The 243,793-nt window shown below is 37.4% G+C and overlaps 1 protein-coding gene and 2 pseudogenes across 5 annotated transcripts; all 3 read right to left on the bottom strand.

Annotated features, from left to right (window-relative positions):
- Positions 1–20,176: 20,176 nt before the first annotated feature.
- On the bottom strand, positions 20,177–181,174 carry PPP1R12A (protein phosphatase 1 regulatory subunit 12A). Of its 5 annotated transcripts, XM_043447134.1 has the most exons (26): positions 180,732–181,174; positions 121,984–122,114; positions 92,879–92,997; positions 85,073–85,232; positions 80,223–80,367; positions 78,830–78,904; positions 77,709–77,797; positions 77,385–77,542; positions 71,606–71,730; positions 64,607–64,822; positions 63,263–63,357; positions 60,676–60,780; positions 59,580–59,747; positions 59,002–59,178; positions 50,586–50,676; positions 49,330–49,524; positions 48,922–49,090; positions 47,011–47,132; positions 44,402–44,467; positions 38,984–39,000; positions 37,612–37,747; positions 35,225–35,329; positions 27,807–27,854; positions 25,648–25,678; positions 24,855–24,905; positions 22,265–22,362 (listed from the first exon to the last, which is right to left on the bottom strand). In XM_043447134.1, the coding sequence occupies exons 1-25, from the start codon at positions 180,966–180,968 to the stop codon at positions 24,874–24,876; spliced, it is 3,012 nt and encodes a 1,003-aa protein (XP_043303069.1). In that variant the 5' UTR covers positions 180,969–181,174; the 3' UTR covers positions 22,265–22,362; positions 24,855–24,873. The 5 variants fall into 5 exon arrangements, with proteins under 5 accessions (XP_043303068.1, XP_043303067.1, XP_043303071.1 ...); XM_043447133.1 differs by lacking the exon at positions 25,648–25,678 and having other exon boundaries at positions 20,177–22,362; positions 59,580–59,711; XM_043447132.1 differs by lacking the exon at positions 25,648–25,678 and having other exon boundaries at positions 20,177–22,362; positions 180,732–181,173.
- Positions 171,315–171,429, bottom strand: LOC122427888 (annotated as a pseudogene).
- A 4,679-nt stretch (positions 181,175–185,853) lies between the features above and the next one.
- Positions 185,854–187,466, bottom strand: LOC122427395 (annotated as a pseudogene).
- Between the last annotated feature and the right edge of the window lie 56,327 nt (positions 187,467–243,793).

The raw sequence follows: 243,793 nt of genomic DNA, 5'->3' as shown, positions 1-243,793 counted from the left end.
TGGCTATTTTACATATGGTAATGTAAGTTTCCATGTTACTCAATTGAGGGATTCTTGTGTTGTTGTAATTGATCTGTATCTTAACTTTATTAATATCAGTATCCTGGTTGTGAAATGGTACTATAATTGTATAAAATATTACTATTGGGGGAAACTGGGTAAATGGTATATAGAATTTCTACGTTGTTTTTTAGAACTGCATGTGAATATGTAATTTTCTGAAAGTAAAAAATTTAATTAAAAAAAAAAAAAGGATCAGAAGTCCTGGATTCTGGTCCTATGTGTAGGTGATTTTTAAGAAGACATTAAATTACTCAGCTTTAGTTTACTCATCTGTAAAATGGAAGAAATGATATCTGCACTATATCCTGAAGTGAAGTGAAGTAAAAGTCTCTCAGGTCTTTACAACCCCATGGACTATACAGTCCATGGAATTCTCCAGGCCAGAATACTGGAGTAGGTAGCCTTTCCCTTCTCCAGGGGGTCTTCCGAACCCAGGGATGGAACCCCAGTCTCCCACATTGCAGGTGGACTCTTTACCAGCTGAGCCACAGGGGAAGCCCTATATCCTGAAGTGGCAAATAAAGAGAAAAAAATTTTAAGAATTTTCACAGAGCTGCATACCTGGAATCAGCTTCTAGAACAGGAGGGATATTAGTAATTTTTTAAGTCATTGGTATCCAAAGTATCTTTTTTCTGGACCATAGGGACTGCAGGTTGGGCATTATGGAAAACTTTGAGGAGCGGAGTAGAAAGGGCTTCTTATACAACTTTCTCCTAACCATTCCACCCCTGTTCCCTCCCCACTCAAGCTTGTTTTCATTTATTTTCCACATTAGAATTCTGAAGGATCTTGTAGAAGTGTTTCTTACTTAAGGCATTTCAAAAACAATTCTTCTAGTCCTAATCTTTCATTTTATGGACTAGAAGACTGGTAACCAGAGAGATTTGGAGGTTTAGTGACTTATTCAGGACATTAAGATGGATGGTGGTGGAGCTGAGAATAGAACGAGGACTGTGGACCCTTAGTCCAGCACTGCCCCCCCCCACCCCCCAATCATGGTGTAAATAGCTTAAGCAGGTAATCAATTTGCTAAAGTAGTAACATTTATTGTTGTCTAGAGAGGTAACTTTATACAACTTTCTTTAAACAGACGGGTTGAATTCATAGACATGCTGGTAATGGTACTACTGGATATTGTTTCTAGGTGGGTGGAATTCAAGGAGTGTCAGACTTCAGCTAGTGTACATATTTGGAAAAAGCTTGTTGGTGCCACCTAGTGGTTCAAGAGATAGATATTACTAATACTTCAGAAGACATTTTATGTCCCCACTTTTGTTAATGCTATTTTAATTAATGTACTAAAAGTCATTGCCAGCTACCTCAGCCACTTTACCTCTATGATGTTTTAGGTGAAAACGCTTTTCTACATATAAAATAAGAGACATTTTTGGTTTAGCTATAAAGTTTATTTCTGCTAATTAAAAACTTTCTTCTTTACAGAGCAAATTATTTATTTTCAAACCCAGACTATTTGTTAATTAGAGCTAATTTTTAAGAATAGTGAATCTTTACTTAGTACAGATCCTTAGTATTTCCTGCAAAACTAACAGCCAGGTTTAAAAGTACTAACATTCTTTTTTTTTTTTTTTTTTACAAAATCGGCAATTCAGACCTTTTACTAAATCAAATATTAATTACTCTGTGTAAAAAAAACTTATGACCATGTTAAAGACATAAGGATTGCAATTAGAATTAAGTGCACAATCTATTAGAAAGGTTTTAACTCTTTTAAGTTTTCTAATGTGCCTATATTTCTTTCAATGAAAACTTATACTTTAAGAGATATAATTCTTTCCTAACATCAAAGCAATTATTTGAGCAAACCAATCCCTTGCAACAACTACTGAAAACTTAAAATGCTTAATCACTTCTATATTCTCACCATATAACAATTTTCCTTCTTTTATGAAGGGTCATGGAAGGAGTGAATCATAAAATAATTTGTTTGCTAAAGGTGTTATTAACTTTAAAATTGCTGATCCTCTGGGCCGGCCCACTTACCAAAGCTATTTTCAGAACAATTATGACAATGATGACTAAATACGCAAGTACGCAAAAGATACTTGGTAGGCAAGTATACTTGGTAGACAAGTATAAGGGAAATTGTTAACCAGCCGGTGGAGGGAATCTGAATAAATTCAAGAAGAGCAGGATGCAAAAGCAGACATTGAGAAAAATGGAACCAGTGATAGAAAAAGAAGAGAAAAACAGTTAAGGAACTGAGGTGAGGTACCATAATGGGCAAAAGTGAAAAAGTCCTGAGAAAATGCTGAAAAAAGTTTAACTACAGGAGAACTTTAGAAAACTTAGTTACATGCTCACTTAAAAATTTCAACCTGTGCAAAGCTGAACAAAAATTTCAACCTGGACAATGTATGCTGTTGTTTCCGATTTATTTTAGTAATTGAATGTTTTTAACTATTGAGTGGAGGTACATTTTAACAACACCAATTTAAAAAGAGATTAAGAAAACATGTAAATGTAGCCCCTTTCCAAGGGCTTGGATCAGAGATGAAGTTTATGGGTAGTACTCATTAGTCATGTCAAGTAATTTTTGCAGTAAAGACAGTTCAGACTGAATGTTGAAGACATGCGGGAACAAAATAGATTTTGAAAGGAAAGTACATGAGGTCTTTTACGCAGACTTCCTGAAGTCACAGGAAATGGAATGGACATAGAGTCAGATACTGGTCAGATCCTGGCTTTGTTGCTTATGCCATGAGCTCACGACTTCACTTTCTTCTTCTGTAAAGTGGGAATCATACAGCCTCTTATGGTTAAGAGGATTAAATCATACACACACACACACACACATTAAGGTGCTTATAATGCTTGGCATACAGTGGGTGATTAAGAAATGTTAATTTCTTTTTTCTTTGGGACTAAACATACCAGACAATATTTAGTAAAGCAGTCAGCAAAGCATTCTTTCCCATGGTCTTTTGGTTTCACTGGCAGCACAGACTTGAACTGGCAAAGAAGTCACGAGCTGTTTTTAATAAGTCTCACATAAAATTCTTAATGCCCTAAGAATCTACTATTACACATAATTATAACAAGTAGGTTTTGTGCCTAGGGATACATATTTTTAAATCTTCTAGTAATTACAAGATAGGGAAATTCACTTGTTCCCTTTTAACTTGAGGTCACAATTTTTTTACTTTAGAGCCCACATGAAACTTTTCAAAGAACAAGGGAATAGTAAGTATGTAGGCTACAAAGAGTATTTCTACTTTTAGGAATGCGAGCGTGCTTAAGTTGCTTCAGTTGTGTCCAACTCTTTGCGACGCTATGGACTGTAGCCTGCCAGGCTCCTCTGTCCATGGGGATTCTCCAAGCAAGAATACTGGAGTGAGTTGACATGCCCTCCTCCAGGGGAGCTTCCCGACCCAGGGATCAAAGCAGAACCCGAGGCTCTTAAGTCTCTTGCATTGGCAGGTGGGTTTTTTTTTTTACAACTAGTGCCACCTGGGAAGTCCCTTTTTAGGATTAGTATCAACCAAATGGAATTCCTTGGTGGCTCAGATGGTAAAGAATCTGCCTGCAAAGTGGCAGACTGAGAGTTCAATCAACCAAACGTGAAAAGCCAGTGGCATCCAAAGAGATTATGGTACTAAGATTTGAGAAAATACTCTTGCTCTTACTAACATTTCCAAAGATGTATAAACACAGACTATAAACTTAAAGGATTCTATTTAAGACTCACTACCCCTTCGAATGTTATTACTGTTCAAAATCCAACACATAAACATGCCATGACTGGTAAAATGTCACTACTGAGATGCGGTGTCTATAGGAGGGCTCCTCAACAATTTAAAACTCATACACGCTCATCACGTTAACAAGTTGTGCCTATAGGCATCCAGTCTTAACGCAGTAGTTTACTAATGAATGAAGCAAAAGGAAAAAGATGGTTGGCACATTGATAAAGGACAAGTTCAACCCTTTTTGAAAAAAGCTGGAAGTATAAAATTTAAATAAACTTTTTAAAACTTTGAGTACTAGTTATATGTAAGAAATAGTACCTAAGTACGACTACTTATATAGCTTTGTCATTTGAAATCTTGCTTAATATTTCTGTTATTAAGTCACTGAATATGTCTGTTTTCTCTGATTTAAAACATGAAAGTCCTTCACCATTGTTCTTTGCTTTCTCAGATTCATTGGACTGTCTCTTTATTTGCATCTAATATCATTCTGGTTGATTGGTCACTCAGTCGTTCATCTGTCCTCTCAGTGCAGGGTGTGTCTGACAACACGGGGAGGTGTGGTGTGCAGTGTTGTTCCTTGTGTACGCATTCTAGCCAGGGCTGCAGGAGACACACAGGAGTGCATTTCCTCAATCTGAGCACTTACTGAACTTGCCATCAGCGTGGTTAAGTTCGCCTCTTAGCCTCCTTGCTTCTATCTCAGGGCAAGAGGTATCTGTGCAAGTGAGGAGCGGGGCTTCAACGTCCCAGTCCCCAGATCCGGAAAGGGAAGATGCGGTGAGCTACACAGTGCGGCCCACGGGCGTGTGCTCAGAGGCTCTGAAGGCATGAGGACAGGGAGGGCCTTTCACACCTGCGATGTAAGCTGCCAGCACCCATCTCCCTTGCTCTTCACTTACACCTCCCTAACATCCCAGCCTATTTGCCCAAGGATTCTTTTGCCTGATTAGGAGAGACTGACCAAAAGACCAGTCCCAACTCTGTGATTCCACAGTGTTCACTACATCTTTCTTTTTATTAAATCTCATCAGTGACAAAATGCTTCACTAAACAGATATTACTATAATACTTTTGTTAAAATAATGAATCTCTTTTTTGTTATAATAATGAATATCTTCTTTTTGTTATAATAATACCTTTTTTTCCTCTATGTCACTGAGCTGGTTTTATCTCCTAGCATATCATACACATTGTTCTTTCGTGCTTAAAATAGCCTCTAGAATGGATTCAACTTGTACAACTGTAAAGGGAAGGAATGACTCATTTCAGGGCCTTAGACAAAAATGTGTTACTGACTTGTGGTCTGGTGGAAGGAACTGATGTACTCATGGTCAATTGTAACTACTGCGGCAGAGGCAGAAGGTGGTGCCATGAGAACCCAAAGGACACCAGGCTTCCTGAGAAGGGTGTATTTTAGCTGCGTTGAGACAGCTGCCTAGGAAACAAGGTACGCGGTGGGCAAAGGCCTGCAAAGTCCAAAGCCTGTTCTAAGAATGCAACTTTGTTTTCATGGATGGAGTGTAAAGAGGGTAAATCAAAGTAGGATCAAAGAATTAAACCTGGCACAGCGCTTGATGCCAGTCACATTGTTTCCTCTGCTGAATTAGGGAGGAGGCTGCCTCACGGGGACACACTATAGACACTTCTACCTTCCTGATGACAAAGAAACACACATTCATGATACAAATACAAGCATGGTGGGAAGAGATAATGAAGAAAGTTAAGGATTCGTTCGATTTCTTTCCCCTAGAAATCCTGTCAACGAGTTCATTTCTATATTGTTGTTCAGTTGCTAAGTCGTGGCAACTCTTTGCGACCCCATGAACTGCAGCACACCAGGCTTCCCTGTCCTTCACTATCTCTTGGAGTTTGCTCAACCTCATGTCCACTGAGTCAGTGGACATCCAACCATCTCAACCTCCTTCGTCCCCTTCTCCTTCTGCCCTCAATCTTGCCTAGCATTTTCCAATACATCTTTTCCTCAGTCTTTTCCAGTGAGTCAGCTCTTTGCATTAGGTGGCAAAAGTACTGGAGCTCCAACTTCAGCATCAGTCCTTCCAGTGAACACATGTATCACATTAGCTCCTTTAAAGCATGAGCCTGGGGACTTCTCTGGTAGTCCAGTGGCTAAGGTTCTGTGCTACCATGCAGGGGTCATGGGTTCAATCCCTGATCAGGGAACTAGATCCCACATACTGCAAGAAAAAATCCTGCATGCCATAACTAAGATTGAAGCACAGGTTATACCAGGCAGGAAGGTTACTACTAAGAGCCAAGAGAAAGTGATGCAAACGAAATGTGCTATTAAAATAGGGGGAAAGGGCTTGAGCAGAGATTGAAAGTGAATGTGAAAGCATTAGTTGCTCAGTTGTGTCTGACTCTGCAACCCCACGAGGCTGTTCTGTCCATGGAATTCTCCAGGCAAGATACTGGAGTGGGTGGCCATTCCCGTTGCCAGGGGATCTTCCCGACCCAGGGATTGAACCTGGGTTTCCTGCATTGCAGGCAGATTCTTTTTTTTGCAGGCAGATTCTTTACCGTCTGAGTCACCAGGAATCTTAAATTATTTAAAACAGAGTTTCTCTCAGTCTCTCTGTTGCCTTACAGAGATGCCTTATCTAAACCAGTCATGATTTGTGTAATCAATAATTTTCAGTAATAGTTGAAATAGAACTGGTATATTGCATGTGGCAGGCATTCAGTAAATATCTATTAAATGATAAATTAATGTTTTCTATTTAATAAGTTAGAGTAGAATCAGAGTTTCTTTGAAAATAATGTTCTCAGTTACTTGAATTCTAATACACTATCCAGAGTGGGAGAGAAGAGGAGGGGCAGTATCCTACTGAAGACTGAAAGGAAATTTCCGATGATCATCAGTGTGTTTTATCCAGGCCAGGGGCCACCAGCGAGGAATTCCCTGAATGTGAAAGTCACCCATTAAGTATGTCATGGTGGGAACAGTAAGATCCACTCCTTTAACAATCATCATCCCCAAATTTATCACTCTACAAATTACTTTCTCCATTTTCCATATCCCTTGCTGATGTGTATCCAAATGTATACATATTAGTTATATATGTATACTTTATTCATTATTTTGTTGTTGTTGTGCAGCCCCTAAATTATGTCAGACTCTTCTGCAACCCCATGGACTGGAGCCCATCAAGCTCCCCTGTCCATGAGATTTCCCAGGCAAAAATACTAGAGTGGGTTGCCATTTCCTTCTCCAGGGGATCTTCCAAACCCAGGGATCAAACTCACATTTCCTGTGTTTCCTGCACTGACAGATTCTTTATCACTGAACCACCAGAGAAGCCCCATTCATTATTTTAAATAATATTAATTTGGACATTTTAAACAAAATAGGTTTTCTATGGCAGATTCAGTTCAGTTATTCTTCTACTATATAAGGTAATCCAACAGGTTTATAACTCAGGCATTTAACAATGAATTGAGGCTAATTGCCTTTGAATAGGGTTGAGTTTCCTGGTTTCTTTAAGCTTCTCCAGTACACCCTTGGAAAACCAATCCATCCCCACCCAACAGCTGACCAAAGAATGACTCATGTTCTTCACATAAACACACCTTTTACTTTAGTTTATATACTGCCTACTACCTGGGATGCTTCTCACTCCATGAAAATTTTATTTTTAATAAGTTTAATTAAAAATATCATATTACAGAAAAATTTGAAAACAGAAGGAAAAATATTACTTTTACAGCTACTCCCTAAAATAAAATGTATTTTGGTCCACTTGTTCAAGACATTTTTTTTCCCAAGCCTTTTTTAGTTTTAAATTATAAAAGTAATAAAGATTTTGTTTCTAGTCATGACAGAGTAGCTTATATTGGGTGAAGCTTTCCTACAGCTAATAATTTTGAACTTAAAAAATTATTTATTTGGTTGAGTCAGGTCTTAATTTCCACATGTGGGAGCTAGTTCTGTGATCAGGGAATGGAACTCAGCCCCCTGCACTGGGAGCTTGGAGTCTTAGCCACTGGATCCCTAGGGAAGCCCCAATAATTATGGGCTTTGGACAAAATATATAAAAGAACTGGAATGACCAAAAGCAGTTACAAACTGGAGGGGACTTAGCCCTGGAGAAAAGGGAACTACTCTTGGTGACATCCACGTTTCAACAGATTGACCCCGAAGGACATTCCCCAATGAGTAGAGAGTAACTAGAAATTTAGCTGCAGCCTTATTGGCTTGAGGTATCTGAGGACAGCATTTGGGGCTGCCAGACCAGTTGGAAATTCAGGGGGAAAATTTTAGAAATTAAAGCCGTTAAGATGGGACTATCAAAATCGGTGCACAAACTTCTTACAAATTCTTGGATGACCTCTGAGTTGCACATAACATAGTCTCAAAAAAGTCCAGGAAAGCAACAGCTAGAAAATGCTGAGTAGAGTTTCGATTGTTGCCCCCTATAAGCAGACAGAGTTTGGAGTCCGAATCCTACTCTCTCAGTTTACATGGGCTACCATAATAAAGGGAAGGCAAAGGGAATGGCAAACCACCTCAGAATTCTTGCCTTGAGAACCCCATGGACAGTATGAAAAGGCAAAAAGACAGGACCCTTAAAGGTGAACTCCCCAGTCGGCAGGTGCCCAGTATGCTACTGGGTATCGGTGAAGAAATAACCCCAGGAAGAATGAAGAGACAGACCAAAGTAAGAACAACACCCAGTTGTGGATGTGACTGGTGATGGAAGTAAAGTCCGATGCTATAAAGAACAATACTGCATGGGAACCTGGTGTGTTAGATCCATGAATCAAGGCAAACTGGCAGTGGTCAGACAGGAGATGGCAAGAATGAACAACGACATTTTAGGAATCAGTGAATTAAAATGGACTGGAATGGGCTAATTTAACTCAGATGACCATTATATCATTTCATGCAAAGATGGGCTCAATTAAGGAAAGAAATGGTATGGACCTAACAGAAGCAGAAGCTATTAAGAAGAGGTGGCAAGAACACACAGAAGAACTATACAAAAAATATCTTCATGACCCAGATAACCACGATGGTGGAATCACTCACCTAGAGCCAGACATCCTGGAGTGTGAAGTCAAGTGGGCCTTAGGAAGCATCACTGCCAACAAAACTAGTGGAGGTAATGGAATTCCAAATTCTAAAATTCCACTTTAGGATTTCAAATCCTAAAAGCTGATGCTGTGAAAGTGCTGCATTTAATATGCCAGCAAATTTGGGAAACTCAGCAGTGGTCACAGGACTGGAAAAGGACAGTTTTCATTCCAATCCTGAAGAAAGGCAATGCCAAAGAATGTTCAAACTACTGTACAATTGCACTTATCTCACATCCTAGCAAAGTAATGCTCAAAATCTCCCAAACCAGGCTTTAACAGTACATGAACTGCGAAATTCCAGATGTTCAAGCTTGACTTAGAAAAGGCAGAGGAACCAGAGATCAAACTGCCAACATCTGCTGGATCATCAAAAAAGCAAGAGAGTTCTAGAAAAATATCTACTTTTGCTTTATTGACTATGCCAAAGCTTTTGACTGTGTGGATCACAAGAAACTGTGGAAAATTCTGAAAGAGATGGGAATACTAGACCACCTTAACTGCCCCCTGAGAAATATGTATGCAGGTCAAGAAACAACAGTTAGAACTGGACATGGAACAACAGACTGGTTCCGAATAGGGAAAGGAGTATGTCAAAGCTGTATATTGTCACCCTGCTTATTTAACTTATATGCAGAGTACATCATGAGAAATGCTGGGCTGGAGGAAGCACAAGCTGGAATCAAGATTGCTTGGAGAAATATCAATAACCTCAGATATGCAGATGACAGCACCCTTATGGCAGAAAGTGAAGAAGAACTAGAGAGCCTCTTGATGAAAGTGAAAGAGGAGAGTGAAAAAGTTGGCTTAAAGCACAACATTCAGAAAACTAAGATCATGGCAACCAGTCCCATCACTTCATGGCAGATAGGGAAACAGTGGAAACAGTGATAGACTATTTCTTTGGGCTCCAAAATCACTGCAGATGGTGACTGCAGCCATGAAATTAAAAGATGCTTGCTCCTTGGATTATGACCAACCTAGACAGCATATTAAAAAGCAGAGATATTACTTTGCCAACAAAGGTTCGTCTAGTCAAAGCTATGGATTTTCCAGTAGTCATGTATGCATGTGAGAGTTGGACTATAAAGAAAGCTGAGTGCTGAAGAATTGATGCCTTTGAACTGTGGTGTTGGAGAAGACTCTTGAGAGTCCCTTGGACTGCAAGGAGATCCAACCAGTCCATCCCAAAGGAAATCAGTCCTGAATATTCATTGGAAGGACTGATGCTGAAGCTGAAACTCCAATACTTTGGCCACCTGATGCAGAGAGCTGACTTATTGCAAAAGACCCTGATGCTGGGAAGGACTGAAGGTGGGAGGAGAAGGGGACGACAGAGGATGAGATGGTTGGATGGCATCACTGACTTGATGGACATGAGTTTGAGTAAGCTCCAGGATTTGGTGATGGACACGGAAGCTTGGCATGCTGCAGTCCATGGGGTCGCAAGAGTCAGACAAGATTGAGCGACTGAACTGAACTGACCATAATAAAATGTCACAGGCTGGGTGTCTTATAAACAATAGAAATTTATTTCTCACAGTTGTAGAGGCTGGTAGTCTAAGATCAGTGTTCCTGCATAGTTGAGTGAGGGTCGTCTTCCAGGTCATAGGCTTGCTATATCCTCACCTGGCAGAAAGAGGCAGGGAGCTCTGTGGGATCTCTTTTATAAAAGTACCTACCCTATTCATGAGAACTTTACCCTCATGACCTAATCATCTCCCCCAAGGACCTAATCCCTCACTGGGTATTAGGATTTCAACATGTGAATTTGAAGGTGACACATTCAGACCATAGCTCCTACCAAGTCTGAGGGGCTTGGTAAACACTTCAAGTTTGTAATCAAAACTCGATGCCACACCTTTGAACTAAAGACTATTTCCTAGAATTGAAGATTCGTTCTAAGACTAAGAGTAAAATTGAAATAGTTATCTTAATAGTAAATTATTTCAAACTTCTTCACTATTCCTCCAATGCATTGAGCATTACTGCATTAAATAGACATTCAAGTGAATGAATGAATGAGCCTCTGTCCTACATTATTTTTTACACAATATGTCCACCTCAAAAAGCCACCAGTAGCTGACTCCTGGCTTGCCTGGTAGCTCAAACGGTAAAGAATCTGCCTGCAATGCAGGAGACCTGGGTTCGATCCCTGGGTCGGGAAGATCCCCTGGAGAAGGGAATGGCAACCCACTCCAGTACTCTTGCCTGGAAAATCACATGGACAGAGGAGCCTGGTGGGCTACAGTCCACGGGGTCACAGAGTCAGACACGACTGAGCGACCTGCACACACACATATATATATAAAGTAAACTTACACAAGTTTAAAAGGCTTACCTGGTAGCTCAGATGGTAAAAAAATCCACCTGCAATGTGGAAGACCCAGGTTTGATCCCTAGGTCAGGAATATCTCCTAGAGAAGGGAATGAAAACCCACTTCAGTATTCTTGCCTGGAGAACCCAATGGACAGAGGAGCCTGGGAGGCTACAATTCATGGGGTCGCCAAGAGTCAGACGTGACTGAGCAACTAACACACACACACACACACAGGTTTAAAGTCATCAGCTGGTGACTCAGCTGCTAGAATGGAAATCAGAACTTTTCAGAGGAAGATGAACTTGTGTATTATCTATAATGTCTAGAATTAAAAAAATATATATTAGACATGTAAGGACAGAGGAAAATGTGACCCAGGATCAAGAAAAAAGTACTCAACAGAAACAGACCTTGGATGACTTCTATGTTAGAATTAGCAGACAAGGACTTTATTATAGATATTTTCAAAAACTTAATAGAAAAAGACAGTCATAATGAATAAACAGAAAGTGGAATTTCAGGAAAAAAATAAAAGTTACTGACTCAACGGTAAAGCATCTACTGCAGTGAGGAAGACCTGGGTTTGATACCTGGGTCGGGAAGATCCCCTGGAGAAGGGAATGGCTACCCACCCCAGTATTCTTGCCTGGAGAATCCCATGGCAAGCATTCTTGCCATGGTATATTACAGTACATGGGGTTGCAAAGAATTGCACATGATTGAGCAACTAACACGCTGTTTAAAAAAAAAAAAACTAAAATGAAATTCTGGAACTGAAAAGTACAATATCTAAAATAAAAAATTCACTGGATGAGCATAACACCAGTCTGAAGATGCCAAAAGGGTCCACGAACTGGAAGAAAGCTCAGGAGAAAATACCCAAACTGAAGATCAGAGAGAAAAAGGATAAAGAATGAACAGTGGGGTGCATGTATCCTTTCAGAGTATGTTTTTCTCGGAGATATATGCCCAGGAGTGGGATTGCAGAGTCATACGGTAGCTCTATTTTTAGTTTTTTGAGGAACCTTCATAGTGTTCTCAATAATGGCTGTACCAATTTACATTCCCACCAACAGTGCACCAGGGTTCCCTTCTCTCCACACCCTCTCCTTTTTTGCTTTTTTCTAACTTATACTTACTGATTGCTTGCTGCATATAATATGTAGAGCCATAGAGGTTGAGACACAGTATTTATTATGAGGTATGACATTTTTGCTAGGTCAGTGGAAGGTTGAGTCTACGTAGTGAGGAGTTGAGCTGGGTTTGTCTTTGGTTGTGCTATATTTACCACTGGTTTTAAATTTCACTGGACATGGCTTACTAGAGACTTTACCTCAACGTTCTGCTTCTACCTTAAGTCTCCACTATTAGTTTCTTCCTCACAGGGGTGTTTCTTCACTCTTGCTCTTCCCCCCACCACACACTCCTGTTGCCTGGTCCAGTTACCTGGTCCTTATTATTTGGTGCTTGCTCGGCAGTGGGGTGGGCAATGAGAGGCTGGAAGAGCTGTGGTCCTGCTTCAGCCTCAGACGCAGCCAAGCCCTGTATCTCTGGTCTCAGGAATGGAGTTTCTTCAATGATCTTGTACCTCACCCAGATGCAGCAGTCCTCTAATGGATAGAAATGTCACTTTTACTTAAGTACTGAATAATAAAGTCATTTTTATAGTATAACCTTATCTTCCCTCAAACAAAAATCTCCTGCTGGATTCTTTTTGTAGGCATCCTTTAAAGGTGATAGGCTTCCCAGGTGGCACTAGCAGTAAAGAACCTGCTTGCCAATGCAGAAGACAGATGTAAGTATGATTCCTGGGTTGGGAAGATCCCCTGGAGGAGGGCATGGCAACCCAGTCCAGTATTCTTGCCTGGAGCATCCCACGAACAGAGGAGCTCAGCGGGCTACAGTTCATAGGGTTGCAAAGAGTCAGACTTGACTGAAATGACTTAGCACACATGCACATATTAAAGGTGATGCACTCTTCCTGTGAGGTGAATCTGCTCAGCCTCAGATTAATTTTATGATTATGAACCTCCTCATTCAAGTTTCAAGAGTAGAAGTAAACTTTTCCTTTGTATTCTTTTTTTTTTTTCACTTATTTTTATTAGTTGGAGGCTAATTACTTTACAATATTGCAGTGTTTGCCATACATTGACATGAATCAGCCATGGATTTACATGTGTTCCCCATCCTGATCCCCCCCTCCTGCCTCCCTCCCCACCTTTGTATTTTTCAAATTGAGTGGAAACAGCATTATGCGTCCAACGTATCTAGAGATTTCTCTCTCCCCCCGATAATCCTTTTCATTCTCTACTAGTGGTAGAGAATTTTTTTTTTTTTTTACATTCCGTTCCACTTCAGCCCAGGTGATCTAGATTTGAAACCTATAGACCTACAGGCTAGCAGTTCTTAAATTTTATCTTGCATGATACTCCCTTGAGGTCTTGGTGGGCTCTATCTTGTTTCCAATTCAGTAAGTTTGGGGTGAAGCCAAAGAATCTGCATTTCTAATCAATTCCCAGGTGATGCTGACATTGCTGGTCTTGTGTTGATTTCATGATGATCTACTGATACAGATAAAATGTGTATACACATATATGAACTGATTACGTCCAGCTTCCCTAATCCAAAGTTTAGCTATAGGAAGTAGCAGCCTTGGTGTATCTAGTCACTGAAGACTGCTGTAAACACAGGTGCACAGTTTTAGACTAGCTGAGTGCCTACAGCAAGCCCTGCAGTGTTATTTATGGTGGTCATATGGAATGTAAGCAGCACGGGCCTCAGTGGTGAGAAGGTGCTTGTGTTGCTTTCCTAACTTAACCTTGTAAAAGACTGAGATTTTAGGACATCTGCCTCCCCATAATTGGAATTGAAGGCATTTTCTCTCTCTCTAGCAAGAAGAGAAAAGGCAAAGGGGATTTGCTACCCCTCTTCTGATCAAAGGTATGGGCTTGTCACCTAGGTGCTTGTTTCATATATATATATATAAATCCTTTTACATTTCCATTTGATTTCCTGGTAAACTGGACTCAATTTGTCTGCACGTGTCCTCCCCACACACGGTATGACTGGACACATGATCTTCTATTTTTTGGTGTTACTCAAGGTTTGGTATATTTGAACTTTAACTGTTAACATAGGAGATCTACATTTTATCTTCTCTCAAGGGATTTTACTTTTGAATTCTCCATTTCCATTCAGAAGATGAACGCCTGATATTATAACGCAGCAGATCTCAATATGATCCCTGGACCAGCAGTCTCAGCCCTACCTACAAACGTGATGGAAATGCTCATTCACTTGTCCCATCCCAGACACCAAATACTGAATTAGAAAATAGGAGTGGAGCCTCAACTACATCTGAACGAGCTCTCTAGATGATTCCAGTGTGAGAAACACTGTTGTGGTGAAATGACTAAGCTAACTAGTCCTGAGACATTACTGGGACAAGAAAGATAAGTGAATACTTCACACTTGGATGAAATTACATCTCTTGAAATTACACTGTAATATTTGTGAAAGCACACCTTCCACAAATATAGATTGTGCTTTTGAAAGTATAAAAAAGAAACGGTTATTTGAAGAGAAATGCTATCCCGAAAAACAGAGACGAATGACAATGTACATTGGGTATACAGACCAACTATAAAACCAATGAGAAAATTCATTCCTGAGAAGTGATCCAAAATGTTTATTTTGCCCACTGAACTGATGTACTTTTTTACATAGTAATGATATTTGTAATAGTCCATTTTTTCCATTTCTAACTTGGTTGTCAAGGAGTTTTAGCAAATGTTTTACATCGTATGAGTGTTTCCCCTTAGGAAAACTAGCCTAGATTTTCTAGTTTAATTATTCTCCCCAATTTATAATCAAATTCTTATTATCTCTTATAAAAACTAATTTTACAAAAGTATGTGACTTTTATTATAAAGAGCTACAAAATATCCTTGGGATATTGGTATAGAGAAAGATATAGAGAAAGATAGTCAAGTTCTTGAAGCAGCAAGGCTGGCCCACAGCATATGGTCAAAACTCATCTAAACACGCCCTTCATCCAGCTCTCCGATGCCTCTCCAACTTCCTCTCCTGCTAGTCTGCTTCTTGCTCACTTGGCTATGTAACCACAGTAGCCTTACTGTTCGCCAAAACACTCAAGCGCATCTGCACCTCAAGGCCTTTGCTTACGTGGCTCCGCCTGCCTGGACATGCTCTTCTCTCAAACACCTGCAGTTTTTGTCTTCCCTTTCTTTCCGTTTTGGCTCAAATGTTACCGTATCAGTGAAGCCTTCTCTGACGAGCTCACCCCCCTTCCTGGCTCTATTTTTCCCACAGTAACTACTATCTTCTAAAATAGTGTAACTGCTTATTTTCCATCTTCCTCTTCCCTGAAAGCAACCTCCACAAGGCAGCTCTTGTCTTTCTTGTTGGCGTCTGGGAGTATTCCTACCCCATAGGGCTGCTTGGTATGGAAGTGCTACTAAGAATGTTTTGTTTATTTAATTTATTTATTTTACTTTACAACATTGTATTGGTTTTGCCATACATTGAGTTGAATCCGCCATGGGTTGAATGACTGAAACAAAGTCTGCAGGACTCAACATCTTACAAAGTTTTCTTTAAAGTCTAGATGACAGTCAATATCTTTTCCTCCACAATATACATGTATCACAATTATTCAGATTTACTCATTCCTTTTAAAAACATCAAGTAAATACGTACTATGCGCCAGGCACTATTATTAATGGCTGAGAACAAAGATGAAAAAGACTTTGTCCTTTCACAAAGCTCATAGTAGAATAAAATAAAAGAAACCGATTAAAAATCACTTAAAACCAGAAAAACACGGTATGTATAGGATCTGGAACATTGAAAATACTAAGATCTAGCTCCCCTCCTCTGGCTTTTTACTGGTTACAGTAAAGGAAGTACTAGACGTCAGAGGTACAGTCTAAAAATGAGATGGGCAGGACTCTTAAATTTCAGACAAAGGTGAGATTATACAACTCTTACACAGAAGATTATGCAACAAGGTTGGTCTTGATCTGTAGGCTGATAAATGGCCCAGATGACCTCATGATATCTTCTGAGAAGCATTATGCAAACTTTAGAAGCATCCAAAAGTACTGATAATTCTGACATTTCAACTATGACTTTTAATGAAAAATTGAAATTTAGAGTAACAAATAACATTACATATTCATTAAAACACTTACTAGCCCATACTTACCAACCGCCTCTTCCATGGCAAATACATTTTGTATAGCACTTCTATAAATTTCTTGACACTTTCTCCTTTTTTGATAATAGGAACGGGGTCCACAGATGGATTAGATTCACACGAAAATCAGTATTCCTGGAATCTGTTAGGACAGATGTAGCATGGTTACAGAGGTGTATGGTACTTTTTACTTCTTTCCAATGGTTGTAGGAGGTCCTCCAAAATCTACCTCATTTATTTCTCCCTTACTGATCCCAGAATAAAAATAGGTGTTTATGGTTAACTGGGTAAATTAATCTAAAATTTTGCTTTAATATATTCTAAGAAGAAACAATCCTATTAATTTTTTTTATCATGAAGAGATTCTTTGGCAATACTATTTATCAACATTTATCAAATGATCCTAGCAGAAACATTCTAAAGTAGATTAGTAGTTTTAAAAGTCACAGTGATAAATACAATTTCTTCAATGTAATAATATATTTGTTCCACATCAATCCACTAAGCTCCATGAATTGTTCAAGGCACTTTATACAGATATGTCATTTACCTGAAAAAGTGGGCCTGAAATGTTAATCTGACCAATGTCAGACAATTATAAAGTGGTGTAGCTGAGGTTTTAATCTAGATCTGACCAAATCCAACACTCCTTCCACACTGTCAAGTGTTTAAAAAATCAGCACCCTATAGGCTCTTGCAAAGGCATTCTACGGATCCCACAAAATTTTGATTCAAGCCATTTGCTAAAAATGCTTTCATCAAATTAAAAAAAGCAATACACTTAGACACACAGGGAATTGTAAATCACTGGAGAGAACTGACATACTAAGTTACGCTGTCAAGTTATCTCCCTTTTGTGTGGAGCTGCTTCTGCTCTGTGCTTCGTCTTGATTTTCTTTAGCTGAGAACATACTCACATACACTAATGTATCGCTAGAACACATTTAGCACATTTGTTATAAAAGCAAGAGCAGGCAAGGTACATCTATTATACAGTAACCAGTTAGAGCCATGCTGCTGCTATGCGTATCTTAAAGAGACCTATTGTATGTTTTGAGTACAAGTGTCCTTCTGTGTCTGTGGGGGATTGGCTCCAGGATCACCATGGATACCAAAATCTGTGGATACTCAAGTTCCTCAAATAGAGGGCCAACCGTGCTTTCTTTTTGGGTGGGGTCATTTCTATGAGTTAATGTGAATACAAATTTTATCCACTGCACATATTGGTATTCCACATGTTTACAATGGGGGAGAAAAATTTGCTGCTAAAACCATAGCACTACCAATGCTGCCTATCTTACTTGGGAATAAGAAAGATTTCAAATTTAAGCTCCCATCATCAATTTAAAAATCTATTTTTTTTTTAAGTATACAAAAGATCTTTTGCACATATATGAAAATCTTTTTACAAATTTATGATGGTCTACTAGGCACAGTTGGAATTTGCACCAGGAAATCAACTAGTTGCTTAAGCACTAAAAGCATTAAATCTTTTAAGAATCTCAGTATAGGGCAAACAGTTTTGTAAAGTCCTAAGGAGAAAAAAATTTAGTGGGTGTGAAAGCAAGAATGTGGGATTAGAGAAAGAATGTAGAGAAGAGAAGGAAAAAAAAAAAAACAAACCCAAGAAACACCATCTCAACATGTAAAACTATAAAACTAAGCAATACAGAGGCAAAAGTCCTAGATGAGGATTTGGGAAAAACAATGATAACCACCACTAAATTCAGGTAAGAGATTAGCTTTGTACTAGGCTTGGAATGTTGACCCAGTTAGTAATCTGTACATCTCAGCTTTCTTACCAATAGCCACCCAGCCTGTTGTTTAAAGATCAAACTAGATAGCTATTGAAACAGACTTGAATAAAAACAAACCTATGCGTAATCTGAGTGTGGGGAAGGGGACAGAAGGTAACTCCTTCTCTTTTTCACTTCCATTCTCATTAGACCTGCAAGACAAACTACAGGCTTGACAAACTGAATGTTATCCAGGACAAAATCTAAGATTGCTCACTTCTTCTCATAGTTCCCTTTCTTTTCCTCTTCAGCTTTTTAAAATTAATTACAAGAGTTAATTTCTGTAACCTGTATGTTTACTGAAATTTAAGCAATGACAAGTTAGGACAATCTGGCTCAAAAATGCCTACTTCTAATATACTTTAGAAAACTTTTGTAAAGTTTTAAGTTACAGTAGTAAGAATTATTTATGTCACTTTATTATAGAATTTTAAACTTCTGGCTCCTATGTTTTTAAATTCATCACTTTGTAATCTGATCATCTGGTGGGCTTGGAGCAGCAACATGACACCAGAGAAAGCACTCTGTTGTTTCACAGCACATAACCTGAGAACCTTTCTAAAATGAAAGTCAAGAAACATACTTAGCTACTTAAAGATATTTAATAGGAAAATAAGTACTTCATTCTATACCCAACCCTTTTTGGACAACTCTCATAGGCACACTCTGACAGAGACCACACACAGTGTAAAACACGGAACATCACAGAAAAAACTGCTTATCAGTCAGCTTTCATCTTTGCAACCAAAGGTTTTCTCTAGCAAGATATAACTAATGGATTGTTAAAAACTGGTCAGAGAGTTAGTTCTGTATTCTGCTTATAATGACAAAGTGGAGGACAACCTACAAGGCTGTTATTTCTTACGGGAAATACAGTGTACTAGTTTGGAAACAACTTGACCTGTGGATGTTTGATTTTTACACCACTCACTCAGTGCTGACACTGGGAGTCATGACTGTCTCAGATTTGCCAGGAAAGACTAAGTGGTAACAAACCCTTAGGAGGAGAAGGGGACGACAGAGGAGGAGATGGTCGGATGGCATCACTGACTTGATGGACATGGGCTTGAGCAAGCTTCGGGAGTTGATGATGGACAGGGAAGCCTGGTGTACCGCAGCCCATGGGATCGCAGAGTTGGACACGACTGAGCAACTGAACTAATAAACGAATAAAGCAGCCTAATGAATTAGTGAGTATCTACTTTGCTTTTGATATGAATACTCTCCTGGACAGTTCTACAGCCATTCCGCATTTGGTCCGATGTATCTGCGCGTGAAATTCTGTTCTGTATGCAGGAAGAACAACAGGAGTATCTACCATTCTGCAAGCACGCCCAGGGAAAGTACTGGAGGCGGAAACAGGAGAACTCAAGTCTTGCTGTACTAATTTGTTAAACACAGGCTTTACCACTGCAAGTCCTCTACCAAAGTTCCCAAACCAGAAATGTCTCTTATCTACTTACAGATGTATGGTTAGACTGGGGTTGAAATTTAGGACAGTTCTAGGTTGGAGAATGATTTACTACTTTACATTTCAATGGAATATTATCTTTATATGTATTCCCAAGTCTATGTCTGCAATTAAGAAAAAGCACAGGTTTAATTTAGAAGCCACGAAATACTTAGGTAAATGAAGTCTTACGCTTACAAAGCTACTATCTTGAAACTCACTTTCATCATTATTCTTTACCCACTTATCATAAAAAAACTAGTTCTCAGATTCTGCACACAGATAGCTTTATGTAAAATATATAAACATTTGTTCAAATTGATACACAGATTGCATAAATATAGCAATTAAGCTTAAATTTACAGATGTGCATGTACAATGTTGTGCAAGTTATCACAATATTACAATTTCAAAAAGTATTCCAATGGAATCCAAGTAAAGCAGTTAGTGAAGATACCCATGCAGAATTTAAATATCTCAGAACAAAGTTATTAAATGTCTTCAGTAAAAGTTCACACATTTAAAATAGTTTTATTCATTTTATTTGTATATGTCAAAATACATTTTTATTTCCAAAATAGTGGGTTTTGCAACTAGTTTCATGCAGAAACAAGGTCTGCTCAATACTACCAATAAAATCAATATAGCACAGTAGCTGTTCAGTTTTAGATACAAAGAATAAATAACCTAAATACAAAACACTAAAATATTAGAAACACGTATTTAATCATTCTTCACAGGCATCCAAACTTCACAAATATAATCCTTAGCATGCCTAACTGTTGTGCAACCAGAATATGTTGCAGTCACTCAAACTGATCAATTATCTGTATGTTTTACGTCCACGTAAGACCATGGAAATTCTCTATATTCAGACCCACCATTCATACAGTTCAAATGTAACCAAAAATAAAATTCCCACAACTATCCTTGTACCTTTAAAATCAAGAATCCTGAGCTTGGTAGTAAGAGCATAACCTTATATCTTCATAAAACCAATCAAGAGAGGACTTAAAATCCTGCTTACCAAAACACCCTTTCCCAACCCCAAAGTAATCTAAAATAGGCAGTAGAACACAATGACCTTTTAAAATGAAGGGGTACAAATTCACATTTAATATAGTATACAATACAATCAATAATACAATTAGCTACTATAAGCTTTACAATGTACAATTTATTCAAATGGCTGAACTGTTCAGTGGTTAAGGAGACAGTTATGTGCCAGAAAGATATAGTACTTTTTGCATGGTTTAATGAAAATATAAAAGCTATTTGTCCAAATAAATGCCATCTTCACTATTTACTTGGTTTTGCTTTTCTTTCTTCTTTTTTTTTTTTTTTAAAAAAGGCCACTGAAATGTATAAAATGGTCTGAACATGATGGTGGTATCAAAGTCAATGCCTCTTCACATGGCAATAACAGTGCATTTAACACGAACTCACGGGTTAAGTCTGCAAATGATTTCATAGCATTACTTTGGCTAGCACAACAGTTTTAGACAGCACTCAGATAAATATAGGTATGTGAAATGTGAAGCAATTATCTTATGCAACTTTAATTATGGTTGAATACTATCAAATGAAAACTGCAAATAAAAGTAAAAGCATTTTACAGTAGAAAACTTTTGTAAAGATAGGGCTCCACATAATGTGTTAATTTAAGTCTTTATATCACTTTGTTAGTAAATTTTGTTCTTAACACTATTATGGAGTAGCCTACTTTGCATTAACAGACATTTGAAATAATAGTCAAGCATGCCATGTGGTGGACTAAAAATCAAACAGTACACTTATTTATATATACAGCATCACTCAGTACCTGCTAAAATGAATGTGAAGATTACAGAACCTAACATCTTATACTACAATAATAAAAAACAAACAAAAAGTGACCAATGAAGGCAGAAAATAGGACTTAAAAGAATCTAATCTCAATGGACTTTAAAGCATTCATAAAAGGAATAAATGCATATTGCACAAACAGTGAAAGCAAATGTTCCACCAAGCAATTCAGTTCCAGGTGGGGACAACAATATTAGCCTAATATATGACAATGATTTCAGAGAAGCAAGTGTTCTTTTCTGTAAATGAGAAAGCTGTGAGACGACAGAAAGTCTGCCACATGAAGAGTTAGAAGGAAAAGATAACAAACCCAAACTTAGATGTAAAGCAAAAAAAAAAACCCAAAAAAAACAAAATAAAATAAAATTAAATATTGAAAAACTGGAAACTGTGGCACATCAAAAAATGCTGAATAACTGTCTTCTGTGAGAGCTGAGTTTTTGCTGACACAAAAATATTTATGTACAACTAAGGCTTACTGGTTAAATATCTGAGGCATATCTGGCCTTGAACACTTTCCTTATATGCTGGAGCTGTAAACAAGTTTTCTCAGTCATAAAAAAAATTCTTCTCAGCAGCTGCATTAACATGAAACAATGGTCTTGATACAAGAAAAAAAAAAACAAAACAGAAAATTAAACAAAACTCCTAGATAAGAGGGCATTTGGCAGGATATCCAAAAATGACAGTCTCCAAGGATTCTTCCCAGGCTTCCAGTGACGGTCAATTATGGTCCACTGGGTTACTAATATGTGCAATTCCATTACTTGCTGCTTTTTTTTATTTGGAAAGTTTGCTTATAACTCTGATCAAGGCCCCATTTTCATCTTTTAGCCTCTGGTTGTCTGCTTTCAGGTCTGGTAACATCTGTGAGAGGAAAAATATAAGAAAAAGTTTGAATTCAATAATGAGATTAAAGTGTTCCTCTTTAAATGTTATGTTTTTACCACAAGACACATGAACAAGCTTTGTCAGTTATATATACTTCTAATGACTAAAACATTTATCAGGAAGAAAGAGGTCCCTCCCCACAATTTGTGAAGCTAATTAGTTTAATAAATGATGAAATGAAAGGTTTATTCTCCCGAAGTTATCAACTGAAATGTACTAAATCACTTGACATCATGACTCACAAGCATACCATATTAGAGCAGCCAAGGAAAGGAAGACTGTTTTTATGTTAGGATAGGCTCTTAAAGGGAATTCCTTTAAGAGTTTCTGTTAGCCTAAATTAAGGCCTTTTGCTTTGTTTTATGTCAGACCTCAAGCCACACTGTTACTCCACAAGAAAACCCAACTATTTAGGGAAGTTTTGAGGGAGTCAGACTTGTTTTAAATTATTAAAATTCCTTAAATAATTTACCTTGTATTAAGTTTAAATGCCTACTACATAATGTTTGATCCAAGATAGGTGCTCAATTAAATGATAATAAAGCAATCACTACTATCATTAGACTAAAGTAATTTACAAGCCAAAGTAATAAGCCTGAATGTCTTAAAATATCCAAGCATAAAAAATACTACTAGTGTTTGGAGTAAACAGAAACACACACCCTTACACCTGAAAACGTGTAAGTTTTTTTTATAGACAAAGTGAAGGAGGGGGTGGAAATACCATAAGTCAACTGGGTTCTCTACTAAGAATGATTTAAGTGACATGTGCTCCGCCAGATTTGATAGGAAATGGAATAGCTTCTATTTTGGACATTAAAACATACTTTCCAAGATAATTAGGTCTCTTTCCTCAGCTTTCAAAATGTACTAGGTTATGTATTTAGATAAAAGTAAAACTACTTGCAAAACTATCTTATGCAAAATCTTCATGAGAAGTTTAATTTTATGTGGAACCAATCAATTCTTAACCTGTGCTCAGAATGTATGGATATAAAATACAGTAATCTGAAGTTTATCTATTAGGATACCTCTAGAATAGAGAACTGAGTAATATTAATTAAGATGGTTCTGACTGAAATGACATTATTTTGAAAAGCAGATAATTCATGTTTAATCTTCAGCTTCCACATATATTAATTATATATAAAATACATGTTACACTGTTTGTGTTCCATTTTCTAGTAAAGAATTTTAAAGTCATGTTTTTAAGTGCTAAAAAATTTGTAGAGCCAAAAATGTGCACAAGCTTTGTAAAAGTGCGGGTAAGTCTTTTACCTAAATGCTGAGATCATTCCCTTAGTTTACTGCAGTTTATCAGTCACAATACACAATTAGTAACACTTTCTAACATTCTGAGAAGCCATGCACAATTAAACAGTTACACGACAAGTTCCAGACACAATGGCATTAATTTGTAAAAGTGAGCTCAAGACACGCTTACTAATACAAAAACACCTGCCTGGCTCTACTAAGAAGAAATGATGAAACTACAAATTATAGATTCACAGACTGCAGTTGCCTACAGAACCCTGAGCGCTTGGCTACCACTCTTGTCAAGGCCCTATTCTCAGTCAGCAGTCGCTCATTTAACTCTCTCAGAGTTTGAATTTGCTTTATTTGGTGCAGATTCTGCAGGAATCAGAACATAAAGAAATAGAAAATAAAAAATAAGAAAGTGGAAGAGTACAATGAAAATATAAAGAATCATAGGCAACAAATATAAGAAGAAAAAATTAAGAGTCTTAAGAGAATATTCCATGAAATTTATATAAGTAAACAGTGCAGTTCTAAAATCCCTTAGCAAACAAAATATACAAACAAAATCCAAAAAAATTTTCTCCAAAGCTATTCAATAATGTTCCAATAAGAAACCAAATAATTCAACAGAGAAATATTTAAATCTTAAAATTCTAATTCTATGGGCATAATATCCTATGCGTTAGTTCATTAATTTATAATATGATTATTTTATACAAGCCAATGTAATAAGAGGTAATCAATTAATTATATTATGCTTTTCTTCCTGCAAAGAACGTACCTTCCAATATTCAAAACCAATCTATTTTCACAGGTGATGCAGAGTTCAATAAGCTGTACCTCTGTCCACTAATCTAATGTCCGTCATTTTCAAAGAACATTTTTGCATGATCCCCATTCACCATTTTCTCCCCAGTGAACAAAATATTTGAAATGTAAAGAATAAATGATACATCCCAAGTCTTAGTCAATATCATCTTATTTATTCTATACCTGAACATCAAAAGTGCCATAAAAACAGATTACCAAAAGAATTTGAGTTTTAAATACTTTTCTAGCTTACCTAAAACCTGACTTTAGGAAGAAATAGAAGCACAAGACGTAGGTAACTCACAAACTGCATAAGCAACTTTAAGAACAATGAATAAACATAGTATCTATACTAGTATTGTGAAATTTGAGTTTATACCACAGCACTGTTTACTTACTTTGAGCTCTTCTTCCATTTCAGATATTCTTCTTTCTAGAGCTCTTCGTTCCTAGATGAATTTAAGGTATTAATGTTACTGATATAATTAATTATTATACTCTTAAATTTTCTTCTAAATTGTGAAACAGTGACAATTTAGAATAAAAAATCAAATCAGGAGCAGTGTAGAAAAAGATGTGATGGCAGTGATGTGTAAAGAGCTTTCCAAAATTTGAGAGAAATAAATATGAAGATCATTACTTTATTACTTCCTATAAGCTCTTTCTTTAAAGCTTTGACCTTCTGGTAAAATGCCACATAACATGTTCAAACTGTTTTTAGTTTACATAAAACTAGGGATAGAGGAAACTGATACTTAAGACTGAAGACTGCACAGAAAAGAAAAAAGCAAAAACTCACACAGAGATGCAATTACTCTACAGTGATAAGAAGCAGAAAAAGCAAGAAGCAAACGTGACCAAAGTATGTGTATTTTAAAATTTCAAAATGGTCTAAAAGATGGTTATTCCTCCACCCACAACTGTTTACCAGTCATAATTTGTCCAGTCGACTTTAGAGCTTTGTATTTAGCTTTATACTCTGTGTAGCATTAATGCAGTGAATCTAATAAAGAAGCAACTATAGCATTTATTTTAAACCACTTCGTTTCAAAGAGTGACAGGCAAAGGCAACATACAGTATATTACTGCAGTGTGCACTTTTATTCTCCCTTAAATAATAAGCATTCTAGGGTGTTATGCAAGAAGCAAGCAGCAGTAATTAATGTGCTTAAAACTTTGGTTAGGTCATACCGCCGCGAAGATACTGACTCTTGCCGGTCACCTTTCAGATACAAACCATTTAAATTTAGTTTAATCACATTGACACTATTTCCAAGACATTCTTTCCCATATTAATAATTAATGCTGATACTTAGTAAAGCAGTAAATTTACTGTAAATGTTAAGATTTTTAGAGTATGTGATTTTAAAAAACAGATGGAATCCTATTCATAGGCTTATAAGTATCATGTTTTTCTATTATATTAGCATGTTTAAACATTATTAGGTAGACAAAAATGTTATTTTTGATAAAAAGAACTTTCTCCTAGTTAACAGTACAGCCACAACCCATTCATAAAAACCACCGCACTTCTCAGAATACCAGGACATGTAATATTTGATCCTCATAACTTTGTGCAATATCAGCAATAGAATATTTCTTCCAGCTGATGGGGAACACCCTCATCAGCCTTAATTTTATTATGTGTCTTCAAGATTTTAACTAATTAGTGGCAAAGCAAGACAAGAACACTATATTGAATTGTCAAACTGCCAACTGTAAAGTTGCAGGCAATTTCTTATATCCGAGAAACTTACTACCATTTAAAAATATGGTTAAGAGAAAAAAATGCATATAAAGTGCTTAATTCAGTGCCTGCCTGGTATGTAAGACAGTGCTAAATAAAAGTTAGCAGTTATTATTAGTACTGTGACTACCAACATCTGTTAAACTGAGAACAGATTAACTGCTTTGTAATTTATCTGCATTTGACAGGCAGAAAAAGAAGAAGGTCAGGTGGGAATGTCAGAATATGAACACGGTGATATTATTTAAGTGCATAAGCCTAGATGAAAAATATAACTTATCTCTGCATGATAGGGAGATTTTACTTTCATCTTTTGCTAAAATTTTTCACATTTTCACAAAAAATGAAATATTCTTTTAAAATGTGACTATCTCAAAAACAAATAATATTTTAAGTATATGGTAATCTCTGTCTTTCACCCCAACTATTAGTATGGATAAAGGAGAACTGAAAACAATTCTTTACTATTTCTACATATCTTGGATATAAAATTCTATACATTATACTGTGATGTAATAACATTACATTTAATATAATAATTGATTCTAAAATTTAGCAATTACAAGTTAGATCAATAGGTTTTTAAAAAGCCTAGAACAACGATTTCTAAAACTTGATGAAATCATAAAACTAGTAGTTATTACACATTACAATTTAGTAAATGACATAGATAACTTTTTGTCTATTATTCTGCATTTATATCACTTTTCTCCTTTTTTGGGGGATTAAAAAGGTAAATTGGCTATTTTTGAAATGGAATGGAAGAAAATATACCAAGTACTCTTGACTCTCTTTGATCTAGAGATCACAGCTCCACAGTATGTAATTTCTTCTGCGGCTGAAACCTTGAAAATCTAGCCACTGCTCAGTAGTATTACAGGTACTCTTTAAGTATTTTTCCATTTACTTTTGATCATTTATATACATCTTCAACTGTTCAGACTAAACTTGTGCAGTTATTCCTATGCCCACTGCCAGATCCCTGAGCAATAATAGTAATAATAAAGGGAGAAAAATACAAGTGAATATATCATGGCCAGACAAGAAACCAGAGAAAGACATAAAATGGTAAAAGGATTTTCTTATACTAATTTTTTGGTTTAAAAGAGCCTACTTAAGTTAAATATTTAAACTCAAAATCAAATATTATTAAATTAACTTCAAAAAGAATTAAAAAATTTGGTCTCCATACCTTTAAAAACTTTAATAATGGAAGTATTTTATTTTTGCAAAGAATTAAACCAAATATACATATGATTAATGTGTTTTAAGTGTATCACCACAGACAATCAGAGAGATAAATGGCATTTAAAAAATATCAGACTCCCTACCACAATGTGTATGTTTCAGAATGAAGACAAGATATGTTTTTTGGTACATTAAAAGAATAACACAGTAAATTAAATTTTATTTAACAAGGTAATTTTACCCTGTAATACTTTATAAAGAAGATAAGCTAGAAGACATTCATAATCTAATTAATAAATATCAATTTAAACTAATTAAAACTACCGTCCATAAAAACAAAACTAAAGAAAACCTATTGCTTATACAAAAAATAAAGGGGGAAAATGATTATTTATTCATTAAGATCAACACTTACCCTTTTTTCCATTTCTAATAGTGACCTATCAGCGAATCTTTCTTGTCTCTGTAAGGAGGTAAGAAACACAAGGAGATGTAAGTGCAGTAAGGATGGGGGAGGGGAGAGGATCACAGCAACGTGTGTCTGTGCTGTGTGTGCGCGTGTGTGCGTCTGACTCCTTATGCCCCCGTGGACTGTAGCCTGCCATGCGCCTCTGTTCTTGTAATGCTATTCAGGAGGAGTAAAGATACAGTGTGAGTAAAGAAAAGAGAAAACAGAATTTGTACCGAAATTTAAACAAAGATTTATTAGAGGAATGCTTGGACATCCTCTATGTATCATTTTGCCTCAAGTCTTTACAGTTAAGCCGGGAGCAAGGATGGGTGACTACTGGGCACAAAGCCAAAAAAGCCCCCGTCTTCCCTCCCGTGCTCCAGCTCGCTCTCCGCCTACATCACAGTGAAGAGAGGCTAACCCGAACGCTCAGATTCCAGGAGCCTGACTGAAATGCAGTCTGGACCAGATGGTGTGCCTCTATACCCATGCAGTCGGACCTGTAAACTGGCCTCTTCCCCTCTCTCATGGCTCTCTTAGTCTTGCTAGCTCTTTCTCTAAAGTTTTCTTTTCTAATCATCCATGTTCCAAAATTGGTAAGAAGGATCACATCTCTTGTCACTTATAAGAAATCCCAGCTATATAGCTTTTCTCTTCCTGGCAAGCTCAGGTCTCATTTTTCTTTCTTCTGCTTCCTGTACTATACAGTCAACTAGAGAGATCTCGAGATGAAAAGGACCTTTGGGGCTTTAAGCCACATATTGCACTCAAAACCAGGGAGCTGTGCATGTGGGTACTGAGCACAGGGATAGGAAAAAAGCAAGTGCTTAGTTTTTATTTACAATGACCTCTGGTCACACATTTCCCTTGGGATTCCTGTTCAATTTATTGAAAATGAATTCATCAAAAGGTTCATCCCCCAGATGTGCTGAATAACCAATTTAAAAAATTTACCAATAACAGTTTTTGCTAACTACTTAATAAGAATGCTCTTTTATGGTCATTAACCACAAAATATCCTTTAAAAAACTATATACACACACACACACAAACAGTTCATTGTGATTAAGCACAACTTCATTAATCTGGCAATTCAAAAACATTTAATATAATTTTCTCTTCTATCAATTCTTTCAACATTCATATTTTTGTACCATCAGGTTTTGTAAAGCAGTTACTCTTTGATCCTTCTTGCAAAATTTCTTTTTTATAGTTATAGTACATAAATAAAGATCTAATCATGGCTGTCTCCCCTTCACAGATCACAGCCTTGTCGTTGTGAAGGGGCTTGTGTAACTCAATGAAGCGATGAAGCATGCTGTGCAGGGCCACTCAAGACAGACGGGTCACAGTGAAGAGGTCTGATAAAATGTGGTCCACTGGAGGAGGGAATGGCAAACCACTCCAGTATTCTTGTCGTGAGAACCTCACGAACAGTATGAAAAGACAAAAAAGACATGACACTGGAAGATAAGCCTCCACAGGTTGGAAGAGTGATTCCCAGGTGGCTCAGTGGTAAAGAATCCACTTGCCAGCGCAGGAGACGCTGGAGACATGAGTTTGATCCCTGGGTCGGGAAGATCTGAAGAAGGAAACGGTAACCCACTCTGATATTCTTGCCTGGAGAATCGCATCAACAGAGGAGCCTGGTGGGCTACAATCTGTGGGGTCACAAAGAGCTGGACACGACTGAGCACTTACGTATGCACACAGGTCGGAAGATGTCCAATATGCTACTAGGGAAGAGCAGAGGGCAATTACTAATAGTTTAATTGACTATGCAAAAGCCTTTGTGTGGATCACAGCAGCTGTGGAAAATTCATTAAAAAAATGGGAATACCAGACTGTCGTTATCTGTCTCCTGAGAAACCGGGAAGCCAGTCAAGCAATAGTTAGAACCAGACATGGAACAATGGACTGGCTGTAAATTGGGAATTCAAATGGTCACTTTGCTTATTTAACTTATATGCAGAGTACATCAAGCAAAATGCTGTGCTGGATGAGTAACAAGCTGGAAATAAGATTGCCAGAAGAAATATCAACAATGTTAGATATGCAGATGATAGTACTCTAATGGCAGAAAGTGAAGAGGAACTAAAGAGCCCCTTGATGAGGGTGAAAGAAAAGAGTGAAAAACAGCTTAAAACGCAACATTCAAAAAACTAAGACCATGGCATTTGGTCTCATCACTTCATGGCAAATAGATGAGGAAAGTTGGACAGTGACAGATTTTATTTTCTTGGGCTCCAACATCACTGAGGGCAGTGATTGCAGCCATGACATCAAAAGACATTTGCTCCTTGGAAGGAAAGCTATGACAAATCTAGACAGCGTACTAAAAAGCAGAGACATCACTTTGCCCACAAAGTCTGTACAGTCAAAGCTACGGTTTTTATAGTACTCACGTATGGATGTGAGAGTTGGACCAGAAAGAAGGCTAAGTGCCAAAGAATTGATGCTTTTGAACCTGGTGTTGGAGAAGACTCCTCAGAGTCCCCTGGACAGCAAGGAGATCAAACTAGTCAATCATAAAGAAAACCAATCCTGAATAATCACTGGAAGGACTGATGTTGAAGCGCCAACACTTTGGGCACCTGACCTCAAGAGCCAACTCACTGGTGAAGATACATACACGAGAAAGACTGAAGGCAAAGGCGAAGAGGGCAGCACAGAACGAGATAGTTAGATGGTGTCACTGACTCAACGGACATACATCTGAGCAAACTCTGGGAGACAGTGAAGGGGCAGGGGAGCCTGGTGTGCTGCAGTCCATGGGGTCATAAAGGTCATGACTTAACGACTCAACAACAACAATCATGGCGATCCAATCTGTTGTTTTAGTTATTTTTATATATTTTAAATTTTAACTAAAAAGACTTTTGGCCGCACCATGCAGCATGTGGTATCTTAGCTCTCTGACCAGGGACTGGACCTGTGTCCACTGCAGTGGAAGAGCACAGTCCTAACCACTGGATTGCCAGGGAAGTCCCCATACAACTGATTTTTAGCGGGGGAGCAACCAACGCCGCCCAGCCTATGGGATCTTAAGTTCCTCAACCAGGGATCAAACGCAGGCCCTTGGTAATACAAGTGCAGAGTTCTAACCACTGGACCTCCAGGGAATTCTTAGTCTGTTGTTTACATGTTTTTTGGTTTTTTTTTTGTGCTTACTCTTTCTGGGAAAAGAAAAGTTAGGTATTCTAGTTGCTTATTATTAAAAATCAAATTCAGAATTACAAATAAGATGAGACTGTTTCTAACAATTCTGATATACTTATGATGTCTTTAAACTTTTATTTTAATTGCTAGAAAAACAAAGGCTAAATATGCCACTTAAGCAAGTGCAAATGAATAGTAAAATGCTAAAAAGATTGTAAAATGTTAAAAAGACATTAAACAACAACTGAAAGAAATTAAAAATTGCTGGAACAGTGTCAAATACATACAAATTAATAAAATGTTAAATGGAAAATTAGCATTTTATTGTTTTTTTTCCATATAGGGACAGTTCAACAGTTTTATGATTCATGTGCTAATATTTTAGGTTAAAAAAAACAACTTTAATTTTTTTTTGTAAATATTCCAGTTAAAGCTGTTAAAATCACATTTAGCAAATCTGGTGAATTGATATTTATTCATCAACTGGTTTCTGGCAAATTAGCCTATTTCGCTCCCTTGGGGACTGTATAGGGAGCAGGGTGGCTGGACTAAGGCAGGATTCAACGATTCTGTAGTCCTTGGCAGAAAACTATGAAACAGACCTAAACGTCAAGCTTAATTCCTTTCTTCTTTTCTGGTCATGCTGCGCAGCTTATAGGATCTCAGCTTCCCGACCAGTGATCGAACCTGGGCCCGCAGCAGTTAAAGTGTGGAGGCTCAACCACTGGACCACTAAGGAATTTCCAATTCTGTTTTTTCCTAGCTTGCTAAACATATCAGCCAATGATTGTTGAATTTTATAAAAAAATTTTGTCCACAATCTACTATTTCAAGATTAATTCTTAGTAAGATGATTGTTTTCCTTGGAAAAATTCCATGCAACTACTAGAATTTTTCAGTGCAATCAAAACTTCCACTATATGTGTATTCATAAATAGTTATCGAAGAAATGTTTAAAAAAATACACAGATTCACAGTAGACTTAAATACTCAGGGTAAATAACTCAATAAAGTTGAAAAAAAAGTTTAACATTCTGTCACTTTTATTTTTACATGTACCCCTAAATTTTTTTTTTTTTTTTTTTCCTTTAGTCTCTCCTGTCCTGGTCTAACATCTCTTGTTTCTTTTTGAAATACAGAATGTACTGATATTAGCGGGGGAAACCTTTTCCCCACGTTTTGACAGAAAATAAAGAAACTACATAGCAGACCTCACTAGACATTCCCTGCATTACACGACAATCTAAGGAGCCAAATGGAACGCAGGATTCACCACTGTGAAGGACACCGAACTGGCCAAACTAAAGTGAACTGAGACCTGACTCCAAAAGTCAAAACGTCCTTGGAACATCACTGAAGTGGGTCAAGAGGTTAAATGATCACCACTGGCCCCGGTTTCAAAACCCGTTCCTAACTGTCAGGCCACGGTTAAATGTTACAGCCCCACGCATTCATTTCAACATTTGAGCAAAACAATAGAAGGCTAGGAATAACACAACAGGGTAAGCCCCCGTTCTGTGGCAGCCGGGATGGTGGGAGGCTGGAGAGTCAAAGTCGCTCAGTCGTGTCCGACTCTTTGCAACCCCATGGTCTATACAGCACACGGAATTCTCCAAGCCAGAATACTGGCGTGGGTAGCCTTTGCCTTCTCCAGGATATCCTCCCAACCCAGGGATCGAACCCAGGCCTCCCGCATTGCAGGCGAATTCTTTACCAGCTGAAGCGGGAAACCCACAACAAATCAATTTAGGCCTACAAATGATTAGCTCGTAATCAGCGCTCAGAAGAAAAAGCAGCTGGAGGGATTCAGAGGACCTGGTACTTCACTAGGGTTGCCACGAAAAAACTTTCAGAAGCAGCACAACCCCGGGCTTCAGGGAGTGGAAATTCAGCGTAAGGCCAGGTCAATTTTCTTCTCAGAAGCTGAGTAACTCTGGGCTAGTTACCGAAGTATTTGTGCAAAACATGTGATCTCTTAAACAGTTTGCCAACGGTCAGGCACGGTTCTCCCTGAACCCGTAGAGAGAGATGCTGGTGTCATTACTGCCATTGCTGCAGCCAGGTCACTTCCCCAAAGACGCAGCTAGAAAAAGCAGCGGAGCTGTGATTCCCCAGCCGGGACAGCGGGTCTCCAGTACCCACATCTCGGAATATCGTGCCGGACTGAATGAGTTATTCGCCATAAAGCGCTTGAGAACAGCTCCGGGCGGTCAGAAACCAGGGCCAAGTACACCGCAAGCGCGAGCACTGAGCACCGAACGCCAGGCCGCGAGCCCATGAACCGGCCCCCGCGGGTCCCGGACCCGCCGCGCCCAACTCTGCCAGGCTGCTCCGGGGACTGACCGCGAGCCCCACGCCGGGCCCCAAAACGCGCCCGCGCCCCAAAGAGCCCGCCGCGCACGGCTGCTCTCACCTCCTCCTCCTCCCTCCCCCCTAAATTTTTGAAATGAAATTTATGCAGTGTTTCCAACTAAGATATTAATTTTGAATATTTACTCGGTATCTCATACTCTAATTCAGTGACTTATTTTTCTGACCACAGTCAATGGGAACAGAAATTGGTACTTGACCCAAAGACAGCTTGCAATAGTTGTTCAGTGTCCTAAGAAATGGATACAAATAGAATCATGGGCACTAACGAGACTGCTTCACGCTGATGATAACTGGCTAATTCTATCAGTTCTCCTCTCCTGTAGAGTTTGAATGAGAAATTTATAGGAAGAATTAGATGACAACAGAGTAGGCAGAAAAGCAGAGAAATATACAGAGAAGGCAGTAAGCAGGGTCACCATAATGACAGAATACTACAGTAGGGAGCAATGGTTATTTTTATTTAGAAAACATTATGACCAAATGTCTAGAACTAAAGCTATTTTCAGGGAACTAGTTATGATATTTTGTGGCAGCTCACTAAGCTATTAATGCAACCTAAAGAATGATGACATTCCAGTTTACCATGAGACTTAAGTGTAAGCCAGCAAGTTTAAACTTATGTGACATTCCAAGTCTTTATGACACCTCACTAGGAAATATGTTCTTGTTTTACAGTATTTCTCTGTGTATCTTCAGAGTAAACTTTCATTACCTGAGTCTTTGGTCAAAGTAATGTCTCATTTATAGAACTGAAGATGCCGTTCTAGATGACTGCTTTCAAACTAGATTCTAAAAGTTTACTGTAGAAATGTGTTTATGCTACAAAGTCTTATGTTTAACATTAAACAAGTTGATTTCCTTAAAATTTATAGGACTCCTTACAGCCTTTAACATATAAATCAGCCCTGCTAAATCTCCAAGATACAGAATATATGGTATTTCTCAGTTACATGGGTCACAAAGCTCTTTTCTTTTTTTGTTTTGAAGTGGAGCAGGAGAAGAAAGAGGAGGAAGAAGAGGAGACAGCACTTATTACTATCTCCCAGAACTAGTGCTTTACGAAAAAACAGCTTGGGAAACAATTCTTAGATCATACACATCCTAAATCCTATATACAAGGCTAGGATGTGTATGATCTAAGGCCTAGTTCTGCTTGGCTATCCAAGTTTTCTTTTCTAAAATTATCTCTGCCAGGTAGTTATTTTCTTTCAGAATTATTATTAAATCAGTTGTTTTTTTTTTAACTAAACAGTAAACATTCTTAATGAATAAAAATTATTATAAACATTTTTTATGGCTTTAAGAAGACTGTAATTATTGCTGTTATTTGCTAAGTTGTGTCTGACTGTTTTTGTGATCCCATGGACTGTAGCCTGCCAGGGCTCCCCTGCCCACAGGCTTTCCCAGGCAAGAATACTGGAGTGGGTTGCCATTTTCTTCTCCAGGGGATCTTCCTGAATCCAGGAATTGAACCTGCATCTCCTGCACTGATAGGTGGATTCTTTACCACTGAGCCCCCAGGGAAGCCCAAGATTCTGTACAAATGCCTTTATTGCTTTCCTACATTTGGTATGTTGGAAATAAACATTTAAAATCCTTCATGTACTACAACATAGATATTAAAAGGCTTAAAAATACTTCAACTTTCCACCATAAGGCTATACTTCTATATTAGAAAAAAATAAAAGTTACTAGTAAGTTGTATTATCTTGATTCCTTATTAATAAATAAGCTATTATCAATAACCAAACTTACATCCAGAACACAAGAGAAAATTACAATGCAATTTTTAGATGAAACAAATGACAACCATTACCTCTAGAGTAACAAAGAGGAAAGTAGGCACAAACCTGGGTGGCTTTCTCCAGCTGCAACTTAAGATCTGTCAGCTCCATGTTCGTGTCATGCAGCTGTGCCTTCAGCTTTTCATTCTCAGCTAGAATTTGTTCGTAAAGCTATACGGATTAGTGGAGAAGGACAAATTACTTTTCTGCTTTCTTACTATTTTAAAAAGATTTCCCAGTGATCGCTTTGTAATGTTAAAACAGGAAGATTGATGTAACACATGAGCTATTAAATAAATACATTAAATGCTTTGTGGTCTCAAGGCAGAAACTTCTGGTTATGCAGGTGTCTTTGTCCCATATAAATTCTTCAAAAACTAGTTCCAGGATTTAAAACTTATGACTAAACTGAAAACCATGACATTTCAGTTTCCATTTAAAAAACTCAGTTATCTGATAAAGAGGGACCACATACCTGTGCAGCGACCACAGCCGAGGTTATAAAGAGCCGTTGTGATCCTTATTTGGGGTCTGTGAGCTTTTCTGCCTATCATCCCCTCTTTAATTCCTGACACTGAGATGGAGCATCAGTGGCATTTATCATTATACTTGTATTATTTTTACTAAAGTTAAAAGGAAAGTGACCGATTTCTTAAATACTTTTTTAACACTTGAATCTACTTGTGTTCTACGTTGAATCTACTATACTTCTTTTTCCCTCATCTCTAATATTACAACCACAGATGGCTACATTTATCTCTTACCTAGCTATTTCCATTACTAGAATTGCTCTCTTGACCTCCTTCTCATCTACTTTATACAAAGCAGCAAGAATTAAATTTTCAAAATGACAATCTCTACCAGCCATACCAAAAATTTAATTACTTCAATACATCATGTACCTTCCCACCATCAGGCTGGTCCATGTGCTTGTAATTCCATCTGAAACATCTTTTTCTCCCATTTTGCCAGTTGATTACTAATTGTCTTTCTGTTCTTGGCTGAACTTTTACTTCTTTTGTTAAAAATTAATTTTTTTAAAAAACTGAAGGATAGTTTCTTTACAAAATTGTCTTAGTTTCTGCCAAATATCAACATGAGTCAGCCACAGTTATAAATATGTCCCCTCCCTCTTGAGTTGCCCTCCCAGCTCCCTCCCATCCCGCCCTCTAGGTGGTTACAGAGCCTGATTTCAGTTCCCCAAGTCACATAGCAGATTCCCACTGGCTGTCTATTTTACATATGGTAATGTACGCTTCCACGTTTCTCTCTCTATACACCCCACCCTGTCCTTCTCCTCCCCTACCCACTCTCCAAAACCCTAAGTCTGTTCTCTATGTCTGTGTCTCCATTGCTGTCCTGCAAATAATTTCATCAGCACCGTCTTTCTAGACCCCCCATATATAAATGCTTAATATGAATAATTGTTTTTCTCTTTCTGACTTATTTCACTCTGTATAATTAGCTCTAGGTTCATCCACTTCATTAAAACTCACATGCATCCCCTTTTTATGGCTGAGTAATATTCCACTATATGTATGTACCACAGGAAATCTACCCTCAGACCCTGTCACTTCCTTTTGCTATATACTTTTATAAAACTGTGTCTTTACTTCAGGATAACGGTTTCAAATTTAGAAATTATCCACTGGTTTGTATGACTGTATGATCAAGTCTGTCTGCCTACTCCATGGAAGATACTCATCAGAGCAGGGACAGTATCTGGCCACAAGTAGAACTTCACTACTGAGTTCACTTCAGTGTTCAGTTCTTTACTGAACGAATGACTGAATCTTATTCCTAACGTAAACTGACCCCTATCTTCCTTCTGTTGATTTTACTTTCTTAATGGGCAATTTAAGATAGCTGCCAAATATCTCTGACATGTACAATTACTACAAACCTTCCTTTTCCTTCAACCAACTTCATTAGATTTATTCAAAGTTTATAAATATGAAGAATCTTGATCTTCAGAATTCTAGATTGGTTTGTTTCCAGGACTTATTTCTTAATTAGTTTCACCCTTGATAGCACCTGAACTATCGTTAAGTTTTCAGTTACCTAGGAAATATTATATTCTCTTGGGAAAAGCCATATTCTTTGTTTGGCTGCTTCCTAGTAACAAATAAAGAAAAGATGGCTCGCTCTCTCACACACACATGCACCCTACCCCCTCTGCTCCAAATCTACTCAATGTCCCTTTCAGCTCAACCACAGGACTGGCCTAAGAAACATCAATGTGCAGGTGGTCCTGGTTACTTTCCCCTTTCCTTTAAAAAGGCAAGCAAATAGCTATTCATATTCTACTTACCATTAACTGCCAAAAACTGAAAAATTAAAGTTAAGTCATTTTAAGAAAGTGCTTTAATTATGAGTTTCCAGGAGTAATATCCAAACATAAAAGTCTCAACAGAGATTATTTTTAATTAAATATAACTGAATAACCCAGGTACCTTTTTAAAGTCAGTTGAGTCATCCTTTTCTAGCCTGCTACTGTAAGGCTTTCTTTCTTCTGAGTAACTGTATGATCCGGAGCGACCCAGCAAGGAATCACACCGGTCACCAGCCGATGTGGGACCGACTTCGTATCTTCAAAAGACGAGTTTAAGTCAGAATCTTTATTACAGGCATTCACAACTTACATTAACATGCATCCTAGTATATTTAACTAGATATTCCAAAATAGTAGATAATATTCTCCTTTATCAGTTATCTAATCAACTTTCATGATATGTAATAAATAAACGGGAAGTTATTTTTAATACTAACTTCTGTTGTTTCAGGAGGTGGTTCAAAATTCTCTATATCTGAAAGTCAAAACTGGTTTTACATCATGATAATTTCAACAATTTTAAATCCTATATTTTTTTCACATTTTAACATCTCTGAAATCAGAACATGGCTTACAACTGATGTGTATTACAGTTTAATTGGTAGCACTTTTCCTTTAAGTGGCATACGACTGTATTTTAAAATTAGTAACATTGTAGATGATGAATTAACTAGAGTCTATCCAGAGTAATAAACAACAGTACTATGCCATTTTATATAGGGGATTTGCACATCTGTGGATTTTGAAACCCACTGGGTTGGGTGGGTGGGATAAGTTCCTGGAACCAAATCCTTGGAGATACTGAGAGATAACAGAAATAGGTTTGTCCTACAGAAGAAGAACGTATCTCATTTGAAGATGAGGATCTTCTTATTATCTGGTTCTGAATTTGGTTTTTTTCTGATAAATGCTAATGCCTCCACATTTCAATTCAAAAGAATCATCAGAATATAAAAATTTGTCCTTGGTTTTACAAGGCTTTGGTTAACAATTATTGGCAAGAGAAGAGGAATAGAAATTAGACTCAAGTATTAATAAATTGGTGGAGGTGCTCTGAAAAACTGAACAATTTGAGCTAGATGACACTTTTTAAAAGTGTCTTCATTGGCTTTTTCTGTTTTAATCTGAAGCAGGGATAAGAGAGAAGAGTCTGAGTACCTGATGAAATATATTTTTGGTGGATTTCATTGGCTTCTAATGTGAATAATGAGATAGTTAATGTTGAAGTAACTTAGGAAGCTTAAGAAAACTATCACTGTTGCAAAGATTTGAGAAAAAAATCTTTCTTAGCAACTTACTACAGCAATTGAACTAGAAGTAAAGGCTTTGATGAAGAAAGTTATTAACACGTATCAGGTCATCTAAATATCTATAGATTTTTTTATTACTAAAATAATTCTATCAACTTAAAAAATTTATCAATATCTAGCAACATATTTTTAGAAAGGATAAAATGAGAAAAAGATCAATTAAAAAAAAAAAGTAAAACGTACCTAGAAATGGAATCCGTCTAAAAAGAGAAAAACATAAGGGTAGCTAAATTTTTATGCTTTAAGTAACTCACTGATTAATCAAGAAAATTTAACTTCAATACTATTTTCACACTAATAAACTAATACATATCTAATCTATGCACTTTAACATCAATGTGGTTGTTTTATAAAGAAATTCTAGAACAAAGTCACCGTATATTTCTACTCGTCCAATACCATACAATTACATTTCTCAATTTAAATTCATATTTTGTGAATTTCTACAAATGACACTATAATTAGGAGGGAAAAAAAGAAAGACTAAGACACATACCCATAACTTACAATTCACTTAGCAGGAGAAAGTAACATATTTACATTAAGAAATGCACGTTTATTATGTGACATCTCAAAGCAACTATCTTGCCCATTTTTCTGTTTTTGAGGTAATAACAGGAGAGACCAACAAATGAATACTAAAGTATTTAATGTACAACAGTATATACATATTTTGCTTACAATTTATTTTCTGGAAATCCAGCTATACATTCCTTCAAACTTTAGCAATGAGGGCATATAATTTTCTCAAGCAAGTGGTATGCTATACTGAAGTTCCAAAACTCTTCTTAATGTAAATGGTGAAATGATTAATAGGATAAAATAGTCTCAATGGAGTTAAAGACTTTTTTGGGGATTAGCATCTTTAGCTCTTTCTATTGAAACATAAAATTTCCTATAAAGTATTCAGAAATGGCTTAATTTCTGAATTTTAGATATCTGAATTTTCCCATTATATTTACCTTTAAATGTCTTGTGAAATCACTGGGTTCCTTTGGAACTGTTTGAGTCTCATTCAGATTAAAGATGTCTCACTAAAGTATATTTAGGTTTCCTTTGCAAAACCAATGTTGTACTTGCTGCTCATTTTTTTTTTAATGTAATGCTTTACCTTATTGATTTATTCTTTAGTTTTATAATAATTATCAAATTTGAAGTTAAATTTCAATTTTCACAATATAATTCAAATCCATAAGCTGCTGAAAGAATAGATTTTGAAAGTTCCTATCACAAGAAAATATTTGTATCTATGTGTCTATGCGTGGTGATGGATGTTTACTGTACTAAACACTTCACAATACACAGATATTGAATAATAATGTGCAATATTTTATATATCAATTATATCTCAATTAAAGAAAGCAGAAGCAAACAAAAAGATGTTATTTATTCAAATTCTGGAAAATATCCACATGTGAAATAAAATGTATACATATCGAATGAAAACATCACTTCTCGCCTCAGTTTGAACTCTGGTTCACTGGTTTAACTTAATTTTAAGAATAAATAAAAACTTCTAGTAGTCACAGAAATCACTCAAATTCTATTTTTTTGTCTTTAAAAGTCATGGTGCTATTATTGATTATGTTACATATATATTTGTTTTTGGCCATGCTGTGTGGCATGCAGGATCGAGTTCCCCAAGCAGGGATGGAAAATTTTTTAAAAATTTTAGTAAAAAGCACATAAAAAATCATCCAAGTCACTTTTAATTAAGAGTATAGTTCAAAAAAAAAAAAAAAAAAGAGTATAGTTCAGTAACGCTAACTATATTCACACTGCTGTGTAACAGCTCTCTACAACTTTTTTCATGTTACAAAACTAATTTTATACCCACTAGACAAATCTCCATACCCTCCTACTCCCAGCTCCTGGCAACCACAATTCTACTCTCTGTTACACACGAGTTTGAATACGTTGGTGAGAGCGCAAGCGTGTCAGTTCTATCGGACTCTTTTTGGCCTTATCAGCTACAGCCCACCAGACTCCTCTGTACGTGGAATTCTCCAGGCAAGAATGCTGGAGTGGGTTGCCATTCCCCTTTCCAGGGGATCTTCCCTACCCTGGGAGATCGAACCTGGGTCTCCAGCATTGCAGGCAGATTCTTTACTGTCCGAGCCAACAGGGAAGCCCGTGGAATCATACAGAAGGTGTTTTCCGGTGACCTGTTTTATTTCACTTAGCATAATGTCCTTGTGACTCCCTGTGTTTTTTTCCCCCCGTGTGTTTTAAAAATGTTTTTCTGAGGTAAAAATATCCTCTAAGTTCTCCTGACTACAATACCATAAGATCATATACCATACTACAACAAAGTTCCTCTATAATTCCCCATCTCTCAAATGCCCTAGATAACTACTGTTAATCTTTTCTGTATACATATCTATGTGAACACATAAAGGATCTATCCATACAAATACATTTACTCTATTCCAAACTAATAGACATTTTGAAAGTTTTTAGTATTTTGCTTCAAAAGCCATGCTGCTATTAACACTTTAGACTTATCTTGCACACGTAAGTCATTTCACTGGAAATAAATTTCTTGAAGTGGAATTGAAAAGTGAAGAGGCATGAACTTTTTCTGAAGGCTTCAGATTTGTTTTGCTCAACTGATCTCTCAAGAAAATAAATTTATTATAGCCCCAAACTGTTATATGAGAATGCCTATTTCAAAACTAATCATGCCAAACCTTTGTCGATTTCACTTTGGTATTATTATGTCTTTGGTTATTAAAGAGAGTAAATGTATTTTAAGTTTACTGGCCATTTGTATTTCTTCTTTTGTTATGTTTATAAATTTCATGGATTCTGCTTCCAATTTTTTTTAACTGTGTCTTTTAAACAGTACAAATATTGATCTTTTAAATGCTATAAAAGATGGCTACACTATTTACTTTTAAGTGAGCAAGTGTGTCTCAATTTTAATAAAGATGTCTTTTTTGCAATTTTCTAGCTTTTCATGTTTAAATAATCAAATCTATTAATCCTTTCTTCATAGTTTCTTGCCATGCTTCCTTATTTAAATTTTTGATTTATTACTAATGTTCTTCACATGGTAGAAGTTTTACCATCCAATAGTTTAATGAAAGCAAATCATAATAGCCTAAGCAACATAAGCCCCATTTATGGAATAATGAACCACACTATGATAAAGTAATTCAAGTTTTTGGATCAAATTTTATTTTAATTTTTAAAAAATTTATATCCTAGCAACAACAAAAAAATTATATCCTGAAGATAGTTTCAAAGGCAGTTCAAAAAATTTAACAACTTTCTGGTTAACTTAAAACTTACTTTTCCGTGAAGCAAAAAAGTATATGCCACAAAGTCATTTTTTCTATTTGGTGAACTTGGATTCTATAAACTGAGTAAAAGTTTTGTTATAAAACACCCTTCTGAGGTAGTGATAACACTATTTCAAAAATGCACAGAATTGGGTTGATCATACTTTTTCACAGAAAAGCAAGGGCTGACACTACAAATTTTCATAAGAGAGCAACTCTCACTTGGTGGAAGCACTGTTCCAGTCTATTGAGGAAGACACTACATGTTCGTGTCTTAACCTCCAGCCTCCCTTCTCTCAAGGTACGGCAGTCACTAAGTTTAGGTGAGGTGGCATGCAGCCCCTATTCACAGCAAAACTGCTGAACTACCTCAGTGGAGGGCCTCGTCTGGCCTAAACTAATCACCTAATTCCAGTCCTATGTTGTAAAGCAGCCTGAGGATGAAGCTGACACAGAGGGTTGTATAATATAATTGACATACAATAAATTATCTTTGCTTAATCCAGTTCAAGCTGAGTGTTGTGCTGCTTGTAAATTAAAAAATGCTAGCACAAAGCAAGATCTAAATAATGCTCTATTTAAAATGAACAAAAACTACTTAAATTGTTTGGAACTAAGAAATTTTTTTTCATAGAAACAATATTCTACTCAATGTATATCATATATAATTTTAACAATAAGACTTAAATATAACATATATCAATATGCTTCAAAACCACAAGTTTGGAAGCCAGAAAATCTTTCCCCTCCTACCCCACCCAGCCTGGTGGGACCAGGGATCCGTGTGATATGGCGGTGAGAAGTGTCAGCTGGAGATGGTTTACTAATTCCCTCACTCTTGTTTATCTGTCCACTGTTTCTCCTTGAGAGATGAGAATTCTTAGGGTATCACTGGGCAAGGAAGATGATGGACAAGTTTACAGAAAATAATAAACAAGAGACATAGGTGAAAGGGGAAGTGCTGACAACTGACAGGCAAAGGGTTTTAAAATTACAAAACTTGTCCTGCAAAAAATTCACCCTTGGAAGTAACTGATTCTTCAACTTGTCTGGCTACCTAAAGATAAAATAAAAAGTACCTTTTGGGTCAAAATACACAAACTTGGTCCTAAGAGTAATGTCCACAGTCACCTAGTACAGGGAACCAACTTCTGGTCACTTCACATTATTGTCAATCCCAACAACTAAAAGTAATCTTAACAGCTTTACATAGGAATGTCAAACCAAAATGAAGAAAGTATGACCACAATGCCGTTTCAGGCTGGACACTGTTCAATTTAAAACATTAAGACTAGCTCATATTGTACAATCTACTCCCATGTAACGAAGTTCTTCCACGTATGTCAGCTCTGTGCAGAGCCAAACATTAGAGAACAGAAGGGGAAAAAACGAGTGGGAAGAAACCTTGGTCATTTGATAGCTATGCAAACTTGTCAATCAAACTTGCCTCAATTTCTTTAATCAGTACTGGGGTTGAAGGGCAGGGAAACTTTTCCTGAAGATTATTGGAAAGATCAGCAGTGATAAAGAATGTAAAAGTTGTTTAGAGACACGAAATTTCTCAACAAATGTAAAGAAAGTTAAAATGACCTATTATCTTCTCCAGAATATAACTCCGCTGTTAACAAAACTAAAATCTGTGTCTGGTAAGGTATGTGCTACTTCTGGATAGCCTTTAGATACTTTTCTTTGGTCAAAGGTGTAACAGGTAGTCCTTGCTTAAAGGCAAAAAGTGAAAATAGCATTCAATGTGTTTTGCAGCAAGCCATTATAGAGGCAGAACACGTTAAGGAGTAACAGAGGCATCTCCAAGCTCCTTCCTGGGAACTACACTCAGTTTAAGTTGCCATAGCTTTTGACTGTGTGCACTGCAATTTATCTCAATTTACCCAATGCAACCATTAGCAAGATGTGTTATAAGGTAATTTGCTTTATGTGGCTTACAAAAGATTACTGAACAGTCTACTTTTGGAGAGCAGTGGAAACCTGTTTTCTCATTTTCTCTTTTCAACTTTGAAGGCTAACATACATACAATAAACTAGATCCACTTAGAGTACACAGTCTGATGAGTTTTGACAGTTGTGTATACCCAAAAAAACCCTCTCAATCAGGATCTAGAGCATTCCCAATGTCTCTGAAATACTCTTTGTGACCCTTTCTAGTCCCTCCACACCTGATTCCAGAAAACCACTGATGGTCTATCCCCAGCATGCAGGTACAGTGTACAGTAACTGCCTTACATGAATAAATATAAACAAAAGTAAGCAATCCTTAAAAATACAAATATTTCTAAATACAAAAAATAATGCTAATTACCTGAACTTCTTTCTTATTGGATCCCTCCTCTGTGTCTGATTGTTGTTCTTGTTCATTTTCATCACTCTAAAATAGATTATCAATTTATTTTAGAAAAGTAAAGATAATTTTTAAACAGTTAATATTTAAATATATTAAGGCTTTTCTAATTTAAAATGACTTGGGAAAACATAACAGGAAAGGAAACCTGGTTTCTAAGTGGGGATTTTTCTACCCCATTTATAGGAAGCCTGTTTTATCCGCATAGTACAATCTAATTAGGTTAGCATACATAGTGAGGAAAGACCATTCACCTAACATTCTGATTTAAGAAACACATTCATACTGGGGATGAGGATGCTGGAGGTTTAATGTGAAAATATGATACTCAATTTTATATTGTGATGTTATTGTATGTACTTTAATAGTCAAAACAGATACTATTTAGCTGCCCAAATATAATGAGGCAGCAAAAATAGGAAACATTCTCTTATGTAAGAAAAGCTCTATTCTATAAGCTTGGTAAGATTTATATAGCAATCCTATTATGTTTAGGTAGTTTAGCTATCTAGCAATTTCTTGGGAATTTATAGCACACCAAATAGAAAACACAGGCTAAAAGCCTATATTCAGCCAATGGGAATATTCTATCGGAAGGCTTAAAAACTCAATAAACCTTAAAGGGCTAAAAGAAAAGGGAAATACACAGTCAACGCATCTGGCTCAGGCTCAATATAAAAATACAACAGGCTTTAAGACTAAATCATCCTATTTCAGGCTGGTACAGCTATTTTCAGCTCTGTGAGTTAGGGTAAATTTAATAAAGAAAATTCTGAGTCATAGTTACCTCATCCATAAAGTGGGGATAAAAACATTACAGAATTGTCCTAAGGATTATAGAGGATCTTTATACAACCTATCACGTGGTATCTAGCAAAAATGGTATTTGAAGTTACTAAGCAAACAGGAGAAATCAATGCTGCTACTACTAGCATTATTTATTAATATAAATGTATTAACTCCACAATATGAACTGGTTGTCTTTACGCATTACTGTTTCATGGAAGAACACAGGAACTGAAAATTTTAAAAATGGGGAGGCTCAGAGTTCTTGAAAAGTGGTAACTAAGAAAAAAAAAATGAAACCTAAATAATAACTTGCCTAACCATACACCACCCTTTCTTTGACAGAGCCCTTTTTGTAAACTGTTTGATACAGGTTCAATCACGTGGCTATGGAAAGGAAAGGATATTTGTGCTGATGGCTGATTAGAACACAATTCAATCCAAGGTCAAATTAAAAAGATGACTATTGCCTATACAGATCTCAGGAACAATCATTATAATGCTGGTTACATGTATGACTCTAGAAAGTAGAGTTTTGAAGGGAGAGCTAGTCCAAATAAAACTGGGGAAAAATAAATACTGTATAAAAAAGCTTTGCTTACTAAACACCTAATACATATAAGTTATTAAAAAGATAAGAATTTTTAAGTAGTAAGAGTTACTAAGATGCTAAGACTGACAGGCTTTATTATTAAAATATTACTGGGAAATCAATTAAAATCAACCAGACATCACATACTTCCTGACAAAGGAAAAAAACACCCTGCCAAGAGAATACTGAACCAGAATCTGATCATTTCTACACCTCAAATTACCAATTTATAGGAAACACAAAAAACTACATGTATGTATTAAACTATACTTCAGGAATATAACCCAGTTCATTAAAAAATAATTGTAAGAAAAAAAAGAGATGGAAGGAATAACTGATTTTTTAAGAGACTTGAAAGAAAAAACTAATCATAATTTATGGTCCTTATTTGGATGCTAATCAAATCAGCAAAAAATAAAATTACAACAGACCATTTATGGCAATATGAGTCTGGAGGACATTAAAACTGTCTATTCAATATTAAGGATTTATTGTCAATTTATTTAAAATAAACATGATCATGGTATTATGATCACTCATTAAAAGATAATATTTATGGTTACTTTTAAAAAATAAAATTTTAATATTTTAAAAAGGAGTCCTTATCTCTTGAAAATTCATACTGAAATTTTATATATATAGTATTACTAAAATTTTCTTCAAAATAATTGGGAGTTGAAAAAGTGGTAGAGATTTAACTTAACAATGAATATCTGGGGTGGAATGATATACTTTATGTTTGAACGTTTCTGCATTTTTTTTTTCTGGAAAAAAAGAAAAGGCTAAAAAAATAATCCCCAAAAACTAAATTAGTTTCGCCTCTCTGAAGTATATGTTGTATTGAAATAGGATAAATTTCACATTAACTGTGTTATCCCATAGTTCTTCTTTCTCCTGCAAATGAACAATAATGTAAGGCAAATAGAGATGAAGAAGAAAAAATTAATATTTATAAGATTGCAGCCATTATTTTTTTATTCCAATACTGGGACAGTACTCTTGCTTGTAAGTAATGTCAGAAATCTGAGTAGTTTATTCTTAAAAAGAAAAGCTCTTCTGATTTAAATAACTAGCTCAAACACATAGTGATGACCTAAAGAATACATAATCTGAGGCATATAAGAAATTATTAGTGTAGACTCCTAGAAAGATTAAGAATATATCAAGTAGTTATATTTTAACAGACTCTCACATCTTGTGTCCAAAATGAAACTCCTGTAGATCTTCTTTTCTCTCTTGGTCGCCGTCGTTCTCTGATTGATTTAGGTTGTGATTTATCTTCCCCCTCTTTTTCTTCTTCTTTCTTTTCTCCCTCTGTTAAGGATGAAAATTAATCATATGGCAGCAATGCATCTTGAGAGTATTTGCAAAGTAAGTATGAAAACAATTCTAAGTCAACCGCTGTGAAAGTTTCTGAAGTTCTCTAATCAGAAATAATTTTTGCCCCCTCAGTGCTCCTATAACACTTGGTTTAAACATGTCTGTATCTCCCATTTGATACACTCTTGAAAATCAAGAACTAATTTTAATTACTTCATTTTTCTAGTGCTTAAAACAAAAATTTTGCTTAAAAGACACATTTCATAATATTTACTGAAGAGAAAATAAATGAATCCTATCAAGAGAATGGGGCCCTAGTTATTAATGTCTGACAGGAAAATAGTTATCATACCCAAACAGTTTGTAACAATGGAACAGCTAGTAGGCATACAAATTTATCAGTTTCTACTTCTACCATTCCCAGTCCTCACTGGGCAGTAGAATAAATACACTATTCACTGAATTTTCTTTTAGTATCTCAGAGCAAACCTTTTTATCCCCCCTGGGAAAAAATTATCTTTTATTAAAAACAAATCAATGTAAAGTCTTCAAATTTGTTCCCTTCCTGGGATAGTTAAAATATCCTCAGACTTACAAACAAGAAGACTATTAGAACCTCTGGATATGCTTTAAAAAGGAGACATATGGAGCAAAGTAATGCTAGAAATAACTGTCAAAAGGCTCCTGTGTCATCAGCAGGCTCCTTGTCTCCTGTGAAGAAAAAGCAGCAAAAGAAACTCTAAAATTCTAGTATTAAGAGGAGTTTAATGTTTTTAGAATTAGTTTAGTACAAAGGCCTCAAACTCCAAAACCAACAGTGGTCATCCAGGTTATATAAATGGGTAAAACCAATGGGTCGAACCAGGGGGGCACAACTCCAAAGGGCCTGCTATTTCTCAGCTCTAATCAATTGCTGATGTGAGAATTCGGATCCAGTGTTGCCATATCTTCCAACTTTTTAATAGAAGACAGAATTTGAACTTTTATGCAAATATCCATAATTTAAATGTTGGCTCAAAATTTTTATAATTATTATACAGGCCTCACACTCAGAGGTTTAAAGAACTGAAATATTTCAATGACCAACAAAAGAAGAGTCAGCTTGCAATTGAAAAAATTTTAATTTTCTGAAGCTTACTCCTATAGGACTACTGATATTATCATGACTAATACTATCTGATTTGCTTTTAAAATATAAAATACCTATAATTGGAATACTTTTATTTAGCACCCATTTCTTAAAGTAGGAGTTAATTAGTGTTTATATAAGAAGTTTATAAGCAATAATCGGAAATGTTAATAGTTAGCATCAACATGCCAATATACAGCTGAAAAAGAAACCTATTTTTCAAGAAATAAACATAGAAATAATTTTGGCAAGGAATTTATATATATATGTTAAATGATTTTTAAAACAATTTCACAATAAACAGTTAAAAGATATGATCTACATAATATGCAAGAAATGACTTGAAACATCACTAAACTGTTCTTAGAAATAATCACCCCACCAGTTTTTCTATACCAACTTTTCTATGTTGATCTACATAAAGATTTTTGAGGTCTTAGGCAATAAAGATACATGTATCAATGCCAGATCATACAATTTTCTGTTTTTATTTTCTACTTTTCTCATTCTCAACCATCATATTCTCTCTGGTTAGGTAGAACTGAGTCCCACTTTAGGATGTTGGCTCTTTTCTGTTAAACTATATTAATTAGGAAAAACCAACTCAAAGAATTATCTGAAGGAAACAAAGTGCTTTCAAATTTTCGTTCTTACCTCTTTCATTTTCCTTTGTTAATCCTCTGGAGTAGGCAGAAGTTATACCTACAAGACTATTTGGCCTGTTTAACTGACTTGAAGCATAAAGTGAACTGCTCATTGTAGAAAGTAAAGAGGAGGGAGTGGTTGAACTTGAAGTTGATACTGGTCTGTAGCGTTGATAAGTCTGTGAAACGTGAAAATTAACACCCATTCGGAATATTACACACAGATAAAAACATAAAATATTTAAGTTCATTTTAAAGGAAAAGTAATGTTCTACTCATGTCAAAATAATTAAGACTTCCAGTTAAAATCCTATGAGTAACTTGTATGTGGTTTGTTAGTAAATAAATCTCCTGCATTCTGAGAATCACAGGAACCACCCATGCCATGTGACCTGCCGAGCTGCTGGTATATCATTACCTCATCATACGTTCTGGAGTACTTTTGTTTGTACTCATCTTCTCTAGATGTTTCTGACTCCTTCTTTTCTTCCTGCTTCTCTTTATCCTGTTTCTCTTTTTCCTCTTTGTCTTCATTTTCTTGTTCTCTGGTTCGGGTGGAACGACTCCTCCCTATTGTTTTTTCAGCTTCCTGAAGATCAGTCAATGTTACCCCCTGCACACAAAAAAAGGTGTATTAAATTAAATATGAATGTATTAGAAGTCAAATATGCATGTTTAGAACTGGTCTGCAAATTTAAACAGAATTTCTACTTAGCAAGTCATATTCATTCTATGAAGAATCATCATAAGCAAGCACAGTAATATGTACTGGCAAAGAAAATACATGCAAGAAATTGTCTCTATATTAAAGAAATTAACAAAATAGCACAGGAACTGACCGTATGAATATATATATTCGTCAGAAGTTCAAAGAAAGAAGGAAAAGCAAATATATACACTATTTATATATTAATGTTACATGTATTTATGAGTTTTTATATACACAGATGCACAAAGAGAAGATTTCAGTAAAGTGGTAATTTTTGAAGGTTAAGTCCCCAAAAGGATAGATTGAATTTCAAGATGTAAAGGTACAAGACAGAAAAAACATGTTAAAAACAAAAAAAAGTTAAGATCCTACCAAATACATAGTGTAACTTGAAATGTAAGTAATGGTAAGGATCTAATAGTTTATCTGGACTCTGGAGCCCCTGAACTGCGGGAAAGGGAAGACAGAAAGAGATATAAGAGACAGAATCAGAATGGCAAGGAGGTAAGAAGATGATAATTAGCTGGAGTTGACATTTTCCTCATACTTGCACATTAGCTTTTTGAAACAACTAACATAAAATGCTTATTTCCCACCCCTTCCAAATACTCAGAATTATTTAATAATTATGAGACATCATATATGATTCATTTTTAACACTTATCAAATACTCTTGAATCAGACACTATATTAGGAATAGAAACATAAATACTCAAAGAAATATACAAAGACATACAAAACATGCCTTAACAGTAATAGCCATATGTAATATTAGATGAAATGTAATTAGATAAAATGTAATATTAACACCATAGCTATATTTAAAAGGCTACAGTAGGATTACTAAAGCAACTTTTATATTTTAAGATTCATTCATTATATTTACTGAGATCAATATTTTCACAGAAATGTGAAAAGGGGAAACATAATTCTGAACTTTTATATATTACACACATTAAATATACCTGTGTTGATCTTCTAGACTGTCTTGCTTGTCTAGATCTTGCTTTTCTTTGGGATTCAGACTCTTCATCTCTAACAGGAGTGAGGTATGATCTACAGTAATAAATAAAAATCATCAGCTGGAAATACATTACCTATGAATGTAACCACACATGAATGTACATAAATGAAACTTTTAAGTTCAGCATTTTAAGGGATTTTAAGAAAGAGTCATCAGAAAACGGTTAGACCCATTCTGATATTCAACAACGCAGTTTGATGGTTTTTTAAACTGGAACTACTCATATTAACATATATTTTTAAAAGTTTTTCCTATCCAGTTTTGTTTTTCCAAACGTGTAGTATCATTACTCTTAGCTCCTTTCTTGAGTCCCTGCAACATCATCCTAGATAATATGTGAAGTTATATGGCTAAACTCTAGACTGTCAATGTTTTTTTATGGTAAAATCATTAGGACTGAATACAGTTTTTAGGATATGAGATGACTAGTGAAGAAGCACGACTCCCTGCACTTCTGTCATCCTGCATTTACTAAAAATATTTTTGGCAGTCATCATACTTTTGCTCATACTTAGAGTCATCTAAAAATTCAAGTGCTGTTATACATGAACTCCTTTAAAATCAGCATATTACTCTTGGGTCACTGATTTTCTGATACAGAATATAGCATTTGGTATTATCTTCACTAGATTTTATATTTTAAATCTAAGCCTAGGAGTGGCGGATGCACGGCACAGGAGCGGCCAAGAGAAGCTGACCCTCGTCCAAGGTCGCCAAGAGGAGCTACCGCTCGTCGAAGGCAAGGAGCAGCGGCTGCGCTTTGTTGGAGCAGCCGTGAAGAGATATCCCACGTCCAAGCTAAGAGAAACCCAAGTAAGACGGCACGTGCTGAGAGAGGGCGTCAAAGGGCAGATACACTGAAACCACAATCACAGACAACTAGCCAATCTGATCAGACGGAACACAGCTTGTCTAACTCAATGAAACTAAGCCATGCCGTGTGGGGACCCCCAAGACAGACGGGACATGGTGGAGAGTGGTCCACTGGAGAAGGGAATGGCAAACCACTTCAGTATTCTTGCCTTGAGAACCCCATGAACAGTATGAAAAGGCAAAAAGATAGGACACTGAAAGATGAACTCCCCAGGTTGGTAGGTGCCCAGTATGCTACTGGAGATCAGTGGAGAAATAACTCCAGAAAGAAAGAAGGCATGGAGCCAAAGCAAAAACAACACCCAGTTGTGGATGGGACTGGTGACAGAAGCAAGGTCTGATGCTGTAAAGAGCAATATTGCATAGGAACCTGGGATGTTAGGTCCATGAATCAAGGCAAATTGGAAGTGGTCAAACAGGAGATGGCAAGAGTGAACGTTGACATTCTAGGAATCAGCGAACTAAGATGGACTGGAATGGGTGAATTTAACTCAGATGACCATTATATTTACGACTGTGGGCAGGAGTTCCTTAGAAGAAATGGAGTAGTCATCATAGTCAACAAAACAGTCTGAAATGCAGTACTTGGATGCAATCTCAAAAATGACAGAATGATCTCTGTTCGTTTCCCAGAGTTCGGTAATCCAAGCCTATGCCCCGACAAGTAACACTGCAGAAGCTGCAGTTGAACAGTCCTATGAAGACCTACAAGACCTTTTAGAACTCACACCCAAAAAAGATGTCCTTTCATTATGGGGGACTGGAATGCAAAAGTAGGAAGTCAAGAAACACCTGGAGTAACAGAAAAATTTGGCCTTGGAGTACGGAATGGAGGAGGGCAAAGGCTAATATAGTTTTGCCAAGAGAACACACTGGTCACAGCAAACACCCTCTTCCAACAACACAAGAGAAGACTCTACACATGGACATCACCACATGGTCAACACCAAAATCAGACTGATTATATTCTTTGCAGCCAAAGATGGAGAAGCTCTATACAGTCAGCAAAAACAAGACTGGGAGCTGACTGTGACTCAGATCATGAACTCCTTATTGCCAAATTCAGACTTAAGTTGAAGAAAGTGGGTAAAACCACTAGACCATTCAGGTATGACCAAAATCGAATCCCTTATGACTATACAGTGGAAGTGAGAAACAGATTTAAGGGGCTAGATCTGATAGACAGAGTGAATGATGAACTATGGACAGACGTTCGTGACATTGTACAGGAGACCGGGATCAAGACCATCCCCAAGAAAAAGAAGTGCAAAAAAGCAAAATGGCTGTCTGAGGAGGTCTTACAAATAGCTGTGAAAAGAAGAGAAGCAAAAAGCAAAGGAGAAAGGAAAGATATATCCATTTGAATGCAGAATTCCAAAGAATAGCAAGGAGAGATAAGAAAGCCTTCCTCAGCAATCAATGCAAAGAAATAGAGGAAAACAATAGAATGGGAAAGACCAGAGATCTCTTCAAGAAAATTAAAGACACCAAGGGAACATTTCATGCAAAGATGGGCTCAATAAAGGACAGAAATGGTATGGACCTAACAGAAGTCAAAGATATTAAGAGAGGTGGCAAGAATACACAGAAGAACTATGCAAAAAAAGACCTTCACGACCTAGATATTCACGAAGGTGTGATCACTCAACCTAGAGCCAGATATCCTGGAATGTGAAGTCAAGTGGGCCTTAGGAAGCATCACTATGAACAAAGCTAGTGGATGTGATGGAATTCCAGTTGAGCTATTTCAAATCCTGAAAGATGATGCTGTGAAAGTGCTGCACTCAACATGCCAGCAAATTTGGAAAACTCAGCAGTGGCCACAGGACTGGAAAAGGTCAGTTTTCATTTCAAACTCACAGAAAGGCAATTCAAAGAATGCTCAAACGACCGCACAACTGCACTCATCTCACACACTAGCAAAGAAATGCTCAAAATCCTCCAAGCCAGGCTTCAACAGTACATAAACCGTGAACTGCCAGATGTTCAAGCTGGACGTAGAAAAGGCAGAGGAACCAGAGATCAAATTGCCAACATCCGTTGGATCATCAAAAAAGCAAGAGAGCTCTAGAAAAACATCTACTTCTGCTTTATTGACTAGGCCAAAGCCTTTGACTGTGCAGATCACAATAAACTGTGGAAAATTCTGAAAGAGACGGGAATACCAGACCACCTTACCTGCCTTTTGAGAAATCTGTATGCAGGTCAGGAAGCAACAGTTAGAACTGGACATTTAACAACAGACTGGTTCTAAATCAGGAAAGGAGTACGACAAGGCTGTATATTTTCACCCTGCTTATTTAACTTACATGCAGAGTACATCATGAGACATGCTGGGCTGGATGAAGCACAAGCTGGAATCAAGATTTCCGGGAGTAATATCAATAACCTCAGATATGCAGATGACAGCACCCTTATGGCAGAAAGTGAAGAAGAACTAAAGAGCCTCTTGATGAAAGTGAGAGGAGAGTGAAAATGTTGGCTTAAAACTCAACATTCAGAAAACTAAGATCATGGCATTTGGTCCTATCACTTCGTGGCAAATAGATGGGGAAATAGTGGAAACAGTGACAGACTTATTTTGGGGGTCTCACAAAAAAATCACTGCAGAAGGTGACTGCAGCCATGAAATTAAAAGACGCTTGTACCTTGGAAGAAAAGTTATGACCAACCTTGACAGCATATTAAAAAGCAGAGACATTATTGCTAACAAAGGTCCATCTAGGCAAAGCTATGGTTTTTCCAGTAGTCATGGATGGATGTAAGAGCTGAACTATGAAGAAAACTGAGCATCAACGAATTGATGCTTTTGAACTGTGGTGTGGAGAAGACTCTTGAGAGTCCCTTGGACAGCAAGGAGATCAGACCAGTCCATCCTAAAGGAAATCAGTCCTGAATATTCACTGGAAGGACTGATGCTGAAGCTGAAACCAATACTTTGGCCACCTGATGCGAAGAACTGACTCATTCGAAAAGACCGTAATGCTGGGCAAGATTGAAGGCGGTAGGAGAAGGGGACGACAGAGGATGAGATGGTTGGATGGCATCACCGACTCAATGGACATGAGTTTGAGTAAGCTCTGGGAGTTGGTGATGGACATGGAGGCCTAGCGTGCTGCAGTCCATTGGGTCACACAGAGTCGGACACAACTGAGCGACTGAACTGAATGACTGACATCGATTAAATGTATAAAAGTTCTCTGTAAAATATTATCCTGTAAAACATGGTTCAATGGTTATTTTTTCATCCATCCAATTTATTTATGGACCTATTGGTCCTATGCAATTTATTGCTTTTGTACTTCCACCAGATGAGGAGAAAAAATAAGAGAAAGAGATGAAACCTATATGTGATACCACATCTAGTTAAACAGAAGTTTATAGCAGCCTATACAGGTGCTTGTATTACTTCAGCATTTTATGAGCTGCTCTGAAAAGTCAAATGAACATAAAAGGCTAAATTCTGATTTCCACTATATATGGTCAAAGTTTTTCATATTTAGTTTAAAACAGGGAAATTTGCATGCCCTTTTACCCACACTGAAAACAGTACTATCAACTATCACACTCTCTCCCAAGAAGCCTAGAATCTTTTTCAATACTTTCAAACTGCTATGAAAATTAATAAACCTATTTATCATATGCAGGTTAGGGGCATAAAAATTACTAGCTAAAAGATTTGTAAACTCTGTTCAGTTAAAATTTCCATATAAACATTTGCCCTAAATTAGCATAAAAACCTAGCCTATCAATTTGTAATGCATATTTCCTATACATTTGATAGTCCCCATCTGATGTTTAGTTCCTTTCTCCTTCCTTGAGCTGTCTATACAGAGCAGACCTCTAAGAATAGAACATAGAGAAGACAGAAAATTCATGTTTTTAGTATGTTTTTAATTCCAAAGAGCTAGTCATCAAAAAAGATGGCCCAATATACCAAATTTCATTGCTGCCTTAAACATTACTGTATCATACTGTCATACTGGATTTCTTCCTTGTAACTACACAGGGTGTGTAATTTTACTTACTAGTCTTAGACTGCCCACTATTTTCTGAACAATCCAAAGGTTATTCCTAATTTAAGGACTTTTCCCCCAGTAAAAGCAATTATTCTGTATATTATTTCTTTCCCTAACATTTACTGGCTGAAACATTTATATTTATTTATAATGGGAAGCTCCCCTAGAGAAGGTAATGACTACACACTCCAGTATCCTTGCCTGGAGAATTCCATGGACAGAGGGATCATGGGGTTGTAGAGAGTCAGACACGACAGAGCAACTAACACCTTTTTTTGGTTTGTTTCAATAAAATTTATATTTTGGTTAGTCAACCAAATTACATCTCTAAAAAGCAATACCAACCCTTGCTTCTCACTCAGCATTTTTCCTTCCAGAGGGAAGATAAGTGGTCAAATGGGAGCTGGCTGAGTCAAGGGAAAATGGTAAAAATGAGTAGTTATACGAAACCATGGGAATTCATACTACACATATGAAGTTATTAGTAAGGTAGTATTTTGCAGTTTGAAAAGGCTATGGAGAATTAGAAATACTTGAACAACGAAAGAATTTTTCATCATGCCCCACCTGTCTGTCTATCTATCTTGCTATTCCCCGAGGCTTGCGGGATCTCAGTTCCTCCATCAGAGACTGAACCCAGGCTATGGTAGTGAAAGTCCGGAATCCTAACCTCTAGGCCAATAGGGAACTCATCTATTTAAAGCAAGCTTCTCTGCTCTTCTCCCTGATGCCTCCTCCCTCCAATTAATCAACTGGAAATTTTATGAAAACAGAAAATTCTCACCTAAACCTGATCAATAAAACCAGGAAAACTCAATACTGTGGAACTTAATAGTGTACACAGTAACGAAAAGTACATATGTAGGGATATATAAAAATGGCATAACTGTATTAACATCTTTTTAAGCCACAGAATATTCAGGGCTCCCCTGGTGGCTCAGACAGTAACAAACCTGCCCGCAATGCAGAAGATCAGAGTTCAGTTCCTGGTTGGGAAGATCCCCTGGAGAAGGGAATGGCAACCCCAAATCACCATATATATGATACAGGGGAAAATTTTCAACCATATACATTTTGAAATAATAAAATTTAATTAAAAGATAAAACAGGGGAATTCCCTGGAAGTACAGTGGTGAGGACTCTGAGCTTTCACTGCTAAGGGCCAAAGGTTCAATCCCTTATCAGGGAACTAAGATCCCACAAGCTGAGTGGCCAAAAAAAAAAGAAGACAAACAGCAAGGCCAAAATTGCAAACAACTATCTGACATCAAACAAAACACAAACATTAATATTACTGCAAACATCACTGAAACAAGACATATTTTCTATAATATAGACTAGGAAAAATGTCAATAGACATTTTTTTCCCTTACACTATTAGGACCTGCTGTGTCTTAACAATATTGCCAAATATTTAATTCTCAATCTTTAAAATCTTACAGGATTAATTCTGAAAGGCTGAAACTTAATACTTTTCAACAACATTAAAAAAATAAAGAAATCTGAGATTAAGAATCATAATTTACTAGTTCTGAAACAACTGATGATTTTTGGGAGATAGTCATTGGCTTTAATTGTCACTGGAAAAAAATTTTAAAGTATGGGATGCTAGAAATAGAAAGGATTCTAGAAGTTAAAAATTGTAAATTAAATACCTGATTTTACAGAAGAAGAAATTCTGACCCACAGAGAACTCTTATTTTAGGATTAAGGCAGACAAGGAGTAAAAAAAATCAAGAATTCTCAAGCCTTTTCCCCTTTAACTACCTTCCAAAAAAGCAAAGCCTTTAAATTTATTTTCACTAGAAGAGAATGAATGCCTATGATCCTCTAGTTTCTGTGACTATGTGCTCTCACTGAAAACACCCCCAAACCTAAAATTTACAAAACTCAGAGAAGAACCAAGCAAGCGTAATTAAAATGTGATTAAAATGTGATGTGACCTGTACTGGTATTCAAATCACAAGTGCTAAGTGCCTGTAGGGCTCTCCAGGCAAGAGTACTGGAGTGGGCTGCCATTTCCTTCTCCAGGGGATCTTCCAGACCCAGGGATTGAACCCGGGTCTCCTGCATTGCAGGCAGACACTTTGCCGCCTGAGCTACCAGGGAAGCCCCGAAGTATCATTAAATTTCACCATAAAAATAGAAATGAAATATAAATATATTGACAGAAACTAAAGATGCAATGACAGAAAAGAAAAATTTTTTAATCTAAAAAAGTTTTCATTTTTTTAACATTTTTAAAACATTTTTTAACATTTTTTTAACATTAACATTTTGTTACTTTCCATATAATCACCACAAATTTACTGTAAAGATGCTACTGCTTTTACAGCACACCATGCATTTTGCTAGGCATCAGAGACAAAAGATATATAAGACTGTCTATATATGAATACTATGTACCAGAAAGAAAACCAGATTAATCTGGTTGGTATTTTAGTTACAGAAAATATCAGTTATGTGGTTAATTCTGAAAGAATAAAATATTTAAAGAGGTTACATTTAGTTTCCTAAAATATGCTTTCCCAAGAGGTAAAACCAAATTCAAAGCTCGGGACAATGAGCAATATAGCAGACAGAAAGAACTCCCTGCACTGATTCTCCTGTAATCTTGGGCCTAGCCTTAGCTCTCACACTAATCATATCAAAGTGGAAAAGTCACTTAATATTGCTGGGACTCAGTTTTCTTCTGTAAAGGATATCATAAAAGATAATAGTAAGTTCCTTTCCACATCTATGATTCCATACCAACTGGCTGCAACAGGAAGAAGAGCGCAGTGCTCTAAGTATGTTTTAGCACCCGAAATAAATTCACAGACTCTAAAAAATTTAACAAGTGTCTTCTATTTTTAAATACCAGAATTTAAACTAAGTGAATGTATTAAACATATGTAAAATTATTTGGCTTACACAGATGCCTAAGAAGCCATTCTTCAACAAGGGAATTTTATTTTAAAAATTTTTTTATTTTTTTCAAGAAGGGAATTTTAAAATGAAATTCTCAAATATAACAACAAAAAGGAACCTGTTAAGCATCAAATTTCTTAACAATGAAGCAGAAGGGGGAAACAATGAGAAGAATAAAAAACTTGTCTTTTTCATGTTACATCTACTTTTCCATGAGTATGATTTGCTTGATATGTGTTTAGAGTACGTGTTTAGATCTTCACTACAAAAATGTTTTGAATTCCAACAACCATTAAAACTAAGAAGGCTAAGTAAGATAACTGTCTGGCTCAGTGCCTTTAAACAAGAACTGTCAGAGGTGGGTTACCAAGCCTAAATGCTAATAATTGCTAATTATATCAATTTACAGAGTTCTGAGCTGACATAGGTTATCTCATTGTATTAACCTGCTGAAGAGATGGACACCAACTTCCCAAGATTAAAAAACAGAACAAAACAGACAACTTACATCATTGGGCAAGATACATCAGCAGCGCTATTAGGACCTGTACACACCTGCGTCTCTCCCTGACCTCTGCAGTGGAGGAGACAGTGCCAGCAGTAGTTGTGGTCAGGGCTGTGGTAGAGGCTGCAGCGTTAACAGCAGTTGGAGCAACAGGAATGGTCACTGCCGTAGGAACACTGTCCTTTTCCTTGTCAGTACTATCCTCAGCCCACAAACGATTTGAGGTACTATAGCATCATAAGCAGCAACACAAAAAGAGAAAAGGAAAACAGCTAAACAATGAAAGCACTTTCTAGCAGCTGAAAACATGTGACTACAGGGATGGATTTTAAAGAAAAACAAACACACAACGTGAGACATTGTTCAACCATGAACCAAAAAGTTCGCCCAGAGCTGTCAGAGAGAAATTTACATTTTAAGAAGCTTAATTCAAGGAAAAGTTCTTAAGTCAGGAACTTAACTTTTTTCCCCAGACATATAATTGCCTCTTTTGGAATCAATTTTTGGTTGTAAATAATTTTAACCAGGTCAATGAAAAAATCCAGAGCCCCACAATCTTCTACACAAAAATGCATGCACATACGTAAGCACACAGGAGGCCTGAATACAACACGTATCTGTGACTCACCTGCTTGGTGTGCCTGCTGAGGGGGAACCCGCTGTGATCTTTGTAGTAGTGCTTGTGCTGGAAAGCAGGCTTTTCTGAAGCCCAGCTGCAGAGGTAACTGTTGGTGTTGATGTGGTGCTTGGAACACTAGAACTAATCAAATCATCTTGTCTTCTACCAAAGGAGCAACTAAAGGAAAGAGTCATATCTATATAGGATGTGTCTGTAGGTGTATTCTATAGTCAATGCCTATACATTATACAGATTCACAAGGCTAGGAAAAAAAATCTTAAAAACTGTGTTCCTAAATACACCACCGGCTCCAGCACCAAGAGTTGCACCTACAACTTGCTAGAGTCTAAATGATTTTACTAATTTGGTAGTGTATCCTTTTACTAAACCCCCACCCACCAACAAGATTTAAAGATGATCTGACAGCTTCCGTTTCTGGAACAGTTCTATGTCATATGGACTTGCCTGGAAAAACACTTTGGTTTTACTCAGGGGAAGTTAAGACTAACATTTTTGAAAAAAAATGTTTCGGCAATGGATCACAGCCTTAGGAGTGACCCATGCCTATATTATATCTGTCGATCTTTTAGTCTTTTTGATCGCTCTCAGCAGAAAAAATAATGCATAGATCTTCTACTCCCTCTCCAATATGATATTACCAACATTCCAATTCAAGGCATTTCTACTACTCTGAGTTGTAACACAAATAAAAACTTTTCAAGTCACCAAATGAGATAAACCAAGTTACTGACTATTCCAAATGCTCCAGTCAATTACTTAATCGACTTATATGTAATTATATACAGAGTTCCTTTTCAATATAATCTAAAAGATACTTCAAAATATTTAATTTAAAAATACATAATAGGAAGGCATAAGTAGGAGCAAACTTTCAACCTGTTGTTAAATATATATTCTGTGTCTTTAGGAGCAAACTTTCAACCTGTTGTTAAATATATATTCTGTGTCTTTAAATGAAAGTTTTATTTAAACAACAAAAAATATATAAAAGCACATTTTTAATATTAAACTGAGAGCCCCAAACAAACTGCCTCATATTTTAATAAAAGAATACATGAACGTTACTTAAGAATTATATTATTACCTTTTATGATAAGTTGATCCTTCATTAATGGAGCTATTCTTTTTAAGATCATCTTCCCATTTTCTTCTTGTATATGAACTACTTGTTCGCAAACTTGAAGAATCTCTGTGAAAAAAAAAAAATCCTTCAGATTCTGGCAGATAATTTTAAAATAGAGTTAAAGAAGCTGCACATTAATAAACACAGTAGAAGTAAAAACTAGTCAACTCCCTTAGAAAAACACTTTGGAATATTTGTTAAGAAATGAAAGCAATTCACTAAGATTCCAGTTCTAAGATTCTATACCTAAGGAATAATTCTACCTATGAGGGGAAACAGAAATGTCTATAGAAGTTTTATTTATGATGACAAAATATTATATAATTTCAATGTCCACAGTTTGGGCAGGGGGCATGGTTACTTTAATATCAGCAGATCTACTCTACAAATACTACGTACTGATGAAAAACAATGTTTGTTGAAAATACACGCTAACGTCAGTTCAGTTCAGCTGCTTAGTCGTGTCCAACTCTTGGTGACCCCGAAGACTGCAGCACACCAGGCTTCCCTATCCATCACCAACTCCTTTGCTCAAACTCATGTCCATGAATCAGTATTGTCATCCAACCATCTCATTCTTTGTATCCCCTTCTCCTCCTGCCTTCTATCTTTCCCAGCATCAGGATCTAGTCTAAGGAATCAGTTCTTTGCATCAGGTGGCCAAAGTATTGGAACTTCCGCTTTAGCATCAGTCCTTCCAATGAACATTCAGGACTGATTTCCTTTAGGATTATTGACTGGTTTGATCTTCGTGCAGTCCAAAGGACTCTCAAGCATCTGCTCTAGCACCACAATTTGAAAGCATCAATTTTCAGCATGCAGCCTTTTTTATTGTCCAACTCTCACATCCATACATGACTACTGGAAAAACCATAGCCTTGACTAGATGGACCTTTGTTGACAGAGTGATGTCTCTGCTTTTTAACATGCTGTCTAGGTTGGTCATAGCTTTTCTTCGAAGAAGCAAGCGTCTTTTAATTTCATGGCTGCAGTCACCATCTGCAGTGATTTTGGAGCCCAAAAAAATAAAGTCTGTCACTGCTTCCCCATCTATTTGCCATGAAGTGATGGGACCAGATGCCATGATCTTAGTTTTTGAACGCTGAGCTTTAAAGCCAACTTTTTCACTCTCCTCTTTCACTTTCAACAAGAGGCTCTTTAGTTCCTCTTCGCTTTCGGCCATAAGGGTGGTGTCATCTGCATATCTGAGGTTACTGATATTTCTCCCAGCAATCCTGCTTCCAGCTTGTGCTTCCTCCAGCCCAGCGTTTCTCATCATGTACTCTGCACATAAGTTAAATAAGCAGGGTGACAATACACAGCTTTGTCATACTCCTTTCCCGATTTGGAACCAGTCTGTTGTTTCATGCCTGGTTCTAACTGTTGCTTCTTGACCCGAATACAGATTTCTCAGGAGGCAGGTCAGGAGGTTCTAGCATTCCCATCTCTTTAAGAATTTTCCACAGTTTGTTGTGGTCCACATAGTCAAAGGCTTTGGCATAGTCAATAAAGCAGAAGTAGTTGTTTCTCTGGAACTCTTACTTTTTCGATGATCCAACGGATGCTGGCAATTTGATCTCTGGTTCCTCTGCCTTTTCTAAATCCAGCTTGAACATCTGGAAGTTCACGGTTCATGTACTGTTGAAGCCTGGTTTGGAGAATTTTGAGCATTTCTTTGCTAGCGTGTGAGATGAGTGCAATTGTGCAGTAGTTTGAGCATTCTTTGGCTTTGTCTTTCTTTGGGATTGGAATCAAAACTGATCTTTACAGTCCTGTAGCCACTGCTGAGTTTTCCAAATTTTCTGACATAATGAGTGCAGCACTTTCACAGCATCGTCTTTTAGGACCTGCAACAGCTCAGCTGGGATTTCATCACCTCTACTAGGTCTGTTCGTAGCGATGCTTCCTAAGGCCCACTTGACTTCAGACTCCAGGAGTGAATATCGACATTTTAGTAATCAGTGAACCAAAATGGACTGGATGGGAGAATTTAATTTAGATGACCACTTTGTCTACTAGTGTGGGCAAGAATCCCTTAGAAAATATGGATCCCTCATAGTCAACATGCTAACATTTAAGACTGCTTATGAGATCTCAGGTGAAAGAAAAAGACACAAACTGAATAACATGACTACAATTAAAAAGTTCTCATACTCTATATGTATTGAAAAGTGAAGAAACAAACTAAAATGTTGTCAGTGGTCAAGTAATGGCTTTTTCTCCCTTCCTTCTCCTTTTGTATTATGTTCCAAATATTTAGAAGCATACATACACTATTCAGTGACCTCATCTGCCACAACTGTCCTCTTCCTCTGATACAACCATAAAGCCTTTATTTATACTGTTATTTCATGAACATACCAATTCTGTGCCCCCTCAGACCCGCGCACCTGATGCTGTTACTGTTAGGGATACCCTCCATTCCTTCCTGAAATCCATATCCCATATAATCACAACCACCCAACCCGCATATATTAACTCTCATGCTAGACAGTAAAGATTTCATAGTAAAAAAATAAATAAATAAAGCAAATCATAATGCACTCACCTGTTTTCTTTCTCTTCAATGTCAGATGTACTGCCGAGTCGTCTTGGTATTGTAGGTGCAACATATGCAAGCCTAGTTCCTTTACTATCTTTCTCCTACACAATGGCGAGAAACAGAGAGTGAAAATAAACCCGTGCGATGGTTACAGGTGCTGCTAAAAGTATGGAAAAAGTATGCAACTACATATAATTACACCATCATCACAGTTTACTTGATAATATTTCCATCATTCCTAGCGAAACTCTAAAACTGATGTCTATCAATACTCAAGTACTGTAAGCACTACATGACAGCCTGCTCAAATTAATTTTCTTTTCTTTCTCCTTTAATCTAGAATTAGATCATTTTAACATAAGAAAAATTCTTCCACATTTTAATGACTGTTTCTAAAACTTCTGTAACATATTATTTACTGTAACATAGTATTATAAGACAAAACATCCTTATTTCTTTCAGAGAAAAGAGTTCTCAAATATGATTCATTGGTAAGTCTCAACTGTTTACGTTATATAAGCTATTTAGTACTTTGATATTCTATGCTTTAAAAAATAACATTATACAAAACAAAAAATTATTTTAATTATATTTATCCAAATCTAAGAGTGTAGATGCCATGTAATGGAATCTGTTATATTCTCATTATATGGTATCCATCAAGTACTTGGAAGACAATAGGACAATAAATTCATACAAAATAAAAATCCTAAGATTACTTTATGAATAATTCATTTCTGAATTTCAATACATACAAATAAACATTCTTATATAGAGCAAGAAAGCTATATGGAAAAATATCTGAGTACTAAAAATGCAATGGAAAATAAACAATCCAATTACATAAAATAGCATTGAAAGAACTGTGGTGCATTGTATTTAATGCAATTTAATAATGCCTTTCAAAATACAGCTATTAAAACTGCTCACTAGGACAAAGCTGTGATGTATCAGATGAAAAAGTAGGTAAAGAAATTGTAGATACTGGATAAATGCAACCTATGAGTATAATCACAGTCTAGAACAAATGCATTCCTAAAGTTTGAAAATCTTTCTTAATAAATAAAATTAGATTGTTACTTGATAGATTTTACTGAGTAAAGAATTCCTTTACAGAGTAAAGGATTCCTATAATTGAGTACAGTCTCATAATTTATGTTTTGGGTAAATATATCTGATTTCCCCAATAATTATATTCCATATAGATATTGGCTGAAGGTAGGTACATTTGTATTTTCACGTCATTCTTTAAATCAATTGAATTAAGTTGATATATAGATATTATAATGATACACAGTGGAGAACCAATTGTTATAGTTCTTATAGAAACCAAATTGTGAAACAGATTACCTTTTCTTTATTATCCAAAGAGGAGGAAAGTCTGGGACTTGAAGCTGAGCGCATGACACCTGCAGTGTCTTTTTCCTTCTGAGCCTCTTTAGATGCTGTGATTTCTGCAAGTGCACCGTAACTGCCCGTCTTTCTAAGTCCTAACCTCCAAGATGCAGGAGATTCATCTTTTCTCTCTTCTTCTTTGGGAGAAATTTTTGTAGCTGAAGTTGGAAACTGTTTTTATTTTATTTTTCAGGAAAAGGAAAAAAAAATTATCAAGACCAATCAGTCCTTAAACTGGAAAGGAGAAGTTTACAGATTAAATGCTTTAAAATTACAGTTAACAGTTTCAAGAGAAACACTTACTAAGCAGGTTAATGTCTTAGTCAAAATGTAAAGATCTAAAACTGAAAAAAGAAATATTACCTGTTGAGATGTTAGGTTTAAGAACACACACTCCACACTTTGTATCACACAGAAAAATTATGATGCAAATAGAGAAGAGAAATGAGCACACCATAATGACTTAAAACCATGCATCGTTGAAACCAATATTCACATTAAACTTGTTATGTTGTAACCTAACATAAATCCTTGCACATGGAAAAGCCTCACCATAGATTTTTCACCCTTACTGGGCACAAGAACAATGCCAGTTTTGCGCAAGCCCTGCCTCCACGATGCGGGATCTACTGATTCCACCACAGGCATGATAGGAGCAATGAAATCATACTAAAGCCAATTAAAATAAAACAGGTAAAGAGACACAGATTGAAAGTTTGAAAATATAAAAGGAAGTTATAAGCAAAACAAACTTTTCTCCTTTTTTAAAAGAATTTTATAATAAAGTAAAACCCCAATACTGGGTAACTATCTAATCTTTAAGAATCACTGGGAATAAGTTCCAGTTTTAGCATAAGAGCATCTGAAAAAATCTAACTGAGAAACTTCTAAGGCAGTTAAAAGCACAGAGAGCTGGTAATATTCCAGTATGGAGTGAATAAACTACTGCACTTAAATTTTGTTTTTATTCACTTTGTTCTTGGGTTAAGAAATTTTAAATCCATCATCAACAAAAGTAATCATCAATATATATCTAATTATAATATTTAATTCATTAATATTTTAAATATCATAGTCTTAAATTTACCACTGGATTTTTCTACCAAACATTAAACATGCCAACTAAAAACTATTTTTGTACAAATATTTATTTCATTTCAGTTTTTCAACAGCCCTAAAAACGAAACACCCATAATCTTTAACTAGTTTACTTCATCAACTGCACTTAAAGAGTTTAAATATTCAACCACAGTTAAATATAGACGGTTAACACAGCAACTAACTACTTACTACAAGCACAGGATATGTGTAATTTAAAAATAAACAACCCCAAACAATCTTTCTTTCACATTTATAGCCCAGGTTTACTGTAACAGAAGTTTAAAAGAACTTGTTAAAAGCACCATAATGTTGGAGGTCTACTTTCTAGACAAAAAAACCTCTAGTATTTCCAGTAATTAATTCCTATCAATAGGGTTGAAAAGAGACTCAAGACATACAGCATTTCTCAGTTCCCAAAATGTGAACTGAGGCATTCAAGATGCAAGAACAAAATCACAGGAGTGCTATGGAATGTTTTAAAATTTTAAGTGAAGTACAGTGACATCTGTTGGACACAGTGCAAACTGCCATTACTAACCTATTTGTAGTAGCTACTTAATAAATGAAATAAAGAGGTATTCCTTTGGGCCAAATGGCACTGTGAAAAAAAAAATCAGTAAAACGCTCAAGTCTCCCCTGGCTGAGAAAGTCCAGGAAGCTCTGTAATATTTTACTCAGTATGATAGGCACAGGGATGATTCCTTACTGATTTCAGAGTTTAATGTCACGCTACTCGAGAACACAGGTTGGCAAACTTTTTTTCTATGAAAGGTCAGGTTGTAAACTTTAGGCTTTAACTACTCATCTATGCTGTTACAGTACAAACCCATCCATAGGTAACACACAAGTGAAAGAATGTGGGTGTGTTACAATAAAACTTTATTTAGGGGCAGTGAAGTTAGAATTTGTGTCACGAAATACTCTTTTTCTTTTAATCTTCCCCTGCCTCTGCCAACCATTTAAAAATATTAAAAGCATTCTAATATGCAGACTGTATAAAAAGCAGGTAGTGGGCCAGGTCTGGCCCACAGACTATGGTTTGCTAATCCTTCTCTGCCCCTAGAACCTTGCCCAAACTGGAAACAAATCTTACTCTTCCATGATGAAATAGTAAATAGTATTTGCTGAATGTTATAGCAGAAGTGAACATCAACAAATGTTCACTTGTGTCAGGCCTAAACTAAGTGCTTCATGTTGGTTATCTCATTTAGTCCTGCAACCACCCAATGAAATAGAACTTTACTATCATTTTAGAGTTGAGAAAAATGAGGTAGTATTATCAACTTAGAGATTTTGTTGTACTATTAAAACTGACATACTTCCTCTCTATCTAACATAAATTTCAATTTAAGAACTGGTTATCTGTTTAAAGGCATCTTTCTGTTTCTGGTGTATAAATGAACCTCTTTGAGAAACTCAAGTATACTTATTCCCTGAAATTCTTCTTTTTGTTTTTATAACCAGGACAATATTTTGACTTTCCTATTCTTCTGACTATCCCCATTCTTGGTCTTTTTGTTGTAGCAACTTTCCTTGTCATCGCCCTGTAACATAAGCACTCCAACAGTCTGTTCTCATATATCCTATCTTCTCCTTATATTTTCTTCCGAGTGTTGGGAGTAGGGTCTCCTTTATATCCTCAAGCATTGTATTCAGCTTATTCTCAAATTTGCTATTCTGCAACTCAATCTCACTCCTAATTTCCTAGTCCTGAATTTCTATTTACCTGTAGAATAGACTATATATAAGGAAACTGGAACCTGAAACTGAAACAATGTTTAAAGTATAACACCTTTATTTCCAAACCAACTCATCCTTGGTTCCCTATTTCTGTTACTGGCATAAGTAATCTATTCAACCCCTAAAAAAAATTTTTTTTGGCCATGTTGTGCAGGCATGTAGGATGTGGGATTTTAATTCCCTGATCAGGGATCAAATTCATGGTCCCTGCAGTGAAAGCAGGGATTCTTAACCACTGGACTGTGGAGCAAGCCCCAATCCCCTGAATTTGCAACTTGCAAGTCATGTTAGACCTCTTCTTTGTCATCTTCCTGCAATTATAAATTAAGTGACAAGTCTCTAAACCTCCTCCTCTCCTTTATATAAAACCACTGCCACTTTTCTGATTTATATTCTTTATCATGTTGGGAAACTTCAATGACTTTCTAATAAACCTTTCACTCAGTCTCTCATCTTCAAATACACCTGTACACTGGTGTCAGAATAATATTCTGTAAAGAATAATTCTCTTATGGCCTTGTTCAAATATCTATGATTCTCTGTATCTATCAAATCACAAACACGTTACCACTGGAATGAAAACATTTCACAGTTTGGCTCTACTTTTCCCGTTTCACTTCACGTATGTATCCTGTAAATTAATCAAACTTGACAACTCATTTTTCCTGCAAAAATACTCCATATTATCCCTACTTTGATCACATTGTTTCTCTTCTCTTTCAACAAACTGTACAAACTCTCCTCTCTGTTAGGCTGAAATACTACCTACACATTCTTTAAAATCTATCATAAATGTTCTAACTCCACTATCTCAAATCAAAAATGATTTCTTCCATTTTAAAACCACTCTTTTACAATTATAAACTTTTACTGGTATACTTCATATACCCATAGCACATAGTCTTTTATTGAATTTTATTATGTTTGATAATTAGATTCAATTAGCAAGAACATGTAATCAAGAAAACTCTATTTTCATCATCTAGTAAAGAAAATATAGTTTACAAGTACTGGAATGTATGTGTAGATAACAGAATAGATAATCTTTTTTAAGATTGCAACAATATTTACTTTGACTACAGAGTTATATATATAAACAGTGTTAGTTAAACTTATTGTTAGTTAAAACATTAACTAACAATAAACCAACTGTTAAGATAAAATTTTAATATAATATAAAATATACATTATTTAACTTATTAAGTTAAATAATGAAATAAACTTACTATTTAGTTAAATCATAAGATCAAACTAATGGTTTTACAGTTAATATATCCACAAATTATAGGCTTGATCTCATTGCTACAGGAATCATTCTGCAATTGTAGCTGACAAGTTAACAACTGAGGAGAAGAACTTTTAAAGTGAACACCTCTATGTTTCTCTGCAGTTATCAGGAGTTATGACAGAATATAAGCGATATTTAATACTGTTTTAGAGCTTTCAGGGTTGTGATCTATTCCTTGCCATGAATGTTCATGTGTATGTGTGTCTATTTATATAAGGCTTATGCATTGATAGAAGAAGCTAGAGAACTTAAGATAGCTTTGTCTAAAAAACAGAAGCTGAGGAGTGAGAGGCAACCTAAATACAGAACTCTTAATTACAAAATCTTCTATGATACATTTATAAATTAAGAATTCATTTAAGGAAATTTGTTAGGTCTCTAAGTTACAGGGAAAATCTTAAAACGTTAAAAATAAAAATCTAAAATGCTAAAGTAAATACAGTATCACTGAATATAACAGGCTTTAAAAGTCATATATAGTACTGATTAAATTTTAAAATACTTCATTCTTTTGTACAAGACTTTATTATTTTGAATAAAATTTGGCCATAAAACATTAAGAACAAATATTGAAACAAAATAATCTTTAAAGTAATCTTCAACTTGAGAATAAAATGCAGTTTCCAAATATACAAATTAGACAAACAATTGTCATTAGGTCAACTTAATTAAGAAGTAGAATCAATTCTGATTAATAATTAATAAGAATAAAATAAGAACTTTTATTAGCAAAGAGATAACTGGCTCACTAATCTAACAGAGCTATTAAGTATTTGCTTTCAGTGAGGGCAGTTGGCATAAACTGAGAAGCAAACTGCCATAAATCTAGGGTTATGCTTGAGAAAAATATAATTGATAAGAAGCCTACTGTAATGATTTGACTACAGTAGGAAAGAGATTGCTTAGCTATAATACTCAAAAGACTAACAGCTGACTTCTTGGCTAGCTATGCCAAGGGAATGGAGCTTTTGGGAACTTTTTGATAAATTTGTAGTTCTAACAGAAAATAAATCAAAAGAGTTAAAGTTCAGTATTCACTGAAGAAGTAAAATGGGGTTCTATAATTAAATAAACCTTTAGTTAAAGCAGCTCATGGTAACTCCAGTGATAACTATCTTGAAAATTTTGCAGACAGACTGCTTCTAGAGAATTTCGTTTTAAAGCATATATAAATTATGACCATGTGAGGATATTTCTGATTGCATTTAAGAAGCCCTCAGTTCTAGAATGTAGAGAGTGAGATGATTTAGTCAGAGTCTCCTGATATTCAAACTGTACAAGTGAAATTCATGTTATTTCTACCGCTAAAAATTCACACTACTGCTTTCCTTTGGAAGAGTTTCAGGGGAGGATTATTAATAATAGTACAGATCTTTCTCTAGCTTATGATTTTAAAAGGCTCAAATTGTGGTCACTTGGTATCAAATCCAAAGACTAGCAAAACTGACAATATGACAGAACTGCTGTGGGGATTTAAAATCAGTCCTCAAACCAATGCAAACCAAATAATGTCAGATAAGCAACAAAACAAGAAGTTCAAAGGCAGAGACACGATAAATGAATACAATGTGTAATTTGTGAATGGACCCTTAATTTGAAAAATCAAAAAATTTTTAAAAATAAAAATCTGAAAAGTCAAAAAAACATAGATTTGAAAAATCTAGAAAGGTGTTACTAGGAGGACAACTGGGAAAATTCTGAGTATGGTTTGTATATTAGCATAAATAATGTTTTATATCAATGTCAAATTTTCTAAGTATGTTGATTTCACTGTGGTAATAAGGGATAATGCATTTGTACTTAAATATATTACTCAGTAATACTGTGTTACAGTGAAAGTAGTCAATTCTTAAAACAGTTCTGAGAAAAAGAAAAAAAAGCGTTGAGTGCATATGTGTGTACGCATGCACAAACATGTGTATGTGAGTGTGTGTTACATAGAGAGGGAAATGAGTTTGCTCATAAAAGACAGGTAAGGGCTGGTAGGGAGAAGCCTTTAAAAAAAGACCAGCAGGTTACAGAAAGAAAAAAAAAAAACAACCCTCAGAAAAACCCTTAATCTTTAATTTGGGTTTAAAAAAGTATGGGTTCTGAAACATCAGGGAGAAGAAGTCCTGAACATCAAGACACTAGCTGGAAAGCACTGTTTGGTGGAGAAAGGAAAGTAAGAAGGATGATAAATAAACGAGGAACAAAGTAAGGAAGAGGAAGAAATGAAACTAACATTCTGGGAGCACTTCAGTCACCAGCCAAGCTCTTTCAATTACTGCTTAACAAGGATAGCTTATTTTCTCTCTTTGCTACCGTTTTTGTTTTGTCCTTTTTTAGGGAGAACACATAAGGAAGATAGCAACTCGCCTACAGTCGTAACAACTGACAAGAGGTGGGGTCAGCAGCTGACCTCTGGTTTGCTCAGACATACCTGGTGCTCTGTAAATGAACTAGAAAATCAAGATTCCAGTTCTCTTAGTGACTTGTGGAAGGTTTTTTTGTGCTTAACTTATACACATGTGAAATTACCAAAAAAATAAAAGATACCAAACTCTTGTTTCTCAAAAGTCAAAGGAAATAAAAAACTACCATGCTCAGTAGTTTTTCATAAGAAAAATCTTATTTTTCTGCTCTTTATTTTTTTAATGATTAACTAGTATCAACTGCAAAGAGTATTTGCAAAAAGAATGTAACAGGTTCAGCAGAAATCTCAGTAAAATAAAGAAAAAATATTTTTATTCTAAAATCTTAAACTTAGAACTGTCTTCATGCTTTAACCAAATGGTACTTACACAGAATACATTCATTTTTTAACAAACACTATTTTGTCTTACCTTTTTAATAGGTGATGTAGGTGTTGGCTGACCAGATGACACAGTAGGTGTTGTAACAGCTACAGGAGCTGCTTGTGTACTAGAAGTATTGGCATTAGTTACAGAAGCCATGGGTTTTGTCTTATCTTAAGGAGGAAAAAAAGAAAAAAAACATTAAGGGTCATGATTCTAGATGAGTTCAGTTTCAGAGGTATTGAAAATAGTATTTAATACTGTATTTTTGTTTAAGGTTTTGTCAATTTAGTCTTTTCCCACTATCATCCCTTTTAACAAGAGAATTTTTTAAGGAGTTTCTAGAAATGTCTCAATATGTATGAGACCTAAATAAGAACATGTCACATAAGCAGACTTTTAAGAATAAAAAGCACAAATAAAATCTGACTTTCGTACTTCTAACACTATGGAAATTTTTAAAAAATTATTAAATTAATTTTCAAAACCTGAACACTTGAATACAACATAACTTCAAAAAATTCAAGAGCTATGTATTTTCTAATGAGTAAAACAACTTATATTGCTTTTCTACAACTTATAGCTCTTCTTTGCTGTAGGACATCTAAAATTGTTGTAATTAAATTCCTGTCAAACAGTTACATTTAAATGTCACAAAGAGCCTTCCTTCTCACCCCTAAAAGGTCTAAAGTTAAATGGGTACATCAGTTGAATTAGGTTAAATCTCTTCCCACAATGTATCAAGACAATTTCCAACTAATAATTGATCACTTAGAAAAAGATTTTTGAAATATTAGGAAAAAATCAATATGATGCTAGCAAAAATTCAAAGACTATTTGAACACAGAAATCAAACTAGCCTTTAGCACAAGTCACATATAAACTTAAACCTTTAAATTAACTATAATTTATAAATGGGCTAGAAAAGTTTACTTTTCAAATGGTCAAGTCATTTAACTGAGCTTTAAAGTATTCCTTTAGTTTCACATGGGATAGAACAGGTATCTTTCTATACTTTTGGGAAGAAATATACTGCTTTTAAAGCTCTATGAGATATTCATTTTTATTATACTACCTCTCTTCCCTATGTTAATAGGGCTGAAAGCATAATTTCAAACTATACCAAAGGACAAGGCCAAACTGACACATTTAAAAATCACTATTACCATAGCTTTTCATATAAACTGAATGAGCTAAACTCAGTCTAATAAGCTTTTTTTCTCATTGTTAAATCTCTTTTCATTCAACAGAAGCTAAGCCTACTCAGCATAATTAAGTACAATTCATGTATACTCTTAATTAAACCATCCTCCTGGGAAACAATCCATTTAACTGGAGAGATTAATTCAATGAATATTTATTAAGTGCCTAATACCTCAAGCACTGGTCCTAGGCGCTGGGGATATATCGGTCAAAGAAAAGACAAAATAACTGCATAAAGCTTATAGTCTGGAAGGAGAAATAAAGTTCAGCGTATTTTTTTGCATTTTCTCCTTTTTTTCTATTTTCTCTAGGTTTAAAAATTTGTTTTGTATTATTGAAATAAATATATCAAAGAATGTATATGCACATATGCAAACATCTATGGTTGGTTTACTAGTAATAATGAAACAAACCCCAGGTATCTATCATTCAACTTAAGTAAACATTATCAATGTTATTGAAGCCCTTTATATTCATTTAACTTCAATGAAGAATAAAAACTTCATGTCCTAAAGGAAAAAAAAAACCAACTAAAAGCAAAACTATGCTTCCCTTCCTCATTCCCTCAACTACCTCTCAAATGTTTATAAATCATTTGGAAGGAAATTAAACTTTTGGTTGAGTACCTATTTTCAATCTGATTTATATGAAACTGATTTAAAACTGGTTTTGTAAATATATAACTAAAGAAAATCCAGCAAAATAGTTATTTAACATAAAATAGTTTCCCAAGGAAACAACACTGCAAAAAGAAAAAAGAAACAGTTTAGAAATTGTCAGGTCAAGCTGCAGCTCTACAGGGAAATGACTGCTTTCTCAAGCTTGCCAAATAAAGTATGATAAAGCCTTGTTGATATTAAAAGAGTGAGAGAGAAGGATTTACATGGGTTAATTCTTGAGATAGAGTCAAATTTTCCTGGCACAACTAGCTACTAGCAACCGGAAGAACACAATTATCAAGTACAATGCTTCAGAGAAACATTTAAAGTTAGCTTGCTGAGAAACTCAGCAGTGACTGGTACGCTTAAACTTCAAATTGGATGCGGAACACGTGTAAATCCAAGGTTGATTCATGTCAGTGTATGGCAAAAACCACTACAATACTGTAAATTAGCCTCCAACTAATAAAAATAAATGGAAAAAACAAAAACAAAAAAAAACTCATTCTTGCCCCCAGATCTATTGGGAACAGTGCTCCACTGCTTGTGAGGCACTGTACTTTCCCAATTCACGGATTGTTTCCCCTTGAATAAAGGACATCTGACCTGTTTAAAAAAAAAAAAAAACAACAACTTCAAATTGGGAACTAACATAATACAATTTGATGGTAATTAGTTCTAAACTATCCAGATAACCTAGTCTAATTCTTTCCATTCTAGAGACAAGGAAATTTCAACCAAAAGGTCAGGAGATTTGCTAGTTAGCAGTGCCTAATACTGAGAGTTTGTGTCTTGTTGCTGTTTACTCGCATCCGACTCTGCAACCCTGTGGACTGCAGTCCGCCAGACTCCTACGTCCAAGGGATTTTTCTGGCAAGTATACTGGAGTGGGTTGCCATTTCTCCTTCCAGGGATCTTCCTGACCCAGGGATCGAACCCGTGTTTCCTGCTTGGCAGGCAAATTGTTTAAAAAAAAAAAAAAAAAGTTGCTATTTAGAAAGGTTGAGAAGACTGTATGCTAATTTGAACAGGTAAGCTGTACAAGAAAATTTCATATCATTTTTTATATCCTCCAAGTTGGATTCCATTGTGTATGCTTTGTTCTTTCTTCAGACCTCTTTAACTTCAGACTGGAGTTGAGCAGAAACATGGCTTAGTCCTTTCCCCTCAAATCATTCTCAGGCTACAGACAAGGAGCTGGACCTCTGAGAAATTTTAAGTGGCAGTGGAAGTTTTAACTCTAGAGGCTTTTCAGGAGTATATAAGAACAAGGAACAAGCTGCTCCTCTCTCAGCTCTTTCCAGGAGTCAGACCCTAAGCAGATTGAAAGGCACTGTAAGACACATTAATCTACTGCCATCGGGACAACTTGCATTCACCCTGGGAGGCAGGTGAATCCCTGGGGATTGGTGATGAGACAGACGCTGCAGCATCACCATAATCCACACTGGGATAGGTCCTGTCCTGTCCTCCAACCTGGAAGCTCCTTTGAATCAAACCACATTCTCATGAGAGCTCTTTGTGATCCTTGAGCATCTGAAGTGCATCCGAACCTGAAAGCTGTGGAAAAATGAGCTGGCAGGTGGATTCTTTACCACTGAGCCACTAGGGAAGCCCAGTGAGTTGTATAGAAGGGATGAACTAAGAAAAAATTAGGTAACAAAATCTCTGAGATATCTGGACTTTCAGTTCTTGAACTCTTCTATATGAGCTGGGAGATCTGCGTGCTAGTCTTGGTGTACATGTGCATGTAGCTTGATTTGTAAGGATATATTTTACTAGAGGACAGAAGAACCTACTATGCTGCACTCTATGAGGTCAAAAAGAGTCAGACATGACTTAGGCTGAACAAGAACAAGATTTCACTAGAGACCAGGGGCCAAAGCATATCTCACAGAGAGGAGATTAACTATGTAAAAATAATTCAAATACTTGTATTTGAGTCAGTTTAAATTTCAATGATGTCATTTTATCTTTCAAATGAACTGAACAAATTTAACTGAAGTATTATTAGATAAACATGTACATTAATCATATTTAAATGAGTAACTTTAATTTTATATAATATATGAAAATTAATATTTATTACAGAGTAATTATTATATAGTATCCATGTAAAGCAGGTATTATTACCCTGATTTCACAGAGAAATCAGATTAAATAACCTACATCCACAATTACATGCATGAATCAGTTCATGTTCTTGAACACTGTACGTGCTGATTTTCATATAATTTGCTTTCATAATTAGAAATGTTTTAATTAGCATGTTATACAAATAAATTTTAATAGTCAATGACTACCTGTTGTTCTACTTCCAATTTTACTTATACTACTGTGTCATCAAGGCAAAAGATATGCTGACTTACCTGACCAGCAATGTGACAGCAATAAATAAATTCATAACATATAACCTGGCAACAAAGCTAGTCTATACCTAGTTGGCAGTATCTTGTTTTTAATGGGAAATAGAATTAACAATATGTTCCTTGACATGTTTATTTAGTAAACTTTAACTTCTCACATTTTCTTAGAGAAAATATTTTGCTGAGTGAGTAAAAATAGTCTGATTCAAAACTGCTGTTTGTTGAGTCCATAGGAAACAGGGGGAGTTTAAGGGATTCTAGGGCTCCTTTGTGTTTATCACTTGATCACTAAATTAGTCCTGAGATTATGATGACAGTTTTGCATTGATAAAAATCTTAATGGAAATGAAATACTATTTCTGGTAAATATGTTAAAATGCCAAAATTCCAGGTTACACAACTCAAAGATGGCAATACTGGAATCTCCAACTCTTCAGAAGTTTTGAGTGATTAGGCGGTAAAGAATAAAAGCAATTCAGTGAACAAAATTTATAAAAATGTGAGCCAGAGGAAAAAAATGCAGAAACTGTACCCTTGATAATAAAGAGGATTTAAATTGTTAACAGCACCTGTGAAAAATGAAAATATGACTCAATGATCCAACTTTTCAGTATATATGTTAGAGAACCTCTTGGACATATATACAGGGAGATAATTATAAAATGACTGCTCCAGGACTGATTACAATAAAACATTGGGAATTAGGCTAATTTTTTTATCAAAAAGGAAGTCAATGTATTTAATGAATATTATACAGCAACTGAAGGGATAGATTACATATGAAAAGATACAGATAGAAACAAAACTTTTAAGTAAAAAAAGCAAGCTGCATAACGATTTCTAGGGTACAAAATAAAAACACAAAACAACCTTATAATTACTATATATTATTTTTGAATGTAAGATAAGAGTATGACAATGGATTAGGAGATTCAGGAAAAAACTCATGATAGTGATTTGGGAAAGAAATGAAAGAGAAGTAGATAGACTAGGGTGATGATTAAAGAAGACAACAGTTTTAATTTTATTAAAAGAAAATTTAAAACAAATACAGCTAAAAGTCAATAGCTATTTTGTTTTGGTAGTCTGAGTATGAATGTTTATTATATTTTTCTGTATCTTTAAAATTTCTCAAAACAAAATAAATTTCCCCACACGTCTACAGGAAAAAGTCTTGGGACTCAGTCCCAACTTTCTAAAACTTATTACTCAGGAAATATTTGGGAGCCAGCTTCCTGTATTTGGGTCTCAGAAAGCAGCAGGAACATTCTTGAATTGCTGGGAACCCATCTAACCCTATCTGTACCACCCCACCCAAAAGGAGTCTTAGAAACCTCTTCATCTTCTTCAAACTTAAAAATATAGGTCAGTAAAACACAGAGGTGATCAAGAGCATCCAGGTAATTAGAGAATGATAAAATCACAACTATACTTAAAATCCCAAGACTTCTGAAATGTAATTTATAGGCTTGTTGCTGGCTTGGCAGGTATCTTAAATAGCATGTCAGTCTGAAAGGTTTCAAAATTAAATTCTGACCTCATCTTACTTTACACTTCCTCAAAATTTCACTGAAAATCCTTTTATCCTTCACATTTTACCTGTTTCAGCTTCTGATTCTGAGTCATCTTCCTCCTCTTCTTCACTAGAGCAACTAGATTCATCTTTCTTTCCTTCTTCTTCATCATCAACCTTTTCTTGTTCCAGAGATTCAATACGGGATGCATTTTTCTCAGGCTCAATAATCAATGTCTCTTTGCTGTAAAAGGAAAAAAAGCCTTAAAATAATTATAAAAACAAAAGGTCAAAATATAATATAAATGTATTAATTTTTCTCAGAACCACAAAATCTAATAATCATATCTGTGGCTATCATGCCAACTCATTTAAAAAAATAACAAAATCTACTTTAATATTTTACTTACTTTTTAAAGGTCTTCTGTGACTGATTATTATCCATATTAGCTGTTGATTCAATTAGTGGAGATTTCTTTTCCCGTTTTTCACTATGGAGCTTTATAAAAGTTACACAAAGAAAAATAAGAACACTATTAAAATAATATTAATCAGCAAAATACAGAATTTAAAATAGCAACAAAGTAGGTTCCCAAACACTAAAAGAAAACAAAACAGACACAACAAAGATTTAAATTTTACCTAAAAAGAAAAGGGCTTGGATAAAGAATAAAAAAGAACTAGACAGTTAAAAATCTCCACAAAGGAAACTTCTCTGGTGGTCCCATGGTTAAGATTCCACCCTTCTGTACAGAAGGCACAGGTTCAGTTCCTAGTCAAGGAACTAAGATATGCTATGCAGCCAAAAAGAAAAAAAGAGGGGGGGGGTGCTCCACAAAGGATTAAGTTGGATTTTTTTTTAAAGATCCCTCCAACTTTAGTTTACTGAAAAAGCCAGAGTCCATTAATCATTTAGGATGTCTGATAATACTTAAACAACTGCTTCCTAGTTATGTAACTGTTTGCTTTTCTAGGGTATGCTATTTTTGAAATTTGAGATTTTATAGTCTCCATCTTCTAAGCAAACTTCCTTATGAAATCAAAAAAACATTACTGAGAACATACACATTATACAGGGCTTCCCCGGTGGCTCAGTAGGTAAAAAATCCACCTACAATGCAGGAGAAGGGGGTTCAATCCCTAGGTTGGGAAGCTCCCCTGGAAGAGGGCATGGCAACCCACTCCAGTATTCTTGCCTGGAGAATCCCCGTGGACAGAGGATCCTGGCAGGCTACAGTCCATGGGGTCTCAGAATTGGACACAAATTAGCAACTGAGCACACATGCACATACATTATCTAAGTATTCCTTTGGGAAGGGGAGGCTAGAGAAATGGGGAAAAAAACAACACAAGGCTAAAAAAATACCACCACTACTCCTTTATTCTCATTTACTGTCATTTAATTTGTTTACTGAGAATAACTTAAAACCAAACAGTACAAAATATTATAAGAACACCTTTTCAACTGTCTGAAATCGTTATATGGAAATTCACCAATAGAGACAATTTTTAGATAAGTCATCAAACGTACCAGATTTTGTTTCTTTTGCAAATCTTCTAGATATCCTAAAATGTCTTCATCTGCTACATCAAAGGCTGTCTGGCCCTACACAGAAAACAAAGGGTTGATGATGATAAAAAGTTGTCAATAAATTATGCCCTCAGTGATTCTCCATAATTCTACAGAAAGAATTAGGTAAATTTTTTTTATAGTAGGTACAAAACATGGTACAAATGACTTGAAGTAGATAAATGAAAAATCCATGTGAGGAAGAAGCAACTGATATACATCCCCTTACTTATTTTGGTAACAGCTTTATTGATCTATAGTTCACATACAAGTCAACTATTTAAAGTATGCAATCCAATGGTTTTTAGTATATCCACAAGTTTTACAACCATCACCACAACCAGTTTTAGAACATTTTCATCATCCTCAAAATAAATGACATACCCACTGCCATCTCCTCACCATTCCTCCTTGCTTGCCCAGTCTAAGACAACCACTAACGTACTTGCTGTTACTGTAGATTCTTGTTACTATACTCATTCTGGAAATTTCATACCAAAGGAATCCTACAGTATATAGTCCTTTGCGATTGGCTTCCTTTACTTTACATACTGTTTTCAAGGTTCTTCCATGTTGCAGCAAGTATCTATTTCATTCTTTTTGTAATTGCTGAATAATATTTCATTGTATGGTACACCACAGTTTGATAATTTATTCACTGGCTGATGGACTTCTGCATCTGCCTTTGCTTTTCTGGTATATAATGAATAACACTGCTATGAACATTTGTATACAAGTTTTTGTATGGACATCTGTTTTAATTTTTTTGGGTGTAACAGCTACAAGCAGAATTACTGGGTCATGTAGTAACTCCAAGTTTGCCTTTTTGAAATCTTACTTCTATTTTACCACCATAAAAATTAATTAAATTCTTACTAGAGTAATAAATATATGCATTTCAAATATACTTAAAAGTTCAGCTAGTCACAGGTATGACTTAGTTTCAAAAATCAGTACAGGTGAACATCTGTCAATCTGTTTTTATTCACAGTGGAAAAGACAATTTTAAAGAGCTGGTGGCCAAAAATAGTAAGAATTTTTCCTGTTGCCAGCTTAGTCCTTATAATAATCCTACTGGTACAAGTTTCCAGAACACCAGAAAGTTCATTGCTTAGAATATATTCTACCTTATACATTTGTAAAATTTTCTTAATTTATGAGTTTTTAAATATAAAATCAATGGAAGCGCCTAAATCACCTCATAAGTAGCTGGAAAAGACTTAATAATAAAAATGAATAAACAATTGACAATTACGAAAAACACAATTATATAATTTATAGTCTCATAATATTTTAAAGAATAAAACTGTATGTTTAAAAGTTAAAATATTTAAGGTACATTTAAAAGGCTTACCACTTTGTTGACCATCTCCATATCACACAGATTATCCACTAAAATCCGACATGCTTCTTCTTTACCCCAATGAGCTGCAGCATGAAGAGGTGTCCAGCCATCATAATCTTTAATATTAACATCATAGCCTGCCTGTATTAAAAGTCTAAACAAATTACAGTGAATTAGATAATCATTAAAATCTAGAAATAAGTGAACATAATCAACAGCTATATACCATGCACTTAAACAAAAATTTGCAGTATATTTCTTTTCATAGTTCAAAATTTCTCCTCCCCTCAACAGATTAACTAGGGCAAAAGAAAGTAATTCTCAGAAAACACTGGAATAGAGAATCTTGAGTTACTGCCATAATAATGAATTCAGTTTTAATTAATTCCTCATAATTATTCCTCTTACTGACTGTGTCTTATGGTTTGGTATGACACTGATTCTTATTAAGATGTTTCTAACTGAAATTTTCACAGGGAAGTCTATAATTTTTCAAAACTACTAGATCAATTTGTATGTTAAACTGATTTATCGTAGGAAATGGCTTCCATATGATATATCATCTCAGGCTGAACACGTTCTCAAAATATGGGATCAAGCAATTTGTAGTGTTATTGTTGCTTTGCAGTTAAGGAACTGGTTTGTGCAAGTTTTCATGAACCTTTATGATCTACCACTGGAAATTTTCACAGGAAAATGACAATCTGTTAGAAACAAAACAAAGCAGGACAAATATTCTGAGGGGTTGAGTCTACTTTCTGTAGCAGTAGAAAGCAAATACTCTAATCATCAACAAAGCTAGAAAACAGGAATACATTTTAATACAATGCAAAAAGTTGCATAAATGTTAGTATGCCCTTCTAACTATATATCGACATCAACCTTTATTTAGAAATTAAGCTCATAAGAGATCAAAGAATGGGTCTATAAATTGCACACAGCACAGCCCCACACACAAAGGCGAACACTAAATACCTCATAACTCAAATCTGGTTAACCTTTACCTTACTTTCCAAGATGTTGACCTTGAGAAGGGCTTCTTTTTACCTACAGGAGGTGGTAGTGATAGCTAACATATAATCATTTATTTATGTTTAAGAACTGATTTCCCTATTTCCTAACAATATCTAAAGAAGATGTTTCTATTTATGGCTCCATAGTGGAACCATCTTAAGAACTTGTTTAAAAAAAAAAAAAAGATTCCCCAGCTCCACCCCAGTTCCACTGAATTAATCAGTATTTTGGGAGATGGGCCCTGTCAATCTGTATTTTTAATAAGTCCTCCATATGACCTCACATCACTGCCTGTTTCTGACTGCAGATCAACATTTAAGAGCCACTGATCTAAAAAACAGGATAGAAGATGTAAGTCTGAAGCTTTAAGTTAAAAAAATATGGGTACTAAAACATATATCATCAGATATTAACAGGGAAAAATAAAAATATATCCACCATTAGGAAATATGAACTATAATAATGTTAAATATCCTGAGTGGTATTCTAAGCACTGGGGAGTCTGTGGAGAGAAAGGCAGAAACATTCCCCCCCTCCCCGCTTCCAAACATAAGGCTCTCTATATGCCAGGCCATGAAAGGATACTCCAAAAATAGAAGATGGTACTTATTATAGTCAAGGAACTTCTAATGGAGGACAAAAGTCAAGTAAAACGACAATCAAGCCTCACAGACAGGTTCTATGGTGAAGCTACCTTAGAAGTACAGGGCTGAAAATCCTAAAAGTCAGCTGAAAGGGGCTGTGTGTGTTTGCAGGAAGGGAATAAAGGGGGAGATAGCAAGATCCGAAATGGATCTCTTCTATTTATTTTTGATTTCATATTTTCTTTCCTAAGTAATATACGCCCAAGTTTCAAAAATAAAAAATAAATGACTATATAGGAAAGTCACTTTCCCATTGCTGACCTTTAGCCAACCAGCTTCAACTCCCCATAGATAATCATACTACTATTTTTTATTAGATCCTTATAGAGAGATTTTAGGCATATATAAATAGATATAACTTAAATTAAAAAAATAAACACAAATGAGGCATAGTTCTATTCTTGGCTTGACACTTAACACATCCTATTGCTGCTTTCATATATTAAGTAGTGTTTTAATCATTATAGAGTATTCTAGTGAAAGGATGTATCATAATCTAGGCAATCATTATCCTACTCCAATCGTAAACAATGCTGCTAGCACATACCTTATTTCCTAAGGGAGAGTAAGAATATCTGTAAAAAAAATTCCCAGAGGTAATGCTGCTAAACCAAAGGATAACTGTCACTTTGATAAAATTTGCTCAATAGTCCTTTTTAGTTCTACCAATAACGTAAGAGTGCCTTTTCCCAACTTTGCCGACACTGTGCCAAGCATTTTGATCTTTGCCAGCACAGTAGATGGAAAATGATGATTCATTGCAGCTTTATCTGCAATTATTATGAATGAGGCTGAACTTTTTTTCCCATAGACTGAAGAGCCTTGAACTGAGTCAAAGGATCAAAAGGAATTTAATTCCAAATTGAAGAGATGGTGAATGAAGGTATCTAGATAGAAATCAGAGTATGCATTAAGACATCATGACAGAACTTAAAGAGGATATATATAGTTGGACTCATGCATGCCTGAGCATCAGTGGTAGCAGCTTAGCTTGAAAGAGAAACCAATGGCCAGATGACTAATGGTCTTATGTGCTAGGCTGAAGAGTTTAAAATTCATCACAATTTCTGCTAAGAATCTTAACGAAGGACGTTAAGAGCCTGGATAACTGAATTACAAACACCACTTGGAAGCAGTCTAGAAATCCATTTAACAGGGCAATCCAGTATTCATATATATGTTCACAGAAACAAGATTTTAAGAAACAAAATTATCTTCACCATATGTAATACTCTTTGATATTTTGAATTCTTTTCTTTTAAATGCTATTTGCAATTCACTAAGTTCATTTCATGACCCACACTAATGGGCCTTGAAAGTTTGGAAAAGTTTTGTACTAGAGAGAAACAGATGAGACAAGGAAACTAATTAAGAGTTAAATGTACCATTCTAGGAGAAGGCTTAAGTTCCTCAAGTGAGTAGAGATTGAAATAGGAGGAAATCTGGAATAACGGACCCACTTAAACTTCTTCACTGTTTTTACTGAAGAGGGGAAATAAGGAGGATGGATTTATATTAGAGGCCCAGGTGGAACAAATGCAACATAAAGGATGCAGGAGATTTTGCTGAGGGCCAGTCTTACTAGCTTTCACATACACATAACAAAAGTTATGCAATGAATTCTTTTTTTTATATAGTTGCCAACACCTTTGCATTGCATAAGAAAAAACCAAAACACAAATTTATTGTGACATAAAGGAGCTTTTCCTAAGGATATTTGTTGGTCAGTAAGTAAGTCCCCTACATACGAATCTTTAAGTTTCGAACTTTCAAAGATGTGAACATGCATTCACATGCCCAATCACAGAAGTCAGTTCACGTGTCTGGCACAGACTACCATGTGTGTGCACCCACTACAGCGGCTGCGCTCCTGAGGACTTTACCACCCAACACTGCATATAATACAGCAGTCCAGTGCCTTTATTTCAAGCCGAGGACTCCAGAAGCAAGCGTAAAAGCAGCACTGAGGTACCTGGTACTGCTAAGAAGTACCAAGCAATAACGATGGAACAAAAGCGACAGCGATTAGAGTGGAGTGAGGTGAAAGATGGAACTGGAGGAGAGAAAGGACGAAGAGAGACAAGAGGAACAAGTTAACGGAAGCACCGAAGCGATTCACGACACAGGAAATGGCAAGGGGAGTTTCTTCATCTGAGCAGGCACGGGTAGCTTTTGAGTCACAGGCCCCGAATGTTAACAGGACAGGAAGGTTGCAGCAGCCGTTCAGAATGCCATCCAGTGCTACCGTGTGATCTCAAGGAGAGAAAAAGAGCTACTACCCAGACAACACTGGGTCCTTTTGTCAAGAGGGTAGATGGAACTGAATCCAGCAAGCAGAACCTGGGCCGTCAACGTCAAACACGAGTGACGCTGCAGCCTGTCCTCTGCCTCCTGCTGCCGCTGATCCTTCAGCTCTGCCATCTCCTACATTGCTCCCTCCTCAGGTCAGCAACTTCCTGTCTGCCCACTCAGTGCCTGCCCTGAATGCCAGCTACTGTGTTGTAGTACTATACTTTTCAAGGTATTGTACTGTAAGATTAAACACATTTTATTTCTTGCTCATCTTTATGTATTATTTATGTGAAAAGTATCATAAATCTATTAAGTACAGTACTAGATTGTGTTAGTTGGGTACCTAGGCCAACTCTATTGGACTTACAAATTGGTGTTATGAATGCACTCTTGGAACAGCACTTGTTCATATATAGGGGACTTACTGTATAGTCTAAGTTGCTTATGGTTTAATATTATGCTAATAGCACTCTGAATTCCAGTGCTCACATAGTGAAAATCTTAAAAAGAAAAAAGAAAAAAAAATCAGGCAAATTTTATGTAAGTAAATAATCAGTACAAATCACGCTCTCAGAATTTGATGGTATTATACACAACATTGTTCTTAGTTTCCGTATCCAGAGCTCACCTATCTGGGGACCTCAAAGTGACTCTTAATAATTTACCAGACCAGAAGGTAATGGTTGTCTGACACTTAAATTTTACTGATCAGAAAACTGCAATGGAAAAAAACAACAGGAGAATAATAAAAATTTGAGAATGAAAGAACTTCAGAAACAAAACAATAACACTGAACATTCAAGTAATTTTCAAAAACTGTTTCAAAATAATGTTAGCAGGTATCTTAAAAAAGGAAAAATGAAATAAAGAAAACAAAGCAGAAAAACAACTGTGAGAAGCAATACTTACTTTAAAACTTCTGTATAGCCCTTGGCAGCTGCAACGTGAAGTGCTGTACCTCCAGATTTTGCATGCCGGACATCATTTATATGACCACTATTTAACCACTGTCTGGCATCTCGAAGCATTATTCGTTCCTCTTCTTTTCGAGCTGCTTCTATATCAACCCCTGATATGATAAAAATAACTTTTTATTTTTTTCTGTATAGAAAATGTTTTTGTTCGGAAATAAAATTACCTAAATCATTTTAAGTGAAAATTAAAAGTGATATTATATTTTTGAAAACTGGGCTGCTTAGAACATGCTGGTTAAAGAAATGAGGGAATACTGTAGATATTTTATTAGCATTTTTTGTTGACTATTTAATTTTTGTCCTTACAATATTTTTCTGGCTTTTTTTTTTAAACCTTTTCTGCTTATTCCTTTTGTTTTTGAATATTTGAACATTCCCCAAGGTATATCTTCCTTTGGTCTAAAGAACAGATTTTTTTTTTAAACACACTCATATATATTTAAGTCTCAGTTTTCTATCCACCTGCTTTGACTAGTTCTCTGAACTCTAGCCTAGTAGGTATAAATGTTTATTGAACACCAACTTGGAGGTCCTGTCTTCATGTAAAATTTAACAGGCCTTAAGACAGACTATTTTTTTTTTTTTACCAACACAGTACACTGTTCATACCATTAGTATCAGTTTTATAATTTGAATAATAAGTTATACAGATGTTTATTCATTTAAAAGCCTGAAGCACTGTGCTAGGTTGAGGTGATAAGAGGAGGGGAACTCAGAATGGAATAGAACCTTCAAAGAGCTCAACATTCTAAGAAAAAAGCTAAAAGAGAAAAGCTGATCCTGAAATTCTTCAGTAATCTCATGTTATCTTATGTTTTCAAATGCTATTTAAAAAACAGCACACACCATATCATTTACACTCTAGAAGATCGTAAGTTGTAAGATTTTTTAAAAAGGTGAAGATACTGCCTTTTTATCTTCTATCCCCATCATCTGGATGGGTACCTGATATAAAGTAAAAAGGATCAGTAAATGTTTACTAAATGAATACTGTTTAGTTGCTAAGTCGTGTCTGATTCTTTTGCAACCCCAAGGACTGCAGTCTACCAGGCTCCTCTGTCCATGGGATTCTCCAGGCAAGAATAATGGAGTGGGTTGCCAGTTCCTTCTCCCGGGGATCTTCCTGATCCAGGTTTTGAATCAGAGTCGCCTGCATTGGCAGGAGGGTATTTCTTTACGCTAAGCCACCAGGGAAGCCTTAGGTTCCAACACTTGCCCAGAAACCCGGAGGTCATCCTTAATCCCTCCCCTTACCTTATTTCCAGCCCTCATCCAATTAGTCGGCAGATTTTGAGTTGCCACCTCCTACAATGTCTTTTAATGGCTCCTTATGCTATTTTAATTCATGTCTTATGTCTCACACTTTGATGACTACAGCTGGCCCTTAATTCATTCACCTCAGTCCCTTCTGAGTCATTCCCCATATGATCACAAGACTGGTTTTTCTATATCAAAATACGATCATCTCACTTTTCTGTAAAAACCTGTCAATGACTGCTAAGCTCCTATAAGACAAAGCTCAAGCTCTTGACTGTAGCGTACAAAGCCATTTATGAATTGGTCTCAAGGCACCTTTAGTCTCTAGTCTTCCTCCTCTATCACCACCCAGTGTTCTAGCCATCTAGGATCTTCACATAGGTCAAGTACACCGTCCTATTGTGCAAGCTGTTATCCTCCACCTGGAATGTATTCTTATCTTGCTTGCTTTATTTATTCAAGACACAACTGAACTGTTGAACTGAAGCTCAATCTTAAAAAAGCAGGCAAAAACGGAAAAGTATTTTTAAAATCCCAAGATTACAGAAATACCAGCTAAAGTCATCTTGAAACTAGAGATCTTATTACTACACATGAAAGAAACTCACAATAAGACTTTCCAAACTGACTTGATAAAACAATTATATATACAACATATAACAAATAAAACCCATTATCTTTATTTACAAAGCATCACCATTTCTATAAAAAAGCAATTTTATACATTATAAATTTCCTATCAAAAGATAAACAGTCCAACTTATTGAAGATGTCTTCTAATGTTATTCATAAAAGTAATTATAAGGCTGCAACTGTAATACATAAGAATAATCTTTCTACTAAATGACTTTTCTCAGATTGATTTATTTTCTTATGCTTTGTTTTTCTTTTACTATGTATTTTAAAACATATTTATTGAACATTATTTTTTTTTGAACATTATTATTGAATGTATTTATTATCTTTATGCTTTGTTTTTTTTTACTATGTATTTTAAAACATATTTATTGAACATTATTATTGAACGTATTTATTATCTTTATCCCTTTTCTCTTTATCATCTTAAACAACCTGACTGTTACTGTCTTTTATTATTCTAAATTTCCTCTGGACTTGAAATAAATAAAATATCTACTTCTTACTTCTGGATTTATCTAATTTCATGCTATCTTTACCTTATTACAAAGCAATTACCCTCTGCTGCCACCAAATTGTGCCTTTATATAAATTATATATAAAAACAACTCAAGTCTAAAATTTAAGTATATGTGAAGGGAAATTTCTTATGTTTAAGTAAATTCAGTTACCAAAAAACCTAACAACAACAATTTTCTTGCTTTTAAAATCTTTTTAAAAATACCAATGATTAGAGCAATGGACAATTACATTTTTTTTAAACCTCATCGGACAATATAATATATATTATATATAGAGTATATATATATATATATATAGAAATAGAATCTGTATATAGAGAGAACAATACTTGTTTTCTAATTCCAGTGTTTTAACTAGGCTAGTAACCGTCAGACAGCCATAACTTCTTTCAATATTAGTATAATGAGTTAAGAACACAGATCTGAATCTACACTGCTTGGTTTCAATCCCTGATCTGCCACTTACTAGCTCCATCATCTTGAGCAAGACACAATCCACACTAACATTCAATTTCTTTATTTGTAAGTTAGGAATAATCAAAGTACCTATCCACAATGTTGTTGTGAGGATTAAATTAATTAATAAATGTGAAGTATTTAGAAGAGGAATAAGCACTAAGGTGTTAATTATCACAATCAGTTCTAAAAGTCTATGATTCTGCTTCTCTTTTATTGCCTTGTGGACTAATAGGAAAAAGAACCTATAAAGCATTTTACTGGTCTTAATTCACCTACTGGTCTTTAGTTTACCTATATTTGCAATTACCTATAATTGCACAACTTTTAAACAATAAGAACAATGTATACTGAACTAAATGGGGTATGATATAATAAAGTGACTAGACTATTTACCATCCGTCACTACTATTAAAAAATAGTAAATGTTAACTTATAAGAAAATGTTAGTCAATTCTCTTAGGTAAGAAAACATAAAACTGAATTGGAATTTGGTTAGATAAGAGATGCAAAAATTGACTTGTATTCCAAGCTAAATAAAGAAAATTACTTTAAAACATAAATCAGAAATACTTTCATCTATTATTCAATTTTACTACTTTCAAAGGAAATTTACTTAAGCATGACTAGTTGTTAATCATGTATATTAGAATAAGAAACAAGAGCCAAAAGAATGATTAAAGAATTTTAAAATATTAAATAATACCTTTTATATCAGGATAAATAATTTGAGAAATTTTGTCATTACTAATGATATATTTAGGAGGCTCCTTTTATAACTGTTCAACTCTACTGATAGATGAGAGAGAGATGCGCCTATCTTTTTTCCTTTGGAATAAAGCTATGTTATATAAATCATGTATTCCCATGAATAAATCAACATTAGGAAATATTTCTAGGAGACATCCCTAATAGAATGCAGCATGGTACTCTGAGGAAGAGTGTGGGGCTCAAGGTATCCGTCGAGCTGGTTGGGACGGAACCACATACAGCACCACTCCCTCCCTGTTTGACCGTGGGCAAATCGCTGAGCCTCCTTTTCTCATCTGTAGAATGCAGTGACAGCACCATTAACCTTGCGGAATTGCTAAAAGGGTGAAATGAAATAATGCACATAAAGTCTTCTGCTCAATGCTTGGCAAATAACTAGTATTTAGATTATTTTTAAAAAGAGTTAGCTTTTATTTTTAGTATCAGTGCTTCACTTTCAGTTTCAGGGTCATATTATATATTATTTCCAGAATTTCTCATCTATTATTTTTCCAGATTTACATTTTCCATCCTGACACCTCCTAGATTCCAACATGCCATTTAGATGAACGCTGCCATTTAGATGTGCTCTAGCAACCTCAAGTTCAATACATATCAAAACAAACTCATGCGCTTTCTCAATCTTTTCCTGCTTTGTTCCACATTTTTCCATGTGAATTCACCCAAAAATCACTTCTTAAACTGGAAATCTCAGGAGGCAAATTAGGTGGCCTCAATTCTTCCTTCAACTCCATATTCAATTACTCACCAAGCTGTTTTAATTTTACCTTAACATTTTCTGAAAACAACCCTGGCTTTTTGCTCTTTTCCCCTATTAAATATAATTATTTTGGCCCTACTGGTCTTTCATCTGGATTAATTGAAGAGTCTTCCTCAGGGAAGGGATACCACCATGTATTCCCCATTTGAATTTATCCTCCAGATTACCATCAGTTTTATTACTAAACACTAAATCCAATCAGGTTAATTTCCTGCTTGGGGATCTTTGTTGCATCTGTCTAATGCCTATAAAATAGATGTCCACCATCTGGCTCTAGACTAATCTTTTCAAGTCTCAATCTCATACTAATTCCATCTTGATTTTCTTACTCCAATCCAATTCTAGTGAATTCTCTGCATTTGCTATGTTTCTGATCCCTTTTCTTTGCACTTGTTGATACCCCCCCCCCCATCTGACATGCCTTTTTTGTCCACCACCCCTCTTCTTTGGCAAGCAAACTCCCTCTCAAATGTCACCTTTCTCAAACCCTTCCTGACTACTGAAAGCAGTCAGTCATAGTCTTTTCTGTTCTCCCACATCATTCTGTTCCTACCTATATTTTAGCACACAGCACCGTAAAGCTCGGTTTATGTATCTGTCACTTCTACTACCCTGTGAAATCCTCAAGAGCAAAGTTTGTTTCTGTTTTTTTTTTTTTTTAAATACCCAGCACTCAGAACAAATATGCTGGCACATTAATCAAAATCAAATGAATCATTACAACTAAAATCAGCCTTGCTAACAGTTTCCTTTATATAGAAAGAAACTAAAGACAAAAAGTTTGCAGTACATCTCCACGCCTTTCCCAGCTGCTATCTACCTGGGCACTAATCAGGGCAAGATGGACAGATAAGGGACTCCTTCCTTCTAGGTTGTGATGCTTTTTATACATTCTTCCAGTTTCTTCAAGTCTTGACTATCCCATTACTCCAAAATTGCCTGCTTAGGACAGAACTGTTAAAAGCTCTTCTGTGGATTTCTCCAAGCTCTAGTTTATGACTGCTGTTGTAACATGGGCCTTGTTTCTTCTGGACTCCAGGTACCTTCAGCTGTTACTTCAACTCTATTTAAGCATTTAAATACTTCCTCAGTTTTAGTGCCCAAGATTTGTTTTTTAAACAACCAGGAGTGTATGTGTGTTCAGTCATGTCCAACTCTTTGCGACCCCATGGATGGTAGCCCACTAGGCTCTTCTGTCCATGGAATTTTCCAGGCAAGAATACTATTTCCTACTCCATTTCCTACTCCAGGGGATTCTCTACCACAAGAGTGAACCCGAGTCTCTCATGTCTCCTGCACTGACAGGCGGGTTCTTTACCCCTGTGTCACCTGGGAAGCCCCAAAGCAACCAGGCAGTCCTTATGAATCATCCCAATCCCAAGAAATAAAAATCTCTTTTCACTTAGCTTCTATTTCTTTGCTTTTAATGAACCACACTTCAGCAAGACTCAACCCTCTCTAAACCAATACTCCATGTCTTATACAACATAGTTCTCTTCTGATAATACTCATTTAATCACTGCCTAGACATAAAAATACAATGGAAATCACAGTAATTTATATATATACGCTTTTTAAAAACTGAAGTAAAATACACATAATAAAATTTACTATCTTAATAATCATTTTAAATAGACAGTTCAGCAATGTTAAGTACATTTACATTGTTGCTCAGTCTTCAGAAACACTTTTTATCTTGCAAAATTGAAATGCTATGCTAATTAAACAACAAATCCCCATTCCTACCTCCTCCCAACTCCTGACGATCATCATTCCACTTTCTCTATGATTTTGAGTACCTGAGGTACCTCATGTAGTGGAATCAGAAAGTAATTGTCTTTCTGTGACTGCCTTATTTCACACAGTATAATGCTCTCAAGGTTCAACCAGGCTACAGCATATGCCAGAATTTCCTTCTTAATGCTGAACAATATTTCATTGTAAGTATATACTATATATTGTTTATTCATCCACCCATTGATGAACATTTGGTTTTCTTCCATCTTTTAGTTATTGTGAAAAATGCTATAAACATGGGTGTATAAAAGTCTCTGAAACCTTCCTTTTAATTCTTTGGTTATGTGCCCAGAAGAGGATTTGCTTTATATTTATTGAGATGTAATTCACACAATTTAAAGTAAACAATTTAGTGGTTTTTAGTAAATTTTCAGAGTTGTACAACCATTACCACAATCAGTTTTAGAACACTCATCACTCCTAAAAGAAATTCTGTCCATAAGCAATCATCTATCACTATAAATTGACATCTCCCAAATTCATACCTCGAGCTGTACCTCTCTCTACTAACATATTCAACTGCCTTGATATCTTAGCAGGCAAAACAAACTTAACATGTCTAAAAAATGAACCCCTGAACCTCTCCCTATAAAACTTACTTTTTCCACAATATTCACATCTCTCATAAAAACTTCACCCGTCTAGTTGCTCAAACCAAAAATCTTAGAATCTTCCCTGCCTTCTTCTTACACACTCTACTTTTAATCATGCAATGATCTGCTTGGTCAAATCTTCACAACATACCTAACACCCAAACTTCTCCTCACTTTGTCTACTACCAGCCTACTTCTCCCCTTGCCGTTCTCCTACTTCTGCCTTTGCTTTGCTACAATCTACTCTCAACACAGCAGCCCCTGAGATCCTTTCTACAAGTCAGATCATGTCATTCCCCTATCTGTCTCTCCACTGACCCCCAGTTTCACTCAGATTAAAAGCTAAAATCCTTCCAACAGCCCACACGGGTTTGTGTGAGATGGTCCACTGCTACTTCTGCAACCTCCTCTCCTCCCAGCCTCTGCCAGGTTATGTCTGCTTCAGTCACACTGGTCTCATTCGCTGCTCCTCTGAAAACATCAGGCACCCTCCCATCCGAGAATTCACTGCTCCCACTGGACAGTGTTCTTTCCCCAGACCTGTATGATTCACTCCATCGCCTGGATAAGATCTTAGCTTAAATACATCCTTGTCAGTGAGGACTTCTTGACTGTTCTATTTAAATGGGTCCTGTTCACCCCTTACACTTCCTATCTTCTTTGTCTGTTTTACTTATCTCCAAAGCTTTTACTGACAGGTAATTTTATGCCTGATCCTACCACTTACGATACTTCTTTCAACTTGAAAAATATTAAAAAGGCGTAGAGTTAAGAATCATACACTTATTCAAGTAGAACCTTACTGCACATATTATTAAGTAAACTCATTTTTTCACACACAAATTATAACTGTCCTTCAATGCCAACAATTATTTATTGAAAAAGTCAAGTATCATACTTTTCACAAGACAGTTTTACACGTATTTTCCATTTAGGGTGGTTTACATTACCTTGCCGATTAACTTCATTCTGAAGTAGCTCTTCCATTGCCTCCTCCTCAGCAATATCTAAAGGTGTGTCTCCTTCACTGTTGACAGCTCCTACATGTGCTCCCTGACCAATCAAAAACCTGTAGAATTAAACGGAAGAGAGTTAAGCAATGATGGTATCACTGAAACAAGACTAAACGAATAGTTAATGAGGTAAGCTTCTATGCAAGAGCAGCAATAAAAACAAAGGAAAGCATAGGCCCTATGTAAGCTTTAAGAAACTACCGTAAGGCATGCTTTCTTTTTAAAATTTCATATTTCCTAATTTTTCTGTAAGGAATACACTAATACAACACTAATAACGAACACTAATACTATACTAATATTGTAAAATACTAATACAAAAATGTCATTTAAAATATTACAAATATTTTAAAACAATTATGAAAGCTTTCATAGGATTATTTCAGACTGTCTCCATTAAGATTTTTCATTATCTCCACATTGACTAGTTCCCTAACTGATCTTCACACTCCCAGTCTGATGCCATAAGCAAAAGTTCCTAACCTGAGATTCATGGACATAATTCAGCTGGTATAGATATCTTAAAATACTGTTAATGCTCATCACTATCTTGAAATTAAGGTAATTAGCAGGCCAACTACTAGGTCTTTTTAATGTGTTGCTGAACAATACACATACTTTGCACTATTTTATTTTATACATCTGAAATACAATACTAAGAACAGATTCACAGGCTTCATCACACCTGTCAAAGGGATCAAGGGATCCAGATACAAAATGGTTATGAATCTTTCACTAAACCAACTGCACATCTTCCAGAATCATCTATTTGACACGACTGGAGTCAGTTCTCAATTTTAAGATTCTCTGAGTGGTTGTCCATGCTAGAAGACACACATGGCCCTCGTTGATCTGGTTTTATCTTCTTTTCAGCCTCATTCTTCTTCCTTCCACATTTTAGACTCCAACAGTATAGAACTGTTTGTAGTTCCAGACTAAACCATGTTCTTTTGGCATCCGTGATTTTACTTTTCTTTATGTAAAGAATGGTCCTTTTTTTCTCATATCCCTAAATCAATCTACCCTTATTTGTTTATTTTTATAGGCTACATGACAATATATGCATTATAAAAACAGTGAATAAGAAAAAAAGCCCACAGAGTTTTTAAAAAAGAAAAAACTCTATACCTCTTTTATTGTCATGTTCCCTCTCAGAGATAAACACTATCAACAGCATGGCAAGGATCTTTCCAGTACCTTTGCTATAAATTTATATGTTTGTATATAAACAAATATAGTTACTTTTGAGGTTCTTTTTGTAAAACAAAATTAATGGGATTACTTTAAATGCACTAGAATGCAACACTTGCCTTCCAGTAGCTGAAAAGTATTTCACGATATGACTGGATCAATTTTTTTAATACTATCTTGCTAATGGATGTGTTCTTAAATGGAGATTTGACATTATCAATCTCTCAAACTTTTCTCAATGTGATGAGAATAAAGCACCTTATCATCATTTTATTTCCTGACTACACAGGAGGTTGAAAATAGTTGGATGTGTTTACTAGTATTTGTATTTTCTCCTTTTGTGAACTTCCCATTTACACCTTTCACTTTTATTTTTAATGTCTGCATTAATTCAACAAACACTTATGGGATGTTATAGATTGATTTTGTATTCCTCCAAAATTCATGTTGAAACCCCAAACTACCAATGTGATGGTATTAGGAGGCAGGATTTGGGGAAGGTAATCTAGGTATAGATCAGATCATGAGGGTGGAGGATCCATGATGGGATTAATGTTTTTAAAGAAGGAAATAACAGAGCTCACTGTTTCTCTGCATTGCTACACAGCAAGACGGCGGCCACCTTCAAGACGGGAAAGGAGCCCTCCCAAGACACGGAGCTGTGTGTCCTGAACTCTCTAGTCTCCAGAGCTGTGAGGAGCAAACGCCTGCTGTGTCAGCTTCCCGGTTTACATCACTTTTCCTACAGCGGTCAGAGCTGAGACAGATGCCTGCTACGCATCGAGCACTCTGTCACATGTCAGGAACGTAAGAGTAAACAAAACAAATGCAGAGCTTCCCCTCAGCCATTTTATAATCGAGAAAGAGAGCTAGATTATTTATCTAAATTAATGTAAAACTTTGATGCCTTATGACAGAGGCTTTTACCTCTATAAGTGAATTAATAGAATTCTGATTTAGTAAGGTCAGGAAAGGATTCCCTGAAGAATATATAGGTACCAGCAGCAACCGTTAACGGAAGGAGTGTGTGTGCCAGAACAAAAGGCACCAAACCCCTGTGACGGGAAATGGGCATGGCTAGACAAGTGCTTGTGTGCGCGCAAGTGGCTTCAGCAGTGTTTGACTCTGCAACCCTATGGACGATGGCTAGACAAGGGCCTGCTTCATTTTCCTGGGAGTAACTGAAAAAGAATTAATCAATCTCTACATAGTTTCTGTCATGTACACTCCAAAGTTAGTGTTTATTTTGTAAGATCCTTAAATGATCATTTATGTGTTTCAAGATCACTTTGTGCACTACGGAAAACAAAATAGAATGGAGAAAGAAAGTAGGCACACCAGCTAATGAGCTACTGCAGCAGTCGAGAAAAATTATGTTGGAAGTTTGAATTTGATGGAGGAAATGGGTAAATTCCAGAGATATCTAGGAGATCCTAGATACCAGCGGGATGCAAGCAAAGGTGAGGAAGATATTTACGATAAACTGAAGTTTTTAATTTGTATGTAATGGATGGATGGCTATACTAATTAATGATTCACAAAAAACTAAGTTATTCCCTACTTCTAATAGACGTGTTGCAAGTATTTTACTACATTGTCACTACATTAAACAAAAATCTTTTCTGACAGTATTCTGTATATGAGTGAAGTTTAAAGGTTATATGAAGTCAGGTCTGTCAACCTTTTCCTGTAAGAAGGATTTTCCCAATTAGCTATGAATATCTATGTGGAGATACAACTTTTACAAGACACACAGACAGAAATGAGAAAGAGAGAATAAGGAAAGAATATATACCATGAAGTTAACAGAGGTAACATTAGGAGGGTTTTGCTTTGTTTTTTTTTTAATCCGTGCCTCACGGCACCTGGGATCTCAGTTCCCCAACCAGGGATTGAACCCACACCCTCCGCACTGGAAACACGGAGTCTTAACCACTGGACGACCAGGGAAATCTCGCATTAGGAGAGATTTGTGTTAGTGGGGATTTTTCGGGCGGGGGCGGGGGGGGGAGGAAGTGGCATTTGTTATCCTAGTTTTCTGCAGCAAGTTCAATTTGTGTATGTATATCAGACCACAAAAATGGCTACCATGCCATTTTGTAGCCTGATATTTTTAGACTTAATAGTATGTTATAAGCATTTCTCTTTATATGAAGCAACGTTTCATTTTTATGATGTTCGCAGTATATCTACAAACAGAAGTCATACGTGAATTGAAGCAACTTTTCCTGTTGCACAGTCTTTAAAGTCGTAATATAAAAGTAATGAATAACATATATATACCATCGTGTGTAAAACAGATAACGAGCAGGAAACTGCTCTGTAACACAGGGAGCGCAGCCTGGTGCTCGTGATGATCTAGAGGGGTGGGCTGCGGGGAGATGGAGGGAGGCTTAAGAGGGAGGGGATACAAATACATGTGAAAGTGAAGTCGCTCAGTCGTGTCCGACGCTTTGCTACCCCATGGACTGTAACCCACGGAATTTTTCAGGCAAGTGTACTGGAGTGGGTTGCCATTTCCTTCTCCAGGGGATCTTCCTGACCCAGGGATCAAACCCGGGTATCCCACATTGCAGACAGAGGCTTTACGTCTGAGCCACCAGGGAAGTCCATATATATATATATATAAAATTATGACTGATTCGTGTTGCTGTATGGCAGAAATCATAACAATGTAAAGCAATTATCCTCCAATAAAAAAAGAAAAGTAATGAAGAATATTTATGTACTATAAATGAATAAATCTGGAGGGGAAAAAAACATATTAGTGAAATAGTAACTACTATGTTCCAGGAGAATATGTAAGCATTCCACTAGGCAAAATCTCAATCAAACAATCAGATATTTAAATAAAACCACTTATATTTTGCTTGTATGCATGCTAAGTCGCTTCAGCTGTGTCCAACTCTTTGTGACCCTATGGACTGTAGCCTGCCAGGCTCCTCTGTCCATGGGATTCTCCAGGCATGAATACCGGAGTGGGTTGCCATTTCTTACTCCAGGGGATCTTCTGGACCCAGAGATCAAACCTGTGTCTCCTGTGACTCCTGCATTGCAGGTGGATTCTTTACAGTTGAGCCATCTATATTTTGCCTAGGTATTAAAAATCATTCACAAGATGTAAAGACAGAATAAAAGGAAGATCTCAGAGTGGCTGCAGTGCTTGCAGCAGAGGGAAGCAGAGTCTCAAGGAAATACCAGGTCAAAGCCAAAAAAGAGTCAATCTAAAATTTATATAAACAGGAAGGATCTGAAGAGAAACTAACAAGAGTAAAGCCCTGAAAACTGCTAGCAGAAAGTAGGGCCTGGAGCAATCCCTGAGCCAAAAGTTTAGGTATAAATATATATGCATACAATTCACAAACTACTATTTGTGAATGTAAATTTTAAAAGAGGTATCAATCAATCAATAAACCTCATGACATTTCTATTTATTACCATGAATAATCTGAAAAAAAAAATCATTCAAAGATTGGTTTGGTGAGAAAAAAAAGCATAAACATTCAAATTCTGCAGACTTTGGGTGTGGTTCCCACTTCAGTTTCTTGACAGCTGTGTGATATTCATTAACTTAAAACATTTGAAACCTAGTTTATAGATAACTTACAGGGTTGTGTTAAGTTTAAATGAGTTGATGTCTAAAAACAAAGTTAAAATTCTATCTTCTATCACATCATGAAAAATCACCACATTCAGAAAGCAATGTTTAAGATAATGTGAAACAAAATAACAGCGACCTGGAATATCAGAAATTCACTTTGTGGGATGCTTGGAGATACTGAAAACAGATGGCTAGATTTCCTTCACAACAAAAAAGGATGGGTATTATAAGCAGCTCATGGGACTCCTGATTAGGAAAAACACACTATATTTAAAGATTTCTTGAGGCAAAAATAAAAAAACACAAAAGATTTCACATAGGAGTCCCAAAGTGGAAGTAAGAATATTAACATTTCAGGGTTTAAAAAAGAGGGAGGGGGCAGGCTTGCTCAGTCATGTTTGACTCTGCAACCCCATGGACTGTAGCCTGCCAGGCTCCTCTGTCCATGGGGATTCTCCAGGCAAGAATACTAGAGTGGATTGCCATGCCCTCCTCCAGGGGATCTTCCCAACCCAGGGATCAAACCCACATTTCCCACATTACTGGCGGATTCTTTACTGCCTGAGCCACCAGGGAAGCCCACGAAATGCCACCTACTGAATGATTAAAATAATTATATATTATTGGAGTGAAAAACGGTGGATTCACTGCTAGGTTTACTGAGATTTATGATAATCTAACAGTTTTAAGTCAATAAATAATTTTGAATAATTAATAAACCTCAAAATCAAGACATGATCCAAAGTATTTATACAAAATTAACTGCATATGTGTTAATCTAAAAATCTAATAAAAGGTATAAAACTGTTAACCAAGTTACTTGTATGCAACTTGGATGTGGTATATTAGATGGGTAGGATTCTATCTTGGTTAGACTAGAACGATTCAGTGTCAACTGAATTTGAATGACGAATTTGATGGATTCTATTAATTATCTAGGATTCTGAGTTTTGTCAAAAGCCAAACTACAGAAGAGACTGCTTGAGAAAGGGAAATAGTTCATTTTAAAATTCTGTCTTTAAATTAGAAGCTAATGAAAACACAGTGATTAGAGACAGAAATTTCATCAGCAAGAACTGAATAAAGTACACTGTCATTTACTGGAGAAAAACTAGTATCAAGAGGTTGTTTTAACCAATACAAACCATTTCATGTATTCAAATCCATAAATTTTTTAAAAATCGAAATGTCAGTGTAGCCTTAAGAAAAAAGTTGTTACATAGATGAATTCAAGGTCATTATGGTAAGCAAAATAAACTAGTCACAAAAAGCCAAATGCTATATGATTCAATTCATATGAAATGTCTAAAGTTGTCAAAATCATAAAAATAGCAGAGAGGAAGGTAGTTATCAAGGAACTAGGGGAGTGAGGAGGGGAAATTAGTGTTTACCAGGTAGAGTTTTAGTACTGCAAGATGAAAAAGTCTACCGAGATTTGTAGTAAAAAAAAATATGAATATACTTAACATTATTAAAATTGAATATTATATTTCTATCACAATTAAAAAACACAAAAGTCAGACAACCACTTAAATAATTGTTTCTTGAAAATTCAAATGAATTACTCAAAACCGTCCAATGAGACAGAAATTATGAAAATTAAGCTACCTGAACTTTTCAAAGATGGTAAGTAGAACATTAACTTCAAAAATAAATGGTATTTACTTTTGAAGTCTCTGAGCAACATCATAAAATAAGTATAAATAACCTTATGCATCTTCAGTGGGAATGTACTCTGCTACATCTCATATTTAAAGTTCTTTATCATAATAAAAAATAGCTGAAGATAACTGTAACGATAAGAATCCAAACAAAAGTTATGACCTGGGACTTTTGAAATTTTTTTTTAAATTAAGTTCTTTCCTTCAGCACTTGACAAATGTTGTGCCACCTCTTTCTGGTCTCCATGTTTCTGAACAGACGTCTGTTTTAGTTCAATCCCCCCACCCCAATCTTACAGTAATTTCTTTCTCATTGCTTCAAATTTTTACTTTGTCTTTAGCTTTCAGAACTGAAAGGTTTATTCTGTTTCAAATTTGTTAAACTTCCTGAATCTGTAGGTTTATAGTTTTGCCAAGTTTAAGTAAGTTTTTAGCTATTATTTATTATTTCTTTAATTTATTATTTCTTTAAACACTTCTCCAGCCATGCCCTTCCTCTTCTTCCGGGACTCCAGAGGCATAAATGTGAGCTCTCTGGTACAGGCCCACTGGCCCCTGAGGCTGGTCATTAATTTTAGTCTAGTTTCTCTCTGTTGCCCAGATTTGGTCATTTCTATTGTTCTGTTTTTCAGTTCACCAATTCTTTCTTCTATCCCCTCCATTCTGCTGTTAAGCCTATCTGTTATTTATTTCGGTTACTAGATTTTTTTCAGTTCCAAAATTTCCATTTGATTCTTCACATCTTACATTTCTTTGCAGACTTTTTTTGGCTGCAACTTTTTTTTCCACTTGTTTCAAGCACACTTGTAATTGCTTGTTGAAGCATTTTTGTGATAGATGCTCTTATCTTTGTCAAATAATTTTAAGATTAGTATCTCTGTAACCTCAAGGCTGGTCTCCACTGTCTTTTTCATTCAATTTGAGATTTTCCTTAGTATGACAACTGATTTTCATTTAAAATCTGGACACTTTGAACACTGCTGCTGCTAAGTCACTTCAGTCGCGTCCAATTCTGTGCGACGCCATAGGCAGCCCAACAGGCTCCCCTATCCCTGGATTCTCCAGGCAAGAACACTGGAGTGGGTTGCCATTTCCTTCTCCAATGCATCAAAGTGAAAAGTGAAAGTGAAGTCGCTCAGTCGTGTTCGACTCTTAGCGACCTCATGGACTGTAGCCTACCAGGCTCCTCCGTCCATGAGACTCCAAATCATGCTTAAATCTTCTATGTTTGCTGATGATGTTTTTCGCCCTGCTCTAGCAGAAAAGATGGGAAGGGGCTATCTCATTATTACAAGGTAGGGGTAGAAGTTTGGGTTCCCCACTCAGCCTCCACTGATGCTAGAGATGGAGCAGCTCCCTGTTACCTCTGGTTCCCCACCAAGCCTTCACTGATACCTTCCTGGCTGAGAAGGTACGGGTGTCTCACCATGATGCCCTATGTGGCTTCCACTGACACCACAAGGGGAGAGTTAGGCATCTTTACTGATGGGCAATGGTGGAAGTATAACCTCTCTACTACGCCTCTTCTGACTTCACCTAAGTGGGGAGGTGGAGGGGCTCCTTTTTACTACCAGGTTGGGGTGTAAGTCCAGGCTTCCCACATGGTCTCCAGTGCAAATTAGGGGAGGGCTAGTTAACCATCTGACGAGGATGAAAATCTCAGCTGGCTCTGTATCTTGCCTAATCTGACACCATGACAATAGGGGGTGTGAGGGCAGCTCGTGATAGCCTCGTAATGTTGGAAGTCTATGTTCCCTACTTGGCCTATGCTAGTGAGGGTGTGGGTGGGAACTGGGTTTTCTTCTGCAGGATTTGGTGGAGTAAAGAGTAGCTTTCTGTTTTTTTGTTTTTGTCTTTTAAAGGTTTCAGGGTGTCTCTGTCCCGGTACTGGGCTAAAAGGGTGAGGCTCTGTTGGGGCTTTCCTGAGGGCAGCGTGCGGCCACCATTGCTCCTGGGTTGTCGGCGTCCTCTGCGGCACGCTGAGGCAAAGAGAAAAGCCACTCACTCACTCCTGTGTCTCTGCTTGAGTCCTGAGATCCCAAGCTGTTCTGTTCTTTCCACTTTTCATAGGCTTTGTTATCTTATAGATAATGTGCAGGGTTTTTAGTTGTACTTAGCAGGAAGAATAGGGAAAAGCATATATATTCTATTTTCCCATAAACAAATTCTCATTTTTAATTGTCAGGAAATTACAATGTTTGTAACATTACCAATTTCAATCTTAAAAAAAATTCAATTTGTCAAAATCCCACAGGTAGAAGCATCATTTTTATAGTAAATCATGTTATTAGTCCAATAACATGGATTAATGTGGTCCTGATACCTTGCCAAATACCTGGCTGAATTTCTGACATCATGGTTTCACAGTTATGCTCTAGATACAATAGCAAAGACCAGGCTAATACATGTGACAGAAATGAATTTATTGTGAAAATGGGCTCTGTTTTCCAACTGTCTAGGCACCTGGATTGTCAAAACATAAAAACAAATTCAAAATGTGTGGAAGTATTTACATTCCTCTTTTCTCTTTGCAGAGTACCTTTAAATAAAGGAAATTCTGAAGGTTCTGACTTCAGTATTTATTTCTTTTAATTACTCCCCATAGCAGTGATGATACTTCTTTGACTGTGTGCTAACTCCTACTAAAGATGCATACTTCTTTATTAAAATCAATTACATGCACTGCTGTCCTACTTTATGATTGCATCTCCCAATTCCCAGAGGCAAAAATCCTACTTATTGTGTAATAATTCTAAGGTGCAAATTCCTCTAGATTTTAATACTGCAAAAATCTACAATCAATTGACCTTACAATCATACATACAATGGATAATGAACACAACATGGTTGTCTTTATCTGTCTTTATGTAACCCAGTCATAGCTATTCCTACTGTTTTCACTTCAACTGATTTATGTGCACCTATACCTTTAATTGGAGTAGGAAATGACAACCCACTCCAGTGCTCTTGCCTGGAAAATCCCATGGACCAAGGAGCCTGGTAGGTTACAGTCCACGGGGTCGCAAAGAGTCGGACATGACTGAGCGACTTCACTTCACTTCACACCTTTAATACCTTATTTATTGAGCTTAACTGTTAACTTAAAAAATACCTTCCTGGATGGTGTTTGAAATTTTTTATTGATACTTTGTAGTACGGTCAAGAAAGCACCATCAACAAAACCAGCAGGATGCTGTTATTATCAGTGGCTTAGAAGAAAATCCCAAAGGCAACAAGAAAATATTCTTTAGCAATGCTGCATCCATGACACTGCAACTGCATAAAGAATGATACTGTGTGGGGAAAAAAAACATCTCAAGGTGCTTAAAAACAAGAAACCATACACACTGTGTTATAGTTTTTTTTTTTAACCTCTTAAGTCGGTACCTAAAATGATACCCTATTACAATGATGAAATCAGATTTGATGAAATTCAGTATATGCATTATAAACATACCCCAAAAAGTCCTGGCTTCTTATTGCATCTTTTCAATTGGCATCTCAAACTAGGCCTATTTAAATCCACATTCTACTATATGTTTTTCTCTGCTTCTCTCAATCTTCCTCTTCAATTACTTATTTTAGTTTAATGGTGTCCTTTTCCCAATTACAAAGGCTAGAAGGGGAGGCAGAACAGTGTAGTGGAGACTCGACAAGACAGTCTAGGTTTAAATCCTAGCTCTGCCAATTACTGTGTGTGATTTCTCTCTCTGATTGTTTCCTCACCCAGAAAATAAGAATTACAATATGGACCAATCACTCACCTAAGCACGAATTTCAAAACTTGTCATATTTTGGAAAACTACTGAGTTTTCCAAACTCACTCCACTGAGTCTGAGTCAGTCCTCCATAACCAAACATACTGATATTTTTGCAAAGATAAATTAACGATTCAGTGGGGAGAAACAAAGACTATAAATAGCCTCGTATCAGGTCTAGTCATGGTTTGCTGCCAAGCGAGTCTACACCAATCTTGCAACTTATCATTTTTCAGAGTTTTGGGGTTTTAGAATTGTGCATCTGGCCTGTAGGGTAGTGGTAGCAATATATTTCTACGTAACTGTAAGGATGACCAAAATTATATACAGTTAAAAAGACTCTGAGCAGTGACTCAAAGTGCAAATGTTAGGTATTATCAGCATTATCACTACTGTTGATTTTTCTTCCCATCTTACTACCTAGATCCAGTCAATCACACCAAACCTTATTAATTTTATCTTCCAAATTTCTTTCAGATCTGCCCAACTTCCAAGCTCACTGCCACTGCCCTGGCTCTCTTGGCCACTCTCTAATCTGTCAAGAATTGTTTTCTGAAAGTACAGGGAAAGGACCACCATGCTCCCAAAAATGTCTCACCATTAAAGGTCAAAGTTAGAAAGGCACACAAATTCCTCCATGCTACAGCCCCAGTTCCGTCTTCCTGTCTTATTAGCTACTCTCACCATATAACACTAATGTTCCTCTCCTGAAAATACTACGGCTCCAAAGAAGCCTGTTATCCAATGCAATCATGACAAGCACTGATTTGGTTAACCAGAAATGATTAAAATAGGGCATAGTAAAACATATCACATATGTGAAAATAAATACATGCAAGACATTTATTTCAACATAGATGATACTGGAGAATGTCTCCAATGACCTAAATCCACAATTCCTTTCTTGCATAAATGATACTCCTAATGTACTAAGACACCAAAATGTCTTAAAGTGAAACCAACATTTGCAGTCAACACAAGTGCAATCTGAGTATATAATCCTAGATATTTTTTTCCTTCAATTTTTCAGTTCTTGCACCCACATCCAATTAAAAAGCAATTATATTTTCAGGACTTTCCCTTTATTGAGGTTTTTCAAAATAGTTAAGTTAATCATTAGCAATAATTTTCTTTTTTGTACACATTACATCAGTTTTGAGTGCTCTAATTATATTATATTATCACTAACAAGGGAAATAGACATTAACAGGCCAGAACACACACAACTAGCTTTTAGTAGGCTTGCAATTCAACTAGTGGCAACAGAAGTAAGGGAGGTTAGTAGAGGCAGTCTATGTTACAATGGTCAATATTAATAACTTTATGACAGTCATTAAATATGTTATAACAAAGAAAAGTCAAATGTTAGTAATAGAGTGGATGTTAGTTAAAAGAGCTTTAAACATGTATTATTTCCCATTTATGAATATGACTTCTCTCAAATAACTCTCAAGTTCCAGAGGCAAAAACTCTGCTACTCTGGACAGGGGGAAGCTGCTGTGTGCACAGGGAGCTCAGCTCAGAGCCCTGTGAGGACCTAGAGGGGTGCGGCGGGGTTGTGGGGCAGGAGAAAGGCTCCCAGGGAGGGGGTGTATACACAGACATAATCTGATTATATACACATAGCTGATTCATTGTTGTTGTATAGCAGAAACGAATTCAACACTGTAAAGCAATTATACTCCAATTTTAAAAAAACCTGCCCATTGTTTAATCTAATAATGTCACCTCCCCTGGAATCTTTCTCTGAATGGTCTAAACAGAGTTGATCACTTCTTCCTCAATGTTCCTTCAACATCTCTTGGTCCATTTCTTCTATCGAGTATTCGAGTATTCGTACTGACTTCATCTGTATCTGTAAGCTTGAAGATGAGGAGCAGTTGCACTCCTTTTTACCTTTCAACATGCCTGAACTACTATAGGAGACAGTAATAATGTAACAGAAACAACATCAGAATTTGAGTCTTGAGAATGAGGGTCCAGTTCTGATTGTGAAATGGAAATAACTGAACATGTTCATAGAGTTGTTTAAAAAAAAAACAACTTAAGAATAGATATCAGAATACTGTTGTTGGTGTTTAGTCACTAAGTCCTATCTGACTCTTTTGCGACCCCTTGGACTGTAGCCTGCCAGGCTCCTCTGTCCATGAGATATCCCAGGAAAGAATATTGGAATGGGTTGCCATTTCGTTCTCCAGGGGATCTTCCTGATCCAAGGACTGAACCCTGTGTCTCAAGCATTATTCTTTACTGCTAAGCCACCAGGGAAGCATATATGAAAATATTAGTTTGGGACAAATATACTCATTATTATTATAGCAAGATATAAATATCCTACAAATAAAATTTAAGTGTTTTCAAAGGATCTTAGATTCAATTTCACCTTCTGAGACTTTTAATCAAAATACATGGTCTGTTTACACTAGCAATGTATCATTCTTATAAGAAATGTATAAACTGAAATGCAAGGATTTGCCAACTCTTCTTGGAGTTCAAATAACCATATATCAAAGTAAATATGACAAATGACTACTTCCCTCTCCCCTATTTCTCTTACTGAGCTAGGTCTGCCCTAAGAGCAAATAATCAGATTATAGTTTTATTAAATAATCCAGGAGGAAAAAAAAATCCAGGAGAACCAAGAGTTTAGCTATTTTTCACTAAAAGTAGTAACCAAAAATAGTAACACAAGTAATAATTAATTCAGCTAACTGTACTGATATTAAATACGTGCTATTCATTGTGCCAAGTGCTTTATAAATATGATCTCATCTAATCTTCACAATAATGTTATAAAGTAGGGATAAGTGCTAACATTTCCACTTTTTAGATGAGGAAACAGGTTCAGAGAAGTTGGTAATTTGTCTAAAGTTAATAGCAATTACTTAGCAGTTAAAAAGATTTGTCCCATTCCTGACCTTGAACTCAGGAATATTATAATGTTTTTCATAGGTGTGGTGATGTAGTTCATATAGGTCTTAAATTGGTAAGAATTTCTGATTCTTTCACCAAAAATAACATTATTGAATTCCAGACAGAGGAATCAGCAGGTGCAGACTATGAAGCAAGATGCCTAGTTTGTTTAAAGGCTCAGCAAGAAGACGAGTCTGGCTACAAGAGAGCCTGAAGAGTGGAGAAAATGACATCATGGATGTAACCAGGGGCCACCCATAGCCTCACAGGCCACCAGAACCCTGTTTTTTGAAAGCATTATAAACCCACTGGAGGGTGAAGTGCTTTGAATAAAATGTGATGCTATTTCATTTACAATATCTTACAAGGATCATTCTAGCTGCTGTGCAGAAAATAGATGGGGGGAAGAAGATGGTGATGGCTAGAATGATTCCAACTGCAATAATTCCAGTGAAGAACAACAGTGTCCAGGATCAGGGAGAAAGGAAAGAGGTGATGAAATAGTTAGATACTGAATATATCTTGAAAGATAAGCCAAGAGAAGTCTTGAGGATTCTGTTGGATATTTATGATAAAGGTTATAATGAAGAAGAAAAGACATGATATAAATAAGCCACTATAAAAAGTTATATCCTTAAATAGTTGATTCTTTAATGATCAAATGACAAAACTAATGAAACTTTTTCCATGCTGTAAATAAGACCATGAAAATGTCACTGAATGTCATCATCAGTATTTTATGATGATATGAAATCTTCAACAGCAGTGTCTTCAAAACTACTCCAAACATGAAGGAAAATATATTAAATGCACTAATTAATCAACATTTCATTCTATATGCTATGAAACAACAGAATACTAGCCTAACACAGGGCTAATTTTCTCTATTATTGAAAAATTTTAATGCAAACACTAGAGCTGCTTGAGATAAAAGCATTCCTTAAGTATCTGTGGTGGAAGCCTAAAAAATGCAGTGATGAAATTTAAAAGATTATAATCATATCAATAACCAAGATGTTAATAAAACAAATCATTTAAGTTTTATTATTCAACTATGAAATATTTTTCACATAAACAAAAATTCTAATTTGCAAGAAGAAAAACAAAGACAATGCCAAGGAAAAGGTTATAGTCATTCAAATAAATAACATTCATTGGTCAATCAAGAAGGACAAGCTGAATTAACCACAATGACACTGTACAATGGAGTATGAATACTAAATCTAAAGAGAGCAATGAGAAATATCTCTATATCCCACTACATAGCAGTCTCCAGGAGAGACTGTTAAGTGAAAAGAGCAAAGTGGAGAAATAGTGTATAATAATTTTTCATTTATCTACAAAGGTGGAATAATGCTCACATTAAAACACAAACTGGGGGGAAAAAAAAACAGAAACTGGGATAAAGTATAAAATTTAAAAATGTTACCTATAGGAAATAGGGTGGTAACTGCCATTAGAACCTGGTGTTTTATGTAAATTGTCAAACAAAATTAAAAAACAAACTCTAAGAAAGAAACAATTAACATAATGGTATACACAGTTAGTATCAGAGCCACACAGAAAGGTACTGTTCCAAGGGACTGCAGCACACACAGTGATTCCATGGTATACTCCAACTGGGATACCATAGGGACAAAAAGATATGTCACCCTCCTCACTCCTGTCAGAAAACAAAACCAAAAACAAATCCCAAACTTCAAGCTGCTTTCAGTACTTATTATTATTGGCGGTACAGTTACAAGCAGTCTAATGTATGTGTAATATACAATGAAGCAAATTAGTATTTATGTATTATTTTAATTCTATAGTTCCTGGCAATGAAGGGAGAAAGAAAATACAGATAAAAGAGAAGAGTTTAAGGAAAGATACCCTGTGGGTGCTGAATTTGAAAGAATGACCAATCCAGTATAAAAGGGACAGGTTTCTTCAGAGAAATGGCAATTCCAGAAATATAAAACATGTGTCTGGAACATTTTTATACTACTAAAGAGCAATGAAGCTTTTAAAAATCACTTTACTGGGTCATATCTCAAGGTCTTAGAAGCCAACATGAAGAGACTCTTGTTGAGCAAAGATGGAACAATTTGCTAATCAATAAGGATAATAACTGCAATACATTGAAATACATCAAGTATGCTTAAATGCATGCACTCCTCAAGTTACTTAAATCACACACACACACACACACACACACACACACAAAATCAACTACTTCTTTCTGAAGGTAAGTAAACCAACTGACTATTTTAAAAACCAGTAGCATAAAGGGAAAGAATAAAGAATATATCCTGACTTCATATAAAACTTGTACTAGGGGTAACCAAATAGTAGACATGAAGCCAAGTTTCCTTTACAAAAATGTTTCAGCTATAAAAAAGAACTACGCTTTCATATGATTATTCTTTCATCTATTCTTTCTTTTATTCATTACTATTTCGTGGTTATTGAAAGCCAAGTCACAGGATTTGATTTTCAATGCTTTGTACACAATAACTTAAATGTATAATCCAGTTATAGTTATTGGCTAGTTATAATTAACTGATCATCTTAGACTGGAACACTAAATTGAATACATTTTCTTGGACTCCATAATCGTTCAAGTATGTACAAAAGTCATATATAATTTTGTTTTTACTCTACAGTCTAATGACATCGAACTATAAATTTTAGGGAAGAACACCTTGATGCAACAGTGAGAATTTTATACTGCCTATAGGAGACTGCTGCTGCTAAGTCGCTTCAGTCGTGTCCTACTCTGTGTGACCCCACAGATGGCAGTCCACCAGGCTCCCCCGTCCCTGGGATTCTCCAAGGTAAGAACACTAGAGTGGGTTGCCATTTCCTTCTCCAATGCGTGAAAGTGAAGTCACTCAGTTGGGTCTGACTCCCAGCGACCCCATGGACTGCAGTCCACCAGGCTCCTCTGTCCATGGGATTATCCAGGCAAGAGAACTGGAGTGGGGTGCCATTGCCTTCTACAATTAGACTGCTAGCATTACCATAACAAAATACCATAGACAAACTGGATCAAACAATAGAAATTCATTTTCTCATAGTTCTAGAGGTGAGAAGGTCAAGATCAAGGTGTTGGCAGGTTTGGCTTCTACTGAAGTATCTCTCCTAAGTTTAGCTTACAGATGGCCACCTTCTAGCAGTGGTGTCTTCTTTGCTATCTTTTCTGTGTGCAAGTCCTTGATGTCATTTTTTGTGTCCAAATTTAATTCAAAAAGATACAGTAAGATTGGATTAAGGCCCACCCTAAGGGCCTCAGGTTAAGAGATGATAAGGGCCTCATCATCTCTTAAAAGACTCCATATATACAGTAACATTCCTATATTCTGAGGTTAGGCCGTCAACACATGAATCTTGTGGGGACATGATTCAGAGCATAACACTGCCAATTCAGTTCAGTTCCGTTCAGTCGTGTCTGACTCTTGCGACACCATGGACTGCAGCATGCCAGGCCTCCCTGTCCATCACCAGCTCCCAGAGTTTACTTAAACTCATGTCCATTGAGTCAGTGATGCCATCCAACCACCTCATCCTTTGTCGTCCCATTCTCTTCCAACCATCAATCTTTCCCAGCATCAGCGTCTTTTCAAATGAATCAGTTCTCATCAGGTGGCCAAGGTATTGGAGTTCAGCTTCAGCATCAGTCCTTCCTATGAATATTCAGGACTGATTTCCTTTAGGATGGACTGACTGGCTCTCCATGCAGTTCAAAGGACTCTGAACACCAACAGTTCAAACACCACAGTTCAAAAGCATCAATTCTTCAGTGCTCAGCCCTCTTTATAGTCCAATTCTCACATCCATACATGACTACTGGAAAAACCACAGCTTTGACTAGACAGACCTTTGTTGGCAAAGTAATGTCTCTGCTTTTTAATATACTGTCAAGGTTGGTTACAGCTTTTCTTCCAAGGAGTAAGCACGTTTTAATTTCATGTCTGCAGTAACCACCTGCAGTGATTTTGAAGCCCCACCCCCCAAAAATAAAAGTCTGTCACTGTTTCCCCATCTATTTCCCATGAAGTGATAGGACCAAATGCCATGATCTTAGTTTTCTGAAAGTTGAGTTTTAAGCCAACGTTTTCACTGTCCTCTTTTACTTTCACCAAGAGGCTTTTTAGTCCTTCTTTACTTTATGCCATAAAGGCGGTGTCATCTGCATCTGTCATCTGAGCTTATTGATATTTCTCCCGGCGATCTTGACTCCAGCTTGTGCTTCTTCCAGCCCAGCGTTTCTCATGATGTACTCTGCATATAAGTTAAATAAGCAGGGTGACAATATACAGACTTGACGTACTCTTTTTCCTACTTGGAACCAGTCTGTTGTTCCATGTCCAGTTCTAATTGTTGATTCCTGACCTGCATACAGGTTTCTCAAGAGGCAGGTCAGGTGGTCTGGTATTCCCATCTCTTTCAGAACTTTCCAGTTTGTTGTGATCCACACAGTCAAAGGCTTTGGAATAGTCAATGAAGCAGAAACAGATGTTTTTCTGGAACTCTCTTGCTTTTTTGATGATCCAGTCAGTGTTGGCAATTTGACCTCTGGTTCCTCTGCCTTTTCTAAAACCAGCTTGAACATGTGGAAGTTCACAGTTCACCTATTGCTAAAGCTTGGTTTGGAGAATTTTGAGCATTACTTTACTAGCGTGTGAGATGAGTGGAATTGTGCGGTAGTTTGAGCATTCTTTTGCATTGCCTTTCTTTGGGATTGGAATGAAAACTGACCTTTGCCAGTCCTGTGGCCACTGTAGAGTTTCCAAATTTGCTGGCATAATGAGTGCAAGACTTTCACAGCATCATCTTTTAGGATTTGGAATAGCTCAACTAGAACTCGATCACCTCCACTAGGTTTGTTCATAGTGATGCTTCCTAAGGCACACTTGACTTCACATTCCAGGAATAGATAAGAAAGCCTTCCTTAGTGATCAGTGCAAAGAAATAGAGGCAAACAACAGAATGAGAAAGACTAGAGATCTCTTCAAGAAAATTAGAGATATCAAGGGAACATTTCATGCAAAGATGGGCTCAATGAAAGACAGAAATGGTATGGACCTAACAGAAGCAGAAGATACTAAGAAGAGGTGGCAAGAATACACGGCCAGTTCGGTACCCCTCAAGAAAGAATGATGCTAATGCATACATTTCAAATCATGACCCATGAGGTATAGTAAAACAAGGCATAAGCTGGCCATTAACGTTATATTCCCCAAATTCACTTCATTAATTCTTCCTCTAATCCACTCTAGAGAAGAGGCATTATTAAACTATCTGTTTTCATTTCCCCTAAGATTTCCACCTCACTCAAAGAGGGAGAAGTTGAAAGTAATACTCGGGTGAAAAGGTGAGATAACTAGAGAGTCAGAATATGAAGAGCTATCACTCATCTACTCACTAGGTTCCTGCCAGGCTAGAGACCAGATGTGAAATTCTTAATTGTCTAGAAACTAAACTGTGACCTCACATTCTTTGTTCTACTATCTCTAATGTATAATCATGTACAACTACTGCCCTTTCTCTTTAGGTCAGTTTAAGTTTGATACAATTTATTATTGTTCAGTCACTCAGTCGTGTCCGAGGATTACCTGGATCTAAAATCATCCCAACTGACACAATGGGATATCAGTCAAGTCTACAAGAGGAAGCGAAAAGCAAAGGAGAAAAGGAAAGATATTCCCACTTGAATGCAGAGTTCCAAAGAATAGCCAGGAGAGATAAGAAAGCCGTCGTCAGCGATCAATGCAAAGAAATAGAGGAAAACAACAGAATGGGAAAGACTAGAGATCTCTTCAAGAAAATCAGAGATACCAAGGGAACATTTCATGCAAAGATGGGTTTGATAAAGGACAGAAATGGTATGGACCTAACAGAAGCAGAAGATATTGAGAAGAGGTGGCAAGAATACACATAAGAACTGTACGAAAAAGATCTCCACAACCCAGATAATCACGATGGTGTGATCACTCACCTAGAGCCGGGTATCCTGGAATGTGAAGTCAAGTGGGCCTTAGAAAGCATCACTACGAACAAAGCTAGTGGAGGTGATGGAATTCCAGTTGAGCTATTTCAAATCCTGAAAGATGATGCTGTGAAAGTGCTGCACTCAATATGCCAGGAAATTTGGAAAACTCGGCAGTGGCCACAGGACTGGAAAAGGACAGTTTTCATCCCAATCCCTAAGAAAGGCAACCCCAAAGAATGCTCAAACTACCACACAATTGCACTCATCTCACACTCTAGTTAAGTAATGCTCAAAATTCTCCAAGCTAGGCTTCAGCAATACATGAATCGAGAACTTCCAGATGTTCAAGTTGGTTTTAGAAAAGGCAGAGGAATCAGAGATCAAATTGCCAATATACGCCGGATCTTTGAAAAAGCAAGAGAGTTCAAGAAAAACATCTACTTCTGCTTTATTGACTACGCCAAAGCCTTTGACTGTGTGGATCACAATGAACTATGGAAAATTCTGAAAGAGATGGGAATACCAGACCACCTGACCTGCCTCTTAAGAAACCTGTATGCAGGTCAGGAAGCAACAGTTAGAACTGGACATGGAACAACAGACTGGTTCCAAATAGGAAAAGGAGTACATCAAGGCTGTATATTGTCACCCTGTTTATTTAACTTACATGCAGAGTACATCATGAGAAAAGCTGGGCTGGAAAAAGCACAAGCTGGAATCAAGATTGCTGGGAGAAATATCAATAACCTCAGATGTGCAGATGACACCACCCTTATGGCAGAAAAGTGAAGAGGAACTAAAAATCCTCTTGATGAAAGTGAAAGAGGAGAGTGAAAAAGTTGGCTTAAAGCCTAACATTCAGAAAATGAAGATCATGGCATCTGGTCCCATCACCTCATGGGAAATAGATGGGGAGACAGTGGAAACAGTGTCAGACTATTTTTTTGGGCTCCAAAACCACTGCAGATGGTGATTGCAGCCATGTGATTAAAAGACGCTTACTCCTTGGAAGGAAAGTTATGACCAAACTAGATAGCACATTAAAAAGCAGAGACATTACTTTGCCAACAAAGGGCCCTCTAGTCAAGGCTATGGTTTTTCCAATGGTCATGTATGGATGTGAGAGTTGGACTGTGAAGAAAGCTGAGCACCGAAAAATTGATGTTTCTGAACTATGGTGTTGGAGAAGACTCCTGAGAGTCCCTTGCACTGCAAGGAGATCCAGCCAGTCCATCCTGAAGGGGATCAGTCCTGGGTGTTCATTGGAAGGACTGATGCTGAAGTTGAAACTCCAATACTTTGGCCACCTCATGGAAGAGTTGACTCATTGGAAAAGACCCTGATGCTGGGAGGGATTGGGGGCAGGAGGAGCAGGGGATGACAGAGGATGAGATGGCTGGATGGCATCACCGATTCAATGGGCATGAGTTTGAGTAAACTCCGGGAGTTTGTGATGGACAGGGAGGCCTGGCATGCTGTGATTCATGGGGTCGCAAAGAGTCGGACACAACTGAGTGACTGAACTGAACTGAACAACTGGAAATTATTCAGAAAAATTATTGTTGTCTGTTCAAACTCAGAAGCATGAATTAAAAAATGAAACATAAGGATTGAACATATGAAGAAAGAAGTTGAATTTTCATTTTCCCAGAAAAGATAAACAAGATAATTAATACATAATTAATATTATGTAAAATTAATACATATGGAGTATTCAGGAACCATGTGTCAGGAACTCTGCTCAGTGGGTTACATTAGTTAACCCTCACAACAAACCTAGAAAATATTAATCCCTTTCTATAGAGAAGATGGAAGTTTATAAACACTAAGCAACTTGCCCAAGGTCATACCCTTAGAGTGTGGCTGAGGAAGCCTTCATAATTCACTTTAGTTGACTCCAGAGCCTACATACCAAATATTTAAGGACAGCTGAAGATAAATACACATTAGCTATTTTTCTTCATCAAGATGAAATCCAAGCCCTTTCTTGAGCATGAAAAGAATAGAAAGGAGTAAAGAAGTTGAATATCATGATTAAAATTATGAATAACCACTATTGTTTTACAATGGCAGGGAGACTCCTTCATTTTACACAGGAAGAAATCAAAGCCCAGAAAGAGGAAACAAATTGTCAAAAGATGTAGTGCAGTCAGTATTAGAGTCAGTAATAAAACTCAAATAGCTCAGCTCTTCTAATTCCTAAAGCACTTTTCATTTCACCAAACACTACCTTCCCCTTTAATTGTTATAATGTATCTCCAAAACACATGGCTGAGGGAATGGAGGGTGGGAGGATGGGGTGGGGTATACACGTGCATGAAATGAACGAAGAAAGAAGAATATGAAGAATTACTAAGAGACTCCCAGAGTCAGTTAGTCAGTCAGTTCAGTCACTCAGTCGTGTCTAACTCTTTGAGACCCCATAGACTGCAGCACACCAGGCCTCCCTGTCCATCACCAACTCCCGGAGTTTACTCAAACTCATGTCCATTGAGTCGGTGATGCCATCCAACCATCTCATCCTCTTTCAGCCCCTTCTCCTCTCGCCTTTAATCTTTCCCAGCATCAGGGTCTTTTCAAATGAGTCAGCTCTTGGCAACAGGTGGCCAAAGTATTGGAGTTTCAGCTTCAACATCAGTGCTTCCAATGAACATTCAGGACTGATTTCCTTTAGGATGGACTGGCTGGATCTCCTTGCAGTCCAAGGGACTCTCAAGAGTCTTCTCCAACACCACAGTTCAAAAGCATCAATTCTTCGGCACTCAGCTTTCTTTATAGTCCACACTGGAAAAAGCAGACACATTACTTTGCCAACAAAGGTCCGTCTAGTCAAGGCAATGGTTTTTCCAGTAGTCATGTATGGATGTGAGAGTTGGACTCTCAGAGTAGTACTATCATATTCAATACTTATTAGTTGATAAGCTTTGATGTGAGCAGATAGACAATAAAAATGTTTATGGTGCTGAATACATAGTAACAAGAAAAAATAAGATAACTTAATGACAAATTTACTTTGTCAGAGTATCTATACTTCCTTGTTAAATGTTTGAAGAATCAAATTCGCTCAGGAAGTACTTCCCTGCTAGAGGCAGGGAAGTACTAATTCACTAATTCACTAACTGCTAGAGGCAGTTAAGAATAAACTAAAATTAAAAGATGCCTGTTCCTTGGAAGAAAAGCTATGACCAATCTAGACAGCATATTAGAAAGCAGAGACATTACTTTGCTGACAAACATCCATCTAGTCAAAGCTATGGTTTTTCCAGTAGTCATGTATGTATGTGAGAGTTGGACTGTGAAGAAAGCTGAGTGCCAAAGAACTGATGCTTTTGAATCGTGGTGTTGGAGAAGACTCTTGAGAGTCCCTTGGGACTGCAAGGAGATCAAACTAGTCAATCCTAAAGGAAATCAACTTTTAGGATATTCACTAGAAGGACTGATGCTGAAGCTGAAACTCTTAATACTCTGGTCATCTGATGCGAAGAAATGACTCATTGGAAAAGACCCTGATGCTGGGAAAGATTAAAGGCAGGAAAAGGGGACGACAGAGGATGACATGGTTGGATGGCATCACCAACTTGAAGGACATGAGTTTGAGCAAGTTCCAGGAGTTGGTGATGGACAGGGAGGCCTGGTGTGCTGCAATCTAAGGGGTTGCAAAGAGTTGGACACGACTGAGCAACTGAACTGAACAGAAGAATATAGTGTCTATTTTTGATATTTTTAGAAAACAATAAAAACTAAGCATAAATACAGTGAATAACTGGAGAACTATGTATCATATTCTCTTTTTAGCAAAGCAACATAATTCAGAACTATTGTTAATTTCCCCTAACAATTAATGATTACGTAGGGATAGACTAGATTGTTAAATATTAAGATTAGTGAAAAATAATTGCGGTTTTGGACGTTAAATTTTAAATCATTATACCTAGACTCAAACAAATCTTTATTAATCAAAATAGGAACCACTACAATCAACATATTTTTTGCCAATGAGAAACAAATTTATTCCTTTAGCATAAAATTGCATGCTTTGCGATTCGACAAACTCTTGGAAAGCATTTTTTGCTTCCTGCTGGTTGTGGAAGCATTTTCCCTGCAAAAAGTTGTCAAGATGTTTGAAGAAGTGGTAGTCAGTTGGCAAGAGGTCAGGTGAATATGGCAGATGAGGCAAACTTCATAGCCCAATTCCTTCAACTTTTGAAGCACTGGTGTGAAAAGTGTGATCGGGTGTTGTCCTGGAGAAGAATTTTGCCCATTTTATTGACCGGTGCTGGCTGCAGGCACTGAAGTTTTCAGTGCATCTCATCAATTTGCTGAGCATATTTCTCAGATGTAATGGTTTCGCCAGGATTCAGAAAGCTGTAGTGGATCAGAGGGGCAGCAGACCACCGAACAGTGACTGTGACCTTTTTTGGGTGCAAGTTTGACTTTGGGAAGTGCTTTGGAGCTTCTTCTCAGTACAACCCCTGAGCTGGTTGTTGTATAAAATCCACTTTTCATCATACATCACAATATGAATGAGAAATGGTTCACTGTTGTTGAGTAGAGTAAGAGAAGACAACACTTCAAAATAACAACTTTTAAAAAACTTTTTTTTTTTTTCATTTATTTTTATTAGTTGGAGGCTAATTACTTCACAACATTGCAGTGGGTTTTGTCTTACATTGACATGAATCAGCCATGGAGTTACATGTATTCCCCATCCCGATCCCCCCTCCCACCTCCCTCTCTACCCGATTCCTCTGGGTCTTCCCAGTGCACCAGGCCCGAGCACTTGTCTCATGCATCCAACCTGGGCTGGTGATCTGTTTCACTATAGATAATATTCATGCTGTTCTCTCGAAACATCCCACCCTCGCCTTCTCCCACAGAGTCCAAAAGCCTGTTCTGTACATCTGTGTCTCTTTTTCTGTTTTGCATATAGGGTTATCATTACCATCTTTCTAAATTCCATATATATGTGTTAGTATGCTGTAATGTTCTTCATCTTTCTGGCTTACTTCACTCTGTATAATGGGCTCCAGTTTCATCCATCTCATTAGAACTGATTCAAATGAATTCTTTTTTAATGGCTGAGTAATATTCCATGGTGTATATGTACCACAGCTTCCTTATCCATTCATCTGCTGATGGGCATCTAGGTTGCTTCCATGTCCTGGCTATTATAAACAGTGCTGCGATGAACATTGGGGTGCACGTGTCTCTTTCAGATCTGGTTTCCTCAGTGTGTATGCCCAGAAGTGGGATTGCTGGGTCATATGGCAGTTCTATTTCCAGTTTTTAAGGAATCTCCACACTGTTCTCCATAGCGGCTGTACTAGTTTGCATTCCCACCAACAGTGTAAGAGGGTTCCCTTTTCTCCACACCCTCTCCAGCATTATTGCTTGTAGACTTTTGGATAGCAGCCATCCTGACTGGCGTGTAATGGGTATCTCATTGTGGTTTTGATTTGCATTTCTCTGATAATGAGTGATGTTGAGCATCTTTTCATGTGTTTGTTGCCATCTGTATGTCTTCTTTGGAGAAATCTCTGTTTAGTTCTTTGGCCCATTTTTTGATTGGGTCATTTATTTTTTCTGGAATTGAGCTGCAGGAGTTGCTTGTATATTTTTGAGAATTAATCCTTTGTCTGTTTCTTCATTTGCTATTATTTTCTGCCCATTCTGAAGGCTGTCTTTTCACCTTACTTATAGTTTCCTTTGTTGTGCAAAGCTTTTAAGTTTAATTAGGTCCCATTTGTTTATTTTTGCTTTTATTTCAAATATTATGCAAGGTGGGTCATAGAGGATCCTGCTGTAATTTATGTCGGAGAGCGTTTTGCCTATGTTCTCCTCTAGGAGTTTTATAGTTTCTGGTCTTACATTTAGATCTTTAATCCATTTTGAGTTTATTTTTGTGTATGGAGTTAGAAAGTGTTCTAGTTTAATTCTTTTACAAGTGGTTGACCAGTTTTCCCAGAACCACTTGTTAAAGAGGTTGTCTTTTTTCCACTGTATATCCTTGCCTCCTTTGTCGAAGATAAGGTGTCCATAGGTTCGTGGATTTATCTCTGGGCTTTCTATTCTGTTCCATTGATCTATATTTCTGTCTCTGTGCCAGTACCATACTGTCTTGATGACTGTGGCTTTGCAGTAGAGCTTGAAGTCAGGCAGGTTGATTCCTCCAGTTCCATTCTTCTTTCTCAAGACTACTTTGGCTATTCGAGGTTTTTTGTATTTCCATACAAATTGTGAAATTCTTTGGTCTAGTTCTGTGAAAAATACCGTTGGTAGCTTGAGAGAGATTGCATTGAATACATTATATATTTTTAACTGAAGGATAATTACAACATTGTACTGGTTTCTGCCATACATCAACCTGAATCAGCCCTAGGTATCTGAATGTTCCCTCCCTCTTGGACCTCATTCTCGCCTCCCACCCCATCCCAGCCCACAGGCATCACAGAGCCCTGGCTGGAGTTTCCTGAGTCATACAGCAAATTCCCCACTGGCTATCTACTTTACATATGTTAGTGTTTCCAGACTACTCTCTCCATTTATCCCGCTCTCTTTTTTACCTCCTCCCTACCCCATGTTCATAAGTCTGTTCTCTATGTCTTCACCTCCACTGCTGCCCTGCAAAAAGGTTTATTAGTACCATCTTTCCAGATTCCAGATAGATGGGTTAATAAACAATATTTGCTTTTCTCTTTCTGACTTACCTCACTCTGTGTAATAGGCTCTAGCTTCATCCACCTCATTAGCATGGACTCAGATGTGTTCCTTTTTGTGGCTGCATAATATTCCACTGTATATATGTACCCACAGACTCTCGAGGGTCCCTTGTACAGCAAGGAGATCAAACCAGTCAATCCTAAAGGAAATCAACCCTGAATATTCACTGGAAGGACTGATGTAGAAGCTGAAGCCCCAATACTTTGTTGAGCTGATGCAAAGAGCCAACTCACTGGAAAAGACCCTGATGCCAGGAAAGACTGAAGGCAGAAGGAGAAGAGGGTGACGGAGGATGAGATGGTTGGATGGCAGCACCAATTCAATGGACATGCCCTTGAGCAAACTCCGGGAGATGGTGAGGGACAGGGAAGCCTGGCGTGCTGCAGTCCATGGGGTTCCAGAGATTCAGACATGACTTAGCGACTGAACAACAATAACAACACTGGGATTGTTGTGCCATATGGTAATTTTATTCTTTTTTTTTTTTTTTAAGGAATCTCCATACTGATCTCCACAGAGGCTGTATCAATTTACATTCCCACCAACAGTGCGTATTCCCTTTTCTCCATACCCTCTCCAGCATTAACTGTTTGTAGATTTTTTTGATGATGGCCATTCTGACTGGTATGAGGTGGTATCTCATTGTTGTTTTAATTTGCATTTCTCTAATAGTGAGCGATGCCAACAAAGGTCCGTCTAGTCAAGGCTATGGTTTTTCCAGTGGTCATGTATGGATGTGAGAGTTGGACTGTGAGGAAAGCCGAGCGCCAAAAACTTGATGCTTTTGAACTGTGGTGTTGGAGAGGACTCTTGAGAGGTCCTTGGACTGAAAGGAGATCCAACCAGTCCATCCTAAAGGAGATCAGTCCTGGATGTTCATTGGAAGGACTGATGCTGAAGCTGATACTCCAGTACTTTGGCTACCTCATTAGAAGAGCTGACTCACTGGAAAAGACCCTGATGCTGGGAGGGATTGGGGGCAGGAGAAGGGGACGAGAGAGGATGAGATGGCTGGATGACATCACCAACTCAATGGACATGAGTTTGAGTGAACTCCGGGAGTTTGTGATGGACAGGGAAGCCTGGTGTGCTGCGATTCATGGGGTCACAAAGAGTTGGACACGACTGAGTGACTGAACTGACCTGAATAATGAGCGATGTCGAGCAACTTTGTCTGTTTAAATCTTTTGTCCACTTTTTGATTCGACTGTTTGTTTTTCTGGTATTGAATTGTATGAGCTGCTTGTATATTTTGGAAATTAATCCTTTGTCAGTTTTTTTCATTTGCTATTATTTTCTGCCATTCTGGGGGTTTGTCTTTTCACCTTATTTGTAGTTTCCTTTGTTGTACAAAAGCTTTCAAATTTAATTAGGTTCCACCTATTTATTTTTGTTTTTATTTCCATTACTCTAGGAAGTAGGTCACAGATCTTGCTGTGATTTATGTCATAGAGTGTTCTAAGTTTTCCTCTAAGAGTTTTACAGTTTCTGGTCTTACATTTAGGTCTTTATTCCATCTTGAGTTTATCTTTGTGTATGACATTCTTTTACATGTAGCTGTCCAGTTTCCCCAGTACCACTTACTGAAGAGTTTATCTTTGCCCCACTGTATATTCTCGCCTCATTTGCCAAAAGATAAGGTATCCACAGTGGTATGGGTTCATCTCTGGGTTTTCTATCTTGTTCCATTGGTCTATATTTCTGTTTTTGTGCCAGTACCATAGTGTCTTGATGACTGTAGCTGTGTAGTACAGTCTAGAATCAGAAAGGTTGATTCCTCCAGCTCCATTCTTCTTTCTCAAGATTGCTTTGGCTATTTGGGATCTTCTGTGTTTCCATATGAATTGTGAGATGTTTTTGTTCTAGTTCTGTGAAAAATGCCATTGGCAATTTGATAGGGATAACAATGAATCTGCAGATAGAATTTGACAGTATAGTCATTTTAACAATATTGATTCTTCCAACACAGGAGCATGGAATATCTCTCTATCTGTTTATATCATCTTTGATTTCTTTCATCAGTGTCTTAAAGTTTTCTGTACACAGCTCTTTTGTTTCCTTAGGTAGATTTATTCCTAAGTATTTTATTCTTTTTTGTTGCAATGGTAGGGGATTACGATGATTTTTTTTGATACGGAGTCAGCTCATGAGGCACCCACTTACTGAGCTTTTTTGCCTTTCCAATTTGCTTTCAGCTGAAGTTCTAATACTTTGGCCACCTGATGTGAAGAACTGACTCACTGGAAAAGACCCTGATGCTGGGAAAGATTGAAGGCAGGAGGAGAAGGAGATGACAGAGAATGAGATGGTTGGATGGCATCAGTGACTCGATGGACATGAGTTTGAGCAAGCTCCAGGAGTTGGTGATGGACAGAGAAGCCTGGCGTGCTGCAGTCCGTAGGGTCACAAACAGTCAGACACGTCTGAGCGACTGAACTGAACTGAATTTGCTTCAAATGCCAAATTACTGTAGAATGGTTGATGCTGAGTTCTTTGGCAACTTTTTGTGTAGTTGTAAGAGGATCAGCTTTGGTGACTGCTCTCAAATTGGCTGTCGTCAACTTCCAATGACTAGCCACCGCGCTCTATCTTCAAGGCTGTCATCTCCTTTGAAAAGTCCTTGAGCCACTGCTGCGCTGTACACTGGTTAGTGATTCCTGGGCCAAACGTGCTGCTGATGCCGTGAGCGGTCTCTGCTGTTCTACGACGCATTTGGAACTTGAGTAAGAGGAATTGCTCAAATTTGCTTTTTGTCTAACATAATTTCCCTAGTCTAAAATAAATATAAACAGCAAGTAGTAAGTCACTAGCGAAAAAACATATAGCAAGAAATAAGCATTAAAATGTATAACATGACCACATTTATTTAGAAATGTATTCCAATATTAAAGAGCAAAATTCAACAATGCAAACCTGCAATTACTTTTGCACCAACCTAATATTAACCTTGAGTCATCTGACAACACTCTACATGTACTCAAGAGAAGAATTACTCATATTAGTTCAAAGTATTAAAGTCAAAGACAGGAGGGAGACAAGAAGATGACCTCACACCAAGAGACAATATCTGGATTCCCACAATCCACTTATTCTCTTTCCTGGGAAGAATAATTTTTATCAATTAAGGTAATATAACAGTTTTCTCATGTATCTATAATAATTTATATAAAATCTCAAGTCTCTACAAAAGTATTTGGATAAAAATAAACATAGCACTAGCTTACTCTGCAATATCAAGATATCCACAGGAAGCAGCTGCATGCAGAGGTATCCAGCCTTCATTATCAGGTTGGTTAATATTTGCTCCATTTTCTACCAGAAACTTCACCATATCAACATTGTCATCAATGCAAGCCTAAAAACAAAACAGAAATCAGGATCAGAAAAACTTTGAATCAATACTCCCAATAACACATCAACAGAATAAAATTCCTATTCTGGAGCTTTTATAACAAATATGTTCTAAAAGGCAGTCTGCTGCTATCTTGACTGTATTGCTGTCAAGCAGGAAAATGGCACTAACTAAATTTTAACAGTACTTGCTCTGACACACACAACAATACTGTATGGGACCAGACTCCTTACGCCAATCCCATGACAAAACAAGTCCCTGCCAACACGGAAACAGTCAAAGCGTTATAATTAAGGACCAATAATATACTTTACAGCAGTGGTTCCCAAAACTTCATCTGATGAGGGAAGAGGGATCCTTTCAGGGAGTTGACAAGATCAAAACTATTTTCATAATAATAATAAGATGGCATTTCCCCTTTACACTATGTTGACATGTGCACTTGATGGTGCAAAAGCGCTGGTTGTAAACATGCTTGTGTCTAAGCACAAACCAAGGCAGTGGAAGAAAAAAGAAAACATAGCACTCTATTGTCATTGTATTCACAACTATACATTCACAGGTTTATTTTTTCCCCCAAGCAATTTTTACTTATAAATGTCCCTGACAATGCAGTAAAAACTATAAATCATATTAAATTTTGACTCAAACATACATCTTTTAAATATTTTGTGAAACAAGACAAGAAACATGCATCAAGGTTTCTTCCAAGTATAATGACTGCCCTGAAAAAAAATACCTGTGTAATTTGCAAGCTGATCTAGTCACTTTTTCCATGGAATATCATTTTCTAAAATAATTTTATTGGGGTGTATTTACAAGGTTGTGTTCATTTCAGGTGTACAGCAAACTTACACATACAGCTGCCGCGCTACACACAGCCGCTGTTCTGTTCTACATACAGCCGCTGCTCTGCACACGGCCGCTGTTATACATATAGCCACTCTTTTTTAGGTTTTTTTCCCATACAGGCTACAATGGAATATGACTTTTACTTAAACGACAACTTATAGTTAGTCTAGCTTGGGCTGCGGCAGAAACTTTCTTGAAAATGAGCAAAGTAGGTCTGTCAAAACAACTAACAGTATTTATTACTAATGATAAATTGAAGTTTTCAGGAGTAAACGAATTAGTTACTTTAAAAATGTCATTTACTTAACAGAGATAAAGCACCGCTTTAACTCATTTAAAATGAATCAATAAATACATAAAGTCCTCCATTTTAACCTTCCCTGGTGGCTCAGTGGTCAAGAATCTGCCTGTCAATGCAGGAGACATGGGTTCAATCCCTGGGTCAGGAAGAGCCCCTAGAGAAAGAAAGGCAACCTACTCCAGTATTCTTGCCTGGAGAATTCCATGGACAGAGGGGCCTGGTGGGCTACAGTCCATGGGGTCACAAAAAAGTCAGACACGACTCAGTGACTAAACAACAAATTGTAAATAGTAATATGTACAAACCACAGAAACACGTTTCTTTTGAAGTCCTTCATAATTCTGTATCCCCAGCACTTTATATTATTCTTTGCATGTGGTAAGGGCTCCATACATGAATAAATGAACAAGAAAGCTAAGATTCAAAGAGATTAATTAAGTAGGCTGAATAAGCCACAGAGATGGGAAATGATAGAGCTGAAATTCTATCACAGATGTTCAGATTCCCAAAAATAAGCTCCTTCCACGCTTAACACCATGTTGACAGATGTTCCTATTTCATCAACTATTTCTCATCTATTTGCAGTTTCTGAAACAGGATATCATACATTCTAGGCACTAAACAGGGCTTCCCTGGTAGCTTAGCTAGTAAAGAATCCACCTGCAATCCAGGAGACCTAGGTTCAATTCCTGGGTTGGGAAGATCCCCAGGAGAAGGGCATGGTAATCCACTCCAGTATTCTTGTCCTGGAGAATCCCCATGGACAGAGCAGCCTGGTGGGCTACAGTGCATGGGGTTACACGGAGTCAGACACCACTGAGCGACTAACCACAACACACCACAGGCACTTAATAAGTGCTTGCTGTGTAAGCAAAACAATTTTCCTTTACCTATCACAGACACAAAGAAAAACACTTTTAGTACTTCTTCCTTGGGGGAAAAAGACAAAGTTAGTGTCAAGAAAAGCACTAAGTACAAAGTACTTCACACCTGAAGCGGGAAAATTCTGACAGGTGTTGGATGTGGGCTCCAGTTCTAGCTCTGCCACAAATACTGTAGCTGGGAACAAGTAATTTAATCTTTTAGGGCTTTGTCTTTCAGGTGGAGGAAAGAAGTCGGTGGGTTATATATCTTTAAAATTCCCTGACATATTTAAATTCTTATATATTCATGATTCTTCCATTTGGAACAAGTTGGCAAGATCCCAAAGTGCCCAAATAGTACATATAGCAAATGGTAAATGAGTATATAAGCAACATTCACATAAAGTTTGAGAATACACTGCTTGGGAAAAGAACTGTGTTTTTCAAGGAGCAGTGGTTAAAGGGTAGGAGAAATGTGAGGACCGCAGCTGTCTGATAACAAGAGAAGAAACATCCAAATTTTACTGCATTAGGAAGTAGTTTATAAAATGTTATTTGAGATAGCTAACGACTCACAGTGACTTAAATAATATTAGACCTATTTATAAGTTTAATCATTAATTTTCCTTGGGAAAAGATACTAAATTCTATTCTCTCTTTCAACCTCTCAATTCCTATAGGCGCCAAAACAGTCTTCTGATGTTTATCACTGCTATAAAAATATAAAACCCTACCTGATAAATGCATTTAATACAAATATGATTTTTTTTAAAATGGAGAAAATTTCAAATAAGACATTATAGTAAGAGGTATGAGAAATGCTCACAACATAAAAGTTTCTTTAAAAAGATGTAAAATAGTTTGCCTGATAATATTTTTACTTTAAAAAGTACACAAAGGATTAGAAGAATATATAATAAAATAGTCCTTATCACTGGTTGTGAGACTATGAATAATTTTTATTCTTTAAATTTTTCTTTATTTTCAAAATGTGTATAATAGGCAATGCTTACATAAAAAGAAAATCTAAGCCTTGGTTCTTAAATGAAAAATATTAAATCTATTGTGTTGTAATAAGGAAAAATACCAAACTGCTGGTAAAAGTGTAAAATTCATATAACCCCTTTAGAAAACCATTTGACAGTATCTACTGAAGTTATAGTATTGTTAAATAAATGGGGTGGGATGTATGTGTATATGGGGAGATTATATTCATGTAACAGAATCCTATACATCAATGCAAAAAGAACAAACTAATGCTACCTTCAACAACATATATAATCCTCTCAGACATAACTGAGTGAAAAAAGGCAGACACAAAGGGTACAGACTGTGAATTTCCAGGCAAAACTAATCTCCAGTTATAAAGCTCAGAATCACGGTTAACTCTGTGGGGAAATAATGGGAGGAGCATGAGGGAGCTTTTGGGAAGACTGAAAATGTTCCCCAGCTTTCTGATTTTTATAAAGGCAAGTACGAATGTAAAAATTCACTGAATTATATGCTGTATACTTTATTATATGTAAATTATGCTTCAATTTTAAAAAGAACTAGCATGTATTAAAAACTTACTGTGCATTATCTTCAGTATAAAACATTTATCTTTTCCTAAATTGTACATGCTATCAAGTTGATGTCTGACAGAAAACAACAAAATTCTGTAAAGCAATTATCCTTCAATTAAAAAATTAACAAATTTAAAAAATAAATAAATAATATAAAAAAACTCCTGCCTCCTGAGGTTCCAAGTATCAAATGGAATCTCTTTTAACTGATAACTCTTTAAATATTATGAGTTTTCCCTGCCGCCCAAATTCTCACATATTTTTTTTAACTATCCTTAATTCCTCTGGCTACTCTTCAAATTATATATGCTAAAAAGTACATATGCCAATGCCAAAAGAATAGAAAAAAATCACATTAGTATAGAATGCTAGTTCATAAACAACAATGATTACATAAGGGCATAATAGCAGTGGGTAGGAAGTACTAAAATATCCTTGGGAACATAAAGAGATCGTGTGATTAAGATGGTCCATATAGGTCTCATAAGAATATACATTTGAGCAAGATTCTGAAGACTGCATAGGAGTTGTTCAATTCCACTAGAATGTCACTGAGTAGATGCACTATGAGTTTTAAAAATGCATGGAACAACAGAAGAGCAAGTCATGCGAACGGTATATAGTATCTGCAAACTACAAGACAGAGTAAGGCTAGGTGCTAAAAGGTCTAGGTGCTAAAAGGTCTGAATATATTGCAGGTAAAAGATCTGAACATAAGGCAAAGATGACAGGATTTGACATTAGAGGTAGCTTTTGATCTACTTTCTATTCTACTCATCAAGAAAACCTGCAACATTTATATCAGTAATAGTGCTAAATTCAGTAGTGGGGACAAGTAGAAGAAAACACTGTAGAGTTTCAGGAAGATGATGTTTGAAAAAGCTACTCAGAGTTTATAAGCAGAGGGTTAACATGATCAGATTAGTATTTCAGGAAGATGACTGGAAACAGTATGAAGAGGGAAAAGCCTGACCTGAGCTACAGTTATTCAGAATGAATATATATTACAAGAGTAGCTTAGGAGTAAACATAAAAGGCTTAATTAAAGATTGGACATGAAGGGTGAGGAACAGGAGGAGGTCATTCATGAAAATAAACACCACAGGCATGAAAAACAAGTTGGAGGAAGAAAGATGATTTTAGCTTTGGATACGCTGAATTTCTAATCATGCATTTCCAGGGGCCAACTGTATATGCAAATCTAGAGCTTAAAAACCAATGTGGGATGAAAATATAATTTGGGAATTACCTGCATTAAGGTAATAATTAAGATAATGGAGCTTGAAATTATTCAGGGAGAGAATGTAGAGAAGTGATTTCTATGAAAATAGTTAAAGAGAAAGGTTAAGATTAAATTATAATCATTATATTCTTCCTGGAAGACAAAGATATTTGTATTATTTTATTCAGTCAAAGAGCATTCTCAAGAAGCTCACCATGTAGTATGGCATTCAAATACACAAGTAAATAATAATATCAAAAGGAATATAATAAATAAATATATATATATATATCTATAAATGGCTGTATATTTATTATGAAAGCTAAGAAAAGGAAGAACGGCTGTCATCATGGAATATTTCCCGGAGGAGGCTCTACACATGAGTTTAACATATTAACCAGTAACAAAGACTTTTTGATTTATGAAGATACAAAGTCACATATGGGGAAGATAAAGGCAGGATCCAGAACAGGGTCTTATTTGCCATCTTATGAGTAATTCTTTGACACTGAAGATAGAAGAGTCTAAGAACAAATGACTAATTTTTAAAGTTTCTCCATTTTAAGAAGGTGACTACCCTAGCTCTTTGAAAAAATATAAAAAGTTATTTCTCAATAAATGAAATGTTGCTGATTTTTATTTTACATGTTTGTTTTTAAGGTCAGTATAAGGTAAGAAACATCAACAAAAATACCTAAAGCTGTTAATATTAACTCCACTTGTGCCTTTCTTTACCTGTTTCTGAAATGTTTCAATATAAATCAAAAGCTAAAACACCGTCAATAACACATAAATTATAAATGAATCTCAAGTTTGTGGTGTAAATTGTTCAGTGTTCTCCTGAACATTTACAAAGCATACACAAGAAACTGGCAGGCATGCCCATAAAAATATTGTTGCTAACAAAATCAAAAGCTAACACATGCAGCACATTAAGAGATACAGGACTTGCTGACTTTAAACAGTTGACTAAATATGGTCAGTATATTAAGTCATACATGGAAAGAAAGAGAGTGACTCAACTGTACTTCTAAAATCTTATCTGACGTGATTTATCTGAAGTTTTTCTACATATCCCAAGCTATTACCAGTAACAGATGATTGTATGAAGACACTTTTGTCATTTAATTCCAGGTACAGGCAGCTTTATCAACTTGAGCTATCATCTATTTCAAGAAACTAGTTCAAGTACATAAAACATCTGTTTTTATTGAAAAAAGGGCCTACTTATTTTTCTCAGCAAGTTAGCAGAAGGACAACTTTGTTTCCCACTCATTTTTAGGAAAAAGTTGAAACACCTAATAACAAAGGATTGAATTATAAACAGCTGCACAAAATTGGCTCTAAGAAGACAGAACCCATGCCTTAAAGACAGATTATGGGTTAGGCATGGGAGTTAAAAATCATTGCATTTCATTTCTAGAAGAGATAAAAACAAATGCATTTAGCAACTGTAATTCAATTAAGTAAAATCAGAATTACAAAATTAAAGGCATTTGAAATAAATTCTAACATGTTATATTACTTTACATGAAGGTGGTTTTGCTCAATGTACAGACTCTAGAGCCAGACTGTCTGGGATTAATCCAGTTCTGCCAGTAGGCTGCTTGTTGTTGAGTCAATTATATATATATATATATATAACATCCTGTATGCCACAAATTCCTCTGGAAAATGAGGACAATAATAGCACCTACTTCAAAAGTTTACTATGAGAGGTATATGAATTAATACATAAATTGCTTAGAGCCGTACTTTTCAAATAGTAGGTGCTATTATGTTTATATCAATACATAATCTGATAGCTAAATCATCACCATTTAAATTTTTCTCTTTTTATATTCTAATCCAAAACTTACTATTTCATCCCTTATAAATTATAAAACAAAGTTAAATGATAGAGACTTGTCAAATATTCTTTGTAGTACCACTTTTGGTAAAAGTCCTATCCAAAAATAATTTCTATGGAGATGATTAAATTTTAAAAGATGCACTAAGAAAATTATATGGACTTCAAACCTCCTTCCAACAAATTACATACAGTGCTGGAGGGTAAAATAAAGGAAATGATTTGGTTGTATAAAAGTAATTACAACAACTTGGGTAAAAATATATAATTATAATAATTAGATGAAGTGAATACAGTTTGCATCTAATCATTAGTGACATAATTACTGATAGGCAAAAGACAAACTAACCTGAATACAGAAGTCCTCTAAAACAGGTTCCACTTCCTTGAAATAACTCTTTATGGCTCTTAGTAAGGAAAACTTAGTTCTGCTCAACTGGTGGTAACAGAAATTTGTAAATATACCATGAAATAGTCCAAGGCCTAAGCATTCAGGGTGATACAGAAATCAGAGAGTGTTCATAAAGAGGAAGTAAACTGGAGACACCCTTGTACAATCTTTTGTTCTATTTTAAAGGAAACTGAATTTGGACATATCAAAGGAGGAATTACAGAAAAACAATGAAGAGCTCCAAGCAATACTCCCTTAACAATAAAAAATAAATACCTTGGTCTTGCATTGAGACTGACAAATAAATGAGCATATACAATCTTAGGAGATCGCCTATTATATATTTTTTAACTAGTAAGATTAATTCTTTACTTTTTTTTCATTGGTAGAAAATTGCTTTACAATGTTGTGCTGGTTTCTGCCATACAACACCCAGCAGTCATAGCTATATATATACCCCCTCCTCCTGAGCCTCCCTCCCCTCACCACCCCACTCTTCAGGGTCATCACGGAGCGCTAGGCTGGGCTCCGTATGTGATACAGAACTTCCCACTGACTGTTTACATGTAATAGTGGGTGTATGTCAATGCTATTTCCTCAACTCGTCCCGCCCCCACCTTTCCCCGTCCATTCTCCACTAGGGTCATCAGTGCCATTTTTCTAGACTCCATAATGCATTAATGCATTAATAAACAATACTTGTTTTCCTCTTTCTCACTTCACTCTGTATAACAGGCTCTAGGTTCATTTACCTCACTACAACTGACTCAGTCATTCCTCTTCACGGCTGACTAATTTTCCATTGTATATATGTACCACATCCTCTTTATCCATCCATCAATGGACATCTAAGTTGCTTCCATGTCCTGGCTACTGTAACTATTGCTGCAAAGAATACTGGGGTAGTTCAATTATTATATTTAATTATGAAAATAAGTTCAGCACTGCATTTTAGTTAAATGACTTTTTTTTTTTGCCTTTCTTATTATATAAGCAGGTAGGATATAGGTGTAAAAGCAAAGGCCTGCTGATGCTAAGTCACGTCAGTAGTGTCCGACTCTGTGCGACCCCATAGGTGGCAGCCCACCAGGCTCCCGTCCCTGGGATTGTCCAGGCAAGAACACTGAAGTGGGTTGTCATCTCCTTCTCCAATGCATGAAAGTGAAAAGTTAAAGTGAAGTCGCTCAGTGTGTCCGACTCTTCGCAACCCCATGGACTGTAGCCTACCAGGCTCCTCCGTTCATGGGATTTCCCAGGCAAGAGTACTGGAGTGGGATGCCATTGCCTTCTCCAAGTAGTCTTATCATAAATAACATTCATTGTAAAATGAAAGAATAAATTCAAAACAGATTAGACACAATGGGTAAACCATGGGAAATTTTTCATTTGAATTAAGAAAAATTCAGACTTATGTATATACAATAGCCACAGGAGACACAATGCCTGACAAGAAGATTCAATTTATATTTGTGGATTCAATGAACTGGACAAGGCAAAGGGACTATAACAAAAATGCACAATTTTTTGTGAGACCTCTCCTCCCCCAAGACAAAAAAGTTTCGAGGGCAAAAGTATAGTCACGCACTGGTATTTGTGGGAGATTGGTTCCAGGACCCCCTGCAGGTACCAAAATCTGCAGATGCTCAAGTCCCTTATATAAAATCAGGGTAGTATTTGATTATAACCTGTGCACATCCTCCTGTATACTTTAAATCATCTCTAGGTTACTTAAAATACCTAATACAATGTAAATGGCTGTAAATACAATGTGAATGCTACGTAAATAGTTGAAAGTTTGCAGCAATTTCAACTTTCAATTTTTTGGAACTTTCTGTAATTTTTCTGTGAACTATTTTCAACCCTGGTTGGTTGAATCTTTGGATGCAGAGGAGGGCTGACTATAATCTAAGCACTGCTTAAACATTCATTCACACTTCACCCAACAAATATTACACTAAGTATCTGAATGAGAATGCCAAAAGTTGGAACGATAATTATTCAAAGATTTAAACACACTGTACTGTATGTACTCTTATTTCATAGGTGTTATTTCCTTTATTGATAAAGATCTATAAAGTAGTAAGTTAAACTTAGATGTTTAGATGCCAAAGACTTTCATTAGAGGACTTCATAAGGGAAGAATATTACTTCTAGAGTTTAGAATCCTTGTCTGTGCTGTGCTAAATCACTTCAGTCATGTCCAGACTCTTTGTGGACCCTATGGACTGTAACCCACCACACTCCTCTGTTCATGGGATTCTTCAAGCAAGAATACTGGAGTGGGTTGCCACTTCCTTCTCCAGGGGATTTTCCCAACACAGGGAGTGAACCCACGTCTCTAACATCTCCTGCATAGGCAGGTGAGTTCTTCACCACTAGTGCCACATGGGAAGAAAGAATATAAAAATGTTAAACTATGGGATTATTCTTTGACACATAACTTTCACTGACTGCCCACTACACATAAAGCATTGAGCCATTCATTTTGAAGGCTACAAAGATCAGCACTAGAGAGTATATATTCTTTTTGATTCCTTTACGCATACTGCCTGTCATATAGCAAGTACATAATACATGTAGAATGAATCAAAATAAAATGCTAATCTCTCCTTAATGAGCAGGTGTCTACAACCTCCTGTGTGTACATGTACATAAAACTGTACTATATGAGACACGCTGCCTTTATTACTTTCCATGTGTTCTCACAACTGGATTATTATCCTTTCAAAACAGAAACTGTCTCACACACCCCACAATACTTAAAATGCTACTTAATAAATTTTTCTTAATGGACTAAAACAAACGATCATGAGTACTGTTCTCAGGATGTCTATAATATACTTAGGAAAGTAAGATAAGCAGATAAAGGAAAACAGTAAGCAATTCAAAAGCAGGACAGCATTAATAAAGGAAAAGTCAGCATGTGAGTAGAGATGAGTTAGAGAAAACTTTTTATAGAAAATCTTTTGCCACGTTTCATTACTGTCTGAGTTCTGGAGATAAAACACAGTTACAAGTACCTGTTTTCTTTGTTGAATACCTTTATCAGACATGATCACACACTGACCTAAAGGTGTTTAATCAATGGATATATACCAGTAAGAAAATAGTTTCAGGGGAAGTAATAAAAGCTCTTACATACTATTTCATTCAATTAAATTAACAACAACAATAGGTTCAAAGGAGTATGTATAATATGATTCAACTCTTGCAATTGGAAGAATACAGACATACCTCGTTTTATTGTGCTTCAAAGACACTAATTTTTTTTACATTGCAGATACTGCATTTTTTTTAAACAAACTGAAAGCCTACGGCAACCCTGTGTCAAGCAAGTCTGTCAGTGCTGTTTTTCTCACCCTGTGTCTCTGTGTCACGTTTCAGTAGTTCTCCCAATATTTAAAATTTTCCCATTACTATTTGTTACGATAGTCTATAATCAGTTATCTTTGATGTTAATATTGCAAAAATCCTATGACTCACTGAAGGCTCATGACAGCATTTTTGAGGAATAAATTTATTTTTTAATTAATGTATATACAATTTTTAAAAGACATAATGCTATTCCACAGTTAACAGACTACACTATAATGTAAACACAACAATGATATGCACTACGAAACCCAAGAATTCATGTGACTTGCTATATTTGTATATTCATTTTGCTGCAGCGGCGTGAAACCAAATCTGCAATTTCCCTGCAGTATACCTCTATATGTCAAATGTTAATCATCAGAAGTCAAAGTTACTGCACTAATTTCCAAAAACTCTACAGTAAGGCTGTAAAATTCTTATGGTTTTCCAAACAAAACAAAGAATTCACATAGTTAGCTATCTAATTGTTCACTGATGACTTTCTTCAGTGCTCAGCAAAATATATGGCCAATAAATAGCACGAAATCTTCATTAATTTAATAAATATTTATTAAGAGCCCACGAGAGCCAGAGACTACCATTCCAGCAGCTAGGAATACACTGGGGAAAGATATAAACCAGATTTCTGCATTCACTGAGCTTATAAAATCCAACAGGCAAGAAAAATAACTAAACAAACAATAACAATAGGTAGGATAAATGCTATGGACTTAACTAGAGTACTGAACCTAGACTTAGGAGAAAGAGAGGAGAAATCAGAATCTCTGAGAATGGTGCTCAGGAATTTCCATTTTAAATTGGTTCCCCATCTAAGTGTAAAAATACACTATATTAAGAACCACAGATATCCATGGTAACTGAAGCTAGAGAAATAAACAAAGCACCAAATAGCATATGTAAAATGTAATCAGAAAAGACTATCAAACCTGCAGAGCTATGAGTATTTAAGAAAGGGGAGACCAAATAAAAGGGAAGAAAAAATAAAAACTTAAAAAAAACTACACAGGTATGCAAGTACGCAAAAATCCAGGTAGAGACAGCAGTGTGTAAGAAAACGCAACTTGATAAAATAAAGGAAATGCCCCATATTTTGATGCTACTTACCAACACAGTGGAAAAAAAAAACCACACGAGATCAAAAAGATAATAAACCCTATTTAACAATAAATCCAGCCAATTAAAATAAATTCAGAACGGTCAAAACTCTTAAAAGTGAATCAAAAATAACGCAACTATTATAAATTCCAACCAGGTAGACATATTAATACAACTAACAAAACAAGACTGGGGAAAGAAGAGCAAAAATGGATGAGTGCTGAATTCCTAACCTTTCCTAATGATAAGTACAATCTTTCTAAAACTGGAACATGGTTCAAAAAAATCCTACTGCAATGTATTATTCAGAGCCAAATACTTTGTAATTACAAAGAAAATTTATCTAAAATTTAATCATTACTTCAGTAATCAGGCTTTTTCTTTTGGCAAAAATTAAAGCAAAACTGAATTTTATACTTTTTAATTAAAACAGTATATGTAATATGTCCTTTTAATTAAAAGTATGTCACAGGATTTGCATAGAGATTCTAAAATAAATCTCCCTAAATGAATGATAATTACTTACGGATAATCAACATCCATTATTACTTTTGTGGAGGGAGGGGGGCATACAGCACATTTCCAAGCACAAAGTTAAAAAGGAGCCAACCTCTTCCTACATAATAAATTCAATCTAATCAGAAACAAACATATATATAAGGTAAAAATTACAAAACGATAACCTCTCTAATCTAAAATTCTACTCATTCTAGTAGACATGGATTATCTCAGTATACCTTTTCTAAAACCTCAAGAATTAATGTCATATTAAAAAAAAAATCAAACTAAGGAAAAGGGGAGAAGTTTGGAAAGAGAAAGGCAAATTAGTTGTTATACCATGACATAAATGTGTGGAAAAAAGCAGGGGAAAGACAGTCTAAGCCTTGGAATCATATTATTACACCCTTTTCAGAAACGAAAGAGCTCCAAGATGGTAATGATTTCTGCCTCACGGTAAATCACACTGTGTGTAAACTCCTCCCCTTGAGTGTGGATTGGACTGAGTGACTTGCTTCTAACAAACGGAATGTGGTAGAAGTAATGGGATGTCACTTTTAAGTTAGGTTATTAAAAGATTGCAGCTTCCATCTTGGCATGAACTCTCTCTTGCCCTCTGCCAAACTGCTTAAAAATTGGGAAAATTTAACTGCAGTGTCAAGAAGCAATCTTATTAAGAGGCCCATGTGGCAAAGAAGCAAGATCTGCCAATAATGGGCTTTGAAGTGCTCGCTCTCCCACCCCACCCTAATTTAAGCCTTCAGATGACATGATCCCAGCCAACAGCGTGAAGTCAAAATACATCCAAATTCTTTAACTGTAGAAAATTTGCTAATGTTTGGAATTTCAAGTTTAGAGGTAATCTGTGATGCAGTGATAAGCAACAGTTACACTGCTGGACTTTTTATGAATGTAGAAGGCATTTTTATCCATTTTCATTGCTTCAGTTTGTGTGTATCCAAACAGCATATTCCATTCTCTACTTAATCTCTGTCTATTCTCCTATATTTCAACTCCTCTTAAATGTGATAAGCTTGCTCTTTAAACTATTATTTAAATTTAGGCCTATCACTTTATTTCCACAAAATCAAAGCTCTAATCACATTGGACCACCCTCTATTTCTTGAATACGCAAAACAATGTGAAATTACAATTTCAAAAAATAACAATCACCGGATAATGTACCAGTACTCTCATGCCCGATACCCCTTCAGTATTTATTTTTGATGAGGGAGGGCATATGAATAGCAAGAAGGAAAAAAAAATCAGCTTTTACACATTCCTTTGCATTGAGGGAAAATAATTGTAATTTTCTATAGAACAGTTGAAGCTGAAGTTGAATGGTTCTATGAAGACCTAAAGACCTTCGAGAACTAACACCCAAAAAAGATGTCCTTTTCATTTTAGGCGACTGGAATTTAAAAGTAGGAAGTCAAGAAACCTGAGTAACAGGCAAATTGGGCCTTGGAGTACAAAATGAAGCAGGACAAAGGCTAACAGAGTTTAGACAAGAGAACGAACTGGTCACAGCAACACCAGTTGCTGAAGGAACACCCTCGTCCAGTAACACAAGAGAAGACTCTACACACGGAGACCACCAGATGGCCAATACCGATATCATACTGATTATATTCTTTGCAGCCAGAGATGGAGAAGCTCTATACAGTCAGCAAAAACAAGACCGGGAGCTGACTGTAGCTCAGATCATGAACTCCTTATTGCCAAATTCAGACTTAAATTGGAGAAAGTAGAGAAAACCACCAGACCGTTCAGGTATGACCTAAATCAAATCCCTTACGATTATACAGTGGAAGTGACATATAGATCCAAGGGACTAGATCTGATAAGAGTGCCTGAAGAACTATGGATGGAGGTTCGTGACATTGTACAAGGGGCAGTGATCAAGACCATCCCCAAGAAAAAGAAATGCAAAAAGGCAAAATGGTTGTCTGAGCAGGCCTTACAAATAGCTGAGAAAAGAAGAGAAGTGAAAGGCAAAGGAGAAAAAGAAAAATACTCCCATTTGAATGCAGAGTTCCAAAGAATAGCAAGGAGAGAGAAGAAAGCAGTGATCAATGCAAAGAAATAGAAAAACCAACAGAATGGGAAAGACTAGAGATCTCTTCAAGAAAATTAGAGATACCAAGGGAACATTTCATGCAAAGATGGGCTCAATAAAAGACAGAAATGGTATGGACCTAACAGAAGCCAAGATATTAAGATGAGGTAGCAAGAATACATAGAAGAACTATACAAGAAAGATCTTCATGACCCAGATAACTGCGATGGTGTGATCATTCACCTACAGCCAGACATCCTGGAATGAGAATTCAAGTGGGCCTTAGGAAGCATCACTATGAACAAAGCTAGTGGAGGTGATGGAATTCCAGTTGAGCTATTTCAAATCCTAAAAGATGTTGCTTTAACAGTGCTGCACTCAATATGCCAGCATATTTGGAAAACTTGGCAGTGGCTACAGGACTGAAAAAGGTCAGTTTTCATTCCAATCCCAAAGAAAGGCAATGCCAAAGAATGCTCAAACTACTCCACAAATGCACTCATCTCACATGCTAGCAAAATGCTCAAAATCCTCCAAGCCAGGCTTCAACAGTATGTGAACCGCGAACTTCCAGATGTTCAAGCTCGATTTAGAAAAGGCAGAGGAACCAGAGGTCAAATTGCCAACATCTGTTGGATCACTGAAAAAGCAAGAGAGTTTCAGAAAAACATCTACTTCTGCTTTATTGACTATGCCAAAGCCTTTGATTGTGTGGATCACAATAAACTGTGGAAAATTCTGAAAGAGATGGGAATATCAGACCACCTGACCTGCCTCTTGAGAAATCTTTATGCAGGTCAAGAAGCAACAGTTAGAACCGGACATGGAACAAAAGACTGGTTCCAAATCGGGAAAGGAGTACAAGGCTGTATATTGTCACCCTGTTTGTTTAATTTACATGCAGAGTACATCATGTGAAATGCTGGGCTGAATGAAGCACAAGCTGGAAGCAAAATAGCCAGGAGTATATCAACAACCTCAGATGTGTAGATGACACCACCCTTATGGCAGAAAGTGAAGAAGAACTAAAGAGCCTCTTGATGAAAATGAAAGAGGACAGTGAAAACGCTGGCTTAAAACTCAACATTCAGAAAACTAAGATCATGGCATCTGGTCCCATCACTTCATGGCAAATAGATGATGGGGAAACAGTGGAAACAGTGACAGACTTTATTTTGGGGGGCTCCAAAAATCACTGCAGATGGCAACTGCAGCCATGAAATTAAAAGGCGCTTACTCCTTGAAAGAAAAGCTGTAACCAACCTTGACAGTATATTAAAAAGCAGAGACGTTACTTTGCCAACAAAGGTCTGTCTAGTCAAGGCTATAGTTTTTCCAGTAGTCATGTATGGATGTGAGAGCTGGACTATAAAGAAGGCTGAACATCGAAGAATTGATGCTTTTGAACTGTGGTGTTGGAGAAGACTCTTGAGAGTTCCTTGGACTGCAAGATTATATCAGTCAATCCTAAAGAAAATCAGTTGTGACTATTCATAGAAGGACAGATGCCGAAACTCCAATACTGTGGCCACCTGATGCAAAGAACTGACTCCTTGGAAAAGACCCTGATGCTGGGAAACATTGAAGGCAGGAGTAGAAGGGGACGACAGAGGATGAGATGGTTGGATGGCATCACCACCTTGATTGAAATGAGTTTGAGTAAGCTCTGGGAGTTGGTGATGGACAGGGAAACCTGGTGTGCTGCAGTCCATGGGGTCACAAAGAGCTGGACACAACTAAGTGAAAGTGAAAGTCACTCAGTCGTGTCCGACTCTTTGTGACCCCATGGACTCTATAGTCCATGGAATTCTCCAGGCCAGAACACTGAACTGAGTAGCCATTCCCTTCTCCAGGGGATCTTCCCAACCCAGGGATTGAACCCAGGTCTCCCACACTGCAGGCAGATTCTTTACCAGCTGAGCCACAAGGGAAGCCCAAGAGTACTGGGGTGGGTAACTGATCCCTTATCCAGCAGATCTTCCCGACCCAGGAATCAAACCAGGGTCTCATGCAGTGCAGGCAGATTCTTTACCAACTGAGCTATCAGGGAACTGAATTTTCCATTGCATAATTAATTCATTTGATCACTTTCCCAAAACTGTTGCAAAAATGTTAGTATTTTACATTTACAGATTAGAGTTTTGACATTCCTTTACATGTACTAGTCAAAAGAGAAAGTAAAAAGGCAGAAATAAAAGCACCTAAATTTTCAATTTGCCTTCTTAAACAACTGTCACTATGCAGACTTTTTGAAAGCAATTCATCACAAAAATTTACTGTAATATTTCCCAAACTATTTCCATGAAACTACTAACATGAAATGGTTAATAAATGGTCTATAGTAAAAGTGTTCTTAAAAATAATTAAATTTAGGAAACAACAGGTTAAACAGATTTCTTTACAGCAGAACTTGTCAACAAATCTCTTTTTTCCTACTGATATCTATTTTTATCACCAAAATCTATTTTTATGTTCAAGTTAAGGCAGCCCATCTAGTCTGGGAACCACTGTACCATATATACAATGTATCTGTAACATAATAAACAAGTGTACCACTGCACTGCAAAATCCAAGTCTCTAACAGATAGTCCATAATGAATAAATTCACAATTTTACACTACTTTTCACCTTTAAGGGAAAAAGTTTATATGCAGATTTTGTGCACAAATAACTGCATGGAATCAAGAAATTTCTGGAAGGTTTTTGGTTGTTGTTCTTTGTCTAAACTAGACAATAATTAACTTGGCTAACAACACATTACAAATGAGATTTTCACCTTTTGAAGGTTTTCCAGCTATCTAAAAGACTTTGACACACATAGGAATCTCCATCAAAAAGGCAGAAGCTACGAAATTCTGCTAAAGGATCTTTAGATAAAACAAAACACAGTGCTAAAAACCCTAATAAAGCACACTCTCATGCTCCATCACAAAAAAGCAGGCTCACAGGAAGAACGGGTTGAGGCCAGTTACCAAGAAAAGTAACCTGATAAAAATTCAATTCTTTCAGATCTTAACTATGGCAGCTTGGGGCTTCTCGTGCAGAAGACAAAAAGAACCCATGAGTAAAGGCTGAGGCACTGCTAGGCCTTATAGTGTGCTGTGCTGTGCTTAGCTGCTCAGTCGTGTCCGACTCTTTGAGACCCCGTGGACTGTAGCCCATCAGGCTCTTCTGTCCATGTGGCTTCTCTAGGCAAGAATAGTGGAGTGGGTTGCCATGCCCTCCTCCAGGGGATCTTTCCAACCCAGGGATTGAACCCAGATCTCCTGCATTGCAAAGAGATTCTTTACTGTCTGAGCCAGCAGGAAAGCCCATGAATACTAGAGTGGGTAGCCTATCCCCTCTGCAGGGGATCTTCCCAACCCAGGAATAGAACCAGAAGTCTTCTGCACTGCAGATGGATTCTTTACCAGCGGAACTACCAGGGAAACCCTTATAGATCTCTCCTCAATTTAGTCTTCTTTTAGCCACTTTAATCTTTTATTTCTGACTTTTCCAGCCTACATTCATGCAGATAGAGTTAAATTATTCTCTTCCATTTTCTGTAGTACTGTGAACACACCAGTCCTAATATGCTTAAAACATTGTGTTATTAATTATCTACCCATTCTCCCCTGCGTTCATTCTCCTCTCTTACTGCTTTCACTATTAGGAGCTCTTAAAAGCAAGGACCCTATTTCATATTCATAGGATAGTATCTAGACTACTTAGGCATTATCAAATGTTGAATGGAGGAAACTGAGTATGATTTAGCTTCAGTGATAGTACTCAAAAATACATTGTTCATTCTTTGTTACTTACAGATGACTATGAAAAAAGAAAGGAAAAGTGTTAAGTCACTCAGTCGTGTCCAACTCTTTGTGACCCCACAGACTGTAGCCTGCCAGGCTCCTCTGTCCATGCGGTTTCCCAGGGAAGAATATGAGAGTGGATAGCCACCCCTTCTCCAGTGGATCTTCCTGACCCAGGGATCAAACCTAGGTCTCCTGCATTGCAGGCAGATTCTTTACCACTGAGACAGCAGGGAAGCCCACAGATGACTATATTAAAAAAAACAAAAAAAACAAAAAAAAAAAACGATGACTATATCAAAAATCAGTTTTTCCATGTCATATCTGACTTACCACAGTAGATAAGTTACAAAACATTTTGCAGTCTTCTTCTGTTAGGGGGAATAACACTTTCTTTTTTTTCCTACATGACAAATGTAACTAAAAATTTTAGTATCTATTAATCCAAAGTATTACACTATTTTGCAGCTAAAAGTACAAATGAGTGATACAGATCACTCAGAAAAGTAACATTCTTCAAACCAAAAAGATGACTGGAGCTGAGTAAGATCACACCAGGGTAAGAGACCTGTTTTTGTTTTAGCAGCCCTCTGCTGTTATCACTGCTGCTTTTGAAAGGCTACACCTATCTCACCCGTGTTCCCTACTCAGTTAGCAGGAATTCCAAGGCAGGAAAGACTCCAAGTAGTTAATCACTTCACTTCACTTAGCTAATACCCGCCTTTAGTGAGACCTGCACTTCTTAACTGTTCCATATGCAGATGTGATCTCCTTCCCTCCTCTATAGTTAGATAAAATAAACCAAAACTACTTTTAACTTTCCTTTTAGAAAAATCAAATTATATAACCAATATCATGTAATGTTTTGTTAAAAATAACATTAGCATTCTAGCCTAAAACTACTGCCACAAAAGGAATTCCTTTTTTGTGTAAGACAGAGTCCCAATGCACATAAGGTTCTTAGTAATTTAGCTACTGTGGTAATAAAGGCAGCCAAGAAGAGAGCACTGAAGACAAAGTGAAGGCCAGCTAGGTTTTTTTTTTTCTTTTTTGGAGTGGTGCCTTGCATTTCACTGAAAGTCTAAAAGCTAAGTCTTGACCATATAAGGCTTTGGGATTCCCATGGACAGAAATGCCTAGGCAACAATCAAATCCAGTCAAAACCTTTAAATACATGAAACACAGGTACTAAACTATCGTTAAGAGGGTTCTTATTTTTTCTTCTAGTTTCATTTAAATATATTCTTACAGATAATCCCAAAAGTGTTCCTGTAAATCATTATGATCAAATCCACAAAGTTAAAATATATAAAAAGTACATATAAATCACAGAAAATTCCTTAAAAAACAAACAACTTTTGATGGAAATCCTCCTGAAGTCTGTTATTTAAAAAATGTACTAAAAAATGAATTTCATTTTTCTCTATTAACTCATTATGGTGTCCACTATTAAACTCTTGATGTTATATAACACTGTCCTTTTAGCCAGTCAATAGTATATACAGCTAAAATGATACCTAACGTGCTTTCTGAGAATCATTTGTTTTTAGGCTTTCTACTTTCTATTTTGCTTCCATCTGTCACCTCCTGAAACTACCTGATAGTATCCTGTCTTCATCTTAATTTGTAGCTGTTAATTTGCCAAACATTAAAAAAAAACAACAAAGAAACCTGAGCCTAAAATAAGAGTATGGAGAAACTGTGCAAGGACTTCTAAGCAAGCAAAGTACTTGTGCTTAAGCATGTAGGTTCTGCGACATCTGTTTCACTTCCATGAAGCATGCTTATTTCCCAGCTATTATTTAAGTCATAAAGTTTCCAATAAAAGAAAAATGATTAGAGAAATTACACAGAAGGCTATTCAAGTAATATCAAAACTGACATCTGCTGAAAAAAGAGAAGCTAATATGTTACTGGCCAAGTTTTCTTTGCACTGTTTGCTGTTCGGTTGCCAAGTCGTGTCCGACTCTTTTTCCGACCTCATGGGCTGTAGCCCATCAGGCTCCTCTGTCCATGGGATTTCCCACGCAAGAATACTGGAGTGGGTTGTCATTCCCTTCTGCAGGGGCTCTTCCCTACCCAGAGACTGAACCTGCGTCTCCTGCATTGTAGGCAGATTCTTCACCACTGAGCCAGCAGGGAAGCCCTTCGCATGTGGGGTGATTAAAAAGAACAAACACTGGATACAGCGAGTGCTGATCATGCCAGGGCTCCTGGAAAAAACAGTGATGACCCTAAAAAATGAGCACAGATCCTAAGATAATAGTTTACTTTTACATTATCTATATTTTACTTACATCTGCATGCTCACGTCTTCAGAATAGTAAGACATCCTGATAACTTACTGTGTGATTTAATTTTCAAGAATTCAAGAAAAAAGGGAAAATAGAAGTTCATTTCATGCAACAGTATGTAAAGCTCAGTTGACTAGCCATGTCTGATAACAAATGAAATCTTTTCTAATAGCTATTTCATGTTCATAAGAGAACATGCTATAGAAATAATATAAATAATAGAGTATATAAATAAGGTACACCCCCCAAGTTCTGTCTTATCATAATAACACACTTCCTTTTCCAGAAAATATCTTTAGGAAGACCAAAAACAGCTTCTAGACTTTAATACCCTTTACCAGCACCACTACACAGTTCAGATCTTTTTCAGTAACTAGTGAGCATCTATCATTGACTAGGTACAGCATGCTGGGCACATAAAGATAAATCATGATTGATACAGATTCGAATGAGATATATAGTTTTAACTGGAAGCCAAAGAGGAAATTGTGTAAGTAACGCAAGCACCTTACTGTGTAGGAGTTCTGAAGATAGGAACAGCCTAGGGAGGAGTCAGAGAGCCATGAGCACATGTCTTTAAAGAAAGAGTGATGGCTAAAACTATTTTCTTAAAAGTCAGGGAGCAGAATATCAGATAAAGAGCATTTGGTACTGTTAAAGGATTATAAAGAGCAAGTAGGAATGATAGTGATTAGGGAGAATTAAGTAGAGATAAGAGAGGGAGACTGTGGCTGAACTTGCAAACCAGGCTAAGGAGACTTAACTGATTCTGTACTATAGTATTTATCAAATATGAATAATATAAAGGTATCCCTCTAAAAGGGAAAAAAAAAAATCCCACAATTTTTCCTAAAATTGACTAAAATTACTTTTATGTCATTTAAATAGCTGCTAGCATAGACCTAGGCCTTAATACATGCCTCAGTATATAAATAAATCTAAACAAATTTATAAATTTTGTCATTACTTTTTCCTTCAGTTTGTAAAAGGGGTTTGTGATGACCAGGAAATTACAATTCCTCATCCAATTGCAAACATGACATTTTCACTAAATTCATCTTGGTCTTTCCTCATTTGTTGCTCACAGTTAAATCTGTTATATTTGGCACCAACACCAACACAAATGCAAATGTCTTCAACTGAAACTAAGAAGCAGTATTCACTTATAAAATAGTCATTCTACCTACCTGTGTTCCTAGCTACCCACGGTCATATAGTTTAGATTATCTTCACAATTTAGACATTCTTATTGATACAGTAAGAGAAAAAGTATCTAAAGAATGTCTCCTAAATTTCTGGCTTATGTGATTAGATGGAAGATGATGCCACCATATTCAAAATGTGTCAGCTCTAAGATCTTAGAATTCTGAAACTCCCAGAGAAAAATACAGTACCCCACTGTACAGCCTTCTCTCTCTTCCGACTGAATCTCTTCTTTTTCGGTCCTCACTGTGAATTCCTGATTACTGATCCCTTCCAGTTCTTCCCAGTTCACTATTCACAGGCTGTACTTGCCTGCTCTATTTCAATTATTCATTCACCACCCCAGAATTTCCTACCAATCTCTAGGGCTGAGTAACAGCATACATTTCCATCTTACAAAGATGCTGTCAAGCAATGCTAGAAAAATTATGAAACCATATTAATTTGGTTCACTATAACATACTTCTCTTTTTCCTAAATTCCTATCATTGTATTTACCATTTCAAATCTCCTCCAGTTTCCTTAAGATCTCTGATATTAAATTTTACTGCTCCGCAATGCCATCCAAGAGCTATACTTTTACACTACGAAGAAAAATGAAACGGTTAATGGCAATTTTCTACGATCTCACTCTTTTCCACATTAAAAGTTCTTTCATCTCCACATTCCCCTTCTTCCTTCTCTTCGGTTTGGAAGCAGAAACGTCCCAACATTCCTAAACTAATTCCTAATAACTTACTACACAAATGCTTTCTACTTTTCTATATTTGTATCTCAAAATTTTACCCTATGCATCAGCCAAACTGAACCACTCACTAGTTCAATTCTCATCCTGGCATTTCTTCTAATGCTGCTCCCTCCTTCTATAAGTTGCTGTTATTCAGTCGCTAAGTCGTGTCAGACTCTTTGCAACCCCATGGACTGCAGAACGCCAAGCTTTCCTGTCCTTCACTACCTCCCAGAGTTTCCTCAAACTCATGTCCATTGAGTGGTAATGCTATCTGCATATCTGCCTAGACTGCGCCCACTCCCCAACACAGCTTCTTTCCATTCCTCTACATCCTAAAAACCACATAAAACACAAAATATTTTCTTATACTACCTTCCACATACATAGTATTCCACTCTTTCCCTTTACATTTTATTATAAAATGTTCAAATATATAGCAAAGTTGAAAGACTCTTACTGTGATTATCTAAGTATACATTAGACAGATTATATTATTAACATGTTACTACTAGCTTGGCATGTAGCTAACTACCCTTTATCCATCCATTAATCTAGTTACTTTAAAAAGCACCAAAAAAGTAAAACTGCGGCAATTAGTATAATCAGTAAATTACCTCCCTAAAATATCTCAGTTATGTAGAGATGTGAGAGGAACCATAAAGAAGATTGAGCGCCAAAGAATTGATGCTTTCAAACTGTGGTGCTGGAGAAGACTCCTGTAAGTCCCTTGGAGAGCAAGGATATTAAGCCAGTCAATTCTCAAGGAAATCAATTCTGAATATTCATTCGAAGGACTGATGGTGAAGCTCCAATACTTGGCCACCTGATGGGAAAAGTCGACTCATTGGAAAAGACCCTGATACTGGGAAAAATTGAGGGCAGGAGAAGAGGGCGACAGAGGATAAGGTGGTTGGATGGCATCACCAACCCAATGGATATGAGTTTTAAGCAAAGTTCACCAGAAAGTGAAGGACAGGGAAGCATGGCATGCTGCAGTTCATGGGGTCACAAAGAGTCGGACATGACTTAGCGACTAAACAACAGCAAAATACTTTAGCATTTGTTTAATATTTGTTTAGTTTTCTTTTGATGCAAAATTTACACACTGTGAAATGCATGGAATTTAAATGTACATTTACTGTTTTAACTAACGCATAAATCTGTGTAACCCAAACCTCTATCAGTATTTAGAACCTGCCATGACTACAGTTCCTTCACGACCCTTTCTAGTTAACTCCCATCCCCCTCCACAAAAGCAACCACTACTCTTTCTTCCCATCACCACAAGTAAGATGTAGCTATTTTAAAGTTTCATGTAAGTGGAATCCTAGAGTATATCCTTATTATGTGAAAGCCTTCTTTAAGTAAAATGTTTTTATGATTCATTCATGTAACTGTAGGTATTGGTAGTTTGTCCTTTTTACTGCTGAGTGACTACTTCCTGGTTTTGGTATATCATAATTTATCCATTCCTCTATTGATGAACACCTAGGCTGTTTCCAGTTTTCAACTGTTAAGAATAAAGTTGCTATGAACATTCTGGTACAAGTCTTTTCAGAACATATGTTTTCAATTCTCTTGGGCAAACACTAGGAACAAAATTTCTGGGCAGATGTATGTTTTCTAAGAAACTGATGAACATCTTCCCAAAGCTACTGTACTACCCATAATGAGAGTTCCCATTACTCTTCATTCTCACCAGCGTTTGATGATTTGAATTTTTCTTTTTCATTAGCCACTTATTAGTATACATTCCCTTTTTTTGAAAATAACCGTTTTTACCTTTCTTCTTTGTCCTGTGCATTAGTCATTACGTACACTTGACTTGCCCCATTGGACTATACATTTCATGAAGTTATAAACTGTTTTAGCTTCCTTCCCCTTACAATGTTTACAACAGAGTGCTCTGCATATACTAGGACAAGAAATATCAGTTTAATTTAGTTGATTATTAAAATTTATTTGTCCTTCCCATTCTGAATAAGTAACAAGAAAAAAAAAATCCAGAAGACATGTAAGTGAAATTGAGGCTATAGACAATCAAAGATTGGTAACTTTCCTCCAATTTTATCACAGTCCTGTACTAAAATATTAACAACTCTAAAACTATTCATTAGGTTGTTTTTTCCTACAACAGTGTCATATCTAGACACATACATATAAAAACTTACAGAAATAGATTATAAGCTCCATGTAAACCTCACAAGCAAAGAAATCTTATTCTGCTTTTTTCACTGATGTATCTTAGTGTCTAGAATAGTACCTACCTGATAATAAGCACACAAACATTTGCTGAATACATACATATACATCTTTCGACAAATTTGCCTTTAAATTAATGGCAAGGAACTTAAAATTTTTAACAAAGCTTCTTACAGTCACAGCTTTAACAGCTTTAAATCCTAATACCTATGAATATATCCTTTTATAAATAGCTTCTGCCTAGGATTTTTAAATATTTTTCAAAGTATATCTTCACACAATCTGGAATGGTAATTCTCTTTAACTTAAGTATACAAGTTAGGGAAGCATACACCCTGAACTTTAGAGAAAGAAGGTGGCTTCTGAATAGCCTCCTCAGATGTACCAACTCAAGCTGACAATCAATGACACCGTATAGGACTAAAAATCTTAACTACTTAACCTGTACCTCTATGCAACAAATAAATCAAGGAGAGCAATTTCCAAATGTCCGCTTCTACTCAAAGTCCTAAGATGAAGTCTTTGAATTGAGTCATTGTGAAGAGAATTCTTCATACCATTAAACACTGCCTGAATCTCTAGTAATCAGTATGTAATATGCTAGGTGCTCAGGCTATAAAGACAAAATTAAGGAACTTATATTTCAGTGCAAGAGGCACTCAAGTAAATAAACAATTACAAAATTGTGACAGAAATATGCAAGAGTTCAAGGACAACACACAAGACGGCTCTAGATGAGGAACAAGTTAGGATAAGCTTCTTGGAAGTGACTGCCTGAGATACCTAATCACATAAACCAGAAAACTAGAGGTCATCCCTGAAGGAAAAATTCACTAGTAATCATTCTTATAGGTGTCACCTTTCTTTAGAGCAACTGATCCTCTTCAGGAGCGGTCCTACAGTTATTGAAGAACAACTAAAAGACATTTGGATTCTGATATGACAATTGAAGGGCATTTGATTTGCTCCCAGTTCTTAATGATTATAAATAAAGTCACTATAAAATCTGCATATGAGTTTTCATGTGACGATATGTTTTCATTTTTCTTGCAGAGGCAAAAAAGAAAGTTTGTTTTAACTCGCTGCTCACTTTTTGGAGTTGTTGCCAAAAAAAAAAAAAGCATTTGTACAGCACTCTCAAAGGTAAATATTACCAGATAGTAATAATAACATTTATTTTCTATATGAATTTGCCAAAAAGAAAGAGAAAAAGAAGCAAAGTAAAAACTGGATTCAAATCCAAAGAGGAGCTACTGAATTTTAAAATTAAATCATGCAATAATTATTTACTAGGAATTCACTAGGCACTAAGATAAATGCTTGGGCTTCACTGGTAGATAAACAAACAAATAAATGAATAATTACACCGAAAGAGTCAGTCAGTCAGTTCAGTCCTGTCTGACTCTTTGTGACCCCATGGACCACAGCACGCCAGGCCTCCCTGTCCATCACCAGCTCCTGGAGCTTACCCAAACTGATGTCCATTGAGTAGATGATGCCATCCAGCCATCTCATCCTCTGTCGTCCCCTCTTCCTCCTGCCCCCAAACGTTCCCAGCATCAGAGTCTTTTCAAATGAGTCAGTTCTTCGCATCAGGTGGCCAAAGTATTGGAGTTTGAGCTTCAGCATCAGTCCTTCCAATGAACACCCAGGACTGATCTCCTTTAGGATGGACTGGTTGGATCTCCTTGCAGTTCAAGGACTCTCAAGATCTTCTCCAACACGATAGTTCAAAAGCATCAATTCTTTGGTGCTCAGCTTTCTTTATAGTTCAACTCTCACATCCATACATGACCACTGGAAAAACCATAGCCTTGACTAGATGGACTTTTATTCGCAAAGTAATGTCTCTGCTTTTTAATATGCTGTCTAGGTTGGTCATAACTTTCCTTCCAAGGAGTAAACGTCTTCCAATTTCATGGCTGCAGTCACCATCTGCAGTGATTTGGGAGCCCAAAAAAATAGTCAGCCACTGTCTCCCCATCTATTTGCCATGAAGTGATGGGACCAGATGCCATGATCATAGTTTTCTGAATGCTGAGCTTTAAGCCAACTTTTTCACTCTCCTCTTTTACTTTCATCAAGAGGCTCTTTAGTCCTTTCTCACTTTCTGTCATAGGTTGGTGTCATCTACATATCTGAGGTTACTGATATTTCTCCTGGCAATCTTGATTCCAGCTTGTGCTTCATCCAGCCCAGCGTTTCTCATGATGTACTCTGCATATAAGTTAAATAAGCAGGGTGACAATATACAGGCTTGACATACTCCTTTCCTGATTTGGAACCAGTCTGTTGTTCCATGTCCAGTTCTAACTGTTGCTTCTTGACCTGCATAAAGATTTCTCAAGAAGCAAATCAGGTGGTCTGGTATTCCCATCTCTTTCAGAATTTTCCAGTTTGTTGTGATCTACACAGAAAAGGCTTTGGAGTAATCAATAAAGCAGAAGATGTTTTTCTGGAATTCTCTCTTGCTTTTTCGATGATCCAATGGATGTTAGCAATTTGATCTCAGTTCTTCTGCCTTTTCTAAATCCAGCTTGAACATCTGGAAATTCTCAGTTCACGTACTGTTGAAGTCTAGCTTGGAGAATTTTGAGCATTACTTAGCTAGCATGTGAGATGAGTGCAATTGTGTGGTAGTTTGAACATTCTTTGGCATTGTCTTTCTTTGGGATTGGAATGAAAACTGACCTTTTCCAGTCCTGTGGCCACTGCCGAGTTTTCCAAATTTGCTGGCATATTGAGTGCAGGACTTTAACAGCATCATCTTTTAGGATTTGGAATAGCTCAACTGGAATTTCATCACCTCCACTAGCTTTGCTCATAATGATGCTTCCTAAGGCCCCCTTGACTTCGCATGCCAGGATGTCTGGCTCTAGGTGAGTGATCACACCATCGTGATTATCTGGGTCATGAAGATCTTTTTTGTACAGTTCTTCTGTGTATTCTTGCCACCTCTTCTTAATATCTTCAGCTTCTGTTAGGTCCATACCATTTCTGTCCTTTATTGTGCCCATCTTTGCATGAAATATCCCCTTGGTATCTTTAATTTTCCTGAAGAGATCTCTGATCTTTCCCACTCTATTGTTTTCCTCTGTTTCATTGCACTGATCACTGAGGAAGGCTTTCATATCTCTCCTTGCTATTCTTTGAAACTCTGCATTCAGATGGGTATATCTTTCCTTTTCTCCTTTGCTTTTCGCTTCTCTTCCTTTCACAGCTATTTGTAAGGCCTCCTCAGACAGCCATTTTGCCTTTCTTTTTCTTTTGAATGGTCTGGATCACTGACTGCCTCCTGTACAATGTCACAAACCTCCATCCATAGTTTTTCAGGCACTCTATCTATCAGATCTAATCCCTTGAATCTATTTGTCATTTCCACTGTATAATTATAAGGGATTTGATTTAGGTCAAACCTGAATGGTCTAGTGGTTATCCCTACTTTCTTCAGTTTAAGTCTGAATTTGGCAATAAGGAGTTCATGATCTGAGCCACAGTCAGCTGCAGGTCTTGTTTTGGCTGACTGTATAGAGCTTCTCCATCTCTGGCTGCAAAGAATATAATCAATCTCATTTTGGTATTGATCATCAGGTGATCTCCATGTGTAGAGTCTTCTCTTGTGTTGTTTGAAGAGGGAGTTTTCTATGATCAATTCGTTCTCTTGTCTAAACTCTGTTAGCCTTTGTCCTGCTTCATTTTGTACTCCAAGGCCAAATTTACCTGTTACTCCAAGTATCTCTTGACTTCCTACTTTTGTATTCCAGTCCCCTATGATGAAAATGACATCTTTTTAGGGCACTAGTTCTAGAAGATCTTGTAGGTCTTCAGAGAACCATTCAACTTCAGCTTCTTCAGCATTACTGGTCTGAAGAAGCAGACTTCACTGGCTTCATATTTAGCTTTTTGAAAAGCAAATAGCCCTAGGTACTTACAAGGGACAAATAAAAGTCTGTAGCAGAGATGTAAACCAGAAAGCAAGGAGAGAAAAGAACTATTATTTAATTCTTCAAGACACATGGGAGCATCTTTACTTCGCTAGAAGTGACTACCAAGACCACACAAGCTTTAATACAAGTACAAAAACATTTCACAAACTTAAAATAGAAAAATTCATATCTGAAAATCCACTTTAACACGTTATGCTGTAATTCAATTCACAGATGGCTTGGTTAATCTTTCTTCCAGCTGCCATGTTATCAAAATAACTTTTCTTCACTTATTTGTGTTTTACTATAGCTATTATATTCCTGCTTGCTATACTTAAAAGCCATCAAACACATTTACAGGTCATTTTCCAAATTTCTTTGTAAATATCTGTATAAAAAGTAAAACTGAAAAGCCCACTAATCTAAATACCATACCACGAGAGCTTAATATTATCCACTAATGGTAACAACAGTTGAGTGCTGGAGGTACATAAAGAAAAACTGCTCAAATATCCTACTCCTAGAATGTTTTTCTTCTTTTCATCTTCCTTTTACCTGAAGGGGAGGCATCATAGTACCTGTATATTCCACATCTTCTTCCTTGCCTTTCTGGGAAATCATTTTCCAAGCTTACATCATCCACATTTACAAAAGGGGAAACAAGCTCAGAGAGACTATGTGAGAACAGCTAAAAAATGGCACGGGAAAGACTTAACCCTAAGACAGTAGCAGTGTTCTTCACAGCTATCAATACCTTCCCTCTACTTGCGTGATAGATTTGACTAGCGATTTGTTACTTGGTATTATAATTATGTTTCCAATTAAACATATTTTGCTTGTACATCTGTTTAAGTTTTTGCTTCATTCCTAACTCCTGTGTATTTTTAATGATGATTTTTAATCAGGCATTTTCTACTGAAAAACCACTAAAATAATTATGAAAAGGATTTCATTAAACATTTTTTAAATCTATACAAATTTATCTGTAATATATTTAGATGCTAAAAACTATCTGTACCACTACACTCAACTGAAAGGAGCTGGTAACGTGTACAGTGCAAGTGGGGCTAGAGTAAAAGAGACGTCCATTCCAAGCGGGCAGTCAGATCGGTGCAACCCTTGGGAGCAATCTGGTTAGGCTTACAGTACATAGTTTAAAAAATATCCCTTCATCTTGATCCAAAAGGTTCAGTTCCGAAAATCTATGCTTAAGAAATCATTCCACTTTGACTGAAAAAGTTCTCATACCTTAAGATGCTTATCAAAACATGAGTGCCAAAGCAAGCACACAAGAAATACTTGCTGGCTGAATGAACAAATGAATGAGTGAGTGAACCACGAATAATGAAAGCTTAGAATTATAAACATCCTAAATCTATTTTTTTTTTAACAACTGGAAGACTGCTATATTCTATGGTACCGTGATCTATAAGAGTTCATAGCATTTATCTTTTAAAACTTTTAACTTTGTATTGGGGTATAGCCGGTTAACAAACGATGTTGTAAGTTTCAGATAAACAGCAAAATGACTCAGCCATACATATACATGTATTCATTCTGCCCCAAACTCCCCTCCCATTGAGCAGAGTTCCATGTGCTATACAGTAGGTCCTTGTGGGTTCACCATTTAAAATATAGCACTGTGTACATGTCCATCCCAAGCTCTCTAACTATCCCTTTCCCCATCATCGCCCCCACACCTTGCTCCTCACAACCGAGTCTGTTTCTGTTTTATAAATTCACTTGTATCATTTCTTTTTAGATTCCACAACACAGTATGCTTCTATAATTAAAAAAATTTTAAAGTCTGGGTTCCTCAATGGCATGATTATTACGAGAGTCATTCATGATTGCAGCCATGAAATTAAGAATAGCTATGACAAACCTGGACAGTGTATTAAAAAGGAGAGACATCACTTTGCCAACAAAGGTCCATAAAGTCAAAGCTATGGTTTTTCCAGTAGTCACGGATGCGAGAGTTGGACTATAAAGAAGGCTGAGGGCCGAAGAATTGATGATTTTGAACTGTGGTGCTGGAGAGGACTCTTGAGAGTTCCCTGGACAGCAAGGTGATCAAACCAGTCAATCATAATGGAAATCAACCCTGAATATTCATTGGAAGGACTGATGCTGAAGCTCCAATACTTTGGCCACCTTATAGAAGAGTCGACTCACTGGAAAAGACCCTGATGCCAGGAAAGACTGAGGGCAAAAGTAGGTGACACAGAATGATATGCTTGGATGGTATCACTGACTCAATGGACAGGAGTTTTAGCGAACTCCAGGAGATAGTGGAGGACAGGGAAGCCTGCTGTGCTGCAGTTCATGGCATCACAAAGAGTCAACATGACTTAGCACTGACAACAACATGTTATATATATATATTAATAGTTCATTCCTTTTTACTGGTAAGTATATTCTATTGCATAAATACACCACAACTGTTGTATCCATTTACCTGTTGATGGACATTTGGATGGGGCTTCACTGGTGGCTCAGGGGTAAAGAATCCACCTGCAACGCAGGAGACGCAAGATATGTGGGTTCAATCCCTGAGTAGGGAACATCCCCTGGAGGAGGAAATGGCAACCCACATCAGTATGCTTCCTGGGAAAATCTCATGGACAGAGAAGCCTGGTGGGCTATAGTCCATAAGGTCACAAAGAGTCAGACACGATGAAGTATGCATGCATGGATATTTGGATTATTCCCAGTCTTGGCTTTCACAAATAAAACTGCTATGAACACTCTTGAACAAGTCTTTGTAGGGATATAGTTCTTTTCCCTTGAATAAATATCTAGGAGGAGAACAGCTGGATCAAAAGGTAGATGTAAGGAAGCTCCTTAATTTTTTAAGAAGGTACCAAACTGCTTTCCAAAGCAATTTTACCATTTCGCATTCCCATCAGCAATGTCTGAGAGGTCTAGTTCCTCTATATCCTCACCAATACTTGGTATAGTCTGTCTTTTGAATTTAAGCCATTAAAGTGTGTAGTGCTGTATCACTGAGGTTTTAACTTGTATTTTCTTAATGAATAATGATATTGAGCATCTTTTATACTTCTTAGGTATTCATATATACACACACACACACACACACACACACACACACACACACATATATATATATATGCTATGAAGTCTATTTAAATCTTTTGCCCACTTAAAAAAATTTGGTTGTTTCACATTTTTGAGGTTTGAGAGTTAAAAAAAATATTCTGGAAACAAGACTTTTATCAGATATATGCTTTGTAAAGAATTTCCCCTGGTTTGTGGCTTGTCTTTTAACTCTCTTAACAGTGACTTTTGAAAAACAAAGGTTTTCAATTATCATGAGGTTCAATTTATCAATCTGTTCTTTTATGGATTGTGCTTTTGGTACTGTAGCTAGGAAATCTCTATCTAATTCAACGTATTTTCTCCTCTGCATTATTCCAGAATTTTAAGTTTTTTAATTAATACTCTTTTGTTGTTTATGTATTTTGGCTGCATTGGGTCTCTGTTGCTGTGAGCAGGCTCTCTCTAGTTGCAGAGAGTGAGGGTTACTTTCTAGCTGTGATGCATGGGCTTCTCACTGCTGGGGCTTCTTGTGTTGCGGAGCACAGGCTCTGGGGCACATAGGCTTCCGTAGTTGAGGCTTGCAGGCTCCAGAGCACAGGCTCCATAGTTGTGGTACATAGGCTTATTTGCCCTGGGAAATGCGGGATTTTCCAGATTAGGGTCGGGATTCATAGCATTTTAAATGGAATGATCTCCACCATTAACCTAAGGAGCAATCAGACTGCTTAGTACCATAAACTTCCAAAATAATAGAAGATATCTTTATATACATGGGTCTCTGGGACTGGAAATGTTTAGTCAGGATACTAACTCATAATTCATTTTCCCTATATAAAGATTTCTTTAACCAATGTTAAATCTTACACAGTCTTGCAGAGTAAAAAGTGGAATCATTCCTAAAATTTACTTCTATTTAAAACAGGATGATGATCCAAAGCATTGCATTTAATTATTTCAAATCTTCAGAGAGCACAATGCTTGTGGTACTGTAAGTATCAATGATAACCACCATACGTAAACTAGGTGCTAGTTTTACTTTTATTCCAAAATAGGCAGAGAACAGTTAATAATAGAAAAAAAACAGATGGATTTGAATTTTCTACTGAAACTAGTAACTGCTTTACTTGTAGTCTTTTCATTTTTTATCTTTCTGTCATTCACAGTCCTATAAAACACAGAAGTTCTAAACTTGGAATCAGATTATCCAATGAAAACAAACAAGCTTTTAGTAATGGAAAAAATGACTTAATAGAAGAGCAGAAGCTAGCAGAAAAGCAGGTATATGATCCCATACATGTAAACTGAAAATGACACAAAAGCATTTAATAAGGCTTTTTACATGATGCCTTCTGACAAGAGAACATCTAAGAGAACATAATGGAATCATAAAATACTAATATAAGACTACTGACCTGTTCAGTCAGTTCAGCCGCTCAGTCGTGTCCGACTCTTTGAGACCCCATGGACTGCAGCACGCCAGGCGTTCCTGTCCATCACCAACTCCTGGAGTCCGCCCAAACCCATGCCCATTGTCGGTGATGCCATCCAGCCATCTCATCCTGTCGTCCCCTTCTCCTCCCACCTTCAATCTTTCCTAGCATCAGGGTCTTTTCAAATGAGTCAGTTCTTCACATCGGATGGCCAAAGTATTGGAGGTTCAGCTTCAGCATAAGTCCTTCCAATGAATATTCAGGACTGACCTGTTAGCTTTGTGATATACTTTAGTCGTTATAGGAGTTAACATATTTCAGGTAAAGTATTTAGAACCAAAGACTGATTATTCAAAAACTAACCACACCCCTATTAGTCAGGGCTCTGTATTTCTTGTCTAATAGTACCTAAAGAGCAAGCTCTAGGACAGTAGTGCATATAAGCTGCAAAAGCAAACCTTAGTGTTCCCTGTCTGTATATAGGAAGCTTCTGGGAATACCCCATTGGTACAGCTTTAGGAGATAACTGATCTACCACACAGGCTCTAGCCTATCTACTGACCTATAATTAGCCCCAGGTATTCTTTAGGATACCAAAAGAGGTAGACTCTAATGATTCAAGTAGCCCAGAGGCACTATAACACTTTGAACAATGTTGAGTCAAACTACCCTATGGTTTTTCCAACAGTCATGTACAGATGTGAGAGGTAGATCATAAATAAGTCTGACTGCTGAAGAACTGATGCTTTCGAGTTGTGGTGCTGGAGAAGACTCTTCAAGAGTCCTTTGGATAGCAAGGAGATCAAACCAATCGTAAAGGAAATCAACCCTGAATATTCACTGGAAGGACTGATGCTGAAACTCCATTACTTTGGCCGCCTGATGCGAAGAGCTGACTCACTGGAAAAGACCTTGATGCTTGAAAAGACTGAAGGTTGGAGGCAAATGGGGCGACAGAGGATGAGATGGTTGAATGGCGTCATCAACTCAATGGACATGAGTTTGAACAAACTCCAGAAGATACGTGAAAGACAGGGAAGCCTGGAGTGCTGCAGTTCACGGGGTCACAAAGAGTTGGAGAAGGAAATGGCAACCTACTGCAGTACTCTTGCCTGGAAAATCCCATGGACTGAGGAGCCTGGTAGGCTATAGTCCACGAGGTTGCAAAGAGTCGGACACGACTGAGCAACTTCACTTTCACTTAGCGACTGAAACCACCACCACCACCACCATCCAGGTTCAAACCCCAGCTGTGCAATGTATAAGCTTTGTTGTGACCTTGCAGTCACAACTGTATCTCATTTTCGTCACTGGTATAATACAAAAATAAGAATAAACATATTTACTTCATATGACTATTTTGAGACAGTACATGTGCCTATAAACAGTGTCTATTACCTGTGTGTGTTAGTCGCTCAGTCGTATCCAACTCTTTGCAACCCCATGGACTGTAGCCCACCAAGATCCTCTTCCACAGAATTCTCCAGGCAAGAACACTAGAGTGGGTTGCCATTTCCTTCTCCAGGGTCTCCTGCATTGCAGGTGGATGCTTTACTCTCTGAGCTACTAGGCAAGTCACAGTTAAACAAAATTATTTGGGTTTACTATTATTCCCAGAGACAGGTCCTTGTAAAGATGGAAAGCTATGAATTTTCATGCTTTTTATAAGAACCTGTTACAAACTAAAAGTTCCATGCCCTAACTATAGCTTCTACTTAATGCCATATTGCTTTCAAATAAAAAGGGGTGGAATCATTTTGTAAATTGACAACAAATCGTATTTATCATTTGGGTGGGACTAAAGAGAGGAGAGAGAAGCTTTTGGAGTGAGGAAAGGGTCCGTGTGAATTAGCCAATAAGACCCAACTGGAAAAGAACTGTGAGAGACAACTACGGTAACAATTAAAATGAATCTTCAAAGTGTATTTCAAAATATAATCTCCACTAATTACTTCATTCTTAAAAAAACGTTTTTCTGATCTTTGTAAGAACTACATAAAATTAAAATAAATACTTCATGCTGTTCACTATGAATTTCACTCCTGGGGGGGGAAAAGTTAATACATTAATAGAACAATATGAATAAAAAAATCCACAAACCTTCAGTTTCATGGGCTAGTCATTGTAAAAGATGAATACTATCAGTTCAAATTATTTAAGCATTTCTCAATTTTGTATTAAGTTTATGCAACTCTATTAAAACAGAGAATGTAGCTATGGCTAAGAAAGTTAGTATTACTGACTTGAAAAGGGAAAGCAGAAAAAAATGTATCAATTCCTAACTTCTTATGATGTCTAACAAAAATCATTTTGTAACTTTACCACAAAATTCTGAAGATAAGAATTATAAAATACTGATCCAAAACCCAAGTCTTTCTCAGTAAATAGGAAACCTACAGTATCAAATAAAATTTAAGGGAGACTAGAAGGAATAGTTTAAACTCTGAGCTGAACTACTGAAATGGCTTCCAAGCTGCTATTTTTCATAACCATCAAATTAATTCTCCAGTAGACTTTAATTCATTAACTTCAGTGTTGCAAAACTTTACCATTTTATACACCAAGTATATACTTTTAGGCTTGCCACCATCCATTCTTGCAACCTTCCTCACAGACTATTATCCATTTCCGAAAACTGAACCTCCTTCAGACCCAAAACCCTGACTGCATTTCCATCACCTGGGTTTAGCTCCTTCCTCACTCGCCTCCTTCAGCACATTTTAAAGACAGTGAACAATTCCAGCTTATCCTCGTTTATGAATCATCTCAAACATACAAACCACAGAATTGCTATACCCTCCCCCACTGAGTATGCCTTTAAACATGTAAAAATACCAGTGTTCAACTGAAGAGCCATCTGAGCAAAGATCTCTTGTCTGAACTATTGCAATAGCCTCTGGAATTGTTCTCCTGTTAGAACCTCCTCTTTCTTCCCCCATGCATATCTGATTACATTAAGACAATTAAGTCTCCAATGCATTTCGAGAGCTCTCAGTATGAAATGTATGGGCTTCCCTGGTGGCTCACATGGTAAAAAGTTTGCCTGCAATGCAGGAGATTCGGATTTGATCCCTGGGTCAGGAAAATCCTCTGGAGAAGGAAATGCCAACCCATTCCAATATTTTTGCCTGGAAAATCCCATGGACAGAAGAGCCTGGTGGCCTACAGCCCGCAGGGTCGCAGAGCCTGCACGTGACTGAGCGCCTTTCACTCACTGGGCCCTGCTAGATCCGGCCTCTGCCGCCTCTCTGCACATCCTGGGGCACCACTCTTCTCCTCATTAACGTGGACTCACTTCCACTGGACTCTTCCATTCTTCCACTGGGCCATGCTCCCTCCCTCCTTCCTACGAAGGGCCTTTATATGTCGTTTCCTTCGTCCTACTCCTCAACATTTTACCACTAAGATTCTACCTCTCCTCCCTTCACCAACTCTACCAAGTTACACTGAGAGCTGAAGCTCTCAGTTCAACCATCACTTTCAGAGACCCCACCTAAACTCTCAAATCCTTTTATCCCCTTTACTACTTATTTTTAATAGAAATATACTGGACATATACAGTATTCTATGCTTTTCCTTCAAAATACTCAACACTGATTATCTGATTAATGAGAGCAAAGATTTGTCTGTATTCCTTAGCTCCTAGTACCAAGCTTGGCACATACAAGGCACTCAACAAACATTGTTAAATTCATGAAATATTGATAGTTCAATCACCAGCTAATCAGTATAAGAGAATCTCTGCCCTCTATTAACGTAAATTCTACCAATTTTAGGAATGAGTTCGTTTAGTAAGCAGCCTTAGCAGTCTTTTGTGAAATTTTAGCTTTAAAAAGTATACTGTGTTCAGTCGTTAAGTCACCTCCAACTCTTTGTGATGACATGAACCGGCCTGCCAGGCTCTGTCCATGGGATTTCGCAGGTAAGAATACTGGAGTGAGTTGCCATTTCCTATTCCAGGATATCTTTTCAACCCAGGGATCAAACCTGCTATTGGCAGGCAGATTCTTTACCACTGCACCACCTCAGAAGCCCAGAAAGTATATTAACCCACAGTAAATGCTTCCACTGGTATTTTATATGTCTAATCTAGCAAAAGAGACAACTTCTCAAAACATTTGAATTCATTTGAAATCTCATATACTTCTTATACCAGCAGCATATAAGGATTCTGGTTTCTCTACATCCTTTCCGGTATTTAATATTTTCAGTCTTAAAATTTAGCCATTCTGGTGGATATATGCTAATACCTTACTGTGATGGACAATACTGAATATACTTTAACATATACTTTCATATATATGTTGAAAATATAACAATATACTTTCTCTGATGAACAATATTGAATAATTTTTTGTATGTTTATCACCATTTGAATACTTTCTTTTGCGATGTGCTTGTGTATTTTTTCTCACTGATTTGTAGTTTAATACATATATACACCAGGCTTCCCTGGTGCTCAGATGGTAAAGAATCTGCCTGCAATGTGGGAGACCTGGGTTTGATCCCTGAGTTGGGAAGATCCCTGGAGGAGGGAGGGCAACCCACTCCAGTATTCTTCCTGGAGAATCCCATGGAGAGAGGAGCCTGGCGGGCTACAGTGCACGGGGTCACAAACAGTCGGACACGACTGAGCGACTAAGCACATTTATACACACACACACACACATCTTTGAATATAAGCTCTATGTCAACTCTATGTGAGACAAGTATCTTCCTATTCTGAAGCTTCTCTTAATGTCATCTTTGGAGGGACAGAGACTCTTCATTGTAATGTACTCCAATTAATCAGTCTTTTCTTTTATGGTTAATGATTTTTGTGTCCAGTTTAAACATATTTTCCCTACTTCAAGTTTCTAAAGACATCTTAATGTGTTACCTTCTTCATCTTAATGTGTTACCTTCTTCAATAATCTATTATTACATATTTCATATTTAGATCTACAATCTATCTCAAATTTATCTTTGTGTATGATGTAAGGTATAGGATGTCAGCCCTTTTTCCATATGGGTAGGCTGAGTGAGTTCCATTTATTTTCCATCAGAGGAAATAACTCCTTTCCCCTTTTTCATTCTTTTTTAATTTTCATTTTATATTGGAGTAAAGTTGATTAACAGTGTTGTGTTAGTTTCAGGTATACAGCAAATGATTCAGTTATATATAATACATGTATCTATTTTTTTAAAAATTCTTTTCCCACTTAGGTTATTACAGAGTATTGAGAGTTCCCTGTACTATTGAGTAGGTCCTTGTTGATTATCTATTTTAAATATAGCAGCATGTACATGTCAATTCCAAATTCCCAATCCATCCCTTCCCCTGCACCTTTCTGTTTTAGATTAACCAGGCTATATTTGGCCTTTTTCATTGATCATCAGACTGTCATTTTTCTCTCACACACACACACAACTGGGATTTTGGTTCAGCTTGTGTTGAATCTGTGATTGGTTTAGAATTAACTTCTTATAAGAGTCAACCTTCCAAACCATAAACCTGGTATATCTTTTCATTTATTTAGCTCACAGGCTCTGTGAAACCCTTACAGGAAGTCTGGCAAGGTTAACATTCTCATTCTCTCACAAATGTAATGGTAGAATTTTCCAGAAGCTATATATGTGAAATTACAACATACAACATGCAGAAATAGTTACAAGAATCCATTTATCTTCTATTAAGCAAGACATTAAAAACTGCAAAATGTAAAACAATGTCATTCTTCATTAAATTTTTTGACTTGCAAAATGCTTATTTTCCATTAACATATTATTCACAAAATTTCTGGACAACCCAGTATATTTGCATATGAGTTATTTTAAAACAAATAAGTATTTTAAAGATCTTTGAGTTTTGCTTTCTAATTCATTAAATATTGGAAGACAGTCAACATAAAAAAGTCTTTGGGTTCTTCCCCCTATTTTTTTACATTAATAGTAGGCAAAAAATAATAGTAACCAACAAATTAGTATTATTACTTTATTGAGATAATTATAGATTATTACAGGTAGTTGTAAGAAACAAATATTACTTGCCCAGTTTTCCTTAATGATAAAATTCTGTGAAAGCTATATACAGTAATATATCCATGACACAGACATCGATGTAATCCATCTAATTGAGATTTCCCCAGTTTTATATACCCTGTGTGGTGTAGTCTGTTCAAATTTTAAGAGTATAAAAGGGCTTTGAAACAGAAAGGTTTAAGAACTGCAGGTCTAAGATTCAAAATTTTTTATGCCTTTTCATTTTTATAGACTGTATATTTAAATAATCGATATTTGCTTCTTTATGAACTCAATTCGAGCTTTGTCTCCCTCATATTCTCATAAGACATTAGTCAGAATGACAGAGTAAGTCTGTTTGTTCAGAAAGAATCAGCCCCACCAGCTACTGCTGATGATCTCGGATGATACATGAGTAACCTAAAAGGTGGATCAATTGATTCCTTTCCCTGGGAACCCAGAATTGGAACTCAGAAGGTGATCAATCTCTCCAGATACCCAGACCAGATATAAACTCTGAAACTGTTGGTAGCCTTTTATTTTTCCTTCTGAACTGAGAAAACAAGAAACCTAGCTTGCTGTAAAAAAGAATAAACATTTGTTAGAAACAATGATGAGAAACACAGAAGACTTCCTGGGTTGCATATACTTCTTGGCTCTAATTCATTCCAGAAGCCCAGATTCTATAAGATATCTCTATAATCTTACAATGAACTACTTAAAACAAAGCATTCTAATTAATATGTACAAGAGGTCCTTATACCATTTTCCTACTAGTGGCTCTCCTAATACCAAGGCTAAGTATTGATTTGTGGTTTTGAAAACTGCTCCCTTTGTTTTTTCAAGGGACTCAAAAGAACATAGTTGAGCTGATGATTTTTTTGGGGGGGTCTTAGGGTATATGAAGAATTACAAGTGTGTGTCTATAACTATGTATAAATGTTAACAATTTATAGGTTTTTTTTTTCCCGTAGAAATAATTTTGTTATACAAAGCCATTCAACTGGTGAGTAATGGAAAAAAAGCTGTCAGTGATAGGATCTGCTGAAACAGCCTACAAATCAAAAACTGTAGGACTAGACACAGTTCTACAGATGTGATTTCACAATGTAAAGAAACAGATTTTTTAAAAAATCTGTACTAAATACTAATTTAGCTTTACACTGAATTAGTACATTTTAAAATGATTATACTCTGGTCAGACACTAGGCTTGCTTTTAAACTTTCAAGCAACTTTTTCTCATGTTTGTCAAAGATGGTCTCTACCAACCTTAGTTATCAATATTTTAATGCAGAAATGTCAATTAATACCCATTATCTTTTCATTTTATTTTTTAAAACCTACTATTTCACACTTTTTAGAGTTCTCTCTCAGCTTCTACAGTTTTATCTATTTGGGGTTAGCTGAAAAGTTCATTTGAGTGTTTCCATACCATCTTATAAAAAAACTCAAACTTTTTGGCCAACCCAGCACTACAATGTTGAATGAGATAGGGTCAAGAACATAAGGACCACTGCTTTAGTCTTCCCTCTGGATTGACACTGAGTGATTCATCAATAGGTTGATGAGTAGTGATGAGTATACAGTGGTTCATCCAGCGGTTAATCCATATAATCCTGCTAATATTCATGTCAGATTTCTGTCACGTTGACCACAAAGATCTAACAAGAGCCTGTCCAAGTGCTGTACTGCAAAATCAAACTACATTTGCAAAACTTCCCTCATTTGAACTTGCTAACCTTGCCAAAAAAAGGAAGTGGAGATAGGTCAACATAAAACTTGTTTTCAGAAAACTCAAATTGGCATCCAGTGATCAACATAACCTCTTCTAAAACTACCCACTTAATAATGGATATTAGAATTCTGCCAGTCAGAGTAGTAGACCATTTTTAAGAAATGCACAGGTAAATTAAATGCTGTACCACCAGTTATTTCCTTCTTCCTAGTCTTGATCCATTTCACAACTCCTAACAGCCCTCTTTTCACTGTCTTCAAAAATGTTTTCATAAAATTCATGTAACTCTAGGCTTCAACCTTCCTGATTCTATTCTTAGAGACTTGTAGCCATTTTAGCAATTCATTCTTAAAAGATATTCATCATTAAGTGGTTTTCATATTCATATAAAACAAGGTAAAAGAGCTCACCATGTAAAAATTGCTTTTCCAGCTTTTAAAATCTCTTGATTCTTCAAGAATCTGCCATGGGACCTCCCTGGTGGTCCAGTAGTTAAGGATCCACCTTGCAAAGCAGGGGACTTAGGTTTCAATCTCTTGTTGGCAAACTAAGGTCCCATATGCCATGGAGCAACTATGGTTGTGCCACAGCCTCTGAGCACAAGCGCCACAACCACAGAGTCTGTGCACTGCAATGCAAGATCCCTTGTGCTGCAACTAAGACCCAACACAGCCAAATAAATATTTTAAAACAAACCAAAAACTCCAACTATCTGCTTTTTTGGAAATTATGCTTATTATTTTCTCAGTAGTCTATTTGCCAAAAGCTTCAAAATACATCCAACTAAACTCCTAATTCATTTTCTTACTTGTAAAACTCTCCCAAGGTGACCATCCTAATGATAATCAGTCTTTCCTTATGAAATAAAAAGTTCAGAAAAAAGACTCTCATAATACAGACTTAACCACCAATACCAGCTTCCTTGAGTGGCTAAAGACTAAAACACTAATATTCATTATGTCAACGTCTCTATATTTAATCCTGAATACATTAGTGTAAGTGGCCATTTAGTCATTTTTCTCCAGTCCAGATTCATCTTCATTACTTTTTTCTGCTTGTTGTAAACAACTCAAAGATGGCATAATCTGAAATATCTATAATTCCCTCTCAGAGATAACCATTAAGAATTGGGGTAATATCCTCAGATTTACTTTCTATGCAAATGTTTTCCCCCGAATGGAATTATATCATACATACTGTCTTGCAACTTCTTGTCACTTACGTGTATTTAAAAGGGAATAATTTACATATCATCAATCTCACACATAAAACAAACATGTACATAATCTTCCTCCATCACTAAGTAAGACGGGCTTTAAATGTCAAGGGTAAGTTTAAAAGGGCAGAAAAGGGACTCCCCTGGCGGTCTAGTGGTTAAGATTCCATGCTCCCACTGCAGGGGGCACAGGGTCTACTTGGTCAGGGAACTAAGGTCCCAACTGCCTCATGTCACGGCCAGGGAAAAAAAAGCTGTATGTGTGGGGCGGAAATGCCATGATAATTTTGAGTTCAGGTTTAGTATATAATAACCATTTCCTATTTAAGCTAAAACAAATCCAATGATGCCTGCTCAAGGTCAAAATAAACCACACAATCGTTTTGTAGAACTGCTACTTTTCTCATTAACTGTGTAACTTAAAAAAAAAACAAAAAAGGCAAAATATGCAAAAAAAGTCACAAATACTCAAAGGAACTCTAGAAATATTTTGAGCAAAAAAGAAAAAGTTTCTTGCTTAAAAACAGTATTTTACTTTTATTTTCCCAGAAAACACAACTTTGTAAATCTAAAAACTGAAAAAAGTTGAGAGACATTTTTTTCTTTTCTGGCCACTCTGCAAGGTTTGCAGCTACTTAGTTCCCCAACCAGGAATCGAATGCATGATCCCTGCAATGAAGTCTGCAGTCCAAACCACTAGATTGCCAGGGAATTCCCAGAGAGTGTTGAATGATTTTTTAACTGTGCAATTTTAGCAAAAACAAACATGCTTTGAGAAAAAGTACTCTCATCTTTCATTTTAACCGATGACCTGATTTTCACAGTGCGTTATTAAGGCAATAAAAGACTTCTGGATTGTTACTACTACCGCTCCTTTACTGCTTTCCAACAGTTCTGTGCTCTAGCTCTCCCCATATGCCTAAAAATACACACTCTACCTTCTCCTACAATAGCACAAAAATAAATTTGACCTTAGAGTTCTTAATTCTTCTGAAGGGAAAGGCACAAAAAACACACACACAATTCTGTATGTGTTTCTGGATAGTTCACCAAAACCCTAAAAAAAATCTAACCATGAATCCTTATTCTGTGGTTTCCCTGTGGCTTTGTAAATTCACTTCTATTTGCTACTCAAATACACCTAAGAAAATAGACACATCTAAGGAAACAAACTAAGACCAGAAAACCCTCTTAACGATTTTTACATATAATTTGTAAGTAAGCCACATCTCAATATCCTACAGATCCTTTAGCATATATTTCATACTTGACTTTAATTTCTTGTTTACTGCCTGTCTGCCCCAAATAGCACTCAAATGTACTCTGCTTCTGACCTACAGAGTAAGCACAAAGCAAGCATTAACTGAATGAAAACACTGTGAAAAGCACTCCATTCACCTAGCTATCCAAACTGGAAACCAAGTGCACACACATCTTTGCCTCTATTCCCTCATGTCAAACCACTTCCAACTCCTACCAATTCTATTTCTTGAGTATGTCCTGAGTCCATCTACTATTTTCCAACTAGACTGCCACTAAGCTAGTTCAACTCTCTTAGACTACTTATGTTTCCGAACTAGCTTCCCTGCCTCAAGTCTTGTCCTCTTTTCAGCTGCATTCTCCATGCTGCAGCCAAAGTGATCCTTCTTAAACAGAAAATCTGATTTTCTCATTTAACCTGATAAAATGCTTCAACACGTCTACATACCTCCAGCTCTTTGCACATACTAGTCCCTCTCTCTGAAACAGTTTGCTGTACTCTCTTCTTTCTTACAACTTTGGCTAACTTTTACTCACCACTCAACAGCTAAAAAAAAATAACTTTCTTCAGGAAGTTTTCCCTTTCCCCAAATCAAAGTGAGATGTATCTTCATCAACTTCCATACCACTAAGTACTACAACCATTATATATCATTACACATAACTGACATAAATGTATAATTTCATTAAGTGTGTAATTTCCCTGTATGAAAAGTGAAAGCATTAGATGCTCAGTCGTGTCTGACTCTTTGTGACCCCGCGGAGTGTAGCCTGTCAGGTTCCTCTGTCCATGGAATTCTCCAAGCAAGAATACTGGGGTGGGTTGCCATTCCCTTCTTCCGGGGATCTTTCCAACCCAAGGACTGAAACCGGCTCACTGTACTGTAGGCTGATACTTTACCATTTGAAGCACTAGGGAAGTCCCATAATATCCTTTTATTGATCCATATATCTAATGCACTGCAAGCTGTGTTAGGGCAGGGACAATAGCTGGCCATCTTCTAGGTAATCATAACTACACTGAGGAATACTAAGCCTAGACTAGGGCTGGGGAACTGGTAGAAGAGAATTACAGCCTCAATTTTTAGTGGTGAATAGTGATAAATACATAAAAAATACAACAGCTTACTGTAAATTTATTCACACATTATATAACAACTCAGTTCAAATGTAAGAACAAAGTTAGTGGAGGTGATGGAATTCCAGCTGAGCTATTTCAAATCCTAAAAGATGCTGCTGCTAAAGTGCTGCACTCAATATGCCAGCAAATTTGGAAAACTCAGCCGTGGCCACAGGACTGGAAAAGGTCAGTCTTCATTCCAATCCCAAAGAAGGGCAATGCCAAAGAATGCTCAAACTACCACACAATTGTGCTCATTTCACATGCTAGCAAGGTAATACTCAAAACCCTTCAAGCTAGGCTTCAACAATGCATGAACCGAGAACTTCCAGATATTCAAGTTGGATTTAGAAAAGGCAGTGGAACCAGAGATCATTGCCAACATCCACTGGATCACAGAAAAAGCAAGAGAATTCCAGAAAAACATCTACTTCTGCTTCACTGACTATGCTAAAGCCTTTGACTCTGTGGATCACAACAAACTATGGAAAATTCCTAAAGAGATGGGAATACCAGACCACCTTACTTTGTGGCTCAGCTGGTAAAGAATCTGCCTGCTATACGGGAGACCTGGGTTTGATCCTTGGGTTGGGAAGATCCCCTGGAGGAGAAGGGAAAGGCTAACCACTCCAGTGTTCTGGCCTAGAGAATTCCATGGACTGTATAGTCCATGGGGTCGCAAAGAGTCAGACACGACTGAGCGACTTTCACTTTCACTTCACTTACCTGCCTCCCAAGAAATCTATATTCAGGTCAAAAAGCAACAGTTAGATCCGGACATAGAACAATGGACTAGTTCAAAATTGGGAAATTATATTGTCAATGACAGACTTTATCTTCTTGGGCTCCAAAATCATTGCAGACAGTGATTGCAGCCATGAAATTAAAAGATGCTTGCTCCTTGTAAGAAAAGCTACGACAAACCTAGACAGCATACTAAAAAGCAGAGACATTAATTTGCCGACAAAGGTCCATATAGTCGAAGCTGTGGTTTTTCCAGTAGTCATGTACAGATGTGAGAGCTGAACCATAAAGAAGGCTGAGAACCAAAGAATTGATGCTTTTGAACTGCAGTGTTGGAGAAGACTCTTGAGAATCCTCTGGACAGTAAGGTGATCAAACCAGTCAATCCTAAACAGTCACTGGAAGGACTGACAGTGAAACTCTAATACTTTGGACAACCTATTGGGAAGAGTTGAACCATTGGAAATGATGTTGGGAAAGACTGAGGGTAGGGGGAGAAGGGGGCGACAGAGGATGAGATGGTTGGATGGCATCACCGACTCAATGGACATGAGTTCGAGCCAACTCTGGGAGATACTGAAGGACAGGGAAGCCTGGCATGCCGCAGTCCATGGGGTCACAAAGAGTTGGACACCACTGAGCAACTGAACTGAACTGATTCCAAGTGTGTAATTAAAAGGTTTTGGTATATTCAGAGTTAGGCAACCATCACAACTAATTTTAGAACATCTTTATCACCCTAAAAAGAAATGCTATATCTATTAGCAGATATATGGGAAAAGGACATATATTTCCCCATTTCCCCTCAATACCTTCAGCCTTCGGCAAACACTAATCTACCATCTGTCTCTATGTATTCACCTATACTGAACATTTCATATAATGGAAACCTACGATATGTGGTCTTCTGTGACTGGTGCCTTTTACATTGTTTAATGTCTTTATGTTATAGCAAGTCTATGTTGTAGCAAGTATCAGTACTTAGTTTCTTTTTATTGACAAATAACATTCCACTGATTTCAATAACAAAACAACCACATTTTATTTATCTGTTTATCAGCTGATAGACATTTTGTGTTGGTTCCACTTTTTGGCTATTATGTTAACACTGCCATAAACATTAACATACACATTTTGTTTTCAATTCTTTTGATGATATACTTAGGAGAACTGCTAGGTTATATGGCAACTATTCTGTTGCTAGACTACTTGCAGAACAGTCTAGCTCTGCAAGTAGTCGAAAATGGTTGCACCATTTTACATTACCACCAGCAGTGTAGGAGAAATGTAATTTCTCCATACTCCAGTCATACTTGTTATTATCTGTTGTCTTTATTATAGTCATTCTATTAGGTGTGAAGTGGTATCTCATCATGGTTTTGATTTGCATGTTCCTGATGGCTAAGCAATTTCACTTTATGCTAAACTCTGTGAGGGTAGTGTTGATATCTCTTTTGTTTAAAGTATATCCTCCCAGTTCTTAATAGTGTGAGACACAGAATAGGCCTTTAATTATGTTAACTGAATATATAAAAAGATAGGATGAGTTTAGAAGTATTTTTTTTCAGGTGTGCATAATGAGAGATATTGACTGTATGTTGGAAGTGGAAGGAGAAAACACAAGACCCTGAGATTTAGTTTAGTAAATGGAAGACAGATGATGTAAAAAATAAGATGTATATTATATAAAAAGGAAAACAGAGCACATAAACAGAACAGCTGAAACTATAAGAATGAATGATATGAAAAAGAAAAATTAGAGACACACAGAGAACTTTGTAGTTTCCAAGGTGGTTCAATGGTAAAAGAATTTGCCTGCCAATGCAGGAGATGGGGATTCAATCCCTGAATCAGGAAGATCCCTTGGAGAAGGAAATGGCAACTCACTCCAGTACTCTTGCCTGGAAAATCCCATGAACAGAGGAACCTGGAGGGCTACAGTCCATGGGGTCTCAAAGAGTTGGACACGACTTAGTGACTAAACAACAGAACAATGCAAGAGAACTTTGGAACATTCTTCTTCAAGAAAGAAAAAACATGGTCCACTGGTGGTCCAATGGTTAAGAAGCCGTCTGCCAGTGGAGGGGACATGGGTTCAATTCTTGGTCAAAGACTCCACATGCTGCAGGGCAAGTAAGCCCATGAGCTACCACAATTACTGAAGCCAGCATGTCTAGAGCCTGTGCTCCATAAGAGGAGTCACCACAATAAGAGGCCCATGCACCTCAACAAAGAATCGCCCCTGCAACTAGAGAAAGCAAGCCCACTGGCGCCATGAAGACCCAGAACAGCCAAAAATAAATAAATAAGCACATAAAATTTAAGAGGAAAGAAAGAGACCAGAAAAAGAAACCAAATAGGAGCATTCAGAAAACGAGGCTGGAACAGGGTCAAGAAAAGATTCAAGTCACCTGTTAAGTTCCTTATAACTTAAACAGAGCTTTCTCAGGGATGTCTTTCCTGATATTCTAGGTTAAGTCCTCCCAGTAAAAAAATTCATTTCACCCTATATCTCTACTCTACATTTTCTGGCACCTCCTCTTGATTATACACTACATGCAGAGAGGGATCTTATGTTATTTATGACTGAGTTAATCACTACATGAATAACAGCATCATTTATCAGTAAATACAAATGCTGTGTAATATTTCAAACAACTTACAAACAAACTTTGTTAACACACAGAGTAATAAAATAGATTTCCCTATAGGTACCTCAGAGAAGGAAGACGACATCATCCCATTATGAAAGCATGTGTATGTCAGCAGAGTACGCCCAAGGTGAGTCTCCTGTGTTAAATGTACTAGAGTGAGTGGGTCAGTGCTCAGTCGCTAAGTCACAGTCAATGCTCTCCCACCCCAAGGACTGTGGGTAGCCAGGCCCCTCTTCCACGGGATTTCCCAGACAAGAATGCTACAGGGGGTTGCCATCTCCTCGTCTGAGGGATCTTCCTGACTCAGGGAGTCAATCTGCATCTGCCGCACTGGCAGGGAGATGCTTTACCACTGCGCCGCCGAGGAAGCCTGCATATGCTAGAGATTTTACTAAAAATAGCTTCTGAATCAACAAGCATTAGAACAGCATGCTATCTTGGGCAAAACATATAAAATTGCAAGTAAAACCTCTAAGAAACAATTTGAACAATATAATTTCATGAGTAAGATATACATAGTATAATATCTACCATTATCATGAGAAATTGAAAGTATACTATTCATCATCAGACAACTAGGAAAATAAACTTAAGGAATGTGCACATGTATTCACACAGTGGACCTAATAGTCATTACCACAGAATTATTTCTAAAAATGCATAATTTAGAAGCAGGTTATAAACCAGAAAATTAAATATAACCTCATTTTTATAAAAGTATATATTGGATAGAGATGGATAAAGGGGGTTCACTGAAGTTTTCAATGGGGGCTAGCTAAGCTCCATGCCTGAGAATTTGAATAGCACTGTTCCTTTTTTATATTCTTCTATGAATCTTTACTTAAATAATTATTATTCTTCAATTTTTGTTTCAGATAAAATACATATAAAACAACAAACTTAAAAAAAAAAAAACTTGAAAGTAAGCAATGTTTAAAAACAAAAAAGATGGTGAAGACAAAAAGAAGAGTAGAAGGCAGTGAAAGCTTATTACTTGAGACATTTTCATGAGAATGCTTTTCTCAACCACATTGAGAAAATCAGAAATTTAAAGACATTTCAGTGTTTAAAGAAAAAAAAAGATGGCTGAAAGAGTTAAAATAGCAATAGACATTCTGAAAGGGAAAAAACTTGAATATGAGGCAAAATTTGTATGCAGATCATTTAACACAATTAGAAAGGATATAAACTGTTGAACATTTCAGCTGTTCTAATTTTTTAAGAAAAACAGTACAAATGAACATATCTTTGAGAAAATCAATAATGAAATAGAGTCATGATTTAGCAACGGCAGCATCAAAATCTTTTGTGGAAAACACATTCATTAAAAAAAAAAGACCATGGTCAATAAGCTACTGACTTCATGCAAAATTTAGAACAGAAACAAAGAGTACACAAAGTTAATCATAAAGAAATTCTGAAGCATACTAAAGTCCAAACAATGCAATTAAGAATTGACTAAAATCAAAGATGGACTCTTTATGACCATGTTCCAATTAAGAATAACCCTTTTAGAAAACACCATTCAATTACTGATAATATTTATTAACCATGATTACCCAGATCTACTTTATCCACCAGATATGTCTCCAATGTCTATCATTTTCAAAATTCACAAACTCTTCCCCAAAAAGTAAACACCACACAGGATATTCAAAAGAAGCTTCTGGAGCTGAAGCTCCAATAGAAAAGTTCCAGAAATGTTCCAAGCAAAAAGGAGAAATACTAGATTAAGTTTAGAACCATTTAAAATAATTTTGAAGGCTAATAAAGTGTATATACTTCAGTTTGTTCACTACAAAGTAAAGGTAACTGATGTGTGTATTTAAACTGATAAGAACAGATACTATACTTGATCTTAGCCAAAAGGCCGAGAAGCGATGATATGTGTATTTAACAGTTATTCCAGGAAAGTATACTTTCCCATATGGTTAACTTCTAAAAAGGTGTCAATTCACAAAATTTCTCCTTTGCACTATTCAAGTATTCAAGAAAATGATATGAACTTTCTACAACCTTATCATTTTCTTTTGTTAGGAAACATGTTAAACATGTATTTTCAGCACATATGAGTTAATAATCAAGTCAAAGTAACACCTGAGTCAGTGAAGCTCTCTCCCTGTGGAATATCTCCCTCAATGCACATAATACATTTAAATAGATTACCCAAAAGGTGACAGCTGAGGAATGCCTTCATTTCTTTCCATGGTTTCTACTGAATGTAATTTGAAAAATGCCTATATAACACATGACAATGTGGAATGTCTCCACCCATGAAAGAGCATTCAAGTCAAGCAAGCAAACTTAGGGCAGTAACAAAGAGCTCAACTTTGTCTTTTTATGGTTAGCCAGAACAACAATGAAAAGATAAACAACCAAAATACTAATAAGGTAAGAAAAATACTGACATACAGGGATCCAAAGTGAAAGTGTTGTTTAGGGGAAAAATGTGAATAAAATCATTAGAAAATATGAATTAGTTTCTAATGACAGTATGCTAGGGGTTCCATTTCTAAACCGACACTCAATGAGTTGTTTAAAGAAATTCTTTTTTTTTTTTAATTTTTTTTTTTTTATTAGTTGGAGGCTAATTACTTCACAACAAGGAAATTCATTTTTTAAAGTATGTTACATAAACTGCTCAAAATTCTACTTATTGGTAATCAGAAACACATTTGTTGCAAGAAAAAATCTAATATCCTGCTAAATTCTGATTGTTATAATGGTTACCTTTATACTGTAATTATAAAGTAAATCATCAGTATAAAGATTCCACCTGCAATGCAGGAGACCCTGGTTCAATTCCTGGATCAGGAAGATCCGCTGGAAAAGGGATAAGCTACCCACTCCAAGATTCTTGAGTTTCTCATGTGGCTCAGCTGGTAAAGAATCTGCCCGCAATGCGGGAGACCTGGGTTCGATCCCTGAGTTGGGAAGATCCCCTAGAGAAGGGAAAGGCTACCACTCCAGTGGGCTTCCCTGGTGGCTCAGAGGTTAAAGCGTCTGCCTGCAATGCGGGAGACCTGGGTTTGATCCCTGGGTTGGGAAGATCCCCTGGAGAAGGAAATGGCAACCCACTCCAGTTTTCTTGCCTGGAGAATCCCATGGATGGAGGAGCCTGGAGGGCTACAGTCCACAGGGTCACAAAGAGTCGGACACCACTGAGCGACTTAACTAACTAACTAACCAACTAACCACTCCAGTATTCTGGCCTGGAGAAGACTGTATAGTCTTCAGTTCATGGGGTCACAGAGTCGGACATGACTGAGTGACTTTCACACACTTTTTCATTAGAATTATTTTTAATGTTTGCTAGCTGTTATATTTACTCACACCAACTGTCATCATTTTGTTCTCTATGAACTCTGGTCTTCACAAGATTAGTCTACTGTGTTCATTTTTTTAAAAAAATCAACATTTACTGTGCACCCGCTAAAATAAAATGCAGACACCAAAGGGGATTTACAGAAAAGTGAATCAAAGTTCCCAATTGAAGGAATTCACTACTCTGTCTGGAGATAAGATACACCAACAATAGCAGGTAGTGTGCAAGTGCCAGACTGAGAGTTTAAACAGTAAAGGAAAAGAATTACTGTGCACCCCAGTGGTCAATGCTTTGAGCTGTGCCTTAATATAAGGCTGGGAAATACATTCCAGAGAACGATTACACATGCAGAGACTTATGCAAATATAAATATGAAACCAGTGGTTCCTACAGAAAGCTTTCACCCATATCCTGAATCTCTTCAGATAACTTTTTTTTGCTCCTTGTCGGGTGATCAGAACAAGGCCCTTGCATCCTACGACACTGCCTGCCACCACCTGTGCTCTCTCCCATATCTACCAAGCGGAGAACGTCAGGAATAGTTTTGAAATCTGCCCACCTTCAATTACTCTTACTTCATGAAGGAGTATCAAGTACATCTGTTCTCAGTATAGCAATAGTCTTACAGATTGATATATGAGTCCCTACTGTCCTTCATTCGGATACTAATCCTTATTTTGTTAAAGTATTTCTTTTATGAAATGATGATGGTAGGTGACAAAGCTGTTTGTTTTTAATGCCCTAACACAACAACAGAAAAATTAGGTTCTCCTCTGTCAGTCATAAAAATAAAAAACAAAAACCATTTTATTGGTCATGAAATGTAAAATTCTGGGAAGCAATGACTTGACAGGCAACAAGTAAATCATGTTTCAAATGGTGCTCTCACTCATTATCAACAAGAAAAAAGAAAATTCTATTGCCTTTTCCAAGGAAAGATCTGAAATATAATTTTGCTAAATTTTGCAAAATCATTTAAGGAACAGAATATTCTTATGACTTGGATATTCCTGCTAACTAAAGGCTTCTGATTAAAATCAAACATGATAAATATTTTAAAGTTTTACTAATTCAGAAGTTAATTCAGGTAACTTTACTAGCATTTCATGTAAAGTCTTAAGTCCTAAGTTTAAATACCAATAATCAGTGTACAGAAAATTTCAGAAGATTAAGCTAAATGGTGGTGACAAGCCGGTGCTTGCTTTCCTTCTTTAATTATCACTGATAAAGAGCTTACCTATAATTTATATCTTTTCATTGAAAAAGTTGTATGTGTAGGTATGAAACATTTACTATAAATGAGTATATAAAAATGCCTAGAGCATTAGTATAAATTGCTATTAGGATAAAGAAAAATTGAGACGTTTAAAGACTAAGTAAACCCTGTTCTTTAAAAAGAGTTCTGTTGCTGTTGCAACTTCCTCTGTACCTTCCCAAAGCACTTATCAAATATTATGCACATAATGGTCAGTGAAAAACAATCTTGGCAGTTCCTAAAATTTAGGATAGATTTTGAGATTAATTTAGATATAGTATTACTGCACTTCAATTACCACAGAAAGCTCTTAAAGCTTTGACTAGCTAAAATAAAACCAGATGAAGAAAAATTCTATGTATACATGTTTCATTTGATTCTCTGCTAATTACCATAGAAAAACTTCCAACTACTAATCATCAACCATAATGACTGAAAGATTTGAGAATACTTTCTTCTTCAGACTTAAAGGCCATGTAGCATAGTATTAACGCTTCCCTGATGGTTCAGTGATAAAGAACCCACTTGCCAAGCAGGAGACCAGGGTTCTCTCCCTGGGCTGGGAAGATCCCCTGGAGAAGGAAAGGGTGACGGCCCCAGTACTAGTGTCTGGGAAACCCCATGGACAGAGAAGCGTGGCGGGCTACTGCCCCTGGGGCTGCAGAGTTGGACACGACTTAGCCACTAAGCAGTCACAGAACAGTGTTCAATAAGTCTGGGCTCTTATATACCTGTGTCAGAACCAAGCTCTGCCATTTATTAACTTGGTAACCTTGAACAAGAGAAGAAGGACTTGTGAGAATTAAGTGAGATATTGGTTATAAAACTATCATAGTATTTCACAAGCAACAAATCCTCAGCAAATGTTCACTAGCCAATCCCCCTTTCTCAATGCAACACTGAGATAATGTAACACCACATAGTCAACTGCAACTTAGAAGAAACTCAAAATGACTGATGGAGATCTTAAACTTTTCAAGAAGATATATGCCAATACTGCATTTACCAACATGATTATGGAGCACCCCCATGCCCCCATCCCCCCAAACTTTCAAAAGAAAAGTGGAGTGAAAACTACAATTTTCCGCAGGCAGAAAGGTAAAGAAAATAGAGACTCTGGGAAATGTCAAGAAGTAACATGTTACAGAAGTAACAAAACAATGTTTCTGTATCTTACCTCCCTCCAAAGGTTTCTAAGGGTTTCTGTTTTAATTACCTAACTAAACAGGTTTTAAAGTACATCTCCTATGTGAACAGCACTGTAAGATGTGGCAAGAAACAGATAATCAAAAAAACTTTTCCTCTATTCCATCTAATGTTTCTACCTAGCTACACTAGAAAATGCTCAGTCACAGCTTGCAATCACACTGTAGCTGAAAGCACATGAAAGATGGTCTTGGTTATGACACTGCAAAGTCAGACCACAAAACTGTTGCCAGGAAGTGCAAAGGCATCAGCTGCAGAGAAGGCATTGTAACAGCAGCACTGTGGGCACTGGTGATCTACCAGCATACCCCATATATGGCTAGGGTTTTCCATTTATTTGCAGGAAGTGAGGGGCCAGTTCAGGGTTAGCTTTGTTTAGGTTTTATTTTTTTATGGTTAGGATGTTTTCAATAAACGGTCTGAAGAGCAATAAGCAACTTAAGTTACATAGAAAAAGTATACTGTACTTTTTTAAACACAGATTTTAATATTGATTATAAGAGATCCAACAGATTCTTCCAAGATCTTACTATCCCTCACCAAAAGATAGTAAGTAAACAATTATAAACTCTACATTCAGTTTTAAAGAAATTTTTCATATATAACAATTATACTATTCTCTAATAAGAGACTCTATCAGCTACTTTCAGTCTCTTTTCCTTTTGGTTGGAAAACCCTTTAAGTAGCCCCATTAGAATACTATTTAAAAGAGAGATACATTTCAGATTATGATTCAGTGAAAATGGCCTGGCTGAGACGATTAAGCACTTCAGAAAACACCACACAAAAGTACTTCTTTTACTGATTTCAAGAGGGGAGGTCACATATTTCTCAAAGAAGCTTCAAATGGAGCTTCTAGAAGTAGACAAAATTCATATTTTAAGAGGAAAGGGATGCAATATTAAACTTATCTCCAAGTCTGTCTGTACTTGAAAGTAAAATATTTTAAAATTATAATAGCATAGAACATGGATTTAATTCTATTCTGTAGTATTCTGCTATAGGACCTAGTTCAGATCTTTATAAAAAAGGTAGCAAATTAATTAGTAACTAAAGTGAGTATTTTTCTCTTAATCAACAGGTAAATTGGTTTAGGGTACTTTTTTAATAGGAAGAAGGCTAATATTTTAGAAAGTTTTAAATCTCAAGATATTAAAAATATCTGTTGAGAAGACTGACAAATTCAACCACGTGCTAGAATTATACTCTTAAGTATCTGGGTGTGAATGTTTGAATAATTTTATGACACACAAATAACTATAAACTTCCTATCTATGGCATGAGGTAAAAGATAAAATTAATCATTCTTTAGTGAGCACCTACTATGTGCCAGGATGTGGAAATATAAAAATGTGAAAGACTGGGTCCTTACAGTTGCCCACAGGGAAGACAAAATTTAAAACACACACTACTCAGTAAGAAACATTTTAATAGCAGTAAAAAAGGAAAACATAAGGTAAAATGAGTATCCCAAAGGAGAGTCTGTCCAGTGAAACAGTATCATACAAACTCAAAGGACAGAAAGAGCATTTCTGGATGGCAACTCGGTTGCACCTTGAAGAATGACCAGGATTTTGACTGGCAAAGAGGGAGGGAGTATAGTGGTGGAAAAGGCAAGACCGTAGATACAGAAGTAAAAAAAGTAAAAGATGTAACACAGTGGAGATACATCGGGTATAAGTAAATAGTGAAACACTTTAAATCTGAATTTATGGAGAGGAGAGACACAATTGAAATGGTACTGTTAAAAGATGAATGTGATAGCAGCATGAATGCTGGACTGGATCGACCACGGAGAAGAGGCAGGGAAAGCAATGAGGCTGTTACTGTACTCTAGGTATAAAGGTAATAAAGGTATGGCCTACACTGATAGTAAGACTGGCAAGAATTGATGAAAAGGCAGTTATGGATGCTGATTGGATATATGTAGGCAAGGGGATAAGTAGATAATAATTAAAATGTTTAAAGCTTAATCTAGAGATTAATGACATGATTATCATCAACAGATGCATCCATGAAAATAGGCTTGGTGAAGAAAGAAAAAATTTCGTTTCAGGTTGAATATAAAGAAATTCCTGATACTGATGTAAATAAATAGTTACCATTTTATGGCAAAGGGGGTAGACCTCTACTGACTATATCTCTACTTGAAGATATATTTTAAAATATAAAATCACAATATATTAAATAATATTTTACTTAACACTGTGTCATCAGTCGAAAAATGGAAATGAAGTATTGGAGCTCTGCAAGCAATGTCTGAACTGGAAACTGACTTGGAAGTCACAGATACAGAGGAAGCAGAAACCAAAAGGATAAACTCAAACTGTTAGAAGAAATCTCAGTGTTATACTTTATACACACCAGTATCAATAAGATTCAGCAATAAAGCATTCTACAGAAAACTAGTATTACTCTCCTAAAACCTTTATAAAGCATACTGAAATATAGATACAGATCATATAGTATAAAACTCTACCAGTTAGGTCTTAAATCAATGCCGAGTACTGCCCGCTAGTAAAAATGAAAATCTACTGTAGACCTCAGTTCTAGAATATCAGAAGTTTATATCATAACTTCAATACTGTTTTCTAGCTACTGGAGGGGTTAGGGAAAGGGGAGCTATTCCAGAGACCAATGTAGGAAATTTGTAGAAAACTCTGTCTTTTCTGCTATAATAAATGACCTATTTTTATACTCCCTAAAAAGATGAAAACTGATTATCTTTTGTAACTTTTAATGAGAAAGAACATTCAACCAATTAAAGAAATTTTTGAATATATGGTATTCACATTAAAATGGAAGTAAAATATTAAATTAAGAAGTGTATTTGTGGGCTGTAAAGTTCCCAAAACTTTTCTCCTGGCAGTGAAATTTAAGACAATTGATCAAAATCAAAAATGTGAATGAACAGTCCAAAAGACTAACCAATAATCAATCTAGTAAAAAACCATTCTGGCTGTTCTATGCACTTTCAAGAGGTTAAATTAAAAAAAAAAAATTATTCAAGGGCTATTTAACAAATCAATGGGTCAATTTAAGGTTTTGCAATTTAAGTATTCAAGAGATTTTAAAGGTTAACATTTTCCTGTGATTATTTTTTAAAGAGTTTTATTTATCACCTTTCACTATCTGTTGTTCTGAATTTGCCCAAAGCGAACTCCTTGTTCTGTCAGGAAGGCAAAAAAAGTACAAGAGTTAATCAAAGAAATGAGGGTGGAGAAAACATAATGAAAATTTTAATGCTTGATATTTTAAGACTTTGGCTTCACTGAGTTAAGGAATGTGCAAATACATACATTACAAAAAGATATTATGCAAATAATTAGCGTAAACTTGGAAACTTCTGCTTAAGCCTTTGTCAGCTAAAACAAAATATCTAATAACGACAACACATATATAATGCCAAACTAACCACTGAATTCAGTTAATTAGGAAGATACTGATAAGTACCATAATTCTTGCAACATGTCCAAATTTAGAGGAGAAAATAAAAAAACTCTAAGAATCCTGCTGGATATATTTTCTCTACATAAAATCAATAGTAACATAGTATTAAAATTTTTCCCCTTCCTCCAAGGCAATATAACTGGGTTCTTCAACATCTGTCGTAATTTTACATTTCTATAGAACACTTTTAATAAAACATACTATTATTAATCTGTCTTTCTGAATTAATTCCATACTAAACCATGTAAATTACACTTGAAAGAAATTCGAAAAGATTCATCTTACATAATTATCATTTCTAATACCAAAAGTTTCTTTCAACATCATGTTTTTAGAATCTAGAGTTATGCTATAGCTTAAAATAAACCAGTCAAACAAAAAGTTTGTTTTACATTAAGCGCTAAATTAATGGAACAGATAAGAGAGCTAAAGACCATGCTGTATTTTTACTGGGTGCCACATGCTAAATTCCAGATTTGTCCTGCAATTTGTCAGTCATTATAGTTCATCCAGGCAACTTGTAAACAAAGGCTATAAGCCAAGTTTGATATGAGAATTCAATTAAATAAAACTTAAAACGGTCATCATTCACTAAACAGGAAGCAGTAAAAAGGAAAAATGCCACCACACACCTTTTATAAAGGCAGCAAAGTAACATGCATGAAATATCAAGGCATAAATTTCACCCTCCCAAACAAGTTTTTGTTACAGTATTCATCGAAAAAAAGCTAGGATCTTTCCTCCTATTAGCAAGGCAACTTTGACTTAGTTTACAAGTCTTTTTCATTGTAAGGGGAAGCTATAGCTGTAAAGTTGTTTTCCAGTCATTCCAAGTTGCCCACTAAGAAAATGTGAAGAGTTTATGTTTTGACACCTATTACCCTCACTGAAAAATTGCTTTTTATGCAGAACTCTACATGGTTGTGTTGCTTTTGGCCTGTTAAAGGCAAAGCAACATTATCTCTGGATTGCCAATAGTTTCTCCTTATTTGGCTAACATTGAGAGATCCCAATCAGACTACTATAAAACTTTAACATGCACAAAGCATCCATTTTGAGAAAACTTCGTGACCAGCTTTCTTTTTTCCCACCCCCACTTCCAAAGAAAAACCAGAGCTTGGAAACCGGCTTTGAAAAGACTGCCTCGTATTTATTCTTCTCTTTCTAACCCCAACGCACACTCCAGGAACTGGGGCCAAAGGATCTCTGACACTGCGGCAAACTCGACTAGGAGTAAGACTCTTCCGTACGTTCCGGTCCCGCGGTGGACAAACCCTTTTAGAACGCTTCCTTACACTACCCACTTTCATACTCTCCCTTTCAGCCGGTGCAGATCAGCTAATTACACCGTTTCCCCCTCCCCGGTGACCAAGAGTAATAAAGGAGAAAACAGGAAACTGTCCGATCGGGGCACTCGGCTTAGGGCGCTTGATTACTACTATTATCATCACCATTTGTAATCAAGTCCTAAAAACTACAACAAATCCAAAGCCCACCTAACAAGCCAAAGACGTCCTTCTACCCAAGTGTCCCCAGGGCCTCTTGTTCGTCGTTTTCTTCAGCATCCTCCGTCCCCCTGGACGACCACCGACATCGGGGACCCAGGCACAGCCCCACTACACCGCTCCCCATCTCGACCCCAAATCCCAGACCCACGTCCACAAATGGCCCTGGGGCCCCAACCTGACCACAGGCCCGTTTCCCCTCGGCCCCGGAAATCGCCCGTTCCCTTACTCCACCACCAACCGGTCTGAAGGGGGCCTCAAGCCTAGAGCCCTCCCTCCACCAGCTCTCTCCCTCCCTCCTTCGCGGGAAGCCGCCCCCTCACCCCGCGGCAGGGAGTCTCCCGCCGCCCCCAGCCTCTGGAGACCAGGAGCGGAGGAGAGGCCCGAGCGGGAGGCCGACGAGGACTCGCAGGGTCGGGAGAGCGGCGGCGGGGCGCACAGACCTGGTGCAGGGCAGTGAGTCCGTCCACATTGGCGTAATTGATGTCGGCGCCGCGGTGCAGCAGCTTGAGAACCTCGTCCGTGTCGCCGCTGGAGCAAGCAGCCAGGAAGACGGCGCCATCATCGAACTTCACCTTGGTCTTCTGGCGCTTCACCACAGGAGGCTCGAGGTCCGTCTCGGAGCCGATCCAGCGCTTCAGCTGCTCGTTCCGCTTCTGCTTCGCGTCCGCCATCTTCATCCCCTCTCCTGCCGCCGGGTCTTCTTATCGCGAGGGGGGGAAGGGGGAGGCGGAGAGGGAAGAGAGGGGAGGCACGGGGTGTGTGACTGTTTCTATGAGTGCGGCCAGAGGAGGGCTGGGAACCAGGAGGAGACGCTCGAGACTTCCAGTATCCCACAGAGCACTGGGGCGGCGCGGCCGGCCGAACGGACCTCCCTTCCTACCTCAGAAGCCCTCCCGCCCCCGGCCCGGCCCGGCCACCCGTCACCGGCGGCCAATCTAACGTAACTTCGCGAGATCCGGGCAGGGAGGCGCCCTTCGGCCAGTGCGCATGCGCTCTGGGCCTGTGCCCGCCCCAGGAAGAGCGCTCCCGCGAACTGCAGCGGGGGCGGCCAGGCCACCGGAGGGAAGCGGGTGTGGTCCGGGCCGCTGGGGCTGGGACCGACCTGGAAGGGCGGAGACAGGGAAGGAAGGTTGTCCTGCCCCGCTGAGAGCTCCTGGGGTTCCAGAGGCCAACCGCCGGGCCGGAGTGCGGCCCTGCAGGACGGGCCTGCTTCCTGGGCTGTCTCGGCTAGGCCGAGTCGTTTCCTCAGGGCGGAGGATTTTCCTATTGGTTGCGTTGTTTGAATGGAATGGAGGCTAGATAGATAGGTCGTGAGTTAAGCGCTAGTGATTTCCCTTTCTAAGGAACTCACAGGAACTTTTAAAAGCGGAGTCTGTGTGTCGAGGTCTTTGGTAGTAGTTACACCAGATACCAGATCTCAGCCCAAGGTGACCGCCTGGTGACAAGGGTTGACCTGCAGTATATTGCAATGGCTTTCTGCCAGCCTCCACCTAAAGAAACGTCTTTCTTCGTATGCTTGTTTTTTTCTTGCTTTGGGGTGTATGTATGTGTGTTGGGGGGGGTTAGGGTTTTTTTATTTGTTTTATTCTCTGACGCGTATTTTGGGTTCTCTTTCCCTTCAATTCTTTAATCTTATCTACTCCTATCTTTGAGTTTAGCGCAGCCTTGTTACTGGTCCTGACCTTTGAAGGGATTTCTGGTTCCTGCTCCATTGCTTTCTAAGGATGGATAAAGACCCAACTGCTTCTAGAGTTCAAAAGGAATATTAATATTACGCAATTGATTTAACCAATATTTATTGAATACTTACTATGAGCCAGTCGTTGTTCTAGGCACTGGCGATATAATGGCGATAACAGCATACTTAAACCACCTTTTGAGGTCACGTGTTCAAAATATTTTATAGTTTGTCATAATCATAAAAAAGGCTTTTAAACTTTGTCCTGTATGACACCCTCCCCCCACACACATGGTTTGTAACAAATACTAGTGTCTTTTGAGCCATGTATTTGTAATCACTGATACTTTTCTAAACAATACAGTGTTTTTATTATTATCTAGAGCATTTAGACCAAAATAAGACAAGTCACAGAAGCTTTTCATTGAATGGAAGTTGAGGGAACATCTAGACTTGAGTCCTTGAAGAACTAATTGACTTACCGAATTTTCCTCAGTAGCGGGATTAGGAGTCCTTCAGGAAATATTATGTACCTGTACTGGGTTAGGCATTGTTCTAGATGCTGGAGATACAACTGTGAACAACTCTGTGTGTGTATGTGTGTGTTGTGTGTGCACGAGAGCACTTAGTTGCTCAACGGTGTCCCGCTGTTTGCGCCCCATGGACTGTAGTCCACAGGTTCCTCTGTCCTGGGTAGAATTTCCTTCTCCGTTGGATCCTCTGTCCCAGGGATGAAACTTGTGTCTCCTGCATTGCAGGAGGATTCTTCAGGGTCTGAACCACCACTTTTAAATGAAGAATTAAGCTTCTCTTATTCTCCAGTAGACTACAGTAGACTACTTTTTCTCCAGTAGTAGTTGTAGTAGTCTACAGGGTAGACTATTTATTCTCCAGTAGACTAGTTGTTGTTGTTGTTGTTGTTGTTTAGTTGTGGTGTCGGACTCTTGGGACCCCAAGGACTGTAGCCTGCCAGGCTCCTCTGTCCATGGGATTTTCAGCCAAAAATACTGGATTGGTTTGCCATTTCCTTCTCCAGAGGATCCTCTCCCAGGGATAGAACAGGCATCTCCTGTATTGGCAGGCAGATTCGTTAACTACTGTGCCACCAGGGAAGCCCCTAGAAGACTACCTTGTATTGTATTATTGTGTGTATTAGTTGCTCAGTGGTGCCCGACTCTTTGCAATCCCATGGACTGTAGCCCGCCAGGCTCCTCTGTCCATGGGATTCTCCAGGCAAGAATACTGGAGTGGGTTGCCGTTTCCTACTCCAGGGGCTCTTCCCCACCCAGGGATCAAATCTGGGTCTCCTGCATAGCAGGCAGATTCTTTACCATCTGAGCCACCAGGGAAGAAGACTACCTTACAGGTTATCATTTTCAGAAATAAAAATGAGTAAATGGCAATTAGGAAACCACCTGCCTGTAAGACCAAATTTTCTGAACAGCAATTACTAGGCAATACTAATAGAACCCAAGCAAGGATAATACTATTTCTTCCAAAAGTATTGTAGAAATAGAAAGTGAGTGTAACAGACGTAAAATACACCAATGATAATATCAGACCTTTGACTAGCACTAAAATAGGAAATTCCTATCCACTTAAAAAACTCCAGAATACAGTTCTTAGAATAAAAGAAAAGAATTCGAGGATTGCCTTGCAAGATCTTCTATCTACCTAGAAAAATTGACAGCTTATCTTTACTATTTCCCAAGAATGTTATGGTCTATTTGGTAGCTCTTAAAGGTACCCTGGAATATAGATTGGTATCTCAAGTTTTGATTTGGGCAAGAGTTTGGTGGGAAGTATGATATTTCTGATTCAGGTGCTTAACTTCAAAATGTAAAATTAATAAGTGAAACTAGTTTATTAATAAACTGAATAGTTAAGTATCAGTTCCCAAAGGCTATCGGTCAAAAACAGAACAAAATAAAAATCCACCTGGGCTATTAATACATGAAAATTTCACTGAAGTTAGCTTTCCTTCTCCAGCTGTTAAAGGTCACGAAGTTCTGTATTAATCTCATTGGAAGTGCTGTCAAACTGTCACCTGTTTGCCTTAGGTAGTTTTTTTTTTTTTTTTAATGTTTTGAGTTAATGATAGAGTAGCTTGCTCCTTGGAATAAAAGCTATGACCAACCTAGACAGCATATTAAAAAGCAGAGACATTAGTTTGCCAACAAAGGTCCGTCCAATCAAAGCTATGGTTTTCCGGTAGTCATGTATGGATGTGAGAGTTGGACTATAAAGAAGCTGTATGGATGTGAGAGTTGGACTATAAAGAAGCTGAGCGCCAAAGAATTGATGCTTTTGAACTGTTGTGTTGGAGAAGACTCTTGAGAGTCCCTTGGACTGCAAGGAGATCCAACCAGTTCATCCTAAAGGAAATTGGTCCTGAATGTTCATTGGAAGGACTGATGCTGAAGCTGAAACTCCAGTACTCTGGCCACCTGATGAGAACTGACTCATTTGAAAAGACCCTGATGCTGGGAAACATCGAAGGCAGGAGGAGAAGGGGATGACAGAGAATGAGATGGTTGAATGGCATCACCAACTCAATGGACATGAGTTTGAGTAAACTCCAGGAGTTGGTGATGGACAGGGAGGCCTGGCGTGCTGCAGTTCATGGGTTGTAAAGAGTCGGACATGACTGAGCGACTAAATTGACTGAAGATCCACCACTAACTCCAGAAAAGAGAAAACTTTTAAAAAAATTTTATTTATTTTTAATCAGAGGATAATTGCTTTACAGTGTTGTATTGGATTTTCGAATCAGTCACAACTATATATATATATATCTCTCCTCCCTCTGGAGTCTCCTTCCTACCCCACCTCCCATTCCATCCCTCTAAGTCATCACTGAGCACCAAGCTGGGCTCTCTGTGTTATATAACAGCTTCCTATGAGCTATATTACACATGATAGTGTATATATGTCAATGCTACTTTCTAAATTCATCCCATCCTCTGCCCACTGTGTCCAGAAGTCCATTCTCTACATTTAATAGGCTCATCAGTACCTTTTATCTAGATTCCGTATATATGCATTAATATATAATATTTGTTTTTCTATTTCTGACTTCACTGTGTATAACAAGCTCTAGGTTCACCCACCTCAGTTTAGCTGATTCACATTTGTTCCTTTTTATGGCTGAGTAATATTCCACTGGATATATGTACTACAACTTCTTTACCCATTCATCTGTCAGTGGACATCTATATTGCTTCCTTGTCTTGGCTATGGTAAGCTGTGCTGCCATAAACATTTGGATGTATGTATCTTTTTGAATTATGGTTTTCTCAGGGTATATGGTAGTTTCATTCCTCGTTTTTAAAGGAATCTCCATACTGTTCTCCATGGTGTCAGTTTGTGTTTATAGACTTTTTTCATGATAACCATTCTGGTTGGTGTGAGGTAATAGCTCATTGCAGTTTTGACTTGCATTTCTCTAATACTGAGTGACATTGAGCATCTTTTCACGTGTTTATTGGCCTTCTGTATGTCTTCTTTGGAGAAATATGTCCTTAGGTCTTCCACCTATTTTTTTTTATTGCATTGTTTATATTTCCGATATTAAGTTGCATGAGCTGCTTGTGTATTTTGAAGATTAATCCTTTGTCAGTTGCATTGTTTGCAATTATTTTCTCCCATTCTGAGGGTTTTCTTTTCACCTTGTTTATAGTTTCCTTTGCTGTGCAAAAGGTTTTACGTTTAATTACGCCCCATTTGTTTATTTTTGTTTTTAAGAAAAGGCAAAACTTTTTTTTATTCATACACATTTTTATTCATATGCTATTAATGAGATCATTGCCAATACATAATTTTCCTTAACTTTTTAAAAATTAAGCCAATAGATGTCATGAAGCCATCAAAAACCTTACAGTAAATTACACAGGTTTGTAGTCCAATTTAGACTCGAGCTTCATAGAATCAGCCACTTTCCTGACTGCTTTCATGAAGTTCTTCCTGTACGACAAAATCATGATCAGCAAGAATTGCAAACATACCTGCTTCAGTGCAAACATTTCTTAGGTCTGCTCCATTAAAGCCATCTGAAAGCTTCACAGTTGCTTCATAATCTATTTCACCGTGTTTTGTAATGGGACCTGCATGGATTTTAATATATCTAACCTTGCTTGTTTGTTTAGTAAATCAATATGTATTTTTCTATCTAATCTGCCTGGACGAAGCAAAGCAGGATCCATTGTATCTGGTCTGTTGGTAGCCATGATCATTTTAACTCTTTCCAGAGTATCAAATCCATCCATTTGTTTCAGTAGCTCCATTAAGGTCCTCTGAATCTATCGGCTGAAGTACCCTCAAAAAACCGACGACCACCAATAACATCTATTTCATCCATAAAAATGATGCATGGCTGATGGTCCCTGGCATAATTAAACATTTATCTGATCAAACGAGCACTTTCACTAATGTACTTGTCTACTATAGAACTAGATACAACCTTTAAGAAATTGCAATCTAGCTGGCTAGCCACAGCTTGTGCCAAGAGTGTTTTTCCTGTACCTGGTGGTCCATATAACAAACAGCCTTTTGGAGGAATTATTCCTACATGCTGGAATAATTCTGGGTTTGTAAGAGGTAATTCTATTACCTCTCTTAATTCCTGAATCTGTTCTGAGAGCCCTCCAATCTCAGAATAAGAAACATTCCAAGGGTCCTCATGAGACATGTTGTAAACCAATGGATCCACTTCTCTTGGCAAATATCTCATGATAGTTAGTGTAGTCATATCCAAAGCAACTCTTGTTCCTGGCTTCAGCTTACTTTTGTCAAGCTGTCGACGACAACCCACAACATATCTCGGTCCATTTGTAGCTTTAACAATGAATTTTTCTTCAGTTAACTGCTTTAAGTACTTCATCTACAATCAGGCTGACACTTTGTAGAGCCTTCAGATCATTTTCAGATTTTTCAGACTGCTTGGTAAGTTCTTTTAATTGTTCCCCTAACTCCTTGAGACGGCCGTCAATCTCTTTGTGCTCCAGCAGTTTCTTGAGGTAGTCCTGAAGCGCTTTATCTCTAGGGTCCGCCATGATGAGAAGCCGTCGCTCATAGGGGATGCTGGGAATGGCCATCAAGGCAAAACTTGTTATTTAAAAAACAACACAAAGCTAGTCACTTCAAATTAGCTTAATAGCTGAATGAGCTTAATTTATCTAAGCAGAAGAAGAAATTGAAGAAATGCAAATATTTTCATTTATTCATGGCCTTTAAGTAGATTGGATTGTGAAGATACTCCAGTTCTTTTAAAGCAAATTGGACATTAAAATAGAAGTTCAAATTACACTGCATTTATTAATTGCTGAATGTTTTCCTTTGTTGCTGCAAATCATTAATAATATTGGAGTCTTTAGTTATTACATGGAGGATATTTTCAGTAGAGTATCTGTACTTATCTTTTTCAAGACTTAAGTACACTACCAATATCCCCTTAGTTCAGTTCAGTCACCCAGTCATGTCTCACTCTTTGCGATCCCATGGACTGCAGCATGCCAGGCCGTCCTGTCCTTCGGCAATTCCCGGAGTTTATGCAAACTCATGTCCATTGAGTCAGTGATGCCACCCAACCATCTCATCCTCTGTTGTCCCCTTCTCCTCCTGCCTTCAATCCTCCCCAGCATCAGGGTCTTTTCCAGTGAGTCAGTTCTTCACATGAGGTGGCCAAAGTATTGGAGTTTCAGCTTCATCAGTCCTTCCAATGAATAATCAGGACTGATCTCCTTTAGGATGGACTGGCTGGATCTCCTTGCAGTCCAAGGGCCTCTCAAGAGTCTTCTCCAACACCACAGTTCAAAAGCATCAGTTCTTCAGTGCTCAGCTTTTGTTTTACTCCAACTGTCACATGCATACATGACTCCTGGAAAAACCATAGCTTTGACTAGATGGGCCTTTGTTGGCAAAGTAATGTCTTTGCTTTTTAATATGCTATCTAGGTTGGTCGGTTGGTCATAACTTTCCTTCCAAGGAGTAAGCATCTTTTAATTTCATGGCTGCAGTCAGCATCTGGAGTGATTTTGGAGCCCCAAAAAATGAAGTCTGTCACTGTTTCCACTGTTTCTCCATCTGTTTGCCATGAAGTGATGGGACCAGATGCCATGATCTTAGTTCTGAATGTTGAGTTTTAAGCCAACTTTTTCACTCTCCTCTTTCACTTTCATCAAGAGGCGCTTTAGTTCTTCACTTTTTCTGCAGTGTGATGTCATCTGAATATCTGAGGTTATTAATATTTCTCTTGCCAATCTTGATTCCAGATTGTGCTTCATCCAACCCAGCGTTTCTCATGATGTACTCTGCATATAAGCTAAATAAGCAGGGTGACAATATACAGCCTTGATGTACTCCTTTTCCTATTTGGAAGCAGTCTGTTGTTCCATGTCCAGTTCTACCTGTTGTTTCCTGACCTGCATACAGATTTCTCCAGAGGCGGTTCAGGTGGTCTGGTATTCCCATCTCTTTAAAAATTTTCCACAGTTTGTTGTGATCCACACAATCAAAGGTTTTGGCACAGTCAATAAAGCAGAAGTAGATGTTTTTCTGGAATTTACTTGTTGATTATCAACTTGAAGAGATTTTAATTAAATCATAAAATTTAAATAGTCACACTCATGCAAACCTTAAATTTTTTTTTTCCTGTTTTCTCTCTCTACAACTCTCTCTGTACCATTATCTAAAGAGTCCATGGGACATCCCTGACAGTGTAGTGGTTAAGACTCCTTGCCTCCAGCTCGGAGGGCATAGGTTTGATCCCTGATCAGGGAACTAAGATACCACATGCTTCAAATCATGTCCAATATATAAATAAAATAAAGAGTCCATATAATATGATATTATGCTCACAGTCAAGTTTACTATTAGCAAAATAACAAAAAAAAATGTAATAATGTAGATTGCTCCCAACATCTGGGAAGAATGTTTACATGTGTGAGCTCCATCTTGGAACACTAACATTTAGTTGAAGGATTTATCTAAATCCTTCAACTGAAATCTTGGGGAAATCTTCTAAATTCCTCCAGATCCCAGAATGTAAAAAAAAAGAACAGAGTAAAATATTAGTAAGAAGAAACATGTACAGATCACAGATAACATCACCGATAAAGACTCTGCTCAGTGGGAGAAGGTGAGGGTGGGATGTTTCGAGAGAACAGCATTGAAACATGTATATTATCTATAGTGAAACAGACCACCAGCCCAGGTTGGGTGCATAAGACAAGTGCTCGGGGCTGGTGCACTGGGAAGACCCAGAGGGATTGGGTACAGAGGGAGGTGGGGGGGGGATCGGGATGGGGAATACGTGTAAATCCATGGCTGATTCATGTCAATGTTTGACAAAACCCACTACAATATTGTAAAGTAATTAGCCTCCAACTAATAAAAATAAATGAAAAAAAAAAGACTCTGCTCAATTTTGGCAGGTGGGAATGATACCAGCTTCATGTGGTTAAGATTAAATGAATAATATATATTAGAAAGAATAAAATTGAGATTTTGATTTCTTGTATTTGCCTCTTTTCCATCCCTACATTTAAGCTGATAGCAACTCTACTTCCTTGCCTCAGGGGATGTTTGTGGCAAGGAAGAAAGCAGAAGTTGCTTTCAAAACACTTTCCTTCCTAGCTTGAAGTGACCACTCCAAATGTCTATTGAATAACATTTAGGGCCAGTAATCTGGATTAAGAATCTGGTTTAAAGTAGTGTACTAGGTGGCTAGGAATTTGTTAAAGCTATATTTGCATAGTATTATAGATCAATACAAGTAGGAACATTTCTAAATTTACTTTTATTCTGACTTCTAAAAAATGTTATTTCCTAATATTATGTAATTTATGTCTATTTAGGTGGAGAAAGGGGAATCAAGCAAAGGGATTCTCCCAAACCACTTTTGGGTGCTTCTGTGGAAAACAAAGATTTCATTGAGAATAAACTGTGATGCCTAAGCTAAAAGGATGGGAAAGAAGTCAGTGGGCTTCTAGAGCAAAGGGATATGCTCCCTGATCACTGAAAGTGTCCCTAGAATGTGACAAGATTTCAGAGTGAATGGCTGAATGCTGCAGTCAACCTAAGCCTGGAACTCCCGCTACTCAAACGTAGGTGTGCTTGGCTTGTTCTGTGCTGTGGTCTGAATGTTTATGTCCCCTCAAAATTCATATTGTGAAATCCCAATTTTTTTTTTCATTTATTTTTATTAGTTGGAGGCTAATTACTTTACAATATTGTAGTGGTTTTTGCCATACACTGACATGAATCAGCCATGGATTTACATGTGTTCCCCATCCCGATCCCCCCTCCCACCCTCCCTCCCCATCCCCATTCCACCTCTGGGTCTCCCAGTGCAACCAAGCCCCGAGCACATTGTCTCAATGCATCCACCTGGCTGGTGATGTCTGTTTTCAGCCCTGATAGTAACTTGTTTCAATGCTATTCTCTCAGAAACATTATCCCACCTCAACGTTCACTTCCCCACAGAGTCAAAAGTCTGTTCTGTACATCTGTCTCTCTTTTTCTGTTTTGCATATAGGGTTATCGCTACCATCTTTCTAAATTCCATATATATGCATTGGTATACTGTATTGGTCTTTATCTTTCTGGCTTACTTTACTCTGTATAATGGGCTCCAGTTTCATCCATCTCATTAGAACTGATTCAAATGAATTCTTTTTAAATGGCTGAGTAATATTCCATGGTGTATATGTACCATAGCTTCCTTATCCATTCATCTGCTGATGGGCATCTAGGCTGCTTCCATGTCCTGGCTATTATAAACAGTGCTGCGATAAACATGGGGGTGCACGTGTCTCTTTCAGACCTAGTTTCCTCGGGTTATGCACAGGAGTGGGATTGCTGGGTCATATGGGCAGTTCTATGTCCAGATTTTTTTAAGGAATCGCCCATTGTTCTCCCATAGTGCTGTACTAGTGTTGCATTCCCACCAACAGTGTAAGAGGGTTCCCTTTTCTTCTCCACAAACCTCTCCAGCATTGATGTTAAATAGACTTTTGATAGCAGCCCATCCTGACGGCCGTTGTAATGGTACCTCACTGAGGTTTTGATTTGCATTTCTCTGATAATGAGTGATGTTGAGCATCTTTTCGTGTGTTTGTTAGCCATCTGTATGTCTTCTTTGGAGAAATGTCTGTTTAGTTCTTTGGCCCATTTTTTGATTGGGTCATTTATTTTTCTGGAATTGAGCTGCAGGAGCTGCTTGTATATTTTTGAGATTAATCCTTTGTCTGTTGCTTCGTTTGCTATTATTTTCTCCCAATCTGAGGGCTGTCTTTTCACCTTACTTATAGCTTCCTTTGTTGTGCAAAAGCTTTTTAAGTTTCATTAGGTCCCATTTGTGTATTTTTGCTTTTATTTCCAATATTCTGGGAGGTGGGTCATAGAGGATCCTGCTGTGATTTATGTTGGAGAGTGTTTTGCCTATGTTTTCCTCTAGGAGTTTTATAGTTTCTGGTCTTACATTTAGATCTTTAATCCATTTTGAGTTTATTTTTGTGTATGGTGTTAGAAGGTGTTCTAGTTTCATTCTTTTACAAGTGGTTGACCAGTTTTCCCAGCACCACATGTTAAAGAGGTTGTCTTTTTTCCATTGTATATCCTTGCCTCCTTTGTAGAAGACAAGGTGTCCATAGGTTCGTGGATTTATCTCTGGGCTTTCTATTCTGTTCCATTGATCTATATTTTTGTCTTTGTGCCAGTACCATACTGTCTTGATGACTGTGGCTTTGTAGTAGAGTCTGAAGTCAGGCAGGTTGATTCCTCCAGTTCCATTCTTGTTTCTCAAGATTGCTTTGGCTATTCGAGGTTTTTTTGTATTTCCATACAAATTGTGAAATTATTTGTTCTAGTTCTGTGAAGAATACCTTTGGTAGCTTGATAGGGATTGCATTGAATCTATAGATTGCTTTGGCTAGTATAGCCATTTTCACAATATTGAGTCTTCCAATCCAAGAACACGGTATATTTCTCCATCTATTTGTGTCCTCTTTGATTTCTTTCATCAGTGTTTTATAGTTTTCTGTATATAGGTCTTTCATTTCTTTAGGTAGATATACTCCTAAGTATTTTTTTTATTTTTGCAATGGTGAATGATATTGTTTCCTTAATTTCTCTTTCTGTTTTCTCATTGTTAGTGTATAGGAATGCAAGGGATGAAATCCCAATTTCTTTAGGTCATGCTGTTGTTGTTATTCTTCAGTCGCTCAGTCATGTCTGACTCTTGTCACCCCATGGACTGCAGCACGCCATGCTTCTCTGTCCATCACCAACTCCCAGAGCTTGCTCAAACTCACCTCCATTGAGTCGGTGATACCATCCAACCATCTCATCCTCTGAGTGTGGTGTCATCTGCATGTCTGAGGTTATTGATATTTCTCCCGGCAGTCTTGATTCCAGCCCAGCATCTCATGATGTACTCTGCATATAAGTTAAATAAGCAGGGTGACAATATACAGCCTTGATGTACTCCTTTCCCTATTTGGAACAAGTCTGTTGTTCCATGTCCAGTTCTAACTATTGCTTCCTGACCTGCATACAGATTTCCCCAGAGGCAGGTCAGGTGGTTTGGTATTCCCATCTTTTTCAGAATTTTCCACAGTTTATTGTGATCCACACAGTCAAAGGCTCTGGCATGGTCAGTAAGCAAAAATAGATGTTTTTCTTCAACTCTCTTGCTTTTTCGATGATCCGGCAGATGTTGGCAATTTGATCTCTTGTTCCTCTGCCATTTCTAAATCCAGCTTGAACATCTGGAAGTTCATGGTTCATGTATTGCTGAAGCCTGGTTTGGAGGATTTTAAGCATCACTTTACTAGCATGTGAGATGAGTGCCATTGTGCGGTAGTTTGAGCATTCTTTGGCATTGCCTTCCTTTGGGATTGGAATGAAAACTGACCATTTCCAGTCTGTGGCCACTGCTGAGTTTTCCAAATTTGCTGGCATACTGAGTGCAGCACTTTCACAGCATCATCTTTCAGGATTTGAAATAGCTCAACTGGAATTCCATCACCTTCACTATCTTTGTTCGTAGTGATGTTTCCTAAGTCCCACTTGACTTCACATTCCAGGATGTCTGGCTCTAGGTGAGTAATCACACTATTGTGATTATCTGGGTCATGAAGATCTTTTTTGTATAATTCTTCTGTGTATTCTTGCCACCTCTTCTTATTATCTTCTGCTTCTGTTAGGTCCATACCATTTCTGTCCTTTATTGAGCCCATCTTTGCATGAAATGTTCCCTTGGTATCTCTAATTTACTTGAAGAGATCTCTAGTCTTTCCCAATCTGTGGTTTTCCTCTATTTCTTTGCATTGATTGCTGAGGAAGGCTTTCTTATCTCTCCTTGCTATTCTTTGGAACTCTGCATTCAAATGAGTGTATCTTTCCTTTTGTCCTCTGCTTTTCACTTCCCTTCTTTTCACAGCTGTTTGTAAGGCCTCCTCAGGCAGCCATTTTGCTTTTTTGCATTTCTTTTCCATGGGGATGGTCTTGATCCCTGTCTCCTGTACAATGTCATGAATCTCCGCCATAGAAGGGACCTATTTAAGTGAGAAATAGATGGGGAAACAGTGGATACAGTGTCAGACTTTATTTTTTGGGGCTCCAAAATCACTGCAGATGGTGACTGCAGCCATGAAATTAAAAGACGCTTACTCCTTGGAAGGAAAGTTATGACCAAACTACATAGCACATTAAAAAGCAGAGACATTACTTTGCCAACAAAGGTCCATCTAGTCAAGGCTGTGGTTTTTCCAGTGGTCATGTATGGGTGTGAGAGTTGGACTGTGAAGAACGCTGAGCACCAAAAAATTGATGCTTTTGAACTGTGGTGTTGGAGAAAACTCTTGAGAGTCCCTTGGACTGCAAGGAGATCCCAACCAGTCCATCCTGAAGGAGATAAGTCCTGGGTGTTCATTGGAAGGATTGATGCTGAAGCTGAAACTCCAATACTTTGGCCACCTCATGCAAAGAGTTGACTCATTGGAAAAGACCCTGATGCTGGGAGGGATTTGGGGCAGGAGGAAAATGGGATGACAGAGCATGAGATGGCTGGATGGCATCACCGACTTGATGGGCATGAGTTTGAGTAAACTCCGCAAGCTGGTGATGGACAGGGAGGCCTGGCATGCTGCAGTCCATGGGGTCGCAAAGAGTCGGACACGACTGAGCGACTGAACTGAACTGAACTGATTCAAGTGAGAGGCCCTTAAGTTTAACAGTACATCTTGCCCTAGCTGGAGCTTAAATGTCAGGAGCCACCTGAAGGGATCATTCAGGCTAAGATAGATGTTCCCGCATGAACTAGTGTGTAAACTTGGCTGTAACACTTTTAGTATAATCTCAGAAACTTGGCACACACCCTGTGGAGGTTAAAGACCACCAGGAAGGACTGATACAGAATTCCTTACTGGCCAGGAGATGAAGTTACGTTATTTATAGAAATTTAGACAAAATGAGTCTTTAAGTGAGATTCTTTCCAGATACATATATAAAGAGTCTTGCATGTAGCTGACATATAGTTCATTTTCTATTGGTGCCATAAGAAATTACCGCAAACCTAACAACCCCTAGGTGTAAGTCAGAAGTCCAGGTGGGCTCAGCTGGGTTCTATGCTCAGGAGACCAAAAGCCAGGCATCAGCTGGGCTGGGCTCTTGGCTGGAGGCTCTTGGGAACTCAGTCCTATTGCGGTTGCAGGACTGATGACCCCCATCCTTGCTAGCGGTGGACTGGGAATGCCTCTCAGCTCCCAGTGGCTGCTTCTGTTTCTTACACAGCGACCTCCATCTTCAAGGTCGACTGCAGTGTGTCAACCCCTCCTCATACTTCACTTCCTCTCTTTGACTTTCCCTCTGTCGTCAGCCCGAGAGAGGTGTCTGTTTTTAAGAGTTTCTGAGATTAGATAATCTCTCTGTTTTAAGATCAACTGACCATATAATAGAACCTAGTCATAATATCCAATCTACAGGTTCCAGGGATAAAAGCAGGAATATCTCTGAGGGACTATTTTAGAAATCTTGCCTGACACAGGGCTCTATAAATAATAGTTTCTTACCATCTTCCATTTCACTGAACATTCCTTCATCATCTACTATAATCCTAGAACTAAGTTAAGGTGAATAAGACATTGCCCTTTAGGTTAAGGAGTTTACACTTTAGTAGAGGAAATTGATACTGAAATAGGTAATTTTAATACAATGATAAGAGCTGATACTTGGAATTTACAAAGGCCCATTCCTGTTATAAGCACCGCTTGAGCGTATTACCTTACAAGGCAAAGGAAGGGATACAGATAAAGGGAAGGGATACAGATAAAGTGGTGTGTACTACTGAAGCACAGAAGAGTGTACTTTGGATTGGGGGTGGGGAGTAAGGGGAGGAGCAAACAGGCACAGCCTGTCAGGGAAATCTGAGAAAGCAGTGATACCTGAACTCGCGTGAAGGAAGAGTAGGAATTGGTCAGGCACAAACACGGATGTGTGCGTCAAGGGGAGGGGTAGGGAGCAAAGGGAGTGGGAATTTTGTATGTACAAGGCAAAAAGAGGGACAGTTACATAGTATCAGAGCGAAAAACATCCTTAAAGTCATAGCAGGATACAAACTGGAGAAACTGTATTGTCACAGAAAGTCTTATATACAAAGAAGGAGGGGCGTATTTATCATTAAAATGATGGGGATGATCACAGATTTTTAAAAGGGTCGCACAGTTATTCAGAGATAAAATGTGGAGAAAGCTTATCTTTGGAACTTTTCTCTCCTCCCCAGGCATTTATCCTATGACTCATTCTTGCTATTAGAGATGTAATCAATCATTGGCATAAACTGAGAATTAAGATCTAGCTAATAAGGCTTAAAATGTGACCTATCTGTTTGCATTTTAAAAGAAAATTCTCGAATACCTGAAAGTCATCAGGGCAATGAAGCCACCAGAGCCCTCATATATCTAGGCCAGACTGGGCACGGCCTTTTCTTTCTATTTGAAAGGTCAGTTTGAACGGCAGCTGGAGCTGTAAAGGGAAGCTAACGGGAGAATGAGGACTGTGTGTCCTGCTGTTTCCTTCCTCTGCTCATTTGTCCATTCTGATTGCCTCTTGGAGCACTAGGCATATCCTCCTGGGCTGTCCTCAATTATGCTTTAGTCAAAAGTGTTTGGCTAGACTAAATGACCTCCCAGTTCCCCAGCATTTACAGAGAAAATTTATTTCTACTGTACCATCATAAATTAAAAAAAATTGAATGAAGGACTTGGAATACCACTATTAAGGTGATAGAGACTTGTGGTTAAAAATTAATACTAAAATTGGGAGAAACTAGATATAAAAGAATATATAGATAACTAGGTAACATCTAAGTTAAATGTGTGTGTATATATATATACACACACGCACACTTAGTATAGTGAATAGCTGTTTTTTAATTTTACCTATCTGGTATGCCTTTCCTCTTCTATTAATAGTGATGCATAGGTTTTCTTGGAAGAGAGGAGGAATTGTTTATTTCATGGGACAGTCTTGGAATTATCTGTCAAGTTTCCTTGTCCAAGAGTAGACATGGGGACCAGTCAGGACTCTTGATTACAAACAAGATACTTCCTATTTGTATTAGATTTTTATTGCTGTGCAACAAGTTACAACAAATTCAGTGGCTTAATACAACACAGATTTTAAAATCATAGTTTCTGTGGCTCAGGAGGGGGAACATTTTTGCTCGGGGATTTTTGAGGCTGAAATCAAGTCGTTGCTATTTGTACCCTCTGCTGAAGCCTGGGGTCCTCTTCCAAGCTTGCTACTCATTGGCAGCATTCAATTCCTTTTGTTGTAGAATGGAGGTCCTCATTTTCTTGCTTGCTGACAGCCAGAAACTGCTCTCAGCAACTAGAGGCTACCCTCAGGTCCTTGCCGTGTGGCCCCTTCATAAACAGCTCACAACATGGTGTCCAGGCCACCACCAGGATAATCTCCCTCTAGGAAGGGCCCAGTCCCTCTCTGAAAAAGAGTTTTCCATATTAACTCAAGCCCATTCAGGGCCATCTCCTTTACTGAAAAAAATTATTTTTCATGTTTCAAAATTTTAAATTAAAAAATGTTTTGTGGACTTCCATGGTGGCACAGTGGATAGGAATGCACCTGCTAATGCAGGGCACGTGGGTTCAATATCTGGTCTGGGAAGTTTCCATGTGGCACCCGCCAGAGCCCGTGCGCCACATCAGGAGAAGCCACAGCCATGAGAAGCCCGTGCGCGGCAGGAAGAGTAAAGCCCCCGCAAAACAACGAAGACCCAGGGCAGCCTAAATGAATAAATAAACAAAAATTTTTTTAGAATGCTTTGTGTTAAAATATAATACTGTAAAATTTACCATTTGAACCATCTTCCAAGCATACAGTTTGCAGCATTAAGTACATCCTCACTGCAGTGCAACCACCACCACCATTCATCCACAGTTAAAACTGAAATTCTGTGCCCCTTACACAATAACTCTACCCACCCCACCCCCAAGCCCCAGGAAACAATTTTTCTACTTTCCATCTTTATGAATTTTACTACTCTAAGTATCTCATCTGAGAGGAATCTTGCAGTATTTGTCTTTTTGTGACTGACTTTTTGTGTGTGTGTGTGACTGACTTATTTCACTTGAGTATCCTCATGGTTTATCCACATTGTAGCATGGGTCCAGTCCTTCTTTTTAAGGCCAAATGATATTTCATACATTTTGTTTATTCATCTGTGGACACTTGGGATGCTTCTGCCTTTTGGCTATTGTGAATAATATTGCTGAAGTCATAGATGTACACATGGACCTGTTTTAAATTCTTTGGGTATATAGTCAGAAGTGGAATTTCTAGATGATAAGGTAATTCTATTTTGAAATTTTTGAGCAACCATCATATTGTTGTCCATAGCATCTGTACCATTTTACATTCCCACCAAAAGGATAATCTGCTTTTGATTAACTCAAAATTAACTGATTTGGGTCATTAATTATACCTGCAAAATTCTTTCACCTTTTTCATATAACAATCATAAGAGTGACATCCACTGTATTCACAGTTCCTCTCAATACTCAAGATGAGGGGATTACACATGATTAATGGTTTATACCAGAGACAAGACTCTTGGGGGCATTTTAGAATTTTGCCCACCACAATTCCATAAGCAGAAAGGACATTTATGGAAAGGATATTGAATGGTTCCAGAATTAGTAAGAAGGCTGAAGAATGAACCCTTAAAATGAGGAAAAACAAATGTAAGCCAGGCAATAATAACAAACGTAGTCAAGATCACATTATAGGAAAACTCTCATAGAATGACTTTGCTGGTGCCACCACCAGATAGTAATTGTTATGACAATTGTGGTAAACAACCTCCAAGGGGGGCCCCAACCATCCTCTCCTTGTGGTATTCACACCTTCTATGGTGTTCTCACATCCCTGGGTTGCTCTGACTGACCAGTAGCATTCAGCACAAGTAATGATCTGTCACTCTTAAGATTAGGTAATAGAAGACGCTGTAGTTTCAGTCTTGGTTGCTTGATTACTCTCTAGGATCACTTTCTGTGGGACTTGGGCTATCATGTGTAAATACACTCAGGCAGCATTTTGGAGAGGTCCACTTGGTGAGGAACTGAAGCCTCCAGCCAAATGAATGCACCTCCTTGTAAGCAGATCCCTTGGCCCCAATCAAGCCTGCAAATAAATGACTGCAGCTCTGGCTGCCAGCAACCTAAGAAGGACCTTTACATCTTTGAGGGTTTTAAGCCAACAAAGACAAACATGGGAAAGAGATTACATGTAGACGCAATGTCTAAACTATTTACCATCTAGCCCTCTACAGATAAGGTCTGCTGATCCTCCTACCACCATTACTGAAGACAAACTTCCTAACATTTCCTCCAAATTCAAAGTCCTTGGTTTGAATGCTCAGTCAGTTAAATCTAGCTCAGGTGCCCAAGACTTAACTGCTGAAAAACTGGAAGAAAGAATGTCTAGCCCCATGTAGCTTCTCTAGCGGGTGGCATGGCCCTTTCTCTCAACAAGACTCACAAAATGGGAATTGTCCCCAATTAAAAAGTGCTCAGATTCTAGGTAACCAATAGAAAAATGATTTAACTCCATCGAAACCAATCAGATTAGCTCTCCTAGCGCTTAGCAGACAAAGCTGATGTGTCCAGATGATTATGCCCCAAAGCGACTGTCTATTATTCTTGTCATCACCTACATCAGTTCCTGTACTATTTGCTTTCTTAGCTTTTTTTTTTCAATTTTGTGAACTATCCCATATCCTAACAAATTGATTTTTTTTTGCATAAAACTAGAGTCAGTTTCTGTGCTGGAACAAAGAACTCTGCCTGATAATAACATTATTGCTATTGTGTGAAGATCATCAGAGAAGAATTCCAAACTTGTTAATAATATTTTACTTCTCCAGGACTTTCGTTCCACCAAGTGATATCTTTTCCCCATAGGACATAGTTCAATATTTCAAACATTCACTTCTCATGAGCAAATGATATCAGAATATGTGTTTCTGAACACTGGCATAATGATAATAATAATGAGTAGAATATTATATTCTCATTATGAAATGAGATTTAAAACTATGAAAAATACTCAACAGTTTCTTTCCTCAATTAGATCTATAACTAGCTATTCTAGAATTTGTGTATCAGAACTTGATTGCCTCTTGTTTGTTAGCTGTCGCTTATAATCAATTTATAAAGAAATCAGTTTACATCATTCATTTATTCAGTTGTTCATCCAGCAAATATTTATGATCACTTGCCATGTGCCAAACCTAGTATTAGTGCTAAAGTTACAACAATGTAAAACATATATCCCCTTAAATCAACAACAATCTCAATTCTGTGATTAAACATAGCAGCATAAATAATAGAACAGTCTTCACAATTAGTCCTTCTATTATCTGTGATATATCTTTGCCAAAAATGAATAGCTTGGGTTTAATCAGGCCTTTTAAAACAGATATCATTTTATTAAAAAAAGGGGAGGTGATAAGAACATATTAAATTAACTATAAGAATTTAATCAGAAAAACCCAAATGTGGAATAGTCTATGGGAAAATTGGCTTGGTATCTTAAAAAAAAAAAAATCAATGTTGTAAAAAATTTAAAAAGTGAAAATGTTTAGATCAAAAGAGACTGAAAAATATAACAACCAAATTAAACATGTAAAATTTGACTAGTTTCTAATTTGGAAAAGTTGAAATTGATTGTTGGGAAAATTTGAATATGGATTGGGTTTTAGATTGATATTAATTTTTTTGTTGTTTGTGTTCTAAGATGTGTGGTAATAATGTGATTACAAAATCTGTCCTTAATTTAAGGAAATGCATGTATAAAATGTCATGATGTTGACAACTTCCTTTCAAATGGTTTGACAAAATAAAAAATAAACACATAAGTAGATAAAGCAAATTTAGCAAGATGTTAACAATTTTTGAATCTAGCTAATGGGTGTTTAAGTGTTTATTTTACTATTCTTTAAACTTTTCTGTTTGAAATTTCCCATACTAAAATGTTGAGAAAAAAAGTAGTTGAGACAAAAAGAGCCTTTTGTGGGGAGACTGTGCTGGGATTCCCTAATGGGGGCAATATCACTGTCCGAGAGGCATCTGGAAATGCAATAAGGGTATTTTTGGATATCAAAATATCTGGGGAGCATTGTGATTTTGCAGGGGAGGGAGGTGGCAGGCATGCTAAATAACTTGCAATGTGAGGGAATTTTTCACTCAACAATGAATTACACTTCTCAAAATTATCTCCCCTGTTGAGAAGTACTAAAAATAAACCAATCAGTAGCTCTTCATCCCAAAGTCTCCCACATACAATTCTAATGTATCTTCTTCCATCCGGAAAAAAAAAAAAAAAACACACACACAAAAAAAACCTTGATAGAGTAATATTTATTTATGGTTTCAACTTTCTCATTTTCTTTTCATTGGTTAATTCACTTTTTTTAAATTTCACAATCACCATTCCTTAAAAGCTGATCCTCTCAGAATGACCACTTGATGTCATTGCTAAGTCCAGTGAATGTTTTGCAGTATTTGACCATGATGAATACTTTTTCCTTCTTGAAAATTTCCCCTCATCTTTCATTACCTTTGGTTTTCTTCTTAATTCTCTGACTACTTTTAAGACTCCTCTCATACACTACCTTTTCTCTGCCTACATTTAATTTCACAGGATTTCATCCGTAGCCCTCTTTTGTTTCATCTGACTAAATTCTTTCCTCAGATCCCCACCTCAAGGTCAGATACTGCATCTAAGTTCTACACCTATTTATACAATTGCTTATTGTTGTTTTAGTTGCCAAGTCATACCCAACTCTTTAGTCACTAGGTCATACCCTGGACTGTAGTCCCACACGGTCCTCTGTCCATGAGATTTCCCAGGCAAGAATTCTGGAGTGAGTTGTCAGTTTCTTCTGCAGGGGCAATCCAGGGATGGGAACCTGCATCTCCTGTATTGGCAGGTGGATTCTTTACCACTGAGCCGCCAAGGAAGCCCATACAATTGCTTACTAACATGAAATACCTGGGCCTAACAATTATAAAATGGAATCTAGCAGTTTCCCACATAGACCTGGATCTACTTCATGCTTTGGGAACCTACTGTAAAGACATCTATCCTAGGTGGTAAGGGAAGGGAGGGATAGCACAGGGATGGCTTCTGGAAGGAGATGACACTTCACTGAGGCAATTTCTCAAGGAGGAATTGAATGAAGTATTCGAGGGGGAGATGCAGTGAGTTGGGGAGGAGACTCCATAAGAACAGAAACATAAGAAGCACAAAGGCAAGTAAAACTACACGTCTCCTGGAAGTGAAAGTAATTCACAAGCGATGAAGCTTAGATGCTTTTTTGGCAGGAAGAATTGGTAGAGTTGTAAAGGTAGGAAGGAAATAGGTCATGAAGAGTCATAAACGCCATGCTAAGGAGTTTGGATTTTATCCTATCAGGTCGGAGTTGGCAGATTGATTGCCCACAGACTATACAAGGGATGGCTCCTACTGTGTTTTTAAAAAGAATTAGTTGTCAACATTTTAAAATTGAGACATTTCACGTATGAACCTGGACTTCTAGCCTGTTCTGAAGATTTGGGAATTCTGGCCTCATTTCCTTGAATTTGACAGGCTCTGCTGTCAGTCCTTGGAATAGTCCCTATTGATCTGCTTTATTCAGATGTCACTTATGTGACCTGCCTGGCTCCTGTGGCCGTTGGCAACTGCTACTTTTGCTTCAGATGCTGGGGAGCCACTGAAGAAATGTTAGCAGGGGGTAGTATCATCAGATATCAGAAAGATCATTCTGGAAGAAAAATAGAGGTTAGATTCTGGAGCATAGGAAAGGGAGCTGTAAAGAAATGAATCTATACATTCTAGAGCAGAGGTGGGTAACAGATTCCTTACCTTGCCCAGACACTGTTTACCCTCTGAAACACCTGGGTAGGTCAGAGGATGCAAGGGATTTTCAGGACTGGCGTGACATTGGAGACAGCCTCCTCCAGGGCTGAGACAGTACAATGGAGAGGAGGGACCAGAAATAAACTTAACCATTGTACGGGAGGAGTGAAACATGGAAGAGTGTAGGAGATTTTCTGAATAGGTAATGAGTGATAGTCTAATTTTGCTTAAAAGTTTTTTATCACGCTTCCTAGGAAAAGATAAGTTCTCTTGCATTATTAAATAGATTTGCTTTTAAGAGTGATCAGTTCACTAGATGTATTTTCACACATCCCTAGCAAATTACACACAGTAAATTCCACACCATCTCTGAGTAATAGTCTAGGAAAGAAAATTGAACATGAAGTGAGTGAACAATTAAAGTTTCTTAAAAAATGAGCCATGTTCAATTAAGCTCATCAGTTTATTTGTCTGTGTGTTTGTTTACTTAGTTAAGAATGTGGGACTTACCTGCTGGTCTACTGGCTAAGACTCCGAGGTTCCTATGCAGGGGGCCTGGGTTTGATCCCTGACCCAGGAACTAGATCCCACATGCTGCAACTGAAGGTTCACATGCTGCATCAAAGACTGAAGATCCTGCATGCCACAACTAAGACCTGGTGCAGTCAAATGAATAAATATTTTTTTAAAATGTGGAACTAGGTCAGAACAATGTAGAGAGACTGAGAGATACAAAGTTTTTCTTAGATGCTTTGCCTTGACAGCTACATGATAGACACTGGATTTCTTAGCCTGACAATTTCTCCAACTCTATCAGCTTTCCATTTTCTTTTAGTATACTCCACATTATCCTAGTCTCTATTTTTCCATTTTTTTGTCTGTTCATTTTGGCTTGTTGTTATCAACATAGTGACTTATTTTTTCTTCTTCTGTCTTTTGGATTTTCAATATTTCTAGATTTCCCAAATGATATGACTTATACTTAAATCTCCAGTGTTACTACACTCTTTATACATATGTTTAACCTCTGATTCATAAACTTTCATACATACATACACATATACTATATATATGTATATTATATATTATATGTAAGTTATAAGTAACTTCTCTTATTTTTTGAATTATTTTATTTCATTTTAATTTAATTCTATTTCACATTCATCCTTGTAAATTTTATCTTCTTATATCTTATTTTTAACTTTTATAGATATAATTGTATAACATGTTCTTCATACCGATTTAATACTTATTACATGATTGGGCTTCCCTGGCATCTCAGATGGTAGAGAATCTGCCTGCAATATGAGAGACCTGGGTTCAGTCCCTAGGTCGGGAAGATCCCCTGGAGAAGGGAATGGCTATGCACTCCAGTATTCTTGCCTGGAGAATTCCATGGACAGAGGAGCCTGGCAGCCTATCATCCATGAGGTTTCAAAGAGTTTGACACTACTAAGCAACTAATACACACACAGGGTTTTCTGAGTAGCTAAGGATAAAGAAGCTTATATGTGTTCCATTCACACTTAATGGTTGTAAAAGAAAATATGAAATATATACTGAAAGGGGTGAGGGTTATAGTTGCCAGATAAGTATATACATACATACACACACACACACACACACACACACACATATATATACACATACATATGTGGGTAGATAGCTATATAAGATATAAATATGTGAAATTATGAATGAGAATATCTATTTTTAATTAAATCAAAGTAGACAATCTGCTAAGATTTTTCTATATGGGAAGGTAGCTGATTTTCTCTTTTCTTTATCATAGGTTAAAAAGAAACCCTGGAATGGATAATAAAGGTAATTAATAAGGAATAACCATTCCTCTTCTTATTTGCATAAAAGTCATTGCAATGTTCTAATCCTTCAGGTATAAGAAATACAGGTACACCATCAGATTAGTTGAGACATGAAATACAAGGTTGAAAACTGATTCCTCTAGCATTGGCGTTGTACATGCATAATCACCCAGTGTTCACTGTGGCACTCTCTTTGGCTTTGTCTCTACGAATTCTATCATAGTTCAACCCTGTTTAACTCATTTCTAGAGATAAAAGTATAGTTTTCTTTATTGTAAAGATTTCTGGTATGTTATTGACTTAATTCTGAAGACAAACATTTCTTCTTGCCTAGGTAAAGGAAGAAAAGAGAAAAAGAGAGTATTACTACCTTGAATTGATGAAGTTGTTCTCTATTTAGATCATGGTGGTGGTTACACAATAGTACCAGTTCAGTTCAGTTCAGTTGCTCAGTCATGTCTGACTCTTTGTGACCCCATGAACCGCAGCATGCCAGGCCTCCCTGTCCATCATCAACTCCCGGAGTCCACCCAAACCCATGTCCATCGAATTGGTGATGCCATCCAACCACCTCATCCTCTGTCGTCCCCTTCTCCTCCTGCCTCCTATCTTTCCCAGCATCAGGGTCTTCTCCAATGAGTCAGTTCTCCCATCAGGTGGCCAAAGTATTGGAGTTTCAGCTTCAACATCAGTCCTTCCAATGAACACCCAGGACTGATCTCCTTTAGGATGGACTGGTTGGATCTTCTTGCAGTCCAAGGACTCTCAAGAGTCTTCTCCAACACCACAGTTCAAAAGCATGAATTCTTCAGCTCTCAGCTTTCTTTATAGTCCAACTCTCACATCCATACATGACTACTGGAAAAACCATAGCCTTGACTAGATGGACCTTTGTTGGCAAAGTAATGTCTCTGCTTTTTAATATGCTGTCTAGGTTGGTCATAACTTTCCTTCCAAGGAGTAAGCGTCTTTTAATTTCATGGCTGCAATCACCATCTGCAGTGATTCAGGAGCCCCCCAAAAATAAAGTCAGCCACTGTTTCCACTCTTCCCCCATCTATTTGCCACGAAGTGATGGGACTGGGGATGCCATGATCTTAGTTTTCTGAATGTTGAGTTTTAAGCCAACTTTTTCACTCTCCTCTTTCACTTTCATCAAGAGGCTTTTTAGTTCTTCTTCACTTTCTGCCATAAGGGTGTGTCATCTGCATATCTGAGGTTATTGATATTTCTCCCAGCAATCTTGATTCCAGCTTGTGCTTCATCCAGCCTAGTGTTTCTCATGATGTAGTCTGCATATAAGTGAAATAAGCACGGTGACAATATAGCCTTGACATACTCCTTTTCCTATTTGGAAGCAATCTGTTGTTCCACGTCCAGTTCTAACTGTTGCTTCCTGACCTGCATACAGGTTTCTCAAGAGGCAGGTCAGGTGGTCTGGTATGCCCATCTCTTTCAGAATTTTCCACAGTTTATTGTGATCCACACAGTCAAAGGCTTTGGAGTAGTCAATAAAGTAGAAATAGATGTCTTTCCGGAACTCTCTTGCTTTTTTGATGATCCAGCAGGTGTTGGCAATTTGATCTCTGGTTCCTCTGCCTTTTCTAAAACCAGCTAGAAATCTGAAAGTTCACTGTTCACGTATTGCTGCAGGCTGGCTTGGAGAATTTTGAGCATTACTTTACTAGTGTGTGAGATGAGTGCAATTGTGCAGTAGTTTGAGCATTCTTTGGCATTGCCTTTCTTTAGTGTACATTTGTCAAAAATTATAGAACTGTACATGAAAAAGAGTGAGATTTACTATTGGTAAAAAAAAAAAAAAAAAATGGAAAGAGAGAAACAAGTTCTAAGACTGTCAAAGTTACAGCCAAAAAAGAAAAAAATACTGATAAAGTCACATTCGGATGGTAATATTCCTGTTAAGGTAATGAATATTACTAAGATAACCTTCAATATAGCTTAGTTACTCTCCTCTTAAAAACTTTGAAAGAAAACAGTTTATTCTTAAAAGCCATCTTATGTTCAATCACTTGCTTTTCAGAAGTTTAAAGTTCAGTTAACAGTGTCAAACTGGTTAACTAAGTGGGGTAGAGAGCCGGACACCAAAATGGCCCCAGCAATTCTCACTGCCTGGGTTCGTACTTCTGTGTAGTTTACTCCCACCACCCAAAGGACTGACCTGTGTGATCAATAGCATATTGAGGAAATCCCAGAGTGTTTCCTCTGTGATCCTCCAGGATCACTCACTCTGAGAGAAGCTATATGTCACAAGGACACTCACACAGCCCCTGAGATGCCCACACAGCAGAGAGATTTGTCCCTGCTCCTCTTGCCATCCCCTCTTTCTTCCCTTCTTTCTTCTCTCTGCTGCCCTCTCTCTTTCCTTTTGTATATCTTTCTTTCTTTTTTGCATCACCTCTCATTATTCATTCTACCTGTTTTCTCTACCCTTCTCTTCTCTACCTGCCTTCAAACTTAAAATACTATGAAGATTCTAAAATCAATGTAATGAATCCCATTTAAAGTTTTCTGAAATACAAAATGTCTCAGAAACTTGGAGGTTATGAAAACTTGAGCAATCTTTGGTAGTATTGAGAATCGGGAAGATAACAAAGGTCTCAGAGTAACTCATGTAAGTGTCTCAAAGTCCCAGGAGTCCATGTACTTTACATATGAGAGTGCCTACATTTTCCTATCCAAGTTCTCTTTCCTAGCCTGCAGTAAATTAGTGTGTGTGTGTGTGTGTGTGTGTGTGTGTGTGGGAAGCTAGAGGAGGGGGTGCTGTTAAAGTCAGATTCTTGGTACCAAGTGATAGGTGGCATGTGGCGCATGTGTAGAGCAAAATAGTACACAGATTAAAAATGACAACAGAAAGCAGACTCAAGAGCTGAGAGAACTTAAGAGTGTGGATCTAGTCAACAAAAGAACACATAGTCCTATATTCTTCAGTAGTCTGGAGCAAATCTCTGTCTAATAGTGGATATTCATTATAATAAATTATGGCAAAAGTAGTTTTATTTAGATATTTAAGACTGCAGGAACATACTTTGTGAATATTTTAGTAAAATATTAAAAAGTATGCCCTTTAAAGTGTAAACTTTGGACATTAAGGAAATTTAGATATGAGGAATATCACACTTTTAGATGACTTTTAGTAAAAAGTTAATATATCATAGTCTGTTAGTTTTTTCCATTGCAGGAGAAAAATTAAAAAATTAATAAATTTAACTTTTGGTACAGCAGAGATCAACAGGTCCCAAGTACTAATAACCTTAAAATTAGAAATTTTAAATGATACAAAAAGCATTGGATATCTGTATCAGCTTCATCTTGGGTACAAGCATGAAACTGTTTCAACAAGCAGTTAAAAGACAAACTTCCTTCTCCCTTTGAACTTAAGTTAGCAAGTTTTTCTTAATAGTTAATATAGTCCTTGCTAGTTAACAGTGAGAATGGATCATATCAGCATGTTTTCATTGTTCAGCTAGTTCTAAGATCCTCCAAGGTAAACTGAGTCTCTTCTAGACTCCTATGTTGTGAAGCATGATGTCCCTCATAATCGTGCATGTTTAACAGATATTTCCCAGGTGGCTCAGTGGTAAAGACTCTGCCTGCCAGGCAGGAGATGCAGGAGACATGGGTTGGATCCTTGAGTTGGGAAGATCCCCTGGAGAAGGAAATGGCAACCTACTCTAGTATTGTTGCCTGATAAATTCCATGGACGGAAGAGCCTGGCAGGGTACAGTCCTTGTGGTTGCAAACAGTCAGACATGAGTAAGCATGCACATGCAACAAATGCTTAGACCACCCTACTGGCTGATACTTTGTTTGCAACAGTATTGTATCAAACATAACACAGTAGTTTTTTATTTTCAAATATCTTACATATATGTACACTGAAATAATTTCTCAGGGATAATATATTAAACTCCCCACAAATGCTTATCAGAGTTATTTTGAAAAGTTTTTGCATTCTGATTATAAAGCTAATTTATTCTCATTGCAAAGTTATCAAGAAAAAAATTTAAATCTAAAGAAGAAAATAATGTCACATAATTCCATTACTCAGAGAGCTGTTAACAATTTGAGATACAGCATATCTTCCAGATTGTTTTATTTTAATATACTCATGCATACATATGCAGATTTATTTTTTAAAACATAACCCCCCAAAGTTGCTTTATACATAAATCTAGTACCTATCTTTTCATAGTGATATATCATGGGTATGTTCCCACATCAACAAATATAGGTCTACCGTACATGACTATCATTCTGTGTACTTTATTTCATCAACCTTCTTTTAATGATTTTCATGTCATAAAAATGCACAGTTGAGCATACTTCATTCATCTTTCTTAAAGGAAAATTCCTGGAAATGGATTGTATAACAGGAGTTTGAGCTCCAAGCATATCAGTGAATACCTATTTATTCATCATCAGACTATATTACTGCCTATGGGGACACAACTATTGTTTAGCTAATTTGGAACTGTTACTCTTTTAGCCATAATGAGGATATACAAGTATATTTCCAAAGTACTTTTAAGTCGCTCCACTGACAAGTATTTTGAAACTGTTACTTAGTAAAGAAACTTCTGATAATCTTTGTGGTCTAAAGTTTTGGATAAACTCAATAAACTGTTAACTATCAAAGTGGTGATATCAATATCTGTCAAGGTGAAATACCAAACCAAAGTTGATTTTGTGGCAGCAGCTGTGCTAAGCGTTAGTAATGTCTCTACCAGTGACAGAATGATTCTTTATCTTCATAGTTTGGTTATCATGTATCAGAAGAAGTGGTAAATTCATATTAGAAATTAAAGCCTTTCTTTGGTAACTCAAAGATCTTGGGCAAATATTGACATTTTACCCTTAAGGGACTACGTAGTTAGCTGAATTTTAGAGAAAGTTTTTCAATGAACTTATGGTTAGACAAATTCATGAATTCTTGAAAAGTATTAATACTTCAGTGCATGTGTGCTAAGTCGCTTCAGTTATGTTTGACTGTTTGCAACTTTATGGACTGTAGCTTGCCAGGCTCCTCTGTCCATGGCATTCTCTAGGTAAGAATACCTGGAGTGGGTTGCCATATCCTCCTCCAGGGGATTTTCCTGACCCAGAGATCGAATCCAGGTCTCCTAACGTTTCCTGAATTGTAGGTGGGTTCTCTACCACTAGTCCCACCTGGAAGTCCTCTTGAAAATGTTATGTAAGACAATTAATCTAACTAAGCTGATAGAGCATAATGTTTAGGAATATATGGGCTTTGATATTTGACAACCTTAAGACTGAATTTCACTCTTTTCTCTGGGGGCATATAACAACTTCATTAAGCATTAAAAATATGAAGATGATAATAATCTGAGTGTTGTTGAGAGGGTTAAATGTGATAATGCAAGTTGCCTGTCATATTGTAATTAGTAAAAAAAAAACTCAGTTCTTCTTCATAATCATAATGATGCTTTACATCCAGCAGATACTCATGAATGCTGTTGAGAGGAGTGTTTAACCTCAAAATATTAACAATGACTACTTAATTTCATATTCATGTAGAATTCTGCATAACTTTGTGTAATACAAATATGTAGAATCACACTAATTTTATTGTTAGAAAAAAAACCTGAATTAGTAAAAAAAGCATGAATTACAGATTTTTTAAAAAGTGTTTACACTATGTATAAGATAGATAACTAATGAGTACATACTGTATAGCAAGGGCACTCTGCTCAGGGCTCTGTGGTGACTTAAATGGGAAGGAAATCCAAAAGAGAGGGCATATATGGATACATAGAGCTAATTCACTTTACTGTATAGCAGAAACCACCACAACATTGTAAAGCAATTTTACGCCAATAAAAATGAATAAATCAGTAAAGCAAATTTGGAAAACTCAGCAGTGGCCGCAGGATTGGAAAAGGTCAGTTTTCATTCCACTCCCAAAGAAAAGCAATGCCAAAGAATGTTCAAATTACCGTACAATTGCATTCATTTCACATTCCAGCAAGATTTTGCTCAAAATCCTTAAGTTAGACTTCAGCAGTATGTGAACTGAGAACTTCCAGATGTATAAGCTGGATTTAGAAAAGGCAGAGGAACCAGAGATTAAATTGCCAACATCCATTGTATCATAGAAAAAGCAAGAGAAATCTAGAAAAATATTTCCTTTTGCTTCATTGACTATGCTAAAGACTTTGATGGTGTGCATCACAATAAACTGTGGAATATTCTTAAAGAGATGAGGATATTAGACCACCTTACCCGCCTCCTAACAAACCTGTATGTTTGCAAGACAAGAAGCAACAGTTAGAACCGGACATGGAATGGACTGGTAAAAATTGAGAAAGGAGTACGTCAAGGCTGTATGTTGTTACCTTGCGTATTTAACTTCTATGCAGAGTATATCATGTGAAATGCCAGGCTGGATGAATCACAAACTGAAATTAAGATTGCTAGGAGAAATATCAACAACTTGAGATATGCAGGTGATAGCACTCTAATGGCTGAAAGTGAACAGGACTAAAGAACCTCTTGATGAAGGTGCAAGAGGAGAGTGAAAAAGCTGGTTTAAAACTAAACATGTGAAAGACTAAGATCATGGCATCTGGTCCTGTCCCTTCATGGCAAATAGACGGGGAAAATGTGGAAACAGTGTTAGATTTCATTTTCTTGGGCTCCAGAATCACTGTGGACAGTGACTACAGTATGAAATTAAAAAGATGCTTGCTCCTTGGAAGAATAGCTATGTCAAACCCTAGACAATGTTTTAAAAAACGGAGACATCACTTTGCTGACAAAGATCGTATAATAGAAAGCTATGGTTTTTTCAGTAGTCATGTAAGGATGTGAGAGCTGGACATAACTCTCCAATCCGGAACACTGAAGAATTGATGCTTTCAAACTGTGGTGTTGGAAAAGACTCTTGAAAGTCCCTTGGACAGCAAGGAGATCAAACCATTCAATCCTAAAGGAAATCAACCCTGAATATTCATTGCAAGGACTGATCCTGAAGCTGACACTCCAATACTTTGGCCCCCTGATGTGAAGAGCTGACTCACTGAAAAAGACTTGGACGCTGGGAAAAATTGAAGGCAAGAGGGGAAGGGAGCAACATGAGGATGAGATGGTTGGATGACATCACTGACTCAATGGACATGAGTTTGAGCAAACTCAGAGAGATAGTGATGGACAGAGAAGCCTGGCATGCTGCAATTCATAGGGTCACAAAGAATTAAACACAACTTAGCAACTGAAAAACAACAACAAAGATAGTTACATTACTTTAAAATTTATTTAATAATTAAACTATAAGGAGGGTTTTCAGTGAGTCCTTTGGGGAATACATTTTGTTATAGATGCAAAATTAGCACTTTTTAACTTACAGATTGTTGATAAGTTTTTATGTGCTATTGAAACTTCTTGCAATATCTGCACAGGTAATTTAAAAGATTCCCCCCAGTGAAATTTCATTGTCTAAGGCAGCAGTCCCCAACCTTTTTGGCACCAGGGACCGGTTTCATGGAAGGCAATTTTTCTAAGAACTGGGGTGGGGGATGGTTTGGGGCTAATTCAAGTGTGTTACATTTATTTTTTCAATTTATTTTTAATTGGAGGATAATTGCTTTACAATATTGTGTTGGTTTCTGCCATACAACAACATGAATCAGTCATAAGTGCACATAAGTCCACTGCCTCTTGAACTTCCCCTCCACTTCCCACCCCATCCCATCCCTCTAGGTTGTCACGGAGAACCTCGTTGATCTCCCTGTGTTATACTTCGACTTCTCATTAGCTATGTGTTTTACATGTGGTAGTGTGTGTGTTTCAATGCTACTCTCTCAATTGTCCCCCCTTCCCCAGCTTTGTCTGTGAGTCTATTCTCTCCGTCTGTGTCTCTATTCCTGCTGCAAATAGGTTCATCAGTACCGTTTTTTTTGAGACTCGACATTTGCATAAATATGCATGCCAAGTCACTTCAGTCCTGTCTGACTCTTTGTGACCCTATGGAGTGTAGCCTACCAGACTCCTCTATCCAATGGGATTCTCCAGACAAGAATACTGGAGTTGGTTGCCAGGCCATCCTCTAGAGGATCTTCTCGACCCGGGAATGGAAACTGCATCTCATGTCTCCTGCATTGACAGGCTGGTTCTTTAACAATAGCACCACCCCTGAACCCCATGCATTAATATATGATATTTGTTTTTCTCTTTCTGACTTACTTCATTCTGTATAATAGGCTCTAGGTTCTTCCACCTCACTAGAACTGACTCACATGCATTCCTTTTTCAGTTCAGTTGCTCAGTCGTGTCCACCTCTTTGCGACCCCATGAACCTCAGCATGCCAGGTCTCCCTGTCCATCACAAACTCCTGGAGTCCACCCAAACCCATTCCATTGATTGGTGATGCCATCCAACCACCTCATCCTCTGTCGTCCCCTTCTCCTCCTGCCCTCAATCTGTCCCAGCATCAGGGTCTTTTCCAATGAGTCAGCTCTTCTCATCAGATGGCCAAAGTATTGGAGTTTCAGCTTCAACATCAGTCCTTCCAATGAATACCCAGGACTGATCTCCTTTAGGATGGACTGGTTGGATCTCCTTGCAGTCCAAGGGACACTCAAGAGTCTTCTCCAATATCACAGTTCAAAAGCATCAATTCTTCAGCACTCAGCTTTCTTTGTAGTCCAACTCTCACATCCATACATGATCACTGGAAAAACCATAGCCTTGACTAGACGGACCTTTGTTGGCAGAGTAATGTCTCTGCTTTTTAAAATGCTGTCTAGATTGGTCATAACTTTCCCTCCAAGGAGTAAGCGTTTTTTAATTTCATGGCTGCAATCACCATCTGCAGTGATTTTGCAACCCAGAAAAATAAAATCAGCCACTGTTTCCACTGTTTTCCCATCTATTTGCCATGAAGTGATGGGACCAGATGCCATGATCTTAGTTTTCTGAATGCTGAGCTTTAAGCCAGCGTTTTCACTCTCCTCTTTCACTTTCATCAAGAGGCTCTTTAGTTCTTCACTTTCTGCCATAAGGGTGGTGTCATCTGCATATCTGAGGTTATTGATATTTCTCCTGGCAATCTTGATTCCAGCTTGTGCTTCCTCCAGCCCAGCATTTCTCATGATGTACTCTGCATAGAAGTTAAATAAGCAGGGTGGCATTCCTTTTTATGGCTGAGTAATATTCTATCATGTATATGTACCAAAACTTTATCCATTCATCTGATGATGGACATCTAGGTTGCTTCCATGTCATAGCTATTATAAGTACTGCTGCAATGAACATTGAGGTACATGTGTCTTTTACAGTTATGGTTTTCTCATGGTATATGACCACTAGTGGGATTGCTGGATCATGTGGTAGTTTTATTCCTAATTCTTTAAGGAACATCCATATTGTTCTCCATGGTGGGTATATCAATTTACATACCCACCAACAGTGCAAGAGGGTTCCCTTTTCTCCACATCCTCTCCAGCATTTATTGTTTGTAGATATTTTGATGACAGCCATTCTGATTGGTGTGAAGTGATACCTTATTATAGTTTTGATTTCCATTTCTCTAACAATGACTGATGTTGAGCATCTGTTTATTTGTTTATTGGTCATCTGTATATCTTCTTTGGAGATATGTCTGTTTAGCTTCCACCCATTTTTTGATTGGGTTGTTTGTTTTCCTGGTATTGAGCTGCATGAGCTGTCAGGTACATTACATTTCTTGTGCACTCTATTTCTATTGTTATTACATCAGTCCCACCTCAGATCATCAGGCATTAGATCCTGGGGGCTGGCGCCTCTGCTGTAAGAAAATCCCTTACTCACTAAAGGCAAAATATGTCAACTCAGATTTTTTAAAGTACAGGTTCACTTACTATGATTTTTTTCACTGTTTTTTATATAAGCTGGGTAAAGAAAAATGTGGGGAAAATAATCTTTTCTCTGAGATAATTTAGTTAATTTAAAACTTAACATTGAGGGACTTCCATGGCAGTGCAGTGATTGACATTCCATCCTTCTATGGCAAGGGTGCCAGTTCCATCCTTGGTCAGGCACTAAGATCCCACAAGCTGCACGCCAAAAACAAAACAAAAACTGCAAAACCTTAACATTGAAAGTAATATGAAGCAATGTACTAGAAACCCTGGGGAACTTCTATGTAATTTAAGGAATAAATATTAAGCTCATATTATGAATCCAGCATTGTTTTAGGAATACAAAGATTAATTTAATGTGGATGTTAATGTCAAGAAGTAATTTGGAGATGATTTAATATAAACCTCTCAACAGACAGGAGGAAATTAAGGCATCTGAGAGATTTCTCATAGTCAATGTGTAAGTAGTAGAGCCAAGATGAGAATATTTCAAGTTTGGTATTCCTTGCATAGCCTCATGATCCCTACCTCAAGATTTTACAAAAGATATTTGATACAGTTTTTACATCAACTAGAGCTCTTATGGCTGGGAAATCCCAACAAAGTGGATCAGGAAAATTTCCATGATAGTCAGCACCTGAAATAGCAGGAGGTCAGTGCAGCTTTGTCCCTAATTCTGCAAGAAGGAAAGGAATTCTAATTACCCAGTGGCGCTGGACAAACAGTCCCTCTCAACAAATATCTGATTGCTCGCCACGTGCCTCGTTCTGGGTTACATCCTAGGAGTACAAAGTAGGCTGGAAACAGTCTTTTTTTCTGAAAGAAACTAGTAGTTTATTAAACTACAGAGGAATTGATGCTTCTGAACTGTGGTGTTGGAGAAGACTCTTGAGAGTCCCTTGGACTGCAAGGAGATCCAACCAGTCCATCCTGAAGGAGATCAGTCCTGGGTGTTAATTGGAAGGACTGATGTTGAGGCTGACACTCCAGTATTTTCGCCACCTGATGCGGAGAGCTGACTCATTGGAAAAGACCCCGATGCTGGGAAAGATTGAAGGTGGGAGCAGAAGGGGCCGACAGAGGATGAGATGGTTGGATGGCATCACCAACTTGATGGACATGGGTTTGGGTGGACTCTGGGAGTTTGCGATGGACAGGGAGGCCTGGCGTGCTGCGGTTCATGGGGTCGCAAAGAGTCAGACACGACTGAGTGACTGAACTGAACCGAACTGAAACTACAGAGGAAATAAACCTATAAGGAAAGAATTTCAGTGACATTACATAGCCAAACCAATGCCTAGGAAAATGCATTCCAATATTTAGAAATTATTATTTTTAAAAATTTTGTTAATTTTAAGGTAGTTTGGCCAGGACACCATTACCCAAATCCTACTGAACACCCTCCAAAAAGTTCTTGTGGCAGAAATAGGTAAAAGAAACCAAGGCAAGGTAAACAGAGTCAGCACTGTGACTCCTAACCTCAATGCAGAGGAATATGATATTCTGACCTATTATTATAGGGGAGCAACCACTTTCCTAATCTAGTTAGATTTAAATGGCCCTAGGCCAAAGTACTATCTAACACTTACACCCACATTTATTCTGGTCACATGTAACAAAAGTAAGTGTGAGATTGAAGGCAATCTAGCTGTTTAAGTCTCTGACCTGCTAAGCAGTCCCAGCTTAATACAATGATAGTTCTCGAAGGGAGAGAATCAGAGAGAGCCGTACCTTTTTTTTCCCCCGGTGGTGGTGGTGGCAAACGTGATCTTAATTCCCGGACTAGGGATTGAACCTTCGCCCTCCCTGAAGTGGAAGCATGTAGTCTTAATCACTAAATCACCAGGGAAGTCCCTGATCAGTGACTTTAAATTGAATCGATCCTTCCTCTTTACTTGGACAATTCGGTGTCCTTGCTTTGGTATTATTTTCAAGTGTTCTTTTCCCTTCTTCCTATCAGATAATCTCATCAAAAACTTAATTTGAATTTTATTTACAAAACTTTAAAAAAATGTTATCAGATTTGGATCAATCTGTTTCATTAGACCCTATCTCCTATTATGTTTATAAACACCTAAGATGTTTAGTATACTCTCCTGAATTTAACACAAGACTCGAAAATTTTGACAGAGGAGCTGACCATCCATAAAAGAGCTTTAAATATTTTTAGATGGGTCATGAGAAGTGGCACCAACATTTTGAATGATTACAGCACTTCAATTCTGCTGTAAACCTATTTTTATTTTTGAAACTCATTCGCCCAGTTAACGTTGACATTGCACAAGAAACGGACAGTGGGACAGAATCTGATGATTATCTCATGAGGAAGTATAGAGCTACATACAACAAGAAGCAACAACAGAGCAACTTTGGTCCAGAAACCTTTGCTTTTAATCTCATTTTTCCATAAACATGCTCAAAGCAATCCATAATACAAGAGTATTTGCTTTTTTAAGTTTATCCCTTAAAAAAAAAACCCAAATAAACCTCCTAATGCGTTTATTTTAAAATGCGGGGTTGATGGGGAGGTTGGAGGGGGGTGATATTTGAGTTTCCCTCTGGGGAAAAAAAAATGTTGGATGTTTCATTTTCTCTGCCACATCCACTAGCAAAATAAACCCTGGTGCGAGGGCCCTTGGGTTGCTCCGAAGTCTTGAAATAGATATGGAAAGAAATGCTGTCGAGTGTTCATACTGAGTGAAGGCGCGCAGGGGGCTCCAGACACCTGGCAGGTGGAGCATCTCGGGCCTGGAGAGTCTCCTGTGGGGTCGTGAGGAGACCGCCAGGCTTGCAGGTGTGTGGCTCTCAGGCTGGACACGGATGCTCTGCCCCGAACTGCCGGGGCTGGGGGGCTGAGGGAGGTCACCTACAATCTGGCTTGGAAATTGTGCGAGCTGGAAAGCCTTCCCTCGGGCCCTTGTGTTTGCGCGTGTCCCCCGCGACCCGGCTTGGGCGCCCGGTGTGGTCCACGGGGTGGGCGGGCACAGTGCGAAGGTGCTAGAAAAGGGGAGGCCCGGCCGCGCGCATGAGGTGCTCAGGCCGGCGACGAAGTCGGAGCCTTGTTGACGGGCCCTCGCGACGAACATGGAGGCTCCCGCCCCCGGGGCTCCGCTAAGAGGTGGCCCAGCTTGCGGCGCGGGGCCCCCGGGTCGCCACCGAGCCCCTGTGGTTAAGGCCGGAAGTCGGCCGGGAGACGTGCCGCACGGGCGGGGCTGGCGGCCCCGGGCGGCGTGGAGGCCGCGGCGACGCTCCGGACGGGCCGAGGGGCGTCAGCACGCACGTCGCCGCGCCGCCCCGCTGCCGGGGCCCCCTGCCGGCCGTCAGCCTGGCCGTCCCCCGCTCCTCCAGGTAGTGTGCGCCCCCGGGGGCGTGTGAGGGGAGACGCCCTCGATGAGGGCCCCAAGCGCCGCGTCCTTCGAGCCTCGGCCACGCCTCACTCGTACCGCCCAGCCCGGTAGAGGTCTGCGACCTGAGCTCCCCGCGGGCAGACCCCTCACCCTTGTCGAAGTCCTTGGCCAAGCCGTGGGGGAAGGGCTGCGTGTTTGTTGGGGTCCTTGGAGAGGCCGAACGGAGATTAGCCCTTGGGAATTACATCGGTCTCATAAATTGTTGTGTGTCAAACCTCAGTGGTTCCCCCCAGACCACATTTTTATACTCCCGTGAAAGCAAGCATTTTTAATGCGCTTGCTTTTCAGCTTACAATTGAACACACGTTGATTGTGGGCCTGCTACCTGGCAGGCATCTGCCAGGTGCTGGGAATACACAGTGATGGGTAAGGGTAGATCGTGTGTTTGCTCAGTCTTGTCCAACTCTTCGCGGCCCTATGGACTGTAACCCGCCAGACTTCTCTGTCCATGGAATTTTTCAGGCAAGAATACTGGAGTGGGTTGCCATTTCTTCCTCCAGGGGATCTTCCCCATCCAGGGATCCAACTCAGCTCCTGCATCTACCTACATTGGTAGGCAGATTCTTTACCACTAGCGCCACCTGGTAGATAGACCAGACAATTATAATAATAAAATATTGATAAATGCTATAGGAGCACGTTCCTAAAAGAAGGCAGAACATGGAGGCATAATTCTTCTTGGGTGAAAGGGAGAGCAGTGCTAGAGAAAAGTAACTTTGGGGACCGTTCCCGCTACAATAAGGCATCCAGTTTCACCTTCTCCCACAGTGCTTTTTGACATTCTGACTTTAGACCTTATCCGGCAGCTTCTTCCATTCCTTTCGCTGATTATTCCAGCATTCAAAATCCTTTATGTAATTCAGCCCTTTTCTTGTGTATCATCTTCCCTTTGCTTCTTGCCCTCTTCCCTTCCGAAAAACCACCGGCCTTCCTTGTTCACAGAGTAAATATTAATGATATCTCTCACATAAACTCCCTCAACGTCCTACTCTCATGTCCATTTTCCCCAGCCTTGGTGTTTCAAATGACACTTGTTATTGTTGTTGTTGAGTGAATGCATGAATAAATAAACATGTTAGGCATTATTTGTGCTAGATGCTGGGGATTCATATGTCAGTAAGGTAGGTTTTCCTCTGTGCTCAAGCCAGTCACAGTGCATGGAGTCATATCTGCTACTCTGGACTGTGATGGACTCTTGAGTTACTGGACTCATATTTTCATTGCTTTTATGATATTCCCATCTGTTTGTCCGCCATGTTCCTCAAATGTAACATATCCAGTACTGTATCCACTTACTCCAGTGCTTACTCTTCCTCCTATTTCCTGACTCAGTGAGTAACTGCATCATCTGTTTAATGGATCAAGCCAGAAATATGGGGTTCTAATTAATCACCAATAACTATTTATACAGTCCTGTTAATTTCTCTCATTCCCTCTTTCCCACCACTTTCTCAGCCTGTGTCTTAGGATCCTTATTCATTATCTCTTACTTGAATCTTTGAAATTGCCAGCCTGCTGTCTATTACTTTTAATTCTTTCATCTTATTCCTTGAATATCAAACTTTATATAATAATAAGCTTGTATAGCTACTTCCCGAATTTTCAGATTTAGGCTTTATTTATTTACTAGTCACTTTAAAAGATGAAGATTTAATTTCTTTTTTTATCTTCTTCATACTTACTACACACAGGACTTCCTTCTGAATACTGAGTCGAGCAATATCCTTATACTTTTATTCTAATTAAGCCACTATTCGTTGTTTATATTATTATGACTATGAAAATGTTAGTCATAACAGGTTTGTTAAAATAGCTAGTATTACGTTTCCCTTCTGCACAGCCTTTTCCTCTGAAGATACTTTTTTAAAAAAATTTTTTATTTTTTTTATTAGTTGGAGTCTGAAGATACTTTTTGATTTTTTGATCCCTTTGCTTTCTACTAAGCTGAAGTATATGAAATTGCCACTTTTATTAAATAATGGCATTGTGTCATTCAAGCTAGAATGTTCTTTTCATGAATTCAATTGCAGTTCTCTAACAGTTATCCAAATAACTCAGTACTTTTAGATAACTGAAATATTCTGTAATTTTCAGCTTCTTGATACCTTCTGATGGATTAAGTGTCCTTTTCATTTCTGTGCTCCTGACGTAATCTTTCCTGGAGTCTTCTGACTTGCCCTAATCTGGACCTGTTAGCTCTACCAGGGAGACAACTATCATTCTAGGGCTTTTCTTCACTGGAATCTTGAATCTGTTCTTATGTGCTGTGGCTTTCTGTTTCTTGGTTTATTCCCAAGAAATTGTCTTAGAGTATGATTATTTTTCCATATCATTAGGGAATGAAAACTCATATTAACAAGTTACAGAACATGTTCTGAGAACAATAAACCTCGCAGCCGACCAACAATCTTTGTTAGAAATGCTGAGATAGAAATAATTACTAAATTTTCATCTAAATCTTCCTTGTTTTGGAGGATCACATCTTCTGATAGCTCCTTGAGAAAGAGTGCACAAAGGGTAAAGTTTCCATATCTTGCCTGCTTAAAATATCTGTACTCTGCCCTCTCAACTAGTTTAGTATGCTATAGCATTCTTAATTTGAAAATAATTTTTTAAAAGAATTTTGAAGGTGTTGCCCCAACATCTTATAGAGTCTAGGTTAGCTTTTGTTGTTGTTTACTCACTAAATCACGTCTGACTCTTTGCAACCCCATGGACTGTAGCCCTCCAGGCTCCTCTGTCCGTGAGATTTCCTAGCCAAGAATACTAGAGTGGGTTGCTACTTCCTCCTCCAGGGGATCTTCCCAACTCAGAGATCAAACCCGTGTCTGCTTCATTGGCAGGCAAATTCATTACTGCTGAGTGACCACGTTAGCTGTGGAGGAGTCCAAAGTCATTCTATTTCTTGATCCTTTGTTTTTGACCAGATATTTCCTCCCAGAACCTTTTTCCTAGTTTTCTGAAATTTTATAATGTTTTTCCTTGGGGGCATCTGTTTTCATCCATTGGACTTAAAACTTAGTGGACACTTGAATCGCATTGGCCTAGCTTGGGTTCATGTTCACCTCTCAATAGTTCATGATGGACAGGAGGATGGTGTGCACTGATGGATCAGTTCTATGGCATATATCCTTCCTTGGAACTGAGAGCTGTGATTGGGGGGGTACGTGTACCGACAATACAGGAAGGGTGGCTTCCCAGGGAAAGTCAGGGTATTGTTGCTAGAAGATACACAAAATATTGGACTGCTAAAAGTAGAGATGTCCACTCCATAATGTAAACAAACTCTGTATGTGTAACTTGAAAAAAAAAATTGTTCCACAGGTTTCTTTCTTGCCACCCCACATGGCTTATCAGGATCTTAGTTCCCTGACCGGGGATTGAATCAGAGCCCATGACAGTGAAAGCTCGAAGTTCTGACCGCTGGACCACCATGGGATTCCCTGTTTGTATGACTCGATGGAAGCCTAGCTTGTAACTGGAATACTGAGTTTTGAATGACTGAATTTGCTGTGGTCAAAGTGATCTGAATGGCTTTTAGTGACTCACATTCAGCATCCTAAGAATGTAAGTCATGGTAGGGTGAAGTAGTATCTTCTATTTGATAGAGCGCGCATTAACCTTTGTTTGTTTTTTCAGAAAATATTTTAAAATGTGTAATTAAATGGATTCTGCAGATACAGCTGTAGGTTTATCTCTTTTCTAAAAGCCTGAGAATCCATGATCATGTACATTACACTTGTTTACAGAGTAGCCAGGAGCCAAATCATGTGACAGAATTGGAATTACGTTCCCGTATTAGGGGATGAGCATGTTTACCACTGTCTCTTGCCAGGCCTCATTCTTGCAAAGCTCTCACACAACTAGAGCTTTGACGCCCTGTTTCCCATTCAGTCCCCCAGTGTGTCTTAGAGTACAATTATTTCTCCATATCATTAGGGAATGAAAACTCATATTAAAAAGTTACAGAACATGTTCTGAGAATAATAAACCTCACAGCCGACCAACAAGCTTTGTTAGAAATGCTGAGATAGAAATAATTAACTAAGTTTGCATGCACATCTTCCATAAGTACAAAAAAATTACTCAGGTATTTATTATCTCCATTTTATAGCATATTTGGTTTTGTTTGGATAGTACCTGAATCCAAGAGGAAAGCCTGGTGATTATCACTATAAAAGGCATTTATTGAAACTTCCTGTGATAGATACTTGAAACAATAGTGAACATGCATAAATGGCGTAAGTTAGTAAATGTTAAGGGTAAGCAAAGGTAAAGTGCCTTTCTTGTTAGTGTTACCAGATAAAACACAGGAGACTTCATTAAATTTGAATTTCAAATAAGAGTAAGTGAATGCTTTGGCATTAGTATGTCTCTAGCATTTCATGTGAAATAGTCCTAGCAAAAATTTTGTTATCTATTTGACGATCGAATCAAACTGGACATTCTGTATTTTTACTTGGGATATCTGGAAAATTAGCCATCATAGAATAGTGATTTAATTTCATATAAGAACACAAAGATTATGAGAAGTTCTGTGCTGTGGAAGCTGCAGCTAGAAGGAATTTTTGAATTGGTTAGGCCACCTACCCTGTAAATTCAGTTCAATTTAAGCAGCGTGTGCAGATATTTCCTATCCCCAGATGGAGACTTTGGGGCTGGATAATGTAGAGATGAATAAATTGTTTTCTGAAGGTTTTCAGAGCTCAAGTCAAGATATTTCAGTCCTATAGGGGCAGGTGGCCCAGAGATAGTGTGTGAAGAGGAGAAAGCAGTAACATGACCTTTGAGCAAACGAAGATTTGAGCAAATGTGACTGTTAGGGAATAGTTGGGTGGATAAATGGTGTAAAAAATGATGAGCAAGTAGAAACATCACTTTGAAAATATATAGCAGCAGATATTAATAATGTGCTACCTGAGAATTCCAGGTGGTTTTGTCCATGATTTTTGGTCTGTATCTAGAAAAGAACCTCTCAGTAACTTATTTATGTAGCATTGAGCCTAACAGTTTACCCTAATTTGAGAATTTCTTCACATCACGGATATAGCCTAAGAACTTTTATGCTCTACAACCTGACTCCAGTAATACTGGATAGCATCTATGAGGCAGTTTCTAAGTCCTTTCATGAATTAAAATATTTATTTCTCACAACTGTATGTGGTGAGAGCAGTTGTTATTTCCATTTTATAGTTGAGGCAAATCCAGAGTAGAAAACTGAAGTGTCTGTCAGAATATGTAGGGAATATAATGAAGGCGGCAGACCAAGAGTGAGATAGTGAATGCAGGTGACAGCCTCAGAGTTGGGATGTAACAGGGAGACTGGGGACCTGGGAAGCAGGTAACCTCTCTCACGCACTTTCTGGATGGCTCGGACTTGCCACATCATCTGTTTTTCCCTTGAGAAGCTGGAAATCCAAAATTTAAGTGACATTTCCTATTTTTTGAGTGTTAGAAACTAGTTTAAAGCACTCAACTGATCAAACTAGAATTAGCTTCTGAGCAAATTTTGTCAACAGTTTGTCATTTCTTCTTTAGATATATTTTGTTTTTATAAGCTAAAAAGAGTTAATTATTTTATCAAAATTGAAAATCACTGAACAAATCCTATTATGTAACACCAGTCCCATGTTTTTAGACCTTAAGACTAGGTTGTGGCAGTGTGTGACGATCAATATTAAACATGAAAATTGAGCAGCTTGTATTCAGAGAAAACAGGTGTTCCTTTTCTGTTGAGTTGTGTTTCTATATTTTTTTTCTATTTTTAAAAATTACAGTTCACCTTAAAAATATTAATTTTACATCACATGTACTCTTACAAACATGTGTGCTTACGTATAAAATGTTTGCAAGAAACAATGTTCATTTTTACTACCTTTCATACATTCTGATACTTTCTGTTCTTTTCTATTTCATATTGTTTACTGCATACTGAATTGATCTCATAGCCCACTAATAGGTCATGTCCAAGTTAAAAATCTCTGCAGCAGAGAACAGAATAATACAACTCTTAGCACTGAGTGAAGTCAAATGTAAAAACTATCAAGTATCCAATTTCTATTGTGAAAATTCTGGCAATGAGAGATACCACTGAGAGAGGTATGATCTAAATGCTCCCCTTGCATATTAATTTTGTCTCCCTAAGGGGATTAGAGCAGGACAGCTACTTTTTAAAAACTCATTGAAGGCAAGAGAATACTACTTTTTGTGTTCTCCCATAATGCTCAGCTCAGAGCTGTGGCTCAAGTTAAAACTTGTTGCTTTGATTGACATGTAGCTTATTGGTTCCTGACAGATTCTTAGAGTTTTCTGGGAAACGTAAAAAAAAAACACAGAATCTTACTCAGGAAAATTATATTTGTATTTGTCTTTTGACCCAGAAATTATCTTTCTAGGAATCAGCACTGGTGACTAGTTGGTTAATAAACTAGTGGTGATATCACCATTTTAATTATTATACAGCTTTAAAAAGAGAATGAGAAAGAGGTCTGTGTTACATAGTTAAGGGAAAAAAACCAACATACATATATTTTGTTTATTTTTGCAAAATGAAACACAAGTAATATGAACAAAAACGTATGATAGTTGTTTTCCATAGTGTGATTTTGAAATGGAGTGAAGGGGAAAAGGAGAGATGAGACTTAGAAATCTAAGTATGCTTTTCAATTTAACTTAGCTTTTAAATCATATAAATACTTTATATATTCAGTTCAGTTCATTTCAGTCGCTCAGTTGTGTCCGACTCTTTGCGACCCCATGAATCGCAGCACGCCAGGCCTCCCTGTCCATCACCAACTCTAGAAACACACAATTAATTTAAAAAGAAAAATTCTAAAATTGGAAACAGAAACAAATAAACCTTGACTGTGTATCACATTGCTAACATAATGACACAGAGAATAAGAACTTACTTCCAGTGAATTATTTGCACAGGGTGAAAACCTTATGTTTGCAGAGGAGACCCCTGATCACCTGTTAACCTGCTAACATAGCTGTCACCTATTAACACGGCTGTCAAACCTGGTGTCGCTGACAGACAGGCTGAGCCACATGGTTCCAGGCGTGGTCACAGGATTGTAGTGTTAACTATCATGAAGCGTTTGTGTCAAAAATGTTTGATCTGTATTAAGTTTTTAGATACAATTTCCATTTTACAGGAGAAAGGAGGATTAAGAAAGAACAAATTTAATGACACCAGAAGGCAGGTCAAATTGCAAAAAAGCCATTTTTTTATGTGTAGCTACCAAAGGGTTTGATCAGAGAAGCCTGAAAGACCTTCTAGTCTTTAAGACAGATTAAGCAGGGATTGCTTCCCTCAGATTTTATGAAAACCCTTTTCCTTTATATGCATAATTTGCTGAAGCTGCTGGTCTAGGCATTTTATCCAATATAAAAGAATTTTTAAAAATGCTATACATAAGAACAATTCCAATTTCTTACATGAGAAAGCAATTCAAATTTGAGAAACATTGAGCTCTACCTAGAATTGGAGACCTTTTTCTAAATAAAAGAAGAAACTATTTCTGTCTAAATACGGGCATTTTGATTGCTCACTTCCACTGAGCCCTTTTTGCTGCTTGCTACATTAAGTTCTCATTGAATGTGCATTTGCCTTCTTTGCAATGAAAACAGATTAATCCCTAACATGATTTTTCAAGTGTTCTTTAGACCTCTAACTGGATCATTTTTCGTTGATGCTGTTACACTGTGGCACTTTGGGTTCAGTGAATGGCACTGAAAATCAACTTTTCTTAAATTATATTAAAGCTTAGACGAAATAGCAAAGAAGAATATGATTCCTTCCTTCCCCACAGATTGGAGAGAGCTTAGGCTAAGGACCCTCCTTGGTTCAAAGGACAGAGAATTGGGGAGATGGCAGAGCAGCTACATCTGTTTTTGGGTGAGGAGAAAATTCAGGCTCACCTTTTAAAGCTGCCAGGCAGCATAGCTTCTGAGCAGAACTGCCCTATTTTTGCCACTGGTGACTCCACCCTGGCTGTTTGTTCCCAGAAACACCCTCCAGTTTCCCCTCTTTTCAAACTGTGCCATTCCCCACTCCCCCATCACCACCACTCACTGATTAGCACACATCATCACTACTGTAAAATAACACATTTTCTTGTCTGATTTGGATAAATCAATTTATTTTATGATCTTGCCACATGTGTGTTAAATCCTAGGTAGCATTTCTTTCGTAGTGAGAACAAGAAGTAGGCTAATAGTAGGAAAGGGATTAATGTGTACCGGGATGGAGCAGCGTAGAGTCTAGTAGTAATACATCCTCATGATCTAAGGTGATAGTTCTCACTGTGTCGTATTTAGACTCGCAGCATGAGCATCACCTGGGGACTGGGTAAAATGACAAATTTGGGGGCCCAGCCCAGACTTCCTGAGTCAGAAACTCTTAGGATCGAGCCTAAGAATCTGTGTTTTGGCAACCCCACCCCCACCCCCCCCCGCCAGGTGACTTCTTAGGCATACTAAAATTTAGGAACCACTCTAAGCCATGAAATTCCCTGTTTTCTTTTATTAAGTCAGCAAATCTATTTAGATACCTTCTGAGTACTATGATCCACAAAAAATAGTATAACAATCTTTGTTCAGAGGGTGGTAGTGTGGAACAGAGAGAGGACAGAGTTTATGCAAAAGGCTCTAACAGACATTTATTATTTCCTGTCTTTCCAGCTTCTGGGTGTTCCCACGTTTGGCTCTGTGGGTATGAGTGGGTGAACCGTGTTAACCAAAGGCGAAGAGGCGGAACTGGCATATATATTTGTAGCAAAGGGCAGACAGCTCCTGATGTGATTGAAGACAGAGTTTTCAGACTCAGAGTATAAAAAGAAGATCCTGTTCTATTTTATACTGAGAAAAAATTACTAGTAAAAATCTTGTGGAATGGTGGAAGAGATGGTAGGACTGGGATGATCTGATTTGAAGGGAAAATTTAAATTACATACCATCTGGATAAGCAGTTTTATCTAGCCTTAGCCTGTGGACTCAGCTGGTTAGAGTTCTGTCACAGGTTCAGTTCCCTACAGAGCCTGCTAAATTATTCTTGTTCTTGCCACAATCAACATCCTACTCACAATTTAAGTCATCAAGTACAGGTGGCATGGGGCATTGGGAGGATTGTACATTACTGTTCCTGGACGAACAGCTGAAGGCTACTCAACGTTTGTGGTAGAACCGTCTTTGTAAGAGGTAGTAGACAATAAATGGTAAATTTCTCAAACTCTTTCCCAAAGCTTTAATTGGTACAAAGAGTTTTTTTCTTTTCTTTTCACACAAATTTGCCTGTATGGAGAGATATCATAATAACGTCTCAAGGTAAGTTGGTGATGTTTTACTTAATGTTATTATAATTTTTATGTTAACTTCTAAAATGTCTCATTTGCTGAAATTACTTTATTAAAATATTTGTATCAGCATGTAAACATGTAGCTCTCTTTCTATGCACATTAAATAGATCTTGAAGCTATTTTTAAAAATTTAGATGTTAATCTCCTGCATCCTTATAAGGAGACAAAAATTGCCTAATTTTTAAATATAGCAGGCTACATCCACCAACACTAGCTAAGGATGCATCAGTGTTTCCATAGCAGAACTTGTTTCTAACTCAGCCTTAGGAAAATGCCTTAAGGTAAAACTTGAATACTACATTTGTCTTTCGGTAGACTGTTTTATAAAGTTTCTGAGTTTAAAGTTACCATAAATATGGACAGTGTGTGAAATGTTCATATGATTGGTTTTCCCCTGCATCTGGCATTTAAACAAATACAAATTTTATAGTGGAAATAATAATAATACTGGATATCAGTAGCAAAAATATTTTCTTTATGTTTTCCCATCATCATTCAATACTGAGAACTTCTCCTACATGCTTTAAGAAAAAACCCAAAAGATTGCTTTTCTTTTTTTAAAATCATGTTTAATAATATAAAAGGCAGAATATGTGAATACACCTAGATACTTCCACAAGCTGATGGCTGGGTGCTTTGATCTTGGGCTGCCTTCATGGAAATACGCTACACTTTGTATATGAAGATAACATTGTCAACTATTGTTAAGACTGCTTTTTCTAGTAAAGCGGTAAATAATTATATGGACATCTGAACTTACAAAATATATTTTAAAAATATGATAACCCTATTTTTATTTATATATGATTAAATAGAAATACTTGACTGTTTGGTTGAAAAATAGCCAATGAAAAGGATTTTGTTTTGTTTCTGTTTACAGTGTTGTAAGACACTTGCAGAGGATCATTTTGAAACCTAATAAACAGAACACTTTAGTTAAGGTATCAATATCCTCCACTACGGGCTTCCCAGGTGGCTCAGTAGGTAAAGAATCTGCCTTTAATACAGGAGACACAGGAGACATGGGTTTGATCCCTGGGTAGGGAAGATCCCCTAGAGGAGGGCATGACAACCCATTCCAGTATTCTTGGCTGGAGGATCCCATAGTGGGAAGGAAATAGAGAAGATAAATTTTGGATTAAGCAATTTACCAAAATAAATTAGACTCTCCCTGGAAACCAGAGACTGCAACCTCACATGTTTCCAGAAGCCAGTCAGGGTTACGTGGATGAAGCAGGCTATGGATAGCACAGAGACCATCTCGAACTGAAGCGTCAGGCAGCACTTAGCTCAAGCCATGTAATAGTGAGTGTCCAGTATTTCCAGAGCTTTTGTTTGTGAGACAAACTTCTAATGTAGATTTTTTACAAAACCTCCAAATTACTTAATACTGGGAGTTTTAAAAATAATAGAGTTTGTTAAACAAGTCTATCTGCTGGATAGATTTTCCCTGTGAGCCACCAGTTTATGACCCTTTACCCTAAATAGTGGCATTCTCATCTTTCTCTGCTGCATAAAACATTGAATGCCGGCTGTAGATGATCATGTATTATTGTACAAATAAGGAAAAGACACAACTATTTAATATTTGTTAAATATTTTTTAGGAAAACTAATATAATTTGTGTATTTGGACGAGGGCTTCAGCAGGTATCAACACACACACACACCCATGGGTGTGTGAACTTGTTTCCACTCAGTGGGTGAGATAGTAATGTTAATTTTACTGACCCAACACCACGACTCACTGGGGGGGAAAACTGCCTTCTGTCTCTTTCTTTCTGATTACATGCACACATACGCACACACACACAGAGGCACTGTGTAACGTATATGCCTTGGTGGAAGTCACTATGCAGTTGAAAATCTGAAAGGCCAGGGTCCATATCTCTGCAGATAAAGCTGTAATAATCTTCAGTCTAGTGTATCAGTGCTGGTGTCTAGTAAGCATATGTAAGCATTGAATGACTAGAGTTTCCAGAACTTATTAGATCAGGCCATTTGAAAGTGACAGAAATCTTGACTTTACAGTTATTATCTTTATTTGACTTTTAATACATGCTAGCACATTATAAATCATTAGTAGAAACAGGCAGTCCTTGCCATGAATTAAGAGCTGCGTGTTGAGAAAAAGATAAAATAACAGTTTTATTTTCTTGTATTGATAGTTTAGAATTCATCATATCAAGGTGCCTATCATGTGTGTTCAGTTCAGTTGCTCAGTTGTGTCCGACTCTTTGTGACCCCATGGACTACAGCACGCCAGGCTTCCCTATCCATCACCAACTCCTGGAGCTTGCTCAAACTCATGTCCATTGAGTCGTTGATGCCATCCAACCATCTCATCCTCTGTTGTGCCCTTCTCCTCCTGCCTTCAATCTTTCCCAGCATCAGGGTCTTTTCCAATGAGTCAGTTCTTTGCATCAGGTGACCAAAGTATTAGAGTTTCAGCTTCATCTTTAGTCCTTCCAATGTATATTCAGGACTGATTTCCTTTAGGATTGACTGGTTTGATCTCCTTGCAGTCCAAGGGAACTTGCTCAAACTTGTGCAAACAAATTATATGTGTTAGAGTATGGGAAATTATTAAGTAAGCTTTTTAAATTAAAGTATAATGCATACATACAGAAAAATACAAAAATCATTAGATAGCTTAATGTATTATTTTCAAAGAACAAAACTCTAAACCTTTTGGAATGATTTGGCAGTTCACTTTGCATATTTGGTCAGTGCTAAAATATACCAATATGCTTCTGAACATAACATTATCCCTAACTTGTGCCTCTTTTTTGCCCTTGAGCTTTTGGTTAAACTTTAGATCAGTTGTTTCTATAAAATATCCATTACCTATAGTCTTTTCATCATACAGCACTAAGGCTATGTCTTGAGCAGATTCATCGATATTACTTCTGAGTTATACATTGGAATTACAAGATAAATACTCTCTAAAATGATACATTTTTTTAAAAAAGACAAAAATAGTCCTTAAAAAGAGGTTTTGGTTACATTTTAAAATGTAACCATTTGGTTACATTTTAAAAATGTAAAAAATCAATAGGTAATTTTACCCTTTTAAAATAACTTTTTCCCCCTAAATGAAGGTTTTTGTAAAGAAGAGTAGGAAGAACGTACATTAAATAAAAATTCTTGGTATTAGAATCAGAGCCTATTATAGATTCATCTACGCAATTTTTACTGTAAACACATACTTATAAACATAATGTCTCTTGACTGAATAGTTAAAGCAGGTCATATATCATAATCCAAACAAAGGTAAACATATGTGGTAACCTAGAAACATGATTAAAAATTTTATTATCTTACATAATCAAAGCACCATTTAAGTAGGTGAGCCAGAATTATTACATCTAACCAAGTCTATTAATCCATAAATTCAGAAGAAAGTTCATTGTCTACTCATGGTAAGAATGTTGTGTCATTGTTTACCCAGAGCTTTTCATTGATCAAGCAATGAATGTAACACAAAGTTACACTATTATAATAGAGTTTTCAAATTGATGGAAAGATATTCTGGGTCTTCTTCAGAATGACAGTGTAAAGTAGGCTATCTATAATTATAATTGAGGGAGACAGCCCAAGTTTGGAATGTTTTTTTTTTCATTGTCACATGTATAATCTGCATGTACTGAACCTCAGGCCTCTGCATCTGCAAATCTCTGATTAAAGTAAATCATGTAGCCTAATCAGGAGATTCCAGTAAAGTAGAACTTGGTTCACTAATTCAGACAGATGTACTGTGCTTAGTCATGTCCAACTGTTTGCAACCCCATGGTTTGTAGCCCGCCAGGCTCTTCTGTTCATGGGGATTCTCCAGGCAAGGATACTGGAGTGGGTTGCCATGCCCTCCTCCAGGAGATCTTCCCAACCCGGGGATCAAACCTGGGTCTCCTGCATTGCAGGCAGATTCTTTACCCTCTGAGCCACCAGAGAAGCCCGAGAATACGGGCGTGGGTAGCCTCTCCCTTCTCCAAGGGAACTTCCCAACCCAGGAATTGCACCAGGGTCTCCTGCATTGCAGGTGGACTCTACCAGCTGAGCTACCAGGGAAGCCCCCATACAAGAATACTGGAGTGGAAATACCCCACATACTTTATCAGTGAATGCTACCATCTTTTCAACTTCACCAAAGCCAACCATGTTCTCATTCAAAGGAAGCATTTGAGAGCTTAACGTCAAATCCCACTTTAACTATACCGGTAGTCTTGCCTTTCCCGGTAGTTTTAGTAATGGTTCTTAATCAGGTTGGCTCCTGACTGAGTCATACTTCTGTGACTAACCTAAGTCGCACTCCAAGACCTCCAGCATTACCTTACTCCAGTCAATGCTCCCGGAGACTGGAACCTATTCTAGACCTCTCTCTTGGGTCCCTGCTGCAGAACTGCCCTGATTCAGGGCGGCACCCTCACATCTGGTCCCACTGCCTCAATGTTACATTTATTGTTTATGGAGCCCAGATTCATTCACACTTTTTCTCAGAAATAACTATAACCAGATTTCCCTTTGGTGAATCCTACCTTCTAATCTCTTTTGTCAGCACGGGTGGTTACTGTGAACACTGTATGCTATCCTCTAAGAGGCTTCAGACAATCAGTGCTTTGCATTTTTTTAACTCGAGTGCTCCAGTGAATGGCTCAAAAACAGTATATGTCCCAAACAGAGGCAATGCAACATGCTCCACCCTCCTTGTGAGCCTCAGATCCTTCCACATAGCTCCTGCCACATAGCTCAGTTGGTAAATCGTCTGCCAATTCGATTCCTGGGTCGGGAAGATCCCCTGAAGAAAGAAATGGCAACCCACTCCAGTATTCTTGCCTGGAGAATCCCATGGACAGAGGAGCCTGACAGGCTACAGTCCAATGGATCGCAAGAGTCGGACACAACTTAGTGACTAAATCACCACCGCCGCTGCCTACAAAGTTTGTCCCTTAGCTTTCTGTATCCCCTGCCCACCCCATTCATATGTGTGAATTTTCCTGATGCATGTCTACAAAACATGTAGCTCTAGGAAGTGTTGATAGTCTAAGAATGAAGTCATTCAAAGGAAAAAATGAAGAGACTACAATCTGATGTTAATATTTGGGCCCTGCTTCTGTAGTCAAATCTAAACCTGGCTTGCTTAGTTATATCATTTTTATTTGTTTATTTCAGAAGTTAGAGCAGTTGCCTTCAATTGAAAAATAATCTTATTTGATTCATAATTTATTCACTCCATAAATAATCATTGAGGATGCACAATACCCAAGAATTGGTTAGGTGTTGTGGATATGGAAGAGAAAGTCCCTGACCTCATGGAACTCAAATTTAGCTGGAGGACCACTGTTCGATTTCCGTGATGCTGATTTCATGCCTATCTGGACTTCTTCCCATTACCTGTAGATAGATACCCATGATTCTGAGCTTTGCTTGCTGGCCTGCCACAGAGTCTCTAACACTAAACTTGCAAAGAATTCATTCTCTTGTCTGGAGACCTTTATAGCTGTGGGTTATCAGCTATGGACCATCTCATTTTAGCAGGTCTCTCTAGACTCTGGGTCTCAACTATTGCCTGTCTAACCTATACCACTGCTATTTGAGCTTCAGTATATTATTTCTCATGTTTTACTTTATTTGTTTATTTTCATATGTCCATTGGAAATAAGGATTGAATAGCCTGGAGGAATAAGATGGTGAGAAGAAAGAAGAGGACCTCTTTTCCATTAGGAAAAGTTAGGTTTGTATTCATTTACCATGCATGTCTTCTTTCAGAGAAATATTTTAGAGCCACTTTGGTAAAAGAAAGTGAATAACAATAGTCATAATTTGAATTGATTACATAATCCTTCTTTCTCCTTCCTTCATCTGTATTTCCCCCTCTTCTTCCCTCCCTCTTCTTTTTCCTTCCTTCTAAGTGGAATGGTCATTAAACTACTTCTTGGTAGTGTTCTGTGTGATAAAGTACAGCTTTAAACGTACAAAGTATTTGCTCTTATGAAACTTGAGTTCTAAATTAATAAGGCATTGAGTTCAGAACTTTTACATGTAATTCCATTTTAACAATACAATGATTTCTTTTTACCAGTAAGGAAGTGAATTCAAAGTTACATGGTTATGTAATTTGTCTAAGATCAGAGCAAAGGCAGAGACAGGGTTCTGACTTAAGTGCATCTGACCCTGAAGCCCGTTTTTGTAGCAGAAGCTATCAAACTAAGCACTTAAGTTCTGTGAGGAAAAATAGAGCAAGGTATATGGGATCCAGAGTGATGGGCCCCGGAAAGTTCTAGATTCAGAGGTAGAGTAGAGATCTGAATTAGGCCATGCAGAAAGCTAAGGGACAAACTTTGTAGGCAGAGGGAACAGCATGTGTGGTCGGAGGATGCTGGAAGGGTCTGAGACTCACAAGAAGGGCAGTGCAGGAAGGAGAGGTTTGCAGAAGCGGAGGCCACAGGGACAGACAGACGCCTGATGATGGAGCACGTTATGGCCCATGGCAAGAACTTGGGGTTTAGATGATACTTGTCACTCTGCTCTAGTCCTAAAATGCAGTTCTTTCTGTTCAAGGTTCAGAGGGTTGAGAAGGAATGAATCAGAGATAGGACTCTGAGAGCGCAGGGAGTGGATAAAACAGATGAGATAACAATGCTCAGACTCTGGCCAAAGGCACATCCCACAAATGTAACCACACCCTGCGTGGATTTCATTTCTGTCTTTGAACTGGAGTTGAGCAGAATGTGAGTGTGAGAATTGTGTTCTGATCTCTTTCCACTCTGTGCCTGGGCAGAGAAAGAGGACGATCGGTGCAAGTGGGTGTGAGATCAGAGGAGAATTATGCAGCTGATACTCTGTTTAAAAGGAATTCCAGTGTTCACCCCCACTCCAAAATATCCACGGGCATTTCTGCCAACACACAGGCTGACACTGCAGTGTTATACTGATTGGCTTTCTATTTTATGAGTAAACATTTGTATAGCTTGCATAACTCAAAGGTATAAGTCAAAAGAGAAGACCCCATATAATGTAATCTGTAAACTTGTTCTTATCTTACAGTTTAAAGTAAATCTCTCTAAAAGAATTGCATAATTTATGCTGCTTAGAAAAATTTTCACTCTTTGTTTTAAATGGTAGGCCTCAAAGTGATTTTCTCTCTTCCACATTTTCTTTGTTGAATGAAAATTCATTCTTTAGGGAAAAAGAAACTTCCTTAAAGTAAGAAAGTTGTCATATTTATTTTGTATGAAAAATGTTTAATGTTACTACTGTAGGAAAGTGAATGACAATACTCAGATTTGGGATTGGCAGAAAAGAAGAATAGAATAGAATCTTTAAATCATCTCCAATTTTGTTTTTTTTAACATGAGAAAATTAAGTTTGGAGAAGTTCAGCTTAAGTTTGAAGTTTGACTTCAAAACTAAGTAACTTGTTCTTTGTTTTAAATTTTAACTTTTAGTTATCCCTGGCCTTGTCAAAGGTAGTCATTTTTTATTATAGTTGTATTTTTGTAGATACTCATGAATAGTATGGTGGAGAATGCCTTCCATGGGATTGGTGGTGGTATTTTGGGTGACTTTGTCAGCTATATTTTTACATAGCTATATATACTTATATCCCTGTTTAGCTATGTCTATATTTTTAAAATGTAATCCATAGAAAAAAATGTATTTTGTGTAGAGACCCAGCACACACACATCAGTTCAGTTCAGTTGCTCAGTCGTGGCCGACTCTTTGCGACCCCATGAACCATAGCACGCCAGGCTTACCTGTCCATCGCCAACTTCTGGAGTCCACCCAAACCCATGTCCATTGAGTTGGTGATGCCATCCAACCATCTTATCCTCTGTCGTCCCCTTCTCCTCCTGCCCTCAATCTTTCCCAGCATCAGGGTCTTTTCAAATGAGTCAGCTCTTCTCATCAGGTGGCCAAAGTATTGGAGTTTCAGCTTCAACATCAGTGCTTCCAGTGAACACCCAGGACTGATCTCCTTTAGGATGGACTGGTTGGATCTCCTTGCTGTCCAAGGGACTCTCAAGAGTCTTCTCCAACATCACAGTTCAAAAGCATCAATTCTTCAGCACTCAGCTTTCTTTATAGTCCAACTCTCACATCCATACATGATCACTGGAAAAACCATAGCCTTGACTAGACGGACCTTTGTTGGCAAAGTAATGTCTCTGCTTTTTAATATGCTGTCTAGGTTGGTCATAACTTTCCTTCTGAGGAGTAAGTGTCTTTTAATTTCATGGCTGCAGTCACCATCTGCAGTGATTTTGGAGCCCCCAAAATAAAGTCAGCCACTGTTTCCACTGTTCCCCCATCTATTTGCCATGAAGTGATGGAACCAGGTGCCATGATCTTAGTTTTCTGAATGTTGAGCTTTAAGCAAACTTTTTCACTCTCCTCTTTCACTTTCATCAAGAGGCTTTTTAATTCCTCTTCACTTTCTGCTATAAGGGTGGTGTCATCCGCATATCTGAGGTGATTTATATTTCTCCTGGCAACCTTGATTCCAGCTTGTGCTTCTTCCAGCCCAGCGTTTCTCATGATGTACTCTGCATATAAGTTAAATAAGCAGGGTGACAATATACAGCCTTGACGTACTCCTTTTCCTATTTGGAACCAGTCTGTTGTTCCATGTCCAGTTCTAACTGTTGCTTCTTGACCTGCACACAGGTTTCTCAAGAGGCAGGTCAGGTTGTCCATCTCTTTCAGAATTTTCCACAGTTTATTGTGATCCACACAGTCAAAGGCTTTGGCGTAGTCAATAAAGCAGAAATAGATGTTTTTTTGGAACTCTCTTGCTTTTTCGATGATCCACACACACATGCACACACACAACTAAAACATATGTTTTCTTTTTTCTCTTTACTTGTTTTCTCTGTGCTTCAGCTATATTTTCTTTTCTGCTTAATTAAAAATCTAGTTCCAATCCACTGAAATGATTTTACAAACCCACTTATGGGCCTAAAGTCACAGTTAGTAAAGGCATGATTTAAAAAAAAAAGCCATTGGCTCATGATGAAAATCCATATCTGCTGTGAAAGGAAGCTGAGGATGATTTTGGTATCAGTTCCCAGGCTTTGGTGGTTGCTGTCACAGAATCAACCCATTCTCTACTCCTGAACTAGATCGACAATGGCCATGAGTTTGATCTCAAATAGCATTTATCTCTTTATCTTTCTAGAATTTCTTGATGTCACTAATTAGCTCTATTGACCCTGCAGTACTGGAAAGAATGGTTGCAAGTTCTTGAAGCACATTCTGTATGTATACTGTAAGCTATAAGTATATATTTAATAGCTTTAGGACTTCAGATTTCAGTAGCTTGAGTGGAAGGGGGGAAGAAAGAGAGAGAGAGAAACCAAGAGATAGCAAAGTTCATTAGTGTATTCAACAGGAGACTCAATCTTCAGTCCAAAGTGCACTTAGAACTTTCCACAAACTGAAAGGTTTAATACTGTTCATTACTTAAAGTCACATGAATAATTGTATCATTTTCCTGCTCTTTATTCATTAGACAACAACACTGTGTTAAACCTCACAGCAGAGGACAGTTTTTGTTTTTGCCAACTTGATATCTGTGAACTCTTCCTCCATGAACAGTAACTCACATTTCTTCTTGGAGACCATTTCCCCTGTCCCTCTGTCAGTTCTTACAGTGAAAGTCATAATATCAGGGACCAATTCTCAGCCCTGTTTGTTGGATTCTGAAGTGCTTTCCTCCCCCCTGCTGATTGCAGTTGAACCCCAAAATATATTCAGCCTCATCCTGAACTCCAGGACCAATATTGAGGAGGAACAGTAATCTGAACTGACCTGTGATACATCATCATGCTTTTCCTCTTAAACTGGTTTCTGACTTTGTGCGTGAGTTCTGTTAATGGGCCACCCCCTTGATATGTGGGGCCTATGCCACTGTATGTAATTTGTCCCTGAAAATCTGATGCTCTGCCTTATTCTTGCTAGAAATGCAGATTGTGAATACACTAGCTGTCTGACCTCATGGGTGCTGCTGACTTGACTCACTAGCCTTTCTGTGAACTCCCGGAGGACTGCCCTCCAGCATTTGGCCCCTCATGGTGAGAAGTGCTCCTGTTTCCCTGTAAAGGCCGCCTGAGGGGCTCTTTCCTAGGCTCCCCCTATTGTTTGTTGCAGTGTTGCAGACCCAGAGCGGTGTTCTCTCACTGGGTCTCCTCCCAACATCTGAGGCAGAGTCAGTTCCAAATGCCTGTCCCCCTCCCACGTATGAGTGTCTTATCAGAGCTGAGCCTCTCCTTCATTACTCTGCTGTTAATGGGACTGCATCTGGTAGAGTCTCAAGATACATGGAACTTTTTTTTCCTTTCTCTATGTCCAGTACAGTATTTTGCTCAGGAAATAGTTGTTGAACAAGCATGCCTATTTGAAAATTTGCTTGTCACAGTTGTCATTTTGTTTGAGGGGGTCACAAAAACTTGTACCTTGATAACTGTTTTAAATGAGAAAAATTTGGAAAGAATCTACTTTTCAAGACTTATTATGAAATAAAATGTCAAAAGGATGTTTATTAACTGCAAAATCCAGACTGTTTCATTTTGGTGCTACAGCTTTTGAGTGTGTTCCATGTAACCTCAGATAGCTTTAAAATATATTTTTTATCAAGATAAAAGTAAAATGTTTTGATACTAAATAGCTTCATGACACAACAAAGTAAGAAGGAAAGAAAGGAAAAGAAAGAAAAACCGAGGGAGGGAGAGAAGAGGCAGGGAGGAAGCAAGGAAAGATGGAAGGAAGGAGAGAAAACGTTGCATTCCAATGTAGTCCCCTGATGGATGGTACTAAGATCTTGCACTCTGTTGGTTCATTTGGAAATTTTATTCAGAAGAAATGGCAGATTCAGTTTAACTAATATTGTTATGTGTCAAGTTACAGTTGGCAAAAACAACACCCTGTTAATAAGAGAAAAAAATAGATTGTTATGCTTTTTAAGGAAATGTGTTAAATTTGGGGTGTAATGACTGAGAGTACATTATGTTGATAAGTTATATATAAATTAACTAATAAAAACATATTAGATGAATATATTAGATACTCTTCCCTGAAAGTGCCCATGAGATTGAAAAGTCCTCTAAAATGTCTTTGTGGGCTTGGACATTCAATAATTTTAAAATACAATTGAAATATTTATTTGGCTGTTCTTACAGATAAGCTTGTCAACCTTGCATAGACAGATTTTTCTCCTGTGTCTGGGTCTGAGAAGAGCAAAAGGGAAGTTTCAGCTGGGAAGGGAAGATTGCAGCAAAGAAAATCAATCTAGTAAGAGAGATAGCAGGACAAAATACAGCTATAATTGTTTTAAATGCAGATCATGGACTGTTTGACTTTTGCCGGTTCTGCTTAAGCAACAGAATATATTAAAACTAGCTTTCAAGGAGCTCCTTGTCTCAGCACATAGGCAGATGTGCAGACAAATAATTGGGGTAGAATGTAATGGCAGAGCAGTGCAAAGAACAACGAACTGGTTAAGTGAGCCATGAAGGTTTCACAGTCTAGTTCTCCAAGGAAGCTAAGAGTTTGTTGGATGAAGAGGAAGAGAAAGGCTTTGCAGGGAAGAGAATAGTTAGAGCAAAGGTGTCAGGCAAAAGTGTCAAGCAAGAGGCACGTTCAGGGAAAGCGTAAATGGTCTGGTGTGGCTCTAGGAACAGTATATACTGGGGAAGGGGTTTCTGGCATGAAGTGATGAGAAAGGCAGATTGGAACCAAATGATGAAGGATGTTTGATGTCAGTAAGAGGATTTTGGACCTGACTTTTAGCAATTTAGGGGCTTCCCTGGTGGCTCAGATGGTAAAGAATCCGCCTGCAATGCAGGAGACCTGGGTTGGATCCCTGGGTTGGGCAGATCTCCTGGAGAAGGGAATGGCAACCCACTCCAGTATTCTGGCCTGGAGAATTCCAGGGACAGGGGAGCCTAACAAGCTATAGTCCATGAGGTCACAGAGTGGACACGACTGACCGACTGACACAACGCTTAGAGATGGGGCATTTGGAAGCAATCAGTTCCTCTGCTGAATGCAGCCATGATCTATACTTCTGAGGATTCTATTAGTAAGAGGATAATACCGTTTACTTGCATTGTTATTCCCTTTCTAGTATTGTTCTCTTACCCCAGATGTGATCTTCACATGCTCCTTGGGCACAGATGCTGCTGTTTAATTTTATTGATAACTTCTTGTCCTTATATTTTTTCACCTTGGGTTGGTAAGCCTTGCTTGTGGTGTCTACACAAGGTGCTTAGAGCTGCCTTGAAGTGGTGTTTATCTCCTCCCTCAGACTCTTGTGGTATCATCAGAGGTTTTTAAAGAGGAAAAGGACAAGGAAATATTCAATAGTCTTCCTTCTAGGCAGTCTACCTGGAACACTCAGTTGAGAGCCTCGTTAGAGGACACTGCTGCCCTCTGGGTCATCGCCACCTCTCACCCATGCTCCCCAGTCTCAGCTAAGTGATGTATCCATCACACACCGCTTTTAGTTTCCCAGGTGGCTCAGTGGTCAAGAATCTGCCTGCCAGTGCAGCAGATGCAGGTTTGATCCCTTGGCTGGGAAAACTCCCTGGAGTAGGAAATGGCAACCCACCCCAGTATTCTTGCCTGAAAAATGCCATGGACAGTGGAACCTGGTGGGCTACAGTCCACAGGGTCACAGAGAGTCAGACATGACTGGCTCAAATGCACCATTCTTCCCAAACTTTCACAGCTTCCTTAAAACCCTACCAAGTGCCAATACCCTGTTTCTTTCTTTTCTCAAGCAACTGGTGATTGCCTTTGCTTCCCAGACTATATTTGATCCCTGGAGTATCTGAAGGTTTTATCTGTTTATCCGTGGTTAACCAAAGTCACCTAACATTCTTACCATTGTCATCCACGGCATGGATAGCCCTGGACATATGACATCTATGTCAGTTCAAGCAAGGCTTGCACCTGCTTCATAAAGTAGACTATCCATCTGTTTGATGTATAATTATTGAGTACATATTATGTAAGGGATGTTTTAGACACTGAAGAGAAAAAGGAGAGTAAAACAAATGAGGCACCTGTTCCCTGGAAGTTCATGGCTGTGACAGGGGTGGGCAGACTACAGCCTGTGGATCAAATCTGGCCCATCTTCTTTTTTGGAATATAAAATTTTAGAAACAGTCACATTGCTTATGTACTGTCTATGGCTGCTTTCATGCTATAACGCCAAAGCTGTGCAATTGTAACAGAGACTGATAGGCCTGAAAAGCCCACGTTTACTGTTTCGCTCTTTACAGGAAAAGTTTGCTGATCCCTGGTCCAGAACAGTGCCTCTTGAACTATCTATAATCAAAGACCAGTTTTACTATAGATCATATTTTGTTTTGTAGTAAGAGGATCACTTAACATGAGATTTACCCTTTTAACCAGTTTCTCACTGTGTATTATTGTTGGCTGCAGGTGCAGTGTTGAGCAGCAGATCTCTAGAGCTTGTTTATCTTTCTTGACTGAAATTGATTAGTAGTTCCTCATTTCCCCCTCTCTCTAGTCCCTGGCAACCATCATTCCACTCTTTGATTCTATGAATCTGATTATTTTATATACCTTATATTAGTAGAAGTATTCAATATTTACCTTTCTGTGCTAGGCTTATTTTTCTTTGTATAATGTCTTCAAGGTTCATTTATGCTATTGCATATTGCAGAATTTCCTTTTTTTTAATGTCAAAGAATACTCTATTGTGCATATATACCATGTTTTCTTTATCCATTCTTCTGTTGGTTGATATTTATGTTATTTCCACATTTTGGCTATTTTGAATATTGCTGTAATAAATGTAAAAGCACTAGTATCTTTCAGAGGTCCCAATTTAAATTCTTTTGAATTAATACCCACAAGTGGAACTGCTGGGTTATTGGTAGCTCTATTTTTAATTTTTAGGGAAAAATCCATATTGTTTTCCATAGCAGAGGCACCATTTTGCATTCCCACCAACAACATACAAGGGTTCCAGTTTCTCTGTATTCTCACCAATACTTCTTATTTTTGTGTGTGTGTGTGTGTGTGTGTGTGTGTGTGTGTGTTTGATGATAGCCAGCTTGACAAGTGTGAGGTGATATCTCATTATGGTTTTGATTTGAATTTCTCTGATGATTAGTGATGTTGAACATTTTTTCATATACCATTGGCCTTTTGTATGTCTTCTTTAGAGAAATGTTTATTCAAGTCTTCAGTTCATTTTTTAAAAATGTTTTTAAAAATATTTCTGCTGTATGTGGGTTTTTCTCTAGTTTGGAGAGCGGGGGCTTTTCTCCAGTTGTGGAGAGCAGGAGCCTCTCTCTAGTTGTGGTGTGAGGGCTTCTCATTGAGGCGGCCTCTCTTGTGGAGCAGGAGCTCTAGGGCCCCCGGGCTTCAGCAGTTGGGCCCCCGGGCTGTAGGGCACAGGCTCAGTAGTTGTGGCACATGGCTTACTTGCTCCGCGGCATGTGGCATCTTCCTGCATCAGGGGTCTGACCTGAGTCTCCTGCATTGGCAGGTGCATTCTTGACCACTCAGCCACCAGGGAAGCCCTTTAGTGCATTTTGAAATTGGGTTATTAGTTTTTTTTTTTTTTAACTATTGAGTTGTAGGAGTTCCTCATGTTATTTTAAAGAATAATCACTTTTCAGGTATGTGATTTGCTAATATTTTCTCCCATTCCATAGGTTGCCTGTTAATTATTGCCTTTGTGAAGTGAAAGTGAAGTGAAGTGAAAGTTGCTCAGTCGTGTCCAACTCTTTACAACCTCATGGACTGTACAGTCCATGGAATTCTCCAGGCTAGGATTCTGGACTGTGTAGCCTTTCCCTTCTCCAGGGGATCTTCCGAACCCAGGGATGGAACCTAGGCCTCCCACACTGCAGGTGGATTCTTTACCAGCTGAGCCACATCCATGGAATTCTCCAGGCTAGAATTCTGGACTGTGTAGCCTTTCCCTTCTCCAGGGGATCTTCCGAACCCAGGGATGGAACCTAGGCCTCCCACACTGCAGGTGGATTCTTTACCAGCTGAGCCACAAGGGAAGCCCAAGAACACTGGAGCGGGTAGCCTATCCCTCTCCAGGGGATCTTCCCAACCCAAGAATCGAACTGGGGTCTCCTGCATTGCAGGTGAACTCTTTACCAACTGAGCTATCATATCAGGGAAGGCAAAGAAATTATTGCCTTTACTGTGTAGAAACTTCTTAGTTTGATGTAGTACCACTTGTTTATTTTTGCTTTTGTTGCTTGTGCTTTTGGTGTCATATCTATGAAATCATTTCCAAGGCCAATGTCGTGAGGCTTTCCCCCTCTATGTTTTTTTCTAGGTGTTTTACAGTTTTGGGTATTATTTTTAAATCTTTAATCCATTTTGAGTTGATATTTGTGTATGTAAAGTAAGGATCCAGTTTCATTCTTTTGAATGTGGATATCCAGTTTCCCTACACTGTCTTTTTCCCATTGTGTATTCCTTGTCAAATATTAACTGACCACATATTCATAGATATATTTCTGGGCTTTCCACTCTGTTTTGATTTTATGTCTGAATTAAAATGATATTGTGCCATATTATTTTGATTATTCTAGTTTTGTACTATATTTTGAAATTAGGAACTGTGATTCTGCAGCTTTGTTCTTCTTTCTCAATATTGATTTGCCTATTCACTGTCTTTTGTGGTTTCATATAAATTTTAGGATTACTTTTTCTATTTCTGTAAAAAATGCCTGTGGTATATTGATGGTGCATTGAATCTGTAGATTATTTTGGATAGTATGGACATTTTAACAATATTAATTCTTCCAGTCAGTGAACACAGAATATCTTCCATTTGTCTGTATCTTATTAATTTGTTTCATCAGTGATTTGTATTGATAGTTTTCAGTATACAGGTCTTTCACCTCTTTAGTTAAGGTTATTCTATTTCTTGCTATTATAAGTAGGATTGTTTTCTTATATTCCTTTTCAGATAGTTCATTGTTAGTCTATAGAAATGTGACTGATTTTTGTATGCTGGTTTTGTAACTTGCAACTTTACTGAATTTATTAGTTCTAATAGCTTTTTTCCTTCTAAACTTTTTTAAAATTGACTTTTAATTGGAGCAATAAATAATTGCTTTACAATATTATGTTGGTTTCTGACCTACAACATGAATCAGCCATAAGTATACATATGTCCCCTTCTAATAACTTAAAAAAAAATGGAATTTTTAGGGTTTTCTGGACATGAGATTTGTCTTCCCATGTGGCGCTAGTAGTAAAGAACCTGCCTGCCAGTGCAGGAGATGCGGGAGACATGGGTTTGGTCCCTGGGTCACGAAGGTCCCCTGGAGGAGGGTATAGCAGCCCACTGCAGTATTCTTGACTGGAGGATCCCATGGCCAGAGGAGCCTGGCAGGCTACAGTCCATGGGGTTGCAAAGAGTTGGACATGGCTGAAGTGACTTAGAATAAACACATGCACATACATAAGATCATATTTTCTGCAAACGTGAACACATTTATTTCTTTTCTAATTAGAATGGCTTTCATTTCCATTTCTTGCCTGATTTCTCTGGCTAAGGCTTCTGATACTGTGTTAAGTGAAAGGGTGAGAGTGGACATCCTTATCTTGTTTGTGATCTTAAAGGATAAGGTTTCAGCTTTTCATCATTGAGTATGTTGGTGTGGGCTTGTCATATATATTCTTTATAATGATGAAGTACATTTTTTTCTATACCTAGTTTATTAAGAGTTTTTATCATAAAAGTTGTTGGATTTTTTTCAGATGCTTTTTCTGCATCTCATGAGATGATCATATGATTTTCATTCTTTATTCTATTAATGTTGTGTATCACATCAATTGGTTTTTGTATATTGAAACATCCTTGTATCCCAGGAATAAATCTCACTTTGTCATGCTTTATAATCATTTTACCATGCTATTG

The sequence above is a fragment of the Cervus canadensis genome, chromosome 25 (genome assembly GCF_019320065.1).
Source record: "Cervus canadensis isolate Bull #8, Minnesota chromosome 25, ASM1932006v1, whole genome shotgun sequence".
In the NCBI taxonomy this organism is placed as follows: domain Eukaryota; kingdom Metazoa; phylum Chordata; class Mammalia; order Artiodactyla; family Cervidae; genus Cervus; species Cervus canadensis.
The sequence above is the reverse complement of the archived record's forward strand: the minus strand, read 5'-3'. Positions and strand labels throughout refer to the sequence as shown.

Excerpts from the sequence above, each read along its gene's own strand:
- PPP1R12A (XM_043447132.1), bottom strand. The coding sequence starts at position 180,968 with ATGAAGATGGCGGACGCGAAGCAGAAGCGGAACGAGCAGCTGAAGCGC. Across the intron at positions 77,543-77,708 it reads TCACAGAAGACCTTTAAAAA|CAAAGAGACATTGATTATTG; the intron begins GTAAGTAAAATA and ends TTCCTTTTACAG. Across the intron at positions 64,823-71,605 it reads CTACATCACCTATTAAAAAG|TTTCCAACTTCAGCTACAAA; the intron begins GTAAGACAAAAT and ends AAATAAAAACAG.